A 202,500-nucleotide genomic window follows, 5' to 3' on the forward strand; every position below is an offset into this window, starting at 1 on the left:
CTTTTAATCCCAGTAGAAACCAGTCTGTAGCAGCTTTTAATCCCAGTATAAAACCAGTCTGTAAGAGCTTTTAATCCCAGTATAAACTTGTCTGTAGCAGCTTTTAATCCCAGTGTAAGCCAGACTGTAGCAATTTTATATTCCCAGTATAAACCAGTGTGTAGCAGCTTTTAATCCCAGTATAAACCAGTCTGTAGTAGCTTTTAATCCCAGTAGAAACCAGTCTGTAGCAGCTTTTAATCCCAGTAGAAACCAGTCTGTAGCAGCTTTTAATCCCAGTATAAACCAGTCTGTAAGAGCTTTTAATCCCAGTATAAACTTGTCTGTAGCAGCTTTTAATCCCAGTGTAAGCCAGTCTGTAGCAGTTTATAATCCCAGTATAAACCAGTGTGTAGCAGCTTGTAATCCCAGTAGAAACCAGTCTGTAGCAGCTTTTAATCCCAGTATAAACCAGTGTGTAGCAGCTTTTCATCCCAGTATAAACCAGTCTCTAGCAGCTTTTAATCCCAGTATAAACCAGTCGGTAGCAGCTTTTAATCCCAGTATAAACCAGTGTGTAGCAGCTTTTAATCCCAGTATAAACTAGTCTGTAGCAGCTTTTACTCCCAGTACAAACCAGTATGTAGCAGTTTATAATCCCAGTATAAACCAGTCTATAGCAGCTTTTAATCCCAGTATAAACCAGTCTGTAGCAGCTTTTAATCCCAGTATAAACCAGTCTGTAGCAGCTTTTAATCCTAGTAAAAACCAGTCTGTAGCAGCTTTTAATCCCAGTATAAACCAGTCTGTAGCAGCTTTTAATCCCAGTATAAACCCGTCTGTAACAGCTTGTAATCCCAGTATAAACCAGTCTGTAGTAGCTTTTAGTCCCAGTAGAAACCAGTCTGTAGCAGCTTTTAATCCCAGTAGAAACCAGTCTGTAGCAGCTTTTAATCCCAGTATAAACCAGTCTGTAAGAGCTTTTAATCCCAGTATAAACTTGTCTGTAGCAGCTTTTAATCCCAGTGTAAGCCAGTCTGTAGCAGTTTATAATCCCAGTATAAACCAGTGTGTAGCAGCTTGTAATCCCAGTAGAAACCAGTCAGTAGCAGCTTTTAATCCCAGTATAAACCAGTGTGTAGCAGCTTTTCATCCCAGTATAAACCAGTCTCTAGCAGCTTTTAATCCCAGTATAAACCAGTCGGTAGCAGCTTTTAATCCCAGTATAAACCAGTGTGTAGCAGCTTTTAATCCCAGTATAAACTAGTCTGTAGCAGCTTTTACTCCTAGTACAAACCAGTATGTAGCAGTTTATAATCCCAGTATAAACCAGTCTATAGCAGCTTTTAATCCCAGTATAAACCAGTCTGTAGCAGCTTTTAATCCCAGTATAAACCAGTCTGTAGCAGCTTTTAATCCTAGTATAAACCAGTCTGTAGCAGCTTTTAATCCCAGTATAAACCAGTCTGTAGCAGCTTTTAATCCCAGTATAAACCCGTCTGTAACAGCTTTTAATCCCAGTATAAACTAGTCTGTAGCAGGTTTTAGTCCCAGTATAAACCAGTCTGTAGCAGCTTTTAATCTCAGTATAAACCAGTCTGTAGCAGCTTTTAATCCCAGTATAAACCAGTGTGTAGCAGCTTTTAATCCCAGCATAAACCAGTCTGTAGCAGCTTTTAATCCCAGTATAAACCAGTCGGTAGCAGCTTTTAATCCCAGTATAAACTAGTCTGTAGCAGATTTTAGTCCCAGTATAAACCAGTCTGTAGCAGCTTTTAATCCCAGTATAAACTAGTCTGTAGCAGATTTAAGTCCCAGTATAAACCAGTCTGTAGCAGCTTTTAATCCCAGTATAAACCAGTCTGTAGCAACTTTTAATCCCATTATAAACCAGTGTGTAGCAGCTTTTAATCCCAGTATAAACCAGTCTGTAGTAGCTTTTAATCCCATTATAAACCAGTCTGTAGCAGCTTTTAATCCCAGTATAAACCAGTCTGTAAGAGCTTTTAATCCCAGTAGAAACCAGTCTGTAGCAGCTTTTAATCCCAGTAGAAACCAGTCTGTAGCAGCTTTTAATCCCAGTATAAACCAGTCTGTAAGAGCTTTTAATCCCAGTATAAACTTGTCTGTAGCAGCTTTTAATCCCAGTGTAAGCCAGTCTGTAGCAGTTTATAATCCCAGTATAAACCAGTCTGTAGCAGCTTTTAATCCCAGTATAAACCAGTCTGTAGCAGCTTTTAATCCCAGTATAAACCAGTCTGTAGCAGCTTTTAATCCCAGTATAAACCAGTCTGTAGCAGCTTTTAATCCCAGTATAAACCAGTCTGTAGTAGCTTTTAATCCCATTATAAACCAGTCTGTAGCAGCTTTTAATCCCAGTATAAACCAGTCTGTAAGAGCTCTTAATCCCAGTATAAACTTGTCTGTAGCAGCTTTTACTCCCAGTACAAACCAGTATGTAGCAGTTTATAATCCCAGTATAAACCAGTCTATAGCAGCTTTTAATCCCAGTATAAACCAGTCTGTAGCAGCTTTTAATCCCAGTATAAACCAGTCTGTAGCAGCTTTTAATCCTAGTAAAAACCAGTCTGTAGCAGCTTTTAATCCCAGTATAAACCAGTCTGTAGCAGCTTTTAATCCCAGTATAAACCCGTCTGTAACAGCTTTTAATCCCAGTATAAACTAGTCTGTAGCAGGTTTTAGTCCCAGTATAAACCAGTCTGTAGCAGCTTTTAATCTCAGTATAAACCAGTCTGTAGCAGCTTTTAATCCCAGTATAAACCAGTGTGTAGCAGCTTTTAATCCCAGCATAAACCAGTCTGTAGCAGCTTTTAATCCCAGTATAAACCAGTCGGTAGCAGCTTTTAATCCCAGTATAAACTAGTCTGTAGCAGATTTTAGTCCCAGTATAAACCAGTCTGTAGCAGCTTTTAATCCCAGTATAAACTAGTCTGTAGCAGATTTAAGTCCCAGTATAAACCAGTCTGTAGCAGCTTTTAATCCCAGTATAAACCAGTCTGTAGCAACTTTTAATCCCATTATAAACCAGTGTGTAGCAGCTTTTAATCCCAGTATAAACCAGTCTGTAGTAGCTTTTAATCCCATTATAAACCAGTCTGTAGCAGCTTTTAATCCCAGTATAAACCAGTCTGTAAGAGCTTTTAATCCCAGTAGAAACCAGTCTGTAGCAGCTTTTAATCCCAGTAGAAACCAGTCTGTAGCAGCTTTTAATCCCAGTATAAACCAGTCTGTAAGAGCTTTTAATCCCAGTATAAACTTGTCTGTAGCAGCTTTTAATCCCAGTGTAAGCCAGTCTGTAGCAGTTTATAATCCCAGTATAAACCAGTCTGTAGCAGCTTTTAATCCCAGTATAAACCAGTCTGTAGCAGCTTTTAATCCCAGTATAAACCAGTCTGTAGCAGCTTTTAATCCCAGTATAAACCAGTCTGTAGCAGCTTTTAATCCCAGTATAAACCAGTCTGTAGTAGCTTTTAATCCCATTATAAACCAGTCTGTAGCAGCTTTTAATCCCAGTATAAACCAGTCTGTAAGAGCTCTTAATCCCAGTATAAACTAGTCTGTAGCAGCTTTTAATCCCAGTGTAAGCCAGTCTGTAGCAGTTTATAATCCCAGTATAAACCAGTGTGTAGCAGCTTTTAATCCCAGTATAAACCAGTGTGTAGCAGCTTTTAATCCCAGTATAAACCAGTCTGTAGCAGCTTTTAATCCCAGTATAAACCAGTCTGTAGCAGTTTTTAATCCCAGTATAAACCAGTCTGTAGCAGCTTTTAATCCCATTATAAACCAGTCTGTAGCAGCTTTTAATCCCAGTATAAACCAGTGTGTAGCAACTTTTAATCCCATTATAAACCAGTGTGTAGCAGCTTTTAATCCCAGTATAAACCAGTCTGTAGTAGCTTTTAATCCCATTATAAACCATTCTGTAGCAGCTTTTAATCCCAGTATAAACCAGTCTGTAAGAGCTTTTAATCCCAGTATAAACTAGTCTGTAGCAGCTTTTAATCCCAGTGTAAGCCAGTCTGTAGCAGTTTATAATCCCAGTATAAACCAGTGTGTAGCAGCTTTTAATACCAGTATAAACCAGTCTGTAGCAGCTTTTAATCCCAGTATAAACCAGTCTGTAACAGCTTCTAATCCCAGTATAAACCAGTCTGTAACAGCTTTTAATCCCAGTATAAACCAGTCTGTAGTAGCTTTTAATCCCAGTAGAAACCAGTCTGTAGCAGCTTTTAATCCCAGTAGAAGCCAGTCTGTAGCAGCTTTTAATCCCAGTATAAACCAGTCTGTAACAGCTTTTAATCCCAGTATAAACTAGTCTGTAGCAGCTTTTAATCGCAGTGTAAGCCAGTCTGTAGCAGTTTATAATCCCAGTATAAACCAGTGTGTAGCATCTTGTAATCCCAGTAGAAACCAGTCTGTAGCAGCTTTTAATCCCAGTATAAACCAGTGTGTAACAGCTTTTAATCCCAGTAAAAAGCAGTGTGAAGCACCTTTCAATCCCTGTATAAACCAGTCTGTAACAGCTTTTAATCCCAGTATAAACCAGTGTGTAGCAGCTTTTTATCCCAGTATAAACCAGTCTGTAGCAGCTTTTAATCCCAGTATAAACCAGTCTGTAGCAGCTTTTAATCCTAGTATAAACCAGTCTGTAACAGCTTTTAATGCCAGTATAAACTAGTCTGTAGCAGGTTTTAGTCACAGTATAAACCAGTCTGTAGCAGCTTTTAATCCCAGTATAAACCAGTCTGTAGCAGCTTTTAATCCCAGTATAAACCAGTGTGTAGCAGCTTTTAATCCCAGTATAAACCAGTCTGTAGCAGCTTTTAATCCCAGTATAAACCAGTGTGTAGCAGCTTTTAATCCCAGTATAAACTAGTCTGTAGCAGCTTTTAATCCCAGTATAAACCAGTCTGTAGCAACTTTTAATCCCATTATAAACCAGTGTGTAGCAGCTTTTAATCCCAGTATAAACCAGTCTGTAGTAGCTTTTAATCCCATTATAAACCATTCTGTAGCAGCTTTTAATCCCAGTATAAACCAGTGTGTAAGAGCTTTTAATCCCAGTATAAACTAGTCTGTAGCAGCTTTTAATCCCAGTGTAAGCCAGTCTGTAGCAGTTTATAATCCCAGTATAAACCAGTGTGTAGCAGCTTTTAATACCAGTATAAACCAGTCTGTAGCAGCTTTTAATCCCAGTATAAACCAGTCTGTAACAGCTTCTAATCCCAGTATAAACCAGTCTGTAACAGCTTTTAATCCCAGTATAAACCAGTCTGTAGTAGCTTTTAATCCCAGTAGAAACCAGTCTGTAGCAGCTTTTAATCCCAGTAGAAGCCAGTCTGTAGCAGCTTTTAATCCCAGTATAAACCAGTCTGTAACAGCTTTTAATCCCAGTATAAACTAGTCTGTAGCAGCTTTTAATCCCAGTGTAAGCCAGTCTGTAGCAGTTTATAATCCCAGTATAAACCAGTGTGTAGCATCTTGTAATCCCAGTAGAAACCAGTCTGTAGCAGCTTTTAATCCCAGTATAAACCAGTGTGTAACAGCTTTTAATCCCAGTAAAAAGCAGTGTGAAGCACCTTTCAATCCCAGTATAAACCAGTCTGTAGCAACTTTTAATCCCATTATAAACCAGTGTTTAGCAGCTTTTAATCCCAGTATAAACCAGTCTGTAGTAGCTTTTAATCCCATTATAAACCAGTCTGTAGCAGCTTTTAATCCCAGTATAAACCAGTCTGTAAGAGCTTTTAATCCCAGTATAAACTAGTCTGTAGCAGCTTTTAATCCCAGTGTAAGCCAGTCTGTAGCATTTTATAATCCCAGTATAAACCAGTGTGTAGCAGTTTTTAATGCCAGTATAAACCAGTCTGTAGCAGCTTTTAATCCCAGTATAAACCAGTCTGTAACAGCTTCTAATCCCAGTATAAACCAGTCTGTAACAGCTTTTAATCCCAGTATAAACCAGTCTGTAGTAGCTTTTAATCCCAGTAGAAACCAGTCTGTAGCAGCTTTTAATCCCAGTAGAAACCAGTCTGTAGCAGCTTTTAATCCCAGTATAAACCAGTCTGTAAAAGCTTTTAATCCCAGTATAAACTTGTCTGTAGCAGCTTTTAATCCCAGTGTAAGGGAGTCTGTAGCAGTTTATAATCCCAGTATAAACCAGTGTGTAGCAGCTTGTAATCCCAGTAGAAACCAGTCTGTAGCAGCTTTTAATCCCAGTATAAACCAGTGTGTAGCAGCTTTTCATCCCAGTATAAACCAGTCTCTAGCAGCTTTTAATCCCAGTATAAACCAGTCGGTAGCAGCTTTTAATCCCAGTATAAACCAGTGTGTAGCAGCTTTTAATCCCAGTATAAACTAGTCTGTAGCAGCTTTTACTCCCAGTACAAACCAGTATGTAGCAGTTTATAATCCCAGTATAAACCAGTCTATAGCAGCTTTTAATCCCAGTATAAACCAGTCTGTAGCAGCTTTTAATCCCAGTATAAACCAGTCTGTAGCAGCTTTTAATCCTAGTAAAAACCAGTCTGTAGCAGCTTTTAATCCCAGTATAAACCAGTCTGTAGCAGCTTTTAATCCCAGTATAAACCCGTCTGTAACAGCTTTTAATCCCAGTATAAACTAGTCTGTAGCAGGTTTTAGTCCCAGTATAAACCAGTCTGTAGCAGCTTTTAATCCCAGTATAAACCAGTCTGTAGCAGCTTTTAATCCCAGTATAAACCAGTGTGTAGCAGCTTTTAATTCCAGTATAAACCAGTCTGTAGCAGCTTTTAATCCCAGTATAAACCAGTGTGTAGCAGCTTTTAATCCCAGTATAAACTAGTCTGTAGCAGCTTTTAATCCCAGTATAAACCAGTCTGTAGCAACTTTTAATCCCATTATAAACCAGTGTGTAGCAGCTTTTAATCCCAGTATAAACCAGTCTGTAGTAGCTTTTAATCCCATTATAAACCAGTCTGTAGCAGCTTTTAATCCCAGTATAAACCAGTCTGTAAGAGCTTTTAATCCCAGTATAAACTAGTCTGTAGCAGCTTTTAATCCCAGTGTAAGCCAGTCTGTAGCAGCTTTTCATCCCAGTATAAACCAGTCTCTAGCAGCTTTTAATCCCAGTATAAACCAGTCGGTAGCAGCTTTTAATCCCAGTATAAACCAGTGTGTAGCAGCTTTTAATCCCAGTATAAACTAGTCTGTAGCAGATTTTAGTCCCAGTATAAACCAGTCTGTAGCTGCTTTTAATCCCAGTATAAACCAGTCTGTAGCAGCTTTTAATCCCAGTATAAACCAGTCTGTAGCAGCTTTTCATCCCAGTATAAACCAGTCTGTAGCAGCTTTTAATCCCAGTATAAACTAGTCTGTAGCAGATTTTAGTCCCAGTATAAACCAGTCTGTAGCAGCTTTTAATCCCAGTATAAACCAGTCTGTAGCAACTTTTAATCCCATTATAAACCAGTGTTTAGCAGCTTTTAATCCCAGTATAAACCAGTCTGTAGTAGCTTTTAATCCCATTATAAACCAGTCTGTAGCAGCTTTTAATCCCAGTATAAACCAGTCTGTAAGAGCTTTTAATCCCAGTATAAACTAGTCTGTAGCAGCTTTTAATCCCAGTGTAAGCCAGTCTGTAGCATTTTATAATCCCAGTATAAACCAGTGTGTAGCAGTTTTTAATGCCAGTATAAACCAGTCTGTAGCAGCTTTTAATCCCAGTATAAACCAGTCTGTAACAGCTTCTAATCCCAGTATAAACCAGTCTGTAACAGCTTTTAATCCCAGTATAAACCAGTCTGTAGTAGCTTTTAATCCCAGTATAAACCAGTCTGTAGCAGCTTTTAATCCCAGTATAAACCAGTCTGTAGCAACTTTTAATCCCAGTATAAACCAGTCTGTAGAAGCTTTTAATCCAGTATAAACTCGTCTGTAGCAGCTTTTAATCCCAGTGTAACCCAGTCTGTAGCAGCTTTATAATCCCAGTATAAACCAGTCTGTAAGCAGCTTGTAATCCCAGTAGAAACCAGTCTGTAGCAGCTTTTAATCCAGTATAAACCAGTGCTGTAGCAGCTTTTCATCCCAGTATAAACCAGTCTATAGCAGCTTTTAATCCCAGTATAAACCAGTCGGTAGCAGCTTTTAATCCCAGTATAAACCAGTGTGTAGCAGCTTTTAATCCCAGTATAAACTAGTCTGTAGCAGCTTTTTAGTCCCCAGTATAAACCAGTCTGTAGCAGCTTTTAATCCCAGTATAAAACCAGTCTGTAGCAGCTTTTAATCCCAGTATACCAGTCTGTAGCAGTTATAATCCCAGTATAACCAGTGTGTAGCATTTGTAATCCCAGTATAAACCAGTGTGTAGCAGCTTTTAATCCCAGTAGAAACCAGTCTGGTATCAGCTTTTAATCCCAGTAGAAACCAGTCTGTAGCACTTTTAATCCCAGTATAAACCAGTCTGTAAGAGCTTTTAATCCCAGTATAAACTTGTCTGTAGCAGCTTTTAATCCCAGTGTAAGCCAGTCTGTAGCAGTTTTAATCCCAGTATAAACCAGTCTGTAACAGCTTTCTAATCCCAGTATAAACCAGTCTGTAATAGCTTTTAATCCCAGTATAAACCAGTCTGTAGTAGCTTTTAATCCCAGTAGAAACCAGTCTGTAGCAGCTTTTAATCCCAGTAGAAACCAGTCTGTAGCACTTTTAATCCCAGTATAAACCAGTCTGTAAGAGCTTTTAATCCAGTATAAACTTGTCTGTAGCAGCTTTTAATCCCATGTACCAGACTGTAGCAGTCTTCTAATCCCAGTATAAACCAGTCTGTAACAGCTTTTAATCCCAGTATAAACCAGTCTGTAGTAGCTTTTAATCCCAGTAGAAACCAGTCTGTAGCAGCTTTTAATCCCAGTAGAAACCAGTCTGTAGCAGCTTTTAATCCCAGTATAAACCAGTCTGTAGAAGCTTTTAATCCCAGTATAAACTTGTCTGTAGCAGCTTTTAATCCCAGTGTAACCCAGTCTGTAGCAGTTTATAATCCCAGTATAAACCAGTCTGTAGCAGCTTGTAATCCCAGTAGAAACCAGTCTGTAGCAGCTTTTAATCCCAGTATAAACCAGTGTGTAGCAGCTTTTCATCCCAGTATAAACCAGTCTCTAGCAGCTTTTAATCCCAGTATAAACCAGTCGGTAGCAGCTTTTAATTCCAGTATAAACCAGTGTGTAGCAGCTTTTAATCCCAGTATAAACTAGTCTGTAGCAGCTTTTACTCCCAGTACAAACCAGTATGTAGCAGTTTATAATCCCAGTATAAACCAGTCTATAGCAGCTTTTAATCCCAGTATAAACCAGTCTGTAGCAGCTTTTAATCCCAGTATAAACCAGTCTGTAGCAGCTTTTAATCCTAGTAAAAACCAGTCTGTAGCAGCTTTTAATCCCAGTATAAACCAGTCTGTAGCAGCTTTTAATCCCAGTATAAACCCGTCTGTAACAGCTTTTAATCCCAGTATAAACTAGTCTGTAGCAGGTTTTAGTCCCAGTATAAACCAGTCTGTAGCAGCTTTTAATCCCAGTATAAACCAGTCTGTAGCAGCTTTTAATCCCAGTATAAACCAGTGTGTAGCAGCTTTTAATCCCAGTATAAACCAGTCTGTAGCAGCTTTTAATCCCAGTATAAACCAGTGTGTAGCAGCTTTTAATCCCAGTATAAACTAGTCTGTAGCAGCTTTTAATCCCAGTATAAACCAGTCTGTAGCAACTTTTAATCCCATTATAAACCAGTGTGTAGCAGCTTTTAATCCCAGTATAAACCAGTCTGTAGTAGCTTTTAATCCCATTATAAACCAGTCTGTAGCAGCTTTTAATCCCAGTATAAACCAGTCTGTAAGAGCTTTTAATCCCAGTATAAACTAGTCTGTAGCAGCTTTTAATCCCAGTGTAAGCCAGTCTGTAGCAGTTTATAATCCCAGTATAAACCAGTGTGTAGCAGCTTTTAATCCCAGTGTAAGCCAGTCTGTAGCAGCTTTTAATCCCAGTATAAACCAGTCTGTAACAGCTTCTAATCCCAGTATAAACCAGTCTGTAACAGCTTTTAATCCCAGTATAAACCAGTCTGTAGTAGCTTTAAATCCCAGTAGAAACCAGTCTGTAGCAGCTTTTAATCCCAGTAGAAACCAGTCTGTAGCAGCTTTTAATCCCAGTATAAACCAGTCTGTAAGAGCTTTTAATCCCAGCATAAACTTGTCTGTAGCAGCTTTTAATCCCAGTGTACGCCAGTCTGTAGCAGTTTATAATCCCAGTATAAACCAGTGTGTAGCAGCTTGTAATCCCAGTATAAACCAGTGTGTAGCAGCTTTTAATCCCAGTAGAAACCAGTCTGTAGCAGCTTTTAATCCCAGTAGAAACCAGTCTGTAGCAGCTTTTAATCCCAGTATAAACCAGTCTGTAAGAGCTTTTAATCCCAGTATAAACTTGTCTGTAGCAGCTTTTAATCCCAGTGTAAGCCAGTCTGTAGCAGTTTATAATCCCAGTATAAACCAGTCTGTAACAGCTTCTAATCCCAGTATAAACCAGTCTGTAACAGCTTTTAATCCCAGTATAAACCAGTCTGTAGTAGCTTTTAATCCCAGTAGAAACCAGTCTGTAGCAGCTTTTAATCCCAGTAGAAACCTGTCTGTAGCAGCTTTTAATCCCAGTATAAACCAGTCTGTAAGAGCTTTTAATCCCAGTATAAACTTGTCTGTAGCAGCTTTTAATCCCAGTGTAAGCCAGACTGTAGCAGTTTATAATCCCAGTATAAACCAGTGTGTAGCAGCTTGTAATCCCAGTATAAACCAGTCTGTAGTAGCTTTTAATCCCAGTAGAAACCAGTCTGTAGCAGCTTTTAATCCCAGTAGAAACCAGTCTGTAGCAGCTTTTAATCCCAGTATAAACCAGTCTGTAAGAGCTTTTAATCCCAGTATAAACTTGTCTGTAGCAGCTTTTAATCCCAGTGTAAGCCAGTCTGTAGCAGTTTATAATGCCAGTATAAACCAGTGTGTAGCAGCTTGTAATCCCAGTAGAAACCAGTCTGTAGCAGCTTTTAATCCCAGTATAAACCAGTGTGTAGCAGCTTTTCATCCCAGTATAAACCAGTCTCTAGCAGCTTTTAATCCCAGTATAAACCAGTCGGTAGCAGCTTTTAATCCCAGTATAAACCAGTGTGTAGCAGCTTTTAATCCCAGTATAAACTAGTCTGTAGCAGCTTTTACTCCCAGTACAAACCAGTATGTAGCAGTTTATAATCCCAGTATAAACCAGTCTATAGCAGCTTTTAATCCCAGTATAAACCAGTCTGTAGCAGCTTTTAATCCCAGTATAAACCAGTCTGTAGCAGCTTTTAATCCTAGTAAAAACCAGTCTGTAGCAGCTTTTAATCCCAGTATAAACCAGTCTGTAGCAGCTTTTAATCCCAGTATAAACCCGTCTGTAACAGCTTGTAATCCCAGTATAAACCAGTCTGTAGTAGCTTTTAGTCCCAGTAGAAACCAGTCTGTAGCAGCTTTTAATCCCAGTAGAAACCAGTCTGTAGCAGCTTTTAATCCCAGTATAAACCAGTCTGTAAGAGCTTTTAATCCCAGTATAAACTTGTCTGTAGCAGCTTTTAATCCCAGTGTAAGCCAGTCTGTAGCAGTTTATAATCCCAGTATAAACCAGTGTGTAGCAGCTTGTAATCCCAGTAGAAACCAGTCTGTAGCAGCTTTTAATCCCAGTATAAACCAGTGTGTAGCAGCTTTTCATCCCAGTATAAACCAGTCTCTAGCAGCTTTTAATCCCAGTATAAACCAGTCGGTAGCAGCTTTTAATCCCAGTATAAACCAGTGTGTAGCAGCTTTTAATCCCAGTATAAACTAGTCTGTAGCAGCTTTTACTCCCAGTACAAACCAGTATGTAGCAGTTTATAATCCCAGTATAAACCAGTCTATAGCAGCTTTTAATCCCAGTATAAACCAGTCTGTAGCAGCTTTTAATCCCAGTATAAACCAGTCTGTAGCAGCTTTTAATCCTAGTAAAAACCAGTCTGTAGCAGCTTTTAATCCCAGTATAAACCAGTCTGTAGCAGCTTTTAATCCCAGTATAAACCCGTCTGTAACAGCTTTTAATCCCAGTATAAACTAGTCTGTAGCAGGTTTTAGTCCCAGTATAAACCAGTCTGTAGCAGCTTTTAATCTCAGTATAAACCAGTCTGTAGCAGCTTTTAATCCCAGTATAAACCAGTGTGTAGCAGCTTTTAATCCCAGCATAAACCAGTCTGTAGCAGCTTTTAATCCCAGTATAAACCAGTGTGTAGCAGCTTTTAATCCCAGTATAAACTAGTCTGTAGCAGATTTTAGTCCCAGTATAAACCAGTCTGTAGCAGCTTTTAATCCCAGTATAAACTAGTCTGTAGCAGATTTAAGTCCCAGTATAAACCAGTCTGTAGCAGCTTTTAATCCCAGTATAAACCAGTCTGTAGCAACTTTTAATCCCATTATAAACCAGTGTGTAGCAGCTTTTAATCCCAGTATAAACCAGTCTGTAGTAGCTTTTAATCCCATTATAAACCAGTCTGTAGCAGCTTTTAATCCCAGTATAAACCAGTCTGTAAGAGCTTTTAATCCCAGTAGAAACCAGTCTGTTGCAGCTTTTAATCCCAGTAGAAACCAGTCTGTAGCAGCTTTTAATCCCAGTATAAACCAGTCTGTAAGAGCTTTTAATCCCAGTATAAACTTGTCTGTAGCAGCTTTTAATCCCAGTGTAAGCCAGTCTGTAGCAGTTTATAATCCCAGTATAAACCAGTCTGTAGCAGCTTTTAATCCCAGTATAAACCAGTCTGTAGCAGCTTTTAATCCCAGTATAAACCAGTCTGTAGCAGCTTTTAATCCCAGTATAAACCAGTCTGTAGCAGCTTTTAATCCCAGTATAAACCAGTCTGTAGTAGCTTTTAATCCCATTATAAACCAGTCTGTAGCAGCTTTTAATCCCAGTATAAACCAGTCTGTAAGAGCTCTTAATCCCAGTATAAACTAGTCTGTAGCAGCTTTTAATCCCAGTGTAAGCCAGTCTGTAGCAGTTTATAATCCCAGTATAAACCAGTGTGTAGCAGCTTTTAATCCCAGTATAAACCAGTGTGTAGCAGCTTTTAATCCCAGTATAAACCAGTCTGTAGCAGCTTTTAATCCCAGTATAAACCAGTCTGTAGCAGTTTTTAATCCCAGTATAAACCAGTCTGTAGCAGCTTTTAATCCCATTATAAACCAGTCTGTAGCAGCTTTTAATCCCAGTATAAACCAGTCTGTAACAGCTTTTAATGTCACGGATTGGGTGTATGGATCCAAGGAGAGGAGCGCTCGGAGAATGATCAAAGACACTTTATTTGAATTGTGCAGTGCAGTATGCAGGGTTTGCTGGAAGGACGGGCTGGAGCGGGCAGACAGGACTCTCCGTCGTGTGGACGAGGTTCAGGTACGGTTCTTGGAAGAGAGAGGGTACAAGTTAGGTTGGTTCAGATACAATACGATTTAGATCATGTGCACGACTGGTTACCACGATGAGTAGTATAATCCAGCGATGACTGGAGGTCCGGGTGAGGTTTATATGGCGATGAGAATGATGACTTGATGTTCTCCAGCTGTGCCGTCCAAACAGCGGTGATGATTGGCAAGCCAAATATGGTCAGCAGGAAGCAGGGAGTGGTAATGAGCATGGACCATGACATTTAATCCCAGTATAAACTAGCCTGTAGCAGCTTTTAATGCCAGTGTAAACCAGTCTGTAGCAGTTTATAATCCCAGTATAAACCAGTGTGTAGCAGCTTCTAATCCCAGTATAAACCAGTCTGTAGCAGCTTTTAATCCCAGTATAAACCAGTCTGTAACAGCTTTTTAATCCCAGTATAAACCAGTCTGTAACAGCTTTTAATCCCAGTATAAACCAGTCTGTAGTAGCTTTTAATCCCAGTATAAACCAGTCTGTAGCAGCTTTTAATCCCAGTAGAAACCAGTCTGTAGCAGCTTTTAATCCCAGTATAAACCAGTCTGTAAGAGCTTTTAATCCCAGTATAAACTAGTCTGTAGGAGCTTTTAATCCCAGTGTAAACCAGTCTGTAGCAGTTTATAATCCCAGTATAAACCAGTGTGTAGCAGCTTTTAATCCCAGTATGAACCAGTCTGTAACAGCTTTTAATCCCAGTATAAACCAGTCTGTAACAGCTTTTAATCCCAGTATAAACCAGTCTGTAACAGTTTTTAATCCCAGTATAAACCAGTCTGTAACAGCTTTTAATCCCAGTATAAACAAGTCTGTAGGAGCTTTTAATCCCAGTATAAACCAGTCTGTAAGAGCTTTTAATCCCAGTATAAACTAGTCTGTAGGAGCTTTTAATCCCAGTGTAAACCAGTCTGTAGCAGTTTACAATCCCAGTATAAACCAGTGTGTAGCAGCTTTTAATCCCAGTATAAACCAGTCTGTAACAGCTTTTAATCCCAGTATAAACCAGTCTGTAACAGCTTTTAATCCCAGTATAAACCAGTCTGTAACAGTTTTTAATCCCAGTATAAACCAGTCTGTAACAGCTTTTAATCCCAGTATAAACAAGTCTGTAGCAGCTTTTAATCCCAGTAGAAACCAGTCTGTAGCAGCTTTTAATCCCAGTGTAAACCAGTGTGTAGCAGCTTTTAATCCCAGTATAAACCAGTGTTTAGCAGCTTTTAATCCCAGTAGAAACCAGTCTGTAGCAGCTTTTAATCCCCATAAAAACCAGTCTGTAGCAGCTTTTAATCCCCATAAAAACCAGTGTGTAGCAGCTTTTAATCCCAGTATAAACCAGTGTGCAGCAGCTTTTAATCCCAGTATAAACCAGCCTGTAGAAGCTTTTAATCCCAGTATAAACCAGTCTGTATCAGCTTTTAATCCCAGTATAAACCAGCCTGTAGCAGCTTTTAATCCCAGTATAAACCAGCCTGTAGCAGCTTTTAATCCCAGTATAAACCAGTCTGTAGCAGCTTTTAATCCCAGTATAATCCAGTCTGTAGCAACTTTTAATCCCAGTATAAACCAGTGTGTAGCAGCTTTTAATCCCAGTATAAACCAGTCTGTAGCAGCTTTTAATCCCAGTATAAACCAGTCTGTAACAGCTTTTAATCCCAGTATAAACCAGTCTGTAGCAGCTTTTAATCCCAGTATAAACCAGTCTGTAGCAGCTTTTAATCCCAGTATAAACCAGTCTGTAGCAGCTTTTAATCCCAGCATAAACCAGTCTGTAGCTGCTTTTAATCCCAGTATAAACCAGTCTGTAGCAGCTTTTAATCCCAGCATAAACCAGTCTGTAACAGCTTTTAATCCCAGTATAAACCAGTCTGTAGCAGCTTTTTACCCCAGTATAAACCAGTCTATAGCAGCTTTTAATCCCAGTAGAAACCAGTGTGTAGCAGCTTTTAATCCCAGTATAAACCAGTCTGTAGCAGCTTTTAATCCCAGTATAAACCACTGTGTAGCAGCTTTTAATCCCAGTATAAACCAGTCTGTAGCAGCTTTTAATCCCAGTATAAACCAGTCTGTAGCAGCTTTTAATCCCAGTATAAACCAGTCTGTAGCAGCTTTTAATCCCAGTATAAACCAGTCTGTAACAGCTTTTAATCCCAGTATAAACCAGTGTGTAGCAGCTGTCAGACTGGGAGGTAAAATGATGTAAAATGAATGTATGAATAGATGTAGCAGCATAAAGGCCGACCAGAAGAAGAAAGCAGAATTTATTACTAACAGAACTTTGTAGAAATAACACACAGATCAACAGTGACCAAACCTTTTCTCATCTCATCGTTCTCTCAAGTCTTGGCTTTCAGGAGAAAAAATATTGTTATTGAAACAAACACACAACAGAAACTATTTCCATGTTTCCACTTTTTCCTCATTTCCAGTTATTCCTGCTACTATTTACCTGCTATCCTCACTAAACCAACTCCAGCTCAGCTGCTTTGTGGCGCCACCGTGCATCAGAAACGTCTTCTTGGCTTTATTCCAGCCATAGAGGAGCATTATTTTTCTTCTTTTCACACACACATAGAACTTTCTGCTCACTGGTTGATCTTTGGCTGCTCCTGATTGGACGTTACCGTCAATCTAAGCTCTCTGATTGGTGGAAAGTCTGACAGGAAGTGGCTTCATCATCATGTCCAGGTCTAAATAGAGGTCTCTTAGCAACATAGTAGTGATGGTGATGTTTTTATGATGAAATGTGATAAATAATGCTGTTATCATGGATCATTGTGGATTTACCAGATAGAGTCTCTGAATAAAACTACATTTAGTGGCTGGATTGTATAGAAATGCCTGGAAAACTTCCGTACATCACATAAAGGATTAACTACATCATGAAAATGTGCTGGAGATTTAAGGATTGAAAATAAGTGTTCCTCTTGGCTGGTTTTGGACATTGATCCAGGCTTGAACACGTCAGCTCAATCCCATACCGCCCGCTACACACCACCCCTTCACTACCGAGTGTCACCCACAATGAAGTCACTTTAGCTGGAGGGGAGGGCATAAATAAGACAGGCAGGAACGGGATTCATTCCTCCTCGACTGGAAAGGAAAAGCACTTGTCGCCATGGCAACGCAAAGACGGCGAGTTTCTTTATTTTGGGAAAAGGCCATCGTACAAATCGCGGAGCTGCACCAGCTGCCTGGTTTTTCCCACCGTCCCTGACAGGAGCTAAAATATACTTCACTCACTGATTCCACAACCTTCCTGTCTTCTGTTATTCTAAATCATAACTTTTATTTTATTATTATATGGATTCAAATGCCTGATAAAACGTATCTTTCACATCAACATGGTGCTGATTTGCTTTCTGTTTTGTTTGGTTTTTGTTACATGAATCCCATAATGTCATATGTTTGCTAGTTCCAGCCAATCAAAAGTCAGCATAGAGTGAGATTCGCTAGCTTTGTTTTTTTCTTCTTAATTCTTTTGTGATTTTCTGTCACTTTGACAAACATGCAGGAAACATGTGGAACTTATATTTACAGACGTTTCCTTCATTTCGCCACCGCACCAGCTGCAAACTTCGTTGTGAGTGTGGAGCATTGCAGACTCGCTGTCTGAGGCTCTGAACGGTCCACTCGCCCTCCACACTACCTGGTTTAGGACGGCCTTTAATATGGTGGAGCCTCAGCAGGGGTGTGCAAGCGGAGGGTTAGGGTGTAGGGGTAGGCTATATATATATATATATATATAAATGTCTTCTTTAGGACCTTTATATGAGGCACTGATGGGGTCCCTGCACCCCAACACAATGACTGAGTATGTGCAAAACTTCTGCATAGCACATTTTACTAGACCACTCACAGTTTCTTCTCCTTTTAAGCTTTAAAAATCTTGAGCTGCCATATTTTCTGATGCCTTCAACATGCAGTGTCATAAATGGGAGATGCTCTAGAAGGCCTCGTGGCATTAAGTCCCTCTGTTTTCTGATGTTTGCTGTTTCAGGGTAATACCTTCTTCAAAAGAGGAAAACATTCAGACAATGTCTGAGAACAAACCATGTGTTTGCCAGGTGTGAATGTACAAATGTGTAGGGTCAGACAGTAACTAAAATCAGGCTTGTGTTTGAAGGTAATTCTGTGTTTTGTGTGCAGCTGGGATAGCCTGTGACCTGGTGTCCTGTAGGGGCTGCAGCTGGTGGGAGGTAGCATGAGTAACGATGTGAGCCAGGGCTCTTGTTTAGCCAAGGTTACAACATTCTATTTAAGAGCTGCATACAAGATCCTCTGAAACACAGCAGCAGACAGCAGCTGAAGGTTACCCTGGAGGCCAACAACACCACTCTGAAGGAGTCTGGAAGAGACGGCAGACGAACAGACGCAACTAATGGGACTTCAGACTGATCCAGGCTAAATATAAGAGCAGAAATGTAGTGGATGCTAAACCCAGCTCACATTCACTTTTGGACTTTTATAAACCTCATGTTAGTTGAAATAAATAAACTATGCTTTACATTTTCTGAGCAAACCATTCATGTTCTTACCCTGAGTTGGTTGTGGAGATCAATATTTCTGGTAAATCTGAGCTCTGATTAGCTGAACATGAACAGCAGGAAGGCATGGCCAGATTCCTTAGTTTTATTTATTTATTTTTTAAAGGCATCATACTTTATTTGACTGATCTATAAATCAGTACACTATTTATTCTTTATGTTTAGAAACATAATATGTACATACAGAAAGTTACCAAGTTTTGTCTTTGGTGTTTTTATTTCCAATACTCTCTGATAGCAACACCAAGCAGCAACCATATTTATATATATATATATATGTGTGTGTGTGTGTGTGTATAGCAGAGGAACACAATCGTTCTTCTTTATTACTAGACCCCCCCCCCCCCGATAAAGTGCCACCCCCCCCCCCCCAAAAAAAATGTAGCTCCGCCCCTGGTTGAAAGCGTTGCTATTGGGTCTTTGATCCACGTCGAGGGGGCGGTTGTTTTTAATCTTTAATTGTGATGTAGATTTGTGTTGGCTCGTGCCAGCAGAGCCTGGATCCTGATGGGATCTCCACCGGAATCTCCGCCTGGAGAAACTTTCCGGACCTCCTCCTCTTCCTCCTCCGCCTCCTTCTGCTCCTCCCGGTCCCAGCAGCGCGTCGACGGTCAAAAGGTTCACTCTCTCCGCGCTTGGAGGACCCGCAGCCGTCGGCTCTCCACATCCAGACCCACCGGTCCGCACGCGACAAGGTAACGTTTCCAAACCGATAAAAGGTCGGCTGTGTTTGTAAGATCCTGCAGCATGGGTCATGGGTCTGCTGTCTGGAGCTTTGTGGGTCATTCAGAAGATGAAGTTTTCCTTCTCCTGGATGTAAGTCAGTGTTAGTTGGAGAAGTTTATCCAGAGATCAGGTTGGAGAGGAGGCAGGCAGCAGCTCAGTCTGGGTGGAAAATAAAAACCATCATGTTTTAGTCCAGTCCTCTGAAGAGCCAAAGACAGAGAAGCAGCTGGTTTCTCTTTAATGTCCCTTGTTTCACCGTGGAGGTGAATATCTGCATGTTGATCGTAATGAAGAGCCAGAGCGCTGCCTTACAGCAGGGACTGGTTCCAGATCAGCGGGGACTGGTTCCAGATCAGCCAGGACAGGTTCTAGATCAGCTAGGACAGGTTTCAGATCAGTTGGGACAGGTTCCAGATCAGTTAGGACTGGTTCCAGATCAGCGGGGACAGGTTCTAGATCAGTTAGGACTGGTTCTAGATCAGCTTAGACTGGTTCCAGATCAGCTTAGACTGGTTCCAGATCAGCTTAGACTGGTTCCAGATCAGCAGGGACTGGTTCCAGACCAGCTGTGGGTGTTCTGGCTGGAAGAAAAGCAGGAATCCTTCCTCCTCTCTCTCTCTGCTGTTGGAAACACCAGCTTGAATACTTTGTGTTTCATTGCTGCATGTTATGGTTTGACCCTCTTGCACTAGGAAATATGAGAACTATGAAAACTTTTGTTGGAGTGTTCCAAGAAGAAAAGACGTTTGTTTTGACCATGAAGAGGAGGGTAAACAATCTTTTGATGTTTTAACTGTTAGAAAGACTTGACTTTGATCATTGTTGAGATTTAGCCATTTTTCATGTTTGTGGGCGTAAAAACCATAAAAATCTACAACTTTTCTGGCATTTATTAAATGTCTCATAGTGCTGAAAATATAAGTCACATTTGCGTTATGAAACCTTTCATTTTCTTCCATAAATAATCATTACTTCTCTAACGCTACCAGTGCAATGGGATTTCCACCCACAACCATCTCCAGGGTTTCCAGAGATGGTCTAAATAAGAGAAAATATCCAGAGCAGCAGTTGTCTGGACCAGGATGCAGCAGAAGACACACCGGGTGTCTCCTGCCAGCTAAGAACAGGAAACTGAGGCTACAATTCACACACACTCACCAACACTGGACAATAGAAGATGGAGAAACGTTGCTGGTCTGATGAGTCTCCATTTCAGCTCCACATTCAGATGCTCGGCTCAGAATCTGCTGGAAACATCATGAAAACATGGATCCATCCTGACTTGGATCAACGCTTCAGGCTGCTGCTGGTGTAATGGTGGGGGGGAGATTTTCTTGGTCCACTTTGGGCCCCTTAGTACCAACGTGGCCTGGTTTAACCAGCACAGCCTACCTGAGTATTGTTGCTGACCATGTCCATCCCTTTATGACCACAGTGGAGCATCTTCTGATGCTACTTCCAGCAGGATAATGCACCATGTCACAAAGCTCAGATCATCTCCACCTGCTTTCTAGAACATGACCATGAGTTCACTGGACTCCAACGGCCTCCACAGCCACCAGATCTCAGTCCAGTAGAGCAGCTTTGGGATGTGGTGGAACGGGAGATTCTCATCATGGATGCAGCCGACAAACCTGCAGCAACTGTATGTATATATATATATATATATATATATATATATATATATATATATATATATATATATATATATATATATATATATATATAAATATATAAAGATATATATTTATATATAAAGATATATATATATATATATATATATATATAAAGATATATATTTATATATAAAGATATATATTTATATATATATATAAAGAAATCCAGATAGCTCCCTGAAGTCGAGGTGTGTATGGATAAGCAAAAGTTTTTATCTGGAAATGGATGGACATGTCTCTACTATCAGCTAAATCTACGAAGGATTCTTACGCATGCCTTCAGCTAGTAAAATTTCCATCCATTCCATTTCCAGACGAAGGCTGGGAGAAGTTTGAGAGATATGAGAAATACAGAATGTTTTTTAATAAAGGTATGTTGTGTTAGAAGTGAGCAGTGTTGTCCACCATGCTGTTTTTAGAAGAGATGGTGGCGTGCATGGCATTCTTATATCAAAAGGTTGGTATTTCACATATTTGTTAGACTTCTAACCTTCGCCTGGAAATGGAACAGATGGAAATTTCACTAGTTGAATATCTTAAGGACACGTTTAAGAATCGTTAGTGGAATTAGCTGATAGAGACATGTCTTTCCATCTCCAGATAGGAACCTTTGTTTATCCATACACCGACTCGCCTCAGGGAGCTATCTGGGCACGCTGGTCTTGGTCAGCCAGGTTTCAGCAGTGCTTTTCCATATGACATGAAGTTTGGTTGTAGACATAGAAGAGCTCCGCCCTCATCTCACTGTGATTGGTTAGGGATTAGAGAAATCTGATTGGTTCTGGAGCAGCACATCAAATGTGGGGCAAAACTACTTGTACTTGTATTTTCTGACCTGCAGAATTAATCTGTTCTCGTGTGTTAAAAAGTATGTGTACAAGTTACACAACCTATGTCCCTGTCCTAGTTCCACAGGAAAGAACATGCCAGAAAAAGGTCACTAACTCTAATGTACCCAGCCCCCCCCATGAATAAACCTTTCACCATGATCAGCTCCCAGACTTCTTGGATACACTCAATGAGAAGGCGTCTCAGGTCCACACCTGCTTCTCTCCTCAGATGTGTAAATCATCAGTCATACATGGTTAAAGCCTGATCAGCACACGATGTTTCCAGCAGATTTCCTGACGGCTACATTCAGTTAGATTCATCGTTGAGATGATTGATGAACATCAGCCATAAAACAGAGTTGATTCATTTGATGAGGGGGCTTATGTTTACCTGCGAGACGTCCTAAAGGCCAGAAAACTATGCCCTGCATCATGGATGATGAACTGGATCAAAAATCTGCTTCACAGAGAGAATAAAGTGAAGTTTCTGGAAATCTTTCCAATCCAGAGCAGTGAATCTGAAGCTGGAGGCTTCACAGACACATTCCTGGCTCTCTTTGATTCTGTTGATGCAGTTTTACAAAATAACTCAAGAATTTCACTTTCATTCAAATTATCTTTGTTTTTGTTCTGAAATAAACTAATGAACTGACTGAAGTCACTTTGCATCTGAGACCACAGCTTTTAAAAACATTTAGAACAAGACTCATTAGTCCAAGTTGGTCATGACCTCTGCTCCAGTTATTATCTCAGAGACCACACTTTCCTTTAACCCTTAAACCTCCAACAGGTCTCCCCGAGGTCTCCTCCACTAGGAGGGGTGGTGTGTAGCTCTGTTATGTAAACTGTGATGGATATTTTACCCTTTAGGTCAGGGGTGTCAAACTCCGGTCCTCAAGGGCCGGTATCCTGCAGGTTTCATTGTTTCCCTGATCCAACACACCTGACTGACATTAATAGGATATTATGAAGAAGTTGACAAGAAGCTGTTGGGTCCATTTGATTTTATTCAGGTGTGTTAGAGCAAGGAAATAACTAAAACTGCAGGATAGCGGTCCTTGGGGACCGGAGTTTGACATCCCTGCTTTAGATGATCTACAGAAGTTTTCCAGGCATTTCTATCCCGTCCAGCAGGTTTACAATCCAGCCACTAAATGTAGTTTTATTCAGACTCTATCTGGTAAATCCACAATGATCCATGATAACAGCATTATTTATCACATTTCATCATAAAAACATCACCATCACTACTATGTTGCTAAGAGACCTCTATTTAGACCTGGACATGATGATGAAGCCACTTCCTGTCAGACTTTCCACCAATCAGAGAGCTTAGATTGACGGTAACGTCCAATCAGGAGCAGCCAAAGATCAACCAGTGAGCAGAAAGTTCTATGTGTGTGTGAAAAGAAGAAAAATAATGCTCCTCTATGGCTGGAATAAAGCCAAGAAGACGTTTCTGATGCACGGTGGCGCCACAAAGCAGCTGAGCTGGAGTTGGTTTAGTGAGGATAGCAGGTAAATAGTAGCAGGAATAACTGGAAATGAGGAAAAAGTGGAAACATGGAAATAGTTTCTGTTGTGTGTTTGTTTCAATAACAATATTTTTTCTCCTGAAAGCCAAGACTTCAGAGAACGATGAGATGAGAAAAGGTTTGGTCACTGTTGATCTGTGTGTTATTTCTACAAAGTTCTGTTAGTAATAAATTCTGCTTTCTTCTTCTGGTCGGCCTTTATGCTGCTACATCTATTCATACATTCATTTTACATCATTTTACCTCCCAGTCTGACAGCTGCTACACACTGGTTTATACTGGGATTAAAAGCTGCTACAGACTGGTTTATACTGGGATTAAAAGCTGCTACAGACTGGTTTATACTGGGATTAAAAGCTGTTGCAGACTGGTTTAAACCGGGATTAAAAGCTGTTACAGACTGGTTTATACTGGGATTAAAAGCTGCTACAGACTGGTTTATACTGGGATTAAAAGCTGCTACAGACTGGTTTTTACTGGGATTAAAAGCTGCTACAGACTGGTTTATACTGGGATTAAAACCTGCTACAGACTGGTTTATACTGGGATTAAAACCTGCTACAGACTGGTTTATACTGGGATTAAAAGCTGCTACAGAGTGGTTTATACTGGGATTAAAAGCTGCTACAGACTGGTTTATACTGGGATTAAAAGCTGCTACAAACTAGTTTATACTGAGATTAAAAGCTGCTACAGACTGGTCTATACTGGGATTAAAAGCTGCTACAGACTGGTTTATACTGGGATTAAAAGCTGTTACAGACTGGTTAATACTGGGATTCAAAGCTGCTACAGACTGGTTTATACTGGGATTAAAAGCTGTTACAGACTGGTTAATACTGGGATTCAAAGCTGTTACAGACTGGTTAATACTGGGATTCAAAGCTGTTACAGACTGGTTTATACTGGGATTAAAAGCTACTACAGACTCGTTTAAACTGGGATCAAAAGCTGCTACAGACTGGTTTATACTGTGATTAAAAGCTGGTACAGACTGGTTTATACTGGGATTATAAACTGTTACAGACTGGTTTATACTGGGATTAACAGCTGCTACAGACTGGTTTATACTGGGATTAAAAGCTGCTACAGACTGGTTTATACTGGGATTAAAAGCTACTACAGACTTGTTTATACTGGGATTAAAAGCTGCTACAGACTGGTTTATACTGGGATTAAAAGTTGCTACAGACTGGTTTATACTGGGATTAAAAGCCGCTACACAATTGTTTATACTGGGATTAAAAGCTGCTACACACTGGTTTATACTGGGATTAAAAGCTGCCACACACTGGTTTATACTGGGATTAAAAGCTGCTACAGACTGGTTTATACTGGGATTAACAGCTACTACAGACTGGTTTATACTGGGATTAAAAGCTTCTACACACTGGTTTATACTGGGATTAAAAGCTGCTACAGACTGGTTTATACTGGGATTAAAAGCTGCTACATACTGGTTTCTACTGGGATTAAAAGCTGCTACAGACTGGTTTATACTGGGATTAAAAGCTGCTACAGACTGGATTCTACTGGGATTAAAAGCTGCTACAGACTGGTTTATACTGGGATTAAAAGCTGCTACACACTGGTTTATACTGGGATTAAAAGCTGCTACAGACTGGTTTCTACTGGGATTAAAAGCTGCTACATACTGGTTTCTACTGGGATTAAAAGCTGCTACAGACTGGTTTATACTGGGATTAAAAGCTGCTACAGACTGGATTCTACTGGGATTAAAAGCTGCTACAGACTGGTTTATACTGGGATTAAAAGCTGCAACACACTTGTTTATACTGGGATTAAAAGCTGCTACACACTGGTTTATACTGGGATTAAAAGCTGCTACAGACTGGTTTCTACTGGGATTCAATGCTGCTACAGACGGGTTTATACTGGGATTAAAAGCTGCTACACACTGGTTTATACTGGGATTAAAAACTGCTACACACGTGTTTATACTGGGATTAATAGCTGCTACACACTGGTTTATACTGGGATTAAAAGCTGCTGCAGACTGGTTTATACTGGGATTAAAAGCTGTTACAGACTGGTTTATACTGGGATTAAAAGCTGCTACAGACTGGTTTATACTGGGATTAAAAGCTGCTACAGACTGGTTTATACTGGGATTAGAAGCTGCTACATACTGGTTTACACTGGGATTAAAAGCTGCTACACCCTGGTTTATACTGGGATTATGAACTGCTACAGACTGGTTTATACTGGGACTAAAAGCTGCTACAGACTAGTTTATACTGGGATTAAAATCTGCTACAGACTGGTTTCTACTGGGATTAAAAGCTACTACAGACTGGTTTATACTGGGATTAAAAGCTGTTACAGACTGGTTTATACTGGGATTAAAAGCTGCTACACACTGGTTTATACTGGGATAAAAGCTGCTACACACTGGTTTATACTGGGATTAAAAGCTGCTACAGACTGGTTTATACTGGGATGAAAAGCTACTACAGACTGGTTTATACTGGGATTAAAAGCTGTTACAGACTGGTTCATACTGGGATTAAAAGCTCGTACAGACTGGTTTATACTGGGATTAAAAGCTGCTACACACTGGTTTATACTGGGATTAAAAGCTGCTACAGACTGGTTTATACTGGGATTAAAAGCTGTTACAGACTGGTTTATACTGGGATTAAAAGCTGTTACCGACTGGTTTATACTGAGATTAAAAGCTGCTACAGACTGGTTCATACTGGGATTAAAAGCTGCTACAGACTGGTTTATACTGGGATTAAAAGCTATTACAGACTGGTTTATACTGGGATTAAAAAGCTGCTACAGACTGGTTTATACTGGGATTAAAAGCTGCTACAGACTGGTTTATACTGGGATTAAAAGCTGCTACAGACTGGTTTATATTGGGATTAAAAGCTGCTACAGACTGGTATATACTGGGATTAAAAGCTGCTACAGACTGGTTTCTACTGGGATTTAAAGCTGTTACAGACTGGTTCATACTGGGATTAAAAGCTGCTACAGACTGGTTTATACTGGAATTAAAAGCTGCTACATACTGGTTTATACTGGGATTAAAAGCTGCTACAGACTGGTTTATACTGGGATTAAAAGCTGTTACAGACTGGTTTATACTGGGATCGAAAGCTGCTACAGACTGGTTTATACTGGGATTAAAAGCTGCTACATACTGGTTTACACTGGGATTAAAAGCTGCTACACACTGGTTTATACTGGGATTATGAACTGCTACAGACTGGTTTATACTGGGACTAAAAGCTGCTACAGACTAGTTTATACTGGGATTAAAATCTGCTACACACTGGTTTATACTGGGATTTAAAGCTGCTACAGACTGTTTTATACTGGGATTAAAAGCTGCTACAGACTGGTTTATACTGGGATTAAAAGCTGCTACAGACTGGTTTATACTGGGATTAAAAGCTGCTGCAAACTGGTTTATACTGGGATTAAAAGCTGCTACAGACTGGTTTATACTGGGATTAAAAGCTGCTACATACTGGTTTATTCTGGGATTAAACGCTGCTACAGACTGGTTTATACTGGGATTAAAAGCTGCTACAGACTGGTTTATACAGGGATTAAAAGCTGTTACAGACTGGTTTATACTGGGATTAAAAGCTGTTACAGACTGGTTTATACTGGGATTAAACGCTGCTACAGACTGGTTTATACTGGGATTAAAAGCTGCTACACACTGGTTTATACTGGGATTAAAAGCTGTTACAGACTGGTTTATACTGGGATTAAAAGCTGCTACAGACTGGTTTATACTGGGATTAAAAGCTGCTACAGACTGGTTTATACTGGGATTAGAAGCTGCTACAGACTGGTTTATACTGGGATGAAAAGCTACTACAGACTGGTTTATACTGGGATTAAAAGCTGTTACAGACTGGTTTATACTGGGAATAAAAGCTGCTACACACTGGTTTATACTGGGATAAAAGCTGCTACACACTGGTTTATACTGGGATTAAAAGCTGCTACAGACTGGTTTATACTGGGATGAAAAGCTACTACAGACTGGTTTATACTGGGATTAAAAGCTGTTACAGACTGGTTCATACTGGGATTAAAAGCTCGTACAGACTGGTTTATACTGGGATTAAAAGCTGCTACACACTGGTTTATACTGGGATTAAAAGCTGCTACAGACTGGTTTATACTGGGATTAAAAGCTGTTACAGACTGGTTTATACTGGGATTAAAAGCTGTTACCGACTGGTTTATACTGAGATTAAAAGCTGCTACAGACTGGTTTATACTGGGATTAAAAGCTGCTACAGACTGGTTTATACTGGGATTAAAAGCTATTACAGACTGGTTTATACTGGGATTAAAAAGCTGCTACAGACTGGTTTATACTGGGATTAAAAGCTGCTACAGACTGGTTTATACTGGGATTAAAAGCTGCTACAGACTGGTTTATACTGGGATTAAAAGCTGCTACAGACTGGTATATACTGGGATTAAAAGCTGCTACAGACGGGTTTATACTGGGATTTAAAGCTGTTACAGACTGGTTCATACTGGGATTAAAAGCTGCTACAGACTGGTTTATACTGGGATTAAAAGCTGCTACACACTGGTTTATACTGGGATTAAAAGCTGTTACAGACTGGTTTATACTGGGATTAAAAGCTGCTACAGACTGGTTTATACTGGGATTAAAAGCTGCTACAGACTGGTTTATACTGGGATTAGAAGCTGCTACATACTGGTTTACACTGGGATTAAAAGCTGCTACACACTGGTTTTTACTGGGATTATGAACTGCTACAGACTGGTTTATACTGGGACTAAAAGCTGCTACAGACTAGTTTATACTGGGATTAAAATCTGCTACAGACTGGTTTCTACTGGGATTAAAAGCTACTACAGACTGGTTTATACTGGGATTAAAAGCTGTTACAGACTGGTTTATACTGGGATTAAAAGCTGCTACACACTGGTTTATACTGGGATAAAAGCTGCTACACACTGGTTTATACTGGGATTAAAAGCTGCTACAGACTGGTTTATACTGGGATGAAAAGCTACTACAGACTGGTTTATACTGGGATTAAAAGCTGTTACAGACTGGTTCATACTGGGATTAAAAGCTCGTACAGACTGGTTTATACTGGGATTAAAAGCTGCTACACACTGGTTTATACTGGGATTAAAAGCTGCTACAGACTGGTTTATACTGGGATTAAAAGCTGTTACAGACTGGTTTATACTGGGATTAAAAGCTGTTACCGACTGGTTTATACTGAGATTAAAAGCTGCTACAGACTGGTTTCTACTGGGATTCAATGCTGTTACAGACGGGTTTATACTGGGATTAAAAGCTGCTACACACTGGTTTATACTGGGATTAAAAACTGCTACACACGTGTTTATACTGGGATTAATAGCTGCTACACACTGGTTTATACTGGGATTAAAAGCTGCTGCAGACTGGTTTATACTGGGATTAAAAGCTGCTGCAGACTGGTTTATACTGGGATTAAAAGCTGCTACACACTGGTTTATACTGGGATTAAAAGCTGCTACACACTGGTTTATACTGGGATTTAAAGCTGCTACAGACTGTTTTATACTGGGATTAAAAGCTGCTACAGACTAGTTTATACTGGGATTAAAAGCTGCTACAGACTGGTTTATACTGGGATTAAAAGCTGCTGCAAACTGGTTTATACTGGGATTAAAAGCTGCTACAGACTGGTTTATACTGGGATTAAAAGCTGCTACATACTGGCTTATTCTGGGATTAAACGCTGCTACAGACTGGTTTATACTGGGATTAAAAGCTGCTACAGACTGGTTTATACAGGGATTAAAAGCTGTTACAGACTGGTTTATACTGGGATTAAAAGCTGTTACAGACTGGTTTATACTGGGATTAAACGCTGCTACAGACTGGTTTATACTGGGATTAAAAGCTGCTACACACTGGTTTATACTGGGATTAAAAGCTGTTACAGACTGGTTTATACTGGGATTAAAAGCTGCTACAGACTGGTTTATACTGGGATTAAAAGCTGCTACAGACTGGTTTATACTGGGATTAGAAGCTGCTACATACTGGTTTACACTGGGATTAAAAGCTGCTACACACTGGTTTATACTGGGATTATGAACTGCTACAGACTGGTTTATACTGGGACTAAAAGCTGCTACAGACTAGTTTATACTGGGATTAAAATCTGCTACAGACTGGTTTCTACTGGGATTAAAAGCTACTACAGACTGGTTTATACTGGTATTAAAAGCTGTTACAGACTGGTTTATACTGGGATTAAAAGCTGCTACACACTGGTTTATACTGGGATAAAAGCTGCTACACACTGGTTTATACTGGGATTAAAAGCTGCTACAGACTGGTTTATACTGGGATGAAAAGCTACTACAGACTGGTTTATACTGGGATTAAAAGCTGTTACAGACTGGTTCATACTGGGATTAAAAGCTCGTACAGACTGGTTTATACTGGGATTAAAAGCTGCTACACACTGGTTTATACTGGGATTAAAAGCTGCTACAGACTGGTTTATACTGGGATTAAAAGCTGTTACAGACTGGTTTATACTGGGATTAAAAGCTGTTACCGACTGGTTTATACTGAGATTAAAAGCTGCTACAGACTGGTTTATACTGGGATTAAAAGCTGCTACAGACTGGTTTATACTGGGATTAAAAGCTATTACAGACTGGTTTATACTGGGATTAAAAAGCTGCTACAGACTGGTTTATACTGGGATTAAAAGCTGCTACAGACTGGTTTATACTGGGATTAAAAGCTGCTACAGACTGGTTTATACTGGGATTAAAAGCTGCTACAGACTGGTATATACTGGGATTAAAAGCTGCTACAGACTGGTTTATACTGGGATTTAAAGCTGTTACAGACTGGTTCATACTGGGATTAAAAGCTGCTACAGACTGGTTTATACTGGAATTAAAAGCTGCTACATACTGGTTTATACTGGGATTAAAAGCTGCTACAGACTGGTTTATACTGGGATTAAAAGCTGTTACAGACTGGTTTATACTGGGATCGAAAGCTGCTACAGACTGGATTATACTGGGATTAAAAGCTGCTACATACTGGTTTACACTGGGATTAAAAGCTGCTACACACTGGTTTATACTGGGATTATGAACTGCTACAGACTGGTTTATACTGGGACTAAAAGCTGCTACAGACTAGTTTATACTGGGATTAAAATCTGCTACACACTGGTTTATACTGGGATTTAAAGCTGCTACAGACTGTTTTATACTGGGAGTAAAAGCTGCTACAGACTGGTTTATACTGGGATTAAAAGCTGCTACAGACTGGTTTATACTGGGATTAAAAGCTGCTGCAAACTGGTTTATACTGGGATTAAAAGCTGCTACAGACTGGTTTATACTGGGATTAAAAGCTGCTACATACTGGTTTATTCTGGGATTAAACGCTGCTACAGACTGGTTTATACTGGGATTAAAAGCTGCTACAGACTGGTTTATACAGGGATTAAAAGCTGTTACAGACTGGTTTATACTGGGATTAAAAGCTGTTACAGACTGGTTTATACTGGGATTAAACGCTGCTACAGACTGGTTTATACTGGGATTAAAAGCTGCTACACACTGGTTTATACTGGGATTAAAAGCTGTTACAGACTGGTTTATACTGGGATTAAAAGCTGCTACAGACTGGTTTATACTGGGATTAAAAGCTGCTACAGAATGGTTTATACTGGGATTAGAAGCTGCTACATACTGGTTTACACTGGGATTAAAAGCTGCTACACACTGGTTTATACTGGGATTATGAACTGCTACAGACTGGTTTATACTGGGACTAAAAGCTGCTACAGACTAGTTTATACTGGGATTAAAATCTGCTACAGACTGGTTTCTACTGGGATTAAAAGCTACTACAGACTGGTTTATACTGGGATTAAAAGCTGTTACAGACTGGTTTATACTGGGATAAAAGCTGCTACACACTGGTTTATACTGGGATTAAAAGCTGCTACAGACTGGTTTATACTGGGATGAAAAGCTACTACAGACTGGTTTATACTGGGATTAAAAGCTGTTACAGACTGGTTCATACTGGGATTAAAAGCTCGTACAGACTGGTTTATACTGGGATTAAAAGCTGCTACACACTGGTTTATACTGGGATTAAAAGCTGCTACAGACTGGTTTATACTGGGATTAAAAGATGTTACAGACTGGTTTATACTGGGATTAAAAGCTGTTACCGACTGGTTTATACTGAGATTAAAAGCTGCTACAGACTGGTTTATACTGGGATTAAAAGCTGCTACAGACTGGTTTATACTGGGATTAAAAGCTATTACAGACTGGTTTATACTGGGATTAAAAAGCTGCTACAGACTGGTTTATACTGGGATTAAAAGCTGCTACAGACTGGTTTATACTGGGATTAAAAGCTGCTACAGACTGGTTTATACTGGGATTAAAAGCTGCTACAGACTGGTATATACTGGGATTAAAAGCTGCTACAGACTGGTTTATACTGGGATTTAAAGCTGTTACAGACTGGTTCATACTGGGATTAAAAGCTGCTACAGACTGGTTTATACTGGGATTAAAAGCTGCTACACACTGGTTTATACTGGGATTAAAAGCTGTTACAGACTGGTTTATACTGGGATTAAAAGCTGCTACAGACTGGTTTATACTGGGATTAAAAGCTGCTACAGACTGGTTTATACTGGGATTAGAAGCTGCTACATACTGGTTTACACTGGGATTAAAAGCTGCTACACACTGGTTTATACTGGGATTATGAACTGCTACAGACTGGTTTATACTGGGACTAAAAGCTGCTACAGACTAGTTTATACTGGGATTAAAATCTGCTACAGACTGGTTTCTACTGGGATTAAAAGCTACTACAGACTGGTTTATACTGGGATTAAAAGCTGTTACAGACTGGTTTATACTGGGATTAAAAGCTGCTACACACTGGTTTATACTGGGATAAAAGCTGCTACACACTGGTTTATACTGGGATTAAAAGCTGCTACAGACTGGTTTATACTGGGATGAAAAGCTACTACAGACTGGTTTATACTGGGATTAAAAGCTGTTACAGACTGGTTCATACTGGGATTAAAAGCTCGTACAGACTGGTTTATACTGGGATTAAAAGCTGCTACAGACTGGTTTATACTGGGATTAGAAGCTGCTACATACTGGTTTACACTGGGATTAAAAGCTGCTACACACTGGTTTATACTGGGATTATGAACTGCTACAGACTGGTTTATACTGGGACTAAAAGCTGCTACAGACTAGTTTATACTGGGATTAAAATCTGCTACAGACTGGTTTCTACTGGGATTAAAAGCTACTACAGACTGGTTTATACTGGGATTAAAAGCTGTTACAGACTGGTTTATACTGGGATTAAAAGCTGCTACACACTGGTTTATACTGGGATAAAAGCTGCTACACACTGGTTTATACTGGGATTAAAAGCTGCTACAGACTGGTTTATACTGGGATGAAAAGCTACTACAGACTGGTTTATACTGGGATTAAAAGCTGTTACAGACTGGTTCATACTGGGATTAAAAGCTCGTACAGACTGGTTTATACTGGGATTAAAAGCTGCTACACACTGGTTTATACTGGGATTAAAAGCTGCTACAGACTGGTTTATACTGGGATTAAAAGCTGTTACAGACTGGTTTATACTGGGATTAAAAGCTGTTACCGACTGGTTTATACTGAGATTAAAAGCTGCTACAGACTGGTTTATACTGGGATTAAAAGCTGCTACAGACTGGTTTATACTGGGATTAAAAGCTACTACAGACTGGTTTATACTGGGATTAAAAAGCTGCTACAGACTGGTTTATACTGGGATTAAAAGCTGCTACAGACTGGTTTATACTGGGATTAAAAGCTGCTACAGACTGGTTTATACTGGGATTAAAAGCTGCTACAGACTGGTATATACTGGGATTAAAAGCTGCTACAGACTGGTTTATACTGGGATTTAAAGCTGTTACAGACTGGTTCATACTGGGATTAAAAGCTGCTACAGACTGGTTTATACTGGAATTAAAAGCTGCTACATACTGGTTTATACTGGGATTAAAAGCTGCTACAGACTGGTTTATACTGGGATTAAAAGCTGTTACAGACTGGTTTATACTGGGATCGAAAGCTGCTACAGACTGGTTTATACTGGGATTAAAAGCTGCTACATACTGGTTTACACTGGGATTAAAAGCTGCTACACACTGGTTTATACTGGGATTATGAACTGCTACAGACTGGTTTATACTGGGACTAAAAGCTGCTACAGACTAGTTTATACTGGGATTAAAATCTGCTACACACTGGTTTATACTGGGATTTAAAGCTGCTACAGACTGTTTTATACTGGGATTAAAAGCTGCTACAGACTGGTTTATACTGGGATTAAAAGCTGCTACAGACTGGTTTATACTGGGATTAAAAGCTGCTGCAAACTGGTTTATACTGGGATTAAAAGCTGCTACAGACTGGTTTATACTGGGATTAAAAGCTGCTACATACTGGTTTATTCTGGGATTAAACGCTGCTACAGACTGGTTTATACTGGGATTAAAAGCTGCTACAGACTGGTTTATACAGGGATTAAAAGCTGTTACAGACTGGTTTATACTGGGATTAAAAGCTGTTACAGACTGGTTTATACTGGGATTAAACGCTGCTACAGACTGGTTTATACTGGGATTAAAAGCTGCTACACACTAGTTTATACTGGGATTAAAAGCTGTTACAGACTGGTTTATACTGGGATTAAAAGCTGCTACAGACTGGTTTATACTGGGATTAAAAGCTGCTACAGACTGGTTTATACTGGGATTAGAAGCTGCTACATACTGGTTTACACTGGGATTAAAAGCTGCTACACACTGGTTTATACTGGGATTATGAACTGCTACAGACTGGTTTATACTGGGACTAAAAGCTGCTACAGACTAGTTTATACTGGGATTAAAATCTGCTACAGACTGGTTTCTACTGGGATTAAAAGCTGCTACAGACTGGTTTATACTGGGATTAAAAGCTGTTACAGACTGGTTTATACTGGGATTAAAAGCTGCTACACACTGGTTTATACTGGGATAAAAGCTGCTACACACTGGTTTATACTGGGATTAAAAGCTGCTACAGACTGGTTTATACTGGGATGAAAAGCTACTACAGACTGGTTTATACTGGGATTAAAAGCTGTTACAGACTGGTTCATACTGGGATTAAAAGCTCGTACAGACTGGTTTATACTGGGATTAAAAGCTGCTACACACTGGTTTATACTGGGATTAAAAGCTGCTACAGACTGGTTTATACTGGGATTAAAAGCTGTTACAGACTGGTTTATACTGGGATTAAAAGCTGTTACAGACTGGTTTATACTGAGATTAAAAGCTGCTACAGACTGGTTTATACTGGGATTAAAAGCTGCTACAGACTGGTTTATACTGGGATTAAAAGCTATTACAGACTGGTTTATACTGGGATTAAAAAGCTGCTACAGACTGGTTTATACTGGGATTAAAAGCTGCTACAGACTGGTTTATACTGGGATTAAAAGCTGCTACAGACTGGTTTATACTGGGATTAAAAGCTGCTACAGACTGGTATATACTGGGATTAAAAGCTGCTACAGACTGGTTTATACTGGGATTTAAAGCTGTTACAGACTGGTTCATACTGGGATTAAAAGCTGCTACAGACTGGTTTATACTGGAATTAAAAGCTGCTACATACTGGTTTATACTGGGATTAAAAGTTGCTACAGACTGGTTTATACTGGGATTAAAAGCTGTTACAGACTGGTTTATACTGGGATCGAAAGCTGCTACAGACTGGTTTATACTGGGATTAAAAGCTGCTACATACTGGTTTACACTGGGATTAAAAGCTGCTACACACTGGTTTATACTGGGATTATGAACTGCTACAGACTGGTTTATACTGGGACTAAAAGCTGCTACAGACTAGTTTATACTGGGATTAAAATCTGCTACAGACTGGTTTATACTGGGATTAAAAGCTGCTACACACTGGTTTATACTGGGATTATGAACTGCTACAGACTGGTTTATACTGGGATTAAAAGCTGCTACAGACTGGTTTATACTGGGATTAAAATCTGCTACAGACTGGTTTATACTGGGATTAAAAGCTGCTACAGACTGGTTTATACTGGGATTAAAAGCTGCTACATACTGGTTTATACTGGGATTAAAAGCTGCTACAGACTGGATTCTACTGGGATTAAAAGCTGCTACAGACTGGTTTATACTGGGATTAAAAGCTGCAACACACTTGTTTATACTGGGATTAAAAGCTGCTACACACTGGTTTATACTGGGATTAAAAGCTGCTACAGACTGGTTTATACTGGGATTAAAAGCTGCAGCACACTTGTTTTTACTGGGATTAAAAGCTGCTACAGACTGGTTTATACTGGGATTAAAAGCTGCTACACACTGGTTTATACTGGGATTAAAAGCTGCAACACACTTGTTTATACTGGGATTAAAAGCTGCTACAGACTGGTTTATACTGGGATTAACAGCTACTACAGACTGGTTTATACTGGGATTAAAAGCTGCTACACACTGGTTTATACTGGGATTTAAAGCTGCTACAGACTGGTTTATACTGGTATTAAAAGCTGCTTCAGACGGAATATACTGGGATTAAAAGCTGCTACACACTGGTTTATACTGGGATTAAAAGTTGTTACAGACTGGTTTATACTGGGATTTAAAGCTGCTACACACTGGTTTATACTGGGAATAAAAGCTGTTACAGACTGGTTTATACTGGGATTAAAAGCTGCTACACACTGGTTTATACTGGAATTAAAAGCTGCTACAGACTGGTTTATAATGGGATTAAAAGCTGCTACACACTGGTTTATACTGGCATTAAAAGCTGCTGCAGACTGGTTTATACTGGGATTAAAAGCTGCTACAGACTGTTTTATACTGGGATTTAAAGCTGCTACAGACTGGTTTATACTGAGATTAAAAGCTGCTACAGACTGGTTTATACTGGGATTAAAAGCTGCTACAGACTGGTTTATACTGGGATTAAAAGCTGTTACAGACTGGTTTATAGTGGGATTAAAAGCTGCTACAGACTGGTTTATACTGGGATTAAAAGCTGCTACAGACTGGTTTATACTGGCATTAAAAGCTGCTGCAGACTGGTTTATACTGGGATTAAAAGCTGCTACACACTGGTTTATACTGGGATTTAAAGCTGCTACAGACTGGTTTATCCTGGGATTAAAAGCTGCTACAGACGGAATATACTGGGATTCAAAGCTGCTACAGACGGAATATACTGGGATTAAAAGCTGCTACAGACTGGTTTATACTGGGATTCAAAGCTGCTAAAGACTGATTTATACTGGGATTAAAAGCTGCTACAGACAGGTTTATACTGGGACTAAAAGCTGCTACAGACTGGTTTCTACTACTGGGATTACAAGCTGCTACAGACTGGTTTATACTTGGATTAAAAGTTGCTACAGACTGGTTTTTACTGGGATTAAAAGCTGCTACAGACTGGTTTATACTGGGATTAAAAGCTGCTACACACTGGTTTATACTGGGATTAAAATCTGCTACAGCCAGGTTTGTACTGGGATTAAAAGCTACTACAGACTGGTTTATACTGGGATTAAAAACTGATACACACTGGTTTATACTTGGATTAAAAGCTGCTACAGACTGGTTTATACTGGGATTAAAAGCTGCTACAGACTGGTTCATACTGGGATTAAAAGCCTCAGCTTCTACAGGATGGTTTAGAGAAAAACACCAAAATAGTAAAAAAAAACTTAGATTCAAGGGTTTATCTGCTTTTAGTCTTTTCAGCAGTATGACTTCAGGACTAATTAAAGCACAGATTGGTCCACATTTGTCGGGATAATCACGTACATGGCAGAAACATAGCAGTACTACAGGTTCCAGGCTTGATCCAGACAGTCTGGATGATCATTCAGATGTGTTCCCCAACTGATGTAAGCAAAGACAATGGAGTTTTAATCTTAGAAACATCTGGGACACTGTGAAAGTTGGACTGTAATGAGTTCAGCTGCAGAGCCAGATGGTAGTCTGTTTTGTTTTGGAGAGATAATCACTCTGTTTGTCTTTCTGTCTTTGTGTTGTGCCTTGCAGAGTACGGTTGATTCACATCGGCAGAATGCTCCAGAGTCCTTGAATAACCAGACCTTCTGTGTCGGACCTGACCTGCTCTGACTGTCATAGGAACACCAGGTGTCATGGCTCGACCCGAAGCATCTCTGCTGAGGTGTGGGCTGCTTTTTCTCTACCTGTCTGTCTACTTGTGCCAGCATGACTGCACGGGGGTAGACTGTCCACTGCTGGACAACTGCATCGAGGAGGTTCTGGAAAATAGCGCCTGTTGTGCTTCGTGCTTACAAAAAGGATGTACATGTGAGGGTTACCAGTACTATGACTGCGTCAATGCTGGGTTCAAGAATGGCAAAGTACCTGAGGGAGACTCCTACTTCGTTGACTATGGCAGCACTGAGTGCTCCTGTCCTTTAGGAGGAGGTCGGATAAGTTGCCAGTTCATCAGCTGTCCCGATTTACCAGCCAACTGCATCGATGTTCTGGAGCCCACAGATGGGTGCATGCAGTGCGAACGCATTGGATGCCTTCACCATGGGCAGAAATACGAGGCTGGACACTCCTTTCATGCGGACCATTGCTGGCTCTGCCACTGTCCTGATGAAGGGGGGGATGTAATGTGCTCCCGCGTTCCCTGTGATTCCCAGAAAGTCTATGAGGGTGGAGAGGATAAGATATCTGGCAGGCTTGATAGTTACCCGTTTGATCAGAACAAGTTCTCAACAGCATCTCATGAACTTCCGAACGGGCATCTTCCACTATTCAAATTACCACCATCAGATAAGGAGGAGTCAGAAGACAATGATTATACTCCTGTCGACTTTTTAGACACTTATCCGCCATTTATGGTGCCTCCTACCCAGTCCTCCACCTCCTCTAAGAAGGTTTCATCTGCATCCCAAGACTCCGCCAGACCTGATAGAGCTCCTGTCGTTCCAAGCTTAAACGTACCGGCCAAGATGGAGCTGAGAGAGCAATATGGGGTTCATGACCATCCAACAGAAAGAGAGGAAATGTCACAAAGTCCTTCGAGTGTAGAGCAAGGCACTGTTGGTCCACATATAGATGCCACTACCTCCTGGCAGCTCTCACAGAGAGTTTCGTTTGGTGATTCGAGTCCACATCCTGTCTCAGAGAATCCATTTCATGGGCAAAGGAGTTTCGGAAGTGTCATTGTTCCATTAAACCAAGAGTTTAAAAGTGAAAAAGAGCCTGAAAAATATCCTGATGTGAATTCAGAAAGTGTAATCCATCATCAGAGAGGCGGTCGGATGAAGACACAGAACCAAAATGCCTCTGATAATGTGACACTGAGCCCTTTAACCAATCAGATGAAAGCTACAGAAGCATCATCGAATCAAGAAAAAGGATCTGAAATAGCAGATATTCCTCTGTACATGCTGAGAAATGCAGAGACTTTGCTTCATTCCCAGTCAAGTAGAAATGATCCTGAGGAACTGCATGAACCAGATGACAAAGAAATACTGGAGGAAGATGAGACAAGAGACCAGGAGGAAGAAATACCAGGAGGACATGGAAACGACGTTCCCTTCAGGATCAAATCAACCCCACAGAGCAGTGATCCCACCAGCAGCTATGAAAGGATCCCACCTGCTCCCAGCACGGCTTCACCGAGGAATCTTGAGAACTGGGAGATACCCGAGGCCTATTTTATCACCACCACCAAATCACCATCAAAGGTGAAACTGGATGAGAGTCTGTCCTCAGGAAAGCTGCCTCATGGTGGAGGCAGGGAGGTGGTGGACAAAGACCACGAGGGCAGCCATCGACAAGTTTCACTCCTCGCACCTGAAGGAGGTGAGTCAAAATGGCTGACAGCTCAAACTGTCATCTTTAGAGCAGAAATACTACTAACAGTGGAAGTATCTAGAGTTTGCATCACAATAGTGGAAGTAACTAGAGTAAGCATCATAAGTTATTGGGCAGGGGGAGGTGGTTGCCCCAGGGGCCAGGATCCAGGGTGGCTGCGCTGATGGGGGACTGCTTGTTCTGGGGGATGCCCGGTCGGCCGCATCTGGGTGGGAAGTGATGGGGGGTGGCTGGGGGTGGCAGTGGGGGCCGGATTTGGGGATCACTGTCCTCTGGTCCCCCAGGGATGTTTCCCACAGTGCATGGTTGGAGGGAGGGGGAGGTGCTGGGGAATGAGATTGGGAGGCTTGTATGCTGTGTGTGTGTGGAGGAGGTGTGTGTGTGCTAGAATGAGCGTGAGTGTGCAAGGACATAGGTGTGTATGTGGGGGGCCGTGGGTCTGGGCTCTACCGCTGTCCTCCTCCCCCTCCTCTCATTCCCTGCTGGGCATGTGGGGGGGTGGGTACCTTCTGGGGTCGGTGGCGGCTCATTGGCTGCGGTCCCCGGGGGGCGGCCTCTCCTGGCCTGTCTTGCCCTGGGGGACTTCCCGGGGATGCCACCAGAAGCTCAACATCCACAGGGAAGTTTGCTTCCCTCTAGGCTTACATCCCCAGACCCCTCTTCTTTCCCGCTCTCTCGCTGTCTCACACACACGCAGGCCACGCGGGGTGGAGCGGAGGGGGTCATTTAGTGGCCCCTTCGGATGCACCCCGTGGCGACTCGCCTCTTAATTTTAATTGCACTTAGACACCAAATCATACAAAACACACAAACAACATCTGGGGGGGGGGGGGGGGGGGGGGGGGGCACTTAGGTGGCCCAGCTCCCGGCACATTGCAGTCACTGCCCCTCAGTTTTGATTGTAAACATCACACACTACATAAACAGTCAGGAGTGGGGAGGGAGAGGGTAATGGGGACCTCTCACACCCCTGTTCCCCCTGGGTGTGGCTGGGGCCGGATTGGCTGCGTTAACGGGCTGCTGGCCCACTGTGGGGGGTGGGTTGCTGGGGGTGGTGGTGTGGACCGTGCTTGGGGCTCGCTGCCCTCTGGTCTGCCTGGGGTGTCCCCTATGGGGCATGGTGGGTGGGTTATGTGTGACGTGACTGTGTGATGGTGAGTGTTTGTGGGTATGGCACAGGTGAGGGTGTGAGTGTGGGGTTATATGGGGTGCAGATTGGAGTAGGTGGGGGGTGGGGGGAGGGGGTCGATGGCGCCCTGGTTCCCAGGGTGTGCGGCTGGAACATCAGGATGTGTGCTGGCCTACGCCGGGTGGCTGTCTGGCGGGGCCTGGTCCTCCTAGGCATGTTGCGGGCCATCTGCCTTTGGGGGGTGGGGCGGCTGCCTCTGGGCTGCCCTGGGTGGCCGGTCCCTGGCGGGGCCGGCGGCTGCTGATCTTGGCCCACTGGGACCTGTGCCCCAAGACCGTGGGGGGGGCTCTTGGTGGGGCACTCCTCTGCCACCCTTCAGGTGGGGCTGGAGTTGTCTTCATGGTGGGGTAGCTTGGGTTGGTGCTCTGGGGCTGCTGCTGAGGGCCCGGGTCTCTGGGCTACCCTGGTCTGCCTCTGACCTCCGTAGAGGTGTGGTCGCATTTGCACGATCTCACTCACCACTCTTCATCACTGATCCCTCCTCTTCCTCATGCTCTGCATGCTGGTTGTTGTTGTGCTGCTTTCATGATATGTCTTTTTGATTTGGTTATTATTTAAGAACTCTTAACCGCTGGCAGCTCTGTTTTTCTGTAAAAGCCGTAGGAATCTTTCTGGTGTGTTCATGTACAGGTGTAACAGTTTGTTGTCTGGTGATGGTGTGGATTGAAGGGTCGTTTCCTTCTGTCTGTGATCTTTTTGTCTCCTTTCTTCTTTCACTTTTGCTTCGTTTTGCTATTTTCCTTCTTTTTCTGTCCCCTCCAGTCAGGGCCAGCAAGATTACATAGATTCCATGATTCAAAGTGAATAAATAAATAAGTTAGTCAGGTTATCAAGAGGAACCTTACCCATAGGCCTCCCCTTGACAGAGCAAATTTGTTCAGCACGATACAGCAACCAGATTATCATCCTGCTGCTATGATGCTGGACAGGACAAGTTAAAAATGAATGAATGAATGAATGAATGAATGAAGCTAGCTTTAGCATCACAATAATGAAAGTAGCTAGCATTAGTGTGGCTTGCCATGTGGATTGCTGCCCGTTTCAGTTGCACGACATCAGGAGCTCAGACCAGAGCTCAGAGAGATGATAAAACACATCCAGGTCACACACACACAGAAATTAGAGCAATTATTAAAGAATTCTGCTTTAAATCACGTCTGTTTTCTGGCAGGAATGTCCCGTATTTTATTCATCATGTCTGTGGTCTTGTATAAATGTTCTCTTTGTTTATGGACAGTATTTTAATGCTGAGATTTTGCATGATACCTTTTCTTTATCTGCCAGGTTACATTCTCTTTTTTATTCTAATTTAAATGACACATACTTCACTAGCACCTCATAAATCACAATTATAGCTTTAGCTCTGGGAAACATTTCTCTAATGCGGTCTAACATAATGGCCCCATTTTCAATCCTTCATTAATCATTTAAATCCATATCTCCAGTCCTTTGTTGTATAAAGTTGTCCTTCCAGAAGATTTCTCCTTTCTCTATTCCTGACTGAATACCGAGATATGCTGTTCGTTAGATATGCTCTGATTGGAGACAGTCGCAGGTCAGCAGCTATCAGAACAGGAATATAAATAGCGGACTCACAGTTTGTCTAGACCGGGAGTCCAGCAGTCACACCAGCTGCCACCAGTCCTCACCCAGCACCCCTGCAGGAGATGGATGAGTACTAGTAGGAGAGTCTGGATATTATCTGGACATGTGATAAGTTCTCTGTAGCCTCCAGCTTTTAAGGACTTTTCATTTTAGATATGTTTCTTGGATGGAGAGGTTTTAATCTGAAAGTGTAGTTTTCCGTAATCCTGATGTTTGTGGTGACCATTAACCCTTAAAACTCTAAACCTTTTATTTGTAGGTCTGAGCCGCCTGTTTTTCTCTTTCTTTTTCTTTTTCTTTTTTTTTTCTTTTTGGTTTTAGGCCAACCAAAACAATAAAACATAATTTATTACTAACAGTACTTTGTAAAACTTATTTTAAATGTGTCAAAAATATTTATTTATCCTTTAAATCAAATACTTTTTCCTCATTTCCAGTTATTCCTGCTACTATTTACCTGCTATCCTCACTAAACCAACTCCAGCTCAGCTGCTTTGTGGCGCCACCGTGCATCAGAAACGTCTTCTTGGCTTTATTCCAGCCATAGAGGAGCATTATTTTTCTTCTTTTCACACACACATAGAACTTTCTGCTCACTGGTTGATCTTTGGCTGCTCCTGATTGGACGTTACCGTCAATCTAAGCTCTCTGATTGGTGGAAAGTCTGACAGGAAGTGGCTTCATCATCATGTCCAGGACATAATTAATGCAAGTTTTCAGTGTATCCCTGCTCCTAAACACATCTGACTCAAATGAATGAGCTATTGTGGAGAAATGTATAGGCTGTTAAAACCATTTCATTTCAGTAAAGAAATCACAATTTACTCCACAGAGTTACACCCTACAGTTCCTGAGAAACTGATGATGGTAAAAGTGACAGACCTCGGGTGATCTGCTGGACTTTTAAAGGCTAAATAAACACGTGTGATCAGTGTCAACAACACTTTCAGTTTGTCTGTTTACAGCAGAGACAGTGAGGAAGTGAAACATCTGTTCTTGCGCACTGCCATGTGGCTGCAGACTGAATGAGCACGCAGAGAAGCATCATAGTCATGTACTCAGCTGTTTGAATATTTGGCCTGAATGGCTCCTCTCCGTGCATTTCACATGGGATTGTTGTACAGGCCGTTGCTGACACCTCTCAACTGGATTTAAAAGGTGTGTGCAGACTAGAGCGAGACAGCAGCAGATCCAGATGTTGGTACCTTGAAGGGTTTACATACTGACAACTCTGGCTTTGCTGTAGACAGATACGAGCATTTAGCACAGAACTGAGCACAGATCTGTGCCTGTAATGTGATGCCAGGATCAACAAGCGCTTTTCATTTCAACTCTAAGACATAAAATGACTTCCCCCGTAAAAGATATTTATTGATTCTCTCATTAAATATACCAAAGCTTCACCTGCTGGTTCTGAAGAACTACAGAACAGGAAGAAAAAGCTAAACACATAAATCTCTTTCCAACATTGACCAGGATTGTCTTGCTTTTAATTTTTTCTTGTAAACTTTATTTATTTTCCTTTCAACAAGGAGTCACATGACAGCCGAGACTCTGCTGGTTCCAGAGACGTCTGTCTCATCACGGTGGGACAGAAACTCTGGAGCTAGCAGCCAGAACCAGAAACCAGGTCTTACTGTTGCTGTTTGTGGAGAAAAGTTTGATTCCAGCTCTAAAAACTCAGAAGTGTTCTCCTGTGACTCTGCCTTTGCAATGAATCGAGGTTCTGCTTAGAACCTGACCGATATGGATTTTTTGATGCCAATTCCGATATTTGGTAGAAAAAAATTCTGACAACGATTAATCGGTTGATTTATTTAAGATATGTATGAATAGAATAACTTCTTTATATTTATTTTATTTTAAATTGGCATGGTGAACTTCTTTTCATGTAGCTACCAGCTGTACTGAGGAGCGTATCCTTAGATTTAGAGCTCAGGTGTTTTCTCTGTGAAAGCAATTGCTGGCAGAACATTATTTATGCAGCCCTGTGATGTAAATTTTCTCTTCTCCATGACTTTCTGGGCCATGAAGTCATGATTCATATGAACCAGAATAAAAACCAGAGATGTGAAAACATGTCGTCTTTAACAGAGTAGCATTTAAACATAAAATGGTCCCAGATAGTCTGGAACTCACATTCCTCCACAACACCACAGCGAGCCGCTGCTACAGTAAAACCAGAGACCAGAAAACTAGAGGGACGACCTGACGTAGCTGCAGATGGAGTAATGTTCGTTTTCACTTTCCTCCTCTCTGCTTCACATCCACCCTCCTGAAATGCTGATGGAGGCAAGAACCTCGTTCTGGACTCTCAGGTATTGTCTACATTCCTAGGATCACTTAACTCATTCCTCACTGTCTCTGCTGTAAACAGACAAACTGAAAGTGTTGTTGACACTGATCACACGTGTTTATTTAGCCTTTAAAAGTCCAGCAGATCACCCGAGGTCTGTCACTTTTACCATCATCAGTTTCTCAGGAACTGTAGGGTGTAACTCTGTGGAGTAAATTGTGATTTCTTTACTGAAATGAAATGGTTTTAACAGCCTATAAATTTCTCCACAATAGCTCATTCATTTGAGTCAGATGTGTTGGAGCAGGGATACACTGAAAACCTGCAGGACAGTGGCCCTCAAAATCCAACTTTGGACATCCCTAGTTTAGGTGCTCTACAGAGGTTTTCCAGGTATTTATATCCTGGAAATAATGATGAAACCACTTCCTGTCCAACTTTCCACCAATCAGAGAGCTTCATTTGATCAGGAGCAGCCAAAAATCAACCAGTGAGCAGAAAGTTCTATGTGTGAGAAATTCAATGCAATTATTCCATGAAAAAACAGAAAATTTGCTAAAAAAAAAAAAAAAAACCTTCATTATTTATCAGTGTTGTGCCTGGAGAAGCTCACTAAACAATCGTTCATAGACTCATTCATATTCTGGGAGAATGTGATCTGAACGTTCTGTGTTTCTGCCTGATGAACGTCGTGAGCTCATTCTGCCGTTTGTGAAGGCCGTTCTCTCACAGTTTAACTTTGTTCAAGAGAGAGCCAGATTTCCATGGAGCCTTCCAGGCAGAATCCCGGCTAAAACACATCGTAAACAGGCCTTCATATATAGGTGAAAACCACCAAATCTGGCAACACCAGCCTCCACTGAGCCGCACTGCGTCATCAAAATGCGAAACATGGAGGATTAAATGTCGCTAAAAACAACCTAAAGATGTGGCGACGGCGGCTGAAGCAGATCCTCGACCAGCCAGATCTATACCGGCGTCCAGCAGCAGCTCCGGTGGCTTCATCTCCAGCTGGAAAACCTGGATGCTGTCGGAGACCTGCAGCCTTGACAAATGCAGACATGTGGTCTTCATGTCTTTCTTTGTTTTCAACTTCTTCATTTGGGCTGAATTCTGCACGTTTATGATCTTCTACAACTTTTCTTTGGACAAACAAGTCAGAAAAAAATTCACATTCACAATAAATTGAAAAGCAACTTAATGAAAAGATAAATAAAGTTGAAATGTTTTGCACTTTGAGTACCATCCTTTGTTTCCTAGCTCAGCCTGGTTCCTACGTCGGATAGTTTAATAATTCCTCATTATAAAAAGACCATTCCAGCCAGTTTTCCTCAGGTTTTTATCCTGTAGGAGTGAAAGCTGCTACGAGCGTGGACTGAATGGATGGAATAACAGGAACGTTCTGGAGGGTAATGGCTCGCAGCAACATACTGGGGAAAAGAACTATGAACGAGTTCATCTGGGAACTTAGTTAAAAATTGTGTGTGAACCGAACTTTGAACTAGTTCATGTAGAAATTGAACTTTCACAACACTGTTAGTTATTATAACTATATTTAAAAACAATAGTTAGTTCTTTAGCATGTTTAGCTATGTATTCAGAGCCATTGTGGAAGGTCCAGAGACCCACTTCCTGCTCCGGAGCCACAGGTTGAAGACCCCTGATTTAGTGTTTGAAGAGCAGAATTTACGGCATTTTCTTCAAATAGCAGCAGGCCTGCTTTTAAATAAAAAAGGACATTTTTCATGTAACAACAGGCTGGAACTAGATGATAACAGGCTCGTCCCTCATCTGTTTGGAGGCTGAGCTTAATCAGCTCAACCTTTGATAAGATAATGTCATTTCACATCATGTGCCATGTTAAATTTATTTGATGTGTGTCAGTGAGTTTTCTCAGAAATGAGGCCTGGTTGTTTCCTTTGTAGCACAAGCAGGAGGAAAAGCTGAGAAAAGTTACCAGTCAGAAGGAGCAGCAGCAGGTAAACTGTGTTTTCTCCACATGGAAACACCTGGACTGCAGACCAGTGGCTGCTCTAATACCGCGGTGGAGATCGAGCCGGATGGCGCGTCTCTTCAGGCTGCTGATAAGGATGTTTATCTGCAGGTCGTCCCAGTAAAAACCCCACAGAGCAAAGGGCTCATCTTTTATTTATTTTAATCTGGACTCGTGGTATTCCCTGAAAGGATGTAGGGAAACTTTGTCTCACGTTGTTCTGTGAGAAACTCCTGCTGATAAGTTTTCTCATTTGTTATTTTGAACAGTTGGAAGAAAATATCCTAACAAATGAAAACTTTTTCTATTTTCTTTAGTGTTTAGGCATTATGAAAACTGGAACATGATCAGAGTTCAATTTAAACTTGACTTTTCCAGCCCATCTCACACTGATAGGCCTCAGGTGCAGCAATGACTGCTCTACAGGTGACTACATGTGTGCTGTCTTCTTCTATGGTGCCTATAAGGCCTTACAGATCCCATCAAACAAGGTAGGTGCTGCAGTTTTAAAACTTTTTGTCCATTCAGAGACACCAAAGTAAAACCGGTGGCAGCTGCCGTGTATGTGAGAGTAAAAGAGAGTAAAAGCATAACAGCTGTTTTAGTAAAGTGTCTTTTTTTAACCTGTCCTGCATCATGACAGCAGAATGATGGTCTGGTTCATACCCCCCCTCCTCCCCAGCCTTCCCATCCACATCCCACTCCAACTTGGTTATTTTAAGAAAATACTATCGTGCTGATGTTGATGCTTTTAAACATTTATGGCGTCTGACAGCTGAGCTAAGAGATGAAGAGTAATAGATCATCAGTGTAAAGACTATATTTGCTCCATATATCTGCCGTTGATACCATTTTTTCCCTTTATTTTGTAGCTTCTAAGGGTTTAAGAAAGATTGCAAAAGTTGGGAGTGAGAGCGGACAGCCTTGTCCAGTGCTCCTCTGCAGACTGAAGCTTGGAGAAGTTTGGTCGTTTGTTCTAACACATGCATTTGGATAACTATGTCATATCTTTATCCAGTCAATACAAGATGAGCCAAACTGGCATTAGTTTAATGTTGCAAATAAAAAAGTCTAGTTTACCCGGTCAAATGCTTTTTCTGCATCTAGAGAGATTATTGTGGTTTCCAGATTGTGTGTGGTGGCCGAGTCTATTAGACTGATTATTCAGCATGTATGAGTGGAGGAATGTCTACGCTCTATAAAGCCTGTTTGGTCAGGATGTATGAAGAGGAGTTACTTTCTCTAATCTTCTGGTTCTTTATAGAATTCTGCTGTACAACCATCTGGACCTGGGGCTTTATTACTGGGTACGTGTTGTAGAGCTTCATGGAGTTCATCTGTGGAGAGGGTGAATCCAGAATCATTTCCTGGTCCTGTTGTAGTTTTGGCAGGTTTAGGTCACTAAGGAATTCTTCAAAGTTATTTTCTGGTGGATCAATTCGTGATGAGTATGCTGTTGGGATCATGGCTGGTATTTCCTGGTGAATCTGGAACAGAGGAGATGGTTGTTTCCTCCTTGTTTGCTTTCAGTTGATTAGCCAGGAAACTTCCAGATTTGTTGCCATGTTCAAAGTTGTCCAAGCAAAGTCTTTGCAGCAAAAACTGATTTTTCTTGTCATTTATTTAATTTATCTCAAACTTAGCTTTCCTTATACTCTCCAGCATGTGTTCTCCTGGAGAATCCCTGTAGGTGTCTTCTAGAGATGAACTTCTAAGTTCTAGTTCAGATGTTCTCCAACTTTCCTTCTTTTTCTTATGTGATTAAAATTGGATCATTTTCCTTCTGTTTGTGGCCTTTCCTGCTTCCCTGCTGATGTCCCTGGTCGGTCATTATTCTCTTTGAGGTAACTTATACAATCAGGATGTTTAAGTAACGATGTGTTAAATCTCCAGTTTCTAGAAGGTGGTTTAATTTTCTTATCAATTAAAGTGTAAAAGACCGGTGGATGGTCACTGATAGTGATGGGATGGATTTTAGTTTCTGATACGTCATTCATTAAAGAGCAGTTTCCTGGTGGACCCGGTCTGTCCAGTCCTGCCGAGTTTAATGGCAGGAGTGTGTTATTTAGGTCATCACATAGTGAGGTGAAGAAAGAGTGAAAAGGAGGGGTCATCAACATTTGTTCCGTATATAATAGCAATGCATAACATCATTCTCTGTAACTGTTATAAACCTGCCTTCAGGATCCATAATTATTCTGTAAGTGGTAAAATGAACTTTTCTGTTTCTGGCTGTTTGTCTGGAATTAAAACAGGCTGAATACACACGAGGAACCAGTGCTGTAGCGCGTTAGCTGTTGATGTGTAAAGGCTTATTTTGGTTTTAATATGCATGAACTGAACTGTGCTTATTTTATTTTTTTTTAATCATGTAAAGCACTTTGTATTGCCTTTGGCATGAAAAGGGCTTTATAAATAAAGTTTGATCGATTGATTGATTGATTGGTTATATGATTACTAAAGAGCGTGTGTGTGTGTGTGTGTGTGTGCACGCGTGTGTGTGTGTGTGTGTGTGTGTGTGTACATCTGCCTATATAAGTGCATTCTTGTGTGTATTTGTGTTGTGTGTCTATGTGTGTACATGAGTGAATCTACCTGTGTGTGTAATGTTTCCATAGGTCTGCTTATGTTCAGTGTATCCACATGCTTTGAGTGTGTGTGAATTGTGGTGGGTGTTGATGTGTTGCAGGTGTGTTGTGTGTGCCTTATACATTATTTCTAACATGGTAAAATAAAGTGAAATAGCAGCTAACTGATAGAGATGAAAGGAGAAGAAAAATAAAACTAACACGTAAAAAAACCCATCGAAACAAGAGTTGTGAGGGCTAGCAGTCGTGTACAGGTATGAGTTGATAAGTTTAGTGTGATTATGGCAGATTCATCTGCATATTAGTGAGCTGAATGAGGGATGAGTAGAACTGGGGAGTTTGTTGTGATAAAGTTGGCCATTAATAAACAATTTATCCAGCGCGATGCCAGCACGGGAACCTTCTTCTCTGGACTTTTTCTGGATTGGAAACAGGACCTTGCGTCTCTCTAGGATCTCTCTGGGTAACTGCTCGCTGGCGCTGAGGTCCGTTCGTCTCAGCTCCCGTCCTCGGCTCTTCACCTGCTCCTTCTGCTTGAAGCTCGTGAATTTCGCTGCAGTCGTCTCGGTCTGCTGCTGTTCTGCCTTCTTCCACCCAAACGATGAACGCGGTGAATGTAGATGTTCCTCAGCGTTTCCTCGGGGAACTTTAGCTGGGTTTTGATGAATGATTTAATTGCTTTCTCAGGACTATCTTCTTGTTGTTCCAGGATTATCCCTCATACTGCGCCTCTGAAGGTCGATCACTGTTTCCTTTATTTTTAATTTTCTTCAGAGTCGGGTCATCCCCTTGGTGAGGGATTTCACTGACTCTCTGAGGCTGCCGTTGTCTGCAGTCAGTGACTAGACCTGCTGTTGGCTAAACTCTTGGTGGAGAACTTCCAATAAGCCCAAGCGAGCGTGAAAGCTAACAAGATTTTTATCTATGGATGTGAGGATATCCGAAGGGTCGTCCCCACTAGATGAGGTTGCTCCAGGTGAGTCCTCTTTCTGGCTTCTCTTGGAGCTTGAAGCGGCTTTGGGGGCGGAGGAAGTAGACGTGGGGTTCGTCGTGCCCACAACGATGCGTCGATAAACTCCAGCAGACGGGTGAAGTCCTCTTTGCTTTGCTCCAGAGTACCTTTAATGAGACTATTAATTCTCTGTTTTAAGAAAAGTTTCAGATTAAATTGGCAGGATTGCTCAATAGAGTGAATGTTTGTTAGGAAGTGCGCCTTGTCTGAGTCTGCTGTCTCAGAAACTGCGTCACTCCTGCATCACTTATCTCTGCTTACCTCAAACCGGGAGCTGTTTGTAATAGTCATTAGATACCACTGTGTCTTGTGGACTTGGAGAAGGCGTTGGACCGTTTCCTCCGGGGACTCCTGTTGGGTGTGCTCCTAGAGCAGGGGTTGGCAAGCTTTACCACTCAAAGAGCCATTTAGACCCGTTTCCCACAGTAAAGAAAAAACTGGGAGGCACACGTTTGACATTGAAATGAAATAACTGCATATAATGTTTTATCCTTTGCTTTTATTTTATATATAGACAAAATGTGTTGTATTTATTAAATCAATGAACGACTGCAGAGAAAACGACATCACATTTCTGCATGCAACAAAACATTTTAAATAATAAAAAGACACTGGGTTGACGTTTACTTTCAAGGAAAACACCCATTATCTGAATCCTTGTATTTATGAAAAACACCGAACTTAAATGATCCACCGGCAGCAAACCAAAAATGCCGTCTTTTCTCTGTGTGCCGTCTGGCGCGTGCAGTCAGCTGCTACCCGAAAAATAAAAGGACTGTTTCACTGAACAATGAAAAAATATGAATATATACTAAATAATAGGCAATTAAAATATTTATCATACTTGGATGATATGATTTCTGCTCCTGAACCTCAGCATACAGCGTCTGCACATCAGGGCTGTTTCACCTTCATCTTTACTGGAAGCTCATCTGTGAGGCGTGCGCCACGTTTGCTTTTAATAAAGTTCATGTTGAAGAACCAGGTTGACCCACACCTGCCATGTATTTAGGATGGATCGAGGCTTAGGGGAGTGACAGGGAAGGATAATGTAGTTTCTGTCCCTCTCTGAACAGAATCGTTTCCCAAATGACGTTTGCAGTGATTGCAGAATATAAATACTCTGAATTTATCATGTGAGCTTCTTTGAACTCAAACTGGGGAAGTGAGACAGTGAACCTTTCTGTAAATCTCTGGCAAGCACGGTCAGCTTGCGCTCGAATGCCTCAACCTCCTCCAGCATGTGCAGGGCTGAGGGTCCTTTCCCCTGAAGAGCTGTGTTCAGTATGTTCAGGTGCTGTCATGTCATGAAGGGTAGCTTTTCCAGCCACTCTGGCTGTTCCAACTCAGTAAGTATGAGCCCTTTGCTGCTCAGGAAAGTTTCCACTTCTTTCAGACACGCGGCACAGCGTGAAAATACATTTTAATTGAATACACATTAATCATTTTCAAAAGCCAGGGAGCCGCATCAGAGGGATGAAAGAGTCACGGGTTGCCGGCCTCTGTGTTGAGTATGGAGTACCGGACCCCCTTGTACGAGTTGTCCGTTCCCTGTATGGTGGCGAAGCAGCGTCTGCTTTGCCAGCAGTAAGTCAGATTATTTTCCAGTGAGGGTTGCACTCCTCCAAAGATGCCCTTTGTCACCCGATTCTACTTTCTAAGCTGAAGTGTTGAGGGGATCCGGTTTGGTGAACCCAGGATTGGTTCTCTACTTTTTGCAGACGATGTGGTTCTGTTTGCTTCATCGGCAAACACAACCACATCTTGTAAGCACCTGGGATGAGAATCAACACCTCCAAATCCAAGACCACGGTCCTCAGTTGGAAAAGGGTGAAGCGCTTTGTCCAGGTTGGGAATGAGGTCCTGCCACAAGTGAAGGAGTTTTATGGGCTCAATTGAAAGTTATAAATATTTTGCAGTTTGGAAATAATTTCAGTTTGTATCTGAAAATGAAGCTCATCACCCTGAAATATGTGAATGCTGAAGAATTCAAGTATCCAAACGAGCAGAAAAGGATTTACATGATTGTTGTTCACAGATGCAAAGCACAAAACTGCAAACAAGACTCCGAAACTGCAAATTTTGTCCATGTCTTCACACTTCTATCTGATTGGATGATGACAAATCAAACCGTCCAATCAGAGAGTAGATGGCTTCCTGTCCTTCCCTTGGGTCTTAAAGAGGAGTATATAAATTGTTCTGGACACGCCCCACCAGCAAGACACCCCAGGAAAGACCGGGTTAGCCCTGTTAAGAAAACCAACAGCTTGTATTAAATCTTATTTATCAACACTGCAGCAAAGACAGGAATCATCCACTGGTATTTCTTCTAGTGTGAACCTAAATGTCCCAAATTTAGAACAAGATGTCGTATTATCATAATTACATACTGTTTCACCTTCTAACATGAGCCTGTAGCGTTCCCAGTATTTTGGTAGCATCTGTGGTGTTTTGAGCTTTTTCTTCTGACTTAACGTTCAGAAACTTTAAGCATTTTATTAAAATCTTTTCCCCTTAAATATACATGTTTAATTTCAGAAACTGATTTTTTTTCTTGAATCACAGCTTTTCTCTGGATGCCTCTGAAGACACAGACTAAAGATTTCAAACTAAAATAATTCAGTATTTGTGTACAGCTTTTCAAACTTCTAAAACTTTCATGAAAGATAAAAACTTGTAAGAAACGGATGATCCTATAGCGGAAAACATCTTTTTCTTCTGTGTGCCACTGTGATCTAGATTCAGGGTCAGAATGCCAGTCACACCCCAAGGCCTTGCCAGAGAGACTGGTCCTGGAAAATGCTTCACATTGTCCTGACTGCTCCTGATGCCCCAACACTTATTCTGGATTCATGCTCGCGCAGCGTCTGCATAAGGTCGGATACGCTGTCACCGGCATATGCTCCACAGAAGCTCGATGCACACCTCTTCCAGACGTGGCATGCACCCCTGCTTGCAGCGCGGTTACGCGCAAGTACTCCCTTGTGATTGGTCGGTTTGTGATTACATGCTTCCAGATTTCTGTAGCTTCTTGCTGAATTTGTGTGGTTACCACAGAAGAGAAACTGCAACACAACACTGTAACAACACAATGCTGGAGTGCGAGCGCACACTTCACCGGCATCTGCTGTGCCGACCCTACCGTACGCAGACACCTCGCGAGTATAAATCCAGCTTAACAGTCATGGCGTCTTCCTTCCCACAGAATCTACTTCAGCTCCACCAACACACTGTTTGCAGACCTGCATGAAGGTGTTCTGCTTGGGTTCAATAACTGAGACAAAATTTCCATCTGTTGACAGATAACCACCCTGCTTCCTCTCAGACATGCACATGCAAACACCGACTCCTTCATGTGGCTTTGATCTGAAATGATGGTCTGTATCCAAGCAACCACTGGAGTAAGTAGCCATGTTTTACATCCAGACTGCTGAAAGAGAAGATTTACCATTAAAACAGCTCCAAATGAGCACGTATGATGATGAGGATGATGGAGTGCTTTACCACATGTGATGTTGGCTGAAGTGTGTTTTTATCTAAGCTGCCACTTATGTAGCATCTGACCTCTCTAAGCTGCATCACGTTCAAGCATTTGCATCCTAAATGAAAGAATCCAAACCAAATGGAGAACATGGACTGCTGCTTCTCACACAGAATACGTTCATTTTATCCACATCTCCATCCCTACCAAAACCCCCACCCATCTCCAAGTCGCAATCCATAAATATTTAAACTTGTAAGGCCTAACAATGAATAATTATCCTTAACCTAAATATAAGTTATAGGCTCCACCTCAACCATTTACAAGTGAGAGTGAAGTAGGAAAGTGAAAAAAGTGTGGACATCATTATGTTGGCTGTGCCTGTTACCCGAGGTCCTTCAGTCTTCAGCTCCTTAAAAGGCTTTAGATGAGTGGTGAGGAGCATGCAGCGAGATGTGGACATAGCTGGACGTTGTACATGAACTAGAGGTGCGCGGATGGGATATTTTTTCATCCGCAACCCAACGCAAAATTTCACAATCCGTCCGCTATCCATTTGCACCCAAGTTTTTGACCAATTTTCAAAACCGCACCCGCCCGCAACCCGCCGATTGATTTTAGGTCTACAGGTGATAAGTGGGCCACAATAATGCTGGCAATAGCCTACAAGCAAACTGGCATATAGCAAACAAACTGTGAAGCCTCGATAAGACTAGCTCATTCATTCCAAAATTATTTCCACCGCACAGCGTGCACGTTCACATTCTTAATTGTCCATATACCCAAAAACGTATAGGCCTATTGCACCCCAAAGCTTGTCTTGCATAGCTAATTGGCCTAATTGACAGTGTTTTCCGAGTTGGCTATTCTTTCTTTGCTATGTTATTGCCAAAGATCATGGAAAGTGACCTTTTACCGTCTTTGTTAGCCTTGCATTTTGCGCTGGCAATGCCCGATGTCACTTTAAAGTCATATCACTCCATCTGTCTCTCTTTAAGTTTTAAACGCCTATGTCCTACGCTACAATGTCTGACTGTGTTAAAATAACGGATCGAAACAAAATAGCCAGGGAATCTCTAGAATCGATCAATTACTTGCACAGTATTTTAGGCTATACTTTCTCCTACAGTATCCACAGAGGAAATGCAAATAGGCTACCTTTATAGTGAGTATGTGTGTGAGAGAGACGGGAGGACGAGGGGGTGCTCAAAATATCGGAAAACACCAATTCTGTCGCACAGATTAACCTTTATTGATCTCTTTATCAGGCAATACCAAATGTATGAACCAAATTAAATAGCACGAAAAAAATATATAGGCTATAAATACAGTATATATACAATAAATAGGCCTACATAAATAAATATGGCCCATGGCCTATAGCCATTAATGTTTTGGCAAACAGTTGAAATAATAATAATAATAATAATAATAATAATAATAAAGTAAAATAAACGGCATGTGTGCCTTGTAAGCCTTAGGATCAATTATCACATAAACTTAAAATTAGCCTAGACAATGTACCATCCCTCTTTGAAGAGCCAGCTTCTCAGCAGGCTAATTCTGAGCATTAGACATCCAGAACTTAAAGTATACTGAAATATGTCATCACAGTCAAGACAAACTAAGTTTGGCAAAATACAACAGTCAGTTAGGCTACAAGAGTAGTAACGTTATAGCCTACATCTGGCCTCGCTTCGGAACAAAATGATGCCAAATAGTTAAGACACAGTATGTCTAGAAAATAATAAACCAACAAACAAGAAAATGCTGACTGTATTGAAAATAGAAGACATAGGTCTAGTTAGATTTTTTCTTCGCACTACGCAGGAATAAAATGGCATCTACAGTGTCAGGATTCAGGCGAGAGCGCCTGGCCTCTATGACGCGCCCTGCTGCACTGAAGGAGCGCTCGCTAGCCGCACTTGTTGCTGGAATGCATAAAATTCTCTTGGCAAGGTGCTGGAGTCCTGGAAATGACTGGCCTTGTTTCTCCCAAAATGAAAGTAAATTTTCCTCTACTGATCCATCAATATGAAAGACTGCAGAGGAATACTCCTGTACTTCATCCATAATTGGGCCTCTTGTATCCTCCTCCCATTCCGTGAAGTCAACCCTTGACTTTTTCGATAGTGCACCACCATCAGCTATACAAAAGATCAATAAAATATAATTTAGTATAACGGAAAACATAAGCTAATTGAGGTAGTCTAATGAAACCAATAGCCTTGGCCAATTATCTACCTACCTTGCTCTGTTGCCGTCATGGGCTCGGTGACAGGGTCACTTTCCTCTCTCTCATGTCTGACGCGGGAGCCTTCCTCAGGTAGAAGTTCGCGAACTTGCTTCATGACTTCTTGTCTATCCTCTTCTATCAGCATTTTCAGGGACTTAAATTTCGGGTGGAGAAAAGTGGCAATTTTGTGCGTAGCTGTAGGGGACATCTTCTCATCAAGAAGGGCAGACGCGCGGGAGCACAGACTTCTCATATAATGTGGGTCTCCAAACTTGGGCTCACAATGTTTTTTGAGTTTCGAAAACCACAGAAGCACCATGTGAATCGTTGCGTAATTTTCCCCTTCAAGCTCGCTGATCGCTAACTTAAAAAGGGTGAGAAACTCGATCAAGTGAGCGAGTTGATCTTGGTGGATTCCATCCAGTCGATGCTCCTGGTCCCTGCTCTCCAGCAGCTCTCTGATGTCCTGATACTGCTTGTGTATGGATTCCAGCATAGTAACTTTGCTGTTCCATCTTACTTCACATTCCTGATTGACTGTGTGCTTTAGGCTAGCGACCGCACCAGTCCGCTTCAGGTAAGCCACAAGATCCTTGCAGTAGTCGATCATTTCCAATACATCCTCAATGGCATCGACCTCTGCGTCTTTTGCGCTGAACGTGTGTCTCAGTACTGTGTTGAGAATGTGCGCGGAGCACGGAATCCAATGATAGGACCGGAGTGCTGCCTTTATATTTGACCCCTGGTCACTGACAAAAACTATTTTGTCAGGCAGTATCTCGTAAGAAGTTAACACACTGGTTATCTGCTCATGGAGGTTTTCGCTGGTTTTTTTCAGGGTAGGGTCAAATTCCACCGTTGCCAAAATACGATTCACCAGCTTCCATTCACAGATGTAGTGACATGTAAGGACCGTGTATGCCCTCTTTTTAAAATCATCCGTCCACATATCTGTGGTTATGGCAATACCGCCGTTCATGCTTACAGCTCTCTGGATGGCCTCCGAAAGTTTCTGTTTATCAGTGGATGCCTGCGTCTTTGCACGATCGCAGACAGTTTGCCTATGGGGTAAGATGGCAGTAGCGTCAATGGCACCGAACTTGGCACCTATGTCAATCAACGTCTGGGCTACTTTATGGAATCCTTCACCAGACACTGTATCGAATGGGCGCATATCAAGACAGCACATGTCCACACATGCATCTGTCAGTTTTGATTTAACATCCTGAGGTACTCTGTTTGAATCTCGACGGAGGAAAGCTGTCAAGGTGTTTGTGGAGGTTTGGGGTTTGACACAAGTGTGATGCACCATGTTAGACGTACCCGTCTTATGACTGTCATAAACATAGACAGCTTCACAGCTTTTGCATATGACATAACCTGCACTGGTGTCATCCTGATTCACCACCTCGAAAAATTTGTCCCAGGCAGCACTTTTTCGTCCTTCTTTTTCTTTGGTTTTTAGTTCTCCACTTTTAAGTTTGTCACGTACCACTTTCGCTGGCGTTGCCATCTCTGTTCTCTGATCTGATCTCTGGTCCAAACAAAGCAGCATGCGTAGAGCAAGTAAGCTACTAGGCCAAATTACTGCCTGATGAAAAGTGTGCTCAATTTTTCGAACTTAGGCTAACATATGAACAACGTAGGCGATATAGGCCTATATATATAGTTTTTCATTTGATAGTTCAACCGCCACCCGCCCGAATTTAATTAAAATATTATTTTTCGTCATGTCACCCGCCCGACCCGCGGATTAGCTGCGGAGTCCGCAGCTGTAACCGCCATCCGCGCATCTCTAACATGAACATGTCAGCAGAACATTGAAGACAATGTATATGGGATCATTTAGCAACACTTCTAATGGCGGTGGGTAGGTAGGAGGTAGTCTGTCTTTGCCAGGGACTGGGTCTCTGATTTAGGGACCATGACATGAAGCATTGTAACAAATCTTAGTGATGATCTGGATCAGAGCTTTCAAAGTTCAAACACCAGACATCCTGGGAGGCATGCTGCCTGAAGTCAAAGGTCTTTTTAACCGGGTGGAGGCTTCTTGTTGATCGAGTGGAGGTCCTTGTTAACCAGGTGGAGGTCCTTGTTGATTGAGTGGAGGTCCTTGTTAACCAGGTGGAGGTCCTTGTTGACCAGGTGGAGGTCCTTGTTGAACGGGTGGAGTTCCTTGTTGATCAGGTGGAGGTCCTTGTTAACCAGGTGGAGGTCCTTGTTGATCGAGTGGAGGTCCTTGTTAACCAGGTGGAGGTCCTTGTTGATCGAGTGGAGCTCCTTGTTAACCAAGTGGAGGTCCTTGTTGACCAGGTGGAGGTCCTTGTTGATCGGGTGGAGGTCCTTGTTGATCAGGTGGAGGTCCTTGTTGATCGGGTGGAGGTCCTTGTTGATCAGGTGGATATCCTTGTTGATCAGGTGGAGGTCCTTGTTGACAAGGTGGAGGTCCTTGTTGATCAGGTGGAGGTCCTTCTTGACCAGGTGGAGGTCCTTGTTGACCAGGTGGAGGTCCTTGTTGATCGGGTGGAGGTCCTTGTTGACCAGGTAGAGGTCCTTGTTGATCAAGTGGAGGTCCTTGTTGATCAGGTGGAGGTCCTTGTTGATCAGGTGGAGGTCCTTGTTGACCAGGTGGAGGTCCTTGTTGATCAAGTGGAGGTCCTTGTTGATCAGGTGGAGGTCCTTGTTTATCGAGTGGCGGTCCTTGTTGACCAGGTAGAGGTCCTTGTTGATCAGGTGGAGGTCCTTGTTGACCAGGTGGAGGTCCTTGTTGATCAAGTGGAGGTCCTTGTTAATCAGGTGGAGGTCCTTGTTGATCAGGTGGGGGTCCTTGTTGATCAGGTGGAGGTCCTTGTTGATCGGGTGGAGGTCCTTGTTGACCGGGTGGAGGTCCTTTTTGATCAAGTGGAGGTCCTTGTTGACCAGGTAGAGGTCCTTGTTGATCAGGTGGGGGTCCTTGTTGACCAGGTGGAGGTCCTTGTTGATCGAGTGGAGGTCCTTTTTGACCAGGTAGAGGTCCTTGTTAACCAGGTGGAGGTCCTTGTTGACCAGGTGGAGGTCCTTGTTGACCAGGTGGAGGTCCTTGTTGATCGGGTGGAGGTCCTTGTTAACCAGGTGGAGGTCCTTGTTGATCAGGTGGAGGTCCTTGTTGATCGGGTGGAGGTCCTTGTTGATCAGGTGGATATCCTTGTTGATCAGGTGGAGGTCCTTGTTGACCAGGTGGAGGTGCTTGCTGACCAGGTGGAGGTCCTTGTTTACCAGGTGGAGGTCCTTGTTGATCGAGTGGAGGTCCTTGTTGACCAGGTAGAGGTCCTTGTTAACCAGGTGGAGGTCCTTGTTGATCGGGTGGAGGTCCTTGTTAACCAGGTAGAGGTCCTTGTTGATCGGGTGGAGGTCCTTTTTGATCAAGTGGAGGTCCTTGTTGATCAGGTGGAGGTCCTTGTTGACCAGGTGGAGGTCCCTGTTGATCGAGTGGAGGTCCTTTTTGATCAGGTGGAGGTCCTTGTTGATCGGGTGGAGGTCCTTGTTGACCAGGTAGAGGTCCTTGTTGATCAAGTGGAGGTCCTTGTTGATCAGGTGGAGGTCCTTGTTGATCAGGTGGAGGTCGTTGTTGATCAAGTGGAGGTCCTTGTTGATCAGGTGGAGGTCCTTGTTTATCGAGTGGCGGTCCTTGTTGACCAGGTAGAGGTCCTTGTTGATCAGGTGGGGGTCCTTGTTGACCAGGTGGAGGTCCTTGTTGATCGAGTGGAAGTCCTTTTTGACCAGGTAGAGGTCCTTGTTAACCAGGTGGAGGTCCTTGTTGATCGAGTGGAGGTCCTTGTTAACCAGGTGGAGGTCCTTGTTGACCAGGTGGAGGTCCTTGTTGATCGGGTGGAGGTCCTTGTTGATCGGGTGGAGGTCCTTGTTGATCAGGTGGAGGTCCTTGTTGATCGGGTGGAGGTCCTTGTTGATCAGGTGGATATCCTTGTTGATCAGGTGGAGGTCCTTGTTGACAAGGTGGAGGTCCTTGTTGATCAGGTGGAGGTCCTTGTTGACCAGGTGGAGGTCCTTGTTGACCAGGTGGAGGTCCTTGTTGATCGGGTGGAGGTCCTTGTTGACCAGGTAGAGGTCCTTGTTGATCAAGTGGAGGTCCTTGTCGATCAGGTGGAGGTCCTTGTTGATCAGGTGGAGGTCCTTGTTGACCAGGTGGAGGTCCTTGTTAACCAGGTGGAGGACCTTGTTGATCAGGTGGAGGTCCTTGTTGATCGAGTGGAGGTCCTTGTTGACCAGGTAGAGGTCCTTGTTAACCAGGTGGAGGTCCTTGTTGACCAGGTGGAGGTCCTTGTTAACCAGGTGGAGGTCCTTGTTGATCGAGTGGAGGTCCTTGTTGACCAGGTGGAGGTCCTTGTTGACCAGGTAGAGGTCCTTGTTAACCAGGTGGAGGTCCTTGTTAACCAGGTGGAGGTCCTTGTTAACCAGGTGGAGGTCCTTGTTGATCGAGTGGAGGTCCTTGTTGACCAGGTAGAGGTCCTTGTTGATCGAGTGGTGGTCCTTGTTGACCAGGTAGAGGTCCTTGTTAACCAGGTGGAGGTCCTTGTTGACCAGGTGGAGGTCCTTGTTGACCAGGTGGAGGTCCTTGTTGATCGGGTGGAGGTCCTTGTTAACCAGGTGGAGGTCCTTGTTGATCAAGTGGAGGTCCTTGTTAACCAGGTGGAGGTCCTTGTTGACCAGGTAGAGGTCCTTGTTGATCAGGTAGAGGTCCTTGTTAACCAGGTGGAGGACCTTGTTGATCAGGTGGAGGTCCTTGTTGATCAGGTAGAGGTCCTTGTTTATCAGGTGGAGGTCCTTGTTGATCAGGTAGAGGTCCTTGTTGATCAGGTAGAGGTCCTTGTTAACCAGGTGGAGGTCCTTGTTGATCAGGTAGAGGTCCTTGTTGATCAGGTAGAGGTCCTTATTGATCAGGTAGAGGTCCTTGTTAACCAAGTGGAGGTCCTTGTTGACCAGGTGGAGGTCCTTGTTGATCGGGTGGAGGTCCTTGTTGATCAGGTGGAGGTCCTTGTTGATCGGGTGGAGGTCCTTGTTGATCAGGTGGATATCCTTGTTGATCAGGTGGAGGTCCTTGTTGACAAGGTGGAGGTCCTTGTTGATCAGGTGGAGGTCCTTCTTGACCAGGTGGAGGTCCTTGTTGACCAGGTGGAGGTCCTTGTTGATCGGGTGGAGGTCCTTGTTGACCAGGTAGAGGTCCTTGTTGATCAAGTGGAGGTCCTTGTTGATCAGGTGGAGGTCCTTGTTGATCAGGTGGAGGTCCTTGTTGACCAGGTGGAGGTCCTTGTTGATCAAGTGGAGGTCCTTGTTGATCAGGTGGAGGTCCTTGTTTATCGAGTGGCGGTCCTTGTTGACCAGGTAGAGGTCCTTGTTGATCAGGTGGAGGTCCTTGTTGACCAGGTGGAGGTCCTTGTTGATCAAGTGGAGGTCCTTGTTAATCAGGTGGAGGTCCTTGTTGATCAGGTGGGGGTCCTTGTTGATCAGGTGGAGGTCCTTGTTGATCGGGTGGAGGTCCTTGTTGACCGGGTGGAGGTCCTTTTTGATCAAGTGGAGGTCCTTGTTGACCAGGTAGAGGTCCTTGTTGATCAGGTGGGGGTCCTTGTTGACCAGGTGGAGGTCCTTGTTGATCGAGTGGAGGTCCTTTTTGACCAGGTAGAGGTCCTTGTTAACCAGGTGGAGGTCCTTGTTGACCAGGTGGAGGTCCTTGTTGACCAGGTGGAGGTCCTTGTTGATCGGGTGGAGGTCCTTGTTAACCAGGTGGAGGTCCTTGTTGATCAGGTGGAGGTCCTTGTTGATCGGGTGGAGGTCCTTGTTGATCAGGTGGATATCCTTGTTGATCAGGTGGAGGTCCTTGTTGACCAGGTGGAGGTGCTTGCTGACCAGGTGGAGGTCCTTGTTTACCAGGTGGAGGTCCTTGTTGATCGAGTGGAGGACCTTGTTGATCAGGTAGAGGTCCTTGTTAACCAGGTGGAGGTCCTTGTTGATCGGGTGGAGGTCCTTGTTAACCAGGTAGAGGTCCTTGTTGATCGGGTGGAGGTCCTTTTTGATCAAGTGGAGGTCCTTGTTGATCAGGTGGAGGTCCTTGTTGACCAGGTGGAGGTCCCTGTTGATCGAGTGGAGGTCCTTTTTGATCAGGTGGAGGTCCTTGTTGATCGGGTGGAGGTCCTTGTTGACCAGGTAGAGGTCCTTGTTGATCAAGTGGAGGTCCTTGTTGATCAGGTGGAGGTCCTTGTTGATCAGGTGGAGGTCCTTGTTGACCAGGTGGAGGTCGTTGTTGATCAAGTGGAGGTCCTTGTTGATCAGGTGGAGGTCCTTGTTTATCGAGTGGCGGTCCTTGTTGACCAGGTAGAGGTCCTTGTTGATCAGGTGGAGGTCCTTGTTAACCAGGTGGAGGTCCTTATTGATCAAGTGGAGGTCCTTGTTGATCAGGTGGGGGTCCTTGTTGACCAGGTGGAGGTCCTTGTTGATCGGGTGGAGGTCCTTGTTGACCGGGTGGAGGTCCTTTTTGATCAAGTGGAGGTCCTTGTTGACCAGGTAGAGGTCCTTGTTGATCAGGTGGGGGTCCTTGTTGACCAGGTGGAGGTCCTTGTTGATCGAGTGGAGGTCCTTTTTGACCAGGTAGAGGTCCTTGTTAACCAGGTGGAGGTCCTTGTTGATCGAGTGGAGGTCCTTGTTAACCAGGTGGAGGTCCTTGTTGACCAGGTGGAGGTCCTTGTTGATCGGGTGGAGGTCCTTGTTGATCGGGTGGAGGTCCTTGTTGATCAGGTGGAGGTCCTTGTTGATCGGGTGGAGGTCCTTGTTGATCAGGTGGATATCCTTGTTGATCAGGTGGAGGTCCTTGTTGACAAGGTGGAGGTCCTTGTTGATCAGGTGGAGGTCCTTGTTGACCAGGTGGAGGTCCTTGTTGACCAGGTGGAGGTCCTTGTTGATCGGGTGGAGGTCCTTGTTGACCAGGTAGAGGTCCTTGTTGATCAAGTGGAGGTCCTTGTCGATCAGGTGGAGGTCCTTGTTGATCAGGTGGAGGTCCTTGTTGACCAGGTGGAGGTCCTTGTTAACCAGGTGGAGGACCTTGTTGATCAGGTGGAGGTCCTTGTTGATCGAGTGGAGGTCCTTGTTGACCAGGTAGAGGTCCTTGTTAACCAGGTGGAGGTCCTTGTTGACCAGGTGGAGGTCCTTGTTAACCAGGTGGAGGTCCTTGTTGATCGAGTGGAGGTCCTTGTTGACCAGGTGGAGGTCCTTGTTGACCAGGTAGAGGTCCTTGTTAACCAGGTGGAGGTCCTTGTTAACCAGGTGGAGGTCCTTGTTAACCAGGTGGAGGTCCTTGTTGATCGAGTGGAGGTCCTTGTTGACCAGGTAGAGGTCCTTGTTGATCGAGTGGTGGTCCTTGTTGACCAGGTAGAGGTCCTTGTTAACCAGGTGGAGGTCCTTGTTGACCAGGTGGAGGTCCTTGTTGACCAGGTGGAGGTCCTTGTTGATCGGGTGGAGGTCCTTGTTAACCAGGTGGAGGTCCTTGTTGATCAAGTGGAGGTCCTTGTTAACCAGGTGGAGGTCCTTGTTGACCAGGTAGAGGTCCTTGTTGATCAGGTAGAGGTCCTTGTTAACCAGGTGGAGGACCTTGTTGATCAGGTGGAGGTCCTTGTTGATCAGGTAGAGGTCCTTGTTTATCAGGTGGAGGTCCTTGTTGATCAGGTAGAGGTCCTTGTTGATCAGGTAGAGGTCCTTGTTAACCAGGTGGAGGTCCTTGTTGATCAGGTAGAGGTCCTTGTTGATCAGGTAGAGGTCCTTATTGATCAGGTAGAGGTCCTTGTTAACCAGGTGGAGGACCTTGTTGATCAGGTGGAGGTTCTTGTTGATCAGGTGGAGGTCCTTGTTGATCAGGTAGAGGTCCTTGTTGATCAGGTAGAGGTCCTTGTTGATCAGGTAGAGGTCCTTGTCAACCAGGTAGAGGTCCTTGTTAACCAGGTAGAGGTCCTTGTTGATCAGGTAGAGGTCCTTGTTAACCAGGTGGAGGACCTTGTTGATCAGGTGGAGGTCCTTGTTAACCAGGTGGAGGTCCTTGTTGATCAGGTAGAGGTCCTTGTTAACCAGGTGGAGGTCCTTGTTGATCAGGTAGAGGTCCTTGTTGACCAGGTGGAGGTCCTTGTTGATCAGGTGGAGGTCCTTGTTGATCAGGTAGAGGTCCTTGTTGATCAGGTAGAGGTCCTTGTTGATCAGGTAGAGGTCCTTGTTGACCAGGTAGAGGACCTTGTTGATCAGGTGGAGGTCCTTGTTGATCAGGTAGAGGTCCTTGTTGATCAGGTGGAGGTCCTTGTTGATCGGGTGAAGGTCCTTGTGCGGCTGTTGATGATTGATCCAACATGTCTGCTGAAGCAGAGAGGAGCTCCAGCACTGAGGAGGTTAAAGACCTGCTTCACACCTGCATTCAGTTCAGAAGCTCCTTAATGTGGCCGTTTGTCACCTACATGAAGCTCTGACACCTTGAACACGAAGAACCTGCCAGGAATTTATTTCGGCCAATGATCACAGACAACATGTGTTTGGAAACTTTGCTTGAGGTCATTATGTTCACTTTTCACTTACAAACAAATTTCAATGTTTCTGTGTTTCACTTATTTAAAATAAAATTTAATACTTGACTATTTACACTGAATAATGGACATTTTACTCAGTTTCGTCCCTCCTGTGATGCCAGTTTGACCTGCCCACCGTTGGGTGGAGCTCTGTAAATGATGATATTCCATAAATACATGTAAAACTGGTGGTACTGAGTTGGTGTGAAGTTGACTAACAAGGTTAAACAGAATTGGGTGATAATGTTTTACTACATGCTTTACAACCAGTCAAACCAAAAAAGGAAAGATTAAGCTTAAAAGTAGCAACAGAAAACTAGAAGAACTACAAGGAGACACGGTTGTAAGATTACTTTTATAAAAAAAAATGCTTCTGTCCCCCCACTTCTGATTTAAAATTTCGTCCCTGGCCGGAAGGCTCCAGTCTCTTAACTGCACTCTTATGAAAGTCAGGAACCTTACAAGTGAATCAGGTTTTTCCTCAGAAAATTCTGAGATCTTTTATTGAAGAATTAACCAAATACAAATAAAAACAATTCTAACCTAAACAAATTCCCTTTCGGTCTAACACCTGAGACTATATGAAAAGTTTGGTTTGCTTCAGTCAAAATCAAAAGTAATTAAAAAAAAAAAGACGCCCAAAAGCCTTCGAAAGCTGCCTCCGTCATTGGAGCATCTCTCTACAACGAAGGTAAGAGGTTGATAAGAGCGGACACCGTCAAGTCCAACCTCCAACAGGCTGGAGCTCTCAAAGCGTGTGAAAGGTGTTGAGTTTGCTAGACTTAGTCTGTTATCATTCTTCTAGCTCTGTAAGGTCCACCAGAGTTTCTTCTATTTCTAACCGATTTATCTTTCCACCACAGCAGCTCTGGACTATCTGCCTTTTTATTTATTGGCTGCCTGCAGGCTAACTCTGGTACAATGCATTAAATGCACACATTTATGTTTGAAATTGTTCATGATACATAAAATAAATAAATAAACAAAGGCTTGCCACATCTGCCTGGAGTCAGGTAGGAAAGCCATCCAGGTTCTCCCACTCAGACACAACGCTGCAAACCTGAAGAAGTTCCACACTTTTGATGATTCAAGCTCATGAACTATGATTCAGCCCTCCGCTCTTTGGCTCTGTGTTTAGCACAGACAGCTAGCAGCATTACTGACTGAATTTTTGTTTGCTTTATAGAGAAAGAAAAAGTTTCCTGGCAGCCTTAAATGTCCTTGTACATAATGAAGCTGTTTATCAGAGTTTCTTCATTACTGGCCTCATCAGCTCGTCTTCCCCACGTCTGTTTGCTAACAGATCGTCATGACGACGGCAGATGTCCATCTCCGCCACACGTCACACAGAAACACTGAATCTCTCACCAGCCCGGATCCAACCAGTCCGTTCCAGCAGCCTCCACTGCTCCCAGTATCTCTCTCGTATTCATCAACATGCCGAGGTCACATTTTAGATGCTGGCAAATGATTTTTTTTACAGAAACAAACAAATGGATCACAAATCCATCCGCAGCTCTTCCCTGGCTCTATACAATTAAACCTGCTGGTTTTGTCACCCGACGCCTCCTCCACCACCAGTGCTGATTACAAGCACTGGAAATATAATTACTTAGTCCGACTGCCTCAGAATGGAAAATTAATTAGTGTTGTAGGCGGAGGAGGTAACAGACAGGACTCTAACTGTTGTTATTCAGAGGCAAATTAAACCGTTTAATAAAGCTGAAAGAGTTTTTTTTCTGTCAATTAAAGAAATCATGAGATCTTGTTAATATTGTCGGATGTGCTGCGAAACCTCGGCTGCACACAGAAAAATGAGCTTTCTCTGGATTTAGCCTCTGGTTTCTGGTCTCTTTCTGTTCTTTGTCCTTGGTTTGCTCTTAACTCACATGGCTCCTACTTCTCTTCAGACAAAAGCTGAAGTATTTGGAAATCCTGACCCTTCACAGTCAGGTGCTACTTGATCTTAGTGCTGCTTTTGATACAGTGGACCACCAGATTTTATTAGACAGACTGAGAAGTCTGGTGGGCCTCTCAGGTACTGTTCTTAACTGGTTTTACTCCTATCTGGCTGATCGAAAGTTCTTGGTGAGTATGGATACATACTCTTCAGGAATCTATGACATAAAATGTGGGGTTCCCCAAGGCTCAATTTTAGGCCCAATACTTTTTAATCTTTACATGTTGCCACTTGGGGAGGTCATCAGGAGACACGGCATTGATTTTCACAGCTATGCTGATGATACACAGCTTTACATCGCCGTGTCTCCTGATGACCTAGAGCCAGTTAACACCCTTTTAAACTGTATTTTAGACATGAAGTCATGGATGGCAGTGAATTTCTTGCAGCTCAACCAGGACAAAACTGAGGTTTTAGTCATCGGTCCTGAAGACAAGAGAGAGATAATTTCCTGCAGACTGAAAAACTTCAAACCCTCTCAGTGTGTGAGAAATCTGGGTGTCCTTTTCGACTCTGAGCTGAATTTTATTTCACACATCAGAAATGTCACAAAGACAGGCTTTTATCATCTTAAAAACATCGCCAGAGTTCGCCCATTTCTCTCTCTTGCCAGCACGGAGGTACTAATGCATGCTTTTATTTCCAGCAGGCTAGATTATTGTAATGCCGTGCTCTCTGGTCTTCCCAAAAAGTCTATTTCTAGTTTACAGTTACTGCAAAACTCGGCAGCACGAGTTCTGACGAGGACCGGGGGGCAGGAACACATTACACCGGTTTTAAAATCGCTGCATTGGCTCCCCGTGCGCTTCAGGATTGATTTTAAGGTTCTCTTACTTGTTTATAAATGTCGTAATGGTCTTGGGCCTTCTTATTTATCTGACATGTTTTCAAATTATGAGCCCTCGCGGACCCTGAGGTCCTCTGGTACCGGCCTTTTAACTATTCCCAAAGTTAGATCTAAAACACACGGTGAGGCCTCGTTTCATCATTTTGGTCCTCAACTGTGGAACAGCCTGCCAGAGAGCCTCAGGGCTGCAGAGACTGTTGATGTTTTTAAGAAGAGGCTCAAGACCTTCCTTTTTAGTTTAGCCTTTTGATTTGACTTTATTCATTTTCTGTTATTTATCTCACCTTATCTTATCTTATCTGTCTCATTTATCTATTTTATTTTATTATATTTTATTATAGCTTCTTAACTGTTTCCCTATTTTATCGTTGTTTTAATCATCAATCAATCAACCTCGTTTCATCATTTTAGTCCTCAACTGTGGAACAGCCTGCCAGAGAGCCTCAGGGCTGCAGAGACTGTTGATGTAGCTTCTTAACTGTTTCCCTATTTTATCGTTGTTTTAACTGTTTTAACATTTTTAACTCCAGTGTTTCTTTATGGGGATCCTAAACTCTGGGAGTCAAGCCTGCTTGGTCTGCCCTCTGCAAACATGACTTGACTGGCTCCTGGTGTGAATGGGTCCCCAAAAATGCCGTTTCCTCACAGCAGCGCCAAGCCAGAGACAGATATTAGGAGTTTGTGTGTGTGTGTGTGTGTGTGGATGGGTGAGGGGGGGCGGGTGGGAGGTGTTTTTTTTTTTTTTTTTTTTTCATTTTAATATGCATTCATTTATACTATGTAAAGCACTTTGTGTTGCCTTTGCATGAAAAGCGCTTTATAAATAAAATTTGATTTGATTTGATTTAAAGTCTTGTTTTAAACAAATTTTTCTGCTTTCATGAACTATATGAACAAACATTTCAAGGACAAAACATCTGTTGATAACCTGCTGATCCAGTTCACTGCCATCATGTGACGTATGGAGGACCATCTCAGCTCGCACGCATGAAAAACATCAACGGCTTCAAGGTCAAACTAAAACTTTTCTTCCTCAGTTTTACCCTCCGAGGTGCTGATTTTAGTTCCATAAATCTCTGGATCAGGGCTGAGACTGTGGTCATGGTTACATCTTTACATGCAAAAGATGTCTTCAATCACGACCTGCTCGGTTATTCCGATCATGACGTGTTTACATGCATCACCTTTGAACAGAAGAAGTCACGCTTACATGCTCAGAGGTATCTGACTTTCCAGAAATGGTAGAAAAAGAAATGGTGATTTATCCTCTTCTTACTCATTTCAGTTTTCTTGTGACAGTAGAAACGTAATGAAGTCCTGTATATTTCCAATCACACATCCACAGCCAGCAGGTGGCGCTCTTAGGCTGGATCAGATGCTTCAATGCTTTGAGTTAATTTCACAGCAGATGAGTCAAAGTGATTCAGTGATTCATAAAGATTCAGTTTCATCATCCCGAGCAGGGGTACCGTACTGGGAAAGTGCGTCCAAACGTTTGACTGGTAGAGAAACCAGGACGAGGACGTGTGTATCACATGAAAATGTTCCCATGTGATGTACATGTGGTTCATATGAGCATGTAAGGCTAACTCTGGTACAATGCATCAAATAACAACATTTATGTTTAAATTGTACACGGCCCCTTATAAATAAAAAATATATACAAGTGGTTCACATGTGTGTGTACATGTGTGTTTTCTGTAAGAGCACACCAAGAAACAACAGGAAAACCTGTGTACAGGACACCTGCCCACTTCAGGTAGTATAATGGCTGTTCCAGGGAAGCTCCTGTTTCAGAAATGGTTTTATAGTCTCTCTGAGTTTCCTGCAGTGCTATAACATTCTTCTGTTTTCATTGTCTTAGTCTCCCTGTTGCGTATTCTAGGCTGCTATATACCATCGTAACGCAGACTCCATATGATGGACTTTTTTCATAGACTGACCTTTGCCAGACCAAGTAATTGAGGTCATGGGGTCAAGAGGAAACCTGTAAACGAAGGAAGTGAGACACAAATCACTTGGCTCTCTTAGTCCTGCTGTCAGTACTGACTTGAACCAGTCAGGGTAGAAAAACCTGGCAGCAAACAGAGCAAAGCAACACAATTCCACTTATTTACGACATCGATGTAGGACGATTATCAGTTTCCAGATTAATGAGCCTCACGTGTCCTGCATCTGCCCATGCAATCCCCTGATTTAGTATGATATTCATGTAATAGATGAAAGTCCTTTCATTAGCCAGGGCCCAGATGGGACTTAACACAACCCCCGCTTGCTGTCACCCAGTAATAACACTGTTATGAAGGTCAGCACCAGTACGCCCTCCTGGAGTGAGCTCGCCATCCTGTTTGACCCCAGTCATGAAAATGATCCTGTTTTGTTAGCAGTTAAGCAGACAGACTGCAGAGATGAGCACAAGGAAGTTTGATTCCCTGAACTTTTTCAGTGCAATGTGCAGAGCTGGTCTACGGAATGAGCAAGCTAGGCAGCTGTGCTTGAAATGTCCAGATAGCTTCATATAAAATAATAATAATAATAATAATAGCATATTTTAAATAAAAATGTTAAAACACTTGAAAAATTGTCTTTATACTATTTTAATCATGGTCGCAAGCAATCATGAAAATGTTATGCAGTTTTGCACACTTTTGTACCTTTGTTCCAAATTGTTAGATTAAAGTAATTAACCTTTTTTTTTCTAAAACAGCCTGTAGAAGCCTAAGGGGAAAAGTACTCCTTTTATTTGCATTGCCAGGAGGAAGGCCTCCGTAGGGCTGGACGATATGGCCAAAACTTGTATCACGATATATTTCCTAATTTCGGTCGATACGATATAATCGCGATATCGATATAAACAATATAAAAGCCTCAGAAAAACTGCCAAAAATGCCACAACAGATGCAGTAAAACTAAAAATTATTTTGCCAAGTCTATGAAACTCCTCCAGTATTACATTTTATAAATAAAAAGTGTACAATAAATTAATGTCACCTTTTATTGGTATTGAGCAAGGCTAAATTAGCCTTCAAACTAATAAATCTGAAATCATCATCAAAGGTCAAATAAAACTTTTACCTGTCTCAATATTAATATCTTTAATTTTAAACTACAACACAGGCTTATTATGTTATTCTCAAAGATTTTAACAACGGTGCTTCGACTAGGCTAAAAAATAAAAGTACCCAGAACTGTTAAAATAAACAGAAAAAAAGAGTGAGCAACTATTATTGCGTCATATATAGCATATTCTGAGTGGAAGTCCTTCAGTTGTCAACTCCTCAATGAGGAAAGTAGCTATTGGCTCTCCTAAAAGTCCTAGAAGTTGCTAAATGACGTCATCTGATCAACAAAACATAATAAAATTAAATTAAATTAATCACTCAATATTTTCTTTGTTTTTTAGTTTAATTTTACTAAGTGTAATTTGTTTTTTAATTAGGAGCCTGGAACATGTCGCAACACTTTTTAAATATTTTTGTCCACAGTCTTCATTAATAAACATAAATATCTGTCAGTACGCCAGCGTGGGATCATCCAGCAGCAGCTTTGTACATTTCATTTTCAGCCTGGTCATGAAACACAGGCGATCATCTCCTGCTCTGAATGCAGCTGCATGAGGACTGAGAAAAGTACATTTAAGTTCATTTACGTCAGTCTCCAAAAGTATACCAGTGGCCTGGGAGCTTGAGGGTTCTGCGCAGTATCTTGGCTGTTCCTAGGACTCTTCTGAACCGAGATGTCTGAGGTGTGTCCTGGGATCTGTTGTAGCCACTCTTCCAGTTTGGGGGTTACTGCCCTGAGTGCTCCGATGACCACAGGCACTACTGTTGCCTTCACTTTCCAGGCCTTCTCAAGTTCTTCTTTCAGGCCTTGGTATTTCTCCAGTTCCTCATGTTCCTTTTTCCTGATGTTGCAATTGCTTGGTATTGTGATGTCAACCACAAAGACTTTCCTCTGCTGTTTGTCCATCACCACAATGTCTGGCTGGTTTGCCATTACCATTTTGTCGGTCTGGATCTGGCAGTCCCACAGGATCTTAGCTCGGTTTTTCTCTACCACCTTCGGAGGTGTTTCCAACCTTGACCTCGGGGCTTCCAGTCTGTACTCTGCACAGATGTTCCTGTACACTATACCTGCCACTTGGTTATGACGCTCCTTGTAAGCTTTTCCTGCCAGCATCTTACACCCTGCAGTTATGTGCTGGATTGTCTCAGCGGCCTCTTTGCACCTGGGGTCTTGTCTTGTATGGTAGATCTGGGCCTCTATTGCTCTGGTGCTCAAGGCCTGCTCCTGTGCAGCTATGATCAGTGCCTCTGTGCTGTCTTTCAGTCCAGCCCTTTCTAGTCATTGGTAGGATTTCTCTGTATCAGCCACTTCAGTTATCTGTTGGTGGTACATCCCATGGAGGGGCTTTTCCTCCCATGATGGTTCCTCCATCACCACATGATCTGTTTTCCACTGCCTGAGACATTCACCGAGCACTTCGTTCGTTGAGGCCTTGCCTAAATTTCTCTCGTGTACCTCTTTAGGCGGGTGGCCAAGGCTTGGAGTCGTTGTTTGGCAGTTTCTAGTGTTTCAGGAATGGGCATCTGGCTGTACCTCCTGGGTACCTGTTTTTTCATTGCACCTTTCTGGAGTTCTGATAGTTGGCTCAATTCTCTCCGAGCTGCCTTGATTTTAGCCTCCAACCTCCTCTTCCATGGTGGATATGTATCTTTATGGTTGCTCTTTGGTTGAGCACCACTGCTGCTGAGGTGTAGATCAGCTCATTGGTTTCAGTGATGGTCATTGTAGGAATCGTTCTCAAGGCTGCATTCACATCTTCCAGGAGACTTTCCGATGGTGCTCCACTCAGCCTCTCTAATTGGCGTCGGGGTTGCCTGATGTTCATTTTTGCCATGATCTTATCTCTCAGGTCAGTAGCTGCCTCCCTCAGCGTGATTGTGCTCGTACCCAATCTCTGGATGGGGAGTTGTTGTTAACTCCCCCCTGACCTGGCGTCCTGGCTCCCCCTTGCCGTAGCATTTGTGTTGTACCTCGTTAATCTCAAGCTGTGAATGCAGTTGCCGTCTGTGGATGTGGAACGTTGAGCTACTAGTTGTTTGGCAGTGAGTGTTGATTGTGGGTTTCGAAGATTCCATATTTCCCACATTCTTTGCATCTAACCCCTCTGACTAGGGTTACTGGAGTAGTAGCATTCCAATCACCCGATGATCATTCAGCGTGACAACATTTTACTTTGAAAGTGGTGGTATGGCCATCACGTGATCGCTCTACACCAATGAGATTCCAGCTTCTAATAAACAGAAAAGAAAAATGGCTGCCACCCTGGATTCACTGAGCAGCACCGATAGAGAAGAAAATGTCCCAAAAATCATTGAAATTGGACAGACAGGAGCTGGATTATATACATAGACATGTTCATGAAGATCGACGAGGCAAATAGATTGGAAAGCGAAAGTGTCTTAAACTACATTTGATGACATTCTGTACTTGCTAACTTGCCTGTGCTTTTTTAGAAAACAGAACCTCTGGTCTGCATTTGTTAAATGGCTGTAGATTTCCTTTAGTAGTCTGGAAAAAGGATTGTAATGAATATGTAAATAATAAAAACGTGTATGCTAATGTAGTTGTTTTCAACACGGGACTTGTGCGGGATAATCAGCACTGAACTTTCGGAGTTAACCTAAAGGCGAACCGGAAGAATTGTGATACCCAGCCTGCAGGCTTATTAGAGCTCAATAAGCCTGCAGGCTGCTTTCACAGCGATGCGCCGTCACAGACGTGATCTGGCGCGTCTGCAGCCCGACTTCTGAGGTTTTGTTGCCACGGTTAACAACTAGCGTTTAGTCAGCATAATAATTTACAACAATAAGGCTAATTGACCGGAACTTCTTTTAAAGCTGTCTGTTATCACTTCTTAATGGACACCCTCCAGCCAATCAGAATCAAGATTTCACCCAGACCATGGTATAAACCCAGATGGACCCCCTTTTTAGTTCTTGCTATCTTAAATTCAACAAGGTGTTGAAAACATTCCTCAGAGAACTGCTGGAGGTTCAGGGGTTAAAGGAAAGTGTGATAAGATAAGACAAGATAAGATAAGATAAGCTTTATTCATCCCCTAAAAGGGGAAATTTCTTTGCCACCACACATCTCATACATAGACAATGACGAAAAACATGAAATAGACATTTAAATATGTAAATATATTTTTAAAAAAAAGAAAAAAACTTCAGGTGGTCATTAAAAAATCTGACAGCTGTAGGAACAAAAGAAGCGTTCAGTAGAACAATGAGGCATAACAAGACGGTCACAAAAAGAGCTTTTGAGATGATTAAAAACATCATGTGGAGGATTGTTTTCAAGGAATAAAATTGTTTTCAATTTGGACCCATGATCTCTGAGATAATAACTGGAGCAGAGGTCATGACCAACTTGGACTAATGAGTCTTGTTCTAAATGTTTTTAAAAGCTGTGGTCTCAGATGCAAAGTGACTTCAGTCAGTTCATTAGTTTATTTCAGAACAAAAACAAAGATAATTTGAATGAAAGTGAAATTCTTGAGTTATTTTGTAAAACTGCATCAACAGAATCAAAGAGAGCCAGGAATGTGTCTGTGAAGCCTCCAGCTTCAGATTCACTGCTCTGGATTGGAAAGATTTCCAGAAACTTCACTTTATTCTCTCTGTGAAGCAGATTTTTGATCCAGTTCATCATCCATGATGCAGGGCATAGTTTTCTGGCCTTTAGGACGTCTCGCAGGTAAACATAAGCCCCCTCATCAAATGAATCAACTCTGTTTTATGGCTGATGTTCATCAATCATCTCAACGATGAATCTAACTGAATGTAGCCGTCAGGAAATCTGCTGGAAACATCGTGTGCTGATCAGGCTTTAACCATGTATGACTGATGATTTACACATCTGAGGAGAGAAGCAGGTGTGGACCTGAGCAGGTTGAGATGACTTCTCCTTGTGTGTAGCACATCCAAAAAGTCTAAGAACTGGTCATGGTGAAAGAAAAAAGAGTTTTCTAACTCTACTGTTACTTTTTCTGGGACAGTACTTCCAGAATTTGTTTATGTAATGTAGATATACACCCACTGTTCTTGAGACCACCTTCTAGTGCTGGGTCAGACCCCTTTTTTAAACCTGTAGGTGCCAATGTCTTCCTCACTGCAACATCCACCATCCCATTACTGACATCAAGCTTTGTTTTTATTTAATTTTTTTAGCGTTGTGGCTTATTATGAAGTGTTGTGGCTTATTATGGAGCGTTGTGGCTTATTATGGAGCGTTGTGGCTTATTATGAAGCGTTGTGGCTTATTATGGAGCGTTGTGGCTTATTATGAAGCGTTGTGGCTTATTATGGAGCGTTGTGGCTTATTATGAAGCGTTGTGGCTTATTATGAAGCGTTGTGGCTTATTATGAAGCGTTGTGGCTTATTATGGAGTGTTTTGGCTTATTATGGAGCGTTGTGGCTTATTATGAAGTGTTGAAGCTTATTATGGAGCGTTGTGGCTTATTATGAAGTGTTGAAGCTTATTATGGAGCGTTGTGGCTTATTATGAAGTGTTGACGCTTATTATGGAGTGTTGTGGCTTATTATGGAGCGTTGTGGCTTATTATGGTGCGTTGTGGCTTATTATGGAGTGTTGTGGCTTATTATGGAGTGTTGTGGCTTATTATGGAGTGTTGTGGCTTATTATGAAGCGTTGAGGCTTATTATGGAGTGTTGTGGCTTATTATGAAGCGTTGAGGCTTATTACGGAGTGTTGTGGCTTATTATGAAGCGTTGTGGCTTATTATGAAGCGTTGAGGCTTATTATGGAGTGTTGTGGCTTATTATGAAGCGTTGTGGCTTATTATGAAGCATTGAGGCTTATTATGGAGCGTTGAGGCTTATTATGGAGCGTTGTGGGTTATTATGGAGCGTTGTGGCTTATTATGAAGCGTTGTGGCTTATTATGAAGCGTTGAGGCTTATTATGGAGCGTTGTGGGTTATTATGGAGCGTTGTGGCTTATTATGAAGCGTTGTGGCTTATTATGAAGCGTTGAGGCTTATTATGGAGTGTTGTGGCTTATTATGAAGCGTTGAGGCTTATTATGGAGTGTTGTGGCGTATTATGAAGCGTTGAGGCTTATTATGGAGTGTTGTGGCGTATTATGAAGCGTTGAGGCTTATTATGGAGCGTTGTGGCTTATTATGGAGCGTTGAGGCTTATTATGTAGCGTTGTGGCTTATTATGGAGCGTTGTGGGTTATTATGGAGCGTTGTGGCTTATTATGAAGCGTTGTGGCTTATTATGAAGCGTTGAGGCTTATTATGGAGTGTTGTGGCTTATTATGAAGCGTTGAGGCTTATTATGAAGCGTTGTGGCTTATTATGAAGCGTTGAGGCTTATTATGGAGTGTTGTGGCTTATTATGAAGCGTTGAGGCTTATTATGGAGCGTTGTGGCTTATTATGGAGCGTTGTGGGTTATTATGAAGCGTTGAGGCTTATTATGGAGTGTTGTGGCGTATTATGAAGCGTTGAGGCTTATTATGGAGCGTTGTGGCTTATTATGGAGCGTTGTGGGTTATTATGGAGTGTTGTGGCTTATTATGGAGCGTTGTGGGTTATTATGGAGCGTTGTGGCTTATTATGAAGCGTTGAGGCTTATTATGGAGTGTTGTGGCTTATTATGGAGCGTTGTGGCTTATTATGGAGCGTTGTGGCTTATTATGGAGCGTTGTGGCTTATTATGGAGCGTTGTGGCTTATTATGGAGCGTTGTGGCTTATTATGAAGCGTTGAGGCTTATTATGGAGCGTTGAGGCTTATTATGGAGTGTTGTGGCTTATTATGGAGCGTTGTGGCTTATTATGGAGCGTTGTGGCTTATTATGGAGCGTTGTGGCTTATTATGAAGCGTTGAGGCTTATTATGGAGCGTTGTGGCTTATTATGGAGCGTTGTGGCTTATTATGGAGCGTTGTGGCTTATTATGGAGCGTTGTGGCTTATTATGGAGCGTTGTGGCTTATTATGGAGCGTTGTGGCTTATTATGAAGCGTTGTGGCTTATTATGGAGCGTTGTGGCTTATTATGAAGCGTTGTGGCTTATTATGGAGCGTTGTGGCTTATTATGAAGCGTTGAGGCTTATTATGGAGTGTTGAGGCTTGTTATGAAGCGTTGTGGCTTATTATGGAGCGTTGTGGCTTATTATGAAGCGTTGAGGCTTATTATGGAGCGTTGTGGCTTATTATGAAGGGCTGTAGCTTATTATGGAGCGTTGTGGCTTATTATGAAGCGTTGAGGCTTATTATGGAGCGTTGTGGCTTATTATGGAGCGTTGTGGCTTATTATGAAGCGTTGTGGCTTATTATGGAGCGTTGTGGCTTATTATGAAGCGGTATGGCTTATTATGGAGCGTTGTGGCTTATTATGGAGCGTTGTGGCTTATTATGGAGCGTTGTGGCTTATTATGAAGCGTTGTGGCTTATTATGGAGCGTTGTGGCTTATTATGGAGCGTTGTGGCTTATTATGAAGCGTTGTGGCTTATTATGGAGCGTTGTGGCTTATTATGGAGCGTTGTGGCTTATTATGGAGCGTTGTGGCTTATTATGAAGCGTTGTAGGCTTATTATGGAGCGTTGTGGCTTATTATGGAGCGTTGTGGCTTATTATGGAGCGTTGTGGCTTATTATGCAGCGTTGTGGCTTATTATGGAGCGTTGTGGCTTATTATGAAGTGTTGAAGCTTATTATGAAGTGTTGTGGCTTATTATGGAGTGTTGAGGCTTATTATGAAGTGTTGTGGCTTATTATGGAGCGTTGTGGCTTATTATGAAGCGTTGAGGCTTATTATGGAGCGTTGTGGCTTATTATGGAGCGTTGTGGCTTATTATGGAGCGTTGTGGCTTATTATGCAGCGTTGTGGCTTATTATGGAGTGTTGTTGCTTATTATGAAGTGTTGAAGCTTATTATGAAGTGTTGTGGCTTATTATGAAGCGTTGTGGCTTATTATGGAGCGTTGAGGCTTATTATGAAGCGTTGTGGCTTATTATGAAGCGTTGTGGCTTATTATGAAGTGTTGAAGCTTATTATGAAGTGTTGTGGCTTATTATGGAGCGTTGTGGCTTATTATGAAGCGTTGTAGCTCATTGTGGAGCGTTGTGGCTTAATATGAAGCGTTGTGGCTTATTATGAAGTGTTGTGGCTTATTATGAAGTGTTGAAGCTTATTATGAAGCGTTGTGGCTTATTATGAAGTGTTGAAGCTTATTATGAAGCGTTGTGGCTTATTATGGAGCGTTGTGGCTTATTATGAAGCGTTGTAGCTCATTGTGGAGCGTTGTGGCTTAATATGAAGCGTTGTGGCTTATTATGGAGTGTTGTGGCTTATTATGAAGTGTTGAAGCTTATTATGGAAGTGTTGTGGCTTATTATGAAGTGTTGTGGCTTATTATGAAGTGTTGAAGCTTATTATGAAGTGTTGTGGCTTATTATGGAGCGTTGTGGCTTATTATGAAGCGTTGTGGCTTATTATGAAGCGTTGTGGCTTATTATGAAGCGTTGTGGCTTATTATGGAGCGTTGTGGCTTATTATGAAGCGTTGTAGCTTCATTATGGAGTGTTGTGGCTTATTATGAAGTGTTGAAGCTTATTATGAAGTGTTGTGGCTTATTATGGAGTGTTGTGGCTTATTATGAAGTGTTGAAGCTTATTATGAAGTGTTGTGGCTTATTATGAAGTGTTGAAGCTTATTATGAAGTGTTGTGGCTTATTATGGAGCGTTGTGGCTTATTATGCAGCGTTGTGGCTTATTATGGAGCGTTGTGGCTTATTATGGAGCGTTGTGGCTTATTATGGAGCGTTGTGGCTTATTATGAAGTGTTGAAGCTTATTATGAAGTGTTGTGGCTTATTATGGAGCGTTGTGGCTTATTATGAAGTGTTGAAGCTTATTATGAAGTGTTGTGGCTTATTATGGAGCGTTGTGGCTTATTATGCAGCGTTGTGGCTTATTATGGAGCGTTGTGGCTTATTATGGAGTGTTGTGGCTTATTATGGAGCGTTGTGGCTTATTATGGAGTGTTGTGGCTTATTATGACGTGTTGAAGCTTATTATGAAGTGTTGTGGCTTATTATGGAAGCGTTGTGGCTTATTATGGAGCGTTGTGGCGTATTATGAGCGTTGTGGCTTATTATGGAGCGTTGTGGCTTATATTATGAAGCATTGTGGCTTATATGGAGCGTTGTGGCTTATTATGTAGCGTTGTGGCTTATTATGGAGCGTTGTGGCTTATTATGGAGCGTTGTGGCTTATTATGGAGCGTTGTGGCTTATTATGACGGTTGAGGCTTATTATGGAGCGTTGTGAGCTTATTATGGAGCGTTGTGGCTTATTATGGAGCGTTGTGGCTTATTGTGGAGCGTTGAGGCTTATTATGGAGCGTTGTGGCTTATTATGGAGCGTTGTGGCTTATTATGGAGCATTGTGGGTTATTATGGAGCGTTGTGGCTTATTATGAAGCGTTGTGGCTTATTATGGAGCGTTGTGGCTTATTATGAAGTGTTGAAGCTTATTATGGAGCATTGTGGCTTATTATGAAGCGTTGTGGCTCATTATGGAGCGTTGTGGCTTATTATGAAGCGTTGTGGCTTATTATGAAGATTTGTGGCTAATTATGGAGCGTTGAGGCTTATTATGGAGCGTTGTGGCTTATTATGAAGAGTTGTGGCTTATTATGGAGCGTTGTGGCTTATTATGGAGCGTTGTGGCTTATTATGAAGCGTTGTGGCTTATTATGGAGCGTTGTGGCTTATTATGAAGAGTTGTGGCTTATTATGGAGCGTTGTGGCTTATTATGGAGCGTTGTGGGTTATTATGAAGCGTTGTGGCTTATTATGGAGCGTTGTGGCTTATTATGGAGCGTTGTGGCTTATTATGAAGTGTTGAAGCTTATTATGGAACGTTGTGGCTTATTATGGAGCGTTGTGGCTCATTATGGAGCGTTGTGGCTTATTATGAAGCGTTGTGCTTATTATGAAGATTTGTGGCTTATTATGGAGCGTTGAGGCTTATTATGGAGCGTTGTGGCTTATTATGAAGCGTTGAGGCTTATTATGGAGCGTTGTGGCTTATTATGAAGTGTTGAAGCTTATTATGGAGCGTTGTGGCTTATTAAGAAGCGTTGTGGCTTATTATGAAGCGTTGTGGCTTATTATGAAGCGTTGTGGCTTATTATGAAGATTTGTGGCTTATTATGGAGCGTTGTGGCTTATTATGGAGCGTTGAGGCTTATTATGGAGCGTTGTGGCTTATTATGAAGTGTTGAAGCTTATTATGGAGCGTTGTGGCTTATTATGAAGCGTTGTGGCTCATTATGGAGCGTTGTGGCTTATTATGAAGCGTTGTGGCTTATTATGAAGAGTTGTGGCTTATTATGAAGCGTTGAGGCTTATTATGGAGCGTTGTGGCTTATTATGAAGAGTTGTGGCTTATTATGGAGCGTTGTGGCTTATTATGGAGCGTTGTGGGTTATTATGAAGCGTTGTGGCTTATTATGGAGCGTTGTGGCTTATTATGGAGCGTTGTGGCTTATTATGAAGTGTTGAAGCTTATTATGGAGTGTTGTGGCTTATTATGGAGCGTTGTGGCTTATTATGGAGTGTTGTGGCTTATTATGGAGTGTTGTGGCTTATTATGGAGCGTTGAGGCTTATTATGAAGTGTTGAAGCTTATTATGGAGCGTTGTGGCTTATTATGAAGTGTTGAAGCTTATTATGGAGTGTTGTGGCTTATTATGGAGCGTTGTGGCTTATTATGGAGCGTTGTGGCTTATTATGAAGCGTTGTGCTTATTATGAAGATTTGTGGCTTATTATGGAGCGTTGAGGCTTATTATGGAGCGTTGTGGCTTATTATGAAGCGTTGAGGCTTATTATGGAGCGTTGTGGCTTATTATGAAGTGTTGAAGCTTATTATGGAGCGTTGTGGCTTATTAAGAAGCGTTGTGGCTCATTATGGAGCGTTGTGGCTTATTATGAAGCGTTGTGGCTTATTATGAAGATTTGTGGCTTATTATGGAGCGTTGTGGCTTATTATGAAGCGTTGAGGCTTATTATGGAGCGTTGTGGCTTATTATGAAGTGTTGAAGCTTATTATGGAGCGTTGTGGCTTATTATGAAGCGTTGTGGCTCATTATGGAGCGTTGTGGCTTATTATGAAGCGTTGTGGCTTATTATGAAGATTTGTGGCTTATTATGGAGCGTTGAGGCTTATTATGGAGCGTTGTGGCTTATTATGAAGAGTTGTGGCTTATTATGGAGCGTTGTGGCTTATTATGGAGCGTTGTGGGTTATTATGAAGCGTTGTGGCTTATTATGGAGCGTTGTGGCTTATTATGGAGCGTTGTGGCTTATTATGAAGTGTTGAAGCTTATTATGGAGTGTTGTGGCTTATTATGGAGCGTTGTGGCTTATTATGGAGTGTTGTGGCTTATTATGGAGTGTTGTGGCTTATTATGGAGCGTTGAGGCTTATTATGAAGTGTTGAAGCTTATTATGGAGCGTTGTGGCTTATTATGAAGTGTTGAAGCTTATTATGGAGTGTTGTGGCTTATTATGGAGCGTTGTGGCTTATTATGGAGTGTTGTGGCTTATTATGGAGTGTTGTGGCTTATTATGGAGTGTTGTGGCTTATTATGGAGCGTTGTGGCTTATTATGGAGTGTTGTGGCTTATTATGGAGTGTTGTGGCTTATTATGGAGCGTTGTGGCTTATTATGAAGCGTTGTGGCTCATTATGGAGCGTTGTGGCTTATTATGAAGCGTTGTGGCTTATTATGAAGATTTGTGGCTAATTATGGAGCGTTGAGGCTTATTATGGAGCGTTGTGGATTATTATGAAGAGTTGTGGCTTATTATGGAGCGTTGTGGCTTATTATGGAGCGTTGTGGGTTATTATGAAGCGTTGTGGCTTATTATGGAGCGTTGTGGCTTATTATGAAGAGTTGTGGCTTATTATGGAGCGTTGTGGCTTATTATGGAGCGTTGTGGGTTATTATGAAGCGTTGTGGCTTATTATGGAGCGTTGTGGCTTATTATGAAGTGTTGAAGCTTATTATGGAGCGTTGTGGCTTATTATGGAGCGTTGTGGCTCATTATGGAGCGTTGTGGCTTATTATGAAGCGTTGTGCTTATTATGAAGATTTGTGGCTTATTATGGAGCGTTGAGGCTTATTATGGAGCGTTGTGGCTTATTATGAAGCGTTGAGGCTTATTATGGAGCGTTGTGGCTTATTATGAAGTGTTGAAGCTTATTATGGAGCGTTGTGGCTTATTAAGAAGCGTTGTGGCTTATTATGAAGCGTTGTGGCTTATTATGAAGCGTTGTGGCTTATTATGAAGATTTGTGGCTTATTATGGAGCGTTGTGGCTTATTATGGTGCGTTGAGGCTTATTATGGAGCGTTGTGGCTTATTATGAAGTGTTGAAGCTTATTATGGAGCGTTGTGGCTTATTATGAAGCGTTGTGGCTCATTATGGAGCGTTGTGGCTTATTATGAAGCGTTGTGGCTTATTATGAAGATTTGTGGCTTATTATGAAGCGTTGAGGCTTATTATGGAGCGTTGTGGCTTATTATGAAGAGTTGTGGCTTATTATGGAGCGTTGTGGCTTATTATGGAGCGTTGTGGGTTATTATGAAGCGTTGTGGCTTATTATGGAGCGTTGTGGCTTATTATGGAGCGTTGTGGCTTATTATGAAGTGTTGAAGCTTATTATGGAGTGTTGTGGCTTATTATGGAGCGTTGTGGCTTATTATGGAGTGTTGTGGCTTATTATGGAGTGTTGTGGCTTATTATGGAGCGTTGAGGCTTATTATGAAGTGTTGAAGCTTATTATGGAGCGTTGTGGCTTATTATGAAGTGTTGAAGCTTATTATGGAGTGTTGTGGCTTATTATGGAGCGTTGTGGCTTATTATGGAGCGTTGTGGCTTATTATGAAGCGTTGTGCTTATTATGAAGATTTGTGGCTTATTATGGAGCGTTGTGGCTTATTATGGAGCGTTGTGGCTTATTATGAAGTGTTGAAGCTTATTATGGAGCGTTGTGGCTTATTATGAAGCGTTGTGGCTTATTATGAAGATTTGTGGCTTATTATGGAGCGTTGTGGCTTATTATGAAGCGTTGAGGCTTATTATGGAGCGTTGTGGCTTATTATGAAGTGTTGAAGCTTATTATGGAGCGTTGTGGCTTATTATGAAGCGTTGTGGCTCATTATGGAGCGTTGTGGCTTATTATGAAGCGTTGTGGCTTATTATGAAGATTTGTGGCTTATTATGGAGCGTTGAGGCTTATTATGGAGCGTTGTGGCTTATTATGAAGAGTTGTGGCTTATTATGGAGCGTTGTGGCTTATTATGGAGCGTTGTGGGTTATTATGAAGCGTTGTGGCTTATTATGGAGCGTTGTGGCTTATTATGGAGCGTTGTGGCTTATTATGAAGTGTTGAAGCTTATTATGGAGTGTTGTGGCTTATTATGGAGCGTTGTGGCTTATTATGGAGTGTTGTGGCTTATTATGGAGTGTTGTGGCTTATTATGGAGTGTTGAAGCTTATTATGGAGCGTTGTGGCTTATTATGAAGTGTTGAAGCTTATTATGGAGTGTTGTGGCTTATTATGGAGCGTTGTGGCTTATTATGGAGCGTTGTGGCTTATTATGGAGTGTTGTGGCTTATTATGGAGTGTTGTGGCTTATTATGGAGCGTTGTGGCTTATTATGGAGCGTTGTGGCTTATTATGGAGTGTTGTGGCTTATTATGAAGCGTTGTGGCTTATTATGGAGTGTTGTGGCTTATTATGGAGTGTTGTGGCTTATGATGAAGCGTTGTGGCTTATTATGGAGCGTTGTGGCTTATTATGAAGCGTTGTGGCTTATTATGGAGCGTTGTGGCTTATTATGAAGCGTTGTGGCTTATTATGAAGCGTTGTGGCTTATTATGAAGCGTTGTGGCTTATTATGAAGCGTTGTGGCTTATTATGAAGGGTTGAAGCTTATTATGGAGCGTTGTGGCTTATTATGAAGCGTTGTGGCTTATTATGGAGCGTTGTGGCTCATTATGGAGCGTTGTGGCTTATTATGGAGTGTTGTGGCTTATTATGGAGCGTTGTGGCTCATTATGGAGCGTTGTGGCTTATTATGAAGCGTTGTGGCTTATTATGGAGCGTTGTGGCTTATTATGGAGCGTTGTGCCTTATTATGGTGCGTTGTGGCTTATTATGGAGCGTTGTGGCTTATTATGAAGTGTTGAAGCTTATTATGGAGTGTTGTGGCTTATTATGGAGCGTTGTGGCTTATTATGGAGTGTTGTGGCTTATTATGGAGTGTTGTGGCTTATTATGGAGCGTTGTGGCTTATTATGGAGTGTTGTGGCTTATTATGAAGCGTTGTGGCTTATTATGAAGCGTTGTGGCTTATTATGGAGTGTTGTGGCTTATGATGAAGCGTTGTGGCTTATTATGAAGCGTTGTGGCTTATTATGAAGCGTTGTGGCTTATTATGGAGCGTTGTGGCTTATTATGAAGCGTTGTGGCTTATTATGAAGCGTTGTGGCTTATTATGAAGCGTTGTGGCTTATTATGAAGCGTTGTGGCTTATTATGAAGCGTTGCGGCTTATTATGAAGCGTTGTGGCTTATTATGAAGCGTTGTGGCTTATTATGGAGCGTTGTGGCTCATTATGGAGCGTTGTGGCTTATTATGGAGTGTTGTGGCTCATTATGGAGCGTTGTGGCTCATTATGGAGCGTTGTGGCTCATTATGGAGCGTTGTGGCTCATTATGGAGCGTTGTGGCTTATTATGGAGTGTTGTGGCTTATTATGGAGCGTTGTGGCTCATTATGGAGCGTTGTGGCTTATTATGAAGCGTTGTGGCTTATTATGGAGCGTTGTGGCTTATTATGGAGCGTTGTGCCTTATTATGGTGCGTTGTGGCTTATTATGGAGTGTTGTGGCTTATTATGGAGCGTTGTGTCTTATTATGAAGTGTTGAAGCTTATTATGGAGCGTTGTGGCTTATTATGAAGTGTTGAAGCTTATTATGGAGCGTTGTGGCTTATTATGGAGCGTTGTGGCTTATTATGGTGCGTTGTGGCTTATTATGGAGTGTTGTGGCTTATTATGGAGCGTTGAGGCTTATTATGGAGCGTTGTGGCTTATTATGCAGGGTTGTGGCTTATTATGGAGCGTTGTGGCTTATTATGAAGCGTTGTGGCTCATTATGGAGCGTTGTGGCTTATTATGGAGTGTTGTGGCTTATTATGGAGCGTTGTGGCTTATTATGGTGCGTTGTGGCTTATTATGGAGCGTTGAAGCTTATTATGGAGCGTTGTGGCTTATTATGGAGCGTTGTGGCTTATTATGGTGCGTTGTGGCTTATTATGGAGCTTTGTGGCTTTTTATGAAGAGTTGTGGCTTATTATGGAGTGTTGTGGCTTTTTATGAAGAGTTGTGGCTTATTATGGAGCGTTGTGGCTTATTATGAAGCGTTGTGGCTTATTATGAAGTGTTGAAACTTATTATGGAGCGTTGTGGCTTATTAGGAAGAGTTGTGGCTTATTATAAAGTGTTGTGGCTTTTTATGAAGAGTTGTGGCTTATTATGGAGCGTTGTGGCTTATTATGAAGTGTTGAAACTTATTATGGAGCGTTGTGGCTTATTATGGTGCGTTGTGGCTTATTATGGAGCGTTGTGGCTTATTATGGAGTGTTGTGGCTTATTATGGAGCGTTGTGGCTTATTATGGTGCGTTGTGGCTTATTATGGAGCGTTGAAGCTTATTATGGAGCGTTGTGGCTTATTATGGAGCGTTGTGGCTTATTATGGTGCGTTGTGGCTTATTATGGAGCTTTGTGGCTTTTTATGAAGAGTTGTGGCTTATTATGGAGTGTTGTGGCTTTTTATGAAGAGTTGTGGCTTATTATGGAGCGTTGTGGCTTATTATGAAGCGTTGTGGCTCATTATGGAGCGTTGTGGCTTATTATGCAGGGTTGTGGCTTATTATGGAGCGTTGTGGCATATTATGGAGCGTTGTGGCTTATTATGGAGCGTTGTGGCTTATTATGGAGTGTTGAGGCTTTTTATGGAGCGTTGTGGCTTATTATGAAGCGTTGTGGCTTATTATGCAGGGTTGTGGCTTATTATGGAGCGTTGTGGCATATTATGGAGCGTTGTGGCTTATTATGGAGCGCTGTGGCTTATTATGGAGCGTTGTGGCTTATTATAAAGCGTTGTGGCTTATTATGAAGCGTTGTGGCTTATTATGCAGGGTTGTGGCTTATTATGGAGCGTTGTGGCATATTATGGAGCGTTGTGGCTTATTATGGAGCGTTGTGGCTCATTATGGAGCGTTGTGGCTTATTATGCAGGGTTGTGGCTTATTATGGAGCGTTGTGGCATATTATGGAGCGTTGTGGCTTATTATGGAGCGTTGTGGCTTATTATGGAGCGTTGAGGCTTATTATGGAGCGCTGTGGCTTATTATGGAGCGTTGTGGCTTATTATGAAGCGTTGTGGCTTATTATGAAGATTTGTGGCTCATTATGGAGCGTTGTGGCTTATTATGGAGCGTTGTGGCTTATTATGGAGCGTTGTGGCTTATTATGAAGATTTGTGGCTTATTATGGAGCGTTGTGGCTTATTATGAAGCGTTGTGGCTTATTATGGAGCGTTGTGGCTTATTATGAAGCGTTGTGGCTTATTATGGAGCGTTGTGGCTTATTATGGAGCGTTGTGGCTTATTATGAAGCGTTGTGGCTTATTATGAAGATTTGTGGCTTATTATGGAGCGTTGGTGCTTATTATGGAGCGTTGTGGCTTATTATAAAGTGTTGTGGCTTATTATGGAGCGTTGTGGCTTATTATAAAGTGTTGTGGCTTATTATGGAGCGTTGTGGCTTTTTATGGAGCGTTGTGGGTTATCATGAAGCGTTGTGGCTTATTATGGAGCGTTGTGGGTTATTATGAAACGTTGTGGCTTATTATGAAGCATTGTGACTTATTATGAAGCGTTGTGGCTTATTATGGAGCTTTGTGGCTTATTATGGAGCGTTGAGGCTTATTATGAAATATTGTGGCTTATTATGAAGCATTGTGGCTTATTATGGAGCGTTGAGGCTTATGATGAAGCGTTGTGGCTTATTATGAAGCGTTGTGGCTTATTATGAAGCGTTGTGGGTTATTATGAAGCGTTGTGGGTTATTATGGAGCGTTGAGGCTTATGATGAAGCGTTGTGGCTTATTATGGAGCGTTGTGGCTTATTATGAAGCGTTGTGGCTTATTATGAAGCGTTGTGGGTTATTATGAAGCGTTGTGGGTTATTATGGAGTGTTGTGGCTTATTATGAAGCGTTGTGGCTTATTATGGAGCGTTGTGGGTTATTATGGACCGTTGTGGGTTATTATGGAGCGTTGAGGCTTATTATGGAGTGTTGTGGCTTATTATGAAGCGTTGAGGCTTATTATGGAGTGTTGTGGCTTATTATGAAGCGTTGTGGCTTATTATGGACCGTTGTGGGTTATTATGGAGCGTTGTGGCTTATTATGAAGCGTTGAGGCTTATTATGGAGTGTTGTGGCTTATTATGAAGCGTTGAGGCTTATTATGGAGTGTTGTGGCTTATTATGGAGCGTTGAGGCTTATTATGGAGTGTTGTGGCTTATTATGAAGCGTTGAGGCTTATTATGGAATGTTGTGGCTTATTATGAAGCGTTGAGGCTTATTATGGAGCGTTGTGGCTTATTATGAAGCGTTGAGGCTTATTATGGAATGTTGTGGCTTATTATGAAGCGTTGAGGCTTATTATGGAGTGTTGTGGCTTATTATGAAGCGTTGAGGCTTATTATGGAATGTTGTGGCTTATTATGAAGCGTTGAGGCTTATTATGGAGTGTTGTGGCTTATTATGAAGCGTTGTGGCTTATTATGGAATGTTGTGGCTTATTATGAAGCGTTGAGGCTTATTATGGAATGTTGTGGCTTATTATGAAGCGTTGAGGCTTATTATGGAGTGTTGTGGCTTATTATGGAGCGTTGTAGCTTATTATGAAGCGTTGTGGCTTATTATGAAGCGTTGTGGCTTATTATGAAGCGTTGTGGCTTATTATGAAGCGTTGTAGCTTATTATGAAGCGTTGTAGCTTATTATGAAGCGTTGTGGCTTATTATGGAGCGTTGTGGCTTATTATGAAGCGTTGTAGCTTATTATGAAGCGTTGTGGCTTATTATGAAGCGTTGTAGCTTATTATGAAGCGTTGTGGCTTATTATGAAGCGTTGTGGCTTATTATGAAGCGTTGTGGCTTATTATGAAGCGTTGAGGCTTATTATGAAGCGTTGTCGCTTTTTATGGAGTGTTGTGGCTTATTATGAAGCGTTGTGGCTTATTATGAAGCGTTGTGGCTTATTATGAAGCGTTGTGGCTTATTATGAAGCGTTGTCGCTTTTTATGGAGTGTTGTGGCTTATTATGGAGTGTTGTGGCTTATTATGGAGTATTGTGGCTTATTATGGAGCGTTGTGGGGGTGCGCTGTGGATCGGGGCTCTCCCACAATTCTCCTTCTGCTCCTCTCCTTCCCCCCTGGGTGTGTGGTGGTTGGGTGTCTTCTGGGGTCGGTGGCGGCTCGTTGGCTGCTGTCGCTGTGTGGCCTGGTCGTTGGGGGCGGCTGCCTCTGGCCTTTCTTGCTCTGGTGCCTAGTGCTGCTAGCAACTCACCATCCAGAGGGAGGTTATCTTCCCTTCGGACTTACATCTATCGGACCCCACCCAAGTGGCCTCCTCGGCTGTGAGTGTGGGGTTATATGGGGTGCAGTTTGGAATAGGTGGGGGGAGGGGGTCGATGGCGCCCTGGTTCCCAGGGTGTGCGGCTGGAACATCGGGTGTGTGCTGGTCTACACCGGGTGGTTGTCTTGGCGGGCCTGGTCCTCCTAGGCATGTTTCGGGCCCTCTGCCTTTGGGAGGTGGGGTGGCCGCCTTTGGGCTCCTGGGGCCCTGGGCCCTTCGCTTGCGCTGCCCTGGGTGGCCGGTCCCTGGCGGGGCTGGCGGCTGCTGATCTTGGCCCACTGGGACCTGTGCCCACAGACCGTGGGGGGGCTCTTGGTGGGGCTCTCCTCTGTCGCCCTTCGGGTGGGGCTGGAGTCGTCTACGTGGTGGGGTGGCTTGGGTTGGTGCTCCGGGGCTGCTGCTGAGGGCCCGGGTCTCTGGGCTGCCCTTGTCTGCCTCTGACCTCCGTAGAGGTTTGGTCGCATTTGCACGATCTCACTCACCACTCTTCATCACTGATCACTCCTCTTCCTCATGCTCTTCATGCTGGTTGTTGTTGTGCTATTTTCATGATATGTCTTTTTGATTTGGTTATTATTTAAGAACTAGCAGCTGTTTTTTTGTTGTTTTTTTTTAAACAAGTTTAAATTTGAAATCTGGTGTGTTCATGTACAGGTGTAACAGTTTGTTGTCTGGTGATGGTGTGGATTGAAGGGTCGTTTCCTTCTGTCTGTGATCTTTTTGTCTCCTTTCTTCTTTCTCTTTTGCTCTTTTTGCTATTTTCCATCTTTTTCTGTCCCCTCCGGTCAGGTCCAGCAAGATTACATAGATTCTGTGATTCAAAGTAAATAAATAAATAAATGAATCAGATTATGAAGAGCAGCCTTACCCACAGGCCTCCCCTTGGTAGAGGAAGTTTTTTCAGCGCGATACAGCAACCAGATTATCATTTTGCTGCTATGATGCTGGACAGGACAAGTTAAAAAAAAAAAAATAGTGTTGTAGCTAACTATGTTGTGGCTTATTGTGGAGCGCTGTGGCTTTTTGTGTTAATAATAATAATAATAATAATACATATTATTTGTTGGCGCCTTTCTTGACACTCAAGGTCACCTTACAGGATAAAACACAAGAGTAAAACAAATCAATAAATACATTCATAAATTAACGGATACATAAAACAATAATAAAAGCAGTGTGAAATATTACAGTGAGTATGCCAGTTTAAACAGATGTGTTTTGAGTTTGGATTTGAACAGTTGTATTGAATGAGAGTTACGAAGGTCTGGGGGGGAGGGAGTTCCAGAGATGAGGAGCAGAGCAGCTGAAAGCTCTGCTCCCCATGGTAACAAGGCGGGCTGGGGGGACGATGAGGTGGATGGAGGAGGAGGATTATAGCTAATTGTGTTGTGTTATGGCTAATTGTAATTACTGTGGCTTATGGTGTTCTGGCTTGTTGTGGAGTGTCCTGACTAATTTTGTTTATAAGCTGGTTTTTACTGGGACAAAAAGCCAGTGTTGTGTTGAGGCCAGTTTCCCCATCAAGATCTGTTCCCCCTTTGAGAACTGTTCTTCCTTATAAACACAGAGGAAAGATTTCTGACAGTTTATTGGGATGCAGTTTGAAATATACATGAAATCACAAACCTCTTCACCTGAGTGAACACTTCATGAACATGCTTTCATCTGTGTTGTCACGGCGGCTACTGTTGTTGCAGTACGTGTTTGAGAAAGTGAGATTCTAGAATGCACTAAACGTAATATAGTACAGTAATCCAGTCTACTGGAGATGAACCTCTGGAGGAGTTTCTATTGGTCTTACTGGGAGACTAGTGATTCTGTTGATGTTTCTGAGCTGGTGAAAAGGTGTCTTGGTGACAGCTTTGTTGTCAGATTAAAGTCCATTAACACTCCAATGTTTCAAACCTAGTCGATGGTTTGAAGAATTCCGAGTCTTAACAACACATTATTGCCAGGTTTTGGTTAAAACAAGTCTGTTGCATAAACTATTGTAAAAATTATATGATTATTAGAAAATGTAAAAATCGTTATCTACCCCGTAGGGGTGGGAGAAAAAATCGATTCACGTAAGCATCGCGTTTTTTTGTTTTACAATTTTTAAATCGATTTTTTTCTTCAAAAATCGATTTTTCCTTCAATTTAAACAATTCGTTTTAGTCTGCGTATAAGTCGGCTGGGAAAAGGGTTACTGCTTTTCTCCAACAGAGGGCGAAATGTTTTTCTTCGGCTATCGCGCGACGTGACGTTACATCCGTTTGCAGGAAAAAACTTAAAAAGAAGGCGGACAATGGCGGAGAATTTGCAAAACTGCGCGGAGATAAAACCTCCACCTTCTCATTTTAAGTCAAAAGTATGGACACATTTTGGATTTTTTGCTTTGAATGGAAAAGAAGAGCTGGACATGTCGAAAGCTATTTGTAAACGCTGTAATGCACAAGTCGCATACTGCGGAAACACGACCAACGTTACTGCCCACTTAGCAAGACACCACCCTGAGGTAAATGCAGAGCTAGTAGCCAAACGAACTGCAGCAGCAAGCCAGCAGACACTCAAAGCAGCACTGTACAAACTACCCAGCAGTTCTGAAAAAGCAAAACGCATAACTAAATCAATCGCCGACTTTATTTGTAAAGACCTGCGGCCTTATAGTGTTGTGGAAAACACGGGATTCAGGAACATGCTACACACGCTAGAGCCGAGGTACGTGATACCTTCCAGAAAGTATTTCTCTGAAACAGCAGTGCCTCAAATGTACAAGGACATTAAGGAGAAAGTCAAAGAAAAACTCATCAGAGCGGAACGTGTTGCTCTCACCTGCGATGCATGGACTTCACGGGCAACCCAGTCTTACATCACCATAACAGCCCATCACATCACTGAAGACTGGTCTCTGTCCTCCCACGTCCTCCAGACCAGGGTCATGCATGAGTGTCATACTGGCTCAAATTTAGCAGAGCTGCTTCGTAACGTGGTGACGGAGTGGTACATCACAGATAAAGACCCGGCTTTAGTGTCAGATAATGCTGCTAATATGGCCGCACAGTTAGCCGGCTTTCTCCATGTCAAGTGCTACGCACACACACTCAACCTGGCCTCTCAGCGTGCACTAAAGTTGCCAGCTGTAGCAAGACTACTCGGACGAGTACGGCGTGTGACTGGATTTTTCCATAGAAGTGCCATCGCACTTCATGTTTTGGAGCAAAAACAGAAGTTGCTGGAGCTCCCCGCGCACAAACTGATAACTGACATATCAACCAGGTGGAACAGTGCGTATGATATGGTCGAGCGTTTCCTCGAACAGCAGCCAGCAGTCACAGCTGCTCTGCTTTCCCCCGATGTGAGGAAAAAAGAGAAAGATATCAGCACCTTTACAGAGTCAGACATATCTAATGCGGAGGAGTTCATCCAGGCCCTGAAGCCAGTCAAGGTGGCTACAAGTGTTATGTCTGATGAGAACAACCCGACTGTCTCTGTCATAGCCCCACTTCATGCGCAACTCCTGCAAGCCACGCAGGAAACCCTCGGAGATCCTCCGTTTGTTAGAGACCTGAAAGAAGCAGTTCACCAAGACTTAAGTAAGAGGTACACGTCAGAGGTGGAAAAGGCCACACTTAATCTAGCATCAGCACTAGATCCAAGGTTTAAAGTGCTGCCATTCCTGACAGAAGAGGAGAAACAAGAAACATTTGCAAGAATGATCGCTGAAGCTGCAACCACCGTGGAACATTGTCAGGTAAACAAATAAATTAATAATATAATAATCATTAGAGACATGTTCTGTGAGTATTTAATTCACAATGTAGTACCACAGGGTTTCTGTGTGTGTTTAAATTGAACATTCTGGAGGTATATGCATTTTAAAATGTTTACATTATGATTATGAATAATGTATGTAGAACACTTTGCTCATGATGTATTGCAATTTAATGATCGAATAAGTAGAGTGCCATCAAAGAAGTGACATTTAAGTTATTTATATATTGTATTAATTATTTGTTATACTATTTGTTGTAGGAAGTAGAGGCAGAACCAGGAGGAACTTGGTGATTGTGCAGCTACTACAGAAGAGGGTCAGAGTAAAGGAGAAGATGGAGATTTCCAGGGCCCCCCATCTGCAAAAAGAAGAGTGTCCTGTGCACTAGATGAATTACTTGGGAACACTTTTGGGGAAACCAGCAGGCAGGTATCAGCACTTCCAGAGAAGTCAGCCTTTGACAGTGCTGCAGAGGAGGTGAAGGAGTACAACAGAGCTGCTCCTTTGCCACTGTCTGAAAGTCTGTTAGAGTGGTGGAAAGAACATCATTGTGAGTACCCTCTCCTGGTTAAACTAGCCAAGCGGTACTTATGTGTACCAGGGACAAGTGTCTCTGCTGAACGTGTCTTCTCTACAGCTGGGGATATTGTCACCGCTCAGAGGAGCAGCCTCACCACAGAGCATGTTGACCAGCTCTTGTTTTTGCACAAGAATCTTGATATTCCGAAGCACTAACTTGATGAAGCAGCAGAGTGTTTGAAAAGTGCATGTTGTTGTTCATGGTATTGTAGATTTTATGTACTACTTTTGAAGTCCAGGGTTTTGAAAGGACACTTCAAATTCAACTTCATATGAAGTTAAAGGCACACATTTGAGTTTTCAGGGGCTCTAACCATTTTGGCCTGGCATTTGTTTTCTCATAGCACTGACTGAGCAGGAACAGCTAAATAAGTGCTTGAGTACATTTTTTGCCTCTTTTATATGCAGTCAAGGCTTTGAAGAGAGTGTTTTAGTTATTTTATTACTTCCTTATTAACCTTACGTTAATTTAAAGGCTGCAATTTGTATTGTGTGCAGGTAAATGTAGCAGTTCATTTCAGAAAGTTAGGTTTTTTTATTCAGTTTGTTAAAAAAGTTTAAGATGTGGAAAGTAAGAATAACTTTCTTATCTTTTTTCTATACCTCTTACATGCAGTCCAGGCTTTTGAAAAAAGTATCAGTTGAAACAGCTTGTGCAAACATATTGCTGCTGAATGAATCTTAAAAACAGACTAACACGTGATGTGCATTTTTTTAATGGGAAAAATGGCTCCCGATAGTCTGTAGACATAGTTTCAACTATAGTTGTCAAAAAAGCAAACAAAAAAATCACAAAAATCGGCTGTATCAAAGAATCGCAATTTAAATCGAATCGGCAAACAGAAAATTGTAAAAGAATTGAATCGGGAGAAAAGCATATCGTCCCAGCCCTACTACCCCGTGTTGTGTTGGTGTTGTTGTGGTTCTTTAGCTTTGCCAAACACTGGAAGAGACTGTAGTCAAATGGGACAAAAATCATATTACTGATGATCAAGCATAGAAAAAAAACAACTTGTCCTGTGTTGTCCTGTACAGCTTATGTCTGTTCTTTATTTTTTATTGTTTTTGTTCTCAAGCTAACTTTTAACCAATTAGCTTTCATTTGGATCATATGGAAGATGGACTGTATTTTTTTTCACCCTTGTAGCCATCATGCAATTGTCAAGCCCCTGCAGGTAGCCATTAAAAGAAAAGAGGTCAGTTTAATGGCTGCATGCCACTTTACACCAAACAGGAAACAGGGACAGTTGACAACCAGCTGCTGAACATTATCCTGCAGAGGTTTATGTGGTGTCCTCCCAGCTGACACAGAGCAAAGACCAGGCAAGAAAACTACCAGAAAATGCTAGATAAACAGTCAATGGACATGAATGTCAGAAGAAAACGCAGAGAACTGCAGAGAACTGCAGGAAACCTTTGTTGAATCATTTAAAAGGAAAAAAAAGTTGGATTATTTTCTGTGGTTTTGTCTCTGTGATTTTTTTTTTCACGTGATGCATCATTTGTTGGAATTTTAACAGAAGGGGTATTGATTTGTGCTGCTCTGTCCAGTCCATCTGCTTAATGTGAGAAAATCTCTGGACTACATCTGTCTTTATAAAAAGGAAATGAGTCTGACGTTTTGGAGAAGGATTCCCTTTTGCTGTGGTCAGTACGTACTGCTTCAGTTTAGACCCACAGAAGAACCTCCACTACATCTGCAGTGGTCAGCACTAATAGGCTAATATTTCCAGACAGCCATGGCATCCATCTGAAAAATAGATCGGAGAGAAAAATCTTTCCTGCTGACCAGATCATGAAGAGGAAATAATGATGTCTACCATCATCCTGATGGTTTCTGTGGTGGACTGAACCAGGTGGAGGTTCGGAGACGGGATGAGTTTCAGGAAAGACCTTAAACAGAACTGCACTGTGGAGCGAATGTTCAAGTGGAAAACTCTGAGAGAGTTAAAGGTTATGGAGGATCTCCACAGTCATAAGACTTGAAATAAAGAATAAATCTTCTTCCAGTCCACATCATGCAGGTCAGACATTCCCAGATCATCATCGCGCTGCATCACACCATCCATCCTGGGTGTGGTCTCTTCTCCAGACCAAAATATTTTTATTTCCGTAAAACAATTCAAAATCTGACTGATATCAAACAGGAATGAATCTGGGAATGATGCTAGGAATGTTGTGGGAATTATGCTGGGGATGATTCTGGGATTGATGCTGGGAATGTGTGTGTCACTTCTGTTAACAGTGAACTATGGGTAATTATCTACAACTTCTCAAGCTTTGTAAATGTTAAAATGATTTTTTTTACTGCTGTGTGTTTCACATAAAGACGTTTGAGTTTTCCTGTGTGTCTCTACATTCAGCTTCCATGGAGCTGAACATATAAGGTTTTAGAGAGTTTTTCTGTTATTGGTCACCTTCTCCAGTTAGTGCACGTTCACGAGAAGAAATCCACACCCACTTTCACTGCTCAGTGTGATGCGGAAGACATCGCGATGGACACGTTTTGCTTGAGGCTTTGCCGCCCAGAAACGCTCCATGTCCTTGTGAAAACACCATGCACTAGTTTGTGGTGTTTCAGGTGCAGCTGGGTTTTGGACACAGCGCTTCACATGCTTTGGGGATTTTGTGGAAATATATCAGTATCCTCACTTTTACAAGGAGTGTTGAGACCTTGTCCACTTATAGAGAAGGACAAACTAAGTGTGTGTGCGATGAGTCGTATATGTGGCTTCATCTCTGCAAGTGTTCCAGCCAGTAATATGTTTGATGCATTATCAGTGACCAGTGCAGGCTTCTTTTCTTCAATCTTCCATTCACAGCAAACATCATGCAGTAAAGGTGCCAGATTTTCTCCTTTGTGTTCCTCGTTGAAAGCTCTGGTCTGGAGAACAGAGTTTTTCATGCTCCAGTCAGCATCAATATAGTGTGCTGTGACTGTAATGTATGTTTGAGTAGCACAAGGCTGAAATCCAGGAATACATCAATGTTGCTTTCATGAAGTGCTGGATACATGAGGAGAAATCCTATTTGTCCTGTTTTTTATGGCTTACCTAAAGTGCATAAATGTTTGGAAAATCCTCCTCTTCACCCTCTTGTGGCATGTACTGGCAGCCTGACAGAAATCCTAGAAACAGCCACAACACAAACCCTCAGTTTGTAAACTTTTTTGTAAAAAAAAAAAAAAAGACGGTCTTTGCCCTAGGGCTGGGCAATATGGCCTAAAAATAAAATCTCAGATTTTTTAAAACCAAATCCGATTTCCGATTTTAATAGATTTTTTTTCTTTTCTTTTACAAAACATAAATAAACTTATTAAAAACATTTATTTGTTTATATAGATGAATGCCAGCAAAAATAATTATTATGTCGTAGCTTTTCCACCATATAAACCACTTCATATCTTACATAGAAATATGTGACACGATGCATCCGTGATCTCTTTCCATCTGGATCTTATCACACAGGATCCACTGCAGGAATAATTCCCCTGATGAAGGTTGTCTCTTAACGAGGGTTTGAGGCATTTCTCACTGCAGTTATACGCACAGCTAAATCCCAGACGTGAGTGAAGGGTCACTTCACTGAAAATCTGTCAGACAAACACCGTTCTGGTGTGGAGGGAGGGCCAAGTCTGCTGCTAACTAACAATGGAAAAAATCCTGATTTTCATAAAAATAAAATCCCCAGAAATGGAAAATTCGATTTAATTCGATTAATCGCCCAGCCCTACTTTGCCCTACCTTCTTTCCTTGGTGACACTGTGGATATACTTAACAAAATGAAAGTGTTGAAGTATGAACAGCAGGATGTACAGAGCCTGTATACATACATTCCCCATGCAGTAGGCCTTGATGCTCTAACTCACTATCTTAACTCTGAGTGCTCTTGACCTGACTTTGTCAGAAATCAATAAACCTTTTAAATACCGTAACTCTTTATTTGTACAAACTCAAGGTACATCTATGGGTAATGCATTTGCTCCTTCCAATGCTTACTTAGTGATGGGTCTTTGGGAAGAAAATTTATTTCCAATCTAATATTTTTTCCCAAAATAGTCTTGTGGTGGAGATATATTGATGCATCCAGGATATTTTGAGAGGTGATTTAAAAAAAACTGTTTGAATTTCTGAAACACAATTAATTCCTCAACCAGCTCTTTGTCATTTACAACGGAGTATAATGAGACCTCTATTCATTTCCTTACACTTTACAAAGGTGTCAATAATACAATTGAAACTACTGTCTTTTGTAAACTTTTGCGTAGAAATACACTACTGAGAGCTGAAAGTAATCACCCGAACGCCTCATTCAGAATATCCCTACTGGTCAGTTGTTGAGATGCTGAAACTGTACCATGACAGAGTTTTGAGTCTAAAGCTGCTGAAATGTCAGTCAGGTTATTCTACATCTATGATAACCTCACAGAGCTTTACAGAGAATCACTATTGTTTAAAAAACTAAACAGTTTCCTCTCAGATTATTTTTTTCTACAGAATACTCCCCTCTGGTTGGACAAGACCGTCGTTAAGTTCTGTCAGCTCTGACCCCATCTGATCACAATGAAACGCTGCTGTGATTCAGAGACAGATTGGTCCATTCAGACTAAAAACTATCGAAAACTACGTGCTGGCATCCAAACCAACCCACAGGATTTTTTTCATTGTGATGACTGTGCTCTGTGTTCTGCTTCATCAGAAGTTCTTCATTCATCCATGTACAGGTAACAAACACCCCATTAAAACCTTTATAAACTGTAGTAGCGCACATGTGGTGTATCTACTGAAATGTCCCTTTGGTTTATGTCTAGCAGACTAAAAGAGCTCTAAAAACTCCCATAAGACTGCCGTCTGCACACAAAATATGGACAATGTGATCGTCTGGCATTATGCACAAGCCGACCATGATTCTGCATCCTTAAAGTTCTGGGAATAAAAAAATCTGCCCACCCTCTAGAGGAGGAGACATTATTAAGCTTTTATTTCACGGTTCACGCTGGGTTTATACTCAACACAGTGGAACCCTTTGGTATTATTAAACAACTGAATTGGTCGTGTTTTCGTTGCTAGATTTTTGTGTTGATCTCATTGATGTGGCTGAACTGAAAAATGTTTTAGGTGTTGTTTTGCACATGATCTTTGGCTATCTTTTGTGATATTTTATGCTCCTTTTTATTGTATGAAAGTTGTTGGGTGAGCATATAGTGAACACATAGGTAAGCCCCACCATACTCTGCTTTGACCAATGGGCTTTTGACATGACTCTACTCCACTTCTAATCCACTCTGTTCACTGGCATTAGACTATAATTATCTGCCCGTTTGCTGTGTTTACTTGTGACTAATGAAGACGAAGTGTCGAAACGTTAGTCCTCTAGTTTGCACAATAAAGCTGTAAATCCATCAGTAAGCTCCAGCTCTTTCTCTTTTCTTCTTGCAAGTTTGATGTCCTTCAGCTGTGTGAAGCACCTGATACAGCCAGTATGTTCTTGGAAGAAGCGCAGAATGCCTTGATTTCATAAAAATCTCAGGTATTTGCATTTGTTGAATTATATAATATTTCAAATTAGACTTACCAAAGGTTTGTTATTAATATAAGCAGACCTCATAAATTAGTGCGTTGTATTTGTGACGCGAGGGAGTGTTGTACGTGTAAAAGAAAAAACCATAAATGGCCATAAAGTTCCTCTCACCTCTGGCATCACACCGGCCTATTTCGCCATGGCGTCGCCTGATATTACATTAAGGGAATATTGCATGCAGAAAATGGCCAAATCTAATCTTGAAACCATGTGAAGCAAATTTTTTGATGTAGCAAGTTTTAATTACAGCAACGTCATGTTTTCACCAGGAACTCACACAGAGAAGCATCATCGGCTCTGCTGTGTGAAATGCTTTCTGGCATCAAAATGTATAAAAGTTATTGTAATTCCTGTTTTTTTCTTCTTCTTTCTCTCTTCTTATCAAAAGAAATTAGGTTCATGTTCTCAAAGTTGAAACGACTTCACTGTATGATGAATATGAAGAATATGGAAATGCTTTACTCTGTATGAAAGCCAACAAAAGGTTTACTGAGTTGAAAAACAAAAGCTTCTCTTCAAAGGGTATGGAGTTTGATGTGTTTGCTGGAGTGTTCATGCAAATATGTGGATAAAAGCAGCAGAGTGAGACGGCTTTGGGGCTGATGGGGAGGTTTAAAGGGCTCCTGGTTCTCTGTAGTAATAACCAGCAGCAGCTTTTCTAACGGAGTTTCTCTGCAGACTCCATCACAGCTGCAGGTTTGCTGTTAGGAAGAGATTTGACTCTCAGTGGGACAGTTTGGCCATAAATGGCATTGATGGTTGACCTTATCCTTTCAAGCATTTCTCTGTTTTTAAATCATGTAATCATTTTAGAAGTGTGACATACACTTATTGTCCAATTTATCAGCTCCATCTGTTCAATTTGCAACCAGCCAATCACACTGCAGCATGTAGTCATGTAGACGTGGTGAAGACGACTTACTGGAGTTCAAGCTGAGCATCAGAATGAAGAAGAAAGAGGATTTAAGAAACTTTGAACGTGGCATGGTTGCTGGTCTGAGTGTTTACTGGGATTCTCGCCCAAAACCATCTCCAGGATTTCCAAAAAATGGTCTGAAGAAGAGAAAATATCCAGAGCAGCAGTTGTCTGGACCAGGATGCAGCAGAAGACACACCGGGTGCCTCCTGCCAGCTAAGAACAGGAAACTGAGGCTACAATTCACACACACTCACCAACACTGGACAATAGAAGATGGAGAAACCTTGCTGGTCTGATGAGTCTCCATTTCAGCTCCACATTCAGATGCTAGGCTCAGAATTTGCTGGAAACATCATGAAAACATGCTGTCCCCTGCTAAGATGAGGTAGAACCATCATGGAGGGATGAAACCCTACGTGGTCTTTACCACCAACAGGTTTATCAGTGCTTAGAGATGGCTGGTCTGAAAGACAGCAGAGATTATCTGGTCATGGCTTAACAGAAACAGGAACTGAGGATGACAGCGAAAGAGGTCGGGGTCTACCACACCAGACAGGACCACATGCAGAGAGGCCTCCAACACAGTCCAAAGCATAGCATCGATTCTGGACCTCGAAGGCCGCTGTCCTGCAGGTTTTAGATGTTTCCTGCTGCAACACACCTGATTCAAATTAAATGGTTGTCAGCTTGTTTTCAAACTCTGTAACAGTTTCTTAATGGCTCATAATTTAAGTCAGGTATGTCAGGAAACATCTAAAACCTGTGAGAAGGTAACAAGGCAGCCAGGGGTAATTACAGTACTAGAGGCCATGACCTCCAAACTGGAAGAGTGGCTCAAACAGATCCCAGGAACACCATCAGAAGATAACAGTCCCAGGAACAGTCATAGGACCAGTCATGGGAACATTCCTAGAAACAGTCCTCGAAACAGTTCCAGGAACAGTCGTAGGAACATTTCTTGGAACAGTCCCAGGAACAGTCATAGGAACAGTTGCAGGAACATTCCTTGGAACAGTCCCAGGAACAGTCATAGGAACAGTCATGGGAACATTCCTAGAAACAGTCCCATGAACAGTCCTTGGAACAGTCATAGGAACATTCCCCAGAACAGTTCCAGGAACAGTCATAGGAACAGTTGTAGGAACATTCCTAGAAACAGTCCCAGGAACAGTCATAAGAACAGTCGTAGGAACATCCTCGGAACAGTTCCAGGAACAGTCCTTGGAAAGGGCATAGGAACAGTTGTAGGAACATTCCTGGAAACAGTCCCAGGAACAGTCATAGGAACAGTCGTAGGAACATTCCTAGAAACAGTTCCAGGAACATTCATAGGAACAGTCGTGGGAACATCCTCGCAAGAGTTCCAGGAACAGTCATAGGAACAGTCGTAGGAACATTCCTAGAAACAGTCCCAGGAACAGTCATAGGAACAGTCAAAGGAACATTCCTAGAAACAGTCCCAGGAACAGTCATAGGAACAGTCATAGGAACATTCCTAGAAACAGTCCCAGGAACAGTCATAGGAACAGTCAAAGGAACATTCTTAGAAACAGTCCCAGGAACAGTCATAGGAACATTCCTAGAAACAGTCCCAGGAACAGTCATAAAAACAGTCAAAGGAACATTCCTAGAAACAGTCCCAGGAAAAGTCAAAGGAATAGTCAAAGGAACATCCTCGGAACAGTTCCAGGAACAGTCCTTGGAACAGTCATATGAACAGTTGTATGAACATTCCTCAGAACAGTTCCAGGAACAGTCATAGGAACAGTCGTGGGAACATTCCTGGAAACAGTCCCAGGAACAGTCATAGGAACAGTCGTAGGAACATTCCTAGAAACAGTCCCAGGAACAGTCATAGGAACAGTCGTAGGAACATTCCTAGAAACAGTCCCAGGAACAGTCATAGGAACAGTCAAAGGAACATTCTTAGAAACAGTCCCAGGAACAGTCATAGGAACAGTCGTGGGAACATTCCTAGAAACAGTCCCAGGAACAGTCATAGGAACAGTCAAAGGAACATTCCTAGAAACAGTCCCAGGAACAGTCATAGGAATAGTCAAAGGAACATCCTCGGAACAGTTCCAGGAACAGTCCTTGGAACAGTCATAGGAACAGTTGTAGGAACATTCCTCGGAACAGTTCCAGGAAGAGTCATAGGAACAGTCATAGGAACATTCCTAGAAACAGTCCCAGGAACAGTCATAGGAACAGTCAAAGGAACATTCTTAGAAACAGTCCCACGAACAGTCATAGGAACAGTCGTGGGAACATTCCTAGAAACAGTCCCAGGAACAGTCATAGGAACAGTCAAAGGAACATTCCTAGAAACAGTCCCAGGAACAGTCATAGGAACAGTCGTAGGAACATCCTCGGAACAGTTCCAGGAACAGTCCTTGGAACAGTTTGGCGCCTCACTGGAGCAGCACTGGAGGGTTTGAATTTTCTCTTTTTAGTGGATAAATATGTGTTTCCAAAAAAATTAAACAAACTAAAAGGATATAAGAAAAGTTTAACTGATAACCCGAAGAGATTAACAGAACTGTTTTATTCACACTTCATTAGATGCAAATTTGAGATTTGGGGACTACATGTTAATTCTTAGGGGATTAAAAACTGCTGGAGTCTGAGGTCTGGCTTTCTGGTCTGGCACAACATTTCAACCATACTTCAGGGAGGACCATATATCCTTCCATATGTCATGATCTGCGGGTTCTAGTTGTGTTACCGGTTTAATTCTTGTTTGTTCTGCTGCGGTCTGTTCTGTTGTTTTCAGGTTAATAACAGTATGACCTGATCCACACAGCGGCTGAAAGTCTTTATTTAAGGTCCTTTTAGTTACATGGTACTACACCAGAATTGGAGAAGGGGGGCTTTCATTGTTCCTGGTACTTTTTGTAGTACCACCTCAAACATATTTTGTTATTGTTTGGAAAACAAAAAAGGAAAGGTTTGAGTCCATTAAGCAGGCCCGGCTGCAGCGTGTCATGGAGAAACAGTCGTCCTTGTTGCTGGGCTGTCGCAGCCTGCATGTCGCCTGTCAAACTTCTAACTTTTCACATCTAGCCGCGGTCCAGATGGTTTCACTGTTAGTTCACAAGCGTGTTGAATGGTTCTTCAGTATGATAATAATTTTTCAGTCTACCATATGCTTCTGTCTGACAGCTTCCTGTATTCAGTGCACGCTTCTGTCTGTAGCTCAGCAGACTCGGGATTTACTGCACAGCTGCTGTAAATTCGTCAGCACTGTGTTTGTTGATGTGTGCATATCTGCATGTGTCTTGGCTGTAGATCCTGGTGTTTCAGCTAAAGTCCTGCTGCAGGACTGCTGCACTGCCGGCCAGAGATGGGCCAGAGAAAACCTCCACTGCAGCCACATGCCTGAGCTGAATGACAAGCATTCTGTTTGCAGGTAAGTCACATGTTCAGCTGCCATGAAATAAAGTATATGTGATTATTTAAATGAATATCTTTTCATTGGTATTAAGGAGTAGTGTGTTCTCCCATCCACCATCTTCTTTATAAAGTACTAAAAACTACAAGGAGGCTGATCAAAGTTTATAAAAAGTGGAATTCCAGGATTACAGAGCAGTCTCAAGTTGTAGGATGTGAATGTAGGAGATAGCGGCTGCTTTAGAGTTCCCTCCAGTAATGAATATTATTGTTTTTAAAATGATACATGGAGTATCATTTTAAACAACTCCGTATTACGGTTTTTAATGATTGGTTAGGAAATCATTTCTTTTTTCCCACACTTTTTTTATATATCTTGCAAAATGAAGCATTTTCGTATTAAAAGAAACATTCACAAATTTATTTAAACTGCATTTTTCACTACATCGGACACACGTTGTTTAAAAAATAACATTTTTTTTCAAACCTCCTGCACACTGATGTGTGAGCCTGACACATTTTTGGATCATGATTTCTGTAAGTGGGATTTACAGAGAAAGAAGAAAAATAAATTCACCGCAGAGCAGTGCTGCAGACAGATAAAAACTGTCAAATGATTAAAATTTTAATCTGATTATTCACAGCTTAGAAATGAATTAATCGTGATTAATCACTATTCACGACTATGCCTTAAAATCTGCCTGTTATTACTGTATTGCATGCAGTGGCGGCTGGTGAAAAAAATTCTTGGTGGGGCTGATGTGCCGCTAAATTTCCCTGCCTACTCCAGTATAACCATTCAAATTAACAGTCAGAAAATGGCTTAAATTCCACAATAATAATTTAATTTTCTTCTCAAAATTACAGATAAAGTATATTAACAATTCACATAGGAATTTAGGCTTTAGAAAGGAACAGTATCAAAAACAAAACAAAAAAAAAAAACGGTATCAAAAACAAAATTCAGGTACAGCTATGATATCAACTGAACCTACACAAATCAACAATGTGTGTGCACGGGTGTGTGTGTGTGTGTGTGTGTGTGTGTGTGTGTGTGTGTGTGTGTGTGTGTGTGTGTGTGTGTGTGTGTGTGTGTGTGTGTGTGTGTGTGTGTGTGTGAGCGAGAGAGAGACAGACAGAGATAAGATGAACTGAATGAGGTGGAGAGTTATTATTTGTACAAGAACTTTGCTCGTCTGTCTTTCTGTGTGGCAAATTTCTCAATGACCCTGTTGTTGAAGTCAGGAATGTCTCGTCAGTTTTTTCTCTATAGAGAGCATGGCCAGAGCATTGAGCTGATCTTGTGCCATGGTGTTTCCAAGGAAAGTATTTATCCTGTTTAAAGTAGAGAAGCACCTCTCTGACTCTGATGTTGTCATCGGCGTGGTGATGAGGATGTTTAGAAGACTTACGCTTTCAGTGAATGTGTCTTGAAGATTGTTTTCCATCAAAACCTGATAGAGAGCCAATGCACCACTGCAACTCTGGAACTCCTCGTTTTCATAGATCAAGGACAGTTCTTAAGTCTGGCCTTATCCAATGAGGGATAGGCTTCCACTGTGGCTTCCAGTGCTGAATCTGGGAACTTTGTGCTGTGTTGCTGGAACAAGTCTCCTTGCAACAGAGTGGCGCTGACGAGGTGCTTGGTGAATGAAAACCTGTCCTTGGCATGGCTCATAATGGTGTCACATACCTATGCAATGACATATAATTTTTAAAAATATTGTATATTATGACAATATACATTTCAGTCAGGATTACTATATCAAATGGCCAGCATCTTCATTAGATTTGATCTGATGATCTGATTCAAATCAGAACAAGCAGCAAGTGCTCACCTCCAGTGCCAAATGGTGTTGCGTGCCTTCTCCCAGTGTCCTCCTTTTCTTTGTGGGTGGCTCCTGAACCTGTCTTCTGTACTCCTCATCCTCCTCCAGATTAGGAACAGCCTCCCTGATCCAATAGAGGAATTTTGTGAGTAAGTTCTGAAAACTGGCGAGGGATATATTAATCAAACCCAAGGCTGTGTTACTACGGAAGCGTGGAACTGTCACCCAAATAAAAGAAAAATCCGACCTTATCATGTTATAACGTGATATGTTTATTGTAAAAACGTGAAACGTATCACGTTATAACATGATAAGTTCATTGTAAAAACATAAAACGTATCACGTTATAACGTGATAAGTTTATTGTAAAAACGTGAAACGTATCACGTTATAACGTGATAAGTTTATTGTAAAAACGTGAAACGTATCACGTTATAACGTGATACTTTATTGTAAAAACGTGAAACGTATCACGTTATAACGTGATACTTTATTGTAAAAACGTGAAACGTATCACGTTATAACGTCATACTTTATTGTAAAAACGTGAAACGTATCACGTTATAACGTGATACTTTATTGTAATAACGTGAAACGTATCACAGTATAACGTGATACTTTATTGTAAAAACGTGAAACGTATCACGTTATAACGTCATACTTTATTGTAAAAACGTGAAACGTATCACGTTATAACGTGATACTTTATTGTAATAACGTGAAACGTATCACAGTATAACGTGATACTTTACTGTAAAAACGTGAAACGTATCACGTTATAACGTGATACTTTATTGTAAAAACGTGACACGTATCACGTTATAACGTCATACTTTATTGTAAAAACGTGAAACAAATCACGTTATAACGTGATACTTTATTGTAACAATGTCAAACGTATCACGTTATAACGTCATACTTTATTGTAAAAACGTGAAACGTATCACGTTATAACGTGATACTTTATTGTAAAAATGTGAAACGAATCACGTTTTAACGTGATACTTTATTGTAATAACGTGAAACGTATCACGGTATAACGTGATAAGTTTATTGTAAAAACGTGAAACGTATCACGTTATAATGTGATACTTTATTGTAAAAACGTGAAACGTATCACGTTATAATGTGATAAGTTTATTGTAAAAACGTGAAACGTATCACGTTATAACGTGTTAAGTTTATTGTAAAAATGTGAAATGTATCACGTTATAATGTGATACTTTATTGTAAAAATGTGAAACGTATCACGTTATAACGTGATAAGTTTATTGTAAAAACGTGAAACGTATCACGTTATAACGTCATACTTTATTGTAAAAACGTGAAACAAATCACGTTATAACGTGATACTTTATTGTAATAATGTGAAACGTATCACGTTATAACGTCATACTTTATTGTAAAAACGTGAAACGTATCACGTTATAACGTGATACTTTATTGTAAAAATGTGAAACGAATCACGTTTTAACGTGATACTTTATTGTAATAACGTGAAACGTATCACGGTATAACGTGATAAGTTTATTGTAAAAACGTGAAACGTATCACGTTATAATGTGATAAGTTTATTGTAAAAACGTGAAACGTATCACGTTATAACGTGATAAGTTTATTGTAAAAATGTGAAATGTATCACGTTATAATGTGATACTTTATTGTAAAAATGTGAAACGTATCACGTTATAACGTGATAAGTTTATTGTAAAAACGTGAAACGTATCACGTTATAACGTGATACTTTATTGTAAAAACTTGAAACGTATCACGTTATAACGTGATAAGTTTATTGTAAAAACGTGAAACGTATCACGTTATAACGTGATACTTTATTGTAAAAACTTGAAACGTATCACGTTATAATGTGATACTTTATTGTGTTTCTGTTACACATAGACTCCAGAGAGACAAGGGCACGTTAACAAGGGTTTATTTAATGAATAGTACACGGAAGATAAACATACTGGTACCGGTACTGGAGGAGGTAGTAGGGTTGAGGAATCAGGGAATGGAGAGGGAGTGAGTCCATAAGGTGTGTGGTTTGAGGTCCGACAAGGAGTAACTGAGACAGTGGAGTATATAAGGACTGGAGAGTCAATGGGGAACAGGTGTGACAAGTTGGGTTAACGCTGATGAGTGGATCAGGAACTGGTGTGAAGAATCAGGGGAGTGCTGGAGGAATGGCTGAGTGACTGTAACAGTTTCCCTGAGTTTGGTTCATGTTTAAATATATTACATTACACCATTACTTTTCAAAACCACCAATCAAATTATGTAATAAAACTCTTACTCAACAGTTTTTAAGAAGTCTCCATCCCAGGGGGCAGGTGCATCAGAACCTCTTTGTTCTCGTATCAGTCATGTTGAGCTTCATACATCATACTGTAGCTTAGATTGTAATCACTCTTCTTTTAGTGTGCGATCTGACTCTAGCTAATCGTGTGATCAGACTTTAATTTAGCATGCGATCATATTCTAGCTTAGCATGTGATCATATTCTAGCTAAGCGTGTGATCATATTCTGGGGCGTGTGATCATATTCTAGCTTAGCATGTGATCATATTCTAGCTAAGCGTGTGATCATATTCTGGGGCGTGTGATCATATTCTAGCTTAGCATGTGATCATATTCTAGCTTAGCATGTGATCATATTCTAGTTTAGCATGTGATCATATTGTAGCTAAGCGTGTGATCATATTCTGGGGCGTGTGATCATATTCTAGCTTAGCGTGTGATCATATTCTAGCTTAGCATGTGATCATATTGTAGCTTAGCGTGTGATCATATTGTAGCTTAGCATGTGATCATATTCTAGCTTAGCATGTGATCATATTGTAGCTTAGCGTGTGATCATATTGTAGCTTAGCGTGTGATCATATTCTAGCTTAGCATGTGATCATATTGTAGCTTAGCGTGTGATCATATTCTAGCTTAGCATGTGATCATATTCTAGCTTAGCATGTGATCATATTCTAGCTTAGCATGTGATCATATTCTAGCTTAGCGTGTGATCATATTCTAGCTTAGCATGTGATCATATTCTAGCTTAGCATGTGATCATATTCTAGCTTAGCGTGTGATCAAAGTCTAGCTTAGCATGTGATCATATTCTAGCTTAGCATGTGATCATATTCTAGCTTAGCATGTGATCATATTCTAGCTTAGCGTGTGATCAAATTCTAGCTTAGCATGTGATCATATTCTAGCTTAGCATGTGATCATATTCTAGCTTAGCATGTGATCATATTCTAGCTTAGCATGTGATCATATTCTAGCTTAGCATGTGATCATATTCTAGCTTAGCGTGTGATCAAATTCTAGCTTAGCATGTGATCATATTCTAGCTTAGCATGTGATCATATTCTAGCTTAGCATGTGATCATATTCTAGCTTAGCGTGTGATCAAATTCTAGCTTAGCGTGTGATCATATTCTAGCTTAGCATGTGATCATATTCTAGCTTAGCATGTGATCATATTCTAGCTTAGCGTGTGATCAAATTCTAGCTTAGCATGTGATCATATTCTAGCTTAGCATGTGATCATATTGTAGCTTAGCATGTGATCATATTATAGCTTAGCGTGTGATCAAATTCTAGCTTAGCATGTGATCATATTGTAGCTTAGCGTGTGATCAAATTCTAGCTTAGCATGTGATCATATTCTAGCTTAGCATGTGATCAAATTCTAGCTTAGCATGTGATCATATTGTAGCTTAGCGTGTGATCAAATTCTAGCTTAGCATGTGATCAAATTCTAGCTTAGCATGTGATCATATTCTAGCTTAGCGTGTGATCATATTCTAAATTAGTGTATGATCACATTCTTCAGGGACCGTTGGATGACACAACACATCCTCGCTTCCACCAGGCTCTGTTTGCTGCATGTAGTTCACCACTTTTCAGTACTTTAAAGTGTCCAGTGTCTCTTCAAGGCCACCCATCCGATCTACTGTCTCCGGGGAAGACGCAGGGCATGATCCGTGTTTACAACAAGCCTGCTATCACACAGTTGGGAGGTTTCGATGGCCCATGATAACTTTATGAACTTTATGATCTAGCTGTACAGCTGGGCCTGAAAAGCTGGCTACTGTCCTGTAAAAGCTCTGTGGTTTATTTTTTAGTTACATCTCACCTTGCTGTTTAATTCCCAGCCTTCAACCCGGAGTGAGGTTAGGACAGTGACTTTTAGTTGTCTGAAATTTCATTACTCTGGTTTTAGTTGGTTTTATTGGTTATAAATATTTTCAAAGTAATGCGTGTCTGTTTTATGTTTATTTTTTATTCTACAGCACTTTGGTCAGCCTTGTCATTTCTTAAAGTGCCCTATAAATAAAGATGGTATGGAATGAGAAATAACAGAAATAACCATTTTACAATCTACAAGGTCCAGAGGATGTGGTGCTGATGTACCTGCACAGTGTTTGACAGGTGGTTTGATTCCCTCATGGTTGTTTCCAGGATGATGTAAACTCTCAAATCAGAAATGAAATCTTGTGTGTGGTTGTGTTGTAGTATGGTGTGGAAGCAGTGCTGCCTGAGCACCGTGAAGGAGAGCCAGTGTGAATCAGGCGTGACTTCGGCCCGAGCAGGACACACGTGTGAAGGTGACGAGGAACACCCGTGCAGAGATGACTCCCACCAGGTACAAGCACTGGAAAATGGACAAGAAAGAAACTACAGAAACAGTTAAACCTTAAGACATGAGATCATATGTGGATGACAAACACATTTATCCATCAGGTTCTTCATAAAACAAACTATTAAGTAATTAAAGTTCCCCCTTAGAAGAAAAGGAAGGTATGAATCACAGATTTTAATAGTTCAAGCTGAAAGTGGAGATGAAAGCAGTTCAAAGTTGAGTACTGGGAATAATGAGTCAGGAGAGCTGTGCCTGTTTTTTATTTTTTTAGCTGAAAGTGTTGAAACATCCTTGTTTTAATCAGAGTGACATTTCCGTGTGAGGCGTGAGCCAGCAGGGAGGTCTATTTGTGTTTACTGGCAAACAGGTTGAAATGTATGAGCTGTGAATACTTCCATATGGAAGCGAGCCCTTCGGCTCAGACGGCATTTCTCCACCGAGGAAACTTTCTGCTCCGGCCTCCGAGCCATTCGTTCATTTGTAAAGGCAGTGGAGCCAAGTCATCGTGCCAAGTCCTTCACTCACCGGGTTTTAGAGGAAGGTTGCAGGGAAAAGCTATAGTCTGCTTTTCTTTGTAAGACATGTGGTTCAGCTTACGGCTGAAAGTCTTTGTAGCTGGATGAACCGGCCAAGTCTGTTCTCAAACTCGGCTGTTTGTTAAGCAGGTCAGAAACTGGAGAGCCAGACAGGAGGTGGTGATTAGAGACGCGAGGGGCACCTCGCTGATACATTCATCACCGGCTGTGTGGATGTGCAGGTGTGCTGCAGCTGCTGTGCCCTCGGCCTGTGGATGCGACGTGGAGGACAGGACTGCGAGGCCCCCCAACGTCTGAGCTACCCGTGCAATCACATCTTCCTCACCTGCTGCGAGGACAAGGATGGTGTGGGTCAGCTTCCAGTGAGGAGGAAGGAGAAACTCAGACCAACAGCATTGCCCAGAAGAGGTATCTGCTACACCAGGGGTTCCTAACCTTTCTGATAACATTTCCAGCATTAACACATTCCGATATTAACACTGTATTAATTTAGTTAAAGGCTCCATATATACTGCAGGCAGAAATGTCTCAGATGGGACTTTATTGTCCATATCCGACCCATATCTGATCTTTTTATTTCCGTCTCAAAAGCACAAATCCGACCCAGGATACTTTAATACGTGGTACTAGATGGCATACATATCAGATCTTTGTCAAGGCCACCTCAGTCTGAACGGTCATCCTACTTTTATGTCACTGAAGACAGATGTCAGAAATCTGGATCAGGTCCTGACTTTGTATCCACAGGTGTCCAGAGGAAGCAGCTACTACGGCACAAAAAGCCGTTGTTAGGATTTCTTCCGTTATTTCCTCCTTCTCCTTCTTTCCCTCACGTTGGTCATTATTTGTCAGTGCCGACGATGGAAGTGCTTCCAGATTAATACCCAAACACGAGTAGCGTCCACATTTACATTAGTCCCACCCCTAATATGTATATATATTAGGGGACTTTAACACATTAATTATGATTAGTTAATTACAAAAAAAGTTAACATGTTAAACAATTAACACATTTAAACGCAGTTTGAATTCCGTACAATGCGAAACGTTTGTCAGTGTGTGGGTTTCTCATACACCAAAAACACTGGTGCATACATCAGAGCTCGGCTAACCACTTTCCTACGCTGGCGCTATATTTAGCGAGTTTTCAACTAGCAACTATATTAAAAAGAAGCGACTAGCGACAGGCTGGACTCGAGCAGTTAAAATACTAAAAGATTTTTGTACTGGGTTGTATTGAAATGTGATTAAATGCTTTTTATCAGACTTTGATTAAGTTGTCCACTAAAATACATTTAAATAAAACAAAAAATACACACACATGCACATATATATATATATATATATATATATATATATAAATATATATATATATATAATATCACTAAATAGTCATTGTGATCTCCTGGACTTTGGCTCGAAAAGTTTTCCTCTAACTGGATCTCCCTTCGTTGACTACCCCTGGCCTAAAGGTTAGTAACTAAAGAAAATCCAGCTCCAGTTTAACAGCTGAAGCCTTGTCAGATAAATGACATGATCCATTTATTTATCATGTATGTGAACCTGCACAGGCAAGAAAAGCAACAAGCTAACAATAAAATAAAATCAAGCTGCTAGAAGAGCGGATTTAAAGTTCAATCAGGATTATTAACAAAAAACTACAAATCTTTAGATTTTGCTGCTTAAAAAAGGAAATTTACTTACTAAAATAATGCAGGGTTAAAATAAACACATTTTAAACAATTAAAGGTTTAAATTTAATAATCTATAAATAAAATTTAAATAAGCAATTTATTTATTTAATAAACTTTTCCTTTAAATACTAAAATGATCCACATTTATTCTGCAGCATTAGACAAACGTTTTCATCCAAAGCTGAGAGTTTGCTGAGATTATTTTTCATTCTGCTGGCTCCAACGTCCTCCTCCTGAAACCCTCTGTCCTGGAGAAGCTAGGCTGAACTCTTTGGAGTTGGACCAGACTGAGCTTCAGGCGTCAGTGTTTGCCCCACTGAAGCTCACGTTGCAGGTGGTGAACGGGTCTAATGTTCCAGAAGACGGAGGCTCTGCCCTGATTGGCCCGGATGGCGTTTGCATTGAGTGAAATGTGAAATGTGAGTAGATGTATGTGAGCAGAGATGAATCAGAAACAGATGGCTGCTCAGGCTGTTGTTGCTCTGCTTGCAGTAGGGAAGGGTTCCTCGTCTCTGATCCATCACACAGCTCGTGCTGCTGACATTTACACCAGGGGCTCTCAGACACCTTGGATTCCACCCAGAAGCATCCAAACATCCGTTTTCTCTGAAAATATCTGATTTCTGAAGGAAAACAACCTGTATGCTTCCTGGTTTAAACCCGGGAGAGCTGATGGACATGATGTGGTGAGGGACATGAAGGCCGTAAATCACGTTTATCACAGTATTGATTCAGTGGAAAATTATTCAGTGTTTACTGATGTCATGAACTCTGCCATGATATGAGTTTGATTAGACTGGATTCAGGATCCATAGATCAATATGAGACGATGTCTCAACTTGAACAACTTAAACATTTAAATAAAAAACAGCATGTTCTTTCATGTTTTAAAATTTAATTTGGATCAAAGCTTTCAGGCTGATGATCGCTGAATTGATGAATCCATGTAGAATAAATGAGCCTCATTCACCAGCTTCTTCTTAAAAGATTCACCAGCGTGTTCGTAGACTGAGAGATATTGTTCATATCTCTCCATGAGTTTAAAGGACGGATCAACTGGTCCAAGTTTGCAGGTAAATACCTGAAAAGGTCTATAAAAGGTCATGAGACTGAAGGACCGTGTTCAGAGACAGACCAGGAAAAATAACAGAACACCAGAAGAAAATAAAGAATATTAATAACGGAAATCTAATTTTCCTCATTTTTGAAGTGATAACATGGTTATACATAAACACGCTGAGAATCAAATCATATAAAGTCAACTTTAGGTACAAACAGATCATTAATTGCCCCTGAACCTGGATGACAGCCTGCAGTCTGGTCCATGAACACATCCTGATTAACATCGTGATGCCAACATCAACCTGCAGTTGGGTCCTGAACGCATCAGGGCCAATATCCTGGAGGTGACGTGGCTAAAGAGAAACATTTTTGAAACTACTACAGCTTGTAAAGAAATGACTTCGTGCTTTCCTAACACGTCCGGCACCCTGTAGGATGTTAAACGATGGAGCACCACTGCCTGCAGCTCCCGATGGAGGATCCGAGACAAGATATAATGCAATCTGTTGGCCTTTGTTGCCATGGAATCTTATCATAGGTCCTGAAAGAGCCCAAAACATGCCAAGAAATTAGTTGAACATTACAGCCTCCAAACCAGTGTGAAAAATAACCTGGACAGTGATCGTCTTGAAAGAAAGTCAAATGCATCTAAAACAAGAAAACCGTGCGATGGGACCTACTATGGCTTGCTGCCACCATGCGGCGCATCATTTAAAAGTAACAGCATGTTTTGTAAATTACAAAAGTAATTTTAAATACAAGACTGTATGTTTGTAGTTGTATTTTACTAAAATGAACATCAGAAAACAGCATAAACTTTCCTGAGTCTTCATAGATACAAAGAGTTTCATGAATGCCACAATCTTTGTAAAAAGTTTGTCGACAGTTAGGAAGAAAAAATGTGTTTTTAGGACATGTTGGTGAATCAGGAACATTGTTTAGTTGCTCCTCTAATGTAAAAAACGTGGTCTGATAGTGTGACTGAATGTGCAAACAGAACATTAAATTTATCTTGGAAAAGCAAAAGATTCACCTGAAAACAATTTTAATTATTCTTTTCAGACGTTCTTTCATTTATAATTGAATTTATCAGAACCAGAAACACAGCCTGTAATCAGGGTTTATTAGTCGGCCTGTAGCAGGAATAGCTGTATCCCAGTCTAATGGTGAGGTCAGTCTTCCTGCTGTTATTTCACAACACGAGAGAAATTCTGCTAAAGCTTGTTCTTTAATGAGCTGCTCTGTAACCACAGACGGCATCTCATTTCCTCGACTTTAAACGGGAAATTTCCCTGATGTCATTCTGTGGGAATTAATTAACCTGCTGACAGCTGGGACAGGTTCAGGAGCTGCACAGACTCCAAGTCAGCTGGCTTAATAAAGCCCTCTCTTTTCGTCTAGTTTTCTCTCTCACACACACACGGTGCATGAAGGAAGCCTTTATTTCTAGGTTTTTTATGGATGAAAAGTCAGATGAGATGCACTGTAATTATTTCCATATGGAGATATATTTTCAGTCTTTTCATAATATAAAAAAAGAAGCATTAGTCGCCTCAATCCACTGAATGTAAACCAGGTGATGACTTGGACACATATTTACTGAAAAACGACATGTGGGGGGTTGAAGTCTATTTTGTCGAACCAAAGCAAAACAAAGCAGAGTAATCAGTAAATATCTGACTTAACATTTAACTTCACACACTGTTTTCCTGGTGAGAGGATTCCACACCTGCACTTTTCCCACGATCTTTTTTAAACTTGCAACAGTTCAGCTGCACCAGCTTGTTTGCTCTGTGCAGCGACTGTCGGTGATCAGCTGATCGGCTTTTCTCTCTTGCTGCGAGTGTTTATGGATCAGCTGAGAAGGAGGAAACTAGCGTTCATGTTCACATATTTACCCCAAACTGTTGTTGCTGGCAGGACCTTCTCTAACACAGTAGCTGCTGGTGGTAGACAGTTTATACTTCAGCTATGCAGTGCCGGGTCTACAAATGTTCTGATGGGGGGCCAGGAGCCCTGACCAGGACAGCAGAAATCAGCACAAACACTCACACTTAAATGATACAAGGAAAAAGCTGTTTTTATCCAGATCATCAGTTTTTTCAGAGTTTCTTCATCAGTGTTGGCTGTTTAACTTCAGTCGTCACATCTGCTGCTTTAGATACGGGTCAGTTATCACCATGGAGACGGTTGGTGAGATGATGATATATGAATTCTGCATTATGATCTAGAACATGGTAGAGATGATTTATAACAACATATAGAAGAAGTACATTACATGGTGCATTTACTGACTATTGGACATCTGACGTTTACCCAAGAGAAGGTCAGTAAACATTAAATATTTGTAGCATCTGCTCGTTCTGGTGATACGATGCAGTAAAAACGGGTGATTAATCTTTTGAAATTATTTGAAATTTATAATTATTTGAAAGCTGTGATTAATTTGATTAAAATTTTTTATATTTTGACAGCCCTAGTTTATTTATAAATAGCTAATTCATGACATATACCATCTTAGGAAAGAAGAAAATTAAATTCAGTTTAGACAGATTTGATCCAAATAAGTCCTTTTTTTTTTTTTTTTTTTCTTTCTTGGCTTCTTTCTTTTTCCTCCTTAATAACGTGGAACAACCTCCTTCACCTGGAAACTGGTGATCACACCTATCTGAGGTGTTATCAGTCATCTAAACAGACATCTTACCCAGACTAACTAAAATCCGTTTACTGAAATCCTTCTTGCTGAATCATCTGGAACTCAGTGCAGTTCCCCAAAAACCAGTGCAACCATCCAACTGGTATCTAGTTTTCCATGGCTGAACCCAGACCGAAGCAGAGTAGAAACATCAGATGTGACATAATAAACCATTTTGGCCTTTTGACTGTCATAGAGATTGTGATGCAGTATTTGTTTCTTTTTTAGTGTTTTGTGGTTTTATGACGGAGGTGTGTGGGTTCTGGGATGTTTCAGGCCTCTCTGTTTTCAGTCTCAGACAGAAAGCTCCCCACAGAGGCGTTCTCCATCCGAGCTCCAGACCAAACTGCCAACGCCGTGGAGGAGCAGCCGGATGTGGACGAGTGTCGACTTGACCAGGGCCAGCTGTGCCAGCACACCTGCAGCAACATCTGGGGCTCCTACCGCTGTGGCTGCCACCGGGGGTTCATCCTGCAGGACGATGGACACTCCTGTGCACCAGGTACCTCACAGTCATGACTAAGCCAATCAGAAGCAGTGTGGGGCGGGCATTTGTAACAACTCCGCTTCCAAAAAACTATACGAAACCATGTCTTCCACCAGGCTGGATGCATTTCAACTGTTTTTGACTACATATGTCACTTGAAGTTAACAAGTTATATAATTTAATCATTTTAAAAAATAGTAGTCAGGTGTTTATGTTGACCATTCTTCCCTCCTTATCTGTCTTTCTGAATTTTGTGTTTGGTGAATTTAATTAATATTGAATTAATTATTAATTTAAGTTATTTGCTTATTTATAATTTGTTTTTATGATTATTGTCATAGTTTTGTATGTTGTTTATACATGACAGAAAATACAGTGAAAAAGTTCAATAAATGTGTTTTTGCTCATTTTTCTGGACCTCTGGCCTTCAATGGACCTTTGAAAAATAAGTTTGACAACTCCTGGTGTAAAGGAAAAGATTTAACATGCTAACAGAGCAACACAAACGCTGACCAGATAAAAGAGAATTCTCTCTTATTGGATACAGAGCAGTCTTATTTATATTTTACTTGCAGTTTTCTTCTGATTTTATGGTCGTCCCTGTGAGGGAACCTCCCTGACAGGAAACTACAGAGCCAAAGTTGACTTTTCCTCCACTTGTGATTGGATACCAGAGGCAGTAACATTATCATCATCATCATCCTCCTCATGGCATCGGTTCAGATTCCTCGCAGCCTCAGATGGAAGATAATTAGCTTCTCTGTAGTAAAGTTTAATGACAAACATCCATCACTGATCAGATGAAGTCCTGGAACGCAGCTGTTTGCCAAGTTTCCTTCATGTCTCAGAAACAAATCCAGAAACTTCCTGTTTGATCCCCAGCTAGTCAAAATGCTTCACGATCCTTTCTGCATGTTGTTTTCATGCAGTAAGTCCAGAGGAGGACAACATCAGAGACATCAACAGTCCAGCTGTGGGTCCAGTACAAAGCACAACCAGTGCAACCACCAGCAGCCCTGTGCACCTGGATCCCTGCACAGGTAAGGTCTCGTTTACATGTTCCACCGCTTTACAGTCTGCCCTACGAGGTCAATGAGCAGAGAACTGTACGAATCTACCGGCCACATCAGCTCAGATTGGATCGTTCATGCAGAGGACAGCTCTTCACAGGATCAACCCAGACTTTCTAAATCTCATCGTTCGTTGTGAGTGTAGGTTCACGTTATCCAGGGAGGATGAATTTCCACGGTAAAGTCAGTTAGCTGAAGGTGTTGTTGCCAGTTCAGGTGTCCAGCTCCACATTCAGTACAACATGCTAGTTTAACACGCCTCCATGTCATTTTACTTTGCTTGAACTGTAATGTGATAATGAGTACTGTGATTTTAAACTGTCCTCTTGAAGGGGAGTGGACCCCTCTGCTGGGTAATGGTTACCCTTCAGTTTTTTGTTACTTGAGGGCATCTATGAGGGGCCGTGTGAGACAGTATTCAGAATTACCTCCCACAGACAGTCATTCCCACACTGTAGTAAGATTTCTGAAATTACGTTGCACTAGTACTAGTGTGTGTGAGACAAATTTCACTTAAGACAGAAGTCATTTCGGCTGAAACAGAAGTCAAGAAGTAGGAAAAAGGAGTTCATTTTCAAATCAAACTGAAGAGGAAGAAGATGGAGAACGCTGACAAATGAAGACTTATGCTGCACAAAAGTCTGTTCAGCCGCCTGGAAGTCTCATATTACGAATGAAAGCATTTCAGTACAGTGTGTTACAGGTTTCACCATAATGTGTGAATGATTTCAGTACGATGTACGGGAGGTTTTAGTATAATGTTTGTGTGACTTAAATTTCATGTGTCTGTGAGAGGGTAATTCTGGATAATGTCTCAAACGGCCCCTCGTAGCATCCAGGCTTCAGAGAGGAATCCACGTGAGGCAGGGAAGTCTACAAGCAGTGAATGCCGTCTCCATGTGTAGAAGGCAGCATCTGCTCAGCACATTGACGCTGGTTTTACTGTGAGCATGCATGCAGACCAGGCTGGCACAACGTCCCAGACCGTCCTGTTTCTAAAGAGAAATCAGGACAATTGCTGCTATGCATGAGCTTTCAGTCAGCAGGTGGACAGCAGCAGCTCACAGCTGAATCCTAATCAATCTGAAGAAGGTTCTGGAAAAGCTCCCGGCCCCAAACATTCCTCAGACTGCTGGTTATAGGAATGAGCTTCAGAGGGGAATACAATGGTGAGCAGGGGCGTGGCCTCTTCTATCCCGGCATGTTTCCCAGTAAAACCTCACCGAGGTGTGAGCCATCCAGCGGTGAGAGATGAGGTGATGTGTGTATATACCTGCTGCAGCAGGATGCAGCCAAAAGGTACAATACTGGAGGTCTCCACTGGGGGCAGTACACAGCACCTGGACTCTGCCGGTCACGTTGTATTTCCAGGCATTTCCGTAAACAGTTTACTCATCTGCTGCCAATGGTTAAGACACGCGTGTTTATCACTGTGCAACCGGGTAGCTGTGGACAAGGTTCGACTCCTCAGAGCTATCCGCCCTGGTGTTTACTTCTGACCTCGTGTTCGTGCTCTTGTTCACGTGAGCGCCTCTTGCGTCCGAGTCAATATTGCAACTTGTTTTTACAAAGAAAAATTTTAGCTTTATACTTTAAAAATAAACAGAGAAATAAATACAACTTGCTTTAGTTTATTCTAAATAATGATGATGTTCTCAGAAGCTCCTCTCACCCCTTTAAAAAAGTGCAGCATGGTTTCACTGGCCAATTCAACTGGGTTACAAAAGCCCCGTTTCCACCAACGGGTGCAGCTGTGTGCGGGTCGGGATGCATTTCTTTTTTGAGTTTCCACATGCTAAAAACTGGGAAGGGTACCCTAATATCCAGCCCGACCTTTCCTTAGTTTTTGGGACCTTCTATTACGTAGCTGAGGCATCTATTGCTATCCGGTTGATACTCCGCCTCTCAAGTAACGTTACGGTTCGCTGTGGGAACGCAACGAGATCACAGTTTACAGACCAGATCCGTACCCTAACCGACCCGACCCGCCCAACCTGCACCTGTTGGTGGAAACGAGGCTTGAGCCAATGTATGGATTTATCAGAAAGCCAGAGGAGGTGGGTAAACGTCATGTCGATCCCTAAAAAAGGAAAATGACACAAGGAGAAGCAGCTGCTTCGTGATTACTCTGAGAGGAGAAACTGAACTAATGCCCGTCTAAGCTGTAGGATTCATTTACAGACGATACAGATTCATTCATCCGCTTTTTTTCCGCCAGTCGTTTGACAATAAGATGTCGCAGACTTCACTATAAAAACCAGCTCAGCGTTGTATGAATGTTCTAGAGGAGCCGAATATTTCAACTTCCAAACCCTAACTAAACCAGTCTGATTATTAAATGATCTGTTGGTGCATCTGAGGCACATATAAGATGTCTTATAATTAACTTAATTGTTTAACTCAGCTTGTTAATTAGAATGTAAAGTCCTGAGGAAGTAGGATCTCTCAGTAAGGTCCTCAGCCTACAGCCAGACAGGAACTTTCATTATGCTGATTTTTCTAAGTGAACCCCCAAATTCAGGTGAGATTAAAATGACATCGTTTACCTGCGTTTACCAACAACCTGATATTCAGTTACAGTTATTTTCTGATGTGAATCCATGTTAGTTTATACATCTGATTGATCATAACGTCTCTGTTTAAATGTTTCACTTTTGGCTGGAGTCTAAAAAAAGTAAAACCTACCATTAGTCGGCTCACATTCATATTCTTTGGCTTTTTGCCCCCAAAGTCCCCAATACTGATTCTGGCCTTGGTATTGATAATATTGATATTTTAATTGATCCGCACAGCTCTAATGAGGGGCCTACGCCCCTGCAGAGCCCCATGTCTAGCAGCGCCCCTGTTGGTGAAAGCTTGTGGGGAAACTTCCAGGCATATGTAACTTTGTAACAGAATTACCTTTAAATGGAGAGAATTGATCGTGCTTTTTGCTTACGATGAGGCTTGAAACCTCATCGAGGAAGCAACGTCCCGACTCGATGGTGATGATGACGATGAGAGTTTCTGGCTGTGCTGGAGCTGTGTGGGATCCAGAGGTGATGGTGATCACGGTGCTCGTCTCTTCCAGGAAACAGCGCCTGCAGTCAGCAATGTCTTCCAGTGGCTGGCCGAGCTCATTGTTTCTGCTTCCCAGGGTTCTCGCTGATGGCCGATGGACGCACATGTGAAGGTAAGCAGCACCACTTCCTGTCACACCACCATATGTGCTTCATAAAACTCATGTCTTTCCATAATAAGGATTGTTCAAGGTAACCTGACACCATGTATGTGTCTTGACTTCGGCATGAATGCAACTAGAACCCACAGACTGAGACGTGATGATGGGCAGCAGAGCAGTGAGCACAGATCCATGCTGGTATTGTGATGCTAAACACCCTGACTGATTAGCTTCCTGTTGCCTGGTGGTATAGATGTAGCCCTGCTTTCTCAGAACATGAGTCAAACACAGCCAATTATTCTGCAGTAAAAACACTGTGCATGAGGTCTGAGCGCTCACCCAACTCCCTCTCAAAAGGCTCTGTGGTATCTTTACAACCGTCTGTTTCACTTTAAATGACTAGAAATAATAAACATAGTGTAAAATAAAACATAAACCAACCTGTCTGCACTGGTCAGCTCAAGTAGTGAACAATACAGTTAAGAAAGTTAGTGAACCGGCTGAAATTATCTGAATTCGTTTCTGAATTTCTCTGAAAGTGTAAACATGTAAATTACTGCTCTTTTCAAAATCAATGTCAACTTTATTTCTACAGCACACCACAAAGGCCGAATTTATTACTAACAGAACTTTGTAGAAATAACACACAGATCAACAGTAACCAAACCTTTTCTTGTCTCATCATTCACCAGTCTGTAGTAGCTTTTGATCAAAGTATAAACCAGTCTGTAGCAGCTTTTAATCCCAGTATAAACCAGTCTGTAGCAGCTTTTAATCCTAGTATAAACCAGTGTGTAGCAGCTTTTATCCCAGTATAAACCAGTGTGTAGCAGCTTTTAATCCCAGTATAAACCAGTCTGTAGCAGCTTTTAATCCCAGTATAAACCAGTGTGTAGCAGCTTTTAATCCCAGTATAAACCAGTCTGTAGCATCTTTTAATCCCAGTATAAACCAGTCTGTAGCAGCTTTTAATCCCAGTATAAACCAGTGTGTAGCAGCTTTTAATCCCAGTATAAACCAGTCTGTAGCATCTTTTAATCCCAGTATAAACCAGTGTGTAGCAGCTTTTAATCCCAGTATAAACCAGTCTGTAGCAGCTTTTAATCCCAGTATAAACCAGTCTGTAGCAGCTTTTAATCCCAGTATAAACCAGTCTGTAGCAGCTTTTAATCCCAGTATGAACCAGTCTGTAGCAGCTTTTAATCCCAGTATAAACCAGTGTGTAGCAGCTTTTAATCCCAGTATAAACCAGTGTGTAGTAGCTTTTAATCCCAGTATAAACCAGTGTGTAGTAGCTTTTAATCCCAGTGTGAACCAGTCTGTAGCAGCTTTTAATCCCAGTATAAACCAGTGTGTAGCAGCTTTTAATCCCAGTATAAACCAGTCTGTAGCAGCTTTTAATCCCAGTATAAACCAGTGTGTAGCAGCTTTTAATCCCAGTATAAACCAGTGTGTAGCAGCTTTTAATCCCAGTATAAACCAGTGTGTAGCAGCTTTTAATCCCAGTATAAACCAGTGTGTAGTAGCTTTTAATCCCAGTATAAACCAGTGTGTAGTAGCTTTTAATCCCAGTGTGAACCAGTCTGTAGCAGCTTTTAATCCCAGTATAAACCAGTGTGTAGCAGCTTTTAATCCCAGTATAAACCAGTCTGTAGCAGCTTTTAATCCCAGTATAAACCAGTGTGTAGCAGCTTTTAATCCCAGTATAAACCAGTGTGTAGCAGCTTTTAATCCCAGTATAAACCAGTGTGTAGTAGCTTTTAATCCCAGTATAAACCAGTCTGTAGCAGCTTTTAATCCCAGTATAAACCAGTCTGTAGCAGCTTTTAATCCCAGTATAAACCAGTTTGTAGCAGCTTTTAATCCCAGTATAAACCAGTCTGTAGCAGCTTTTAATCCCAGTATAAACCAGTGTGTAGCAGCTTTTAATCCCAGTATAAACCAGTGTGTAGCAGCTTTTAATCCCAGTATAAACCAGTGTGTAGTAGCTTTTAATCCCAGTATAAACCAGTCTGTAGCAGCTTTTGATCCCAGTATAAACCAGTCTGTAGCAGCTTTTAATCCCAGTATTAACCAGTCTGTAGCAGCTTTTAATCCCAGTATAAACCAGTCTGTAGCAGCTTTTGATCCCAGTATAAACCAGTCTGTAGCAGCTTTTAATCCCAGTATAAACCAGTGTGTAGCAGCTTTTAATCCCAGTATAAACCAGTGTGTAGCAGCTTTTAATCCCAGTATAAACCAGTGTGTAGTAGCTTTTAATCCCAGTATAAACCAGTCTGTAGCAGCTTTTGATCCCAGTATAAACCAGTCTGTAGCAGCTTTTAATCCCAGTATTAACCAGTCTGTAGCAGCTTTTAATCCCAGTAGAAACCAGTGTGTAGCAGCTTTTAATCCCAGTAGAAACCAGTCTGTAACAGCTTTTAATCCCAGTATAAACCAGTCTGTAGCAGCTTTTAATCCCAGTATAAACCAGTCTGTAGCAGCTTTTATTCCCAGTATAAACCAGTGTGTAGCAGCTTTTAATCCCAGTATAAACCAGTCTGTAGCAGCTTTTAATCCCAGTATAAACCAGTCTGTAGCAGCTTTTAATCCCAGTATAAACCAGTCTGTAGCAGCTTTTAATCCCAGTATTAACCAGTCTGTAGCAGCTTTTAATCCCAGTATAAACCAGTGTGTAGCAGCTTTTAATCCCAGTATAAACCAGTCTGTAGCAGCTTTTAATCCCAATATAAACCAGTCTGTAGCAGCTTTTAATCCCAGTATAAACCAGTCTGTAGCAGCTTTTAATCCCAGTATAAACCAGTCTGTAGCAGCTTTTAATCCCAATATAAACCAGTCTGTAGCAGCTTTTAATCCCAGTATAAACCAGTCTTTAACAGTTTTTAATCCCAGTATAAACCAGTCTGTAGCAGCTTTTAATCCCAGTATAAACCAGTGTGTAGCAGCTTTTAATCCCAGTATAAACCAGTCTGTAGCAGCTTTTAATCCCAATATAAACCAGTCTGTAGCAGCTTTTAATCCCAGTATAAACCAGTCTTTAACAGTTTTTAATCCCAGTATAAACCAGTCTGTAGCAGCTTTTAACCCCAGTATAAACCAGTCTGTAACAGCTTTTAATCCCAGTATAAACCAGTGTGTAGCAGCTTTTAATCCCAGTATAAACCAGTGTGTAGCAGCTTTTAATCCCAGTATAAACCAGTGTGTAGCAGCTGTCAGACTGGGAGGTAAAATGATGTAAAATGAATGTATGAATAGATTTAGCAGCATAAAGGTCGACCAGAAGAAGAAAGCAGAATTTATTACTAACAGAACTTTGTAGAAAGAACACACAGACCAACAGTGACCAAACCTTTTCTCATCTCATCGTTCTCTCAAGTCTTGGCTTTCAGGAGAAAAAATATTGTTATTGAAACAAACACACAACAGAAACTATTTCCATGTTTCCACTTTTTCCTCATTTCCAGTTATTCCTGCTACTATTTACCTGCTATGCTCACTAAACCAACTCCAGCTCAGCTGCTTTGTGGCGCCACCGTGCATCAGAAACGTCTTCTTGGCTTTATTCCAGCCATAGAGGAGCATTATTTTTCTTCTTTTCACACACACATAGAACTTTGTTGATCTTCAGCTGTCAAGACTTGTAGGATGTGAGGACCCAATTGCAGAACGATGAGCCAGGAGGCAGACAGGTGCAGGATAAAGGTTAAATGATAAACACATGGACAAAGTGGAAAAAACAATGGGGAAACATGAGAGATGATCAGACAACTGAAAACAAGGGGTATAAAAATACTGAGGAACTAATAGGTAAGAGGTGAAGTGAATGTGAAAATCAAACCAGATTTTAATTAACAGATCACACAAGGGAAACTACTAAAGTAAAAGAAACCAGACAGGACTGTGATGAAGGAAACCTGGAGAACAGTAAAGCAACACATTATATAACCAAAAACCCACAGACCGTAACATTGGCTGCACCTGATTGGACATTACCACCAATTAAAGCCCTGTGAATGGTGGAAAATCTGACAGGAAGTGGCTCCATCATCATTTCCAGGCACCTAATTTATAAAGCTGGTGTACTTAAAAACCAGCGTACGCCAATTCTAGTCAACTTTTGGGATTTATAAAAAACAATCTTGGTGGGTGAAGGTTCCTACCTCCATGCAACTCTCTGCTGTACACACAAAATCTGGAGAAACAGGAAACAGCGACACCAACGGTCCAGAATTAAACCAAGGAGATGATGTGAATTGTGAGACATTTGTGCAAAATCAAATTTTACCTTTCACACCACGTTACATATTAAAGCTATTTGCAAAAATTATATTAATACTCCTCCTCAGGATTTACAATTGAAAGGGAGATGTTGTTAATAAGGTCGTCAACCTCTAAAACATGTTCTGTCATTGTGAACCAAAACTTGCATGTTATAAATTACATCCAGGCTAAATAAGCCGACATTCTGCTGCCAACATGTGCCAGACAGATTAATAATAATTACAATTATAATGACTTAGTTGCCATGGAAACATGCTCATCAGTCAGACTGCAATCGGGGTGTTTCCCACCTGTAGCTGTTCAGAAAATTGATGGTTGGATATAAAATGGCATCCTGGTGCGTAAAGATGTATATCGGCTGCTCTGGCTCTGCTGGATGATATGGTGCGAGACTCCGGAGTGAGACCAGCAAGACTTCCTACATGGCTCATGAACCTGTTCTGACTGTTGTGTGCTGTGATGTTGGACCTCTGTAAGGCTCTTGGACCTCTGTGAGGATCTCGGACCTCCGTGAGGATCTCGGATCTCTGTGATGCTCTCGGACCTCTGTGAGGTTCTCGGACCTCTGTGACGCTCTCGGACCTCTGTGACGCTCTCGGACCTCTGTGATGCTCTCGGACCTCTGTGAGGGTCTCGGACCTCTGGGACGTTTTCGGACCTCTGTGAGGCTCTCGGACCTCTGTGACGCTCTCGGACCTCTGTGATGCTCTCGGACCTCTGTGAGGGTCTCGGACCTCTGGGACGTTTTCGGACCTCTGTGATGCTCTCAGACCTCTGTGAGGGTCTCGGACCTCTGGGACGTTTTCGGACCTCTGTGACGCTCTCGGACCTCTGTGATGCTCTCGGACCTCTGTGAGGGTCTCGGACCTCTGGGACGTTTTCGGACCTCTGTGATGCTCTCAGACCTCTGTGAGGGTCTCGGACCTCTGGGACGTTTTCGGACCTCTGTGAGGCTCTCGGACCTCTGTGACGCTCTCGGACCTCTGTGACGCTCTCGGACCTCTGTGACGCTCTCGGACCTCTGTGATGCTCTCGGACCTCTGTGAGGGTCTCGGACCTCTGTGACGTTTTCGGACCTCTGTGAGGCTCTCGGACCTCTGTGACGCTCTCGGACCTCTGTGAGGGTCTCCGACCTCCGTGAGGATCTCGGATCTCTGTGATGCTCCCGGACCTCTGTGACGCTCTCGGACCTCTGTGACGCTCTCGGACCTCTGTGAGGGTCTCGGACCTCTGTGAGGGTCTCGGACCTCTGTGACGCTGTCAGACCTCTGTGAGGGTCTCGGACCTCTGTGACGCTGTCAGACCTCTGTGAGGGTCTCGGACCTCTGTGAGGCTTTCGGACCTCTGTGACGCTCTCGGACCTCTGTGAGGGTCTCGGACCTCTGTGAGGCTTTTGGACCTCTGTGACGCTCTCGGACCTCTGTGAGGGTCTCGGACCTCTGTGAGGCTTTCGGACCTCTGTGACGCTCTCGGACCTCTGTGACGCTCTCGGACCTCTGTGAGGGTCTCGGACCTCTGTGACGCTCTCAGACCTCTGTGACGCTCTCGGACCTCTGTGAGGGTCTCGGACCTCTGTGACGCTCTCGGACCTCTGTGACGCTCTCGGACCTCTGTGAGGGTCTCGGACCTCTGTGAGGGTCTCGGACCTCTGTGACGCTGTCAGACCTCTGTGAGGGTCTCGGACCTCTGTGACGCTGTCAGACCTCTGTGAGGGTCTCGGACCTCTGTGAGGCTTTCGGACCTCTGTGACGCTCTCGGACCTCTGTGAGGGTCTCGGACCTCTGTGAGGGTCTCGGACCTCTGTGAGGGTCTCGGACCTCTGTGAGGCTTTCGGACCTCTGTGACGCTCTCGGACCTCTGTGAGGGTCTCGGACCTCTGTGAGGCTTTCGGACCTCTGTGACGCTCTCGGACCTCTGTGACGCTCTCGGACCTCTGTGAGGGTCTCGGACCTCTGTGACGCTCTCGGACCTCTGTGAGGGTCTCGGACCTCTGTGACGCTCTCGGACCTCTGTGACGCTCTCGGACCTCTGTGAGGGTCTCGGACCTCTGTGAGGGTCTCGGACCTCTGTGACGCTCTCGGACCTCTGTGAGGGTCTCGGACCTCTGTGAGGCTTTCGGACCTCTGTGACGCTCTCGGACCTCTGTGACGCTCTCGGACCTCTGTGAGGGTCTCGGACCTCTGTGAGGTTCTCGGACCTCTGTGACGCTCTCGGACCTCTGTGACGCTCTCGGACCTCTGTGACGCTCTCGGACCTCTGTGAGGGTCTCGGACCTCTGTGACGCTCTCGGACCTCTGTGACGCTCTCGGACCTCTGTGAGGGTCTCGGACCTCTGTGACGCTCTCGGACCTCTGTGAGGGTCTCGGACCTCTGTGACACTCTCGGACCTCTGTGAGGGTCTCGGACCTCTGTGACGCTCTCGGACCTCTGTGACGCTCTCGGACCTCTGTGAGGGTCTCGGACCTCTGTGACGCTCTCGGACCTCTGTGAGGGTCTCGGACCTCTGTGAGGGTCTCGGACCTCTGTGACGCTCTCGGACCTCTGTGAGGGTCTCGGACCTCTGTGAGGCTTTCGGACCTCTGTGACGCTCTCGGACCTCTGTGACGCTCTCGGACCTCTGTGAGGGTCTCGGACCTCTGTGAGGGTCTCGGACCTCTGTGAGGCTTTCGGACCTCTGTGACGCTCTCGGACCTCTGTGACGCTCTCGGACCTCTGTGAGGGTCTCGGACCTCTGTGAGGCTTTCGGACCTCTGTGACGCTCTCGGACCTCTGTGAGGGTCTCCGACCTCTGTGAGTTCCATTTTTCTCTACGTATGTCACCTGTAGTCTGCTATGCTATGCACAGTTTTATAAATGAGACCCAGGTCTAAATAGAGGTCTCTTAGCAACATAGTAGTGATGGTGATGTTTTTATGATGAAATGTGATAAATAAAGCTGTTATCATGGATCATTGTGGATTTACCACAGCTGTACCACAATTACATTTAGTGGCTGGATTGTAAACCTCCTGGATGGGACAGAAATGCCTGAAAAACTTCCGTACATCACCTAAAGGGTAAAATATCCATCACAGTTTACCCCACAGAGCTGCACACTACCGCTCCTGGGACACTAGTGATGATAGAAGACAGATATTGCGGAGATCAGCTGGAGGTTTACGGTTTAAACAAGACCTCACTGCACTCAGAGCACTTGGCTAGGTGATCTGATAGATCTTTGGGAGTAATATAAGTGGGGCAGTTGAACAGATGGGTGATCTTAGAATCAATAAAAATCTAAGAGGCAGTGCAAACCTGCTGAAACTGGAGTAAAACAGCCTCTGAAGATGTGCAGCAGTATTGTGCTATCACAAAGACACGAGGTACAAAGCCTCGATATCGTCTGCCCATCACTAAAATCCTGTCCAACAAGTTCTTTCATGGCAAACCTCTGATGAAATGTTAATAAACATCAGGTCACAACCTACTAACAAACCATCTCAGACAGCCAAGGAAAGTCCTCCTGGAGGTTATCGTGGCTCTGCTCACCAAGTTTTAGTGGATCTTTATGGACGTCAGTGCCCAGATACTCTCTGTTCATATTTTACTGTGGTAGAGATGGAGCACTCCCCAGAGGACACCTCTTTTAATTGAATGATAAATTTGATGCTTAAGCTAGTAAACTAATCTATAAATTGGCCAAGGGTGAAAACTTGGCTGCAACTCTGTTTCCTGAGGAAAAACGTGATGCATGGTTGACTGCTACATCCAGCTCGATATATGCAAATGTCTGCCTGCACCACAGGGTCTGTTGGCTGTATCAGATGTAATATCAGAGGTAGGCCGCTGGAGAACGAGTAAAGAGTCTCTTTGTTGGATCCTGTGCTGCTCTGGATCTGAGGCCTGCACCGACACACCATTTAGCTCTGAAACTGGGAATGTACATGCTTAAAGTGAGTTTATTTAATGTGTCTGTCACTTATCTGATGGGATAAAAACTCCAGATGCAAAGGGACAACATAAGAGTCAGTTGTTTGGTAAAGAGCAGGAGCATTTTCTCTCTTTAAGTGTTCCCACATGTGAAGTTGTGGGTGGGCCACCTTTGGTTTAGAGTGGAATGGCGCAAATCAAACAGCAGAAAGAAATCTGAGTTGGAGGATTTGTTGAGGATTTGAGCTGCTGATGTGGATGTATCACACACAGGCTGTGGAAGCAGTTAAAGCCTGAACACCTGCGGTGTCTGAGGTCGTCTGTAATTTGCTGAGCACATAAACAGGATCTGTGGTGTGGTTTGTCCCATAGCACGGCCGTGTGATGTTTGATGTGTTGGTTTACAGGGTAAATAAAGCTGCTTCTTTCTCTCTGTGGTGCATTCTAACAGTTGTTCCTGTACAGATGTGTGTAAGGCTGCAACGAAATGTGTGGATCTTGTGCAAAAACAAACACATGCATTCACACATCTGTCTCTAATGCATGTGGTCGCCACCTTCATCGATGAACTAGAGTACTGAGAGTAGGTCGGATTTGATTTGCATTCCTCATGAGATCCTTTTGGAAACTGCTAATCGGGGCCCTGCAATTCCTGTGGTCACATTTCTAACATATTCTTTAGATTTAGATTGCTGGAGAGATGCGATGCAGCTCTGCCAACTCTGGTGGAATAAATCAATGCTGATCTACCACAGCTCTTTCAGGATTCTGGATCCGCCCAATCAAATGGATCATGGTCCAACCCAGGCTAAAGGTCATCTCTTCAGCTAAAGTTCTAGTTAGTAAAAATAATGAAAACTTATTTAACCTCATTATGTTGATTCAGTCTTGATGAATTCCTGACTGTAGTCAATGTTAGCTGCACCCCAGACTCCTGAATGATGAACCTAAAGAGAAATCTACATCATACTGCAGGTATCCTAGTTCCATAAAAGTTTGGACTCTTGTGTAAAATGTAAATAAAAGCAGAACCTCATCAGGTCATATTCTGTTCCCAGTAGAAAATAAAAAACATGTCAGGTGATGAAACGGAGACATTTCACCATGTTATGGAAATATGAGCTGATAGTGAATCTGATGGAAAATTTGGAAGAGGAGCAACAAAAGGCTGGAAAAGTACCTGGTACAAACCAGAAACACCTGGAGGAGCATTGGACAACTAACCAGGTTACCTGGCAACAGGTGAGTAACACGACTGGGTATAAAAGGAGCATTTCAGAGAGGCAGAGTCTCTGAGATGGAAAGATGGACAGAGCTTCACCAATCTGAGACAAACTGGATCGAAAATTCTTTGAAGTCTTCTAAACATGAACTCTTCTAAAACAAGATCCACCATCTACAGTGTAGAATATTATCAGAAGATTTAGAGAATCAGGAGGAATCTCTGTATGCATGGGACAAGGCTGGATGCTGGTGATCTTCTGCATTAAAAGCAGACATGATTCTCTACTGGAAACCACTGCATGGACTCAGGAAGACTTCCAGAAACCACTGTCTGTAAACACAGTTCACCCTGAAACCCACTAATGCAGGTTAAAGCTCCATCATGCAGAGAAGAAGCCAGATGTGAACAGGATCCAGAACCAGCTTCTTCCATCTCTCTGGACCAAAGTTCATTTAAAATGGTCTGAGGCAACCATTTTAAAAAATGTTTGGCTCAAGTCTGCAGTTTTGGTTTGGCCCCATATTCGACCTTGACTGACGCTGTTGACACTATGCAGCGTGGTTGCCGAAACTCATCCCCATCATCACCTCATGTGGACCACATCTGCCCACTCAGCACAAATCCGTAGAAAAGACATTTTTATAAAAAGTTCCTCCACTGTCCAGACCCTCCATTCCAACACACTGAAACAGTTACCCGAGAGACTCAAGGATTTCTGAACACCAGTTAACCCAGAGAGAACCCGCACATTACTAGAACACACACACAAACAACCAGCCGTATGCAGCGTCAACGCCGTCAGTCACGGCTGAATGTGGATCAAACTTAAACAGCAGATGTGGGCCAAATGGCCAAACATTTTTTGCTATCTGGGCACTTGATTTTTTTTTTTTGTTTGTTTGTTTGTTTGTTTTTGTCAATATTTTTAATTACATTTTTAAAATAAACATTTTGCAAAAGGCGCAGCGCAAAAATAATGTGGCCATTGTTGGTAAATCTTTTGGAGATGTGTCATTGCAATGGTTAGAAAGCTGTGTAGCCAGTGAATCCTCAAAACAATATGCACTTCCAGGCCGACTCCTCACATCTGTACATGTGGCCCACAATACACTTGCCATAACCTAAGTCTGGACCAGCTAATGATATCTGGACCACATGTGGCCCATTACATACTTGCCAGTGCCAGTACTGTGCCCACAAGTAGCCCAGATTTGGCCCAAATGTGTTTGCTATCTGGGAAAGTAGACGACTGTTCTGTAGTCATATGGATGAAAAATGTAAAATTCTTTCTGGAAACCATGGACCCCGTGTCCAGTGTACAGTCCAATTTAGTTTAGTTTTAAACTTCTACTTTAAGGTGAAAAACAGAAGAAAGACTTGGGAACTGAATTTAGAATAGGTTAAATACTAAAAAATTGGAATATGTGACTCCAATAAAACTACCTATTCAACGCTGTTCGTTGAATCAGAAATGAGGAGGATGCCGTTGAGGATTTATTTTATTTACCAGATCAAAGGTAACACAGTTAGAGAGTCCCTGGGTTCAGAGTCCATAACCAAACAGAACGTGGGTCAGGTCAAGAAGTCTTAACGCCCATTCATTTATTTTCTAAAGGCGGATTTATGCTCGGGCGGCATCTGCGTGCGGTTGGTTACGGCGTAGCTGACGCTGGTGAGTTTGCTCTCGCACTCGAGCGTAGGGGGTCTGCGTTGTTTTGGTGTCATGTTGCAGTTTCTCCTCCAAACCTGAAGGTGGCAGCAGGGTGGTATCGGTCGGTAAACTCACCAGGTCAGAGTTCTTTTGATGGTTCTCTTCAGTTCGGTGGTATTTTCTGTTTTAAAACAACAATGGCGTCCAGTATGGTTCAGTGTCTTTATTAGCTTGTGGAAAAAAAAAAGAAGAAATAATTCGATCAGCTTCTCATCAACTTGATCCACTGGTTATTGTTTTTAAAAACGGTGGTTACCACACAAATTCAGAAGAAAGATCCAGATATCCAGCAACACGTGATCCCAAACTGACCAATCACAAGGGAGTACCTTCGCGTGACCGTCTGCATAGCAGGGGTGCATGTCAGGTCTGGAAGAGGTGCACGTCGAGCCTCTGCGGAGCTACGCCGATACTACGGCGGAGACGCAGATGCCACCTGACCATAAATCCGCCTTTAAGACTTTTATAGAGAAATGTAGGTTGATCTCTTGGGGAGGACCTCCTTCTTATCACACACACACACACACACACGGCTGCAACCAACTGTGAGTCAGTTGGTCGGTTGAGGCGTCTCCTGTTTTGGAGGTCCAGTACGTCTGTGAGTATAGATGCAGCATATAGAAGGGAGTGGAGCTGGAAATACAAAACAATGGAAACACACAAACTGCCAGACCAACCCGTACTTCTATAACCCATACGTGTTTTAACAAAGCTAAGCATTTCTTACTTTTGCATGTCACGTCCTGTGTTTACCCCACTTGTACTGAGAATCAGCTGTCCTATGCATTTCATGTCGACAATGAGCACAATTTATTAAAAAAGATATAAAGTAAGATGAACACAAAATAACTGAAGAAAGAACGACACGGCTCGAACGCTCCACGGTTCGAACGCTCCACGGCTCGAACGTGTCACGGTTGAAGCTAGGACCCAAGGAAGAGAGATCACGGTAGGAATTCAGTGAGTAGTTTATTGAGACAAGTGGTGACAGGTCGAATGGGTTCCTGGTAGGTCGAGGCGGAGAGCGGGCAGACTGGATGAGGCGGAGAGCGGGCAGACAGGGTCCGTGTGAGTCAACTGCAGTTTCCAGGCAGGGTGCTTGGGAGAGAAACACAAGCAGGTCAGAACACAGGTAAAGTGACTTCAGACTCAGAAGAGAAATCGGCTGGTTACCACTAGTAGTAGCAACGATCCAGCGAAGACTGAAGGTCAGCCAGGAATCTTTATGCAGGTGACGTGATGAGCCCGATTCTCCTCAGCTGCGCAGCCTTAATCATAGGATCCGCCTCACATCCATATAAGGGAAAAGGGGCGGAGGAAGCCCCAACGTGTGGAAACCCATGACAGTACCCCCCCCTCAAGGGGAGCCCCCAGGCGACCCAACAGCACAGGCCCGATGGAACGCCCGAATGACACCCGGATCCAGAATGAAGGACCTAGGGACCCATGAGCGGTCTTCAGGGCCATAGCCCTCCCAGTCCACCAGATACTGAAGACCCCGGCCACGACGGCGAACGTCCAGGAGGCGACGGACCGAGAAAGCCGGACCGCCATCCACGACCCGGGGGGGCGGAGGGGGCCTGGAAGGAGGGACCAAGGGACTGGAGGAAAACGGCTTCAGCTGAGAGACATGGAACGACGGATGGACCCTCATAGACCTCGGCAGCCGAAGCTTGTCCACGGCGGGATTGATGACCTCCAGGATCTCAAAGGGGCCAAGGAACCGGGGGGACAGCTTGCGGGAATCTGTCCGCAAAGAGATGTTTTTAGAAGACAGCCAGACCTTCTGTCCTGGGGCATATGCAGGAGCAGGGGTCCGGCGACGATCAGCCCACCGACGGTTGCTGTCGGCCGTCCGCAACAATGCTGCCTTAGCCGCTCTCCATGACCGGCGGCATCGAACCAGATGGCGTTGGACAGTTGGAACCGCGAGCTCAGCTTCCTGATCCGGGAAAAGCGGAGGCTGGTAGCCCAGTGACGCCTCAAAGGGGGAGAGGCCTGTCGCCGCAGAGACGTGGGAGTTATTCGTATACTCCACCCAGCATAAGTGACTGCTCCAGGCAGAAGGTTTAGCGGCAGCCACACAGCGCAGAGCGGATTCCAATTCCTGGTTCAGCCTTTCAGCTTGACCGTTGGTTTGGGGGTGAAAACCGGAACTGAGGCTGAACGTCGCACCCAGGACATCACAGAAAGCTTTCCACACCCGGGACACGAATTGAGGCCCTCGGTCCGAGACTATGTCCGCAGGGATCCCGTGAAGCCGAAAAACCTGTTGGGAGATAATCTCAGCCGTTTCCAATACAGTGGGCAGTTTTGGCAAGGCAACAAAGTGAGCAGCTTTAGAGAACCTGTCGACTACAGTGAGGATGGTGGTGTTACCCTCAGAAGACGGCAAACCGGTAACAAAATCCAGGGCAATATGGGACCAGGGCCTCCCGGGGACGGGAAGAGGACGGAGAAGAACCAGCGGGAGCCCGAGAGGATGTTTTCCCTCGCGCACAGACGGGGCAGGCTGCCACATATTCCCTAACGTCCTTTTCCAGCGTATGCCACCAGAAGCGTCTCCGGATGAGTGACGTAGTACGAGCCACACCAGGATGACAGGCCACTCGGGAGGCGTGCCCCCACTGGATCACCTGGGAGCGGACAGGGTCAGGAACAAACAACCTGTTAGGAGGACCGGTACCTGGATCTGGATGCTTGCGTTGCGCTTCGCGGACGTTCTGTTCAACCTCCCAAGTGACAGCGGCCACCACACATGACGCAGGTAGGATGGGCTCTGGATCCGTAGTAGGTCCTTCAGGGCTGAACTGTCGGGACAAGGCGTCCGGCTTGATGTTTTTAGAACCTGGTCTGAAAGTGATGGAGAAGTTAAAACGTCCAAAAAACAAAGCCCATCTGGCCTGCCGGGGGTTCAGTCGCTTGGCTGTCTGTAAGTATTCCAGATTCCGGTGGTCGGTCCAAACGATAAACAGCTGTGCTGTCCCCTCCAGCCAGTGACGCCATTCCTCCAGTGCTAGTTTCACGGCCAACAACTCCCGCTCGCCCACATCATAGTTCCTCTCCACCGGGGAAAGACGCCGGGAGAAGAACACACAGGGGTGAAGCTCACCCGACTGTTCAGACCGCTGGGACAGAACAGCCCCCACCCCCATATCAGAGGCCTCCACTTCCACAACAAATTGACGGAATGGGTCGGAGTGAGTGAGCACCGGTGCGGAGGCAAACCGGGTCTTCAGTTCCTGGAAAGCCCCTTCAGCGCACTCCGACCATTGAAAAGGAGCCTTGGGGGACGTAAGTTTAGTGAGTGGCGCCGCAACCTGGCTGAAGTTCCTGATAAACCGGCGGTAGAAATTGGCAAAACCCAAAAAGCGTTGCAACTGTTTTACGGTGTCTGGTCTGGGCCATTCCAGAACAGCTCTCACTTTCTCCGGATCAGTCTTCATCTGCCCGCTCAGGAAAATGTACCCCAGGAAACTGATGGTAGTGGAATGAAACTGGCACTTTTCTGCTTTAACATAGAGTCTATTTTCCAAAAGCCTTTGCAGCACTTGCCGGACGTGAGACTTGTGTTCAGACAGGTTCTGGGAATAGATAAGAATGTCATCTAGATAAACAAACACAAACCGGTTCAGAAAATCACGGAGAACGTCGTTAATCAGTGCCTGAAACACTGCTGGGGCGTTAGTTAGTCCAAACGGCATGACCAAGTACTCGTAATGCCCCAGAGGGGTTTTGAATGCAGTTTTCCACCCGTCCCCCACTCTGACGCGGACTAGGTAATACGCATTGCGGAGATCCAGTTTAGTGAAAACAGTGGAGCCTAAAAGAGCATCAAAAGCAGAGTCAATAAGAGGCAGGGGATACTTGTTACGAACAGTTATTTTATTTAAACCTCGGCAGTCGACACAGGGCCACGGGGTTTTATCCTTCTTGGAAATGAAGAAAAAACCTGCTGCTAGAGGGGAAGAAGACGGTCTAATTATGCCGGCATCCAAAGAGTCCTGTATATAATTGTGGAGAGCCTCTCTCTCAGGTCTGGAGATATTGTATAGCCGACTGTTGGGTAAGGAGGCCCCTGGTAACATGTCGATGGCCATATCGTAGGGCCTGTGACGTGGTAAAGATGTGGCCTTGTGTTTACTGAAAACCTCTGCCAGCCCGTGGTATTCAGTCGGAACAGTAGACAGATCCGGAGTCTGCGCCACGCTCTCCGTAGATCTAGTGGAGGGCAAAGCAGATCGTAAACAGGACTGGTGGCACCTCACACTCCAGCCGGATATAGTTCCAGTTTCCCAGTCAATGTGTGGATTGTGGCGAGACAGCCAAGGGTGTCCAAGAACCAGGGGGGAGTCTGGTGCATTTATTAACTTGAACTCAATCAGTTCTGAATGGTTTCCGGAGAGTTGTAGTCTGACAGGAATAGTAGTATGCGTTACCTGGGCCATAGGTCGGCCATCCAAGGCGTTGGCGGTCATGGGACGGGGCAGCGGTACCTGCGCTATCCGAGCTCTCTCCGCCAAACCGATATCGAGGAAGCTGTCTTGAGGAAGCCCCGGAATCAATCAACGCTGGAACTGTGAAGGCTTGATCAGAACAGGTTATTGAAGCAGTAATCTGAGTTTTGGTCGGGGTTGTAGTCTTCTTATCCATTTGACCCATCAGAACCCCAACCCTTACTGACGGGCTCTGTCTTTTGGGCGGACTGGGCAAGTAACACGGAAATGCCCTGATTCTCCACAATATAAGCACTCACCAGCCCGCAGCCGTCTCTGGCGTTCAGCCTGGGCTAGATGTGCCCGTCCCACCTGCATGGGCTCCTCAGTGGAGAAAGACGCGGGAGAGGAGTCCGTGGGAGGTCGGAGTGAAGGAGTCAAGACTTCTCCCAGAGCTGGAACTGAATAGGGCCCCCTACGGTCCCGGCGCCTCTCTCGGAGACGGTTGTCCAGTTTGACTGCCAGGTCTATCAGTTCATCCAGGGTCCCCGGGAGATCCCGAGTTGCCAGCTCATCCTTCAGGGTTTCTGACAAACAATTAAAAAAATGGTCATTTAAAGCCGCAGAGTTCCATCTAGAGTCTGCTGCTAGAGTCCGGAACTCTACAGAAAATTCAGCCACACTCAAAGCCCCCTGTTTTAATGTCATGAGCCGTTTGGCCGACTCCCGACCCCGCACTGGGTCATCGAAAACCTTCTTTAGCTCGTTTGTGAACTCTCTGTAGGTCAGGGTGTGTAGCGGCGTGGTTTCTAAATAGGCTTCTGCCCAAGTAAGCGCTCTGGAGGCTAGCAGACCAATAATGAAAGAAACCTTAGATCGGTCAGTGGCATAGGTGACTGGTTTCTGATCGAACACAAGAGAACATTGTAGGAGGAACCCTCTGCATTTACCCAACTCCCCAGTGAATGGCTTGGGATCCGGAACATGGACTTCATGGATTGGAGGGGTCGGAGGTAACATGGAGCCAGACGGTGAAGCTGTGGGAGCGGAGAGCTGGGATAATTGGTGAAGCATGGTTGTCATTTGGGTGGTGATGTCGTTTAGCTGGGTTTGTAATGCTTGTTGGCTATCATTGAGGGAACGAAGTACCTGGGAGTGTTGTCCAAGAAGGTTTCCTTGTGATGAAACCGCAAAAAATAACTCACTGCCCGAGTCTGGTTTTCTGGTGTCCGTGGATGATTGTTCCAATGGGTCCATGTTGTTGGCTAGATCGTTCTGTCACGGTTGAAGCTAGGACCCAAGGAAGAGAGATCACGGTAGGAATTCAGTGAGTAGTTTATTGAGACAAGTGGTGACAGGTCGAATGGGTTCCTGGTAGGTCGAGGCGGAGAGCGGGCAGACTGGATGAGGCGGAGAGCGGGCAGACAGGGTCCGTGTGAGTCAACTGCAGTTTCCAGGCAGGGTGCTTGGGAGAGAAACACAAGCAGGTCAGAACACAGGTAAAGTGACTTCAGACTCAGAAGAGAAATCGGCTGGTTACCACTAGTAGTAGCAACGATCCAGCGAAGACTGAAGGTCAGCCAGGAATCTTTATGCAGGTGACGTGATGAGCCCGATTCTCCTCAGCTGCGCAGCCTTAATCATAGGATCCGCCTCACATCCATATAAGGGAAAAGGGGCGGAGGAAGCCCCAACGTGTGGACATGACAGAACGCTCCACGGTTCGAAGAACGCTCCACGGCTCGAACGCTCCGCGGCTCGAACGCTCCACGGCTCGAACGCTCCACGGTTCGAAGAACGCTCCACGGCTCGAACGCTCCACGGCTCGAACGCTCCACGGTTCGAAGAACTCTCCGCGGCTCGAACGCTCCGCGGCTCGAAGACCGCTCCGCGGCTCGAACGCTCCACGGTTCGAAGAACGCTCCGCGGCTCGACCGCTCCGCGGCACGAACCCTCCGCGGCTCGAACGCTCCGCGGTTCGAACGCTCCGCGGTTTGAACGCTCCACGGCTCGACATTTACCACACTGAGGGAGGAGAAAGCAGCTCTTCTAGAGCCGGTTCTCATACGGCTACGGTACTAAAGACTGAATGCATAATGTTTGGTGAGGTGAAAGTTGCAGCTTTTCCCAGAGAAAACACCACAGCTCTCAGGTGGAAGACACATGTTCCTCTTTGTGTTTTATTGGACTGGTTCGGTTTTATGGAGATCTGCAATTCTTGTGTTTGGTTGTTATGTGGGATTTTTTTTTTCTACTTTATATTTGTTTTAATCATGGGGGTCAGCTTGTGGGTCTAAGCTGAAACCAATATGAGTAAGTTAAACTTTGTTTTACACAATGTATGTGAATCATCACATTGAGAGAAAGAAGATACTGAACCAACTGAAAATATTACAATGTTCTAGGTTTGCTACCAAAAAATGCATTTAACAGAGACTGAGCAAAGGAAGTTAAGAAGGGAAAGGTTAACCAGGTGCCTCATATGGCAAAAGAAGAGGAGTGGCAATTTTAAAGGTACACCATTTCAGGTTGAAATAGAAAGTAAGGATGGCTTGTGGTGGTATATAATGATTATAGGATCTATAGGAGGCTTAGCTAAATGAATACACTCTGAATGAGGGAAAATAGACATTTTTTAGAGAATTGACCAAAGAAATAACTAGCGGTGCAAAGGGGATGGTCCTGATCAGGGGAGATTTCAATACAGTTCAGAATTGTACAGTGGATAGATTTCCTCCAGATCAGGTACAAAAGAAATCCAATTTATTAAGCAATATTACTAAAAATCCTAGTCTTAGTGACATATGGAGCAACTGCTGTCCTGAGAGGAGAGATTATAGATTCTGTTCAAACCCACACAATGAAATGCGGTAGAGAACACATAACTGACCATGCACATATGTCTGGGTAATGAACCCATTTTTAGATGTTGGAGAATGAATGTATCGATTCTTTCCAGTGAGACTGTAGTGAAGAGAATAAAGCAAAATCTAAAGGAATACTTTCAGTTAAATGATAATGGTGAAACATTACCGTCAGCATTGTGGGATGGAGCGAAAGCTGGGATTCAAGGAAAGATCATCTCGAAATCATCTAGACTCAAAAAAGCTGGACAACAAAAACAGGAGGAGCCGGAAGAGGTCAATAATTTGGAAAAGGAACATAAAAGAACAGCAGAGAAATCTACATTTAATGAGTTAAAAGCAAACAGAGATGAACTGGACGACCTTTTAACATTCAGAGCGGAGAAACGGGTAACAGGGATAGTCACCTACTAGCTTTCCATCTTAGAAAGGCTCAGACAAACAAGTTACTTTAAAAAATAAGACACCCCACTTCTATTCGAGTTATGGTAAAACCATAGCAGAATCCTTTGCAGAGTACTAGAAAAAGTTATATATGATAGTGAGATGAAGCCTAATGATGAGGTCACACAGATTTTTCTCAAAATCAAACAGGAAATACTGGATACCATTAAAACACTTAAAAAATAATAAATGCCCTGGGACAGGTGGGTTTCCGGGGGAATTTCACAGATGTTTTAAGGAGGAATTATCACCTGTATTACATAAATTATTCATTCTGATTTGCTGGGATGCACCAAAATCATGGTCTGAAGCAATTATTTCTGTTTCATAAAGAAGGAAAAGATCCAACTTTATGTGAAGGATGCAGACCGGTGAGTTTACCCTGCAATGGTTCAAAAATCCTTACAAGCATTATAGCAAAAAGAATGCAGAAACACTTGGCCAAATTAATTCAAACGGATCAAACAGGGTTCTTTCCCGGTAGGCAGCAAACGACAAAAGGAGGACATTAAATATTATATCAAGTGCAAAGGACGAATCTCAGCCTCAGCAACCTATGTTGCTACATTTAGATGCCCAGAGGGCCTCTGATCGGGTTAATTGGAACTTTTTATGCCAGACTGTCAGTGTTTGGATGTCCCCAGACTTTCATAGAGTGGGTAAAATGGTTTACAAAGATCTTAAATCTCTAATTAGAGTTAATGGCTGCTCAGATTTCTTCTACCTCAAAAGCAGAGTTAGATGGCGACTGCTTGAGCCCCTTGTATTCAACCACTGGCGGAGTAAATCAGACTAAACTAGCAAATACTGGAATAATGGAGGGAGGAGTGGAGAATAAAATCTCCCTGTTTGTGGATTATTTATTGGTGCTTTTAAACAACCATTAAAATCAATACCAGCACTGAAAAAGAACCTGAAAGAACATGAAAACTCAGGTGACTGTCCGGCAGAGTTGATGTGACAGGTTAAAAATTCAGGTTAAAAATGCTTAAAAAGTGTATCATAAACAGTTGGAAAGTATTTAATACTATTAATAGGTGGCCTTTCCTCAGGTGACAGGTAGGTGACGCTGGTGGCAGGTAAGTGACGCAAATGCTGTAGGTGACGTAGCTCCGGGGAGACGGCAGCTTCAAACTAGGCGCCCAAACATTTATACTTTCATTCAACTGTATTTTGTGCCAGCCTAATTAAAATACTCTCTAAAGTAGGAAAACAGTGTCTTTAAAAGGTACACTCTGGAGCACAGGGGGGAGGATTTGGCCAGCCTGACAGATTTTATAGATCGTTGTTACGACAGAATCGTCATGGGGAAACCAAACAACACGTCCACCCCCTCCACCTCATCCAAGTCCAAGAGACAGCGAAATGAGGATTCACCTGGAGCTATTTCACCACCGGGGAACGACTCAACAGATGTTCTGATCTCCATAGATAAGAAACTCAGTAGTTTTGATGCGCGTTTGAGTCTGGTAGAAATTCTCCACAAAGAGTTCCAGGCACTACGTGAATCATTAGAATTCAGCCAGAAGCAGGTGGAAACTCTGGCTGTAGAAAATGCCGGTCTCAGAGAGACGGTAAAATCCCTCACCGAGGGCTTGACCCGTCTCTCGGAGGATAATAAGAAGATGAAGGAAACGGTGATCGATCTGCAGGCGCGGAGCATGAGAGAGAACCTGGTATTTGCAGGGATTCTAGAGCAGACGGAGGAGGACCCCGAGACCACGGTGAAAAACTTCATCAAAACCCACCTGAAGCTCCCGGAGGAAACGGTGAAAAACATCTCCTTTCACAGAGTCCATCGGCTCGGCGGGAGGAAACCCGGGTCCAGCAGACCAAGACCTATTGTAGCGAAGTTCGTCAGCTTCAAACAGAAGGAGCAGGTGAAGAACCAGGGCCGCGAACTGAAGGGAACCAACTTTGGAGTAAACGACCAATATCCCAGAGAGATTCTGGACCGACGGAGAGTCCTGTTTCCCATCAGGAGGAAATCCATCACTGAAGGCGCTCGAGCTGTCATCGCGGTGGATAAATTATTTATTAATGGACAGCTGTACCGCGACCTGGACATCACTCCGTGGCTCTACTGACTTGGTATGTGCTTTAATTTTCCTGTTTTCTCACTAGATCATGTTATATCCATAAAACTGCCATCAAAGATAATTTAGTTAACAGTAAATCCACTGCCCGTCTCCACTACACTGTTCTCAGCACAGATGCGTTTTTTAAATTACTTTTTTCGATTGGCACTGTCGCTCTTTTCACTCTTTACACTTCTTCTCTCCGACCCTTTAACGGTTAACGGTAACACTTGTCATTATATTATATACACATCAGCACTTTTCATGATTCACAGGAACACACACAGAACAGCACAAGCGCACATACATCCCTGTCACAACCAGCTGGCAGATACACATGCACGCGGAGAAGCAGTGGGATGCACGCACACACGCTTCAGTAATATGCATATAGCCTCATTTCTGTGGTTGGTTCATGAACAAACTCACATTTGTCACTTGGAATGTGCGTGGAGCTGGCACAAGGGACAAGAGGTTAAACATTTTTAATCGTTTGCAAGAAATGAAAGCAGATATAATATTACTCCAAGAGACTCATTTATCAAACTCAACAATAGATCTTCTCTCAACAACCCAGTTTCCACACGTGTATTCAGCTTGTTATAATTCTAGGCAGAGAGGAGCAGCAACTCTTATTAATAGAAGGTTAAATTTTGACATAGATAATACAATCATAGATCCAGAAGGCAGATTTATAACAGTTACATTATCTATTAAAAATGTTAAGTTATGTATTGTAAATATATATGGTCCAAATGTTGATGATCCTCCTTCTTTCACTCCCTCTTCACCTCTATGGTCACTCAGATAACACATTAATTATAGGAGGTGATTTTAACATTATACTGGACAAACAAAGTACCACAGGAGCTCATCGAGTCTGGAAATCCTCAGAAACTGTGAAACAGTACATGAAGGATTTTGGTCTCTGTGATGCTTGGCGCTCTCACCATCCCACACTAAGAGAATACACCTTCTTCTCTTCAGTTCACCATTCCTATTCTAGATTAGATTATTTCTTAACTAGCAGCTCGCTGATGAATGACATGTCAGAAATCAGAATCCATCCTATTAGCATTAGTGATCACGCACCAGTATCATTCACTCTGAGAAGTAAGAGCAATAAACCAGCAACTAGAAACTGGAGATTTAATACCTCATTACTTAAAGATCCTGAGTTTATCAGCTACTTTAAAAGAGAATGGTCCTTATATCTAGAAAATAACGACTTGCCAGAAACTTCAGCGTGTGTTCTTTGGGAAGCAGGAAAAGCAGTAATGAGAGGGAAAATAATTTCCTTTTCTTCTCATAAGAAAAAGAAGGAAACTTTGAGAATTTCAGAGTTAGAACTCAGAATTAAATCCTTAGAGGAGCTTACCATGTCTCCCCAGAAGAACACACACTAAATGCTATAAGGAAAGCTAAACTTGAACTTAATGAAATAATAGATAAAAAGACGCAGTTCTTGGTGCAAAGACTTCGCTTGGAGAATTTTGAGCATGGCAACAAATGTGGAAGGTTCCTGGCTAATCAGTTAAAAACAAACAAGGAGAAAACAACCATCTCCTCTGTCAGAGATCCAGAAGGAAACATCAGCCACGACCCTGACAAGATAAATAACACTTTCAAAGAATTCTATAAAACATTATATACATCACAACTAACTACAACAGATGACAATATTGATAAATTTCTTAGTAACATCAATCTTCCACAATTAAAACATGAAAATAAAATGGTCTTGGATTCCCCCCTTTCAGTCGGCGAACTCCATGAAGCTCTCCAGCATATGTCCAACAATAAAGCTCCAGGTCCAGATGGTCCAGGTCCAGATGGTTACCCAGCAGAATTCTACAAAGAATTCTGGACAATGCTGGCACCCACTTTCTACAATATGATATTAGAAATAAAGGAAAAACAAAAAATATGAATTCAAATATGAACCTAGCCAATATTACTCTACTATTAAAACCAGGTAAAGACCCGACACTTCCATCCAGTTACTGTCCAATTACAGTAATAAATGTAGATCTCAAAATAATTAGCAAAGCTTTGGCCGGAAGAATAGAAGAAATAACCCCTCTAATAATCCATCCTGACCAAACAGGCTTTATTAAAGGTAGACATTCCTCTACTAACATGCGTAGATTAATTAACATCATAGATTATTCTACTCTACATAATCTGGAATCCACAGTCATTTTTTTAGACGCAGAAAAAACGTTTGACCGAGTAAACTGGAAATTTTTATTTGCAACATTAAACAAATTTGGGTTTGGGTCATCTTTCATAGATTCGATAAAAATATTATATAACAACCCAAATGCATGTGTGAAGACCAATGATCAAACTTCTCCAAGCTTCTGTTTGCAGAGAGGAACCAGACAGGGCTGCCCGCTTTCTCCAATCAATCAATCAATCAATCTTTATTTATATAGCACTTTTCATACAAGAATGCAGCACAAAGTGCTTTCCATGGTTAAAACAACCCCCCTCCCCCACCCCCACAGATAACCCCCCCCTCCCCGCTTGTGTACAAGAGCAAGCATACACATACACATACACACACACATACTTGCACATATTAAAAGACTAATGTGAGGTTGAGCACAGATGAGCCTGGTAAGGAAACACTATCACAGGGAGCCGTCTGCACCGGGAGCCGCCCACCGACCACGACCGCCATGACACCGACCCAGGGCACACAGCCAATTGAGAGGCAGAGGAGCCACCCAACTAGACCGAAAGAACCGCAGCAGCCACAGCCGATGAAAAGCCCCCGGTGCAGAGAGCCCCCTCCGAGGAAACACTGGGGAAATAACCTAAAAATAATATAAACAGAAAAATAAATAGGCTAGGGGAATAAAATAAATAAAAATAAAATGAATAAATATTAAGTAAAAGCTAAATTAAAAAGGTGGGTCTTGAGCCTGCTCTTAAAAACATTAACGTTCTCTGCAGCCCTGAGCTCCTCCGGCAGGCTGTTCCAGAGACGAGGACCATACCACTGGAAAGCTGCCTCTCCATGAGTATGTGTCCTGACTTTAGGCACAGTCAAGAGGCCAGTACCGGAAGACCTCAGGGGCCGCGAGGGTTCATAAGGTAAAAGCAAATCTGAAAGATAAGAAGGCCCAAGACCATTAAGACATTTAAAAACCAATAAGAGAACCTTAAAATTGATCCTGAAACACACGGGGAGCCAATGCAGTGATTCTAAAACCGGTGTAATGTGGGCCCGCCCTCTGGTCTTCATCGGCACACGAGCAGCTGAGTTCTGTAGGAGTTGTAGAGGTGCAATACTCTTTTTGGGAAGACCAGAGAGCAGGGCATTACAGTAGTCAATACGACTGGTGATAAAAGCATGCATCAGCATCTCCGTGTTGGCCCGAGAGAGAATGGGACGGACTCTGGCTATGTTTTTTTAGGTGATAAAATCCTATTTTAGTAACATGTTTAATATGTGGAATAAAACCAAGCTCAGAGTCAAAAATAACGCCCAGGTTTTTTACTTGTGATGATGGGTTTAATGCGGATGCCTGTAATTTAGCTAAGAGTTTCTCTCTCTGAGCCTCAGGACCAATGATTAAAACTTCAGTTTTGTCCTGGTTAAGCTGTAAAAAGTTTTCTGCCATCCAGGATTTGATATCTAAAATACAGTTGAAAAGGGCATCCATTGGTCTCGTGTCATCAGGAGACATGGAGATGTACAACTGAGTATCATCAGCATAACTGTGGAAGTTTACTCCATGCCTCCTGATGACACTGCCAAGAGGGAGCATATACAAATTAAAAAGAGCAGGGCCTAAAACTGACCCTTGAGGCACACCACATGTCATTTTATGGATCTTAGAGGAGCATGTATCCAAACTTACCATATAAGTTCTGTCTGTGAGATAGGAAGTGAACCAGTTGTGAACAGCACCAGAGAGGCCCACCGGGTGTTTCAGTCTGTTTAAAAGAATAGTGTGGTCTACTGTGTCAAAGGCTGCGCTAAGATCCAGTAGCACCAAGACTGAGAGGTTCTGTGAGTCACAGTTAATCCTAAAATCATTTAAACCTTCAGGAGAGCAGTCTCTGTGCTGTGGTTCACCCTAAATCCAGACTGATATATCTCAAGGATATTTCTATTATTTAAAAAATCATTAAGCTGAATAAAAACCAGTTTTTCTAAAATTTTACTTAAAAATGGTAAGTTGGATACAGGTCTATAGTTATTAAAATCATTACAATCCAAATTGCTTTTCTTCAGAAGAGGCCTCACCACCGCCGTTTTAAAGGCTGCAGGGAAGACGCCCATCTGAAGAGAGCAATTTATCATGCATAAAAGCTCGTCTTTAAAAAATCCATAAAATGATTTAAAAAGTGAAGTGGGAAATGGGTCTAAAAGACATGTGGTGGGTTTTACTGTGGAGAAAACTTTATCAAGGGTCTCAGCATTAACCAGGAAAAAACTGTCCAGTGTCTCCTCAGGTAAAAGCAAGCACTCAGATGTGTTCGTGTTTTGGTTGGATAAAATACCACATCTGATGGCACTGATTTTACCTCTGAAGTGGTCTGCAAACTGCTCACAGAGAGAGTCTGTTGGGGTTCGCTGGGAGCTGTTAAAATCAGGGTTACATAGGTGATCGATGGTGGAAAAAAGAACCTTGGGATTATTTTTATTGTTACTGATTATTTTTGCGAAGTACATGTTTCTTGAGTTCCTTAGTGCGTTATTGTAAATTTTAAGTTGCTCACAAAATATCTGATGATTTATTGTCATTTTATTTTTCCTCCATCTCCTTTCTGCAGCCCTGCAATTTCTTTTGAGTTTTTTAACCTCCTCATTCCTCCAGGGAGATATAAGTTTTGGGTAAATTTTATTTGTAGTGAGTGGAGCGACAGAGTCGAGGCTTGTCTTCAGTTTACTGTTAAAGTGTTCAACAATAAAATCACAGGGTGCAGGTAAAATCACAGGAGGACATTTATCTAAAACCTTGATAAAATTTGCAGCCACTTCAGAGGTTAGATAGCGCTTCCTCACAGTTCGCACCGAGGTCTCCCGCTGAATAAAACCGGTGATGTTAAAAAACACACAGTAGTGGTCAGAGACAGCCAAGTCAACAACAGAGGACACACTGGCAGAAAGGCCATAGGTAATGACCAAGTCCAGTGTGTGTCCTCTGTTGTGAGTCGGCTGTGTGACATGTTGCGTAAAATCCATATAGTTAAGAATGTTTAAAAATTCTTTTGAAACAGAGTCTAAAGGATTATTTATGTGCAGGTTAAAATCACCGGTTAAAATTATCATGTTGTACGTTGTGTGTATGATTGATAAAAATTCTGAAAACTCATTAATAAAAGCAGCACATTTTTGGGGTGGTCTATAAACAGTGACACATAAAATTGGAGGGCTGCTAAAAACAATGGCGTGATATTCAAAAGTGGTAAAATTATCAAATAAAATCTGTATGGTGGTGAGAGTGTTATTGGTTAAAGATGCTGTGCCACCACCTTTCCTACCAGTTCTTATAGAAAAAGAATAGTTTAAATTTGGTGGGGAGGCCTCAGCTAGAACAACAGGTCCATCCATACCCAACCATGTTTCAGTTAAAAACAAACAGTCTAGTTTGTGGTCTAAAATCAGGTCGTTGACAATAAAAGACTTGTTTAACAGAGAGCGTATATTTAAAAGTGCCATGTTGAGTGTGACTGGTGACATTTGAACTGAAAAGGCAGGTACTGGTTGACATTTTGGAAGAGGCCTGAGATTATTGATGTTTACGGTATGATATGGTTTGTGGAGGTGTGGTTGCTCTCTGAATGTGATGATGACATGAATTGATGAACTGTGTGGAGGAATGTTAGGTCCAAGTCCAGTATTGCGAACTTTGCTGTTAAAAGTGGAACTGAGTATGTAAGAGCTGGGACCAGGGGGACATCAATCCGTGACGGACAGGTCAGCAGGTGCAGTGGGTTTGGTGTGATGAGTGGGCTGGGTGCAGTGGTGCTGTACACCAAATGCCAAATTGGCGGACAGAAGACGGCAGCCCCGCGTGTTGAGGTGGAGCCCGTCAGCTCCAAAAAGATGCCTCCGCTCCCAGAAAGCATCAAAGTTGTTAATAAAACCCAGGCTGTGGGAACTACAGGCGGAGGAGAGCCAGGTGTTGAGGCTGAGCAACCTGCTGAAGCAGCCTATCCCTCTGCCGCAAGTGGGGGTGGGGCCAGAAATAAAAACATTTACCTGATATTGTCCAAGCAACCCGAAAAGATGGAGGAAATCCAGCTTTAACAGCTCGGACTGCTGTTTACGGATATCGTTGGTGCCGACCTGGATTATGATCCTGTTGGCCTGCGGCTGGGACCTCAGGATGCCCGGGATTCTGTCGGCGATGTCCATAACAGTGGCTCCCGGGAACGACAGGGTGAGCGCCCCCCTCATCCGCACGTTCCTCACGATGGAATCCCCGATAATGAGCGTGGAGTGAGGAGGATCCGCCGGGGGACAAGGGGGGCCGGTGGTTCGCCCACCCATGACATCCACATCGAGGCGCCGGTGGTGTAATCTGGACGGCGATGAAACAGCCGAATCGCGCGGGCGGTTGTCCGGCAGGTGGGAGCTGGTCCGCGGCTGCTCCATGGGCCTGCTTCTCCGTGGAGCCGGAGTAAAGTGCAGCTCCCTGCGGCGAGTTCTGACAGCAGCGTGGGACTGCCCGTCACGGCTCCGGGAGCAGGATGGTAGCGACCCCGGTGACACAGCAGGATGGCAAGGGCCAGCGGCCAGAGGAGGAAAATCCACAAGATCCAGGACATTGAACTTGTTCTCCAGGGGTACGCCGTCAGTGAGGGGAGAGCATGAAAGACAGCTCGCCCGGTCCCTTCTGCAGCCGTTGCGGGTCCCGACCTCGGTCCACGGCTCCGGCTGGAGTGGAGTGGAGCTGACCGGAACTCTGGGTCTAGCGCCAAGTTGGAACCAGCGGTTCTCACCAATGACAGGAGCACCAGCAACGCAGGCATCTGCTGTGTTTGTGTACCTGGATGAACTATTGATGGGCGCCCGTGACACATCACCTGGATAGGGCGCTGTGTCGGCTAGCTGAGCACTGGTAGCCGCGGCTTTAGTTTGGCCGAGGAGGATTGTATTCAGTTCGTGTTCAGCCTCCTGGATCTGGTAAAGAGTGGAAATTCTCTGTTCCAGCTCGATCACCTTCTGGCTCAGGTTGATGCAGCTTTCACAACTGGATGTCGAGGTAAGTGGAGCCATGACTCACCGGTAACCAGGAAGCTGCCCTGTTGTGTGTTGGTGGCGGTGAGGACCCAGTTGCAGGCGGATCAGGCAGGATCTGCACGCAGTCAAGCCTTCATCCATCACTCTTTGCTATTTTTATTGAACCCCTACCTGCTGCCATAAGACAAAATAAAGAGATTAAAGGAATCCATGCCAAAAATATAGAACACAAGATAAGTCTTTATGCTGATGACATATTACTTTTCCTCCAGAACTCACCGACATCTCTCCCCCAGACAATTACACTTATTAACACATTCTCATCAATATCTGACTACTCTGGTCTAAGACTATTGTTATGCCCATCAACTGTGACCTACAAAACATACCCAATACTACAATACAGTCTGGAAACATTAGATATCTAGGCATAAACATTTCCCCCAGGTTATCAGAACTAACAATGTTAAATTATGTCCAGCTACTTAAAGCAATAGAGCAGGGGTGTCAAACTCAAATGCACAGAGGGCCAAAATGTAAAACTTGAACAAAGTCGCTGGCCAGCATTGAACAAATGAACCTTTTAATATGGACCCAAACAAGACTTGCTTTAACATTGAATATGGAACAAGCAACACTTATTACTATACAATATATAACTTAATAATCCAGATATGCAAAATCGAACTTCAAAAAAAACATCAATGACATTCATTTATTTTATTAAATAAAATTTAAATAATAATAAATAATTATAATAATTATAATTTGAAAAATAAAATAACAATAATAAATCAATCAACCATTCAAGCCCATGTCTTGGAGTAGCAAGAAAAAGTGCATAAAGAAAACGGAAATTATTGTTCAGTTTGCTACACACTGATCTAATCTGATGTGCCCAAGCCAGATACCTGGCATCTCTTCTTGGATGATAGTTCGTCAATGTCTGGGCTCAGGCTTTGAGCCGAGGCAATCCTCAGTGTCGAGCGAAGGTGTTCATCAGTCAGACGTCTCCTGTGAGATGTTTTGGTCATCTTCATCGAGGAGAAAAGTTGCTCACATAGATAAGTGCTGCCGAACATGGAGAGCATCTGAGCAGCTTGGGTGCGGAGCTGAGGCATTGTGTCAGGGATGAACTGTGGAAACTGTGCGGCGCCCACAGCATCATACTTTGACTTCAGCGTATCATTGCACTGGAGTTCAATTAGCTGCATTTGGAGGTTGGTTGGTGCATTTTCCACATTAACTGCGAAGGGATTACTGAGCAGTTCAAACCTACATTTCTGGACATCAAAGTCGGCAAATCGCCGGCGAAACTCAGCGCCGAGTACACTGAGTTTTTCAGCAAACTCTGCGCATGGGAACAAGGTGGTAAAGAACTGCGTTTTTATGGTTTGGCAGCAGGGAAAATGGCCAAGGTTTCCTTGCAGCATCTGATTCTCCCACAGGCACAGTTTAGTTTTAAAAGCCCTCACTGCAGCGTACATGTCTGTAATGATGAGCCCCCGCCCCTGAAGCTGCAGGTTCAGCGCATCGAGATGGCTCGAGATGTCACACAGAAAGGCCAGCTCACACAGAAACTTTTTGTCCCGAAACTCTGCTGTGTTCTTCCCTTTGCTTTCCAGAAACTGACATATTTCCTCATGCAGCTCGAAACATCTGTTCAGTACTTTTCCTCGGCTTAACCATCTCACCTCTGTGTGATACGGCACGTCTGCGTATTCAGAACCACACTCCTCCAGAAAAGACTTAAACTGGCGGTGATTCAGACCTTTGGCTCTTATAAAGTTAACTACTTGTGTTACTGTGGTCATAACATTTTCCATCTTTAGGGCTTTGCCACACAGTGATCCCTGATGTATGATGCAGTGATAAACAGTTAGTTCACCTGCACAGTTCTCTTCCTGCATCTTCTCCCGGACCCTGCCCACCAGTCCACTTGTTTTACCGCACATCGCTGGCCCACCATCTGTCGTTAATCCCACGAGTTTATTCCACGGCAGCTTTATTTCAGTTACACATTTGGAAACTTCCTCAAAGATTTCCTTTCCTGTGGTTGTGCCATGCATTGATTTGAATCCCAATAGCTCCTCCGTAACACACATGTTTGAGTCCACTCCACGGATGAAGACTGACAGCTGAGCAGTATCCGATGCGTCGGTGCTCTCATCCACAGCAAGGGAGAATGCAACGAAATCTTTTCCTTTTTCCATAAGCTGGTCATATAGATTGGTGGCCAGATCACATGTGCGCTCAGCTACTGTGTTTCTGCTCAGGCTCACGTTTGAAAAGGCTTGATTTTCTCTGGGCACACGACGTCACAAACTTTCAACATGCACTTTTTCACAAACTCTCCCTCATTAAAGGGCCGGGCTGATTTAGCGATCTCTGCTGCCACAATATAACTGGCCTTTACAGCAGCCTCACTTTGTGATGTGGCTTTTTTTAACTTATTATGTTGTGAAACCAAACTTCTTTTCATCTCCTCTACTTTCTTGCTCCTTTGAGTCATGTCCAGGTCCTTGTACTTGTCATGGTGTTTTGTTTCATAGTGTCTTCTAATATTGTACTCCTTCGTTATAGCCACGTTGAATCCACAAATCAGACAAACAGGTCTGTTTTTACAAATGTAAACAGGTATTCTGTCTCCCACCTGTCCAGAAAGCTCCTGTTGTCTGCCTTTCTTTTCGTCATTTTTGCGAAGGGGTTCCACAGTGACAGTTATAGATCGCTATAACTACTGTCATAGAGGAGAGAGCGTTTCTGGGACCTGTCCTGATTGACGGCCAAAACAACAGCAAGGCATTATGGGATTTGTAGTATTAGCGATAAATGAATGCGCTGTATAATACCAGTGGGCCAGCTCGAGTAGTCATTTGGTATAGCCTCGCGGGCCAAATATAATTACACTGCGGGCCAAATTTGGCCCGCGGGCCAGAGTTTGACACCTATGCAATAGAGGATGATCTCTCACGGTGGAGGCGCTTACCCATATCACTCATGGGGAGGGTTGCCACAGTTAAAATGATGGTTCTATCTAAAGTAAACTACCTGTTTTCAATGATATCCACTAAACCATCCTCCAGTTGGTTTAAGTCACTGGACTCACATATATCTAAATTTTTATGGAAAAATAAGCCATCCCGTATCAGTCTAAAAACTTTACAACAGACTAAAGATAGAGGCGGATTGGAGCTACCCAACTTTAATCATGTTTTCTTAGCTAACAAGCTGCAGTATATCTCCAAATGGCTTAAACCTAGCAGTCTGGATGAATCATGGTTAGATGTAGAGCAAGCATTGTGTGAGGATCTGTTTATCTCTGACCTGCCATTCATCAGCTCAACCATCAAAACACATCAGTGTTTTAAAGCATCAATATCAGTTCCTCTTTAGTGGCTTGGTGGGATCTTCTAAAAATAACCAAATCCTCACTTTTTCCATGTAAGTTTACACCCCTCTGGAACAACCCTGACATCCTGCAAAACAAAAAGCTTATCAATTTTACTCAATGGAAAAATAAAGGAATAAAACAGTTAGAACATATAATAGAAAATGGAAACTTCTTGTCATTTAATATTCTCACTTCACAATATGGAATCAGTAGCAAAACATTTTTAGAATATCACCAGCTTAAATCTATTATATGTAAAAAATATACCATTAATCAATTAAACTTACAGCTACCTATTAGGGTGGCAGAATTCATGAATCTCAATGCCCCAAAGCTATTATCAAAAACATATAGACTATTATCCAACTAGAAGACTCAATCTGTCTTCCAACTTCAAAATGGGAGGGTGACTTATCCAGTAACTTTAATAAAGATAAATGGTCACAAATATGTTTAAACACCTTTAAAATGACTAAAAATTCAAATATGCAACTAATACAATTCAAAATTCTGCATAGAACTCATTATACAGGACAAAGGATGTTCAGGATGGGTCTGTCACAGTCAAACATCTGCCCACACTGCAATGAAAACACACCAGATAACTACCTCCATGCCTTGTGGTCCTGCACACCTGTCCGCAGGCTCTGGTGCCCGGGGGTGGTGGGCTCCGTATGTGCCAGGGGTCTGGGCCTGCCCGGATGTGCTGCCGTGGTGTGGGTTGGTGCATGCCCTGGTGTCTGGTTGACACCCCGGGACCCAGGGTATAGCCTTGGGGCAGGGGGGGTGTAGTGGTTTGAAGGAGGGCTGAGTGGGATTCGGGGAATTATAGGGGGAGGTGCTGGGGTGTGAGACAGGGATGCTTGTATGTTGTGTGTGTGTGTCTATACTTTGGATGATGTTTGTGTGGATGGGGGGGTATGTTTGTGTGCGTGCTTATGCATGTGTTAGGATGAGTGGGGATGTGTCTAGGGAGTGAGAGTGGGAGGGTTGGATGCTGTGTGAGTGTTTATATTGTGTGGGTGGGGCTGAGAGGGCATATATGAGTTAGGATGAGCGGGAGTGTGCAAGGAAATATGTGTGTGCATGTGTTTCTGTGTGTGGTTGGGGCGGGGTTAAGTGCTCTTGTGGGGGGGACCTGGGCGGGCCTGGGGGTGGTGGGCCGTGGGTCTGCCGCTGTCCCCATCCTCTCATTCCCCGTTAGGGGTGTGGGAGGGTGGGTATTTTCTGGGGTGGGTGACGGCTCACTGGCTGCGGTCACTGGATGGCCCGGTCGTGGGGGACGGCCTCTCCTGGCCTGTCTTGCCCTGGGGGGCCTCCTGGGGAGCAGGGGTGCCTAATGCCACTAAAGGCTCATCATCCCTCTGAACGTACATCCCTGGACCCCTCTTACTTCCCGCTCTCTCTGTCTCACACACACACACACACGTAGGGAGTTGGGAGGCGTGGAGCCATGCGGGGTGGACCATTCAGTGGTCTCCTTGGATGCACCCCGTGGCGACTCGCCTCTCAGTTTTAATTGCACCGAGACACTCGCTGCTCGCTGGTCCGCCTGGGGTGTCCCCCACGGGGCATGGTGGGTGGGTTGTGTGTGGCATGAGTGTGTGGTGGTGAGTGATTGTGGGTGCGGCGTGGGGGAGGGTGTGAGTGTGGGGTTATATGGGGTGCAGATTGAAGTAGGTGGGGAGTGGGGGGAGGGGGCTGATAGCACCCTGGTTCCCGGGGTGTGCGGCTGGAACATCGGGGTGTGTGCTGGCCTATGCCGGGTGGCTGTCTGGGGGGGGCCTGGTCCTCCTAGGCATGTTGCGGGCCCTCTTCCTTTGGGGGGTGAGGCGGCCGCCTCTGGGCTCCTGGGGCCCTGGGCCCTTCGCTTGGGCTGCCCTGGGTGGCCGGTCCCTGGCGGGGCCGGCAGCTGCTGATCTTGGCCCACTGGGGCCTGTGCCCCAGGACCGTGGGGGGCTCTTGCTAGGGCTCTCCTCTGCCGCCCTTCGGGTGGGGCTGGAGTCGTCTTTGTGGTGGGGTGGCTTGGGTTGGTGCTCCGGGTCTGCTGCTGAGGGCCCAGCCCAGGCCCTGGTCTGCCTCTGGCCTCCGTGGAGGCGAGGTCGCATTTGTATGATCTCACTCACCACTCTTCATCACTGATCACTCCTTGTTTCTCATGCTCTGCATGCTGACACAGTCACTGAGTTGTTTTTTTTTTTTTTTTTTTCCTGTGAGTTAGTATCTGGTCGCTGTTATGTCTTTTTGATTTGGTTATTATTTAAAAACTCTTAATGACTAGCAACCCTGTTCTTTCTGTGTGTGTGTTTCTGCTTTTGTAAAAGTTGTAGGAAATTTTCTGGTGTGTTCATGTACAGGTGTAACAGTTTGTTGTCTGGTGATGGTGTGGATTGAAGGGTCGTTTCCTTCTGTCTGTGATCTTTTTGTCTCCTTTCTTCTTTCCCTTTTGCTCTTTTTGCTATTTTCCATCTTTTTCTGTCCCCTCCGGTCAGGTCCAGCAAGATTACATAGATTCCGTGATTCAAAGTAAATAAATAAATAAATGAATCAGATTATCAAGAGGAGCCTTACCCATAGGCCTCCCCTTGGCAGAGCAAATTTGTTCAGCACGATACAGCAACCAGATTATCATTTTGCTGCTATGATGCTGGACAGGACAAGTTAGAAAAAAAAAAAAAAAAAAAGAAAGTATTTAATAGTGAAATTACAAGAGTTAAATGAAGTAATATTTCATAATTTGTTTTTCATGATATTTACAAAAGGAAAAAAACACTATGTATAATATTAACAATTTTAATGAGTTTCATGACTGCATGATCGATTGTTCTTGACCAGCAAAGAGTTGTGATGAGGTGGGTTATTGGTTTTGAATGAAAACGCCGGCTGCGTCTCCGTCTATAACCATGTACCTCTCCCAATCTGACGGAGCAGAGGGCACAACATTGACTGCAAATGTGGACTTTAAATGGTCTGACAAGGGATTCAGATACTCGGGTGTGATTATTACTCCTCAGACTTCACAGTTATTTAACGCAAATTCTAGGAAGCTGATGCATCAGATTAAGAAGGATCTGGATAGATGGGAGACCTAACCTCTGAATCTCATCGGGAGGGTAGAAATTATTAGAACAAACATTTTGCCAAGACTGCTGTTTCTGTTTTAGTCTCTTTAAATAATATAAACAGCTCTATCTTTAAAATGTTGGATTAAACTGTGTCTGACTTCTTATGGCAAAACAAGAAAACAAGAATCAAATATAAAACACTTTTATCAGCCAAGAACAAGGCTGGTGTAAACCTATCTGATCTAAGGAACTGTTACTGGCAGCCCAACTTAGAGCTCTTTTATTCTGAATAACCAAGGAAAAAGATGCAGTGTGAGTGGAAATGGAGGATGCCCGAGGATATCCTTCGAACTGCCCTTTACACCAGAAACAGTACAAAGAGGTCAATCTTGTAAAGATATGGTCAATCATACAAAGGAAATTAAATCTATAACACTCCATGAGTAAAGCCACAGCAACTGCAAAAAATCCAGATTTTGTACTATGTGGCATGGAGAGAAGTTTTGAGAAATGGACGAACAATGAATTCATATTTATATGCCAGATTTAGCTAGAAGCTACTTTCCATCCGTAGTCCTCAAACATTTAAAAACAACTTGACAGACAATAACTAATAGCCTTTACATTATAAACACAACAACAGACGTACGATACTTACATTAAGTCTGACCTATGTTGACACGTTTGGGTGGTTTTGAGCCATTTTTAAGTTCTTTTCGAAAAGCAGTAAAGGTAGAACTCTCTCGTACAGAAGATTATTCCAATAACTCCAGAAGCAGATCTGGTCCTAAGGTTACTGTCCTTACGTACTATAAATTCATCCAGGGCAGAAGGGGCTAGGCCATGAAGAGATTTATAAATGAGCATATTTAAAATTTCACAGTGGTGGGTTGAATTTGGCTTTTTTGCAAACAGTGGTGCCTGCAAATGACTACTATAAAACAATATTCAATATGAGACAGAATCATGCACTTAAGGTATGATTTTGTAGCATTATTTGAGATAAAAGGCCTGATTTGTTTAAAGTTCTTAATATTACATTTTAGTGTTGACAACGTTTTTAACATATTTTTTGAAGGTAAGATTCAAGTCCAAAATGACTCCAAGGTACTTGAACTGGGATACCATTTCAAGTGTCTCTCCACCAATAGACACTTTAGGGCTGTTCTGCTTTACTGGTCTTTTTGTAAATGTTATGATTTTTTTTTTGAGTGTGTGTGTGTGTGTGTGTGTGTGTGTGTGTGTGTGTTAAGCATAACACAACCAATCTTACCACTTCTTTATACCGTTGGTCAGTTAGGATGAGATGATATCAGCTGTAGAATCATGAGTGTAAATTACTGCATCATCTGCATACATTTAAATGTTAAGCTCCTGACATACATTGGGGGGGGGGGGGGGGTCATGTATGTGTAATGAAAATAATAATGGCCCAAGGATCGACCCCTTTGGGACACCAGGACAACTGAGAAATGAAGATTTAACCCTGTCAACTGTTACACATTGTTTTCTGTTTGAAATGTAGGACTGGAACCATTGAACAACACCATCAGAAAAATTTGTCAGTTTAGGACTTGGTGGTTGATGGTGTCACATGCCTTCCTGAAGTCAAGGAACACAAAGGGATGCTTATCTAACAAACACTTAACCTTTTCAGTAAGCAGTTAGCTGATTCGGTTGAGTGGTGTGTACGAAATCCACTGCATTTGATATAATGGTGCTCTTTATCAAGGTGTTTGATCAGTTGATTTCCAACCCCTTTTTCATCTACTTTGGTAATAATTGGGAGTATGCTGATTGGCCTATAATTGGCCTCTTGAGTTTTACAGTCAGATTTTAAAATGGGCGTCACTGAGGCAACTTTCTGAGCTGATGGACTGTTAATTGATAAATTAACCAAGTGGGTGATGGGTTGTATTAATGCATTTGCATGTGATTTAAAAGAAAATGTATAAAAATTATATACATCTTTGGCTTTTGGGCATATAAGACCCTTATTCATTTTAAATACTTATTTTTTCTTGCTGAAAAATGGGTTGGTCATGGTAGGCAAACAAGGTACGACAGAGGAGGGAGTAAACTGTTATTAACAATTTTAACAATTATTTCCTCAAAATAAAGTAAAACAACACCTTTATGCTGGAGGAACTGTGGGTTGGTTGGTATATTTTGGGATTGTCCAAAAGTTATAGATTTCTAGAAAGGTGATCAAAAAGAGATAGAAAGAGTCCTGCATGTTGATTTACACTGTGATTGAACTTTGGTCATACTGAGGATGCTACCTACAGATCCACAGACAGAAACTAAAGTTGTTTAACAAGAATCCTGCTCATGACAGCAAAGAAAATGATTACAGTCTCCCGGTTTGAAACCACAACCCCTGAGTATCATCCAGTGGAAGAACAAAGTAAAAAAGGTTTTTTTATCGTGGAACAAACGACGGCAAGACTGCAGCTGAAGCCTGAGCATTTGAGAAAAGATGGAAATCAATAACACAGATGATAGAGCTCTAGACCTCCGACTTGGACCAGGATGTTAGTTTAGCTGTACTGTGGACTTGGTTCAGGAGTTGCATGTATATATATTGCATGTGCACAAGTAAGAGGGTGTATGTATGCACATTGTGTAGATGCAAATGGACCGGACGTATCTGACAAAAGGGAAGGGAGCGAATTAATGAGCATCTCCATGCCACTTGCTACTGTTTGGTACTGTTTTTTACTTTTGCTGACAGTATTTAAAGCCTGTAATGGAGCTCATTGTGTGTTGAACAGTAAAAAGGACAAAATTCTCTATTAATCTAAACATAATTATGCTGTGTAACAGCTGTTGGATAAGAAAAAATGTGGTTTTAATATGACCTAATGGAACATTTTTGTCCCAAAACATGGCAGTAAAACCAAAAGTGCCTTCTGGAATTAAATTAAATGCCTTTAAATTCTTTCTATGTTTGAGCAGGACTGAAATTGTTGAGGAAATTTATACTAAAAAATATGAATTTGTAAAGTTTTACATCAGTTTTTAGGAATTGGTTATTAGTGGTGTGTTTTTGTGTGTGTGTTAGGGTGGGGGGCGGCACCAGGAGGCAGCTGTGCTTTAGGCGATCAGCACCCCCCAGCAGGGTGGGAACCATTGCGGTCAAACCCTAAAGACATCAGGGTCTTTTTCCTTTGCTGTTTCCTGTTTGAACGAGGCAGTGGAAATAATGTTGGCCACCCCGCTGGTGAAAAGACTTTCTGCACCGCTGACAATAAACAAACGCTGGAAACACTTGTGACCATCTCTGGGCTTGATAAAGAGCAGAGCCCAGAGGACTGGGTGGAATCCATGCTCGCTGTGATTTTCCCCTGGAAACGTCCCTTACAGCCTAGATAACTGATGTCTCACAGTTGCAGGACAGAGAGGGGCATGTGGCAGCTCCCAGAACAAGAGTTTGTCACCACTTCATTGCTTGTGCAGCTCGTGTCTGGTGGATGGAACAGAAGATACTGCGTTCAGAGAGATGTGTGTAATTTGCTGCTGATGGTGTGGTGAAGGATGCTTTGTGATTCGAGGAGTGATGCTTGTGTAGCTGTAGGAGGTAAAACTCACAGGAAGAGTTAGCAGGTACATGCTAAAAACAACTCCGATTATCCTCTTGCTGTTCCACCTGGAAGGTGATGTAAGGTGGAGTTCATTCAGATTCCCAGTAGCCATGTTTGTTTTCTTCTTCTTCTTAATTTATTATTATTATTATTATTTATTTATTTAGCTGCAAGACTTTTTTTTTGTTTCAAATCTGGTTTGGTGCCACAAACTGATCCCTGTCCTGCCCTTCCAGTGCATACAGTAAATCAGCCGTGCACGATGATGCATGATAAGAGGATGCAGCGGTTAGATAAAGACAGCCCAAAACGGAGCAGCGATCTGGTGTCGTGGATCAGAAGCGCCTGTTTGCCCGCCGTTGGTGCTGTTTGTCTGTGAGTTGGGTTTCACACAAACAAACTGAATTAGCAAAATATCATTTAGCATTTGCCAAAGCTTGATATTTTAAATTGGATTTGGCCTTTGCAAAGCATGGGGCTGCCAAACAGCACACAATCTGTGAGGGTCATGTGGTTGCTATCAGTGGGATGAAGAACTAATCTCCATTTAATCCACTTAAAATGAAGTTGCCTTTAGTTCTTTTTCTTTTTTTTAAACAATGTGCATCAATCAAAAAAGAGATGCTTACAGTTTGCAGTTTCTCGTCGTGACAAACCACCATCTCAGTATGAACATAAAAATCTAAAAATCATGTTGCCTCCATCCATCCAGCTGATCTCCTCCTGGATCACTGAACTTCTCTTCCTCTCTCTAAGGGAGAGTCCAGACACCCTGAAGAGGAAACTCATTTCAGCTGCTTGTATGACCTGGTTCTTTCGGTCACCACCCACAGCTGGTGACCACCGGTGAGGGTAGGAACATAGAGCAGATATCCGCCTGTCCATCTCCCGGTCCATCCTTCCCTCAGTCCTGAACAAGACCCCGACATACGTGAACTCCTCCACTTGGGGCAGGACCCTATTGCAGACCCGGAGAAGGCACTCCTCCCTTTTCCGGCTGAGGACCATGGTCTCGGATTTGGACGTGTTGATTCTCATCCCAGCCGCTTCACATTCGGCTACGAATTGCTCCAGTGAGAGCTGAAGGTCACGGCCCGATGAAGCCAACAGAACCACAAAATCCGCAAAGAGCAGAGACCCAGTCCTGAGGCCACCGAACCGGATCCCCTCTACACCTCGGCTGCTCTTGGATATTCTTCCTCTCTCTTGGGTTGCTGAATGAACTGTCTGTCAAACGTCCTCCAGCCAATAGAATACAAGATAAATGCTTACTGAGGAAATAGGCCCCACCTTCTTCAGGTTGGGCTTTTCTTGGTTGACACAGTGGAAAATTTGGAAGGAAAATGTCTCTTGGATTATAGCTGAACTTTCCACATTTGTTTATGTTGTGTTATTTGATGTTACAGATCTGCTGCCTCACTGAGAACCATCACTGCGACAGTCAGGCAGAATCACGGGTCCAGATCTCCTGTCCATCAAAACACTTTCTTTCCCATCTGACGACACAACGTCTCAGTGTGAATATCAGCATGTTGCTGATATCTCCACATGGATGAAGAATTGCCACCTTCAGCTAAATCTGTCCAAGACCGAGCTTATTGTCTTTCCAGCCAGTCCTTCCTTACTGCCACACATAAGTGTGCAGCTTGACTCCATCACGCTTGTGCCTACGTCTTCTACCAGGAATCTTGGTGTCATGGTGGACAACCAGCTGACCTTTAAGGACCATGTTGCCTCGGTTGCTCGATCTTGCCGATTTGCTCTACAACATCAGGAGGATCAGACCCTACCTGACTGAACACATGGTCCAGCTCCTGGTCCAGGCTCTGGTCATTTCACGCATTGACTACTGCAACTCCTTACTGGCTGGCCTGCCTGTATGCTCAGTTAAACCTCTGCAGATGATCCAGAATGCAGCAGCACGTCTGGTCTTCAACCAGCCCAAAAGAGCTCATGTCACTCCGCTGCTAATCGCTCTCCACTGGCTTCCAGTTGCAGCACATCAGATTCAAAGCTCTGCTTCTGGCTTACAAAACAAACGGCTCCGGTCTACCTTCACTCCTTAATCCAGAGCTACACTCCCTCTCCACAGTTACGCTCTGCCAGTGAAAGACGCCTAGTGCTCCCACCACAAGCTGGCGCCACATCAGTAGCTAGACTCTTCTCCTCTGTTGTTCCCCGGTGGTGGAACCATCTACCAAACTCTGTCCGATCCACAGAGTCCTTATCCACTTTTAAAAGCAAGCTAAAGACGCAGTTGTTTAAGGAGCATTTCCACACTTAGCTTAACTCTTCTACTCAGAATGAGGTAGAAAGATTTGTCCAGCTCTTTGGCTCAACCAAGTACGGAAGAAGCTGCTGCACTTATACCCAAGATGATATTGTGTGATGAAATCGTGATCTTGTAAACAAAGGACTATAGTAGGGAGGGAAGGGAAAAAAAATAAAGAAAAAAATAAATAAATACTCTGCCTCTAGCACTACACGACAGCACCTGGAGTACCACTTAATGATGACGTCCTTGCTGGTTGGTTTCTGCTTGTGTTGTTCTAACGCTCAGATGGAAGTCACTTTGGAGAAAAGCGTGTGCTAAATGACTGTAGAATGACTGTAGGTCATCCCCCACTCCACCTAATGACCAGCTGTTCACCACCCACCGATCTGACCCACAGTTATGTCTGTGTCTGCCAGATGTGGACGAGTGTGGGAGCAACACCCACAGCTGTCGGCCCGGCGAGCGCTGCGTGAACACCATGGGCTTGTTTGTATGCGAGCGACAGGTCGCTTGTCCTGCAGGATACCAGCTGAACGGCGGTGTTTGCCAAGGTGAGTTCATCACTCCTTATCTGTTCCATCAAAGCCTTGTTTCCACAAACAGGTCGGGACGAGACGGGCAGGGTGTGGATATGGTCTGTAAACCGTAACCTCGTTCAGTTTCTACAGCTAACCATAACCTCACCTGAGAGGCGGAGCATCAGCCGGATAACGAGAGATGCTTGAGCTACGTAACAGCTTGACGCCATCGCAGCGCCTTCATTAGAGTAGAACCAGAACATGAGTCAGAAACAAAGGAGGATGGAGGTCATCCACCACTTTCTGTTCTTCTTCTTGGCGGTGCTTCGTGACGCCATTTTAAACAGAGATTTAACCAACAAAAAGAAAATCTGTAAACAAGGAGCTGTTCCTGCTTCGTTTTTTACCAGGTTTTTCTCAGCCAATCAGTAGATTGCAGTATGTCAAGCTCCACCCTTTTGGGTTGGTTAGATTGGTACCCCAACGGAAGGTCCCAGCCAAGCAGGAGTGGTTGGATTAGGATACCCTTCCCAGTTTTTACATGAGAAACCACTGTTTCCACAAGCGTTTTCCCGCCCCCGTCGGTGGAAATGGGATTAAAACTATTTTCCCAACAGTCTTTCCAGGAGCCCTGGCGGTAGTCTGCAGGAACTCCCACTATGTCTTCCTGAATTCCACGTGTAGGATGTTTTACCCTTCAACCTCGGCTAGGCCGCTGGTAGCTCTGAGCCGAGTCTGTGGACGAGAACTAGTACCTGAACTCATGAGGAGGAGCTTAAACATTCCTCTGAGTCCCAAAGGAGATTATTTTACGCTATCTGTTCAGGCCTGAGCTCAGCTAAATCATAACATTTCAAAGCTAGGAGCTGCTTTCTTCAGCAGCAGGAGAAGTTTTATATGTGCGTCACCAGATCTCCACACAGGTCTGTTGGGAAGCTGGATTACGTGTGTGATGACTTTTTATTTCATACATCTTTAATTTTATGTCAAAGTAAAATGAGTTGTGATGTTTTTGTTTATACATGATTCAGATGATTTATAATCAATTATCAAACTGAAGAATTTGGTTTCATTCAGTCTTTCAGTTCTGTCGGCATCAGGGTGTCGGTCGCGATGCGTTCGCGGACCCGACTGCAGGCTGCTGTCGGCATCAGGGTGTCGGTCGCGATGCGTTCGCGGACCCGACTGCTGGCTGCTGTCGGCATCAGGGTGTCGGTCGCGATGTGTTCGCGGACCCGACTGCTGGCTGCTGTCGGCATCAGGGTGTCGGTCGCGATGCGTTCGCGGACCCGACTGCAGGCTGCTGTCGGCATCAGGGTGTCGGTCGCGATGCGTTCGCGGACCCGACTGCTGGCTGCTGTCGGCATCAGGGTGTCGGTCGCGATGCGTTCGCGGACCCGACTGCAGGCTGCTGTCGGCATCAGGGTGTCGGTCGCGATGCGTTCGCGGACCCGACTGCTGGCTGCTGTCGGCATCAGGGTGTCGGTCGCGATGCGTTCGTGGACCCGACTGCAGGCTGCTGTCGGCATCAGGGTGTCGGTCGCGATGCGTTCGCGGACCCGACTGTTGGCTGCTGTCGGCATCAGGGTGTCGGTCGCGATGCGTTCGCGGACCCGACTGCAGGCTGCTGTCGGCATCAGGGTGTCGGTCGCGATGCGTTCGTGGACCCGACTGCAGGCTGCTGTCGGCATCAGGGTGTCGGTCGCGATGCGTTCGCGGACCCGACTGCTGGCTGCTGTCGGCATCAGGGTGTCGGTCACGATGCGTTCGCGGACCCGACTGCAGGCTGCTGTCGGCATCAGGGTGTCGGTCGCGATGCGTTCGCGGACCCGACTGCTGGCTGCTGTCGGCATCAGGGTGTCGGTCGCGATGCGTTCGCGGACCCGACTGCAGGCTGCTGTTGGCATCACGGTGTCGGTCGCGATGCGTTCGCGGACCCGACTGCTGGCTGCTGTCGGCATCAGGGTGTCGGTCGCGATGCGTTCGCGGACCCGACTGCTGGCTGCTGTCGGCATCAGGGTGTCGGTCGCGATGCGTTCGCGGACCCGACTGCAGGCTGCTGTCGGCATCAGGGTGTCGGTCGCGATGCGTTCGCGGACCCGACTGCTGGCTGCTGTCGGCATCAGGGTGTCGGTCGCGATGCGTTCGCGGACCCGACTGCTGGCTGCTGTCGGCATCAGGGTGTCGGTCGCGATGCGTTCGCGGACCCGACTGCTGGCTGCTGTCGGCATCAGGGTGTCATTTAATCTGATTTTCACTGTGTGATTGTTCATAATTATGTTTTCACTTAAAAAATGAGGAAAATATGGCTTCATTGCACATCTTTATGATGTTTTTGTTTTATTCATCCTCTTTTATCATTCTGTTTATTTGTCCTTGTCCGTCCGTCTGTCCTCACACGACCCAGCTGGTCCATCCTTTAAGCTCATGGAAGGTTCAATCTAATGGAAAGATTTCATGTTTACAGACATATTCAAGAATCTGACAAATAAAAACTTCTTTAGTACAAATTTAATAAGATTTGAAAGAAGAAGTTTGTGAATGGGGCCCAATGAGTTTTTGTGGATAAAGCCAGATAGTTAGATTTTACAGTCCAGACAGATGCACATACTTTATTCTGACAGTAATGCCCTTTAACCCTCTTTCTAGTCGTATCAATAATAAGCAAGAATGTTGTGTACTTCACAGGCTTCCTTAGGACTCATAGATCCCTCCAGTTAGCACATGAACCTGGAAGTCTTCATATGCAGCTCATTGCCCGCCTTAATCCCGGAATCCCTGCCGAACATTTGCAGTTTCACATCCTGACTCAGTTTTATTTCCAGGGCTGGTGTTTGTGCTTGCTCAGGTTTCCAGCTTCCACCTAGTCATCCAGAGACGCAGTAAAGCACTTTGAAGCGCTCCAACTCGTGTCGTCAGGAAAACTAATCAGTGCCGCTCGATAATGAGGGCAATATTTAGCTAATTAGCTCCATGAAAGTGGGGAGAGAATCTTTGCTGTGAGGTTGGAAACATGTCTTCCCAACAATGTTTGATAGAGGAAAAAAACACAACTAATTAAGTCGTTTTGCTCAGAGGAACCAGTAGAACACGAGCTCCTGAGAAAAAAATGGCTCTTGGCTCCATAAAAACCCTGAATTTAAACCATCCATCACTCATGAGATCCAATAACTGTCATTTAAGAAGTTTCTGGAACTTCTGTTAATTGCAGAGCTGGATGATGAAGTGATGCTTTTTCTATTTTTCCTCCAGTGAAACACTGGAACGGTGGATGGCTGCATGTTTCTGTGCTGGTGCCGCAGCGCCACCTGGTGCTCAGTTTACTGAGCTCAGGCTGAAGCTGAGGACACTGGAGATGAGCTCATCAGCTGTCAGGATGTGGAGCTGGGTTTATGTCCTCCTGTCCTTCCTCCACAGACATGGATGAGTGCGCGGTGGGAAGCGATAACTGTGGTGAGGGATTCATGTGTGAGAACACGGCGGGTTCTTTCCTGTGTTCGCCCAGGAACAAGTGCATCACTGGCTTCATGCAGGACTCTCATGGCAACTGTATTGGTAAGTCGGCGTGTCTCTCATCATGTCATCGTTAAACAGCCAATAGAGTGCTGGGCCAAATCTCAGTAAAAATTAGCCTAATTAAAAACTTGATTTTTTGGTATTTTTGTTCTTTACATGCAGTAAATATAAACCTCTTCCTGACAAGGCCTGTGTTTTATTCTGTGAATATAAAGCATGCACTTACTTCCCAGCCACAGAACAAGTTCTTTTCCAAAACATTCTCTGGCTTCAGGGTGGTGTGATCACCCACTCATACTGAAGCCATGTTTCTGGCCAGTCAGACGAGGCCCATCTGAACCAGTTCATCACCATTTGTCTTAAATATGTACATAAGCTCAAGGTGGGTGTTTAGTCACGCCCAGCTAGAAAGGTTTATGGTGTCACAAGTTTATATTACATGTTTTATTGATTTTTGTTCATCTGTTTTGGAATATATATATGTATATACATATATATATATATATTTATATATATATTACATTACAGCCGCCTGTTCTCGCTGCCGAACAGCCTTAATTTTAATCAATTTGGAAGAACACGAGAACTAACAACAGTTTTCCCTGACTTTGATGAGAAATGCCAGGAGGTGGAAGAAAGACTAGAACAAGAATTCAAGGCCAGAATAAACCAAAACTAAATGAGGCGCACCAAAACAGAAGCTCCTAATATTCTCCATCTCAGCTGGCATGATTCTGCCCGGCAGTCAGGATTGATCCTCCCAGCAGCGCCTTACTGGTCTCCACTGTGGTTCTGCAGACATAAACGAGTGCAGCAGCCTGGACGAGCCGTGCAGCTCCGGTTCTTACTGCATCAACACCGTTGGTTCCTATACGTGCCAGCAGAAGATGGTGATGTGCAGTCACGGCTTCCACGCCGGCCCCGACGGGGCCAGGTGTGTCGGTGAGTGGGCCTATATATACATATTTATTATAATATAAAAGGCTTTTTTTCATGTTTTCTTTTTTACCTAAGCAGTCATTTGTGCGAAAATGCTCCTACAATGAGTTTGTGGACACTTCCAGGGTAAAATCATCTGCCTGTAAAGAAAAACCCGTAACTCTATCTAATGTGAACCAGAGCTGAACATTAAAACAAGCTCAAAACAATTCACCTAAATTCACTTCATGTGCACGGCATCAGTTCACAACAGTCATGTCCTGGACACTATTCAGTATAGTCCTGTTATGCTCCATTAAATCCACAATAGTCCAGTTTATAATATCAGAGATAGAAAACCTCCATCAGAACCAGGACCAGGAAGGACGGCCGTCTTTCTGGACCAGTCGGGATGGAGAGGACCGGAAAAAGGGTTGAACCAGCAGCAGAACACTAATCCAGGGATTCCTGCTGAGAAAGAAGAAGAGAACACGAATGAATGAACAACAACACCATCAGATGTTTCTTCATGGAGAGTAAAGAGAGCAGAGAGGAGCCCAGTGCATCATGGGACATCCCCCAGCAGATAGGAGTCCAGAGCATCATGGGATGTCCACCAGCAGCCTCAGCCTATAGCAGCAGGACTAAAGGATGGATCAGGGTCACCAAGCCAGACCTGCTATAAGATTTATCTGGAAGGAAAGTTTGAAGATGATCTGAAGGTAGAGTAGCTAGCTAATTACGGTGTTCTGTAAACAAGATGTTACGACATCTGTAAGAAATCTGCTGCTTTCCAATGATCTGAAAACGACTGAAGTTTACCTTCGACAGTCTGAAGTTCACCTCTGAGTCTGCTGTCTGACCAGGTGGTCGATGTGTTAGCTGAACGGCGCGCTTGCTAGCAAGGTGTTGTTTTATAGCATGTGTTCTTCATTTCTGAAGAAGAGTTTGTCATTAAATAAACAAAGATGGCCAAAATTTTTCCTCCGTGTTCTTACCTGCCATCGGCTGAGCCAGATAAACAGGATAAAAATACTCCTTAAAATGCTCCTTCATGTTCCTGTGATTTTTCTGAAGGGAAAAACATTGTTCATCGTTGGCTATGGGTCATCCATACGGGTGAACCCAGGTGATCGTCCTGTTACCGTCCTGCCCAGATAGCAAAAAATGTTTGGCCTAATCTGGCCCAAATGTGGCCTTGACTTATGTTGTTGACTAAATGTGAGTGTAGCTGCCAAAACACAGTCACATGACCACCACACATGAACCACAAGGGTATAGCTGGATTTATGCTCGCACGGCGTCTGCGTGTGGTCAGTTATGGCGTAGCTGACGCTGGTGAGTTTGCTTTCGCACTCGAGTGTAGGGGGAACGCGTCGTTTTAGTGTCATGTTGCAGTTTCTCCTCCTAAGCTGAAGGTGGCAGCAGGGGTGGTATCGGCCGGTAAACTCACCAGGACGGAGTTCTTTTAATGGTTCACTGCAGGTCCAGCACGTATTTCCTGTTTTAAAAAACAATGGCGTCCAATATGGTGCAGTGTATTCATGAGCTCATGGAGGCAAACAAAGAAATAATTCGATCAACTACTCATCAGCTTGATCCATTGGGCATTGTTTTTAAAACAAAAGGCGGTTAGCACACAAATTCAGCGAGAAGATCCAGAAATCCAGAAACGCGTAATCCCAAACTGACCAATCACAAGGGAGTACCTCAGTGTAACCGTCTGCGTAGCAGGGATGCATATCAGGTCTGGAAGAGGTGCTCGTTGAGCCTCCATGGAACCTATGTCGGTGACAGCGTAACCAACCATATGCAGTATAAATCCAGCTAAAGACGGCTTCCCATATCAGGACCAGTTCTGGCCCATACAACACTTGCCAGTGCCGTAATTGAGCCGTAAGTGCCAGAAATAGCCTGGATTCGGTAGCAAATATGTCAGCTATCTGGGTGTTTGGATCACTAGTGGGCAAACAGCCGAGTGTCCAGTTTGACTCTTCACATCCACATTGAAAACATCATTTAGCTTTTATGAGTTGAGGTTGGGGCCAGTCAGCTCCATCGTGGGATCCGGTTTGAAGTGTTTCTTCTGTTTCTGTGATTGTTCAGATGTTGACGAGTGTCAGATGGGAGCACATCGCTGTGGAGGGGGCCAGATCTGTCACAACCTTCCTGGTAGCTATCGCTGTGACTGTCAGACCGGCTACCAGTTTGATGCCCTCCGTAAAACCTGCACTGGTACGTATCACTGGGTAGGGTCTACTGATGGTGTGAGCAGATCCAAGGTTCTGATTCTCTTTTAACTGGATCGTTTAAATGTGATGCCATATTTTATCAGAGAAAACAGGAAGTTAATGCTGCATCAGCCTCTCACGGATAGTTAGTGGTGAATATGTTTTCAATCCTGTACCCACTACCACTTTACCAGGTTCTAGAACTGGGTCGGACCCCCTTTTTCTCTCCCATGGGGCACTCGTGCTCTCTCTAGTGGTATGATGAGAACAGAGCACATTCTCTATGATGTATCTTCACATTTTTTGTGGGGTTTTTAAAAAATCGGATTTAATGATTTTTGTGTATTTTTGGGACCAGTATGTTAATAAAACAGGGTAAAGTGAAAAATCAGGTCATACAGTTGAAATCAAACATGGCTGTGGTAAACATTTTTATCTGATTCATGAAGGCAGGTTATTGGGCCAGTTACTGTCTAAGTTTAAAGGTAGTGTCGGACATCAATCATCAGAACCAAAATACTTTATTAATCCCAGAGGAAACTGTGCACACAGTCGCTCCATACCAAATAAAGAAAGGATAAGATAAAGATAAAAATCACAATAACAAAAATTACCAATTTGTTACAGTATCTAAATAAACAGATCCAGGATAAATCCTGCAGTGAGTACTATGTACAGTATCATCAGTATGATAATAAAATGTAAATGTAGTGCAGAGTGTAAATGTATAACAGTGGATGTTATGTGGAGGAGTTGTACAGTGTGATGGCCACAGGTAGGAATGATTTCCTGTGTGGTTCAGTGGAGCATTGAGGGATCCGTCTCTCTGAACGTACTCCTGTGGCTAATCAGCAGGTTTTGAAGCGGGTGGGAGCTATTGTTCAGTATTGTCTTTATTATGGACAACGTTCTCCTCTTTGACACCACCGTCAGAGTCCAGCTCCATCCCACCACGTTACTGGTTTGTTTGTGTCTGCAACCCTCAGCCTGCTGCCCAGCATGCAGCAGCATAGAGGATAGCACTGGCCACCACACACTCATAAAACATCCTGAGCAGCGTTTGGCAGATGTTAAACCACCTTAGCCGCCTCAACAAATAGAGACGCTCTGGCCCTTCTTGTAAAGTGCAGAGGTGTTCTTAACCCAGTCCAGTTTATTGTCACTATGCACTCCAAGGTATCTGTAATCCTTCACCACTTCCACATTGACACCTGTACTGAAACAGGTGTCGCTGGTGTTCTGATCTCCTAAAATCCACCATCAGTTCCTGAGTCTTTGTCACATGAAGCTGCAGGTGATTCTGCTCACATCATGTGACAAAGGAGTCCACAGCAGCTGGATATTCCACCTCATCTCCTCCACTGATACATCCACCTACAGCAGAGTCATCAAAACCTTCTGAAGGTGGCAGGTCTGTGCAGTAGCTGCACCCAGATGTGTAGAGGAGGAACAGAAAGGGGGAGAGGACGGTCCCTTGTGGTGCAGCAGGCGTACATACTGTGGTCTTCCTGTCATGTAGTCCACCAGACTACCTGGTGTAGGACACCAGAGAATCTTCCACCTGCATCGCTGCCAGCTACTCACCAGGAGGGTCGGCCTGATGGTATTGATTGCACTGGAAAAGTAAAAAAATATAACCCTCACAGTGCTCGCCAGCTGGTCCAGGTGGGTGTAGACACAATTGATCAGGTAGATGATGCCATCCTCAACTCCGAGACGAGGAGATGTTTCCAGGAGCATTTTTTCCTATATTGCCTAAAATCTCCTTCACACCCTGATTGCAGCCAATTAATTAAATGTTCTAACACAAAAATAAAAAAAAAACTTTAGCCACCTGTGCAACAGACAGGACTGAGAAAACACCATCCGGTCATTTTAACCAGCCCCTTCTAAATGATTGGTTGGTGATATGACTGTCAAACTCAACAGGCATTTGTCCCCCCCCCCCCCCCCCCCCCCCCCCTTCGTGCATGAATCGCCTGCCCTCAGAGGTTTGAAGGACTTGTAGAGGCAACGAAGCGAGAGCCAGAGGTTGGCTAACTTACTACATCAAATTACAGTACACACTTAAACGTCAGGGACATTCTAGCAGAAAAGGTGCGGATATCGAGTTGAAAAGGAAAACTGTTTTGGAGAAGGCTGCTTCCAAGAAAAAAGCTGAAGGGGAGCGAAGCAAGAGGAGAGTGTGCATCGGTGCATCATTTGAGCGGTGGTGTCAACTGAAGCAACAGAAAGAGCTGCAAAGTGATGCCATGGTGGCCCTCTTTCTACTTGATAGGTAAAATAACATTATTTCTAAATGACTTTTGGCTATTTTCGTTGGTTTCCGGCATTGCATTGTCATTTTAACATGTATCCAGCCAGAGGATAAAAATTAGCCTGGAAAAAAACAAACATTTTACCGGGCTAAGGTTGCTAAGTAAAAAACGCTTGGGAATGCAGCCCAAAGCGGGTGGTCTGCAGCAGACATTGAGAGCTCCTGGAGGTCATGTGGTTGGGCTGGGCAGATCGATCCAAATATTGATATTATCGATACCAAGGCTAGTATTGGTATCAATTGATACCAGTGTGATGAGATCAATTTTTTTCTTGCAAAGTGCTTTGAGGGCAAAAAGCCAAAGAATGTGAATGAAAGCCAATCAGTAGGTTTTACATTTGTTTAGACAATTTGCTCTGTTGACTTAATTTTCCTAATTGTTTGTGATAAAAGGGAAAACCGGAATTATTATTTTGTTGAATTGCTGATGTTATTTTATATTGTTTACCAATACAAAAAAACTTAAACTAATTTATTTTGGATCTGCCATTTATAAAAGATGTTTTATTTGACAATAATCTTTATACTGTGTTTGATTGTGGTAATAATAATGATGATATTTAAAAGCAAAGTCATTAAATGATGTGAAATGTTAAGCAAAAATTATTGCTATCGATATCAGTATCAGTGATACTTGCCCTGATTTATCAATACAAAAAGTTGCAGAATCGCCCAGTCACATCAGGTCGGCCTCGGGAATAAGCAGTGTATGTTTCTGTGATTTGGAGGCATGGCTTTGGGGGGAATTCTGAACAAAGGGGGTTTTAAACTTGCCCAGCATGGTGGCGGCAGAATGATGGTCTGGCCGCTTTGCTGTGCCGAACAAATTTGCTTTGATAAGTGAGCTTTATGGGTATAAGGCGTCTCTTGACAATTAGATTTTTTAAAAATATATTATTTATTTAAATCTTTTAAAAATCTTATTAATTTATTATTTATTTATGTATTCTTGCTGGACCTGACTGGAGGGGACAGAAAAAAGGAGAATAGTGAACATAAATGAAAAGTAAAGTAGATAAAAGAAGGTCCGCAGGTCGTTCCCCCCCCCCCCCCCCCCCCCCCCCAAAAAAAACAAAAAAAAACCCTCTTTACCCCAACCCTTACCCCCCCATCCCCCACCCCCTCCCACCCCCACCAGGGGCAGCCCAGGGAGTCTAGGGCCTGGTGGGCCCCAGATCCGACCCTCTCCACATACACACACCCACACAACCACATACATTCTCCCCGGGGTCTCACCAGCCCCCCGATGCGGCACCGAGGGCAGCCCCCAGGGCACACGGCGCCCAGTAGCACCCCGCACAGGACTCCAGGCAGGCACCGAACCTCCACCCCCCGCAGCCCCGAGTGCATCCCGGGACACGAGGAAGAACCCCGCCCCCCTGCCCCCCAGCCTGAGTTGTGTGTGCATGAGTATGGGCTATTTATAATGCAATTAAAAACTGGAAGGAGCCATGAGATGGTGGTGGGTCCCACTGCTGCCAGGCAGCAGGACCCCCTCAGGACTCTCTCAGTGTGTGTGAGTGTGTGTTATGTGTGTAGTGCAGTACTGTTAAATGTGGTAGTGTCTAACATGTAAATAAAATCGGGGGGAGAGAGGTCACAAAGGAAGGGGATGGAGGAAGGGCCACCTCGGTGGCTCCTGTCCGCCCACCCACAGCCCATGTGCCCATCCCCCCGAGGCCCTAAATGTACATTGATGTCTAGGTTGTGATTAAAATCTAGTGGGGCGGGCAGCTGCAGGGGTCCACTGGGGGATCCCGCAATGGGGACCCCTCAGCCAAACCCATCGCCTCCACCTGCCCCACACTGCCCTATGTGTAGTGTGTATGATGTGGGGTGGCGGGGGAGGAGAGGGGCTCGGGGAGGGGCACAACTGGGAGAGAGATCCCCGTCCCAGGCTCGTCGCTTCTTTAAAATATTGTCACTAGACGTGTCTGAAAACTCGCTAAATAGCACCAACGTAGCTAAATTAGCAACACTGATTTAGCCGAGCTCTGAGGTGTGCATCACTCTAATCTGTGTACTGGAAACGGTGCACAGACAATTAATTAATTGGAATTAATGCGCTGAAGTCCCACGCCTAGTCAAAACATAAAAACCACTGATTTAAACCACGAAATCTCAAAATTGTGCAGAAGAATCCAGAAGTGTGGCATCTTAAAATCTTTCTGTGTCGTATTGTGATGATATAAAAAGGATAAAAGAGATTTAAATCTATGAAGTTGGAGATCACACAAATATGTTAGAAAGATGACATCCATATAGACAGTGCTCTTAACCTGTAAGGTAAATTACTTAGATTTGATGTTTTTTTTTTAAAGATATTTGTAATAGAATTATGTGTTCTGGACTGAACCTTTACAACGAGCTTAGAATAATAAAGTATTTCTATTTCTATTTCTATAGAATGTGGTGCATGGATTATTCTCTGGGGGGTGCTGGCATTGGGTCCTTGGTAGAAGTAATGGTTCCTCCTCCTGTGCTGACAGATGTTAATGAATGCTGGCGCTACTCCGGCAGGCTGTGTGCCCAGACCTGTGAAAACACCCCCGGCTCCTACCACTGCTCCTGTACAGCTGGCTTCTCCCTCGCAGCTGATGGCAAGAACTGTGAGGGTAAGCTCCCTTTCCCTGGGAACATCTGGAGAAAATCAATTCCACCTTATTCAGATTTGACCAGAGTTAAGGTGGAAGAAGGAAGGATTTCTTTGTCTTCATGCTAAGTTAGCAAGTCTTTCTGCAGATTTGTAGGAATTTCATGGCGTCTACATGGATGCAGATGCGTCTGATGTTTCATGGGGTTTCCAGGTTGAGGTGTCATCACTGTGTTGTAGAACACCTCACTGTGAGCATCACTCTGCAGCTGCTTGTCAAAGCTGCTACTCCAGGTTATTATTAAAGTTGTAAATAGTTTTTGTTTATGATCCAGAGGGAAAGCATTGCTTTTTTTAATGGTTTATTGCACAACTTTCCTGAGATATGGCTTGGTTTGAGTAGATTCTTTGACTAGTAGTTTGCTGTTTCCTGGTTTTCTGTTTATTTATACAGTCAGTAAACCCAAACGTAGCTGTTCACAACATACAAACACAAAACCATGTTGACCCTTTAACCTCCATCAGATTTCCCTGAGGTCTCTCCTCCGCCACCAGAAGTGGTGGAGTGTAGCTCTGTGGGTAAACCGTGATGGATATTTTACCCTTTAGCTGATCTATGGAAGTTTTCCAGACATTTCTATCCCGTCCAGCAGGTTTACAATCCAGCCACTAACTGTAGTTTTATTCAGAGACTCTATCTGGTAAATCCACAATGATCCATGATAACAGCATTATTTATCACATTTCACCATAAAAACATCACCATCACTACTATGTTGCTAAGAGACCTCTATTTAGACCTGGACATGATGATGAAGCCACTTCCTGTCAGACTTTCCACCAATCAGAGAGCTTAGATTGATGGTAACGTCCAATCAGGAGCAGCCAAAGATCAACCAGTGAGCAGAAAGTTCTATGTGTGTGTGAATAGAAGAAAAATAATGCTCCTCTATGGCTGGAATAAAGCCAAGAAGACGTTTCTGATGCACGGTGGCGCCACAAAGCAGCTGAGCTGGAGTTGGTTTAGTGAGGATAGCAGGTAAATAGTAGCAGGAATAACTGGAAATGAGGAAAAAGTGGAAACATGGAAATAGTTTCTGTTGTGTGTTTGTTTCAATAACAATATTTTTTCTCCGGAAAGCCAAGACTTGAGAGAACGATGAGATGAGAAAAGGTTTGGTCACTGTTGGTCTGTGTGTTATTTCTACAAAGTTCTGTTAGTAATAAATTCTGCTTTCTTCTTCTGGTCGACCTTTATGCTGCTACATCTATTCATACATTCATTTTACATCATTTTACCTCCCAGTCTGACAGCTGCTACACACTGGTTTATACTGGGATTAAAAGCTGTTACAGACTGGTTTATACTGGGATTAAAAGCTTCTACAGACTGGTTTATACTGGGATTAAAAGCTGCTACAGACTGGTTTATACTGGGATTAAAAGCTGCTACAGACTGGTTTATACTGGGATTAAAAGCTGCTACAGACTGGTTTATACTGGGATTAAAAGCTGTTACAGACTGGTTTATACTGGGGTTAAAAGCTGCTACAGACTGGTTTACACTGGGATTAAAAGCTGTTACAGACTGGTTTATACTGGGATTAAAAGCTGCTACAGACTGGTTTATACTGGGATTAAAAGCTGCTACAGACTGGTTTACACTGGGATTAAAAGCTGTTACAGACTGGTTTATACTGGGGTTAAAAGCTGCTACAGACTGGTTTACACTGGGATTAAAAGCTGTTACAGACTGGTTTATACTGGGATTAAAAGCTGCTACAGACTGGTTTATACTGGGATTAAAAGCTGCTACACACTGGTTTATACTGGGATTAAAAGCTGCTACAGACTGGTTTACACTGGGATTAAAAGCTGTTACAGACTGGTTTATACTGGGATTCAAAGCTGCTAAAGACTGGTTCATACTGGGATTAAAAGCTGCTACACACTGGTTTATACTGGGATTCAAAGCTGCTACAGACTGGTTTATACTGGGATTAAAAGCTGCTACAGACTGGTTTATACTGGGATTAAAAGCTGCTACAGCCTGGTTTATACTGGGATTAAAAGCTGCTACAGACTGGTTTATACTGGGATTAAAAGCTGCTACAGACTGGTTTATACTGGGATTAAAAGCTGCTACAGACTGGTTTATACTGGGATTAAAAGCTGCTACAGACTGGTTTACACTGGGATTAAAAGCTGTTACAGACTGGTTTATACTGGGATTCAAAGCTGCTAAAGACTGGTTTATACTGGGATTAAAAGCTGCTACACACTGGTTTATACTGGGATTCAAAGCTGCTACAGACTGGTTTATACTGGGATTAAAAGCTGCTACAGACTGGTTTATACTGGGATTAAAAGCTGCTACAGACTGGTTTATACTGGGATTAAAAGCTGCTACAGACTGGTTTATACTGGGATTAAAAGCTGCTACATACTGGTTTATACTGGGATTAAAAGCTGCTACAGACTGGTTTATACTGGGATTAAAAGCTGCTACAGACTGGTTTATAATGGGATTAAAAGCTGCTACAGACTGGTTTATAATGGGATTAAAAGCTGCTACAGACTGGTTTATAATGGGATTAAAAGCTGTTACAGACTGGTTTATACTGGGATTAAAAGCTGCTACAGACTGGTTTATAATGGGATTAAAAGCTGCTACAGACTGGTTTATAATGGGATTAAAAGCTACTACAGACTGGTTTATAATGGGATTAAAAGCTGCTACACACTGGTTTATACTGGGATTAAAAGCTGCTACAGACTGGTTTATAATGGGATTAAAAGCTGCTACAGACTGGTTTATACTGGGATTAAAAGCTGCTACAGACTGGTTTATACTGGGATTAAAAGCTGCTACAGACTGGTTTATACTGGGATTAAAAGCTGTTACAGACTGGTTTATACTGGGGTTAAAAGCTGCTACAGACTGGTTTACACTGGGATTAAAAGCTGTTACAGACTGGTTTATACTGGGATTAAAAGCTGCTACAGACTGGTTTATACTGGGATTAAAAGCTGCTACAGACTGGTTTACACTGGGATTAAAAGCTGTTACAGACTGGTTTATACTGGGGTTAAAAGCTGCTACAGACTGGTTTACACTGGGATTAAAAGCTGTTACAGACTGGTTTATACTGGGATTAAAAGCTGCTACAGACTGGTTTATACTGGGATTAAAAGCTGCTACACACTGGTTTATACTGGGATTAAAAGCTGCTACAGACTGGTTTACACTGGGATTAAAAGCTGTTACAGACTGGTTTATACTGGGATTCAAAGCTGCTAAAGACTGGTTCATACTGGGATTAAAAGCTGCTACACACTGGTTTATACTGGGATTCAAAGCTGCTACAGACTGGTTTATACTGGGATTAAAAGCTGCTACAGACTGGTTTATACTGGGATTAAAAGCTGCTACAGCCTGGTTTATACTGGGATTAAAAGCTGCTACAGACTGGTTTATACTGGGATTAAAAGCTGCTACAGACTGGTTTATACTGGGATTAAAAGCTGCTACAGACTGGTTTATACTGGGATTAAAAGCTGCTACAGACTGGTTTACACTGGGATTAAAAGCTGTTACAGACTGGTTTATACTGGGATTCAAAGCTGCTAAAGACTGGTTTATACTGGGATTAAAAGCTGCTACACACTGGTTTATACTGGGATTCAAAGCTGCTACAGACTGGTTTATACTGGGATTAAAAGCTGCTACAGACTGGTTTATACTGGGATTAAAAGCTGCTACAGACTGGTTTATACTGGGATTAAAAGCTGCTACAGACTGGTTTATACTGGGATTAAAAGCTGCTACACACTGGTTTATACTGGGATTAAAAGCTGCTACAGACTGGTTTATACTGGGATTAAAAGCTGCTACAGACTGGTTTATAATGGGATTAAAAGCTGCTACAGACTGGTTTATAATGGGATTAAAAGCTGCTACAGACTGGTTTATAATGGGATTAAAAGCTGTTACAGACTGGTTTATACTGGGATTAAAAGCTGCTACAGACTGGTTTATAATGGGATTAAAAGCTGCTACAGACTGGTTTATAATGGGATTAAAAGCTACTACAGACTGGTTTATAATGGGATTAAAAGCTGCTACACACTGGTTTATACTGGGATTAAAAGCTGCTACAGACTGGTTTATAATGGGATTAAAAGCTGCTACAGACTGGTTTATAATGGGATTAAAAGCTGCTACACACTGGTTTATACTGGGATGAAAAGCTGCTACACACTGGTTTATACTGGGATTAAAAACTTCAGCTTCTACAGACTAGTTTAGATCAAAGCCACTGTCGCTATAAAGTAAACTAGTAAATTGGTTCCTCAACCTCAGGATGCCGCAGGACTTCATGGCTCCTGGAATGAACATCATAGGTGTGGCATCAAAACGAGTCAAAAACACAGTTTAAATTAAAGCTGCAAGCAGCGTTGGAGGCCCTCGCACCTCTGGCGCCGCTCCGGCCTATTGCACCGCCCCATCAGCCGGCAACCTCCCTCCAGCAACACAGCCGCTCTCGCCCACAGCCATATACCCATTCTTCCAGAGTTTATCTCCATCGAGAGGTGATTTTCGTCATGTGAGGATCAGCTTGCAGCTCAGCCTGTCCAGTGATGACATCTGAAGCATTCATGACCTTGTTTCATACAAACTGTGTGTGAATTCCCACAAACCGGAGCATGATTTCATCAAGAGGAAAATTCCACGTGGCCACTAGGTGGCGCTATAGTCGTTTTCATGTAGAACCATGTTCAGGTTGGAAGTCTAATGAGAACAGGAAAAAATCAGCTCAACTGGTCAACTGACAGCAGAGCTAGAGCCACTTCCTGTTTCATGGCGAATGATATAACCATAGGGGGCGCTATAGAGCCAAAGAACCAGCATATGTCTATTTGAATCAGTTCCAGGCCTGACCACTGTCCTCCCTGCCGTGTTTGGTGGAGATCAGGAGTACATTGGGTCAGTTACAAGTACTGTCTGTTTCATGGCGGTGGACGCCATTCGCCTTGGTTTTGCTTGACAACGGAACTTGAGGTTTTTTTTCTGTAGTGTCATGAAAGGGTTTGACCTGATCTGAAGCACTGTAGAGTGTGTGAGGTTAATCTCTGATGAGCGGGACCCCGGTGTCTGAGAAAGGCACTTCCTGTTTCCAGGGGGCGTGGCTTAGGCCAAGACCATAAGTAGTTACATGTATCTGTTCAGGAGCAGACCCTGATTAATTACTGTAAGTGTCATATTGATTGGATGAAAATTGAGAGATTTATCAAGATTAATGATGTCACGGCACCTTATCCGACCTTGTTATGGCGCCACGGTCTCGCCATGCAGCGTTGAGCAATGTTCAGGTGACATCATCTGGACATGTAGATGTGGTCGGCATGGAACTGAAGTGAAACATGTGCAGTTTGGTACAGAATGAGTGTTGTATTTCAGAAATAATGGATTCCGTGCTTGATGGCGAAACATCAAGACTTGATGAGGCGCCGCCGCTGAACGCCACCTCCTATTAGAAAACTTTCAATAACTTTTGACCACACATGTCTCTGGAGTGTTCAGACTGAGTTTGAGGTAAATATGATGAAATCTGTAGGAGGAGTTTGTTCAAAAGCAAGGCAAAGAAACATGCAAAAATGACACCAAAAATGACAATTTTTTCAAAATGGCCGACTTCCTGTTGAAGTTATCATATAGGTCCAAGAGGCTTTTTTGTACATCCTTCCAAGTTCTATCAATATGCTGGATTTCAGCCATATTGCTCAATGTAGTGGGCAGTTATGATCAATTAAATATTTGTAGGGGGCGCTGTAGAGCCATATTGCAATTTTTCCAGCATATGTCGATGTGGCTGAGTTACCGGCCTGACCGCGGTCCTTCTTGCCAGGTTTGGTGGAGATCAGTAATACAATGGGTCAGTTACAAGTACTTCCTGTTTGATGGCGTCGGACAACTATTCGCCATGGTTACGTTTGGCGAAGGAACTTGAGATTTTTATTGTGGTATCATGAAAGGGTTTGACCTGTTGTAAAGCCCTTTCAAGTGTGTAAGTTTCATTCCTGAGGAGATGGACCCCGGCTTCTGAAAAAAAGCACTTCCTGTTGACAGTGGGCGGGGCTTAGGGCTAGACCGGAATTGTTGAACCGGATTTGTTCAGGGCCCGACCCTGATTAATCCCTGCTAGTCTGATGAGGATCGGGTGAAAATTGAGGGATTTATAGTGATTTATGATGTCATGGCGTCTTATCAAAGTTCGCCATGGCGCCACGGTCTCGCCCTGCAGTGTAGAGCAACAGTTTTCACTGGATATCATCACCAACTTGTTTTCTGCTGTCTGACCCAGTTTGGACATGGTTGTGTCTAAAACGTCAGATAAGTGTGTCTCCGAGTAAAAACAGTGACATCCTGTCGCCAGGGGGCGTGGCCAATTCATAATCCAAATATTGACTTGTAGTTGTATTCAGAATGGCAGTGGCATCATACATGGCCATTTTGGTTCAGATACAATGTTTTATGTGGAAGTTATATCACTTTCGTTCTTCACGGCGAGACATCAAACTTTGAGGCCCCACCCCCTCCGTGCCCTTTCTCCTATTAGAAAACTTTCAATAACTTTTAAAGACACATGCCTTCTGAACATCCTGAGCTATTTTGGTAGCGGTACGATAAAATCTCTAGGAGGAGATGTCAGTAAAACGCCAAAATGGCGGATTTGACCCAAAATGGCCGACTTCCTGTTGGTTTTAGGCTGTTGCTCCAAGAGGATTTTTTGTTCACCCGAGCATTTGGAATATGTGTAGTGATTTTCATAAAGATTAATGACGTGCAGTGGCGGGGCATCATAAATAGGTGGCGCTCTCATTCAATTTGGCCCGAACAGTCCCGAGCACCCCAAAATATGTAAATTTACGCATTCCCTTGGGGGGGTACGCAAAATTAGGCGCGTTTTCGCGCATGTTCAGGTCCCCTAAAATGCAATTTACTTTTGAGGAGAAGAAGAATAATAAGGAAAAAACGGAGCAATTACAACAGGCCTTCGCACCGCCTTCGGTGCTCGGGCCTAATTAAGAGGAACTTGTCTAACTTGTTTTAAGAGACACAATGATGCTTGTTATAATTCTCATTTCCATCGGTTTGTCGAAACAACAGAAACAGCAGACTAAGCCCAGTTTAATTTCGAAAGAACATCATTTTCTTGTCTTTTCTGTGCATAGATGTAAATGAATGTGACAACAACCCCTGCAGCCAGGAGTGTGCCAACATATACGGCTCATACCAGTGCTACTGTCAGCAAGGTTATTTCCTGAAGGAGGATGGCCACACCTGTGAAGGTAATTTCCTCCAGCAGAGGATTTTTATTCATTCATTTACTTATTTTTGTTCTTTATCTTTTTCAGCTCAGGAAACAATCCAACTTTGTCTAATATTTCTTTCTTTATTTCAAGGATCCGCATCATCCAGGTATAATGTCTAGCATGTGCCATTATGTGGGTACATGCAATTTTTGCATTACGTAGAGAGGAAGAAAAATGAGAAAAGATATGCAATAGCATATCTATGTGTGAGTGTGTATATGTATATATATGTAAATATATATATATATATATATATATATATATACATGTATCCCCTCAGCTCTGCCCTCAGTAAGGGGTGGGGGTGTTAGTAGCACTGGTCCACCCCCCCCGGAACCGCCCCTGATCAGACTGAAACACGGGTAAAACGTAGACAGAATCCTGCTGCCACTCCTAAACTTCCCGTTGGTCCTCTGCTAACTGATGTGTGTGTTTTACAGATATTGATGAATGCTCCCAGAGCATCATGAATCTTTGCACCTTCCAGTGCATCAACGTTGCAGGCAGCTACCAGTGCACCTGTCCTCCTCATGGATACGTCATGTCAGCCAGTGGACGCACCTGCACAGGTGAGCTTTCACTGGACTCCCACAATGTCTCACTGATGTTCCTTAAAAAACAGACGTGCAGTTTATGAGAGCGTTAGGGTTAAATATGCTGCTGAGAGGGACCAGTTGGTCCGGTTCAAAACATCGTTTATGGTCCAGCTTTTGTGCCGATGATGAAAACTAACGTGATGAGAAAAACCACCTGTAGAAGGATTTGCTGATGGTGGAGGGAGCATCCTCCAGCAGTGGGAAAGACCACATTTGTTACCAGCTGATAACAACAATTAAAACCTGCCAGTCCACAAACTGTCGGCTGCAGCATCACCATCATGCTCATCATTTATATGTTAATTACATATTTATTTTTCTAAAATTTTGATTCTCTTTGCTATTTTTATTGAACCCCTAGCTGCTGCCATAAGACAAAATAAAGAGATTAAAGGAATCCATGCCAAAAATATAGAACATGAGATAAGTCTTTATGTTGATGACGTATTACTTTTCCTCCAGAACCCACCGACGTCTCTCCCCCAGACAATTACACTTATTAACACATTCTCATTAATATCTGACTACTCTATTAACTGGTCTAAGACTATTGTTATGCCCATCAACTGTGACCTACAAAACACACCCAATACTACAATACAGTCTGGAAACATTAGATATCTAGGCATAAACATTTCCCCCAGGTTATCAGAACTAACAAAGCTAAATTATGTCCAGCTACTTAAAGCAATAGAGGATGATCTCTCACGGTGGAGGCGCTTACCCATATCACTCATGGGGAGGGTTGCCACAGTTAAAATGATGGTTCTATCTAAAGTAAACTACCTGTTTTCAATGATCCCCACTAAACCATCCTCCAGTTGGTTTAAGTCACTGGACTCACATATATCTAAATTTTTATGGAAAAATAAGCCATCAGTCTAAAAACTTTACAACAGACTAAAGATAGAGGCGGATTGGAGCTATCCAACTTTAATCATGTTTTCTTAGCTAACAAGCTGCAGTATATCTCCAAATGGCTTAAACCTAGCAGTCTGGATGAATCATGGTTAGATGTAGAGCAAGCATTGTGTGAGGATCTGGTTATCTCTGACCTGTCATTCATCAGCTCAACCATCAAAACACATAAGTGTTTTAAAAGCATCAATATCAGTTCCTCCTTAGTGGCTTGGTGGGATCTTCTAAAAATAACCAAATCCTCACTTTTTCCATGTAAGTTTACACCCCTCTGGAACAACCCTGACATCCTGCAAAACAAAAAGCTGATTAACTTCATTCAATGGAAAAACAAAGCTATTATCAAAAACATATAGACTATTATCCAAACTAGAAGACTCAATCTGTCTTCCAACTTCAAAATGGGAGGGTGACTTATCCAGTAACTTTAATAAAGATAAATGGTCACAAATATGTTTAAACACCTTTAAAATGACTAAAAATTCAAATATGCAACTAATACAATTCAAAATTCTGCATAGAACTCATTATACAGGACAAAGGATGTTCAGGATGGGTCTGTCACAATCAAACATCTGCACACACTGCAATGAAAACACACCAGACAACTACTTCCATGCCTTGTGGTCCTGCACACCTGTCCGCAGGTTCTGGCTTCAGGTATGTGTGGACATGTCAACATGGTTTAAATGTAATATTCCTACAATCCCCGCACTATGTCTACTAGTTGACTTGGGTGACATTAATATGGAAATGAACTCTGCACATGATCCTCACGGTCTTATGCATCGCAAAGTAAACTATCCTTGTGAACTTGAAAACCAAAAATAATCAGTGTATTCAACTATTTAGGAATCTCTTACTAGACCACATCAGTACTGAGACAATGTCTGCCTCCTCAAAGAACCATTTAGCTGAATCTCATTCCATCTGGTCCCCTATGATTAGCTCCATCACTTAGTGTAGGTGAAGGACTGTGACATTGTTGCTTATGGAGTTGGATATTGGCAGGGTCTGGCTTCTGGCTGTGGGTCCTTGGTGGTTTCCTGTGATGGGCATCTGTGCAGCTCCTTTGTGTATGGTCCTGTCAGTGGCTGAGGGGGGTTCTGTGGTTATGTCGCTTCGTGGCGGTGGGACATGGCCACTGCTGGGATCTGGGTCGATGGGCGTCGGCCCTGGGCCAGGTTGCCGGACTGTTCTGGGGTGGGCTTGGGTTGGTGCTCCAGGATTGCTGCTGATGTCCCGGGTCTCTGGGCCGCCCTAGTCTGCCTCTAGCCTCCGTAGAGGTGTGGTCACATCTGCAGGATCACACGCATCTCTGATCCTCATCCTTCCTCATCCTCTGCATGCTGACTCAGCACTGAGGTGTCCAGTGTGTTTATACACTAAGAGATGCTTTGGTTCAGGTGTGTGTGTTTCTGGTTCTTTGATTGTTGTTGTGATACATGTTTGCTTTTTTTGTGTGTTTTTGTTTTTTTTGTTGTTTTATTTTTTGTTTGTTTTTATGTATTTGTTGTTGTTGTTTTGGTTATTTACTTATTTTAGGAACTCCTGATGATTGTCAGCTTATTTTACCTGTAAAAGCTGTAGGAAATTCTCTGTTGTGTTTCTGTACAGGTGTAGCAGCTTGTTGTCTGGTGTTAGGTTGGATTGAAGCGTGTTGCTTCTGTCTGTTGTATTTTTGTCTCCTCTTCTTTTTCCTTCTTTCCTTTTTACTTCTGTTCACTATTGTGCTTTTTTCTGTCCTATCATTTAAAATAAATAAAAAAGATTTTAAACAAAAATTATATATATATATATATATATATATATATACAGTATATGTATAAAATAAAATATCTGATTATTAAGGAGACTTGTACCCATAAAGCTCCCCTTGGCAAAACAAATGTGTTCGGCACAAAACAGCAGCCAGACCATCATTCTGCCGCCACCATGCTGGACAGGACAAATAAATTAATAAACTGCCTAAAAAAAACATTCTTCAGACTTCCTTCCGAAGCCACGCCTCCATAGAAACATGCAATGTTTGTTCCCAAGGCCGAACTGATAGAGCTGGGCGACACTGCAAATTCTGATATTTATCCAATACAAAGTAAATCCAGGTCAAGTATTTCCTTTATCTTATTTTTTCATCTGTTTTTGGAGCACATCATAAGTAGCCACATTAGCAGTGGATGCTAATACCAAAGACTGCACAACTAAGCCGCTATTTAGCAACAGAATGGCTTTACAGAGAGCATGAAGACGCCAAAAATCCCAGACAGGGTTCTAACAGTTTCCAGCGAAAAAAAGAAATCAACTATGAGAAACAGATAAATGAGGTCCTTCAGAAAACATCTCTTAAAACCTTCTCCATTGGAAACTAATTAGCTAAAAAAAATAAATATTATTGATGTAAACTTCCTTGTGAAAATCTGAGGAAGAAGGAATCAGAAGGAAAGACAAAAATGTTTAGGAATCTTTTTTTTTATTTGTTTGAGTATGTTTTATAGATAAAAACACAAATCTGAAAAGTATTGACATCATGAATAGTGAGAAGTTTTGGTTCTTAAATAAAGGAATAAAAGTTTGGTGACAGTTTTGTAGTAACAGGATTGTTTTCTATCTGGTCTCTACTGCAGTGTGCTGTACGTATCTGACTTAGATCTCTGGAAATCTGCTGTAATGTTTCTGTGTTTCAGACCTGTCTTACCGTATCATGTTTGGACAACATGGTTGGTTTTACGTATGTATGATTAGCTGCTACGTGAGCTGAACGCTTTAAATCTGGAAAATAGTCTTCATAAGTTGAAGTGTTCCATCTCTGAAATCTGCAGATGAAAGTTGGTATTTATTACTTACTTATTATTTATTACTCATGATTTCTTCCAGATGTGGACGAGTGCTCGACCGGCACACACAACTGCTCCTTCGAACAGACCTGTTACAATCTGCAGGGAGGATTCAGGTGTCTGTCCTTCGACTGTCCTCACAACTACAAGAAAGTGTCCGACACGTAAGTCCCATTAATTCTTTTGGGCTCAGGTGGCGCATCATTAGATACCGGCCCAATACACAACGACCAGATACATACATACAGGACGCTTACCTACCAGATACTCACTGACCCAATAAGTACTGACCCAATATATACCTACCCCATGTGTAGCTACTCTACGCACCGACCCAGTACGTACTGACCCGATACGTACCGATCCTATATGTACTGACCCAATATGTACCTAACCGATACATACCTACCCGATAGTCACCCACCCGATACGCAAAGTCCAGAAACGCACAAACCGATGAGGACCTAACCCATTATGCAATAGGTCATTAGGAGCCGGCCCGTTAGGTACTGGCCCGTTAGGTACCGGCCCGTTAGGTACCGACCAGTTAGGTACTGGCCCGTTAGGTACCGGCCCGTTAGGTACTGGCCCGTTAGGTACCGACCAGTTAGGTACCGGCCCGTTAGGTACTGGCCCGTTAGGTACCGGCCCGTTAAGTACCGGCCCGTTAGGTACCGGCTATATGTGAAGAATATGTGGTTTTGGAACATTTTCATGGGCTTCTTTCTAAAGTTGGTGGGTGTAGTTACCTGGACAGGAAGTTGGTTCCCTTTCACAGTAAAAGGTTTATATTTATCCAATAATGCTTTGATTCTGTGGTTTTCCTCTGAGATGTGCTTCATTTTATTTAATGTGACAGAACTTTTAGAAACGTGGAAGTAAAGGACGGTACAGCTGCATTTAGCTTATTATGCCTGGATTACTCCCCTCTTTCTTCCTCTATTTCCAGACGCTGTGAGCGGATCAGCTGTCCCTCCAACTCCTTAGACTGTCAGAACTCTCCGGTCCGGATCACGTACTACCAGCTCAGCTACCAGACCAACATCATCATTCCGGCCCAGATCTTCCGAATCGGACCGTCCCCCACCTACTCCGGCGACCACATCGTCATCAGCATCACCAAGGGCAACAGAGACGGTTACTTTAGCACCCGGAAGCTGAACAGCTTCACCGGCGCCGTGTACCTGCAGAGGAAAGTCCGCCAGCCCAAGGACTTCTTGATTGAGGTAGAGATGAAGCTGCTGAGGCAGGGAACGCTCACCTCCTTCCTGGCCAGAATCTATGTCTTCATCACATCTAGCAACATGTAACACCAAACACACGCAGCCACAAACTCCAGGCTTCACCTTCCCGGTTCAAGAATCTTGTGAAATGCTGTTCAAACTGCAAGAGTTCAGCTTGTCTTTGCTTTTCAGCTTCAACTCGTTTCTGAAAACCTTCATGTTCAATTTGTGTTTGATGTAAACGTTTGCAGATGATGTAAGAAAATTCCAGATTTGTCGGAAAAAATCTGAAGCTTGAAACGCTGATGCAGACCCAAACTGACTAAATGTAGCTCAAACTTTTAAAATGAATGCAGTCATTAGTTCTGTTTACTTTCAGTTACATTAAAATAAACAAAATAAATTCAAAATAAATAGATAACCAAGTATTTCACTTTAAATAATCTTACATTGTTATCATAAATTATTATGTTATTTATCTAATTTTGTTCTTTTTTCACTCTTGTTTTTTTTCTGATATTTTTTTCTTTTTGTCTGTTTGTTTGTTAGCTTGCTAGCTTGTTAGTCTCTGTTAGCTTACGTTATCCACGCTTTGTTTGTTTGGGACTGAACCAACCTGTGTGCACTAATTTGTTTTGTTTTGTTTTTTTGTTGTTGTTTTCTGTAATTAATAAATGAAGCTGAAATGTTTTTGAAATAAAGTAAATAACGGTGAATGTTCATTTTGATGTTCTGACCAGTGAAACGCTTCATCTTCCTGGTTTAATTGGTTTACTGACCGGGTCCATGCAGTTTGTTGGCTTCTGCAGGATCTCTCTGTTAGTTTACATGAATATCCACCCTTTGTTTTTTAGTCTTTGTTTTATATTATTTCTAATAAAATGTGATGGAAGACTTTAAACTATTGCACGTTTTTGGGAAACATGGCGTAGTCAAACTCCCAGCACTGACTGTTCTTGTTCTGGAGCGAAACTTTACTGTTGATCTTTTTATTCATTTTCTCGTCGTTGCTACAGGACTCGTCTGTATTTTAGCGATTGTAATGATCTCAGGGTGAACATGATGTGGTCGCATCCTAACCAGGCCAGTTCCTGTTGGCTGAGCAGGTATGAATCAGTCTGCTGCTGTAACTGCAGACGGCTGCCACACCTTCCTCTATAACCCTCCAATAAAGGATCAAGCTCCTGCCGTTTGTTTGATAAAAGACGTCTGAGTTAATTTTTCTGGAACAAATACACGACACATGATGCATACTAGTTCCAGTAAGTAAGTTAACCAACATCCCCATCTGCTGGTGTGAGCAGGCCCTACTTCAGTCAGTTTATCCACATTATATAAAAACTAAAATGCAGTAAAAAATAGAAAACAATAAATAAATTATATAATAATAACCCATAAATAATCGTATATAAATACAATTTAATTATTTAACAAAAATAAAAAGACATAAGAAAAAAAAAACAAGGGGTAATGATTTAAAGAGTTTTTAATCACTTTTAAAGAGTTTTTAATCATTCTCCATGAGGAACATTATTCCGGGCTACACCCTCTGGCATTCCCACCCAGAAAAAGTGTGCTTTGCCACACGGGTCTATTAATACATCCCAATGTGGCCTCTCCACTGGAAACCAGAAGGGGAGGGGTTAAATAAACACGACTGTTTGACTGATACCGACTTTGAGATTATTTTATTTTCGGGTTGAAACTGTTGCTGATAAATGAGCCAACAAGCCTGACTCCCCTACAGAGAAAGATGAGAGGTATCTTCTGTTTCAGCTTTACGTTTTTATTTTCACAGAGCTGGTTAAATGAACTGTATCACCATAGCAACTAATACAATCAATCATTATCTTGTTGCTTCCTGACACACACATATATTTATATATATATATATATGAAGACTATTTTCACGTAGCAGCTCCCTTCCTTGAGGATGATCCTTCATGTGCATCTAAGGCTGTCCAGGTAAACTTAGTTTGTTTTTTAAAAAAAAAAAAGAACTCAACCTAACAGTTTAGAAAAATGGCTCGACTGATTAAAATGTGTATCTTGCTCCTGAGATTTTTATTTATCAGATTTTCAACAAATCAGATGTTATTGGCCAGCTCTGGTAACTGAAATGTAACTTGAAGAGGACAGAAACATCTTTCCAGGCCTGCATGGATCACCAGTATCACCAGGACCACTACGCCATTTTGTTTCCTAATTACTAATTATTGATCCTCTAAAAATATACACCTGTATATGTTCTAGAAAAGATTTAGTTCAGGTGGAGACAGACCCCAGACCCAGTACCAGCAGCCCCAACCGATCCCCTACTACCAGCACCAGGATCCAGTCTACCACCACCACCAGACCGTAGACCCGAACCGACCCCCTACTACCACACCAGGATCCAGTCTACCACCACCACCAGACCGTAGACCCGAACCGACCCCCTACTACCACACCAGGATCCAGTCTACCACCACCACCAGACCGTAGACCCGAACCGACCCCCTACTACCACACCAGGATCCAGTCTACCACCACCGCCAGACCGTAGACCCGAACCGACCCCCTACTACCACACCAGGATCCAGTCTACCACCACCACCAGACCGTAGACCCGAACCGACCCCCTACTACCACACCAGGATCCAGATTATCATTGTAAAGATGTTTTATTTGTCTGTGATGTGACACAGTTATCACAGCGGTGATGGATTATAAAAGTCTAGTTCCGACCTCTGCCTCATTCTGGTTGTGTGACTGGCTGATACCACTTTGTTCAGGAAACTGCTGAGCCAGTCCACAGATGACATGTCCTGATCTGTTCTGGGTGGCCTCTTTCCTCTGATTGAAGGCCAGACACATCTACCTACTGAGGTGGGTGCCACACATGCAGGGGTGTGATCTCATATTATCTGTCTCAGCTTCAAAGAGGGTTATCAAGAAAACTGAATGTACGTTGGTGCGGTCCCACCTTGTTACTGCAACATTAGAACAGCTGCCAGCGGCTATCGGACCAGAGGCAGCAGGGTAAACCCTGGATAGGTCACCAGTCCATCACAAACCAAACAAACAGCATCTGATACGATCAATTTATTGTCACCAATTCAATAAACATGAAGTCTGTGAGAAACAAGCATTGAATCATCATCCAATCCATCTGTATGATTGTAACATGATGAAAGCTGTGACTTCCCCCTCAGTGCTCGCTGCCACGCTACCACGCTGAGGTGTAAGCTGGACATGTAGCCCCAGTTCATTTAGTGTCAGACCAGTGGTGAGCCAGTGAGCAGTAAAAGACTGACAGGCACAGGCTGAATTCAAAACTGGGTTTTTATTCACCGAAAAATGAAACTAATGGGACGCTGCATTACGCTGACACCTCGTAGCTCACCAGCTAAGGAACAGACGAGCCACAGCTGAGGGCTTCGTCAAGCAAGAATGTGATGTAGTTTACCTATCGTTAGAAAAAAATCAAGATCAAGACACACACCCACAAATTAAAAATAAAATAGTCCCTTAAATGAGGTTAAAACAATTCAAAATAACTGTTGAGAAGAACTCAGCAAACTGACCTCACACAATAAGACAGCAGGAAAACTTAAATAACAGCACAAATGGAGAAAAAACCCACAACAACATAAGCTGGTTCGGGTGTGAAAACGGTGTGAAAACTAGGAGAAAGGCTTCACCATCCCCACGAAACCGCTGTAGTACATATGACAAGGCTGTGGGGGGCGCTAAAGAGTAGCACTTCCAAGCTAGAACAAGACGTAGCGTGTGCGCAGATAAAGGCCCACTGCGTGTAGCAGGAAGTTCACGTGGAAGAAGAGGCAAAAGAAAACATTTGTTTGGACTGATGAGCTTCTTCTTCGAGTACCGCTGGACTACAAGGCAAAAACAAATTGAGGAAGGCGTGGATTGGGAATAGGTCTCAGACCAATCCACCTCGGTACCTGGTTTCAGACATGATCGGCTTCATGGAGGCTGATGCCTGGTTTTAAGGGAGGATTGCTGAAATACTCTGTGGGGACGGCCCCTTAAACACCACTATTTTATTGTTTGGTATTTATCGTTTACAGGTTTGCTTTTTGTTTCTGACAAAATTCTGACATCATGCTGTCATAAAAATAGGACTTTTATTTTCATAAATTAAACTGAACTTTTAATAAGATAAGACTATTAACAATGATGAGTAAGTCACACTTTTTCATCTATTATTATTATTATTATTTCTTTTTAAATAGCTGTTGATTGGGTACCTCGGTCTTTGCCCCTGCAGGTCTGATAGTTTCGTTAAAACACATAAAAGGGTCCTATCAGTCTTATAAAAGGACACCAGAGCTCAGTAATGAAACGACTTCAGCGTTGTTCATTCAGGTCAGCCAGCTTTGATCTTAGATGGAGATGTGAAGGAGGAGCAGGAAGAAGAAGGCAGGTACAGCTATCACTTTTTTTATGCTGTTTGCATCTGAATATCCACTTGTTTTCCTATGCTGTAGTCAACGGGACAGCTGAATTTAATGGCCTCTAGATGACGTGTAAACCTGAACATTACAAAGTGTCTGAGATGGCAGACGTCTGCAGCAGCAGTCCAGCTGCAGGTTGACAGCAGAGGGCAGCAGAATCCAACCGTCTCATTATCCTTCTGAGAATTTTAACTTGCACAACAGACTTGCGCAACCTGTCTCAGTGTCAGCACATGAGAGGCATTCCTACATTTTCCACTCCAAACACACCGCCACGCTCCTCTCAGGGCTTCCTCGCTGCAGAACCATTATCTGTGGGTGGTTGTCATGTGGGAAATCATGAGTCAGCCTTTCCAATGGATTTGTGTGATGCAAATCTTCTACAGCACAGAGTCCGTGACAGGCCTGTAACATTTCCTCAGGGGAACCAACCAAATGAAGCCTCTGATTGGCTGGTGAGGCCTGTGTAAACCTAATTAAACCCTGAGGAATCAAAACACTGAAGTTTGCAAAGAACCTCATTTTGATCGTTACGTAGTCTGAACGCTTCCCTGAACTCGCCCTGCACCATTTGATGTGTTTTATTTAACGAGGCAGGCTGATTTATTCTTTTTAGTCATAACTCTTCTCAGGTGGAAAATGTTATTTCAGATCGTGCTGTGTTTTTCATGGCACCTGAATAAAAAGAAATTAATTGCAACTGTGTAGTCCACCTATACTCTGAATTATACAGAACATGCAAAGAGTAAATGGCTGAGAAAATGTAATTATATCTTCATTCCAGGTCTGAAAAATTTAGATATTTAAAGAAAATCGCTGCTGATTTTCAGTGTTACATAAAAACAGGCCCTATAAAATGGAAAAAGCACCAAACTTGATGGATTCTGAGCATTGATTTAAAGAGTTTTAGGTGATGTGACTCTGAAGTGCAGCACACTTCACTCATGTGCGTTGGAGAAACTTGAAAAAGACAAAGTCAGCTTTTTCTCTCTTTCCTTTCCACAAGAACAGACTTTGCAGAAAGAATGTTCTTTCTCTCACTTTTAGGTTCTTCTACTGGATGAAGTTAGAGAATTTCTCAGCACAAGAAAAAAGACTGAGCCACCAGGAAAAGACTCACTGTGACTAAAGATCTCTTGTGCTGGACCATCCTGGCTGGTAGTTCTGGGTGGTGCACTGGTTCATACCGAATAACATAGAATACATACAACGTATCTGTTGTCTGGAGATGTTTTGGTTTTAAAAGGTCGGATTTGGATCAAATTCCTAGTTACTGACCAAACTGCTAGTTACTGAAGATGGTGTCCAGATGAAGTTGCTGAGATAAAATCTGCTAACATGCTCTGGAGAACCAAGCATGTCTGAAACTAAAACCCTTCCCTCCTCTTCCTCAGATGAAACTGAGAAAGATGGAGGACACTGCAGTCAGACAGATGGGGTTGCTAGTGGAAATGACTAGGACAAAAAAGAAGAGTTGGATCGAGATAGCTGTCCTCAAGGTTTTCCAGTGGCTGGGATGAGAATCAGCACTTTCAAGTCTGAGACCACGGTCCTCAGTCGGAGAAGGGTAGAGTGTCCTCTTCAGGTCAGGAATGAGGTTCTGCTCCAAGTGGAGGAGTTCATGTATCTCTGGGTCTTGTTCAGGAGTGAGGGAAGGGTGGAGCGGGAGATCTACAGGCGGACCGCTGTGGCGTCTGCAGCGATGTGGACTCTGCATCGTCTGTCCTGGTGAAGGAGCTGAGCTGAAAGGAGCAGTTCTGGATTTACCGGTCCATCTATGTTCCTACCCTCACCTGAGGTCACCAGCTGTGGGTGGTGACCGAAAGAACCAGATCATGAATACAAGTGGCTGAAATGAGTTTCCTCTGCAGGGTGTCTGGACTCTCCCTTAGAGATAGGATGAGAAACTCTGTGATCCGGGAGGAGATCAGAGTAGAACTGCTGCGTCTCCACATCCAGAGGAGCCTGATGAGTTGGACTAGACATCTAGCTAGGATTCCCCATGGAGGCCTTCATGGGGAGATTTTCCACACACTTCCCACATGGAGGAGATCCTGGGGAAGACCCTGGACACATTGGAGGGACCACATCTCGCAGCTGGTGTGGAAACATCTCGGAATCCCTGTGGAACAGCTGGAAAAAGTGGCCAAGGAGAGGGAAGTCTGGGCTACCCTGCTTAGGCTGCTGCCCCCACGACCCAACACCGGAAATTTGACAGACAGACGGACGGGTCAACGGATGGATGGAGATCAAAGGCCATCACAATCCATATAGACAAAGACCTGGTTCTGATAAGTTCTGTGAAGAAAGATGCATTCAGGAACTCTTGAGGATGTTAAAATGTTTTCATGACAACGGAACAGGCAACGTTTACCTGATGGAAAATGTGGTGAACACCCAGTCATGGATGGAAAGAAAGTGTGTTAGTGTGACTGCTGCATCACTGCAGGCCTGGGAGACGGTGTGTTCCCAATAAAAGAAACTGGTCATCACAACAGCTGCTTCCAGGGCCAGAAATGATGATAGAAAGGAAGAAATAAGAGGACTGATAACAATCAGCAACACTTGTAAAATCCTTGTCTTGAATTCCAGTTCAACCGTGTACTTCTTTAACATCCCACACTGGAACGAGTTGGACTTGTAAATCCTGTAAGGTAACTGATTACATATCATGTTCCATGATGTATGGAACCAGCTTCCATACATCATGTACGTGGACATATTTAGCCAGAGGAAGTGGTAGACTAGCTGATCTACCACGCACAGATCTTCCCTGCAGTGCTGTACCTCACTTCATCGTGTCTTAAAAAACCCTTGTTTAACCCCCAGCAAGATAGCAATAACAAAAAATTTTGTTAACCTGACAAGTCAATACATGAGGACAAAATTTTGTTGGACTGAGATCTGGTGGCTGTGGAGGCCGTTGGAGTCCAGTGAACTCATGGTCATGTTCTAGAAAGCAGGTGGAGATGATCTGAGCTTTGTGACATGGTGCATTATCCTGCTGGAAGTAGCATCAGAAGATGCTCCACTGTGGTCATAAAGGGATGGACATGGTCAGCAACAATACTCAGGTAGACTGTGCTGGTTAAACCAGGCCACGTTGGTACTAAGAGGTCCCATTTCCACCAATGGGTCCAGCTAAGGATGGTTTGGTTTGGTAAATCCTGATTTCTGTTGCATTTCCACGGCAACTGTACCCTTACCAGGTATCCAGCGTATCGGCTGGATAGCGATAAATGTGTCAGCTACGTAATAGCGTGACATCATACCGGCACAACACCCTGAATTATAACGAAGAAGAACGTGACCCAGAACCAAAGCAGGAGAATGGTGGACATACAGCAGGTTGTCTTCTTGCTTCCTATTTTCTGTATAATTAAACTGTTCCTGCTTCTCATTGCTGAGTCACACAGGAAATGATGATTCTTTTCACCAATCATCGGATTGCAGTGTGTCAGGCTCCACCCTTCAGGGTCAAATCAGTAAGACTGGGACCCCCATGATAGTCTGGCAGCCTTCCCAGTTTTTGCCTTTGGAAGCACAAAAAATACCTGGACCCGTTGGTGGACACAGGGAGTTTTAGGACCCAAAGTGTGTGTTATGTGTGGACCGGTGTGGTCTTCTGCTGCTGTAGCCCAGGTTGGACTTGTTGTGTGTTCAGAGGTGATGGTCTGCAGACCTCGGTAGGAACCAGTGCTGATTAGATTCCTGTTGTCTTTCTATCATCTCCAACCAATCTGCCTATTCTCCTCTGACCTTTGACATTCTGGTCCAGACAGCTGCTGCTCGCTGGATATTTCCTCTTCTTCAGACCATCTCTGGAAACCCTGGAGATGGTTGTGTGTGAAAATCCCAGTAAACACTCTGACCAGCAACCATGCATTGTGTTTTGTTCCCAGATTCGCTGCAGATTAAAAGTTGTATGATGAGAACTTGGCATTTTTGGGACTTCTTGGTGGGAATCAGATGGTGAGATGATGAAAGTGTGTAGTACTGTAGATGCATGGTGGTGATGTAATGTGACAGTCAGAAAGCAAACCTGCTCCGTGTCTGTTTAGGTCATTGCATTGCATCAAACGAAATGTCTGCCTCAAAGGAAAAATGATCATCTTTCATCTGAGGTAATGAAGTTCAGGGCTGAGGGCTGTGTTTGAAGTTGTCCAACAGTGTGTTTGTTGAGGCTGGGTGGGTTTGCCTCTGAGTCAGCTCGGGTGCCGGGGGTCAGCCGGCCTGACAGCCGAGGCCTTTGTTCTCAACAAGTGATGCTCGCACAGGTACGCTGAGCTGCTTTGATCCTCGGGTCAGCTGAATCGCCCAAAGGTCGCTCCAGAGCTGTGATTATAGAGCTCAAAGCGGCAGAGCACTTCCATCTACAAAGGACTGCAACATCACATATTCAGGTCTCCAACCTCCCCTCACCTCAGCAGATGCTACACAAACTGTTGAGCAGCCATCTTAATCCCAAACACTTGACAGAAAGGGCTTGTATCTAAGCCCACACAGCTTCATGCAAACAGCAATTTCTCACATATGTTAGATATCTCTAAGAGTGGAGGAGTGAGATGTGATGAAGCAGGTTTTACTTACTACAGTGGATTCAGTACTTTGTTATAATCCTGCATCTTTCAGTCAATTCATTTCCTGCATCTGAGAAATAAATTTTTTTCTGGTCAAAGTTTTCAGGTCTGTTCAGACTTTTGTTTTTTTCTTGTTATTCTTGGTTTATTTTTATTTTATTGTTTGTGTTTTTCACCTTTACCACCACAGTGGTTCCAGCACTAGTTCAGAGATGCTGTGTGAACCAGCAGCTCCCGATGCTTTGTAACTTCCAACCCGGTGGTGGAAACCTTCCTCAGAGGTTTTCTCCATATTAACATGACAGCATCACACAGTTGCTGCAGGTTTGTCGGCTGCATCCATGATGAGAATCTCCCGTTCCACCACATCCCAAAGCTGCTCTACTGGACTGAGATCTGGTGGCTGTGGAGGCCGTTGGAGTCCAGTGAACTCATCGTCATGTTCTAGAAAGCAGGTGGAGATGATCTGAGCTTTGTGACATGGTGCATTATCCTGCTGGAAGTAGCATCAGAAGATGCTCCACTGTGGTCATAAAGGGATGGACATGGTCAGCAACAATACTCAGGTAGGCTGTGCTGGTTAAACCAGGCCACGTTGGTACTAAGGGGCCCAAAGTGGACCAAGAAAATCTCCCCCCACCATTACACCAGCAGCAGCCTGAAGCGTTGATCCAAGGCAGGATGGATCCATGTTTTCATGATGTTTCCAGCAGATTCTGAGCCGAGCATCTGAATGTGGAGCTGAAATGGAGACTCATCAGACCAGCAACGTTTCTCCATCTTCTATTGTCTAGTGTTGGTGAGTGTGTGTGAATTGTAGCCTCAGTTTCCGGTTCTTAGCTGGCAGGAGGCACCCGGTGTGTCTTCTGCTGCTTCCTGGTCCAGACAACTGCTGCTCTGGATATTTTTTCTTCTTCAGACCATCTCTGGAAACCCTGGAGATGGTTGTGGGTGAGAATCCCAGTAAACACTCAGACCAGCAACCATGCCACGTTCAAAGTCTCTTAAATCCTCTTTCTTCCTCATTCTGATGCTCAGTTTGAACTCCAGCAGGTCGTCTTCTCCACATCTCCATGGCTACATGCTGCCGTGCGATTGGCTGGTTAGATATTGGCGTCAACAGGAAGTTCAATGGGTGGAGCTGATGAAGTGGATGGTTACAATGAAAACAATCATTTAATAAATGATTCAGTTTTTCAAATAATTCAGATTTTCTCAACAAAAGAAAGTCCAAACGAAGAGGAAGGTGTTAAATACAGCAGCCATTTAACAGCAGACCTGATATGATGCTCTGTGGTTTTTTTACTTCTGGTATAAAGTTCTTGTGGGCAGCTTGTGTGATCAGAAAACTTATTGATCCTGTGCTGAGCCGATCACAGTATTAGCTGTAGAGGGTCAGAGGAGAGACAACATCCAACCAGCCAAAAAAACACACCTCTGCTTCCCTTCTTCTTTCCACACACAACTTTTTTTTCCTGTTGATTCTCCCTTAAACCGGCCAGACACTGAGTTTCCTCTGAAGTGGCAGATATTGTACCCATCTCTCTGTTTGTTAAACAAAAAGGAGTTCAAGGATCCGTTTCATCCCTTCATCATGTACACATCAGAGGTGATCAAGACTTCAGAGATTTAACATACCAACACTGCAAAAACAATGATCTCAAAATTCAAGAAGAAAGTGGAAAAACACAAGGAGGTCATCTCCTCCACCACCAGGACCAGTGGTGTGTATCTCTGTGGGGTAAACTATGATGGATATTTTACCCTTTAGCTGATCTACAGAAGTTTTCCAGGCATTTCTATCCCGTCCAGCAGGTTTACAATCCAGCCACTAAATGTAGTTTTATTCAGAGACTCTATCTGGTAAATCCACAATGATCCATGATAACAGCATTATTTATCACATTTCATCATAAAAACATCACCATCACTACTATGTTGCTAAGAGACCTCTATTTAGACCTGGACATGATGATGAAGCCACTTCCTGTCAGACTTTCCACCAATCAGAGAGCTTAGATTGACGGTAACGTCCAATCAGGAGCAGCCAAAGATCAACCAGTGAGCAGAAAGTTGTATGTGTGTGTGAAAAGAAGAAAAATAATGCTCCTCTATGGCTGGAATAAAGCCAAGAAGACGTTTCTGATGCACGGTGGCGCCACAAAGCAGCTGAGCTGGAGTTGGTTTAGTGAGGATAGCAGGTAAATAGTAGCAGGAATAACTGGAAATGAGGAAAAAGTGGAAACATGGAAATAGTTTCTGTTGTGTGTTTGGTTCAATAACAATATTTTTTCTCCTGAAAGCCAAGACTTGAGAGAACGATGAGATGAGAAAAGGTTTGGTCACTGTTGATCTGTGTGTTATTTCTACAAAGTTCTGTTAGTAATAAATTCTGCTTTCTTCTTCTGGTCGGCCTTTATGCTGCTACATCTATTCATACATTCATTTTACATCATTTTACCTCCCAGTCTGACAGCTGCTACACACTGGTTTATACTGGGATTAAAAGCTGCTACAGACTGGTTTATACTGGGATTAAAAGCTGCTACACACTGGTTTATACTGGGATTAAAAGCTGCTACAGACTGGTTTATACTGGGATTAAAAGCTGCTACAGACTGGTTTATACTGGGATTAAAAGCTGCTACAGACTGGTTTATACTGGGATTAAAAGCTGCTACAGACTGGTTTATACTGGGATTAAAAGCTGCTACACACTGGTTTATACTGGGATTAAAAGCTGCTACAGACTGGTTTATACTGGGATTAAAACCTGCTACAGACTGGTTTATACTGGGATTAAAAGCTGCTACAGACTGGTTTATACTGGGATTAAAAGCTGCTACAGACTGGTTTATAGTGGGATTAAAAGCTGCTACACACTGGTTTATACTGGGAATAAAAGCTGCTACACACTGGTTTATACTGGGATTAAAAGCTGCTACAGACTGGTTAATACTGAGATTAAAAGCTGCTACACACTGGTTTATACTGGGATTAAAAGCTGCTACATACTGGTTTACACTGGGATTAAAAGCTGTTACAGACTGGTTTATACTGGGATTAAAAGCTGCTACAGACTGGTTTATACTGGGATTAAAAGCTGCTACAGAATGGTTTACACTGGGATTAAAAGCTGCTACAGACTGGTTAATACTGGGATTAAAAGCTGCTACAGACTGGTTTATACTGGGATTAAAAGCTGCTACACACTGGTTTATACTGGGATTAAAAGCTGCTACACACTGGTTTATACTGGGATTAAAAGCTGTTACAGACTGGTTTATACTGGGATTAAAAGCTGTTACAGACTGGTTTATATTGGGATTAAAAGCTGCTACACACTGGTTTATACTGGGATTAGAAGCTGTTACAGACTGGTTTATACTGGGATTAAAAGCTGCTACACACTGGTTTATACTGGGATTAAAAGCTGCTACACTCTGGTTTATACTGCGTTCATATATCCATATACATATATATATATATATATATATATATATATATATATATATATATATATGTGTGTGTGTGTGTGTGTGTGTGTATGTGTGTGTGTGTGTGTGTGTGTAATGCATTAATTGATTTTGTCCCTTCATTTTTTCATTACATGCTAAAGCATGTTTAGTTTTTTTAATTTATTTCTTTATTTAAAAATTTTTTTTCCAAACTTTTGCTACTGTCTCAGAAGCAGAGAAAGCTCATGCAGAGGTTGCAGTCCAGGCCTCTTTCTCCATTTCTGGTTCTGCTGCAACGGTGCGTCTAATGTCATCAGGAGAGAGTTGCATTATTAACATGAAGAGATGTTTTCTGTCTGGAACTTAAGAAAGAAGAAGAACCGACGTTTCTCTTTGTTTGTCAAAACCCATGCAGATGGTGAAACATTGTGATTTTTGAATGGGAAACTGCTCCCAAAAGACAATGAGAAACATGTTTTACAAACGTGAAGCATAAATCGGGTCTTCTTCTGCCTCTGGTTCGGTGAATCTTGATCATATTGAGATTAAACTTCCAGCTGTGGAATCTGTGAGATGTGAGCTTTCAGTAGAGGAGTCGTTTGTTCATGTTCATGGGGAGACATCATGTGTGTTTACATATTTTTCGGACTTTGTGTACCAGGGGGGTATTCCATGTAGCTGGATTAATGGAAAGCTGGGCTTATCTTGATAAGTCTGACTCCTTTGAGAGAGAGTTTCGTTGCATTAATCGACTTTGACTGCCTGGAATAATCAAAAAATCTGTCAGTGCCAGTGTAACTAAAGAAACACGACTATACATGTACTGAACATGAAATTAAATGAAAAAGAACATGGTATTCATTAAAACTAATTAACACCTTATTAACCCTCCCCAGGTTCAGGAACCCGACCTCCACTGCCTCTGGTTGGCTAACAGTAAAACTGGGATCAGCTGAGCCCCGTCCATACAGGCCAAGGGTGTTTAAAGAGAGAGAGAGAGAAAGCTGGTCTAAAGAGATGGACGGAGAAAGATAGAGATAGAGACAGGGTTCCTTTCTGGTTACCATGGCTTGGCCTTTTATTAATGACCCTGCAGAGGGCGCACGCTTCATTCAAAGCTCATTCAGACCACCAGACCCACGGTTTTCAGGGGGAGAACCACCAGTAGCAGTGGTCTCTGACGTTGTCTTGGTATCTACAGAGAAACATGTTTAGAACAAACGTTTCTTCAAAGATTCCTCCCACTCTGAGACATGTTCTGGTTCTTTATTTCCACCTGCTGCAGGTTCGCTTTGCTGGTAAGATGCTGCTGCTGGTGGAACAGAGTTAATGTAGGTCTCACACACACGATAAGATATTCTTAAAGTATAATGCATATTGATTATTGCGTTATTAATAAACTGAGCAGGGCCAGTACATCTTATACAGCAGTGACGTGCGGTCAGGAGAGGCGTCATGATAAAAAAGTACATAAATTAATATTAATATTTCCACTGAGCTGTGTTAAAAATGCATTTTCAGTATGACTCTACACAGAAATCTCTAAATTTGAGGATTTCTGGATCAGATCCAGGGTAGAAATCCCAGGTGAGGCCATGGTGAGCTGGACCTCCTCTGACTGGTGATCCAGTACAAACTGGGTTCATGATGCGTTTCTGGTCCTCAGCATGTCCAACATGAGCGTTACAGAAATATGTGTTATACACCATGACTCTCCACAATCTGTGTAACGTCTTTAATGTGTGTGTGAGAGAATTATTCCTGCTGATCTACAATAAAGAGCAGAGAAAAGTCAGCAGGTGAGGCAGGCAGTACTCTGCCTCACCTCAAGGGGGCGTAGTTTCATGCTGGTGGATGAATAGTTTAATAAGAAGCTCTTTTCAGTTCTTACAATGTAAATGTATTGTATATATTGTATATTGTATACAATGTCTCTCTTTCTCTCTCTCTCTCTCTACATATATATATACATATATATATATATATATATACTTAGTTTGGCAAACAGTATACATAAAATATTTGGGAGTTATTACACCAAAAAATCTATCAGAACTGCTAGAATGTAAAGAGGACATAGCAAGATGGACTCTAATCCCAAATCTAAACTTTGCTTCAAGAACTGGTTCAATTCAAATGAACTTCCTACCCAAATTGCTGTATTTTTTTCTAACCTTGAAATAACCCAGAAAGAATTTAATAAATGAGATCTAGGTATAAATGAGAAGGTAAAAAGCCATGAAGTCAACTAAATACTGTACAATTGGCCAAAGGAAAAGGAGGACGGGGCCTCCCTTTTTTTACGGACAGTGACTGGCCCTCACTTATATGCTGGTATATTGAAGAGGCCTTAACCTCCATTCCCATGCAAGCAATAATACAGACCAATGCCTCATGGACCTTGTAAGAACCTCTGAAAACCCATGGATCAAGTTAACTTAAATCTGGAGAGCAGTAGTAAACAAACAAATTAGACTGTAGATTTAATGAATGGACATGTAAAGGATTTACAGCCATGTGCAAAATAATGAAGGAAGGTGCACTATTCAGTTTTAAAATGATCAACGAAAAATACTCATTGGAAACAATATTTTTATTATTATTTACAGATGCCATATTTTGTCAGTAGAAAAATAAAAATCAAGTAAACAGCTGTTATAGTAAAAAAAAAACACATTCTACTCTATATACTAAAACTAAATGGGGGAGAGGAGGGAGGAATGGAAATCATGGAAGAAGAATGGATAGCAACATGGGCATATCAATGGAAATGGCTGGAAAGGTCTGATTACATATTTTATTCCACCTCACCAGAAATCTCACTATAAAGGTAATTCCTCAGTCTGCTGGAGAAACTGTGGAAATATATGAGTATCATGGTGTTCGGGACTGTCCTGTTATTAAAAATTACTGGAAAGGAGTACATGATGCAATACAAGCAATATTTAGAAGGAAGTTATCCCTAGAAAGCAAAACTTTTTTTTTCAATCTAATGCCCAATAATTGGCCAAAGATGGATAAACACTTGTGTAGCATCTTGCTAGTGGCTAAAAAAAAGGCCCTCACCAAAAGATGGCTTTCACAAGAGAGCCCACCTCTGAGCCTGTGGATGGACGCCATCATGGACGGTTACAGGAAGGAGAAAATAACAATTGATGTGTATGGGGGTATTTTTCTATCTTTAATCAAGAGTGTAATTATTTGCTTTGAGAGCAAGATTTCTGGTTTTCACACTCAAATATCATCCTGCTCGCTCTCAAAACTCTGCTCTCACACTCACAAAGTCCCTCTTGCTTTCAAATATATTGTTCTTCCTTTCAAAACTCTGTGTTCAGACTTGGTCTCTTTCCCTCACACTCAGACACTTTCTCTGCTCTCAAAACTTCTGCTCTTGGATATTTTTTCCTCTCTCTTGGGTTGCTGAAAGAGCTGTCTGTCAAACCTCCTCCAGCCAATAGAATACGAGACAATAATTCGAGACAGTTACACTCTTGATTAAAGATTGGATAATACCCCCATAGGTTACGTTTGTTTGACGTTGGAAAAAAAGCAAAGATGTTATTTTACTTCTGCCAACCCTTGACAATACAGTGTGAGTATCATAATGACGAGGTTCAGCTTCTACAGGCCGGTTTAGATAAAAAAACAGACCTGGGGATTTAAGTTTTAAAAGGACCATAGAAGAAGACATGCGCAGCCACAGCTGCCGACTGACGGCAACATGACAGCCAATCCATCCAAACACCGGTGGAAAGGAGGGTGGAGTGTCTTGCCCAATGACAGATGACTGGGGGAGTGGGATTCAAACCGCCAACCTTCCAGTCACTGGACGACCCGCTCTGCCACCTGAGCGACTGCCACCTATAGTTACCTGTAGAGCAGTCATCGCTGCACCTGGTGCCACTGGCTCCACTCGTCTGGAAGAATTTTGTCCACTGACAGCCACCGTACATTCTTTGCCCATCTTTGCCACTAGATGTCAGTAATTCTGACACACTGTACCTTCAAAACAAATTTCTACAATGTAAACGTTTCATTTCCTGGTTTAATCCTCTGAACAAACAACTCCAGCAGTCAGAATCAGGTTCTACATCTGATCCGTTTCAACAGATCCCTGAACCAGATTTCTGGAGAGCAGAGGACCCCCAGCCTGGGATGAGCCCACAGCTGAGGGCCTGGTCTGGCTGTGGTGGACTCAGAGGACGGCGTGTTGACCACCTGGCTTGCACCCTCCTGCAGTATTTACAGTGAAAAGCTGAGGCTGGCAGGGGAGCGTGCTCTTATTTATCTTGGCTCGGAGCTTATCGGTCCAGACTGGAGCTGTTTTTTTGTGGTTGGCCTCTCCTCCGTTACCTGAAACCTTGAATTCTATTCAGCCGTCATCGCTGCAAGTCATAAGCAGCATTTAAATCCAGCTTTACATTTAAACTGTGTGAAGAGACACATGCCTGCAGTAAAATATAACAGCAGCTTTAACAGAGAACAGTTAGTAATCTCATTTTAATCTAGTTATTAATAATAACGTTGGATGAGCAAAACATTGAAGAAGTTAATGAACTTAAGTTGAATAAATGTGAATAAGATGAATAATTGTGATGGTTTCCCACAATTCTCTTCACTTCTACAAGAGATCTGAGGTCATTCATTGAAACTTTTATTTTTACTTTTACTTTGGGAGTTTAGTAATACTTTAAATTACACAGAACTTTATTAAAGAACTTTGATTTCATTTATTTCGTTAAACAATAAAGGAAATGAAACAATAAAAGTTTCTAATTAGTTCAGTAAGCAGTAAAACATCAGAAATAAACTCTCTTTGATTTCCATCATCCAAACATCCAGTTTAAAATCCAGTTTAGTGGTGAGAATGATGATGATGATGAAGACCAGCCCAGTCCCAAATCTTCCTGTATTTCATTTACAGTACAAACATGTTCAAGTTTTCCACTATTTGGTTATTATTGCTGGTTTTGACAGATTATTATTGGCAACTTTTTTTTTACCAGGTATTTACTGTAAAAACTAAAGTCAGGTTGTCAGTTTTGGGAATAAAAGTTTCTCATTTGTGTGGAATTTATGAAGTTTCTTTCACAACCTCACAGACTTACAGCAAACTCCGGTTTATCAGCTTCATTTAACTCCTACAGATTCACTTCATTCCTGTTCATTAAACCGACGGAGGTTCAGGTATTTTCATAAAATCCTTATTTTTATCTCCAGCTTCCCAAATTTTTCTCTGTGAACTTTACCACTACATACTGTCTTCAGAGCACCCCACTATCATCCTTCACATGGTATGATCCAAGTCCATCCTCGCATATGATTGGCTACATGGTGTGCCCATCACAGGGGAAGCCCCGCCCCTTCCTACTTGGATTGGCAGCAGAGCTGAACAGGAGAGATTCGTCTCTTCAGCTCTTAGATCCGACTCCTTCATGAACAACTCAACACTGATGTAGAGACGGCTCGTCTACAGATTTATCTGCTAACAAGTTCAAATACAGTCTAAGTTATTATAATTTATTAAAATAATTCTGATTTATTTTTGTTAATAGATGAAAACTTTGGTTCCATCACATGGACAGGAACTGAACTGTGGGAACGTTAAATAACACCAAACTATAACCTTCAGCTCTGTCTTCATGAAAGGTT

General features: G+C 42.8%; 1 protein-coding gene across 3 annotated transcripts; it reads left to right on the forward strand.

Annotated features, from left to right (window-relative positions):
• Nucleotides 1-18,491: 18,491 nt before the first annotated feature.
• Nucleotides 18,492-185,511, forward strand: fbln2 (fibulin 2). 3 transcript variants are annotated; one of them, XM_041981731.1, is made up of 17 exons: nt 18,492-18,723; nt 37,009-38,802; nt 101,560-101,680; nt 108,006-108,135; nt 108,890-109,076; nt 114,412-114,621; nt 115,536-115,646; nt 118,747-118,848; nt 159,726-159,860; nt 163,245-163,382; nt 164,142-164,285; nt 166,368-166,496; nt 171,299-171,424; nt 178,639-178,755; nt 179,220-179,348; nt 183,168-183,291; nt 184,077-185,511. In XM_041981731.1, the coding sequence occupies exons 2-17, from the start codon at nt 37,113-37,115 to the stop codon at nt 184,435-184,437; spliced, it is 3,954 nt and encodes a 1,317-aa protein (XP_041837665.1). In that variant the 5' UTR covers nt 18,492-18,723; nt 37,009-37,112; the 3' UTR covers nt 184,438-185,511. The 3 variants fall into 3 exon arrangements, with proteins under 3 accessions (XP_041837665.1, XP_041837668.1, XP_041837667.1); XM_041981733.1 differs by lacking the exon at nt 18,492-18,723 and adding an exon at nt 18,777-18,844; XM_041981734.1 differs by lacking the exon at nt 171,299-171,424.
• The last annotated feature ends 16,989 nt before the right edge of the window (nt 185,512-202,500 follow it).

This window comes from Melanotaenia boesemani, chromosome 3, assembly GCF_017639745.1.
Source record: "Melanotaenia boesemani isolate fMelBoe1 chromosome 3, fMelBoe1.pri, whole genome shotgun sequence".
NCBI classification, from domain to species: Eukaryota; Metazoa; Chordata; class Actinopteri; order Atheriniformes; family Melanotaeniidae; genus Melanotaenia; species Melanotaenia boesemani.

Bases quoted from the DNA above. Each gene is read 5' to 3' on its own strand.
- fbln2 (XM_041981731.1), top strand. From the start codon at position 37,113: ATGGCTCGACCCGAAGCATCTCTGCTGAGGTGTGGGCTGCTTTTTCTC. The intron at 114,622-115,535 runs GTACCTCACAGT...GTTTTCATGCAG, and splicing joins TGGACACTCCTGTGCACCAG to TAAGTCCAGAGGAGGACAAC. The intron at 159,861-163,244 runs GTGAGTTCATCA...CTTCCTCCACAG, and splicing joins GAACGGCGGTGTTTGCCAAG to ACATGGATGAGTGCGCGGTG.